Here is a 268391-nt window from a genome sequence, read left to right as displayed (position 1 = left end):
CTTTGGAGCTTTTGGTGAATGACAGTCTGAAAATATCTGAAAGTCAATAATGAGTATAAGATTTCAACCCATACATTTACTGTAGCACTGTACCATAAGCTGGGACTATGGAGTTTAAAAGTGAGAGAAATCATTACTCACAGTTGGAACAGCATCCCACACCTCTGTTAAACAGGTTTTTGTATTGGGTTTTTAAAAACCTGCTAAACCTGTTTGACCAGCAACAATAGCAAGACAAAGATATATGTATCTATATATGAGTGAAACCTTCCAGACCACATTCAGCTTTAAGATCTATTTTTTAATCCAGCCAACATGTTTAGTAACTCACAGAGGATTTCAAAAAAGTCAGATGGAAGACACATCATCTATATAGACAACTTCTCTGGCCTGAATAATACTAGACTCAAATATGCACAATAAAATTTAGGGCAATAGATGTGTAATATGTTGGATTCCAATGTACCTTGCAAGAGAAAGACCCATATTATTTACAAAGTTCCTTGCTCTGAGGGAGATTATGGCTCTATGCTAGAGCATCCACTTTGCATGCAAAATGTCTCAGGTTCCATCACTAGCATCAAGCAGAAGGTGATGGGAAAGATCTCTGCCTAAGGCTCTGGAGAGCCACTGCCAATCAGAGCAGATTGTACAGACTTCAATAGAGCTGTGGCTGAAACAGTTTAAGGCAGCTTCTTGTGTTCAAATGAAAAGTCCAGAGATGCAGGCCTGTGACTTGTTCAGGAGACTATTGACCATATGAGCCAGTGTAGTGTTGTGGTTGGAGTCCCAGATTAGGATAGGAAGACCTAGGTTCAGATCTCCACTCCTACATGGAAGCTTGGTGAATGTCTTTCAGCCAGTTATTATCTCTCAGCTTAACTGATTTCACAAGGATTGTTGTAATAATAAAATGGAAGAGGGGAGAACAATAGTGTAAGTCACAGAGTAACTGCTGAGCAGAAAAGCGGAATATAAAGTCCTCTGAAGATGCCAGCCACAGATGCAGGCCAAACATCAGGAGAAAATGCTCCTGGAACACGGCCATAAACCCCACAACACCCCAGTGATTCTGGCCATGAAAACCTTCAACAATACAATAAATATGCTGTTTCTTTGGGGAGACAGTACCACAACCTTCCATGTTCAAAAGATGATGGGATACTTGATCCACAGTTGATGGACTGGTAAAGGTAGAAATAGAATAGGTATACCAATTATTGTCTCTTTAAAAGGTAGGGGAGGGAAATAGAGGACACATACAATCTAGCACAGAAAGTGGGTGTGTTTGCCATTTGGCATTTGTGGGGTGGAAGGCAAGGGTAACTTTACTAATATTTGACATTTAAAAACAAGCTAAATGAGTTGGGTGCTGTGTGGTTTCCGGGTTGTATGGCCGTGTTCTAGCAGCATTCTCAGGAGAGAATGCTGCTAGAACACGGCCATACAGCCCGGAAACCACACAGCACCCAAGTGATTCCGGCCGTAAAAGCCTTCGACAATACATTAAGCTAAATGAGTTCTCCTGCATGAGAATGATGAAGCATTACAGCAACAACCAATAAAAGGCTTGCTTTAAAGTCACAAAATGGCAATGATTCTGTGAGATGATCTTAGCTGTAGTAATGCCTAAAAACAACAGGGCCTGGTGGGAGATGTAGTATGGCAAGACAGAAAACAGGAAGTAGAAGGGAGTAAATTTGGCCTGGACCTAATCTGGTTTATAGAGTAATGCATCAGTTATTATTCATGTTCAAGTCCCACAATAAACCTTGTTTTGAATTAAATTGTATTCAATTGCGTGATACAACATTCTGTTTTACCCCCTGTATGAGGCAGCATACAGAGTTGCCAACTCCTGCGTGGGAAATTCCTTGAAATTTGTGGATGGAACCTGGGGAAGCCTCAGTTTGGGGGAGGGAGGGAGGGAGGGGGAGGGCTCCCTAGTAGGGTTGTCAGCTCTAGGTTGGGAAATACCTGGTAGTTTTGGGAGCAGAGCTTGGGGAGAGCAGGCTGTGAGGTGGGGAGGGACCTCAGTGGGGTATAATACCATAGAGTCAACTCTCCAAAGCAGCCATTTTCTCCAGGGGAACTCATCTTGGTGGTCTGGAGATCCGCTGCAATAGTGGGAAATCTCCAGGTGTAATCCTACTCACCAGAGAAATGATGCCGTAGAAAAACTGAAATTTCCATTTTCTTCAGGGAAACTGATCTCTCCAGTCTAGAGATGAGTTCCAGTTCAAATCAAGGAGAACTCCAAGCCTCCCATGAATGTGTTGAGTCTAGTTGCAAAGAATCATAAGAAGCAGTTTAGACAGTCCAGCGGCCTGTCTCCCACAGCAGTCACCCACTTGCCTGGAGAGCTAACAGTCCAGGCATAGAGGCTGAAGCTTTCCCCTGTTGTTGAGTCTTGGAGGATTCCTTTGCTCACCACGGCTAGTATCTACTGATTAACCTACTGTCCATGACTCTATCTAACCCCCCCCCCCTAAAAATCTATGCTGGTAACAATCACTTTATTCATTAGCAGCATATTACACATTCAGCTACTCAATAGAATCATTGAGTTAGAAGGGGTCATACAGGCCATCTAGTCCAACCTCCTTCTCAATGCAGGATCAGCCTAAAGCATTCCTGATAAGTGTTCATCCAACAACTGCTTGAAGACTGCCAGTGAGGGAAAGCTCACCATCTCTCTAGTCTAGGCAGCCGATTCCACCACAGAACAATTCTTACTCTAAAAATATTTTTCCTAATATCCAGTCAGTACCTTTCTGCCCATAATTTTAACTCATTATTGCAAGTCTCATCCTTTGCTGTCAACAGGAATCGTTCCCTTCCCTCCTGTAAGCGGCAGTCATAAGAACATAAGAACAAGCCAGCTGGATCAGACCAAAGTCCATCTAGTCCAGCTCTCTGCTACTCGCAGTGGCCCACCAGGTGCCTTTGGGAGTTCACATGTAGGATGTGAAAGCAATGGCCTTCTGCGGCTATTGCTCCCGAGCACCTGGACTGTTAAGGCATTTGCAATCTCAGATCAAAGAGGATCAAGATTGGTAGCCATAAATCGACTTCTCCTCCATAAATCTGTCCAAGCCCCTTTTAAAGCTATCCAGGTTAGTGGCCATCACCACCTCCTGTGGCAGCAGATTCCAAACACCAATCACACGTTGCGTGAAGAAGTGTTTCCTTTTATTAGTCCTAATTCTTCCCCCCAGCATTTTCAATGAATGCCCCCTGGTTCTAGTATTGTGAGAAAGAGAAAAATTTCTGTCTGTCAACATTTTCTACCCCATGCATAAGTTTATAGACTTCAATCATATCCCCCCTCAGCCGCCTCCTCTCCAAACTAAAGAGTCCCAAACGCTGCAGCCTCTCCTCATAGGGAAGGTGCTCCAGTCCCTCAATCATCCTTGTTGCCATTCTCTGCACTTTTTCTATCTCCTCAATATCCTTTTTGAGATGCGGCGACCAGAACTGGACACAGTACTCCAAGTGTGCGGTCGCACCACTGCTTTATATAAGGGCATGACAATCTTTGCAGTTTTATTATCAATTCCTTTTCTAATGATCCCCAGCATAGAGTTTGCCTTTTTTTACAGCTGCCATGCATTGAGTTGACATTCCCATGGAACTATCAACTAAGGCGCCTAAATCCCTTTCCTGGTCTGTGACTGATAGCACTGACCCCTGTAGCGTGTATGTGAAGTTTGGATTTTTTGCCCCTATGTGCATCACTTTGCATTTTGCTACATTGAACTGCATTTGCCATTTCTAAATTCCCTCACCTAATTTATCAAGGTCCGCTTTGGAGCTCTTTCAATCCTTTGTGGTTCTCACCACCCTACATAATTTGGTATCATCTGCAAAATTTTGGGCCACCACGCTACCCACCCTACTTCCAGGTCATTTTATGAATAGGTTAAAGAGCACTGGCCCCAAAGCGGATCCTTGGGGACACCACTCCCGACATCTCTCCATTGTGAGAACTTCCCATTTACACCCACTCTTTGTTTCCTGTTTCTCAACCAGTTTTTAATCCATAGGAGGACTTCCCCTCTTATTCCTTCATTGCTGAGTTTTCTCAACAGTCTCTGGTGAGGAACTTTGTCAAAAGCCTTTTGGAAATCCAAGTAGACAATGTCCACTGGTTCCCTCCTCTTTATCCACATGTCTGTTTACACCCTCAGAACTCTAGTAAGTTTGTAAGACAGGATTTGCCTCTGCAAAGCCATGCTGACTCTTTCTCAGCAGGTCTTGCTTTTCTACATGTTTTATAATTTTATCTTTAATGATAGATTCTACTAATTTACCAGGAACAGATGTCAAACTGACTGGCCTGTAATTTCCCCCCTAGATCCTTTCTTAAAGATTGGTGTGACATTGGCCATCTTCCAGTCTTCAGGGATGGAGCCTGATTTCAGGGATAAGTTGCATATTAAAGTGAGAAGATCCAGCAATTTCATGCTTGGAGCTCTTTAAGAACTCTTGGGTGAATGCAATCTCTGGGCCAGGGATTTGGTAACATTTAGTTTATCAATGGCTGTCAGAACATCTTCCTTGTCTACCACTATCTTAGCTTGTTCCTCAGATTCGCCTCCTAAGAAGCTTGGTTCAGGTGCAGAATCTTCCTCACCTCCTCTTGGGTGAAGACAGATTCAATGAATTCATTCCAGCTTCTCTGCAATCTCCTGCCATCTTTTAGCACACCCCTTTGTTCCTTTGTCATCTAAGCGGACTCTAGCGCTTCCCTTGCTGGCTTCCTGCTTTTGATGTACTTGAAGAACTGTTTGTTGCTGGTCTTGATGTTAGCAGCCATGCGTTCCTCATAATCCTTTTTGCCTCCCTTACAGCTAACTTTGCTTCTCTTTTGCCACCATTTGTGTTCCCTCTCATATTCTTCATCAGCCAAACTGGACTTCCCATTTTCTAAAAGACATTTTCTTTTTTTCTTGATAATTTCCTCAACCTCTCTTGTTAACCATGGTGGCTTTCTTTTTGGACTGGGTGCTGCCTTTTCTAACCTGTGGAACACATTCCAGCTGAGCTTTTATTACTGTGTTTTTAAATAACCTCCAAGCATCCTGGACAGTTTTGACTCTCTCTTGATTTTCCCTTTCAGCTTCCTAAGACTATCCCCTCATCTTTGAGAAATTTCCCTTTCCGAAGGCTAATGTACCTACATTAGTAGTTGCCACTTGTTCCCAAATACTTCAAATGCTTAAAGAAAGTCCTTCAAATACTTAAAGAAAGTGATTGCCCCCCCCCGCCCACCCAGCCTCCTCTCCTGACTGAACATTTTCAAGTCCCTTAGCCTTTCCTTGAAGAGTTTGATTTCCCAGCCCTTGATCATCTTTGTTGGTCTCCTCTGCATCCATTCCATTTTGCCCACATCTTTCTTGAAGTGTGGCCTTCAGAAATGCACAGTATGACAACTGCAGTGGCTAATGTGGTGTATAGTGGGACTATATCATCTTGCAGTTTGGATGTTAGGCCTCTGTTGATCAATCCCAATTCACGTTAGCCTTTTTTAGCCACTATCACACTGGCTGCTTATGTTCAGATTACAATCCACCCATATCCCAAAATCTTGCCTACACACTGCTGCCCAGAAGTGTATCCCTATCTAGTATGTTTCTCTTTTTGTTTCCTGACATAGAACTTTGCATTTATGCTTTTGAATTGCATCTTGTTCACATCCACTTTTCAATATGTTTAAGATCTCATTGAATTCTCTCTGTCTTCTGGTGTATCTGTTGCTCATCCCAATTTGGTGTCATCTGCAAATTTAATGAGAAGTCCTTCCATCCTTTATCCAGATCATTTATAAAATATTGAAAGGTTCCAGGCCCCAGAACTTAGCCCTGTGGCACCCCCCAACCCCTGGATACCTCCTTCAGATGAAATTCATTGACTAGTATTGTTTTGAGTGTGGTTCTCCCAACTAGTTCCCTATCCACCTAACTGTCTTAGACTCTAGTCTACAGTCTTCCAGTTTACCTGTCAGAACAGCAAGGGGAATCCTGTCAAAAGCTTTACTGAAATCCAGGTGAACAATATCAACAACATTCCCTCGATCCAGTAAGCTCATCCCATGATCACAGAAGGAAACAAAGTTGGTCTGGCAGGACCACTGAGGGACAAATCTGTGATTTTCCCAGATCCCCAAGTTGTTCTTCAAATGCTCACAGATTGATCCTTTTAGGATTTGCTCCAGTATCTTTCCTGGGACAGAGATCAGACTGACTGGCTTGTCGTTTCCCAAATCATCCCTGGATCTTTTTTTTTTTAAATTGGGATAACATTCACCCTCCTTCAGTCTTGTGGCACATTTCCCACCCTTCAAGAGGTCTGGAAGATGATGGAAAAAACGCCTTAGTGCAAGGTCTCCCAGAAAGTTCTTTTGAACATTTTTTTTGAGTGCAGGAGATCTGTACTCATCAAATACAGCTAACTGCTTCTTAACAACCTCTCTGTCCATGTCACCCAGCAGCCAAGACACTCTATCTTGCCTACTACCATCGCTAGATGAGCTTGTTCTGTACTTCAGGGGTAAAACTGAGGTAAGAGAAGCTTTTTTGAATTTTCTCTGTTTCTCCATTTTCACCCAACAGTGGGCTTGGGCTTATCACCTCATTTACTTTTGCATTTGCTTTTCATGATATCTGAAGAAGGCTGGACTCCCTAACCAGCCTCAGCTCACTGTGAGCTTTGTCCTACAGTGCCTACAGTGCCTAGCAACCTACAGATACTCCTCTTTAGAGGTATGTCCTTCCCTCAAATTCTTGATAATTTCCATTTTCTTCCATAGTGTTCTTTGTTCATCCACATTGGCTTTTTGGATGCTCTATCGCAGGGGTAGGGAACCTGCGGCTCTCCAGATGTTCAGGAACTACAATTCCCATCAGCCTCTGTCAGCATGGCCAATTGGCCTTGCTGGTAGGGGCTGATGGGAATTGTAGTTCCTGAACATCTGGAGAGCCGCAGGTTCCCTACCCCTGCTCTGTCGTATTTCCTTCTTGTTGGAGTAGTGATAGTTTGACCTTCCAAGAGCTCTTGTTTTAGGAGAGCCCACTTTTACAGCAGTCTTGCCCATGAAACGACTCTCTACTCATTAAGTAAAGATATAATTCCTTTTGTCCATCCTGAATCTATTGCCCAGTTTCTGAAGCAATCATTTATGATTCAAAATAAACCGTCCCTGACACAATTATGCTGCTATTTTTATGCCAGAAGCACAAGACAGTTTTGTCTTTGGGGAGAATTCCAAGTTCCCAGATAACATAACATAAAACAGTCAAGACTAGTTCAATGCAATTTTCCCATATTGGGACCACATGCAACAAATTGATAACATCAATGCATTTATTGCACTAAAATCAATTGCTGGGAAACATCCTTGGAAATGTCCTTTCTTCTCTGCACTTACCAGTAGAGGGCAACATTGTCACTACAAAATATATGCACCGGGCAGGCCTCGCAAACCTGGAAAAGTGTACTGTTTGCACTTCAACGTAGTAAAGCAACCAAAAAGTTAGAGTAGGTAAAGTAATTCAGAGTTGCTAGTTTAGCGTGCAGATTGGAACCCCTGATTATTGAAAGCAGGAGGGCTACACAGTGGGTGTCAATAGTGTTTCCAGAAGTAGGCCTGCATTTACAGCCATTTTAGCTCTCATTTTTATAATAGCTTTTAATGGCATTGGCCACATGAATAGAATTTCTGCTTCATAAGCATTTTGTTGGTTTGGGTCGCTGCCCAAAAACATAGTTCCATCTCCAAAGTAACAGATGATCCTTCAGTCCTCGTGCTGTTATTTTGCAGGCAATCTTGCTGTGCACTCAAAACACATCCATTTACCAGAGAATCCCAAAGCACTTTCAGTGGCCAGGCATAGTTGATATCCTTAAAATGTTTTAGCAAAAAGAAATGAGAAACTCATCCTTAATTGAGACTCTGTGAATTTCAATCAGGGCTTCCGACTTTTACCTGATAAAGGCTTTGGGGCATTCAACAACTCTATGATATTACATTTGATTAACTCCTTACACTGTCCTTCCAGGATTAAAAAGCAGCACCTGTCAAAGGCCCGGGAGCTTTGATAGAATGGGGGGAAACCCTAACAAGAGCACTAGGAGGTAGAATTCCATATTTGATTTACCAACTTAATTTACCTTTAAAATACCGTTTCAGAAAGATTTTAGGATGCAATAGCATGTAAAGTAAATGTGTGAATGATTAATGGGGTGAGCAGTTGTCTGGATTTTAAAAAATGTCCTGTCACTTTCTGAGGTTTAATGGGATGCTGTTTACTTCCATACCATCAAAAGCTTCAGCTGCCCATTTCCACACATTAAGCCTTTTAGTAAAGGACTTTTTTCTCCAGGTTACTGGCAACTCTAATTGAAGGGATAGAGGAATTCAATAAGGATTAAACGTAAGGTTCTGGGGGGCAGCATTTTCATTGTGCAGTCGTTTGGACAAATGCATGCTTTCAGCTGGGCAAAAACAATTACCTGGGTAGCAGAAAAGCTGTCCAGGATGAATATAAGACAACCAACTGGCAAATATCAAGATAGCCTGCAGGAGAGAATAGAGAGTCACCTTAGCTAATTAAGTGCTAAAATACATCCTCAGTTACACAAGCAGGTAAATTAATACTAGCTGCTGTCAAAGGAGCAACCTGGTCAAAGGTTGACAGGTGTTAATATTAGATTAAGTACTCTGGAGCATCTGCTGAAGTAAGCTTTGATTCACATTTAAGCTTAGTAAATTTGTAAATATGCTTAGTTTTTGAATTGCCACTGCTGCTTTATTCATTTCACAGAGTCTAGAATAATGAAGCATATTTTTCACAATAAAACACAGCTGGAGAGACATGTTGCTGTTGTGTAAAGAGGGCAACAGAAAAGGCAAGCTAGCAGCCATCAGCTTTGTATTGGACCTTGGGGTTCCAACAGTAATTCACAGTCAACTCCTATATAGAGGAATTCCCGTAACTCTCCATAGAATTACACTGCCTGTCACTGAATATTGCTGGTGAGAGAGGAAAATATTTGGAATTGTTGCATAAGTGCCTGTGAAACTCTGCAGTTATTGTGAACTCATGAACGGATGAAGATGCCTTAGACTGAAGCAGACCGTTGGTCAGGCTTGTAGCCATAATTTTTTTTTATCGGGGAGGGGCAGCAAATGAGTATATGGGAGGGCATTCATCACTATTTACTATAGTTATAGACCCATTTTATACTTGAGAAGGTGGATTATGTGGTATGAAGCAATGTAATCAAATACCATGAGAGATCTCTAAAACAATGCAACAGGACTAGGGTTACAAAAATTAAAAAGTGCAAATAATTATCAGACATGCTTTGTCAAGCAATGCAGAAAATGGAATCACAAAATGAAAACAACGCTGTAAGATCATCATGGAATGGCATAGACTGTGGCATAGACTGCAGTCCATGTTCTCTATTAGCTTCATGAAAATGCTCTTCCAAACAACTATTTTACAGAGGCCGTTTCCGCACGGCCGTAAGGGCGCCTCCACGGCGGCAGGAATTCCGCCGGCGTGGAGGCGGAGGCCGTTCGCATGCAGGCATGCGGACGGCCTCTGGAGAGGCCGGCAGACGGCAGGCGGCTCCACATGGAGCCGCCTCTTCCCCCCTTCCCTTTCCCATGTACCTCTCGTGTCGCCGTCCTGCTGGCCTCCTCAGCCCCACCCACGCTGCCCTCCGACCTCCAGGGGTCGGAGGACAGCGAGGGAGGGACTTAGGAGGCCAGCAGGATGGCGACACGAGAGGTACATGGGAAAGGGAAGGGGAAACAGCGTGTTTAATAACCGGTTCCAATGGTGGTGGGATTCAAACAGTGGCGCCACCGCGCACACACACACCTCCAGTCCTTGTTGGGGAGGGAGGTTGCTGACGCCGCCCTGGGGGAGGGGGAGCGCAGTCAGGTCGGCGCTGCTGCGCGAACGGCGGCCTGGGGGCGGCGTTTTTACCGCCCCCAGGCCGTCGTTTTTGGCCCGTGCGGAAAGGGCTATAGTTTGCAGAATTAGAGAACTATGGGAGCATACAAATACAACCTACTTTTCTCCCTAAAGTTTATGCAGAGGAAATAGAAAGCCCTGTCACTCAAAACAGAGTTTTCAAATGAAGAATGCCTATCATACCATCTGTAGCTAATTGTTCAGCATTCTTATTTTGTTTTGGGGTAAGCAAGCTGAGGTTGTGATTTTCTGCACCTATGTCTGGAGAATAAATTAATTTAAAATTCTTAGTCTTTGCTGCAGTTTTGTGCTTGTAAATTTAGCTATTGTTGGGTTACAGTTAGGAACCTGTTCAGTTTCTTACAGGATTAAATTATGAAACTGATGCCAAATGAGATTCCAAATATTTAAGTCACAGTTATAAAAACATCTAAAAATGATTTACAATTTGAAACAAAACTAAACAAAACTTAGAAGCTCAGTGCTTCTAATGGTGACATCCAACAAATGCGCAAGTTCAACAACTGCACATCGGCATTCATTTTCTGTGGAACTGCCTCTCTGAGGATGCCAGGAAAACTGCTACACTTTTGTGATTTGGCAAACTATATAAAGCAGAATGGTTCAAGAGGGTCACATAAATTAGCAAGAGATTTGTACTCCCCTCTGGGCCTAAATCAGTGGTGGGATCCAAAAATTTTAATAACCGGTTCCAATTGTGGTGGGATTCAAACAGTGGCGCCACCGCGCACACACACCTCCAGTCCTTGTTGGGCAGGGAGGTTGCTCTAGTAACCCCTTCTCGGCACTCAGAAAAAAATAGTAACCACTTCTAGAGAAGTGGTGAGAACTGGTTGGATCCCACCTCTGGCCTAAATGCCTTATTATTTGTCCCCTGTCCTGTCAAAAATAAGTTGCCCAGCAATAAGAGTTTTTCAGGACTATTGTGGAACACTGATCTCTCCTGTGTCGTCTTCTTTGCTTTGTCCAGAGTCTGGTATAACATAATTTTTTCCCAGTGGTGGGATTCATCAGGTTCGCACCACTTCGGCAGAACCGGTTGTTAAAATGGTGCTTGCAAACAACCAGTTGGCTTGAGGTGCTTAGAGCTGTGCCGGAGGGAGGCGGTCGGCAGCTGAACAGGCTCCGGTGTTAACATGGAAAACTGCATTAACTCAAAACTCAGATAAGACTTGAAATTTTATTTTTTATCCCTCATTTATCCCTCATTGTGCGAAGTTTTGAACTTTTGCTGGGTATTGTGGATTGAGGACTGCTGCAGAAGGCGTCCTTGTTCGGCTTGATAAAATATGGGTTGTAGTAAACGACGAAGGGAGTCTGGAGAAAACACCCCACCTAATTCTAAACAACCCAAACAACCCAAAATAATGGATTTTTTTCAAGTGAAAACATCTAACCGATTTGAAAGGCTTGCTGTTAATGACTCGGTCACAGAAACAGAAACAGTGATAAAGCCTACAACTCTTGGTGGAACGCCAGCTAGCAGGAAAACAATGGAGGATGTAAGTTACTCTCATGTTACTCCAAAGAAAGATGATAAGGCGGAGAACCTTGAAAGTAGCACGGGCAAAGAGATTAATGTAAATAACAACTTGGATAACCTCTCAACTCTTATGATAGTGACTGTTCAATATATCTATAATGAGTTAAGGTGCTTGAATGAAAAGATAGATAAAATTATTGCACCGCTGGTTATGAGGAGAGAGGACAAAGAAAAAGAAGAACTTTTAGCAAGACAAGAAAGCTACCAAGCAAAACCTATTAAAAGGAACAATGATCCCTTCTTTAAGAACTTTAAGAACGGTAACACAGAGAAATTTAGTAACCTGATGCTTCTCCCCAATAAGATCTGTTTGACTGTTTGCAAACATAGAGGAGTCACGCCCAACTGGAATAATTTGCATCTAGCCAGAAGTCACCTGAAAGCTTTGCTAAAGGATGAGGTGAACTATATAAACTTACAACATGTGGAAGCCCTGGAGTCAAATAAGCAACTACCAAGAACTCTGCTAACATTTAAAAACAACAGGATCCCCAAACTACTACAAAAGAAAAAGAATTTTCTGGCTACAAAAGGAGTGTTTATTTCTAGAGTATTTAAAAACAATCTTATTTATCCATTACTAATGAAATATCCCATGGATAAAGGGAGATCACATTGTGTTAATAAGACAGTTCCATTGACTATTATGGACATAAATAATCAAACACAACCGATGGAAACGCAGCACTCTTCCAACTGTGAGGAAATATCAGTCAACCAGATAATAGAAGATGGCCTTAAAGCATCATTTAGTGCTCTACCAGATCAAGAACAAGAGGAAATTATCCATAGATTAGAATCATTACAACAGGAACTAAACAACAGTAGAAGACTTCCACTAACACCAACACAGAAACAAGTAACAAAGAACTGGGACTATAACGTGCTGGATACGGCCCCCCCAACAGATCTTAAAGAGGTCCCATTAGTTCCAAGCCCTACAATCCATACCTCTCGTACGGTGCAATTTATCGACTGGGAAATTAACAAATGGTCTAACAAAGTTCTGCCACTTAACCTTACAGAAGTAAAAGCTGGAAAAACTTGGGCACAAGAACTAAACGAACTAGCCCAATCAGACATAATGGGTCAAGTGAAAACACAGTTGATTGAAGGAGAGGATAAAGGCGGACCATTAGCTGCAACAAAAGATCAGCCAATAACAGTGGATAGGCCGGCTGTACCTAGGAAGAAGTTGCTGGATAAGAATTGTGATCCAGCTCATACGGGGGAGCCCCAAGATCTAACAGCAATCCTCCATTTTCATGACAGAAAAGAGACCACAGGCGCTGCAGTGCAGGACTTAGACCTGGACAAAAACGGTCACCCTAAGGCTGCACGCAAGGGCCTAGGAAATGGTTGTATCTATAGTGATGCTGACGGGACATTAGATATTATCTCAGTCGATTGACTAGAAGGGAAAAAAAGAAGAGAATTATTACCTCATAGCCAAGGATTTTCTCTTCTCTCTTGGAATGTAATGGGGTGGGCCAACAGGCAGTCTAATATTGAAACACATAGATATTTGCTAGAGTTTGATATTATTTTAGCTCAAGAAACATGGAGGACTGATCTACCACCATTAGATGGTTACAGGTTATTCTTTCTCCCGGCTCAACCCTCCACCCACGGTAGAGCGAAAGGGGGTCTCTGCATATTAATTTCTACCAAACTGAAAGGTGATTCGTCATTGATATCCTTATATGAAAACTTGGCTATGGCAGTTCTTCTTCAAATTAACAGGTTTAAGATCTTGATTATTAATGTGTATATCCCTCCAGCCAAAAACTCGACTCAATCAGACACGGACTGGCTGGGCCTGGAAAACTATGTTGTAGAGCTGATGATCGCTCACCCAAAGGCATTAGTGATTATGGGAGGGGACTTTAATGCAAGATTGGGTTTGAATGACCAATTGCTTTACACAAAATATGAAACATGTGCACCTGATGCTGTTGATCCCCTCTTTCCTTACAGGAGACAATTTAAAGACAAGAATTGTAATTACTCCGGCTTTAAGCTTGCACAAATGATAAATAACTTGGATTTAAGAATAATCAATGGGACAGTGGAATCAGATTATCCAGCAGATTACACCTATTGGTCAGGGGGGAGAATGAGTACGATTGACTATCTAATTGTTAACAAAGAAATGGTTCAGATGGTTGAAAGATTTGAAATTTCTTCATTGTACGATAGTGACCATTTCCCTCTAATACTGACCTGCAAATTCCCCTTTGAATTACATCACGCATGAAAAATTATTATGAAGGGTTTGCTGCCATGGAGGGTAATTTACCACAAATCCATTGGTCCTCTAGCTTGGAAAAGAAATTCAATGAGTTTTTTGACTTAAATATATCTGCCATTAAATTACAGACTTTTCTCTATAGCACAGATAGTGACACTTCATTACAGGCCTACGAGGAGCTAATAGAGGATATTAAGCAGGTGTTGATCACTCATAGCAATAATCAAAAGAAGAACAGTTTTAGATCTAGTAACTCCTGGTTTGATATAGATTGTAGGAACTTAAATAACGAGCTAAGGTTTATGGTGAGAGCCTATAAGATTAACCCCTCTGATAAGCTCTTGATAGAAATGAGACAGGCTAAGAATAAATATAAAACCATGATAAAAAATAAAAAGAAACAAGCTATATTAGAAGCCTGGGAACAGCTTAACTTAGCAGTGAGCTCTAAGAATACCGCACTGTTCTGGAAATTGATATCAAACTGCTCATCAAAATCAACCTCGTTTGCAACAATCCCCCCAGATATTTGGGAAACACATTATAAATCTCTATATTCAGCATTAGAACTGGTCGGTGCAGATAGCGCAGAAATAACGACTAACCTTCCAAACTGGCCTGAGGTGACTACCTCTGAAGTCCGTAAACTAATTGACACCTTACACCATGGGAAAGCCCCTGGTTTCGATCTTGTTCCACCTGACCTTATTAAAAGAAATATCGAATGGTGGGTCCCAGTTTTGACTAAACTGTTCACCCTAATAGATAGATCAGGGAAAACCCCCAAGGGATGGGAAATAGCTGTTATTGTTCCCATCTACAAAAAGGGTGACAGGAACATCCCAGTGAGCTATAGACCCATTAGCCTACTTAGCACTATTAGCAAGCTTTATGCCAAACACCTTTGCCGGAAATTAAGAGACTGGCTGGAACAAGGGAACAATTTAGCAGAAGAACAAGGGGGCTTCAGGGAGGGCCGATCAACACAAGATCAATGTGTAGTTATGGACCATCTTATAGCCAAATATTCTTCAAAATCTCGGGCCGCTCTTTACATTGCCTTTGTAGATTTTAAAACTGCTTTTGATTCAATTTCAAGAGAAATTCTGTGGAAAAAGTTGCATAGTACCAACATAGACAAACGGTTACTAATGTTAATTAAAGCTCTTTACGAGAACACCAGAATTAAAGTTAAATATAATCCACAAGGATACTTAACAAATGAAATAAAAAGTAGTAGAGGTGTCAAGCAGGGCTGTATCTTGGCCCCCTCTTTATTCAATTTCTACATTAATGATATGGTACCCTTATTTAATAACCCGGACTTCCATCCGCCTAAAATTGCTGACAAAAGTATTTCCTTACTCCTTTATGCGGATGATTTGGCTCTTATTTCTATAACACCTGTTGGCCTGAGAAGAGCCTTAAGGACTCTTGCTGATTTCTCCCAGAAAAATCATCTAGAAATTAACCATGATAAAACCAAAGTATTGGTATGCGCAATAAGACCTAAAAGCCATATCTGGAAATTAAATGGAAAAAAACTGGAGCAGGTTTCACTTTTACAAATATCTGGGTGTAGTTTTTCAGTCATCAGGATCCAGAACAGCCCACACAAAATATGTTATTGCTAATGCTCTGAAAAGTTCTGGAGCCATCAGAAACTATTATTGGAATAGAGGTGGCCATCACATCGCGGCTGCCATTAAATTATTTAAGGCCAAATCATTGGCACAACTATCCTACGGCACACCACTAATTTCACCATAACCGCTCATCTGCAACCTTGAACGCCCCTCAATCAAAATTTCTGAGATCTATTCTCCAGCTCCCAAATAACATCTCGAATGCGGCCCTCACGTGATAGAGACTGGACTAATCTCAGTACAGGCAAAAGTTTGGACACTCTCTATACTATATTGGCTTAAATTATATGCTATTGCCAGAGAGGCCTTGTAAGACTACTCTTGTTTGATACATTTATTCCCCCATGGCTTAGAACAGTTCTTCAGAAATTATCATACTATGGACTTTCTCCACAACTACTCACAAGTATGAACTATGACAGAGCCAGGGATTTAGTCAAACTCAGAATCACAGACGTGGAGAGGCAACATGATCTCAATAAGCTTAAAACCCAATTTTTAATAAAACAAGGTTAAATAGGACTTTCAATAATGCCTTATTTTAATTTGCTGCCCCAATGTTAACCTTAAGTCAGAGCTTTTAGCCCTAGCCGTTATAATGCCCTTTACGCCTTGTTATACCAGTGGGATTTACAACAAAGTTCCAATTGAGGGCAGAATTTGCAGCTGTCAAATGGGGGGGCATTGAAAATACAGAACATATTTTATTTGATTGCCCTTATTATGATAAAATACGTTGGATGCTCATTCCCTACGACCAGGCTAATTCTTCTTTGACTAAGAAAGAAAAGTGTCAAATATTGCTATCAGGCACAAATAAACATCTAACACACACTGTTGCAAAGTTTGCCTGGATTTCTAGTAAAATTAGGAAGGACCGACAGAGTTCCACTGGAGCAATCAGCTAATTTTCGTTTGTTAATAGCTAGGATACTCAATATAGGATCTGTATGCACGTTATGAATATTTCTGCTCCCTATTAACTGTATGCTGCTATTTTTTTTAATCTGTATTAATAACTGTGCTTTTTATATAATTTTTAATTTTTGTACTTTGCTGGTCAATGACCGTAAATAAACTGACAACAACCAGTTGTTAAATTATTTGAATCCCACCACTGTTTTTACCCCTTCATTATTTAATCTCTTTCTCTTTACTCCAACATAGTTTTTCTTCTCTGCTTGAAGGCTTTTAAAATCAGGACCCTTCAGCCTTGCTAACTATCCATACTGTTTTATCCAATTGCATAGAGAATTCACACTTGGAAAGATCTATGACAGAGTTCACATCTTGTTGCCTCAGTTCTTTCCTTTTCCCTTGCACTTGAAAGACTTGTGACAGATTTAATACCAACACTAGTGCTGATTGGAGGGGCATGACAAATGATTGGTGAGGCACTGCCCCCTCCAAAACTTGCCAAAGATACTAAAAAGCATGTCTCATAGGAGTGTTCATTTTTTACACTTTAACCTACTGTCTATAATATTCCAGATGACTTTGGGGGATTTCAGTGGTGCCACATTCTGGAGGTGGGGAGGTGCAGACTCAGAAACCTGCCACAGGAATAAAAATGGCAATTTCAGTCCACAGCAAAACAAAAACAAAAAACTGCCAGGTAAGAGCCCAGTAGCACCTTAGAGACCAGCAAGCTTTTCAGTTGTATAAACTTTTGAGACTCAAAGCTTCCTTCATCAGATACAAGTCAGAATGGAGATCCTTGTATCTTTCCCAGCCTGAAGGTGGAAACAGTGTTGCAAAGAAAGGAATCAGGATGCAGATGCAAAATGTAATTAGATTTATAACAGCAGGAAGAAATGCTTAGGGACCTTCACTTCCCGACCTTTAGACAAGGATATAAGGGCATCTCCGTTCCAACTTGTATCTGATGAAGGGAGCTTTGACTCGAAAGCTCAATCCCAAATATCTTGTTGGTCTCTAAGGTGCCACTGGACTCAAATCTAGCTCTTCTACTGCAGACCAACACAGCTACCCTCTGAAACTATCAACAGAAAAATAGACAACTCAACATGAGAAGCAGAAGACCTTTAAAACTGCTTACCTGCTCTGCTTAACGAGTGTTTTTCTTGGAGATCAGCATAACTCTTCCTAGAAACAAGAATAGCGGAGAAAAATTAGTGTATAACAATATCATAACCACACCCGTTGTGATGCACAAAATCCTTCTGAGTTGGAGGCATGTCTGGACATGCCAGCCTCTCATGATCTTCACTCCACTGGAAGCCTTGCAATATCATTTCAAATAGTGCAGCCTTATGGAGAGTCACTCCCATCTGGTAGATTCACCCCTCTGCCAGGGCAAGTGTCCCAGGAAGGGCAAATCTGCAGCACTCCCACCAGAGGATTCACCCACACACATACACCCCTTTGGATGGGACTGTCAGTCAGTGTAAAGTTTATTCCCTGTAGCCTTCATTGGAATTTTTACAGCTCAGATGCATTATATTTGTGGAAATAGGCTCTGGTCCATGACAGATGGCACTGGAATAAAAGCTTGCTAGTTGTTAAGATAACACAAGACTGTTCTTGCTCCATATCTTGGAGCTTCAAACCCTGGTTAATGTGCATTTGAACGCACTTGAGAAATGGGTTACAAACTGTCCAGAAAGTCCATCAGAATCCAAATTGCACTGGACTGTTGAATTCATCTGCTGCAGCAAGAAACAAAAGAGGTCTTGTGGCACTGAAAGGCTGATTCATTGAAAAAGATGCTTTCAAGGGCTGGAAGATACTGCCTCAGAAGCATAAAGTGAAAGCTCAGTCATCAAACTAGATGCATAGTAAAATGCAAGAGCTATATAGTCTGTTGACACTTCTCTGCAAAGCTCCAACTTTTACAAGATAAACAGTGATCTGTACAGGGTGATAAGACATGCTATTTAGTTATGTTAAGCGGAGGGGGTCCAGCTCGACCTGTTCTTGTATTTTTAAGAGTTGCTGGGGGAGGGAAGAAATCAGCAGGTGAAGCTTTTCACAGCTAGGAGCTACATATTATCACCTGCTAACATCAGTACTTTAAGCTGCTGTTTGAAAACTCAGTTGTAATGGGCAGTTGAAAAGTTAGCAACTTTGCGACTCTGCAGGGAGCAGTAACAAATACTTGTCCTTACAAATGTTTGTCTCATTCACACATTTTAAATTAATAGACTTATGCCTAAAATCAGCAGCTATGTATGAACAAAATTAGACCATAAATCTGTCCAGTCTTATTTGGGAGTAAGCCCACTGAATTCAGTGGGACTTATTACTTCATAAACATATATAGATCCATTTTTACATGAAACAGACACTCAAAGCACATTCATTCTCATCTACTACAGACCGTGCTTCTTGTAAGTGCTGTTAGTGAAGCATAGGATATGGAAAGAATTACACACACACTTATATAAAGAATCCGAAGAAGTGAGTTAATGCTGGAATAAATACTAGTCTTTAAAGTGCCATAGGGCTTCAGTTGTATTTTGCTACAACATACTAAGTCCCAGGTAGAACACCCTGTTTGTATATAACAGCCTTAAAGAACTTTCACATTCCACTTTCCATGTAGGCTGGGCTATTTTAGAGATCTGAATTGCTTCTCAGTCACCCTGCAAAACAAAAACGCTTTGCATGACAAGGCTCGTCCTCCCCCTTGACCTGAGGTCAAGCAGCTGAAAACAAAAAGGAGAAGGACCACGTGGGGGTGAGGGAACCCAGGGAGCATGAATGCTTGACAAAAACAGATCACCCTTTCTTAATCCCAGCTGATGCACATTGTTAGAGGAAAACCTGAGACTCCTGCACTACATGGAGGGTACAACATTCCGATATACTAACATGATAGATTACAATGGCACTCCTTCTCAGCCCCAACTAAAAAGTGGTTGAATTACTGTCATTTTCACACATGTATACATCATCCGAATTCGCATAATGACTTTTCTTCAGAATTCTTGTTACATTCAGTAGTAATGTTATGCACATGTAAAGGATTAATTAATACCATGATCCACTGTGACTAAAACATATGCAGTTGATTAAGGTTTTGTTAATTGAGTAGTAACCTTAATTATATGGGCCAACCGCTCTGAGCCCTTTGGGGAAGAGCAGTTTATTACGTCAAATAAATAAATAAATATTATTAGTAGTATTATTATTATTGATGTGATTAAAACAACAACAATATAAAGTGCCCTATTTATTGAATATGTGGAAATAGAATTCAATTATAGCTCAGAAGACAGAATGAAAAAAGATATTCATGTGGAACCCAGAGCAAACCAGACTGCAAAACAAAATTAGAACCAAATTGTTGAATCTGCAAACTGATACCTCTGGCAAGAATATTAATAATAATAACAATAACAACAACAACAACAACAATCATCATCATCATCATCATCATCATCATCATCATCATCATCATCATCATCATCTAGACTTCCCTGTCCAGCAAATTACCCTTCAAATCAAAATTAAAAACTGAAATCTGAAAAAAAATTAAAATACCAGAACTTGATTTTGAATTGGAAAATGTTATTGAATGTAAATATTTGCAAAATTTTGTTTAAGCTTTAACTTGTAAAATATAGCCAGCCAGAAGGCTTTATTGGCATTATAAATTACAATATTACAATATTAAAAGCAAACTTAAAACAAACAAGGTACATTTATCTATTTACTGAACCCATTCAAATACATTAAATTATGCATTAAATGTCTACATATGGACCCTGTATACAGAACACAAAGAGAGCTAAATTAACCATGACTGTTTTGTGGAGAATAATTACGCTTAGCCAGGTAATGCTTCAGAAAGCTCGCAATATTTTCACAGATAAGATCACAAGAATCATTTAGTAGAAAGTTCATAACAGATGATATGTCAATATTTAACCTCTCTATCATGGGATGAATATATATGGAGTGTGGAAGATCATATATAGAAAACTCTAAAAGTACATGTTGGACAGTCTCAACAGCCATTGTAAAATATAAATATTCTCGCTTCTTTGGAAGGAGTCCAGGAGATGTAGTCCAAGGGTGCCAGTTCTCCCACACAGAGGGGTTGGCAAGACTACAGCTCCCAGACTCCTTCACAAGAGTGTCGTAGTGAGGGCTCTGGAGGTAGGGATGCATGGCAGGGGCAGCCTTGCTGCCCCAGCCAAGTGGGAAAGTGCAGGGGGGAGGGGAGCTCAGATGAGGTGTTAATGAGCACGGATTGGTTGGCCACAGTCCCTGTGAAGAGGCAACAGCAGCTGGGTGGCCATAGGCTTGCTGAGCAGCCAAGTGTTGAGGGGGAGGTAGGAGCTGCCAGATCCCCTGTGGAAAGTTTATAAGCAGCCCATGAAGGGAAGCAGCCATACTGGCAACGACTCACTTTTTACAAAATTCACATGTGCAGATTGACTGCATCAAGTCTTACAGAAGGGGGCATGATGCAAGAAGGAAGCGGGGCGTTCGGTGGGTGCAGAATGGTGACAGCGGCAGCTCTGAAGGCAGGTGGCAGTGGATAGAAAACAGGTTTTCTAGGAGCTCAGCAGATGCAGGATGGTGACAGTGTTGGAGGCCCGCAGACAGCAGGAGCTGGTACACCATGGTGGTTTTCAAGGAGCTGAGGATGAGGAGCTGGCCACAGTTTCTCTCCTTCTGTAGCTTTCCCCTAGTACAGATGGAATGGAGGGGATGCTCTTCCTTTCTCCCACCCTCCAGGGACTGCCTCCCACCCTCCCCTTGGACCAGCTGTGGAAGATGGCCTATGGGGCTGGGTAGAAACTGTCACATTTCGAGGACTGAGGAGGAGGGTGAGACTGCAGTTTCTCTACCTCCAGGGCTCTTACCCCCTCACCACTGTCCATCTTTCCAGCAGGAAAATGGGAGTGGTGTGCAACTCTTTCTTTCTCCTATCTCTCCATGCCCCCCTCCAGGGACCGCTTCCTGGCCTCCCATCAGAGAACCTACAGAAGATGTCTTCTGGGGCCCCACCAAGCAACATTCTTCTCACCAGACCCTCCTGCCCTCCACACACTTCTATACACACAAAGGACTGGCCAGATTGCAGGACAAAGGGCACCTCTTTCTCTTTTGGTCTGCCTCCCCCCTCTCCATTTTCCCATCTGCTGACATCCTCCACCACCCCCCATATTCACCCTTTGCTTTTATAACATGCCACCAACACTTATCTAGAGCTTGCATTTTTTTTGCCACAATGGGCTTTATTGATAATAATATAAGGCCAGAAACAGCCATGACATACTAGTACCAACATACTTTACAGCAGAAGTCCATTGCTTTCATATCCTGCATGTGAGCTCCCAAAGGCACCTGGTGGGCCACTGCGAGAAGCAGAATGCTGGACTAGATGGACTCTGGTCTGATCCAGCTGGCTTGTTCTTATGTTCTTAACCTCTACTTTCATATCAACCTACCCAACCAGCGCATTATAAATCATCCTCCAAGGTCTTTTTTGGGTACCCTTGCTGTCTAAGACTAGATGAATGGCAATCTGGAAAAGGACTTTTTTGGTCATGGCACCAAAAGTATCGAATTCCCTCCCCAGAGAGATTCACCTGTCTTCCTCAATCATTGTCTTCTGCCAGTAGGTGAAGATTTATATGTTCCATTTAGCATTCCATCACAGATCATCGGTCTTCTTTTTTAAAAAATGTATATGGCTCATTATACATGGAACACTTACCTCAGGCTCTTAGCTGTCCAATGGGGCTGTAGTGTGGCCTCCTTGTGTTTTTCTGTTTACACACAAGGAGGCAGCCCAGTGCCCATCCTGCAGCTGCTAGCTAAAGTCTGCCAGACTTCTTTCCCTGGTTCTCTTAACTCAGCCCAGCAAATCAGCTGGCACAGATCTAAAAAATGCTGTCTTGGTTAAAGCCCTTTAAATTGCTATTCTATCGATACATTTGTTATTGCAGTTATTACAGCCCTTCCCAAAAATAATCCCCCCCAAAATGAAAGAGGTCAAGCAATTCCCTGGATCACAAGCTGCTGAAGAGGGGACCATCATGTACTACAGCTGATATTCTCTCTCTCTCCCCTCCTATTCTCTCCCCAATTGGGAAGAGCAGAAATAGAACAAAACAGGTGGGTTGGAGCAAAAACAGACACTGCTTGTACTGTGCCTTGAAAAAGACTTCTCTGTTATATCAAAATATCATATTTTGATATGAGCACATAGAGAAGCAAGAAGAAGCCAGCAACATGGAAGGGGGAGGTGAGGGGGAAGGGTGGATAGCAGGGTAAAGCTAGGTGGGCTGACAGTGGGCAGAGGGAAGATGTCCAGGACAAAGCTGTGCTCACTGGCTAATCTACCTGCTCTGGCAGCCAAGCAAATTAATGCTGCACTCGGTCTCATTTTCCACAGAGAGAATGGAAAATGAAAGCGGGACTCAAGGAATATGTCCATACAAGAAATCTTGCTGCAACAGACAATTGCCTCTATTGCGCAGCAGATTCCTTGTCCATAATTGGCTTATCCCTTTTGTTCAATGGCTGTTTTACATTGTTTTTATACTGTGCATTTCAGAAACTTGTTTTAGTGTTTTTGATTGTTTACCATCTTTGGAACCCTAAACTCAGTGGAAAGGTGTCATTAAAATGTCTTCAGTCAATCAATAGTGCAGTGATATCCATCCTCTTGGTATCATTTGCAGTTAGCCAGCCAAGCAAACCCAATCAGCTGCAAATGGGCAGCAGTGGTTTGTCAGTCTGTATTGTGTTCCCAGAAATGCCTATTTGGGCAGGTGAGAGAAGAGCTAGCATCTTCTCTGGCAATTGTCTAGAGACCTTTGGAGAAATTTTTGTTCCTATTTTTTAATATTTACCAGGCCTTTTTCCTGTCAGGTAGCTAACTTATGGCAACCCCTGATGGTTTTCAAGATACATTCATAGGTGATTTGCTGTTACCTGCCTATGACTAGAGACTCTGGTATTTCTTGGTGGTTTATTTCCCATCCAAATATTAATGAGGGCCTGCCCTGCTTAGCTTCCAAGATCTGACAAGGTTGGGCTAACCTGCTCTATCCAAGTCCTGGCAAATACTAGCCTTACTAGAATTTTATTTAGAATATCCGTTTCCAACTGTAATTTGGGTAATTCCAATTAACCTCCCCCCCCCCAAACCCTGAATCAGAGGGATAGAATGTAAATTACTATATGAAATCTATTTACTAAAGAATTTGCCCTTGTGATTCCAGCATCACTGGATTTAGGACCCTGAGATTCTTCATCACATTTGTGGCCTCAGACCCAACTCTGAAAGCAGATGCTTGGAAAGCTCTTGGCTGGGTCTGCAAACGATTTCAGACTTCTGCTGCAGCAGCCAGTCATTTTCAAACCAAACTATTGTTTGTTTGGCTTAAATGACTCTGGAGACTCCCAGAGGCATTTGAAGTCTGAGTGTTTCACTACCAGGGTAAAGAAACAATGAAAAGCATTACAACGTGTTTATGTGTTTTTATGCCTATGTGCCTAATATGAAAAAATAATGATCTACAGGAACAAAAAGGGTTAGTAAAGGGGCAAATTTTTCTCAGGAGGCTCCTACATGAAAAACCTGATGGAGCAACACAAGAGTGATTTTCATCTTCAAGGGAGCAAAGAGATGAACACAAAAGTGTTCTTAGGCCAGGGTTCTTTTCCTGTGGGGTTTCCCCCTTTCTCCTGATATGAACATTTAAAGAAAACTTTTAATTTCCATCAGCATGCAGGATCAAGCATTGTACATGGAACAACTTCATGTCATACTGCCTCTTTAACCTCTAGTTAATCAAAGTCCTCAGCCTGGAGATTTTAAAAACTCAGCTGGCAGCAGAATAAATGACAAAATGTTGTCAAGACTGCAACCCAGTGATTAGGGTTTGTACTCAGAGCCTGGGTGCACTGAATTGAGAAAATAATTACCTGATGGGACTCAGGCTGAGGTATTCCCTTTTGCTGAAGCTGTCTGAGATGTGTTACTGTAGAAGCAAAGTAAGATAGGAAGTGGTCTTTACCCTTGGTGCCAAAAAAAGAGAGTGTATTTAAAATGGAAGCAATTTTTGTTTAAACCCCAGATGCAAGGTCTATTCCAGACCTGTGGAACCAGGGATCAGAAAGCTGAACATAACATACCAGGATCTACCAGGTGCTTAGTTAGGATGTCAAGTACCAGACAGGTTACATAGCTGTGCTTCACCTGATAGTAAGTCACAAGATGTGCAGAACTGGGACTCTGTCTTCTAGTTGGAAAGGATTTCCCTAGTTCTCTTAATGTATAGTCACTGTGGGCGTTTTCCCACTTACCAGTAGCTGCGCACTACTGTAGACAAGGGGCGGCGACACTAAAGGGGCGGCGACAACACAGCCGCCCCAACGCTGCCGCTGTTGCACCCCCTCAGCGCGTGTCATTCCTGGCGCTCTTCCAAATGGCGCCTTTTGATGACCCCGCGTAGAGCACGGGTCATGGGGAAGCCCAGGCACGCGCCAGAAATGACATGGCATAGGGGGGTCGTGGCAAGTGATAGTGTTGTTTAATTAAGACTTGATTCCACTGCAGATAACAAGAGACCCCTGATGGATCCAAATTGTCGTCACTTACTTCAGTAATACTACTCAGAGCCTAAGTACATGTTACATTTTCCCCAAGGTTACATTTTCTCCCTGGGTCTGTGCAATTAAATATGTTACAAATTGAATGCTTGGAACTTAATTCCAGGTTACTTGTGTGGGGGGCACAATGACACATGGGCCATTGTGTCATTTCCAGGAGAAATCTCAAAGTGTTGGAGAGTAGCTCTAGGAATTGCCAGAAATCTCTATTGGTTTTACCACTAAATTCCCAGCAATTCCTAGAGTTACTTTCTGTGACTTCCAGATTTCCTGGAAGTACTCTTAACAGCCTATGTGACTGACTGTTTTTTTTTAAAGGAATACTATTTAATTAAGGGATTAAGTATGGAACTCAAAATACATGCTTGATCATGTGGACCATGGAGAACCCATGGAAACAATATTGTATAGCTAGGCTGTGTCAGGGTCAGAGAGAAAGTGTGCGTGAAACTGGCTAACCCAATAACAGAGCTCTGGAAAGATATTTACCTTGCAATGATTTTGAGAAAGATATGGCAGAATTTAATGAAAGACTGGACTCAGAGGGATTCCTTGAGGAAATTAGTCATTGTTAAGCAATGGCTCTGAGTAAACAGACCACGACCAAAACAGAGACAGTGTGTCTGAAAGAGAAAATTGTGAACTGAAGCAAACCATATAGTGGTAGTTTTGCTTCATTCTGCTGATGGAGCTGCCACAACAGCAGAGATGAGACAAAAGGAACAGTCTATTGCAAAAGTTTTATTGGGGGGTGGAAACACAAACCCATGGCTGTAGTGTTGTACCATTCCCATTCATTTCAATAGGGTTTGCACATGAGAAAATCTGGCGCATTGTGGCTGCATTCCTTATCTAGGCTCTTTGTAGGCAGCCTGGCCTTAAAATTAAACTGGCCTTAAAATTAAAAGCTAGGTAGACATATGTACAGACAAGGACTGTTTGGAATTCTGTGTAGTGTTTATAGGCTCAGAGGCAGAGGAACAGGTGACTCAGTTCAACAGATAATTTCATTCAGAAAAATATGTCAAAATCATGCAGCCATATTGTCCCCAACTGTTCAGAACATGAACAGAGCTCTTCTTGAGACAGGATATTAAGATAACTGAGAAAACAGAATTTTTAGACAATTAAAGATCTTTCTTGAGGAGAGTTATTGGGATCCCCCAAAATTTAACAACAGCACAAGCATTTATTTTGCTAGAGAGGGTCATTTGGAAAGTTTAATTCAGGTGCTGTTCTTTCAAACTTTTAAAGCTAAAGCCACATTTTAAAAAACAAACAAAACAAACACACCTTTTTTCATGCTATTGAAATTCCATTGCAAAATCATGTTTCCAGGAAGCTTTCTAAAGATTTTCTTAGCAGTAATCTAAATGGTTCCTCTGCTTTCTGGTACATAAGTCACAAAACGAATTAGTACCTTCATTCAGCATTGATTTTTTTATGTCTTTTCTCCCAGTGACAATGAAAATACTTATCAGGGAAACTGACAATTCCTGCACAGCAGCAGTTGAGTGTTAGAGGAAAACTCAGTGGAACGGGAGTTACAATATTCAGTTCATGGTTTCCAACCTACTTGCTCTATGTGGTGAAAGTGAATCAGATGCATATTCTCTTCTTTCTGCATCATTCAGGTCAGAAAATCCTGCATCTTTTTGAATGCAGAATCTTCTGTGATTTTGCTTAAAATTTAGAACTGGCCTAGGGTGGATCTTTACATTTAAATACATACAAGATTTCTTGATTCGGATCCAGGGAGGAGTATCTGGCTGCATTCAGACATTACAATGAAAAGTAATTAAACAGTATTCAGGTATAAACACATCTTTGTTGCTAAGCCCCCCCCCCCTTCTTCTATCTTCCTTTGCACATGGAGATTGATTGAAAGCTTCCTGGGTGGTCAAGCTCCAATCTGCTGTGATGTCCCAGTGCAGATGCTAGGCAAACTGGACCTTGTTTCTGCTCCCAAACATAGGATGCTAAACTGGGATTTTAACCGACTGCTGTTTAATCGCAGATTGTCCTGATGCCTAAATGCAGCGGGTTAGCCTGAGACACCCTCCCAATGGCCCACTTCAGTTTCATTGCAAGCAGAGGCAAAATCAGAAAAGGACTATCCAACTCACCCCTTTGTATCTATCATTGCTTTTTGGTGATTAATCTGCAATGATTAATGTTACAGACTGCCAACCGGATAGGGTTGCCAACATCCAGGCAGAACCTGGAGTTTTCATTGAATTACAACGAACTCCAATGTACTAAGATCAGTTATCCTGGAAGAAATGGCAGCTTTGGACTGTATGACATCATATACCCACTGACTTGACCTTCCTTCCTCACACTCCACCCTCCCGCAAATCACCAGGAATTTCGCAAGGCAGAATTGGCAGCCCTGCTATCAAAATACAACAATCAGAAATCAGAAAGATGTACTATAAATGCTGTGTGAAAAGCTTCACCTCCGTAGTTTCAACCATTCATTTTTCCCTTGTTTTCCAGCTGTGTATTCTAGCTGCATTTTTCTTTCTTTTTTCTTTCTCTTTTTTCATATGAACCCTGTGCTCACTGGAAATCAGATTTTGCAAGCTGAACCAAAATCAGGCCATTTTCATAAAGCCATGTTTTGCATTTCTTCAGGCCATTTTAAAATGTCATTCTTCTTCCCAGCATTAACCATGAGTCAGGCATGCATACAGCTAATATGGAAAAAGATTCAAAAATATCATTCATAAAACCACCCTTGCCACACAGGGGCTTACATAAACAGCTATTCCTCGCTCACATTGCTTCTTTGCTCACAGACACCACCTCTCCTGCAGGCCCGAGGGGGCAGGGAAGCAGCCGGCTGCCACTGCTGCAGCCTAGCGACTCTCAGCATTTTAATGGTAACGTACCAAAAAGGGGGGGGGGGGTTGGCAGGGGTAGGAGGGGGGAGTTTGGCTGTGAGGTAGCTGGAGTGGGTACAGCACCTGGGGCAGCTAGGAGGAGGCACAATTTGAGAGCTTGCCCCAGGTGCCATTTCCCATAGATATGCCCCTGTGCTCAACAGTGGAATCAGCTACCAAAGCAGGTGGTGAGCTTTCCCCCACTGGCAGTCTTGAAACAGCGGTTGGATGAACACTTTTCAGGGATGCTCTAGTCTAGGGTCTAGGCTTATCCTGTATTGAGCAGGTTGTTGGTCTAGACCAGGGGTAGGGAACCTGCGGCTCTCCAGATGTTCAGGAACTACAATTCCCATCAGCCTCTGTCAGCATGGCCAATTGGCCATGCTGGTAGGGGCTGATGGGAATTGTAGTTCCTGAACATCTGGAGAGCCGCAGGTTCCCTACCCCTGCGATAGAGCATCCAAAAAGCCAATGTGGATGAACAAAGAACACTATGGAAGAAAATGGAAATTATCAAGAATTTGAGGGAAGGACATACCTCTAAAGAGGAGTATCTGTAGGTTGCTAGGCACTGTAGGCACTGTAGGACAAAGCTCACAGTGAGCTGAGGCTGGTTAGGGAGTCCAGCCTTCTTCAGATATGTGAAAAGCAAATGCAAAGTAAATGAGGTGATAAGCCCAAGCCCACTGTTGGGTGAAAATGGAGAAACAGAGAAAATTCAAAAAAGCTTCTCTTACCTCAGTTTTACCCCTGAAGTACAGAACAAGCTCATCTAGCGATGGTAGTAGGCAAGATAGAGTGTCTTGGCTGCTGGGTGACATGGACAGAGAGGTTGTTAAGAAGCAGTTAGCTGTATTTGATGAGTACAGATCTCCTGCACTCAAAAATGTTCAAAGAACTTTCTGGAGACCTTGCAGAGCGTTTTTCCATCATCTTCCAGACCTCTTGAAGGGTGGGAAATGTGCCACAAGACTGAAGGAGGGTGAATGTTATCCCAATTTAAAAAAAAATGATCCAGGGATGATTTGGGAAACGACAAGCCAGTCAGTCTGATCTCTGTCCCAGGAAAGATACTGGAGCAAATCCTAAAAGGATCAATCTGTGAGCATTTGAAGAACAACTTGGGGATCTGGGAAAATCACAGATTTGTCCTCAGGTCCTGCCAGACCAACTTTGTTTCCTTCTGTGATCATGGGATGAGCTTACTGGATCGAGGGAATGTTGTTGATATTGTTCACCTGGATTTCAGTAAAGCTTTTGACAGGATTCCCCTTGCTGTTCTGACAGGTAAACTGAAAGACTGTAGACTAGAGTCTAAGACAGTTAGGTGGATAGGGAACTAGTTGGGAGAACCACACTCAAACAATACTAGTCAATGGAATTTCATCTGAAGGGAGGTATCCAGGGGTTGGGGGGTGCCACAGGGCTAAGTTCTGGGCCTGGAACCTTTCAATATTTTTATAAATGATCTGGATAAGGGGATGGAAGGACTTCTCATTAAATTTGCAGATGACACCAAATTGGGATGAGCAACAGATACACCAGAAGACAGAGAGAATTCAATGAGATCTTAAACATATTGGAAAAGTGGATGTGAACAAGATGCAATTCAAAAGCATAAATGCAAAGTTCTATGTCAGGGAAACAAAAAAGAGAAACATACTAGATAGGGGATACACTTCTGGGCAGCAGTGTGTGTGAGCAAGATTTTGGGATATGGGTGGATTGTAATCTGAACATAAGCAGCCAGTGTGATAGTGGCGAAAAAGGCTAACGTGAATTGGGATTGATCAACAGAGGCCTAACATCCAAACTGCAAGATGATATAGTCCCACTATACACCACATTAGCCACTGCAGTTGTAATACTGTGTGCATTTCTGAAGGCCACACTTCAAGAAAGATGTGGGCAAAATGGAATGGATGCAGAGGAGACCAACAAAGATGATCAAGGGCTGGGAAATCAAACTCTTCAAGGAAAGGCTAAGGGACTTGAAAATGTTCAGTCAGGAGAGGAGGCTGGGTGGGCGGGCAGGGGGGCAATCACTTTCTTTAAGTATTTGAAGGACTTTCTTTAAGTATTTGAAGTATTTGCGAACAAGTGGCAACTACTAATGTAGTTACATTCGCCTTCAGAAAGGGAAATTTCTCAAAGATGAGGGGGATAGTGCGCAGGAAGCTGAAAGGGAAAATCAAGAGAGTCAAAACTGTCCAGGATGCTTGGAGGTTATTTAAAAACACAGTAATAAAAGCTCAGCTGGAATGTGTTCCACAGGTTAGAAAAGGCAGCACCCAGTCCAAAAGAAAGCCACCATGGTTAACAAGAGAGGTTGAGGAAATTATCAGAAAAAAGAAAATGTCTTTTAGAAAATGGAAGTCCAGTTTGGCTGATGAAGAATATGAGAGGGAACACAAATGGTGGCAAAAGAGAAGCAAGTTAGCTGTAAGGGAGGCAAAAAAGGATTATGAGGAACGCATGGCTGCGAACATCAAGACCAGCAACAAACAGTTCTTCAAGTACATCAAAAGCAGGAAGCCAGCAAGGGAAGCGTTAGGCCCGTTAGATGACAAAGGAACAAAGGGTGTGCTAAAAGATGGCAGGGAGATTGCAGAGAAGCTGAATGAATTCTTTGCATCTGTCTTCACCCAAGAGGAGGTGAGGAACATTCCTGCACCTGAACCAAGCTTCTTAGGAGGCGAATCCGAGGAACAAGCGAAGATAGTGGTAGACAAGGAAGAAGTTCTGACAGCCATTGATAAACTAAATGTTACCAAATCCCCTGGCCCAGATTGCATTCACCCAAGAGTTCTTAAAGAGCTCAAGCATGAAATTGCTGATCTTCTCACTTTAATATGCAACTTATCCCTGAAATCAGGCTCCATCCCTGAAGACTGGAAGATGGCCAATGTCACACCAATCTTTAAGAAAGGATCTAGGGGGGACCCGGGAAATTACAGGCCAGTCAGTTTGACATCTGTTCCTGGTAAATTAGTAGAATCTATCATTAAAGATAAAATTATAAAACATGTAGAAAAGCAAGACCTGCTGAGAAAGAGTCAGCATGGCTTTTGCAGAGGCAAATCCTGTCTTACAAACTTACTAGAGTTCTTTGAGGGTGTAAACAGACATGTGGATAAGGGGGAACCAGTGGACATTGTCTACTTGGATTTCCAAAAGGCTTTTGACAAAGTTCCTCACCAGAGACTGTTGAGAAAACTCAGCAATGAAGGAATAAGAGGGGAAGTCCTCCTATGGATTAAAAACTGGTTGAGAAACAGGAAACAAAGAGTGGGTGTAAATGGGAAGTTCTCACAATGGAGAGATGTCGGGAGTGGTGTCCCCCAAGGATCCGTTTTGGGGCCAGTGCTCTTTAACCTATTCATAAATGACCTGGAAGTAGGGGTGGGTAGCGTGGTGGCCAAGTTTGCAGATGATACCAAATTATGTAGGGTGGTGAGAACCACAAAGGATTGCGAAGAGCTCCAAGCGGACCTTGATAAATTAGGTGAGTGGGCCCAGAAATGGCAAATGCAGTTCAATGTAGCAAAATGCAAAGTGATGCACATAGGGGCAAAAAATCCAAACTTCACATACACGCTACAGGGGTCAGTGCTATCAGTCACAGACCAGGAAAGGGATTTAGGCGTCTTAGTTGATAGTTCCATGGGAATGTCAACTCAATGCATGGCAGCTGTAAAAAAAGGCAAACTCTATGCTGGGGATCATTAGAAAAGGAATTGATAATAAAACTGCAAAGATTGTCATGCCCTTATATAAAGCAGTGGTGCGACCGCACTTGGAGTACTGTGTCCAGTTCTGGTCGCCGCATCTCAAAAAGGATATTGAGGAGATAGAAAAAGTGCAGAGAAGGGCAACAAGGATGATTGAGGGACTGGAGCACCTTCCCTATGAGGAGAGGCTGCAGCGTTTGGGACTCTTTAGTTTGGAGAGGAGGCGGCTGAGGGGGGATATGATTGAAGTCTATAAAATTATGCATGGGGTAGATGGAGGTGGGGGGGCAGCCCAGGAGTGCCCAGCAGGCTCCCAACCCGACTGCTGCCATCCCACTCCCCACCTCTATCAGAGGCTGTGAGCAGGCGCACGCTTCCAATAGAGGTGGGGGCATGGCAGCAGCCCGCGTCGGGCCTGGAGCTTGCCACAGGCAAGGCCTTGTTTTTGTGCCCCCCACATCTATTGGGGGCAGGGGGCGCAAAAACAAGGCCTTGTCACCAGGAGTGATTTTATTGTGGTACGCCATAATGCTTTTTTAATTGATTGTGTAGTCCTCTGGGGCTACACAATCAATGCATTATCTTGTAAATTGCTCTATCATTTGCCACCTCAGTTTTTTTTTAAAAAGGTCATTGCTAAATTTCTCCAATGCAAAATTATTATCATGATCTGTTGCCGTGATTTGTTGGTTCCTCTGGATTTATAACTACTATGAATTCCCAGCTTTCATTTAAAACGTGTTATGGAAATAGAAGGAGCATATCTTTCCCCTTATATATCTGCAACAAAAAGGGCTAGCTTTCTTTTAAAAATTAGAGTTGGGAATTCAGAGGAAATAGTAGATTATAATAATTGTTCATCAAAACAGCATTACATTATAGCAATCCAGTGATTACTAGTTTTTTTAAAGCCTGAAAAAGTCCTCTGGTGATTATGGTGAAATGGCCTCCACAGGGTTTGGCGCAAGGAAAATGGTGATTATAGGCCAGGGTAGGGAATCTGCAGAGTTTTCCAGATAGCCTAGGGACCATACCCTATCAGCTCTTTCTGTCAGCATGGCCAATTGGCCATGCTGGTAGGGGCTGATGGGAATTGTATTCCTGAACATCTGGAGAGCCGCAGGTTCCCTACCCCTGGTGTAGGCAGACACTACAAAAAATGTGGATCTTCCCAACGGTATGGTGTGCAAAGTTACTTTCTCCATTATCTTTTGAAAAATGCATCAAACCAGTTTAGAAAAGATCAAAACATAGAAAGCGAGCAATTAGGCAATGATTCTGCGAGGAAGTTTTGTGCAGAAGCAGCACCACTCTGACCGGCAATAGCTGAATTGGAATAAATCTTTTATCACTGGGCTGGCAACAATAACTTTTTCCTGGAGATGGGCCAGCCTGTTTGCATTCCTTGGCCTGAATGCAAACTAAGCATGCACCAAAAATAGTTTCAGCAAGAAAGAGAACACAACTTGAAAAGTATTTATTTGCCACACATCCCTGTAACAAATGTTGACATGCAAACAAAACTGCTGATATTTGTGTCAGCAATATAAAATTGTTAATGGCAAGAGGAATCTAACTGTATCCTGTCTCTTTAGAAGTTCTAAATCCTTTCCAACATTCCTTTCTTTGGTGGGAAGACTTGGCTTGCTGCTTATCACTTTTGATGCCTCAATAGAAGAATCTCAAAGTAGGACTTCAGCTGGATAATAACGGAGCTTTCTGTTTTCTCAGTGCTTTCCTTTTCCCTTGTTTCTCCTTTTGTTTAGTGCTTGTTCCCTCCCCCTCTATTTTCGTGACTCAGCCTTTGTTTGCAGTATTTTTCAACCCTACACTTTCTGTACTAAATATTTCCTCCACATGTTTCCATTTTTCACATCCACAAGCTTTCTTTTTATTTCTGGATTTGCTTTTGTTGCTGTTTGTTGAGCAGAGTTTAATGATTTGAAACTAGGTCTGTCCTGAAGAGGTGTTTGAGATGTTTAGCTATTTTGTAAAAATTCTGTTTTATAGATTTATTAACTGTGGATGCTAAATGCTGAAGAAAATGGATTCTTCTCCCACCTCCATGCAAGTAGCTTTTACTACTATCTTGAAAGCAAAAAGCTGTGTTCTTTAGGAGCATTAGCTCTAAACACAAAGTTGTTTGGGAAAATGGCACCTAAGGTACCAACTAGCAAGTGGATTTGGTGATACATTAGCTATCTGTTCTGTTCCCCAAGTAAAATATTCTAGGTGCCCTGTACTCAGCCAGAACAGAGTGGGAGACTCAAGCAAAGGTGCAACAGTTTTAAAAAAGAGGTTTATTGCATAGAAGAATGAAGACCCTGACTCCTCCCAGAGTCTGACTAAAATAAAGTTCTGGCTTGACTGGAACAGCTTGAAGCTTCAGAGTTTGATTCTTTCTTGACTTCTTCCAAGAAAGTCCTCTTTGTCATTGCTTCCTCTTGGTTCCTTCAGTGTCCTCTATCTGGACCTCACTTTTTGTAACACCTTATAATTAATGCTCTGTACCTTATACACCTTTACGTAACAGATATTACAGCCCTCCAGCTCCACTGGCACCTTAGACTATAACTGTCAGGACGCCAGTTCCATTTCCTACAGTTTCTCTGTAAGTTTCATTTCTCCAAACTCCAAAGTTCCCGCCACCAGAGGGAACCACCCACCAACACACCTCATATATATGTGGGATCTGGAGGAGGCAAGAATTCCCTCCAGTTCCAGCATCCTAACTAATTTAGGGTGACATAGGATCCAATAAAGGATTCGTTCCTTTTTTTTATGAAGAAGTGAGGACTTCCCCATTTTGAAAAGGTAGTGTTCAGCCCCTTACATTGATAGCACCAAGGAACTCACTTTCAAACACCTTATCGAGAACCCAGATCTTGAGTGAGAATGGCTGGGTCCGGAGGGCAATTTCGCTACCCTGGCTTCTCTCCAAATGGGAGAGGAATCGCGGCATGGCACCTCACACCAAAGCGGGTGGAGGAACTCCAGCCACGATGTGCATCCTGGATGGGAGTCGGGACCCTTTGAGATGACATGACCTCGCCGCACACCCGACTGACTCCACAGGTGGGGGACTCCCCTGCAGTGGGGGGGGTGCTCACAGAGCCAGACGATCGAGACCGTGAATACGAGGCACTACGGCAACGGATTGAGGAGGTAACCCGGGAAGGAGAGCAACTGAAGGTGGACTTTGCGATGCTGCGGGCCCAAGTAGAGTTCCTGATAACGGCGCACCGAGACACGAAGGCCCCATCCACAGTGGCAGGAGGTACGTCCGGCAGGGTGGACGGCGGCTGGAGGCCTGATGTTCGCTCCCCGCAGTGGCGGCTGCCTGGGCCAACACTGGGCCACAACCTGCCTCACTTCCCAAGGCCAAGCCTGCAAAAGGGCCTACGTAAAGGGTTCAAAGTGGACTTTGACGGGAACCCGGACAATTTAGCATTCTTTCTGATCCAAGCGGGATCCTACATAGAAGTACATGGGGCCAACTTCCGATCCGACCACGAGCGTGTTTTTGAGGTAGGCACCCGGCTCCGCAAAGAAGTGGTGAACTGGCTGGTTGGACTAGTGGAAGAGGACACCCCAGACATCCACGACTTGGAGCGGTTCGTGCTGGCCTTACAACGGAGATTCGAGGACCCACTAGCCAAGGAGAAGGCCCAGGCTGCACTCCAGTGGCTATGGCAGGGGACTGGCTCAGTCAGTGATTTTGCCGCGGAGTTCTGCAGGCTGGCTAGCTGCTTGCGGGGGTGGCCCGAGATGGTCTTAGTACAACTTTTTAAGGACGCTCTCCACCCCAAGGTGCTACAGTGGAGCCTGATCAATGGAGACCCCGAGACTCTGATGGAGTGGATCCGGAGAGCAGGGGACATGGAATTGCAGATCCGGCAAGTGGAGCAGTTGGAGCACTGCTGGAACTGGGTACAGCGCCAACCAGCCCACCTGCCCGTGCAACTCATGGACAGGGGGACTCCCAGGCCAGGACCCTCAGAGGGCACCCTGCCCACCGCCGTCATTTGGGTCTCTGCCTCCACTGCGGGGGCGATGGATACCTTGTCGCAACGTGCCCAGAGCACCGTGCCCAAGCCTCCAGGAACAATGCCCGCCAGCATCCAGAGACCCCGGTGAAAGCCTCAAAGAACTCCTTCTGCCCCTGAACGGGCACCACTTCGGTGGCCTCTGCCCAGGCTGGCCCAGAGGACTATTCTAGCGATTCCGAAGCTTCGGACGGCCCAGACTGTGAACACCCGGCGGGAAACGATGTCAACCTGGTGTGAAGAGCGCCGTAAGCCAGGTCGCCCCAGCAGGCGCAGCGTCGTGGTTGAGTGCCCTCTCTACCAGACCGGTGGTTATCTCAGTCACCCTCTCAGTCACCCCCTCCTGCCACCACCTGTTCTGAGGTCCTCATAGACTTGGGGTGCTCAAGATGCATGATTCATCCTGACTTCATGGAGGCGCTCGGCCTCAAACTCATGGAACTCAAGCACCCAATCCGATTCGAGCAAATGGACGGCTCTTTGCTGGGGGGACCCTCGCTACACACAAGTCAGAGCCAATGTCCATTTTTTGTGGGGTTCACAGAACGTCACCAGTTCGTAGAGGCCAAATTGGGCAGCTTCCCTTTGGTCCTTGGCATGCCTTGGCTGGCCCACCACGACCCCGACATCAAATGGTCAGAACATACGGTTTGACTTTCCGCCCGGCCAAGCCCCAACAACCACTCAGCCGCCCACACCCTAGCAGGGTCACTGACGGTGGCTCAGGACTCCCCTACAACACTCCCCAGCTACTACCAGGACCTGGTGAGGGCTTTCGACGAGTGCGAGTGTGACCGCCTCCCACCCCACCGGAGCACTGACTGCTCTATTGAGCTGGTCCCGGGGGCGCAACTCCTGAAGGGGAAGATTTACCAGATGAGTCCCAGGGAACTCGATGCCCTACGTGACTTTATTGACAAGAATTTGGCTAGGGGTTTCATCAGACCAACCACTTTCCACATGGGAGCGCCGGTTTTATTCTGGAAAAAGAAGGACAGGTCCCTATGATTCTGTACAGACTACCGGAGTCTGAATGCCATTTCATGACCAACAAATACCCGCTCCCGCTGATCAAGGACCTACTAGGCCACCTCTCGAGGGGACGAGTGTTCATCAAATTGGACTTGCGGGAGGCTTACTTCCGGGTGCGCATCGCAGAGGGACATGAACACCTCACTGCTTTCAACACCCCCCTAGGACAGTTTGAATACCTCATGATGCCCTTCGGGCTCAGTGGGGCTCCCGGGGTGTTCATGAACGTGATAACCGATGCCCTCCATGACTTACTATTCAAGGGGGTCATTGTTTACTTGGACGATGTCCTAATCTACTCAGTCGATGTGCCCTTGCATATTGCTCTGGTGCGCGAGGTCCTCCGCTGCCTCATCGACCATGAACTCTACGCCAAACTTTCCAAGTGCTATTTCCACAAGGAACAAGTTGACTTCCTGGGCTATCAGATCTCAGGACGGGGGGTAGAAATGGACCCAAGTAAGGTGCAAGCTGTAATTGACTGTCCGCCCCCCCACCCCACCACACTCGGAAACAGTTGCAATCTTTCCTGGGCTTCACCAACTTCTACAACTTCTGGCCGATGCTCTTTCTCGCCTCCCTGACTCATCTCCCTCAGAGGAGCTGCCCGTGGGCACGATTTTCTCTCCCTCTCAACTTGGGCTCCAAGCAGTCACCAGGGCCTGTGCAAAGAATCAGGGGGTGGGGACGGGTGTCTCTCCAGCTGGCTCTTGAATCGGAACTCCGCTCCCATTCGTCCTCCATCCCGGACGCCGACCGCAGCACAGGCGGTCTCACTGAGCAGGGGGGACTTTGGTGGAGGGGGAATAAAGTCTATGTTCCGGCAGGCCTTCACAGTCAAGTTCTGGTGGGCTACCACGATGCCAAGTCGACGGGGCATGGAGGGTTCATGAAAACTCTCCACCTGGCTAGGCGGCAGTTCTGGTGGCCCTCTCTCTGCAGAGATGTGGCTGCCTAAGTAGCGGGGTGCCCGGTTTGCGCAGCAGCAAAACACGTCACGGGGAAGCAGCTGGGCTTTCTGCAGCCGCTTCCCAGCCCTGATGCCCCGTGGCGCTGCATCTCAATGGACTTTATCTCCGACCTCCCTATCAGCAGGGGGAAGTCAGTTGTCTGGGTGGTAGTGGATCTTTTCTCAAAGCAGGCCCACTTCGTCCCCTGTAGGGGGCTCCCATTGGCCCAGAAACTCGGCCGTCTCTTCTTGAACCACATCTACCGACTTCACAGAGCCCCCGCAAAATTATTTCTGACCGGGGCCCCCAATTCGTCTTCTGTTTTTGGCAGGCATTCATGGTCCTCTTGGGGTAGAATTGGGGTTCTCCTCAGCTTACCACGTGGCAATGGACGGCCAGATGGAACGGGTTAATGGCATTCTCGAGCAGTACCTCCGCTGCTACGTTAACCAGCACAATGACGATTGGGCGGCCCTCCTCTCGTTCACCGAATATGCTTACAACAATGCTGCGCACTTGAGCATGGGCCAGAGCCCATTCAAAGTGGTCTATGGACATGACAATGCACCTTTCCCCCTGGAGGGGGAGCCGCCGGACAGCCCAACGGACCTGGAGGACTGGATCATCTTCCTGCGTGCTTCTTGGAGCTCCGCCCAGGAATCCCTGGATAAGGCGAAGGCGGACTATAAACACTTTGCGGACTGCAAGCGCAGGCCGGTGGAGTACAAGGTGGGCGAACGGGCATTCCTCTCTACTAAAAACCTGCGAGGCCTCCCAGGGACACGCAAGCTGGGTGCACGATTCATCAGTCCTTTCCGCGTCTCTCGCGTGATTAACCCAAAGTGGTTGAGCTCGAACTCCCAAAATCACTGGCCCGCATCCACCCTGTGTTTCACGTCTGCCTCCTGAAAAAAGTGGCCGCCGGTGACACCTGGCACCCAGATGCCCCCCCCCGCCGGAGGTGTTTGTTGTCAACAGAAAGATACACCAAGAGGTCACTGCCATTGTGGATTCTCGCATGCATAGGGGGACATTGCAGTATCTGGTGAAGTGGAAGGATCTCCCTCCCGGATACAACAAATGGGTGGCGGTCCAACATGTTGCCGCTCCGCACCTCCTCCGTGCCTTTCACCGGAGGTACCCGGACAAGCCAGGGGGAAGGAGGTCCTAGGGGGGCCTTGAGGGGAGCGGGATGTCAGGACGCCAGTTCTATTTCCTACAGTTTCTCTGTAAGTTTCATTTCTCCAAACTCCAAAGTTCCCACCACTAGAAAGAACCGCCCACCGACACACCTCATATATACTGGGACTGAGGGCAAGAACCCTCAGTTCCAGCACCCTGTATCTAGGGCAACATAGATCAATAAAGTTCATTCCTTTTTTATGAAAGCTGATTTCATTTGAGTGTGTTCAGCCTTACAATAACTAACTGAACAGGAGCACTACTGGGTAATAAAAAGGAGACTGACCAGTGACTATGCCTTTGCTGTTGCCTCTAGAGGGCTACTTAAAGGGACAGGGTCTAACTAAAGTTCCCTCCCATAGAACACTATACAAAGGAACTAAACTCATACCAACTAAAGGGACAACTGAGACTTAATAAAGAAAATAGTAAAAACTTCTCTGGGGGCATGACATGTGTCTGGTCAGCTGCAGTACTCTAGCAGGAATATAGGAATAAGATAGGAATCAACTGTCCCTATGGCCATTGCAGATATTTCATACTGATAAAGCAGAGCTATTACTCACAAAAGTCTTTCTCTGGACTAGGCCCATAGCCACAGTGGTGCAAAAACGGGCTGGGCCCCATAAATAATTTGTCATGACCCTCCAATCATAAGAACATAAGAAAAAGCCTGGCTGGATCAGACCAGAGTCCATCTAGTCCAGCACACTGCTACTCACAGTGGGTACCAGGTTCCTTTGGGAGCTCACATGCAGGATGTGAAAGCAATTGCTCCTGAGCGCCTGGTTTGCTAAGGCATTTGAAATCTCAGATCAAAGAGGATCAAGATTGGTAGCCAAAGATTGACTTCTCCATAAATCTATCCAAGCCCCTTTTAAAGCTATCCAGGTTAGCGGCCATCACCACCTCCTGTGGCAACATATTCCAAACACCAATCACATGTTGCGTGAAGAAAGGTTTTCTTTTATTAGTCCTAATTCTTCCCCCCAGCATTTTCAATGTATGCCCCCTGGTTTTAGTATTGTGAGAAAGAGAGAAAAATTTCTCTCTGTCAACTTTTTCTACCCCATGCATAACTTTTTAGACTTCAATCATATCCCCCCTCAGACATCTCCTCTCCAAACTAAAGAGTCCCAAACGCTGCAACCTCTCTTCATAAGGAAAATGCTCCAATCCCTCAATCATCCTCATTGCCCTTCTCTGGATTTTTTCTATCTTTTCAATATCCTTTTTGAGATGTGGCAACCAGAACTGAACACAGTACTCCAAGTGCGGTCGCACCACTGCTTTATATAAGGGCATGATAATCCTTGCAGTTTTATTATCAACTCCTTTCCTAATTATCCCCAGGATAGAGTTTGCCTTTTTCACAGCTGCCATGCACTGAGTTGATATTCCCATGGAACTATCAACTAAGATGCCCAAATCCCTTTCCTGGTCTGTGACTGATAGCACTGACCCCTGTAGCGTGTATGTGAAGTTTGGATTCTTTGTCCCTATGTGCATCACTTTACTTTTTACTACATTGAACTGCATTTGCCATTTCTTACCCCACTCACCTAATTTATCAAGGTCCGCTTGAAGTTCTTTGCGATCCTTTGTGGTTTTCACCACCCTTCATAATTTGGTATCATCTGCAAACTTGGCCACCACGCTACCCACCCCTACTTCCAGGTCATTTATGAATAGGTTAAAGAGCACTGGTCCCAAAACGGATCTTTGGGGGACACCACTCCTTATATCTCTCCATTGTGAGAACTTCCCATTTACATCCACCCTTTGCTTCCTGTTTCTCAACCAGTTTTTAATCCATAGGAGGACTTCCTCTCTTATTCCTTGATTGCTGAGTTTTCTCAATAGTCTCTTGTGAGGAACTTTGTCAGCACTAGGGTTGGTGTGACATATCTTTCAAGTGTAAATTCTCTATGTCAAGTCAAGTAGAATTTATTGTTTGAGCCATTGGCTATAACATCCAAAAATACATACAGTTAAACATTCAGATTAAAATAATAAACTTATATTTAGGTTAAAATATAAATGATTTATATTCACTATGTCCAAATTCAAATGCCCCATCACTCTATGCAAAAAAGTGTAAATTCTCTTTCAAGTGTAAATTCTCTATGTAAAAAAAGATGGAGCTGAGGAAATTTGTAAAAAAAAAAAAGGAAGGAGATGAGGAAAAAAGGTGTGACTCCTGCCCCCACCACACTGTTTATGTGCATTGTAAGTAAAAGTATCCATGTAGGTAATAGGGACCAAGAGATCTTAATTCTCATCCATTATGCTTGGCCTTCTTAAAACACTATTAACATTTCATGATGCTTTCCTCTGCAGTCTCCTTGCTCTTTTGTTTGATTCAAGCCAATGCTGACCAGAATGACTCCAGGACTAGACAAAGAAAGAGCCTGCGGATGAAGTGGGCTGTCGTTAGGTTTCTTCAGACTTGCAATATCTAATGAACTGTCAATCAAAGATCAGCGTCAGAGTGTAATCTGCTACTACTCCTAAAAGGGGCCAGCAACTGAGGTGAATTCTAACCTGAGGCAAGAGTCCTTGATCAAGTATGCAGCAAAATGTCATTTACAGTGGCATATTAAGCAGAATTACACCCTTCTAGGCCTACTGAAATGGATGAAGAAGGGCACAACTCTGCTTAAGATGGCACTGTGAGAGATACTAAAAAACCAGGTGTTGGGCTGGAAAGTGTATTCTTGGAACACTCACTATTTTCCTGCTCCCCCCCCCCCCTTTTGCGTTTGTACTAATGGATATTGAATTTATAGTTTGAAATATTAAACTGTTTACCTTTGATTAGAGATTAACAAGATTTATTGATTCTTTAAATCTACCATTTTTGTGTGTATTTGATAGAGAATAAGTCCCACTGAATTTAGCAGAATTTATTTCTATACAAACGCACATGGGATCAAGGCTTTACACTTCTGCAGCTTTGAAACTGTGGACACAGCCAAGATATCCAAAGTGATTGATAGGTGGCATCTAGTCTCCCCTACCCTGCTATTAGAAAATTACCATTTTTAAATCCATGAGTTTAGAAGGGTGTCAGTCTGTTTAAGGTTGTACTGTAAATATGTCAGTGATAACAATACTGTTAAGTTTGCAATACCTTGACATGGAATACAAACCACAGCAAGACATAATATCTAATTTCAATAAAAGGCAAGTATTACATTCCTGAGTTCTTGGCTGCTCATAAGACCAGATTGGGTGGGTACATGCCAACCCCGATGCAGTGTGACAGAAGTGGCGTCCCTGCATGGGGGAGCTGCTGGGCACTGGCTGGGTCACTCTGCCATGGGTCACTGTGCCACATGACTGGTTACCCCACTGTGCCACATGACTGGTTACCCCATGTCCCTATAGGTCAGGGGTAGGGAACCTGCGGCTCTCCAGATGTTCAGGAACTACAGTTCCCATCAGCCTCTGTCAGCATGGCCAATTGGCCATGCTGGTAGGGGCTGATGGGAATTGTAGTTCCTGAACATCTGGAGAGCTGCAGGTTCCCTACCCCTGCTATAGGTGGTACGCCACTGGTCTGCAACCTTTGATGCAGTAGATCATCTCTGCAGGTATTTGGAGGCAGATGTGTGGAATGTGATTGAAATGGTTTGAATCATTCCTGATGAATCAGGCTCAAAGAATTGCCAGCTATTTTCAGTTTGGGAATTATCTTGTGGAGTTCCTCAGAGTACAATCCCCAATGTAATTCAACCTCTATGTAAAGTCTTTAGGAGAAATTTAATGTATACAGATAATATGTTGCTTTGGAATTGGATGTCATCAGTATGCGGATGATACCCAAATTTACATATCTCTATCAAAATCCTCGAGGTTGCTGTTTGTTTTCAGTTTTCTGTAGTCAAAATCGATGGTATTGTTCAGTGGATGTCTTACTTTTCTGATGTGTCCGCCTTGAATCTCAGCAAAAAAGATGGACTATAAATAATTAACAGTAATAACAACAGCTGTGCAAAACTCAAAGTAACACGGGCCTTGATGGATCTTAATTGGAGCTAAGGGGACACATAGTAATGTCATCAAATTCCATTATACCCACATTAACTATTTAAGCTGAGAAGTTTCTGTGAGAGAGAATGTTGGACACTGCCCATCCACTGTTTTATGAAGTGAAGCTTTCCTGGAAAATTTCATTCTATTGTATTCCAGTAAGAAACCCTACTCCTAGCTGTCTGATCAGCCAGTAAAGTGCGCTGGACAGACTGACAATCAGGGGTGGCAATCTAAGAGTTTGTGCAGAATCCTGGAATGCCCCCTGAGGTGAGGATGTGACTTCTAGTTTGGGGCCAGATTTGACGCTGATCACTGGCAAAATGCCAGCATTCCTGTCCCCATTCCCAGTAGCTTCTGGAGGTTTGCCATCTATAAAGAGAAACCCTATCCAGGAGTTTCATCCTTCACATGCATGTGAGGCCCAGTTCCAAATGAGACTGTGGTATGTGGGGAGAGATACCTTAAACCTCCATTGCCATGTTGTTTTCCTGACCTAAAGTGGTCCCAAGAGCCACCATTTGCTCCTTAATGGAAATTAATATGTACTGATAGGATAGACAGTAGGTTTCCCCAACAGTTAAAATAGTGGCCCCCAGAGCCATTTTTGATCAGGAAAATGGTGCACACCATGACATCAATCAACATCAGGCCCACACATGAATGGGGACTCCCAGACCACATCTGTTCACCGAACCAGAGGACAAAGCTGGGAAAAATATATTATGCAGTTAGGTTGCAAATCATAAAGTTAAGTAGGTGCCTTTTTGGTCACCAGACAGAGTAGTTGTAAGGATACAGTGTGCACTGAGAACGATGAATGTACATGGGATGGGAGGAAGGAAGTGATATTTTTTAAAGAAATAAGTTATAACTCCTCACACATTTCATTTTCAAGTTGCACCATAAAACATTTTAGGCTCTAAGGTAACCTTAGAAACATAATGTAAACAATTTAGATTTTCTTAGCAGGTTGTACTGGACATCATCTTGAAGAGCTTGTGCTTTCCTAGAGATAGTACCAATTTCATAGAACTGGACTAGTGTGGAAGGCTCTTCATCTTCCAGTGTTTCACTAGCCCTGCAAATGCAGTTGCAAACTCTGGGTTAAGAAATTCCTGGAGATTTAGCGGTGGACCTTGGGGAGGATGGGATTTGGGGAGAGACTTCAGGGTATAAATGTCTTAGAGAGTCCACCTTCTAAACCAGCCATTTTCTCCAGGGCAACTGACCTCTGTTGACTGGATATCAGTTGTAATTCTGGAAGATCTCCAGGCTCCACCTGAGGTCTGGCAGCTCTTTGCTGTAAAACAGTCTCTTTCTCCACAGCATTCTCTGATCTGGCGTGATTTATTTGATACTAGTTTTAATCTGAGCATTCAGACTCCCTTGATTGTGTTTTGCCTGCACTGACATTGTCTTTTTAACTTTCTTATTTTATTTTTATTTTTTTTAACTGATGATTTGTAAGTCATTCTGAACTTTGGGTTAAGGCAAGTGGCATACACACACACACACACACAATATAACAATATATATATAAGAAATGAATCTGCTTCTGTGTCATGTCTGGAGCGAAACCAGGCCCATTTATTGTGGCTGCTCAAAGTGAATCTCCTTAGACTGATAACTCAAATCCATTCTGCCAACTGCCCTATTTTCTATTGCAGTCGTCTTTTGTGTTCGCGACAGAAGAGAGGAGAGGTGGGAAGGAGACACATAATTTGGGGGGGATGAAAGTATTTATTGATTCCTTTAACTGGTACTGATTTTCAGATAGTTTTGAAAAATGAGTTGAACAGATTTATTAAAAGGGGTAGAAACCAAAAACAGTTTAAAATATGGAGATTCCATCTTTGTTTTTAACTGGACAGCATGTCTTATTTAAAGGAAGAAAGAGAGATAGAGATGATCTGAGTGAAAGATACTGAAGTCCAATCCTGGTGTTAATAATTGAAGTGGAATCTGGAATGCACACCACATTATCGGGGACTTACGGAGACTGCATCTGATCGGAAGAACTGACTGTTATCTGAGAGGTAATGGAGAAGACGTTGGCCCAAAGCTTTGTAGTCTCAGCCCACTGTAGAATAGTGACAGCAGGGATGGGCAGAGCAGGGAGCAGGGAGGGAATCCTCAAGGGAGGCGGCACCTTCATTCTGTGCACAGAGTATACTGGATTTGAAAACCAGGCACGAGTCCAAAGTCTAAACACAGCCTCACAAAGCAATTGTTCTCTGATGCCAAGGGCAGCCAAGAGCTGGCCTTTGAGGAGAGGATGCCAGGATTTCAGAGGCCGAGATGCCAGAGAAGATGTGAGACTCATGTAATCTCTTCTCGTTCACTGGTGCTGTTGAAAATTCTTTCCAGCTGAACTTACTGAATGGCTATTTGTATACTGCCAGCCTGTCAGACTACAATTGAAAAGTGATTAAGCTTAAAAGTGATTAAGCTTAATAAAGCTTAATAAAGATATATTAAACATTCTAGATCACAGAATTGCCAATTATTGCTTAGGTCAAGTGACATGCAGGTTTTATGGTGGCATGCAGGGGACAATGATGGGAGTGGGCACTTTTTTATGTAAAATGTCAACAAACACACATGCCTACACACTTAAGGTATAGTTTCTATTGTAATATGTGTTGCTCATGCAATCTATCCAATCTGCTTCTGCAGTGGACAGAACACAGGAGTAGGTTCTAGGTCTGTAGGTCCAGTATATTGTATGTCCAGCAATATGAAACATTTGGTGATCCACACACTGTGCAGATAAAAGGTTGACAGCAATCATCTAAGAAAAGACTGTGAAAAAGCATGGGTAGTAAAGAATAATTTTGGAAAAGGGACCTCAACCCTAAACTAGGCCTGTTTGGGTCTTTCCAGGTTGAATGTGAACAGATCTGTTTTTAAAAGTCTGAGGAGTAGCACCATATTGCAGGCCACATATGTAGCGCACTTCAAGCTAGAACTGCAGACTGATTAATAACAAAAGAGTCAGTTGGAGTCTGAACTTAGACGGGTATAACCCTCTACTTCAGATTGCACTGCCAAGCAAACCTGTTTTTGCAGAGTTCATAACAGAAAGGGCTTACTGTTATAAAACAGCACCTGGGGCAAAGCCTGAGCATCATCCCCCCCAAAAAAAACAAGTGGTGGGTGGGCAAGTGGAGGGGAGGTAAGTGGGGCAGACAGGCAATCCTGGCAGATGAGTGAGCCAGGCAGGCAAGCAAGTGAGGTGGGCAACAAGCAGGGTGGGCAAATGGGCCAGGTGAGTGGGATGAGCCAGGCAGATTGGTGAGCCAGGCAGGCAAGCAAGCAGGACAGGCAGTGAGCAGGGTGGATGAGCAGGTGGACAAGTGGTAGTGGCAGGCAAGCAAGAGGGGCTGGCAGGTGAGCAGTAGCAGCAACAGGCAAACAAGCAGGGTGGGTAGGCAAGCAGCAGCAGATGGGCAGGGTAGGCAAGTGGCTGCAAGCAGGTGGCCCAATGTGCACCCCACATGTTCCAGGCACCACTCGCTCCCCCCTATTGCCCCCTAGATATGCCATTGCATAACAGGTGCTTCTAGAGAAAAGGCCCTTTCTCTGGTGCTCACCATCTTCGCTTTGGAGGCTGAAGGCACTCGGAGAAGGGCCTATGAAGATGATCTTAGATTCTGGACATATTCAGCTGGGAGCAGGTGATCCTTTCGGAACCCTGATCCAAGCTGGTGAAATGTCTGTGATCTGGAAAACCAACATAGACCTGTCCTGTCGATTCAGACTAAGTGGCCTGGCTAAGGCCATGTCTGTTCTGGTTGCCTTTTAGCTCTCCTTTTATAGACCTTACGTGTGCAAAGACTTCTGCCTGCTCTGAAGTACCAAGCCTGATGGGTGCCATTCATCTGGCCCAATTCAGAATGTAAGTGACCTTCACGTTTCCCCCAAGGCATTTTGGCACATTTAAACCATTCTGCCACACCTCAGCTACACATTTAAACATAGTCACATGTTGAAAGCTGTATTAGACATAACTCTTCTCTAGTGTGCTGATTTCCCAAACATATGTATATTTCAGTATGGAGATGCAGTTCCTCCACATGCACTCATATCAATCTTTTAAGCATGCTTGTGCTCTTGGAATAATTCCCATTTGATATCACCAGCGCTGCAGAATTCAAGAAAAAAACCCTTACTTTCTCTCCGATATACAAAGAAGATGACAGTGGGTAGCAGGGAAGTTACCAGATCTAAAGAGACAAGGATCTCTGTAGCTAAAGATGTCAGTCAAAAGATGATAGCTGATATTTCAGCATGTGTAGTATACAGTTGTGTAGGGAGGAGATGGTTTATTCAGTGGCTTCTCAGTGACAAATGTCAGTTGTAAGCCTTTCAAGGGTGCATATCACAGTCGTATCTGAGCTCTATCTCAGCTGTCTGGAAGCCAGTAACAGAAAACGGCCATTTGATCTTGGCTTTACTTTATCTAATCTCATCTATCTATCGCATGCTCTGCTGAGTGGTACCTGACCACCTGAACAGAAATTACACAAAGTCAACAACCTTCCTTGGAAAAAAGGCTTGGTGTGTTAAAGTATTATTTACCCCAACAAATAATGTCATCCCTCATTATAATTAGAATAGTTGTCTGCTTTGTTTAAAGGAAAGGCAATCAAACTGGGTGTCTTTTGGCTTCATCCATATGCATCTTTTTTTAAGTCACAGAACTGAATGCATAGCTGTGCGTACAGCCTATGGTGTGTTCATGCTGCCAGGAGCATTGGCTGTGTAAATATACTGGGACAGTTATTACTGACTGGATTCAATTGCTGAGGCAGCAGGTGTTATTTACATTGCAGGCATATCACCAGTGTAATTAACTCCCTGTTGATCTGATATACATCTCATCTCTGTGTTGAATGAAGAACAAAGGGGGAGGGCTCCCTCCTCTCTTGGGAATTCTGAACATTAGCCCAGAGATCCAACGTGCTCACTCGGTATATGGGACATTGCTGAAAAGCTCCCCCTAAAAAAAGTGGAGCTGTATTGTTGGATCTTCATGGTCCAGCCTACATAATAAACCATAATATTTCTGAATCAGCAATATTTCTGAACCCTTCAAGATTTATGAACTAACTATAATTGTGTGATATTGAGCCAAGCCCTCCAACTGCCAGTTTTCCAGCACAATTAAGGGAATGTCACCACCTGAAAAAGCCTCAGGCATGGTCATTTCCTTCCCTCCCTTTTCATTTGCTTCCTGTGAGTGGTGGAAAATGCAATCAATTCTGCAGCAAACCACTGATTGTTCAGTTTGGATGTAATAGCAAAACACTATACAAACCACAGTTTTCCTGCACATCATAACTGGAGATGATGAACAAATTATTACTTCCATTGGCAATTTGCAGGGAAACTGCAGTATCTGCATAAATCTTAGGCCTATTATACATGGAACACTTACCTCAGGCCTCTTAGCTGTGCAGTGGGGCTGCAGTAGGGTCTTCTTGCATTTCTCTGTTTACACAGGAGGGACCAGCCCACAGCCTGAAGTGCAGCTTTTCTGCTGAACTCTGTTAGGCCTCTGCTTTTCCTGGTTACTTCCATCCTTCAGCAGCCTTAAAGGCATAGATCGCATCATACCTGGGAGTCTCAACACTAGAGCTGATATTCTCTCCCTCTCCCTTCCCCTCCACACATACTCTCTCTCTCTCTCTCTCTCTTGCTATCACTGCTGCAAGAGAAGCAAAGAGGGATGCTTGTTTTAAAGTAAGAGTCTTGTCTGAAATAAAGGTTTAAAAGCCCTCCTGATCATCGGGGAGGTCAAAAGAAGAGCGTGGAAGGTGGGGTGAAGCCAAAAATAAGTCCTGCTTGTACTGTTCCTTGCAAAAGCCCTCTCTGTTATTATTGTATTGAGACATCAGTCTCTCAATAGAGAAGCAGGAAGAAGCTGACAACATGGAGGGAGGGCAGGGGGGAGATGTGCAGAGTCATGCAAGGGAGTGGGAAGGCTTGCTGTGGGCAGTGAGAAGATCTCCGGGCAAAGCTGTGCTCACTGGCAAATCTACCCAATCTGGCAGCAAAGTACATTAAAAGTCATTCTAAAAATGGTGCTTGCCATGGAGAGAATGGAAAGTGAAAATGGAGCTCCAGGAAACAGGTCTATACAAGAAATCTTGATGCAACAGACATTCACCCCCATCGCACAGCAAGCACATTGTGCGTAATAGGCCATAGTTTTCCTGCCTCTTACAAAATAGCAAATACAGTTCCTAACTTCCAGGTGAGGAGTGGATATCTCCTGGAATCACAACTGATCTCCAGACTACAAAGATGACTTCCATTGGGGAAAATGGCAGTTTTGGAGGAGAGACTCTCTGGTATTACACCTTTCTGAGGTACCATTCCTCTTCAAATACTGCCCTCCCCAGACTCTACCCCTGGATCTCCAAGAATTTCATATCCCAGAACCCTAACAGCAAATGATGGAAATGTGCAAAAGAAGGGAGTATACAAGTCCAAGGCTATGATACCATAACATTGTTTTGCATTATGTTTAAACTAAAAGAAAAGGTATCACCCTGCATTTCCAGAATAACTCTCTTTTGTCAAGTCTGAATGATGTGTGTAAAATCTATTGATTTGGGACAGAAACATTTAATTGCTAATACTCAGAAGCTAAACCGGCCTTCTCAGTAACACAAATGTTTTAGTTTTCAGTCTACTGGAAGGTGGAGGATGGCTATTGATACATTAATGGGGAGTAACCACTAGCCATTAAACAGGTTTATTGTTTTATTTATTTAAAACATGTTTATGCTGCTTTTCTACCCAACATTTCAGGGCAGAAGCGTATTGGGGGGAAATGGTGTCCGTGACCAGGATCTGTGGGAATTCTGCCCTGTCCTGGATGGTCCAGGGCAGCCTGATTTCGACAGATCTCAGAAACTAAGCAGGGTCAGCCCTGATTAGTACTTGGTTGGAAGACCACAAAGGATGTCCAGGGTCACTATGTAGAGGCAGGCAATGACAAACCAGCTCTGTTCTTTACTTGCCTTGAAAGCCAAAAGTTGGCTGTGACTTGATGACACTTTCACCAACACTATGGGAATCCTACTGTGTCTTTAGCTAGTTGTGTGCAAAATCACTTTTCAGTGTCCAGAGTCTGCCTGAGAACATAGACCATAGTCCCCGGCCCTGCAACTAGGAAGCAATTATAAGATCACAGAGGTTCTAGGTCAGTGATGGCGAACCTTTTCGAGACCGAGTGCCCAAACTGCAACCCAAAACCCACTTATTTATCGCAAAGTGCCAACATGGCAATTTAACCTGAATACTGAGGTTTTAGTTTAGAAAAAACAGTTGGCTCAAAGGCGCATGCCACTCGGGAGTAAGCTTAGTGGTAGTCGGTGGCTTTGCTTTGAAGCAACTGTGCAACACTTCAAACGGGTGAATCACAACCCTAGGTGGGTTTACTCAGAAGCAAATCCCATTGCCAGCAACCGAGCTTACTCCCAGGTAAAGGATCACACTTTCGTTCTTCCCATGAAAATCAGTAGGGTTTAATAGCTCTTAACAGGATTACCTACACTGCTTCCCCAAAACTAGGTCTTAGGTTTAATACTAATAATCTCCCTGAAATAATTACACTATTATCACATGACGAACTCTGTGCACACGTGCCCACAGAGAGGGCTCTGAGTGCCACCTCTGGCACCCGTGCCATAGGTTCGCCACCACTATTCTAGGTAAAAAAAACATAGTAACCCTGTCAGATTTGAGAGGCCTACTATCTTTCTTTTTCAGAAATTAACAACTATTCATGTAAGCATTTTAAATATAGTTTTCCCTAACTTGAGCCTCTTGAATAGAGCAACTAAAATTTGTATGAACAAACAAGACTGTAAACCTGTGCTTTCTCAATTGAGGTTAAGGCCCCTTCTGTACAAGCAGAATAATGCACTTTCAATCCACTTTGCAGCTGGATTTTATTGTGCGGAATAGCAAAATCCACTTGCAAACAATTGTGAAAGTGGATTGAAAGTGCATTATTCAGCAAGCATTCTTTCTAGTAAGTAATTCTATTCTTTGTTGTTTTATTATGTACTTGAAATGCACCTTACAATTTTGTGTTCACTGTATGACTTTTAAAATTTTGTTGAATGGCTATTATTTTAAATAAAAAATACAAAAACGTTATTTTGAGTTTATTTTGAGTACTGGTTCAGGGCCCAGGGTCCAGCATTGCTACCGCCCAAAGACCGAGTCAGGTCTTTGACAGCCCTTTAATGTTTAAGTAACAACTACCGTGTTTCCCCCAAAATAAGACAGGGTCTTATGTTAATTTTTGCTCCAAAAGATGTGTTAGGGCTTATTTTCAGGGGATGTCTTATATTTTTCAGCTGCTCCGGGAAACCTGTAACTAGGGATTATTTTTGGAATGGGCTTATATTTCAAGCATCCTCCAAAAATCCTGAAAAATCATGCTAGGGCTTATTTTTGGGATAGGTTTTATTTTCAGGAAAACAGGGTACGCTGTGCAGAAAAAAGATACCCTAAACTGCACAGATTATTAGGATAGCCTGTAATTGAATACTTTTTATATCTAATGTTCTATATATTAGACATAACACACTTGAGTTGGACTATGGTTTGTGGCCCTGGGTGAGGTGCATCATGTATCTATGCTTGCACAATGCAGTCATCAATTACTGGTGCCTGGTTGTGAGAGCACTGGGTATGTTCTGCCCAGCCCATTTTCATCACCCTTTTGGGCACTTTGTCAGAACCAAAGTGGATTAGCTGTAACTTCAAAAACCAAAACAAAACCTGTCTGCCTTCAGATGAGATTCATCTTTTTAAAGAGGTCGTTTCATTTCAGAACTTTTGGAACATTTTCTTTCTGGATCTTTGGACACACATTTGAATTAATATTCTGGTGTAGGGCCAGTTATAGAGGCCTGCAGCCAAATACCACATTATGTCGAGTCACACTAAACTAACAGCACCTGCAATTAATAGGGGATCATGTGCCTAAGACATATAAATAAATGAAAGGGACAGAGTCATCCTTCAAAGGCTTGTCACCTTTTAGGCGCTCATGCATACCTTAGACACACTGGGCCAACACAACAGCCTGGGAACAAACTGAGCAATTAATTAAACAAATGTACCAGAACAGAGGAAACAGAGTAACTCTCTGCAGAGTGGGAAAGCTTCCCAGCACTGTATCGCTTAACTGGGGCCAATGATGAAAACAGAAAATGGGAAGTGAGAAGAGTCACTGTCCCCAGTAAGCGTAAGAAAAACTTACAATGTATGTGAGTCCCTTCTAAATGGGTCCAATTGTGATCCCACAAATGTCACGTTTGTATGGGAGGGGTTGAAAGATGTGGAGGGGTCTCTGCAGAACATTATCAAGTCTAGTTTTGTGTCAGTTACCAACTTCTTTTTCTAATCCCTGCGGTAGTACATTTTTATCCTGCCTTTAATGCAAGGAGCCCAGATCAGCATTCATGGTTCTCTCTTTTCATTTCATCCTCACAACAACCCTCTGAGGGAGGTCAGGCTGAGAGAGTGTGTCTGGCCCAAAGTCATTGAGTGAGCTTCACAGGCAGAATCTGGATTGAACCCATGGTTCCCAGGTCTCAGCCCAATGCTATAACCACTACAATGCACTGACTTGTAGACAATCAGATTAGATAAGATTTTCTTACAGCAAATGGTAGCAGTAGCAACAACGGTTGCTTTCATCTCTGGGTTTTATGCGGGAGTTGAGTTGCATGAACTTGAAATCCAAACTGGGTTCTGTGATTTCAGATAAGGCTAAAGTATCCAAATAGTAAAATTGTGTCAACATTGTGTACTGAGACACTTGGTATTCTACCAAGCACTTTGGACACACATTGCCATCTCCAGTTACTGTAATCTTGTTATTATGAAAGAATCTAATCTTTTCCCTTTAAGTAAAAGCTACTGTCTGGGGCTGACTAGATGATGATCCTGTGGAAATCATCCTCAAACTGCCAAGGTTAATAAACACCTCTTCAATTTGCTTGTATTGCCAGTATGTGCTAGCAGCTTAGATAAAAGTTTTATGAAATGGAAACAGAAGGTGCTGGGATTTTTTGACCTTGAGAGAGACAACTTTTTAAAGTCAAACAATTCGAACCTGTATAGCCTTCATCTTAGTTGTTCTGATAAGAGAATAAGAGAGTGCTGAACATAAGATTCCTGGCAAGATAGCAGCCATCCATGATCCTAGTTGCCAGAACTTCTGCCTATTAAAATTATAATCTAAATTAATAACATAGATGGTCTATGTTTTTTTTAAAAATGGTAAGGAAATTACAGACCAGGTGATCGGGAGCAACAGCTGCAGAAGGCCATTGCTTTCACCTCCTGCATGTGAGCTCCCAAAGGCACCTGGTGGGCCACTGCGAGTAGCAGAGAGCTGGACTAGATGGACTCTGGTCTGTTAAGGCATTTGAAATCTGAGATCAAGGAGGATCAAGATTCGTAGCCATAGATTGACTTCTCCTCCATAAATCTGTCCAAGCCCCTTTTAAACCTATCCAGGTTAGTGGCCATCACCACCTCCTGTGGCAGCATATTCCAAACACCAATAACACGTTGCGTGAAGAAGTGTTTCCTTTTATTAGTCCTAATTCTTCCCCCCAGCATTTTCAATGTATGCCCCCTGGTTCTAGTATTGTGAGAAAGGGAGAGAAAATTCTCTCTGTCAACATTTTCTACCCCATGCATAATTTTATAGACTTCAATCATATCCCCCCTCAGATGTCTCCTCTCCAAACTAAAGAGTCCTAAACGCTGCAGCCTCTCTTCATAAGGAAGGTGCTCCAATCCCTCAATCATCCTTGTTGCCCTTCTCTGCACTTTTTCTATCTTTTCGATATCCTTTTTGAGATGTGGCGACCAGAACTGAACACAGTACTCCAAGTGCAGTCGCACCACTGCTTTATATAAGGGCATGACAATCTTTGCCATGTTATTATCAATTCCTTTCCTAATGATCCACAGGATAGTTTGCCTTTTTCACAGCTGCCATGCACTGAGTTGACATTCCCATGGAACTATCAACTAAGATGCCCAAATCCCTTTCCTGGTCTGTGACTGATAGCACTGACCCCTGTAGCGTGTATGTGAAGTTTGGATTTTTTGCCCCTATGTGCATCACTTTACATTTTGCTACATTGAACTGCATTTGCCATTTCTTAGCCCACTCACCTAATTTATCAAGGTCCGCTTGGAGCCCTTCGCAATCCTTTGTGGTTCTCACCACCCTACATAATTTGGTATCATCTGCAAACTTGGCCACCACGCTACCCACCCCTACTTCCAGGTCATTTATGAATAGATTAAAGAGCACTGGTCCCAAAACGGATCCTTGGGGGACACCACTCCCTACATCTCTCCATTGGAGAACTTCATTTACACCCACCCTTTGCTTCCTGTTCCTCAACCAGTTTTTAATCCATAGAAGGACTTCCCCTCTCATACCTCCATTGCTGAATTTTCTCAATAGTCTTTGGTGGGTAACTTTGTCAAAAGCCTTTTGGAAATCCAAGTAGACAATGTCCACTGGTTCGTTATCCACATGCCTGTTTACACCCTCAAAGAACTCTAGTAAGTTTGTAAGTCAGGACTTGCCTCTGCAAAAGCCATGCTGACTCTTCCTCAGCAGGTCTTGCTTTTCTACATGTTTTATAATTTTATCTTTAATGATAGATTCTACTAATGTACCAGGAACAGATGTCAAACTGACTGGCCTGTAATTTCCTAGGTTCCCCCTAGACCCTTTCTTAAAGATTGGTGTGACATTGGCCATCTTCCAGTCTTCGGGGATGGAGCCTGATTTCAGGGATAAGTTGCATATTAAAGTGAGAAGATCAGCAATTTCATGCTTGAGCTCTTTAAGAACTCTTGGGTGAATGCATCTGGGCCAGGGGATTTGGTAGCATTTAGTTTATCAATGGCTGCCAGAACTTCTTCCTTGTCTACCACTATCTTCGCTAGTTCCTCGGATTCACCTCCTAAGAAGCTTGGTTCAGGTGCAGAATTTTCCTCACCTCCTCTTGGGTGAAGACAGATGCAAGGAATTCATTTAGCTTCTCTGCAATCTCCCTGTCATCTTTTAGGACACCTTTTGTTCCTTTGTCATCTAATGGGCCTACCGCTTCCCTAGCTGGCTTTCTACTTTTGATGTACTTGAAGAACTGTTTGTTGCTGGTCTTGATGTTCGCAGCCATGCTTTCCTCATAATCCTTTTTTGCCTCCCATACAGCTAACTTGCTTCTCTTTTGCCACCATTTGTGTTTCCTCTGGTATTCCTCCCCAGTCAAGTTGTGCCACCAGTCCATATAGTTAACATGCCTAGGCTAGCACAGTGATTGCAGCGTGGATAGGAATATATTAGTTGAAGGAATGCTTCTCTTTGAAACACATTCCACAGTCCTGGAAGCAGGATACGCTGCCTAATTGGGATTATTAGAAGGAGCCAAATAATGTGTCCTACATTCAGGACTGACACCACCTATGTTCGTAACAATTAGTACAAAGAGCAAAAATGGCAGTTTTAATAGGAAATCTTTGGTCAATTCCCCACTAGGAAAATAAACCATGTTTCCTCCAGTTCCATTAGAAACAACAACTTTTCATCCCGGGCTCTGCCTCCCCACTGCAGCGTGCGTCCGATGAGGGGGTCAAAGTTAATCCCGGAATCAAACAAATCAACTCTTCCCACTGGCCCATGATCTGCCATGTGGCTCTTTAGTTCAGTGTTCTGATCGGCTGTTATGTTGGGCTGCAGCCCCTCCCCTCTGCCTCAGGAAGTCTTTTCTATTTTTAAAAAAACTTTCGACCTGCACAGCATTGTCGAAACATAGGAAAGCTATTTTTAAACTTTTAAACTGCGCAGCTTTGTTGGTGCACACACGCAGCACCAGCTCTTCTCTTTGTAGAGTCATACCTATGAAGCCACGACCAGCACGCACAAAAAAACCTTGAGCGCTCTGAGCTCAGCCCACTGCGCTCTGATTGGTGCGTTCCTCCTAGGGCGGGAAAAATGACACGATTCATTTCCTGCAGTCTCCCCACCGATGCGATTTCATCCCGGGATTTTCAAAAAACTGCACTTCCCTGCCAATTTTTGAAAAACCTGGGATAAGCGGGGGAGTACACGCCAGGGCTGGGGCAGAGCCGAGTTAGGCGCTGAGGTTGTGGGGAGTCCTTGACGAAACTGGGGTTTCTTGGGGTGAATATTCCAGGTTATTTTGATCGTGGGGATTCATTCGCCCATTGCCTGTAGAAAATTGTAGCTCAGAAAAATATCCCAACAGCAGCATCTAGTGGTCAAAAAGTGAGGAAATACACCGAGTTTTCTAATCACCCCATTCTCCATATGTACATGTATACATGCCAGGGTTGCCAACTTTTTGCTGGGAAATTCGTGGAGATTTGAGGGTGGAGCCTGGGAAGAAGAAGAGCCTCAGTAAGATATAATACCATAGAGTTTACCCTCCAAAATAGACATTTTCTCCAGGGGTACTCATCTGTGTCATCTGAGGATGAGCAATTCCAAATCTCCATGTCCCACCAGGATCGTGACAAATCTGCACACACTGGAAAAAGGAAGATCGCATGGACTACCTCCCCTCACCCCAAAATCCCCAGTATCCACTGTTGCTTCCTTAGTTTTCACACAACCCATTCCCCACTCGCTTATTTTTTTGTGCACCTCTCTCCAACAGAAGTACTGAAAGGTCACATTACGTATGAAGCAAGAAGTAGTTTTTAAAAAGGAAAGAAAACACTTGTTTCTGAAATTATTCAGGCCTGCTAGCAACTATTTGTCAGACATTCATAAAAATGAATCTGAGCATGGACATCTTTGAATTTAATATTTTTGCTATTTTTCTTTGAGAAAATTCTTAGAACTGTTATGATGAGGTGTATCTGTGGAAATATAGGGCAGATAAGGTTGTTGCCTAATTATGTTGTTGTGTTCTACTAAATTTGTTTACTATTCATCTTCACCATTCCCTTTGAGGAAAGAAGCAACATTTAAAACATTTCTAAACTGCCTTTCTACCCAAATGCGGTTACCAAAGCAGATAGCATGAAGTTGAAAGCATGCGACTTGACATGTTCAAACAGCATATGGCTCTGCAGAGGTATGAACTAATACTACCTCAGGCCCACTCTGCACAGGCCATTAAACATGGGTTTAGACTGGGGAAAATTAGTTTTGGGGGGAGCTTTGCACAGATCCCACCCCTAAAGCTAGTCTGCCTTGTGTTTCCCCCCCAAACTGGGTTTTTTGAGAATCGTGCTATTCACAAGCTTTTGGACAAATTCCGGGTTGCAGCCACATGCAAGCCAATGGCAGGGCAAGAGGCGCTTTATTCGGCTGTGTTTTCCTTTTTTTATTTCGCTGCTTACATCTGCAGGTGCAAACAGTCGCATCGTAGTATCATGAGATGTCAGCATGGCTATGGGGGTTCATTTGTGCATGTCTGCGTAGCTACGCATCATTGGGAGGTAAATTAAAAAAACAGACGTGCCTTTGCACGGACTGCAACCCACATTGTGTCCAGTGACTCCAATAGCTGCCTTCATGGCACGTGAATGCAAAAACAGGAAAGCAGGTTACTTTAGGCCAGCTGCAATCCTCTGTACATTTGCTGTGCAGAAAGGGCCACAGGCTTTCCCAGCTTTTTTTACACAGGTTATCATGGCAAGAGGCATAAGGCGGGGAATGACGCCCAGGGCAAAATTGTGGTCGCCCCGCCCCTTTACCTTTGTTCAGCAGGCTGCTGAGCACTCTGCAAAGAGAAGCCTGCTGAAAAAGCAGCCTGACTGGGAGAGACCCCCCCCCCCCTTTACTTTAGTTCAGCTGGCTGGGAGAGGCTGGCCCTGGCCTGGGCAAAGGGTGTGGGGGGGCCCCCCACGTGACCCCAATGACTCGCATCTGGGGCGTGTCCCCCCCGCACCTCTGCAACTGGTCAGGTCTGTTTCGGAAAGATTTGGTAAAAGTACAAGGTGTGAGTTATACTACTGCCTGTTGATGAAAGTACGATCCTGCAACGTAATTTCTACATTGTTAAAGGTATGTTAATGCCCATGCAGTGACACAGGCAGACTATAAATAACGTAAGCAAATAAATTACAGTACGATATATATGTAAAAAGTCCCGGATCAAACGGGACGGGGGAAGAACATCAACTAGGTAATAACAACTTTCCCTGTAACTGTAAGGAAAAAGAAATCACACCTTACATTTAAAATAAATTTAATTTATCTCCTCGCACTTCCACGGTTCCATCGGCCAGCTCATCTTCCGACGACACCCAATAAACTACAATTCCCATAATGCACCAGAGTGCCTGAGGTATTTTTCATTTCCTACCGTCCAATAGGAGGTGTGAAGTGTTAGAGCTGACCAATAAGGACGTGCGAACGATGTGGAAGGTGGCGGTTAAAATTTGAACCCGGGCGAAGGAGAGGCGCATTGAGAAAGCCACTCCGACTTGAATCGGTGTTAAATTAGACGGTTTTTCTACATGCGTGCTCTGTAAGTGACTGGATACGAGGGAGGGAGGGGAGCGCGGAGGTCTGTGTCCGTTAAAAATGGGATTGGCTTTCAGTCCTGAGTCTGGCTGCGGAAGTTTTGGGTGAAGGGGGGTTGCCTTTTTTGACTCTGGGATTCCTTGTCGGTATAGGGAGCCAAAAGGCTGTTGGCTTTTTTGGCGATTTTTCCAGCAGGAATTCTGGTCCCCCAGTTACTGTAGTGATGAGTTCAGGAAGTACTGAGTTCACGAGGGTTGCAAGGAAATATAAAGTCCCTGTTGTAAAATAATAACAAACAGTTAGTGCCCCCCCCCCCCGTTCCCTTTACAACGTCCCGACTTAATTCAGAAAATTATGACACAAAATGGAGTCCCCTGGCTTCATGGGCACCATTAATTTTAATAATTATACATAGGATACTTGGGATTATAGGCACACACACCCTTCATTCTCTGAAACTGGCATTAGGTGTCATCTGTAATTCCTTTCTCCTCCACATTTTAACTCTTGTCATTAGAACTCAAAAATTAGTGTTGATGCCCCTTACATGATTGAAATAATTATCACTGGCCGTTTCCCCACGTTTAAAATGACGTCCGTTTCATCTGGTCCAGGACCTTTTTAGCGCGAGAGTCCTGTTCCCTGGGCCTCCCCACTGCCCCGATCAAAATGCGCCGTTTTGAGCAGCGCCAGAATGACCCTCGCTGAGCGGGTGCAAGAGCAGCAGAGTCGGGGCGGCTGCGTTGTAGCCGCCCCTGTAGTGGGGAGTGCGATTGGACCCCGCGCTACTCGGCGAGAGTAGCGCACAGCAAACAGTGAGTGGGGAAAGGGCCACTGTAAATGTGCTGGGTCTCTGGTTGATAATGATTCAACCAATAGGTTGTCCTGAGTGCTTACTGTCATTTCCTTGGGCTGAATCTTAATTTTCTTCATCTCCTCTAGTTGTTGACATGTCTAGTCCCATAATAACACTGCTCCATGTTGCTGTTGATGCTGTAGAGTAACCTGAAAATAGGGATTACCATGGCTTCGGATGGAAATGAATGGGAATTAAGTAAGGAGAATGTCCAACCTCTTAGGCAGGGGCGAGTTATGGCTACATTGCAGGAAGCTCTGGCTCAGCAGGATGTTTCCAGCCATGCAGTTATCCAGCAGCAAAAACGGTAAAAAATCTTGCTTCTTAATCTTCTTCCTTAAGTGAAGGCGTTTGAATGGTTCAGCACCATAAAAATGTAATTGATGTTTTTGTAGTGAATGTCTGAGGAGTGACTGTTGACTTGCTTTTTAAAGTATTTGTATATACACCAGGTTCAACGGGCCCTCCCTGATACTAGCCCATGAATGTTTGAGAAGGCATATCATTCTTGTTTCGTACCTATGTGTAGTCTTTACATGTGTTCATATGAACATTGCTCTGGGACTTTTCCTCAAAACATGTCCTATTACACATTGTAATGGAGTTGAGATGAGTGATGTGTATCAAACAATAATATTCTGGTATGCGGAGTCAGTAATTTTGAAACAAGAAGCGTAATGCTGTGTTAGTTTTCACTGGAAGTCCAAAAGTTTCTTCTGTTTTTCTGTCAAAGTGGTAATTTGACCTAGTTGGTCAAAGTAGTGTGTTTATATTGTTATGCTGAATTTTAAGTGAAATCCAGATTGGGCTTTTGTGCAATCAGGAGGTACCTGCTACTTGGGAAAATGCAGTTGTGCATCATTCAACCAAAATGATGTACTTGTCTGTTTTGCATTCAGAGTTATTCTATAACATATATTGGCTGATGCTATAAACATCAAATCCTAGAACCCTTGGAAGAAAAAAAATCCAAGATGTGGTGTGTTATCCATTAAATGCTATTGTAATCCAAGAAGCATTACTAAGGTTGAATTTCTAATCTTGCCTGGCCATAATCAAGAAAGGTATTCACAAGATAGACATTCACAAAACTAATGGTGGTTTTCTAGCTACCTTTGTGTTTAATTTTAACTTCAGGGAATTTGAATCTGAAATTCGTTTTTACTCCGGAGATGATCCTCTGGATGTCTGGGATAGGTAAGATGTACTTTTGTGAACAAATATATTTAATTAATTGCCAGTCACCAACATGGGTGTCTTTTTTGTGCTCATAGTTCCTTTGATATCTCTAGGTATATCAAATGGACAGAGCAGACCTTTCCTCAAGGTGGTAAAGAGAGCAACCTCTCCGCTGTGTTGGAGAGAGCTGTTAAATCACTGAGTGAGCAGCAGAAGTATTACCAAGACCCTCGGTACCTCAGTCTCTGGCTTAAATTTGTGAGTTATAGTGCTTGTATTTCTGTTCGTTGTCCTTGTATTTCTGTTCATTGGAGCTCTAGGTGTTTTTAGGCAGATTAAAATGGTCTTCCTTAAGCTATGCATTTACTGACCTCACTCTAACGTAAAGGTCCTTCTACTTTATCATAACTGTTTTACTTGGAGCCAGTCCCCACCTGTGTCTTCATAATATTACAAAGCTACTTTGCACTCCGAAATATTACAAAGCTACTTTGCACTTTGGGTATATAATATGCCCCTTGGTAGAACCTTTAAGAACTGAGACACTGCTTTGTTGGGTGACCCTATGATGCTAAAATGCACTTCATGTATTCATGCATGTATTTTATCTTGTTCTGTCTCCTGTCAGGAAGCAAATTAGAAAGTGAATTATAATGTTACCACTAAGGTGCTTAAAATATAAGCACTAATTAGAACTAAATGGTAAAATAGTTATAAAAACTTCTTTAAGGAAAAGCTTAGTTATGTCTATCTGCTCCTTTCACTTATGTTTTGAAAAATGCTGTAAGTTAGTTTGCTGTTGACTGCAGAGCAGGGATGCACAACTAACTTGACAGTTCTGAAGCTGACTTTTTTGATGCAACAGCGGCTTGCCCTCCCCATATTTTACAGGGAACCTGCTGTAGTGAACCTCTGGACCTGTATAGCTACCTGCACAGCCAAGGAATAGGCACATCTCTTGCACAACTTTACATAACTTGGGCAGAGGAACTGGAAGCAAGAGAGAACTACAAGAAAGCTGATTTGATATTCCAAGATGGCCTTCTGTGTAAGGCTGAACCATTGGACAAGCTACAGTCCCACCATAGGTAATTTTAACAAAATGGGCATATGTGAAGAGCATAGAGGGGTGGGGACAGCCTGGAGAGCCTTCTCAGTAGTAGCCTTCACTGTGGAATGCCCTCCCACCAGAGGCCTGCCAGGTGCCTACTCTCCTGGAGTTTTGGCACCTGGTGAAGACCAACCTTTTCACGTGACCTTTTTCCCCCTACTGGAATGGAGCAGGGGGGAGGTTCAAGGTGTCCTGTACACTCCTCTCACTCTTGGGAATGGTTGGGGTGGGAGTTTTAGAGTTTGTAATTTTGGGAGGGGCGGGGTATAATCGTTTTGCTGTTTTAACTGTATGGGATTTTATTGCTTAAGCCTTTGCCCTGAGACCCAGGCGAGAGGAATAAATCCGTAGCATGTATCAGTGACGCAATTGTGCCTTCATTGATAGCGGCTACTTTGCAAAGGTGTTGTACTTTTGTGTTTAGGCAGTTTCAGGCTCGTGTATCTCGGCAGGCCTTGCAAGATCTTGAACACTACGAAGAAGAGTCAAGTCTTTCTGCTTCTGAACCCCAAAGGACAACACTGGCAGAACTAAAAGGGAGAGGGAAAAAAACAGTGAGAGCCCCAATCAGTCGAGTAGAAAATGCTGTGAAGCGTAAGTTGAGGTTGTACTGCAAAAGTGCTTCAGCTATATTTCAGTACAGCGTGTGAATGGCAGATACCTCACTTAGTTTATTCTCTTAGTCCCAAGCCAGGGTCAGAGGCTCCGGAATTCAGCTTGTCAGCAGACATCAAGTTGTCCAGCCTTCGCAGTGTATGATGAGAATGAAGCAGAGGTTTCTAGAGCTGAGCTTCCAATGCTTGTACCACAGCCATGGGCAGCCCCTCCAGCAATAAAGGCTAAGGAGAATGACTTGCAGGCAGGACCGTGGAACAGGGGGAGGGTGAGTAGAAATGGCCTAATTGAATTTCTCACAACAGATGGAACATGTGAATTTCTGAAAGAAGCTCAACAGTTTGTTGGGGTGCAGGGATTCATATCCTTCTTAGTTCTGGTTTTGGCTAGACTTTGTTAAACTAAATTTAACTCCTTTTGACTATTTTAGACTTTGCAGAGCTGGCTGAGGACTTTACTTTCAATTTCTTGTAGGGTGTTTACAAACAATGAGTGGCTAACGTACTTAAGGGTAGGAGGTGACATCATTAAACTGGAATTTCATTGTGAGCTTTGATGAATCTATTGCTTCACACTCAGAGCTGCCCTTCAAGCAAAACTCTGGTGGGAGTAGAAGTAATAGAGAGGTAGCTGTACAGTAGAGTCAACAGAATGCCCTCCTTGATCTGCTACCTAGGCCACAGAGGTGGAAGCAGAGTGGAGGGCTGCTGACTGTATCTCATGCTCTTTGGCTGAGAAATCTGTCTATAATTTCTGAGTACTTGGTCCTTCACTGGTCCTGAAAAGGTCTTTCTCCTGTTGTAGCTTTGACTTGTCCTGCTATAACTGATCAGTGAAGGAAAAAAAAACTTTAGTTCCCTCTGGTGCTGAGGTTGCAAAAGAGTGAGGGATACTGGTATGGTGCGTGTCTATATGGCAGTGATGGCAAATCTTTTCGAGACTGAGTGCCCAAATTGCAACCCAAAACCCACTTATTTATCGCAAAGTGCCAACACGGCAATTTAACCTGAATACTGAGGTTTTAGTTTAGAAAAAACAGTTGGCTCCAAGGCGTGCGTTACTCGGGAGTAAGCTTGGTGGTAGTTGGTGGCTTTGCTTTGAAGCAACTGTGCAACTCTTCCAACAGGTGAATCACAACCCTAGGAGGGTTTACTCAGAAGCAAGCCCCACTGCCAGCAACCGAGCTTACTCCCAGGAAAAGGATTGCGCTTTAGTTCTTCCCATGAAAATCAGTGGGATTTAACAGCGCTTTTCTTCCCATGAAAATCAGTGGGATTTAACAGCGCTTAACAGGGTTACCTACACTGCTTCCCCAAAACTAGGTCTTAAGTTTAATGCTAATAATCGAGCCCAAGTCAGCCTAGATGTGTATGGGGGGACTCTGTTTGCGCGTGCCCACAGAGAGGGCTCTGAGTGCCACCTCTGGCACCTGTGCCATAGGTTCGCCACCACTGCTATATGGAGTAGTGGACTGAAGCAACAGGTAAAGGCTGGCAATGTGAGGAGGTTTCATAAAATGCCATCTATTTTTATATATTATTTATTAATTTATTGTTTTAACAATAGGTATTTTATAGGCATTTTGTATTGTTAATGGTAGTGTTGTCTTTAAAATTCTATGTTGTCTAATTGTTGTAACCTGTCCTAAGCCTTTCCTGATAGGGTGGGATAAAAATGTGAAATAATAAATAAATTAAATAAGATGCTGAGTGTATTCTCTTTCAGCGTCCTCGAAACAACATAGACTCCAGTACTGCGGCTCCTGCTGTCCTCCCTAATTTTACTCCATATGTTGAAGAGTCAGCACAGGGCCAAACAGTGTAAGTTTTTTTGTTCCTCAGCCTGTTGATTAACTAAGAAGGGAAAATGAATGTTCAAAATTACTTCAAAAACAGCAATGTGGCATCCAAGCTATTTTAGTTTTTTTCCCCTCCTGGTATAATGTTTGTGGCTTTGTGTCTTACTACTTTTGTCTAGCCCAGGGGTCTGCAACCTGTGGCTTTCCAGATGTTCAAGGACTACAATTCCCATCAGCCCCTGCCAGCATGGCCAATTGGCTGAATCATGGAAAAGTGTGGTCAAGCAAAGGCTTTTGTCATAACATCTGTGAAGGACTAGGCTGCCCTAGCAGTCTCTACAGCACCTTTATATTAAAGTTTGTTGATATAAAAGACTACCCCAAATAATTAATACACACAATTGCCAAGAAACACAAGAACACAAGAACTAGCCTGCTGGATCAGACCAGAGTCCATCCAGTCCAGCATTCTGCTACTCGCAGTGGCCCACCAGGTGCCTTTGGGAGCTCATCTGTGCAGGATGTGAAAGCAATGGCCTTCTGCTGCTGCTGCTGCTCCTGACTTGCACCTTGGTCTGCTAAAGGCATTTGCAATCTGAGATCAAGGAGGATCAAGATTGGTAGCCATAGATTGACTTCTCTCCTCCATACAAAATCTGTCCAAGCCCTTTAAACTCTGCTATCCAGGTTATTGAAACATCGCCACCTCCTGTGGCAGCATATTCCGAAACACCAATCACACGTTGCGTGAAGAAGTGTTTTCCTTTCTATTAGTCCTAATTCTTCCCCCCCAGCATTTTCAATGAATGCCCCCCCTGGTTCCTGGTATTGTGAGGAAGAGAGAAAAATGTCTCTCTTGTCAACATTTTCTACCCCATGCATAATTTTATAGACTTTCAATCATATCCCCCCTCAGACGCCTCTCCTCTCCAAACGTAAAGAGTCCCAAAGCGGCTGCAGCCTCTCCTCATAAGGAAGGCGCTCCGAGTCCCCTCAATCATCCTCGCTTGCCCTTCTCTGCACTTTTTCTCTATCTCTTCGATATCCTTTTTGAGATGTGCGGCGACCAGAACTGAACACAGTACCTGGAAGTGCTGTCAGCACCTGACGGCTTTGTTATAAGGGCATGACAATCCTTGTAGTTTTATTATCAACTCCTTTCCCTAATTATCCCAGCAGCGCATAGAGTTTGCCTTTTTTCACAGCTGCGGCATGCATTCCGAGTTGACATTCCCATGGAACTATCAACTAAGACGCTTCAAATCCCTTTCCTCCTGAGTCTGTGACTGATAGCACTGGACCCCTGTAGCTGCAGTAATATGTGAAGTTTGGATTTTTTGCCCCTATGTGCATCACTCTTTACATTTAGCCATTTGAACTGCATTTTGCCATTTCAGCTGTAGCCCACTCCACCCAATTCTCCTATCAAGGTCCACTTGGAGCTCTTTCGCAATCCTTTGTGGTTCTCACCACCCTACATAATTTGGTATCATCTGCAAACTTGGCCACTACGCTACCCACCCTACTTCCAGGTCATTTATGAATAAGTTAGAAGAGCGCTGGTCCAAAACGGATCCTTGGGGACACCACTCCCTACATCTCTCCATTGTGAGAACTTCCCATTTATACCCAACCCTTTGTTTCCTGTTTGCATCAACCAAGTTTTTAATCCATAGGAGTGACCCCTCTTATTCAGCCTTCATTGCTGAGTTTTTATCAACAGTCTCACTGGTGAGGAACTTTGTCAAAGAAGCCTTTTGGAAATCCAAGTAGACAATGTCCACTGGTTCCCCCTTATCGCATCATGTCTGTTTACACCCTCAAAGAACTCTACAGTAAGTTTGCCGAGACTTAGGGACTTGCGTTTCCTCTACAAAAGCCATTGCTGACTCGCTTCCTCAGCATGGTCTTGCGCTTTCTACATGTTTAATAATTTTATCTTTAATCGATAGATTCTACTAATTTACCAGGAACAGATGTCAAACTGACTGGCCTGTAATTTCCCAGGTTCCCGGGGACCTAATGACCCTTTTCTTTAAAGATTGGTGTGACATTGGCCATCATTCTCCAGTCTTCAGGGATGGAGCCCTGATTTCAGGGATAAGTTACGCATATTAATCATGAGAACATCCAGCAATTTCATGCTTGAGCTCTTTAAGAACTCTTGGATCGCCGATGCAAAATCTGGGCCAGGGGATTTAAGTAGCATTTTGAGTTTATCAATGGCTGCCAGGAACTTCTTCCTTGTCTACCACGCTAAGCCTTCTCTATTCCTCAGATTCACTTCCTAAGAAGCCTCGGAGTTCAGGTGCAGAATTTTCCTCACCTCCTCTTAGGGTGGAAGACCAGATGCAAAGAATTCACATTCAGCTTCTCTACCGCAATCTCCCCTGTCATCTTTTAGCACACCGCGCTTTGAACAGCCTTGTCATCTAATGGGCCTACCGCTTCCCTAGCTGGCTTCCTGCTTCTGATGTACTTGAAGAACTGTTTGTTGCTAGTCTTGATGTTCGCAGCCATGCGTTCCTCATAATCCTTTTTTGCCACCCTTACAGCTAACTTGCTTCTCTTTTGCCACCATTTGTGTTCTCTCTGGTATTCTTTATCAGTTAAGTTGGACTTCCATTTTCTAAAAGACATCTTTTTTTTCCTAATAATTTCCTCAACCTCCCTTGTTAACCATGGTGGCTTTCTTTTGGACTGGGCGCTGCCTTTCCTAACCTGCGGAACACATTCCAGCTGAGCTTTTAAGACTGTGTTTTTAAATAACCTCCAAGCACCTTGGACATTTTTGACTCTCTTGATTTTCCCTTTCAGCTTCCTGCGCACTATCCCCCTCATCTTTGAGAAATTTCCCTTTTAGAAAGAATTAGAACTAGAATGTGCAACAATAGACAAATCATCTTGTTGTGTAAAAAAAAAAACTTTTCCTCTAGTGGAGGGAAATCATCCTCTGGGCGACTCCTTCTACTCCCTCCAAGGTAGGGTTTATGCAAATTAAGCTGATCTCCAAAAGGACCAGTAGAAGGTGCACCTTCCCCCGTCAGAAAGCCCTGCCACTTCAGGCAAGATTCACGTAGCCAGCTCCATCTCAAAAGGAATGAGAAAGAGACCACCTAGTTAACTGGGGGCTTTAAGGTTAGTTTCTTCCAGCAATTTACTAAGGCAGTTAAGAAGACATCTGCAGCATCAGAGTTTCTTGAAGAGGCAACACAGAGAAAAATAGCTAAAGCTCCTTTCAGGGCTGGTTCTTTGCTGCTCACCTGTCCAGAATCACACTGGGACAAGCCATCATCACTTTAGACATGGGAGTTGTGGTAGTCTGCTGGGATTGCCTGAGGATGATCCTCCGGTGCTTCAGCATCAGCTGAGGTATCAGTTTTGCCCCACTTGTGCCTTCAGCATTTGGGCAGACCTCTTAATCTCTTCCTCAGCTCTTCAGCCTGGAAATGTGCACAACAAAAGACCCATCACCTTCTGCATCGTCATGGGGTTTTTGTGTGTGAATGTCTCCAAGATTTTACACAGGATGTAATCTGAGAGCAAGGATTGTCACCTCTCAGGGAAAGGTCTCTCTTATTAAGGGGAATCTGGGAAAACTGAAGTACATATCAAACAAAAGTGCCTGAAAATGCATATTGGTACATATTGAATTATATGTTGCATTATTTCAGTGCCTTTCAAGAGTTCTGTTTTGATTCTTGTAGAGGAAGGCATAGGCCTTCTTATTTAAGAAGTAGTTTAGTTATAGGTCTAGTAAAATCTCCCGTGACTTTCCTTTAGTTTTTGTAAAGATGAAAAGTATGTTGTTTCACTGTCTTTTCCCAAACAAAATATATCCCCCCCCCACACACACACACACACTGCTGTATCTCATTCATTTCTGCTTTCTACTGCTGTTACATTCTTGTCTCCTGTCCATAGCATGCTTAATGAAACAAATATTGCCTGGAAACTGTTTCTTGCTTCACTTAATAGGGTTTGTGTTTAAAGTATTCCAATAAATTCTCTATATTCTGTAGCGTTTTCTTTGCTAGAAAGTAGCAAAATCTAGATAGACTTAAACAGGTTTATGGCTGTTGCTCATAATGCAAATCTTTAATATTAAAAGTGAAAACTAATGTAGTTGGTGGTGTTACATGAATAAATAAATTCACTTGGGAATCATGGCGACTCTGTGAAGTGTCCTACAAAGCATCTTATTGTTAACAGCCTTGCTCAGGTCTTGCAAACTGAGGACTGTGGTTTCTCTTATAGAGTCAATCCAGTGGTGGGATTCAGCAGGTTCACACCACTTCAGCAGAACCGGTTGTTAAAATGGTGCTTGTAAACAACCAGTTGTTAAATTATTTGAATCCTACCACTGAGTCAGTCCATCTTGTGTTGGGTCTTCCTTGTGTTGGGGTCTCTTCCAACTATGATTCTATGATTCTTCTTTTTCTTCTGCCTTCAGCTTTTCCTAATATTATTGACTTTTCCAGTGAGTCTTGTCTACTCATAATGTAACCAAACTACAATAGCCTCATTCTAGTCATTTTAGTTTCTAGGGACATTCAGGCTTGATTTGATTTAATTAGTTGTTTGCATATGCAATTTTATTTCTAATTTTCTCCTGATCTGTTTTAGACAGCTGCAGTACCATTGCATTTAATTAGAGATTAGACTTTGCTGGTTCCATTCCATGTTTTAAAAAAACACATGTAAAAACTAAATCATTTTCTGATGACTAGTAGCTTGTAGTGCAGTGATGGCGAACCTTTTTGAGACTGAGTGCCCAAATTGCAACCCAAACCCCACTTATTTATCGCAAAGTGCCAACCCGGCAATTTAACCTGAATGTTGAGGTTTTAGTTTAGAAAAAACTGGTTGGCTCCCTCTTCCTCCATCCCACCCGCTCGAGCAGGGGACAGGCTGCTCTAGCCTTCAGCAAGTCCCATGCACACTGCTCTGTGCCTCTCTAGCATCTCTGCCTCCTCTGCGCCCCACCCCCTCGGGCAGCAGCCACCCAGAGCACAGGCACCAGGCCCGCCAGCTGAGTCCTCCCTGCTCACTGCGGTGTGTGCACATCGTGCTCAGTGGCCCAGGCCAGCCTAGATGTGTGGGGGGGGGGTGTTGATTTTCCGCAAACTCTGTGTGTGTGTGCCCACAGAGAGGACTCCGAGTGCCACCTCTGGCACCCGTGCCATAGGTTCGCAATCACTGTTGTAGTGCCAGGTTAACTATCTATGTTCTGTTCTCTTCTTATTCACATTTATTGCTTGTTTTTTCAGGACTCCCTGTAAAATAGAATCTAGCATAAATAGTGTGTTAAGCGCTCGAAAGCCAGGGAAGGAGGAAGATCCACTACATCGTGTGCAAAGTCATCAGCAAGATGGTCAGGAAAAGAAGGAACAGCCAATGTACTGCAAAGAGAGAGTATATGCTGGTGTTGAGGAGTTCTCTTTGGAGGAAATCAGAGCCGAAATTTACAGAAAAAAAGCAAGAAGGAAAACAGAAGGTATGTTTAGGCAAAAATTGAAAAATCTGAGTATTATTTAGAGTGTCTCAGTTTATAATGGTTAAAACAGTAAGAGTCACTTACATTTGAAAATATATCTAATATAATACTTTGGAATTATAACTCAAGCAGATTCCATGTTTTCATCACAGAATGACAGAACTCCTCAAAGAAGTCTCCTCTAACCTTGCATGAGCTAGCTTTAATTTTTAGTTTATTTGTTAGTCCAACTGCATAGGTGGCAGTATTTGCCTGCTATCAATTCAGGTCACCTTGTAGGGTTAACAAACATTAGTGGTGGAAGATGGTAACGGCTGATCAGTCAGGGAAAGTGGCTTTTCAAATGGTTCACAGTAATTATTTGTTCAGTTTACCAATACTATGAGTGTTGATGTGTTGTAACATTATGATTTGGTTTTGCTTTAGGGCAGAAGTATGCATTATGAAGCACCCAAGATTGCCCCTGAAAGTGGCCATGCAGTGTGGTTAGAACATAATATTGAGGATGTCTAGTTGCATAGTGGGGAGGTGACAACTGGGGGCTACTGTTTGCAGCGACATCCTTGTATTTCTGATAGCTTGTAGTTCTGTTCTCAAAATAGCCCACTCTAGGAGAAGTTGTCACAGTTTTATTATGAATAATTTATGGTGTCTTGCCTTCCCTTTGGTACAGAAGAACTACAGACAATAGCGCAGAAGAAAGCTGAATTACAAAGGCAAATTGAAGAGATGGAGAAGATGGTAAGACAGCAACAAGCTAATCATGATCAGAAGCCACATGCACAGATAATATCCCACCATCTTACCTGCCTGCAAAGTAATACTAATTTTAACACCTGTGTAGGACACACAGTAACCTTACTCAGATACTGTTCAGTAGGTATTAGAAACATACTTCTGTCCAGTACATTTGGAGCATGGTTTATTGACTGCTTTCTATTTCCTTATTTATCGCAGCAGATAGAGGCACGGATGCCTGTAGGTGTGATTTCTGATGAGCCGGAAGTTCTGAAGCTTCCTCTGGCACAGAGACAGGCCTTGCTGACAGATACTGTGTCACTTTTTGCGAGACCTCTTCCCAATTGTTTCTCTTTAAACAGGTAATGTATAAGGTTGGCTTGGGAGAAAATGATTTTGCAAATAACATAAAACTTTTTTTTTCTGAAAATGGGCAATTATAATGTTTACATTGGAAGATTTACATCAGAAGACTTACGTCAGATTTATTGTTTTACGTCAGAAGACTTTGCAAAGTGGGGAGGGGTTGAGTGTACGGTATCTGTTTTTCCATTTATCTGAGCAAAAAACTGCTTATACTTTGACAGCAATTTTGAATTGGATGAAAACGATCAACACAGAAAATCGAGTTTCAGTGGTAAGTTCCATTTGCATTGATTCCTACTTGAGGATAGTCCTTAAATGCTCACTTGAATGAATCTAACTTTTTGAAGTCTAGCCAAAGCCCCACTGAAGCTGTTTTAAGGTAGGGATATCACTGGCTGTGGACATTACTACTTTCCCCATCTGATTGGCAGGTTGAGCTTTTATTTAATTCTTGGCCTTTATCGAAGATCCCCTGCTGTAAGAATCCTGATGACTTCTTAATAATGCTCATCATCTTGATTGTGTGTTCCATTCAGGATGATTGGTTTGTATGATCTCTGTCAGCAAGCTGTAAAATACTTGCCCTGTCACTCAGTAAATAAGGTGCAGATCCAGAGTCTTGTAAAGAATACTTCTCTTTTGTGTGAACTATGCAAGGGGATTCCCAGTGAGTCAAATGTGGAGATGGGTGTAGGAAATTATTGTAGCACCTAATTGAGGGAGTTGACAGTTGCATGTGATTGGCTGGTGCCATGTGACAAACTTTTAAGTAGCACTGTATGGTTCCTGTTCCCTGCTCTGTCCACAACACTAGAACATGTATATGAATCCCCTGTGCCTTTACAAATAGAATGTGGATAGATTCATACCAAATCTTGCGCTGATCTGTGACTGTACATGAGGCACTAGAACTCGACGGATTTTAATTCAACAGAACCTTTGTAAAATGCCTCTTTAAGTTGTAGCATTTCAAATAACTACCATATATATTCGTGTATAAGTCGACCCGCATATAAGTCGAGGCACCTAATTTTACCACAAAAAACTGGGAAAACTTATTGACTCATGTATAAGTCGAGGGTGGGAAATGCAGCAACTACTGGTAAATTTAAAAAATAAAAATGGATACCAATAAAATTACATTAATTGAGGCATCAGTAGGTTAAATGTTTTTGAATATTTATTTCAAAGAAAAATAGTAAACTAGCTCTGTAAGTGGAAAAGGGAGTCATCAAAAACAATATGGTCTCAACAGTAACTTTAAAAGTACAAAAACCTTAGTTCAACCAGCAACCAAGCTAAAACACAAGAGTTAAAATCCTTCAAAACTGGATTTTTGGTCCAGGAGTGAATGTTCATGTTACTTGTAGTACCAACATTTCAAGAGTATCTTTTAGGAGAGCATCCCTCTGATGATGATACCACCCAGGTTTGGTGAAGTTTGGTTCAGGGGGCCCAAAGTTATGGACCCTCAAAAGGGTAGCCCAATCTACTATTAGCTCCCATTGGAAACAATGGGGGATGGGACACCCCCTTTGGGGGTCCATAACTTTGGACCCCCTAAACCAAACATTGCCAAACCTGGCTGGTATAAGCAAGAGATTATCCTGATGATGCCACCCAGGTTTGGTGAAGTTTGGTTCAAGGGGTCCAAAGTTATGGGCCCTCAAAATGTAGCCCCATCTACTATTAGCTCCCATTGGAAACAAGGGGGGATGGGACACCCTCTTTGGGGGTCCATAACTTTGGACCCCTTGAACCAAACTTTACCAAACCTGGCTGGTATCATCAGGAGTGTCACCTGATGATATCCTGAAATTTTGATTCCGCTAGCCTAAAAACTGTGCCCCCTGGTGGCCGACAAAGTAAAAACCCTAAAATATTTTTTAAAATACAGCTGACTCGATTTATGCACGAGTATATACGGTATGTACGAACTATTGGCTTTGTGTTCCAGATTCTGATATTCTTCCTTCAGTGATTCCCTCGGTGCCTTTCTCCATATTTGATGAGTCATCTGCTTCAGAAAACCAGAATGTCAGGTAAATATAAATAATGTAAGTCCACATGATTACAGTGAATGCCCTCAATTCTTTTTTGGGAGGAGGGGAGAATATCCGTTATTCTGTTACATATCATAGTCAGGGACTGCCTTTTTGGTTCAGTTTCTTGTAGCATTATTTGTCATAATGTAATCCTCAGAAACTTTTAAAGATATTTATTGTCTGCGTTTTCTCCCTAACAAAAAGTTGTTTACAGCCTTGCTCCCTCCTCTTCTAATTTATCATCTTAGTAACATCCTGTGAAGGTAGATTAGACTGAGAGAGTGTGACTTGCCCAAGATCACTATTCAGCTTTCTTGGCAGTGAGGATTGGAATCTGAATCTCCCAGGTCCTAGTCCCGTGGTGGCGAACCTATGGCACTCCAGATGTCCATGGACTACAATTCCCATCAGCCCCTGCCAGCATGGTCAACTGGCCAGGCTGGCAGGGGCTGATGGGAATTGTAGTCCATGAACATCTGGAGTGCCATAGGTTCACCACCACTGTCTGACCATCTTAACCACTATGCTGTGTTCATTCTGTACAATTCTTGTACTGAATCAGCTGTACCAAATCTCACTGAAAAACAATAATTGTCTTTCATCTTAGTCTTTCTACTCGTCCGCCACTGGTATGTGCCAAACGTCCTCTTGCTGTTTGCAAATCTTCGGAAAGTATCACTGCTAAAGAAAACATACCTCCTGAACATTCTGTAAGTTTTTCAAAACTGTGTATTGGGGGACTAAGATTCTGCTGTCTTTTTGGTGTATCTTTGAGAATGAAGTTTAGTTGTGATCGTGCACTTTATGCATTACTGTGGAGACAAATGCCAGACATGTGCACATATCTTCTGTCCAAATATATATCTCTAAAAATCATACACTTTTGTCTGCAGTAGTATATGAGAGGGTTCCTGCGTACCTTTAAGACCTCTACATCAGCCTATGGCTGGATTTGGTCACTTGGAGCATTTTTTCCTGGTTTGTAGTAGCCATACCAAATAATATTATATTTGGGGAAGGTTTCATAGATTTATTTGTAAGTGAAAAGTTGAGAAGGATTATCCCTTTCATGTTAATTCTATTTGAATTTGTGATGATCTGAGACTTCTTTAATCTTAGAAAACTTTCAGATGTATGCTTTAGATATATCTTCATGCAGTTCAGTTGACTGAATTTTACACAAGCAAATCTGAAACACAAATGGCTATCGCTGGGGTTGAGCTGGTTTGGTCTGATTTTTCTAGGATGAGCTTCATGGAATTGAGCCTCTGAGTGAAGATCTGATTGTTACAGCCTCACATAGAAACAAAACCTTCTGCCCCACCCCTGAAGATACTTGTGACTTCGTTATGGCTGCTCACATTGCTTCAACACCTTTCCATGGGGTAACAGAACAGAGAAGTTGTCCTGATGATGAGCCAAAGGAAGCATGTCCAGAACCTCAGGCAGCATCTCTGAGCCAGCACACAATTGTTAATGAGAATCAGTATGCCGAAGCCCTGTATGTAAAAAAACTGAGGTAACTGAAGAAAGTAGTATTTTAAATATCCAGTGTGATGCATGTATTTCTTGTCTCTATATGCTTGCATAATGGCTTCAGTATTTTGCCAGTCTACCAACTGCGCTGAAAACCGTGCAGCGAAATATAACTATTTTGGGCTCGTCAAATCAAATTGTCTTCTCATAACTCTAGATGTGGAACAATATTTGAATGATCAGCATGTTAATTAAAATAAATCTTTAAAATCTCCTAATTCTAAATTGGCACATTGGGGAGAAGGGACTACAGTAATTTAGAGATAAGATTAGAATAGGTGCATGCAAGGCTAAGTCTATTCAGAATCTCATCCTAAAGAGCAGCATCAGAGGAAGTTCTGGTTCTGTGTTGTAACACAGCTTTAAGGAATACTTCAGGAAAACCAGAAATGGTCTAAATAATTCCTTGCTATGACATATAGATGTTTAAATAGCCCTCTAAAAGAATAACTTAAAACTGTTGCGGAAAAAGTGCTCCTGAATGATGTGTTCAACAAACTTAATTTTCTTTCCCTTCCATGCTGTTAGTCCAATTATGGAAGCAAGCCAAGAAGATATTGGATCTTCTGCATCTTCAGCATCCCCTACAGAAATCTCCACAAATAAATTTGATGAGACTCCAGAGAACCTGAAATTGGCTCATAGTTGCACCAATGAATTCACCAGCAACACAGAAAATTTCTCTAGTGAGTTTACAGTTGCTTTCTATATGTTCTTTACCTAAACTCTAGAGGAACCATTGTCTTCCTGAAATGGAACAAGTTTCTTAATATTGTCACTGAAAGATTCAACAGATGTGAGAAGACTGGAAAAGGTTGCAAATCTCTGACCTAGATATTTATCAGTAGTCAGAGCCTCTGTAGCAACTTTTTGATACTTTATTTCCAGACAGCTCTACAGAGGGATCGCAGTATACGGAACAACGGAAACAGCTCATGCAGAATCTTCTAGACTTTCTGATAAAATCTCTTGACTTTAAATTAGAGCCTCAGCCTATGCCTTGGATGGAATTAGAAAAAGAAGTTGATATAGGTAAGGATGGTTTGTTTTCCAGGGATCCCCTTCACAATACACTGGTACCTGCCAAAATAATGCGAAGTATCAAAATTGGAAGTTCCTCTTGCTGGAGTTGATGAATGGTGTCTGAGATGAAGGTAGAGTGATTGCCATTTTTAAGTATTCACCTGAGCTTGAGTCCTAGGGTCCTGAATTTGAATCACTGCTTTTTATTTTGAGCTATTATGCAACGTAGCAAATGGAATTGCTACTATATTATCTAATAAGGCTAATGGAATGTCAAACTTGAAATAGTTCTTGGGCTGCAGTCGAATTTGAAACACCCTTGCAACTGCATAGCACGTCTGGGAAATACTGGAAGTTTTCATGCAGCCAAATTAATGTGGCATTTGTAGAGTATGAACCTTAGTATATGTAGTAACCTGTGTGGGAATGTGTAGTTGATCTTATGTAGGGTCACACTATAGGCTGTTACCCAAACTGGACCAAAAGAGGGGGAAATTAGCTTGTTACAGAGTTGGCATCCAGATAAGTGAAAGATCTTTTGTCCATGTATACAGAGGTTTTCTTCCTGTGCAGTATTCCCAAGAGAAAGAGCAACAGAGACTAGTCAAACTAAATGGTTTACTAGCACTCAGATACACAATGAAAGGTAGACCAAAATTGCCTCTAACCTTTGAGACTGTGAATACAACTACACAAGTACAACCCACAATAAAGCCACTCTTTCCTTAACCAGTTAACACACAAGCACCCAAACCTAAGAATGGGGGAGAGGATGGGAAGAGACAAGGACAGGGAGGGAAGGACAGGTTCTGAGGGGTAATAGTACCTGACCCAAGTAGTGTCAGAGGCTTGAGAATCACAGGAAGTCTATACAGCAGAAGTCAAAGGGGCAGAGTACGGAGGAGAGAGAGGAGCCTGCGAAGTGGTTTCAAGGGCATCCAGATAGTTTGGAAACCTGGCACACTTACCACTAACCTGGGCTGATTTTTTTTAATGGGGAAAAAATTCCATAGCTCAACATGGAAATCTTGGGCCATTTCCGCACAGCCACAATGGGGGTCCTGGTTACGATGGGGAGGACGGCGCAGCATCCGCACAGGCTGCGCTGTCCCCCAAACGCCTCACCGTGTCCTCCGGCCTCCGGCGCGTCGCACAGGCCAGGGGACACGCCCCCCTGCCCTGCGCGACAGCTCGGAAGTCACAGGGCAGGGGAGGCATGTCCCCTGGCCTGTGCGACGCGCCGGAGGCAGGAGGACATGGTGAGGCGTTTGGGAAAGGGGAGGAGGAATGGCACCTTCCAGTCGCTGTTTCCCAAAAACTTCGCTGGGGAAGCGAGGTCGGGAAACAGCAGCTTCATGCCATGTGGTGAGTAGCGAGGGCGGTATGGCTCGCGATGCAACCCGTGCCCCCCGTACAAACAGCTCCCTGGGAGCGCCATTTTTTTGCCCGTCCCCAGGAAGTGGCTGTTACTCTTCGTCTTGAGGAAAGGGCCTTGGTTCCCAAGATCTGGATTGGATAAAGTGAGTAAAGTTTAAATTTGATTGGATAATCCTAAGGTAACTGCTATCAAAATTCAGCAGGAAAGTTAGGAAATTACACCTGACATTCCAAGATGAGATAATCGGTTAGCTTTTTAAAAATCATATTGACAAAGACCCCAGGGGAGGGGGGTTGAAATGAAGACAAAATTGTTTTCTTGATGTTTTCTTTAAAATTGTTTTCCAAGTGGACTGGATATTAGAGGTGAGACTTTTCCTGTCAACTGGAAATGGCCCATGTTGGTTTGATGAAGCTGCGAATATGATTGTATTATGCATGCCTTGAAACAGGGTGTAACTCTTTTATGCATACCAGTGACATCCTGCCTCCATGATGAAATGTGCTCTGGGCATGGCAGGCAGGATGGGCTCTCTGAAATGTGTCTTGGGGATCTCCATTGCACCTTATTTTGAATGGCACCCCTTGAAATCTCAGAGGAGTTTGGGGATCAAGTTGGACTCTCAACTGAGGAAAGAACAGGGCCATCCAAGGCTTGAAACATGAAAGTTAGCAAAACAGAATTTGTAAGCCAAACAACTGCCTTAATGCATTATATCCTTTTGAATAAGCATCCTTGCCAGCAATCACAGCAGATTTAATCTTGCCTCAACAGGCAATGAAACTTACAGTATCACTCGTGAGTATGTTATCAGTGAAGATGACAAGATGTTCTTTGCTGTGTCAGCCAACTTGCTTCATGAGACCTCAAATGCATTTTTAATAAAGGTATTGTATCTTTCTTATGGCCCACTATTTAACTTTTTCCTCATGCACACTAGGCATACACCAAACCTACTTGTTGTATTTCTGGAAAGAGGCTGCACCACCTTCTGTTCTGGATAGTCCCTAACATTCTCTTGATGCCTGGTTCAGCCTGTCTCAGCAGACCCTCCTTCACAAAACTCTTTATTCAGTTGGATAAGGCTATCTTCTGTTGAGTGGAAAGGTCAGAGGTAATGATTTAACAAATTCAGACCCTCTTGTAGCTGCTTGTACATTTTACCTAAAGTTTTGGAAGATCAATCACAGATCTCCTGCCTAATGTTCAATTTGGTCCCTAGATTTGGTTTCCTAGTGGTGGAGATCAGCCTTGACACTTCAAAATTATATTCTGCTGTATAACAGAGTTAGAGTTTTTAAAGCTGTTTGTGAATAATGTGTGAGGGTTGGGCCATGGGAAACTTGACAGTTTTTTAAAAAATTTGTTTAGGTGCACTCTGAACCGGTGCCTTGGGACTTTTACATCACACTGCAACTGCAAGAACGACTAGATGCTGAGTTTGATCAGAGCTTCAGCGACGGTTGCACTTGTTTCTTATACCAGAATGGCTGTGTGACCCTACATAAGGAGATAAATCGCTATACTCTTCAGGTCAGCATGGACAGTTAGAATATAATTCAGGGAGAATTGAGGTGCATACTAACAAAAATATTGGCTTCTGCTGTGTATATTCGGCAGTGTTGAGACTGTTAAAACACACATACAAAAGGAATGCTTATTTTAAGCTTGATACTACAAAAAGTTAATTTTGTAGAGCTGGTTCAAAATGACGTCATACTCCTTCCCAGAACATCTACAGTGCACAAACCAGGGACTTCACTCACCTAAAGGAAGAGTGGCTCAAAAGGCAAAGAGAAATCATTGTGTAGAATGTTGACATTTCTGTACGTGTTGGCCCTTTCTGTACATGCAGAATAATGCACTTTCAATCCACTTTCACAATTTTTGAAAGTGGATTTTGCTATTCCGCACAGTAAAATCCAGCTGCAAAGTGCATTGAAAGTGCATTGTTCTGCATGTGCAGAAGGGGCTATATTAAGACTTTTGTGTCACTGCATAACTTGGGGAAGAGTTTAAAATACAAAGTCAAGTTTCTGCTGTTTGTTTAATCACTTGAGGATTTTTAATCACAAATACTGAAAAAGACTACTTAAATGAGGAAAGGGTCAAGTTTAAATTTCAGAGCAATCTCTCTGGCCCCAATTAGTACTTATCATATGGTCATGGAGCCAATGCGAATATTGCAATGCTAGTTTATACTAATCATTTCTTTTCAGGACATGATCCAGCTCTGTACAGTTATTCCACAAGAAGTGATCTTGCTGATTGTTGACCATCTCCTAGATGTGGTGGCAAAATTACACACAGCAGAAATAGTTCATGGAAACGTGCATCCAGCAACGTTATTCTTGGGAGACAGGTTGGTTTTTCAGAAACCTGAACCTTTTGCAATTGGATTAGTGATTTCGGTAACAAGATGGCGTTGATCGGGAGGCAACAAAATGTATGAGCTCTTTTCTTTCTCCGGCTTTATTGCCTTCAAAAGAAGTCTGTTACTGCGAAGCCTGGAATTTTGTTACTGCCAGGTTTGGATGACCTGCTGGCTGATTTGGGGGTGGGGGTGGCTCATTTGGAGAGTTGGAGGTGGTCTTGTTGACTTGTTTCCCAGCTTGGAGCAAAGATATTGCAGCCCCATTTCTCAGCTAAGAGGCCGGTGACTTTTCTTAAAGCTTTTAAATTTAAAATGTCGTTTTTAGGCTTTTTATCCTATTTTGAGGTTTTAATGAACTTTTGAAGTGTAATGAATCTTTTGCAACTTTTGCATTTAGCTGTTTAAGTCTTTTTAAAAGCTATTTTATCTTTTTTGTATTATCAGACTTCGGCATTTTAGCTTGGTTTCAGCAATCATGTTTGACTGTGTTACCACTTTATTTGATTGTTTTACGGCTCTTTTTTTACAATGAAGAGCTTGAGGAAGCGGCACCTTTCTTCTCCCTGTTCTCCATGCCAGAAGTCTTGTAAGCAGACCAAGATTGATCAGTTTTTATTGGTAGCTCTCCTGTGTAGGCTTCTTGAGGGCCTATCAAATAGATTTACTCCATTGGAATCTAATCTGGAGATGGTAGATATGTTTTCTAGCCCTGCAGAGGGAGTTTTACCTACAAGTTTATTTGCAACTGGTCCAGGAAAACAGGAGGTTTTAATTCCAAGTTTGCAAAAGCTTCCGTATAAGAATAAAGACTTAACAACATATGACAACTTATACATTTGACAGGAATTTTTTTCTAATGAGTTGATTTTAATTTCAAAAACTCTTGACTTGCTTTTAAAAAGTATTTCTAATTGGGGGGGCCAAATTAGATTTGATCTCGCAACAAGTTTTAAAGGCACAAGTTTCACGAAAGGGATCTGATGGGGTTGCCTCCCTTTCTTCTGGCTCTGCTTATGGGACTTTGAGGCCCAAGTTCTCCTGGCAGCCAAATATAGATAACATGACTTCATTAATTTTACAAAAAGATCAAGTGGTGATTCACATTGGTCAAATCGTGGGGCAATTAGGTTCTCTTTGAGTCAGTTGTTAAAGTGCCTGTTGAGTGAAATCGAAATTGACTGCACATGAATACCTGTGGATTAGTGATTTCTAAATTGGTGCAAGTTATATGTTGATGCAAGTTATATGTTGGAGAATGGAAAGCATGGATGTTAGAAAGGGAATCATAATGCATATTCTTACATTGCTATAGCTAATTCAGAACAAATTAGGGGAAAGTCTGTGATATCCTTCATGTTTTTAGTTCTAGCCTATTTCTAAGACCCACAGGAAGGTTTGATCAGAAACATGTCACTGAGAACTCATTTGTGCTACAAGTATGAATTATTCAATGTTTCCCTTTCGCAGTTACTGAAGAAATGTTGGTTTTGGAATAGCAAAGGAAGTGGTGTGCTTCTTATTTATGTCAACAGAGGGCAATATCCCACTATCTAGAAGGGGAAAGTGCACAATAGGTGTTGGAATAATCTAATGAAGAAATGCATGAGGTGCAAGAACTGCACTTTGTCATAGTCATAGCCCTTCATCTGAATTTTTTTTTAGGTACTAGCATTGAAAATACAATTGTAATTCCAATAAATTATTTCCACTTAAAGCTCATTTAGTGCCTTTTTACAAATGCAAACACTTGAATAAGAAAAGTTGCATGGCTCAGTATGAATACAATAAAACTATACAGATTGTTTAATCCATCTTTAATTTGTTTAATCCATTTTTTCCCACAGAATCTACAATTCCTTTGCCAGTGCGAAGGCTCCCCATGCTCTGAAGGTGGTGGATTTCACTCACAGCCTGGACCTGAAACTACAGCCAAGAATGAGTTTTCTGAAAGGCTTTCCAGTAGTTCAGACCCAGGCTGGGCAAGAGATCCTGAATGAAAAATCTCTTCCTTACCAGGTGAGAGAAGGGGAAATTCCACAGGTGGCCCCTGAGTGTCTCTGTACTCCTCAGCATGCAGATGTACACCAGAAATTCTCATACAGAAGCAATACAGAAATTGGTGCCACATTTTTGGAATGAACTGTGGTTCTGAAAACAGAATTCTAACAAATCTCGTACAATAAAGGTTGGTGTGTTATGTTTTCAGGTGGACCTAATAGGCATTGCAAATACAGTCCACTTTATGCTGTTCAGGGAATGCCTGCAAGTTCATCAGGAAGAAGGCTACTGGAAAATTGACAGAGATGTGTCCCAGTAAGTACTGGACAACAGTTCAGCTATTTTAGCTCTTTGCCTTACTGATTGTTGTCTCTTAGATGCTTGGTTGTGGAGATGATACCATCATGTGGTAGAAATGATAGGTATTCTTCAGTTAGTTACATACATTTTCACCTGGTTAAAATTTGTGCTCTTTGACACATGAAGATTGGTGATTTAAGAAGATACTTTAAAAGTAGTCTGTGTTGGTTCTAGTGACAGTGTGCTAGCAAAGACGTCTGTCCTTTTAACAATGTAATTAAAATTGTAGGTACCGTATATACTCATGTATAAGCCGACCCGCATATAAGCCGAGGCACCCAGTTTTACCTCAAAAAACTGGGACATTTTATTGACTCGCGTATAAGCCGAGGGTGGGAAAGGTCCATCAGGAGGTAGGGTGCTGAGCCGGCAAAGGAGCCACAGCTGGAGGAAAGGAGCGCCCCAGAAGCCTTTGGGAGGCTTTTTAAGGAGGGGCGAGGCAGGCGCGCATGGGTCTGTGGAGAGGGAAAGTGGTTGAAGGCAGGAGAAGGCGAAGCAGAGAATGCCTCGTCCCCCTCTCTAACTCAGCTTTCTTTTTTGGAGGCTCTAAGTTTAAGCCGTGGTTTCAGGGAAGCTGCTGGCTTTCTTTCTTGCAGGCTCTTCAGTCTATAGGGAAGCTGCCGCTCAGGGCAGCCTATTCTATAGAACTTAAACTTAGAGCCTCCAAAAAAGAAAGCTGAGTTAGAGAGGGGGACGAGGCTTCGTGACGCATGAGTAAGCGCTGTGACTCCACGCGGGGTGTGTGTGACCCGCGTATAAGTCAAGTTGGGGGGGAGGGGATTTTTCAGCCTGAAAAAAGGCTGAAAAATTCGGCTTATATGCGAGTTTATACGGTATACTTTTTTCTATCATGTGTATATAGGTTTTCTGGAGGATACTGACTAGATCCAAACCTGTTTTTCTGTTGCAAGGAGGAGGAGTTATGTACTTTCAAACCATACTTTAGATCTTAGCACAATCTTTGAAAAATATCTGAAGTCTCTATGTAGAAATCTCTATATATTAAAACATTTTCTCTAAAAAGGAAGACAAAACAATGGCCCATTATGCATGGAACACTTACCTCAAGCCTATTCTCTGAGCAGTGGGCTCTCCTCATGTTTCTCTGTTAGCGTGCGAAGATGCAGCCCAGTGTTTTGCAGCTGCTGGCAGATCTCAAATGGGCCTCTGGTTTTCTCCCAGTTCTCTTAACTGCCTATCGACAGCTTTACAGGCATAGAACTGATATTCTCTCCCCCTTCCCTTCCCTTCCACACACACTTACATGCACACACACTCTCTATGTATCTTTACCCTTGTCGTGACAGAAGAGAGAGACTTGTTTTAAAATAGTCTTGCCTAAATAAAGTTTTGAAAGCCTTTCCAGCTATCAGGGAGGGAGGAAGTAGAGCGGGGGGAGGTGAGGTGAGACCAAAAGGACACCTGCTTGTACTGTTCCTTGAAAAAAGCCCTCTCTGTTGTTACTTTATATTGAAAGATTGATCTCACATTCTCTCAATGCGTGCATTTTAGAGAAGCAGGAAGGAACTGGCAGCATGGAGGGGTAGGGCAAGGGAGAAGGCTCCGAGGCACCTGGCAACTGAAACTGTGCTGGTGGAGGAGAAAATGAACACAGGTGTTAAACGGGTGGGGGGGGGTTCCTTTTAACAAATCCCCACCACTAACAGGGTATTTCCTATTATTTCCCCCCTCCCCTTTCCATATTTTGCTTTTGTGCTTGATTTAGGGATCTTTTTATGTTGTCTTAAAAAGTACTCTGTTGAATTGTTTTCTTTCTCTTGCCCAAATCACATATCTTGGCATTTGTGTATTCTATTTTTGGGGGGAGGGGTGTGTGAATCAGATGACCACAAAAAAAGTATCCTGTAGCCTTTCTGTTGTGTCTGTGTCCTCCCTGGCCCCCATGAGCCATAAAGCTATTGTGGACTGTTGTATCCCCGCCTTTGAATAACTGTTGTAGCTCCCCATCCAATTCCCTGCGACCCCTGTGCGTACAACAGATTGATCTCTCAATCAGTGCACTTAGGAATCAGGAAAGAACCAACAGCATGGGGGGAGGGACACTCGAGGGGGAAGACGTGCAAAGGAGTGGGAAGGCTGGCCATGGACGAGAGAAGATGTCTGGGACAAAGATGTGTCCACTGGCAAGTCTTCCTGCTCTGGTGGTGAAGCAAAAACTGAAATCATGCTAGAAGTGGTCTTACTTGCTGTGAACAAAATGAAAAGTGGAACTGGGGCTTGAAAAACTATGTCCATGCAAGAAATCCTGCTGCGATGGACATTGCCCCCTTCGGCACTAAACACGTTGGACATAATTGGCCACTAACTCAATAGCCTCATTGACTAAAGGACTTTAATAAATAGGCTGGGCAGATAGCAGTGGAACTTTAGCTACATTGGGCTAGGATGGCTGAGGCCAGTCTTTGCAAAACAAGTGAAATCTTGAGGTTCATTGGACAGTTGGTATGTAGTACTGGGTAAGAGTGCTGGACTTGAATACAGATGAAGGAGAAGAGTTTATAGCCTGCCTTTCCTGTAAGGAGTCTCAAAGTGGATTACAAACTCCTTCCCTTTCTCTCCACACAACAGACCCCTTGTGAAGTTAGCTAAAAATTAGAGTTCTGAGGAACTGGCAAGTTCAAGGGCACTGCAGGCTTCATGTGGAGGAGTGGGGGATCAAACCCAGTTCTCCAAATTAGAGTTTGCTGCTCTTAACCACTACACCATGCTGGCTCTCATTTAAATGGCTCTCCCTCATTGAAATCTTGTTTATTTATGAAGCAGCTTGGGGATTTGAGCAATTCAGTGATAGTCGTGACCTACCTACTTCACAGGGTAAACATTGTGGATGTCACCTTTTGCTGTTCAGACAAAAGGTGAGATACAAATGTTTTAAAATTGTCTGATTCCAGAATTTGTTTTTGTAAGATTACCCCATGTCACATGGAACGATTGCTTCAGATGTCATAAAGAAAATTAATCAGACTGAAAAAGCTCAATGGAACTTCTTTGTATCTGCAGCACACCAATTTTTTTACTTCAGGAGAGCTCAGGTTGACATGAAGCATAGTCCACTGAGTAACGTTTGCCTATTTGTCTGTAGTTTTATGTTGTTTCATCTTTTTTTTATAGATGTAGCTTTTATAGATTTGCACTTATCCTTTTATAGTATTTCTAGAAGTAGACGGAGGGAAACTAAAGGGAACTATGATTAGTAGATGCTTGTTATGGTTTCTGATTAAACTGTATCAAGGTACTGAAGTTAAAAGTAGATGCAGTTTGGAAGGCCAGACCACAGACTATTCTGACTTTAATGATCAACAAGGTCCCCTCTTATCCTGCTATTTATTTAGTTTATATATTAAGGTTATTGTCAAAGCTGTTTGAGGACCCATTTATCACACATCCATTTGAACCAACAAGGTCAGTCATTTCTACTTTATGAAAATCATACGGCATTATTCCACATGTCTGTTGGTCTGAAATATATACTAGCCAGTTTTGGTTCCTACTGAGTAAATGTCGGATTAATGATAAATGCAGAAAAATCGAAAATAGCTTTTTTCAAGAGGCTCTTGACATGTTCCATGTTTTGTAGAGTCAAGAGAATGTTTCATACACATTGAAGAAGACTGGCCTGTACACTTCTGCTGTGAAAACATTGTATTTGAGCAAGTTGGAAAATTCCCAGAAAATGATCTATTACACTTATTCATTTTAAAGCTTAAAATAGATAGATCTGCGTCAGCAACAGTATTTCATGGAGTTGGCTCATCATGTGGGTGTGAAGGATTTGTAGGCAGCCTAAAGCCAGAATACCGAAGAATGACGTCTTACAGTATATTCTGTGCTTGCTTACACCAATGAGAATGTTCAGTATATTGCAAAAATATCTCTGCCAGATATATTTTATGCGTAGGAACTTGTTCTTAAAGTGATCCTTAAATAACACAGATGGAAGATTTCCTTCTAGCCAGACAAATTTGACTAAGGCAGTTTCAGGTAACTCTCCTTTCTGCCTTGGACAGCACAAATTCAGTAAGGCCGTGGTGGTGAACCTTTGGCACTCCAGATGTTGTGGACTACAATTCCCATCAGCCCCTGCCTGGGGCTGATGGGAATTGTAGTCCATAACATCTGGAGTGCCAAAAGTTCGCCACCACTGTAGTAAGATACAACTATATTTGGGCTACATGGGACTTTGTGACTGAATTATAATCCCTGGTCTTGGGTGATATTTCCTGAAGAGTCAATGAGTAATACTTTAGTACGCAGAAGAGCAGACCCACAGTCTTGTTCAAATGAGAAATAACTTTCACTTGTGAATGTTTCTGTTCAATGTTACCATTTTTTCCTGAGGTCAAGGTGGTGATCCTTCTATAGCATTAGGGAAATTTTGTGTGAGGAAGGAAACTTTCTGTTGAATAAGCAGAGCGTAATGGATACCAGTTCAAGGCTCAGAATCCAATATCTGTACACATGCACATATTAAGCGATACCTTTTTTGTAAACTAATGTTTGCATAAGATTCTCAACAGCTTAGTACTAAGTTTAGTGACCAGTGTGGATGTCCTAGAAGCTAAATTGGACATTTGAGACACTTTACTACATGTGTATATTACTTGGGATTTAAGCAAGAACACTCATGCACAATATTCTCAGTGAGAATGGCTTTTCTCTTGGTTTTAGGTCTATTGACAGTGATCTGTGGAGTAAGTTCTTTGTGGAACTTCTGAATGCAAATGGTAAGTCTACTGTGCCTCTCCTAAGAGAACTAAGAGAAGAATTGAGAGGTACATTTGACAGCTCTTTCCTAGAACGCCTGTCTGATTCTTTGGCAAAGCTGGAAGACCTTTTCAACACTGAGAGCACCTTTTGAAATAGACCAAACACATTTTCAATGTTTTTTTACTCTTCTTCCCTGCCTGATTCCCAAGAGCTGGGACTTGGTGCTTTTATTCTTTCACTTCTGTGTATATAAAGAATTGGTATGACATTTACAATCCCTTCTTCATGACTTTTGAAAATGCTTGCTGGTACCTTAATTCTACGTACTGTCAATATTTGCTTTCACTGAACTTCTGTTCCATTAAATCTTCATATTATAGCTGTTGAACGTTTAGTATTGATCACTCTGTGATATGGAGTTCACTGTTCAATAAAAATGTTGTAATCATGTGTCACCTAGTTTCTGAAATTGATTTTAAATGATGAATGAAGCTTTGGTAGCCACATGTGGCTCTCACTTTAATTTTGAATTGTCATTTTCATTTGAAAAGGCATGCCAGTTAAAATTGTGTATGGTTTATATGAAAAACAACAAGGATGAGAACACCCGGGTTGTGATGGCAAGTATGGTAAGGGAGAAAGTGGACACATGTCAGCATTGTTACCCAATGCGGGCCCCTCACATGGAGTGGTTTTTTTCTTTACTTTCCCAGACCTAATTCTATATGTCTTTCAACCTACTTTCATCTCTTAGGTCTCTTGCTCTTGATTAATCTGCCTTATCCTTACCCAGTCATAGAATCATAGAGTTGGAAGAGACCACAAGAGTCATCAAGTCCAATGCGCTGCCATGCAGGAACATAAAATCAAAGCACTCCTGACATATGCTCATCCGGCCTCTGTTTAAAAACCTTCGAGGCAGTGAATTCCAGTGTTGAGCAGCCCTGACAGTCAGAAAGTTCTTCCTAATGTTTAGGTGAAATCTCTTTTCCTGCACCTTGAATCCATTATTCCATGTCCTAGTCTCTGAGGAAGCAGAAGACAAACTTGATCCCTCTTTGACATGACATCCCTTCAAATATTTAAACATAGCTATCGTGTTCCCCCCAGCTCCCTAAGCCTTTCTTTGAAGGGCATGGATTCCAGATCTTTTACCATTTTGGTTGCCCTCTGGACACTGTACTCAAAGTGAGGTCTGACCAATGCAGAGCAGAGTGGTGCAATTACTTCCCTCGATCTAGACACTATACTTTTATTGATGCATCCCAGAATTGCCTTGGTTTTCTTGGCTGCCGTATCACACTGCAGACTCATGTTCAGTTTGTCGTCTACAAAGACTCCCAGATCCCTTTCACATGTGGTATTGTCAAGCCAGGTGTCACCCATCCTATAGCTGTGCATTTCATTTTTTCTGCCTAAGTATAGAATCTTACATTTATCTCTGTTGAAATTCATTTTGTTAGTGTTGGCCCAGCTCTCTAACTTGTCCAGATCATTTTGAATCCTGCCCTTGTCCTCCAGGGTATTAACTACCTACTACCCCTCCTAATTTGGTATCACCTGCTCATTTGATTAACATGCCCTCTATTTCATTATCCAAGTCATTGATGAAAATATTGACTAGCACTGGGCCTAGGACAGAACCCTGTGGCACTCCACTACTCCCTTCTCTCCAGGATGAAAATGTGCCATTGATAAGTACTCTTTGTATTCAGCCAGTCAACCAATTACAAATCCATCTAGCAGTTGCATTGCCTTATGCACTGTCTGTCTGATTAGCTGCTCTTCTGGTCAGGTACTCATTCCCTCCTAAACGAATCTCCTTCCTCATTTATTCTACCACACATTGGATCTGTGGGACAGCCCTTCACCTCTCCTGGATTGGTTTGCTCTAAGGTAGCCATGTGGAACAAACACAGTTTAGCTCTCTAATGGGACATCTAGCTTGAAGCTAACAACATGCTGAGATTGTGCAAATGTGAATGGTCTTCAAATGCTTACTGTCTGGTGCTTTTACTTAGACTTCACTACTTACTTTTCTATATCTTGGATAAGGCAATAAAATTACATATGAAACAGTTATTTTAGTGCTGATTTTTTTTTACTGAAGACTTAAGCAGTTCTGTGGTGATCTAATGGGTATTTTAAACATCTTGGTTTGATTCACCCTCTGGATGAAATTGACTTGTTAGATGGACTTGTTTGTGCTGCTAATAAAGTAACCAGATGCTAACATAGGCATTATTGATGCTAAATGCAGTATTTCAGGATTCTGCTTCTGAATAACACATTTGTAAAAGGATCTGGTGCAAAACTAATTATCTGGTGATAACTCCCTTATCCTGCAAGTAGCCTTGAATCAGCAGTTAACGATTATAAATAGGAAAAAGGTCACATAAGATCAGTAAAACAATAAATGGACCAGAATAAATTATTAGAACACAGCAGAAAATTCATTAGGCAGAAAAGAGAACACAAAGCTGAATAAAAAGCTCAGAAAGCAGACATGTTTGCCTGGCTCTTAAACAGGCTTGGTACTGTATCACTGAAGCATCATAGCACAACAGGCCCTTTGTCGATTGCTAACCCGCTTCACTTCTGAAGGTGTGCATACATCTAATAGGGCCTCTATGCTAATTTTTTTATGCTGTTGAGCAGATTCACATAGGATTGGGCAACCTTTCATGTAGCCAGAGCCTTAGGGCTTTATAGATAACTAGAAGTAATACCCATTGTGGGGGGAAATGCAATGGGCTCTAGAAAACTGGAGGAGGAAGACGAGTAAGAGTTTTGCCCCTGCAATAGGCTTTACTGCTGCTTTACTTGCCCCCTTCCCCCTGCTGGCCCACTTGCTCACCTTCCTGTCCCTGTCCCCCCCCCCCAATCAATAAACCTTTCCTCTATTGGAGGAAGCCCTCCTCACACTGCTGCTAGCCTGCCTCTAGCTTCTCCACCTGGCGGAGGTGTAGTGGCTTGCTACACCTCCTGCTGACCAGCTGTTCTGCCATTGCTCTGTCATTGCTGGGGCAGGCTCAGGAGGTAAGCTGCTCCCACACATTCCACAGTAATCGGGGAAGGTGAGTGAGGTTGCCCAGTCTAGCAGCATTCTCCTGTAGCCACTGGTGGCTGTGTTTGGCTGGGCAGCTGCTTAGTGCTGCTGCCCTGCCGGGCCCTGGTTGATCCTGGGGGAAACGTGGGCGGACACTTGCTTGAGTTTTGTGGGGTGCAGAGGTTTGATGGCTGACTGGGAGGGATGATGCTGGGCCAGGTGGAAGGACAGCTTACCACTGCTGCCCCACTGGGCCTAGCTTGGTTTTCAGAACAAGGTAGGGGGACTGGTAAGATGAGAGTGGGTGGATGATAGGACGCTTTGATGCTGCTGTCCCTCCAGGCCCTGCTTATTCTTGTCGGGGGTGGGAGGGCATGTGGGGAACTAGAACGCCAGGATGGAATGCGTGACGATTGCCTGGAAGTGAGTCATCACCACCAGTTCCATTCTGACCAAATTGTGTATAAGGATAATTAGCATGTAGAATCAGTTGCTCTCTTAAGGCTGTCCAGATGTGTTTTCCATAACCTCACCCCAAACAATCTTGCCACTATATTTTTCAACCAACTACTATTTTTGAATTGTCTTTAAAGGTAGCTTTGTATTGAGTGTCTTGCATTGATACGGTTAATGCACGGGATAACATTGGCCACTTTACGTTGGAGTACAATTTAGGGGCATACTAAGACAAATTAAATTTGCACAGATATTGCTTTCGATATTAAAAAAAAATTACAAAGCACTTCCACAACAGTCATATACAAGCAGGGAACTCGCAAGGATTTGTAGGGGACACTTCATTTTCCTTGCTTCTCTGTCCCCACATGCCCACACTATTTCCCCTTTCTCTTTTTTGGTCAGCCCCTATATCTTCTCCCCTTTCTCTGCTTCCATGTCTCCTTACCACTCACCAATCAACCTCCTAGTTTTCGTACCCCTTCTTCCTCCTCAGTGGAGACCCAGAGCAGGTGATATTCTGTCCTCTATTTTATCTTCACAATGACACTGTGAGGCAGATTTGGCTGAGAGAGTTTTGCTGGCACAAGGCCAGCATGCAAGCCTCTGTGTCATAGTGGCAATTTGAACCTTGGTTGCCCAGATCTCTACCTAACACTTGCCACTACACCACACTGGCTCTCAGCTTTTCGTCCTTTTGGAAGGTTCTCTGGCCAGGTTGAAAATCATACAGTAACAGGTCACAAAGGGTAAGTTGTGTGGTGGCCTCTACAACACTGGGCAAGTTGTGTGAAAGATGCTGCTGAACCCAGGGGAGTTGTGTGATATGCAACTGCTGCTGCACCTTGGTGAGTTGCACAAATTGCATTGTGGCAAGTTGTCCAGTAGTTACTCCTTGAGCCGGAGGAATGGGTGCAGGAATGGACTGTGAGACCAAAATAGCCCTCGGAAAGGCCCTGCCCCATGCCTTTTACTGACAGAAACAAGGTTTGAAGGATGGTAGTAGTGTTGTTGCATAGTAACCCTCACAATGACCACTTGATCTCAGGATATCCATTTCCATTCATGGCTCAAGTTGCTGGATTTCAGTATCCATAGATTGGAACATGCTAAAAATTAAACATTGATTCTTTGTGTCCTTGTATCGGGGGGAGGGGAGCAGAATTTTGGTTACTAAACAGCGAGGATTAAGACCCAGTTCCTGTATATCCCTGAAACAGGGTTGCTGCTTCTAGCAAGTTGGGATCCCATACCACAGACATAAAATGGCTACTTACTATTTACTGACTTTATTTTTACCCTGCCTTTCTCTCCAATGCACCCAATGTGGTTTACACCATTCTTTCTTCCATTTTATCCTCACAGCAACCTGTGAGGTAGTGTAAGGAATTCCATAGAAGCAGAAATAAAAGGCTTTTTTGGTGTAAAAGACCGTTTATTCAGACATCCTAGAAAGCTCACGTACACGACGTGGCAGGAATAAAGTCTCCCGCCAGAAGCACAGGTTATAACTCTGTCCATCCCATCCCCCCTCCCGGATTCCCATGGGAACGGAGTTCTCATCTCTCTCGCAGAGATAAGGTCTCCGCCAGAGTCTCCGCCGCAGATGCTGGCCCATCGCCCGGGTTATGGAATGCAGTCAAGGCCAGGCGGCTGTCCCGCTCATCAACACCATTGAATCCTTTACCCTCTACCTCCCTCAAAAAAGACTTCTCCCCCCCTGGTTTGTGCGGAAAGGCGCGTATGGAAAGCAGCCGAGGGCAGGGGCGTCCACATTTTCGGAATAAACCCATTGATTATACCCAGAGGAATATCCCACCCAAGAGACCAAATATTGCAAGCGTGCTGCCACATTAAAATCTAGAGTCCAGGATGGCGCCAATTTCGTGAATGCTTCAGGCCATCAATTATAGTCGGTGGGGGGTCTCTCCGGCTGGTCGCGTACAGGCATCGGAAACGGGAGCCTCCTTTGAGCAAACTGGAATGGAAGACAGGATGGATATTACTTAGAGTAACGAAGTGTAAGTCCAATCGGGCAGTGCGACATCATTAATCACTTTAGTAATCTGGAAAAAGGTCCCACGAATCTTTTGCCCAGTTTTGGTAAATTTATGCACGCCTCTGAGATTTTTGCACAAATACACCCAGGCTCTACACGTAAAGCGTGGAAAACTGGAAGGTGCTTATCCGGCTGAAGTTTTTGGGAGTCTTTAGCCTGTTGTAAGGTTGTCTGGACCATTTTCCACCCTTCGGCCAGAGATGAAATCTACTGTTGAAACTCCTCGAGGACTCAACGCCTCCGCAGGTAAAGCTGCGGCAACGCAGGGAAGGATCGACTCAGACACAATTCTCTGGCAATTTTTTTTGTAACTGCTATGCAACCGCATTATTATAGGCGTATTCTGCAAACGGAATTAACTCGCTCCAATTGTCTTGGTGGTCGTTGGTGTAACATTGTAAATACTGCTCCAGGGTTCTTTTCGTTCTCTCTGACTCACCGCTACTTTGAACGTGGTAGGGGGCGGCAATTGCCGGGGCGGCCCCCAACAAACCTAGTAAAGCTTTCCCAGAACTTTGAAATGAATTGGGGCTCAAGGGTCGGAGGCCACCTTAACGGGGGCGGAGTGTAGACGATAAACATGCTGAATGAACAGACGCGCTTAACTTAGGAGCGGAGGGGATGGAAGCACATGGGATGAAATGGGCTTGTTTAGAAAATAAGTCCACCACCAACACAAGACCGTAAGGTCTTTGACTTTCTGGCAAATCTGTAATAAAATCCATGGAGATGACTTCCCAGGGGCGGGAGGCCACCGGGGAGAGGCTTCAACAGACCATGGGGTTTTCCCGGAACGGCTTTGGCTTCTGCACAAACAGAGCAACCTTTAATATATGTCTCAATGTCCTTACATCGCGCGCCACCAAAATTGACGGGCGGCCAAATGCAGAGTTTTTAGGAAGCCAAAATGTCCAGCCGATGGGCATCATGACAGGCCTCGAGAACCTGCCACGGAGGGGGGGGGAGGCATCGCACTTAACAATCCTCTCACGCCAAACACCATCTTCCAGGCGCACCAGAGTCACCTTCCTCCGCTGGAGGCTCACAAGAGTCTCACCTCGAAGTTCTCAGAGGGAAAGGAGAGACCAGGCTGGGAAATGGGTGGAGAAGGAGGAGTGGGACGTCTGAGATCGAGTGACAGCCAGCCTCCCAATTGGGAGGGGGAGAGAACAGTGCGCGGAAGGATCCCGCAAGGCAAGCTCCACCCTCCTCGGGTGGCAGGCTGAGAGCCAAGATCAGCTAGCTTATTGCTCTTCCCGGGGAAAAAATGGACAGTGAAAGAGAAACTAGAAAAGAAATCAGCCCAACGGAGTTGTTTTGCATGGACATCTTGAGGGGGGGGTGGAGAGGTCGGCCAAGTTCTTGGTGGATCTGACCAAACTTGGAAGGGGTGTTTAGCCCCCTCCAGCCAGTGGCTTCAAGTGGAAAGTGCTACTTTGATGGCCGTGAGTCTCTTTATCCCCTACAGTCCAGTTGAGCTCAGCACCGGAGAATTTCTTTGATAAATAAGCACACGGAACCAGCCTATCATCTTTATTTCTCTGCAACAGGGTTGCTCCAAGCGCTTTGTCCGGGAGGTATCCACGTAAACTGTACAAACGGAAGATCTGGGCCAGGGTGTTTGTGATAGGTCTGGGTAGTAAAAGCTGATTTCTTAAACCTGAAAGGCATTGTCTGACATCTCTTTAGACCAGGTGGGGGGCCCCGGGCTTGGCAGCCTGTGGATTCTTTACCCTTAGTGCTGGTAAGAGGTCTGTGAGTGGGAGAGTCAGTTCAGCTTAATTGGGGTATAAAGTCACGATAGAAATTAGCAAACCCTAGGAGGCATTTGAGTTCCTTTCGACATAGGGGCAGGCCATTGGAGGAATGCGTCAATCTTAGCAGGATCCATTTTTAGCCCCTCGGAAGAGATCCGGTAACCCAAATAGTCGATAGAGGCTCGGTGGAAACAACATTTTAGAAAGTTTGGCAAAGAGGGAGCTGTTGAGCAAGCGTTGCCGAATACTTCCCTAACCAATGCTTCATGCTCTTCCATGGTTTGTGAACAAATTAAAACGGCCATCTAAGTACACCACTACTCCCTTGTATAATAAATCATGGAGAACTTCGCTGATAAGGGCCATAAAAGCTCCGGGGGCCCCACTTAACCTCAATGGTACTATTAAGTATTCATACTGTCCAAATTTCGTGGTTAAATGGAAATAAATGTTCATAGCCTTCCGCAAGTAGACCCTCTGTAGTAAGCTTCTCTTAAGTCCAATCTCGAGAAAATGCGTCCCCTGCCCAATGCATCTAAAAGAACCTTTGATTAATGGCAAAGGGTATTTATTGGATTGAGGGAAACTCGCATTGAGTCCTCGGTAATCCGTGCAGAGCCTTAAAGACCCATCCTTTTTTTTTTTTTTAAATGTGCAATACAGGAGCAGCATGTGTGTGTTTGGTAGTTCATCGCATGAACCTCACGGGAAATAGGTTCTTGTCTAAGAAGGCACGAAGTCTTCTTCTCCTCATTGGGACTCATGCGGTAGGATTCTACCTTAAGTTGCCACCTTGGCTGTAATAATGATTTTGCAGTCAGTGTCTCTATAGTGGCAATTGATCGCATTCTTGCTCCTGAAATACTCTACTAAATCTTGGTAAGCCGGTGGAATGCCCGTAGAATCGTGAGCAATTAGGGCGTGCATCGCTGATGAAGGCCGGGGGGGGGGGGGTATGTCAGGAGAAGGTGAGTTTTCCCCCCAATTCATGGTGTGTTCTCCGCAGGGAGTGGTCAGTGAATTCTAAGATCCCTTTCTTTTCCAAATGAAATTCTTGGTTCATGCAACAACAACCAATGCATGCCCAGAATCCATGGAGTGCCTGGACACCGGCGCCAGAATAAACCTAACCTTCTCCCAATGGTCAGCGCAGCTGAGGAGGACCGGTTGCGTTATGAACTTGACCACGGGTCCTTCGACCCCGAGAGGACTGCCACCATTTGGGGTGAACGGTATGAGCTTAGCCAGGGGGACTCGGTCTAGTCCAAGTTCCTCCGCCACCTGGGGCCAAATGATTAAACAAATGGAGCACCCAGAATCTACAAGGGCTGAGGCTATAATACGAGTATGCTTAGCGGGGTTGGCCAGAAACGCTTGAATCGTAATGGGAGCGCCTGCCTTCACTCACCGTGATCTGGAGCTCCAACCCATATCCATGGGGGCTGAAGAGAGGCAAATAGCCAAGCTTCCCCCTCCTCTGGGCCGCCTTCGGTAACTGCCTTTAGACGAGCCCGCTGGGGGCGGCCCGGATTTTTGCGTGGTGGCTTGGCAGATGGGGTGCGCGCGGCCGGAGCGGTTGGCTTCTGCTTTTTCGGGCAGTTGGCGGCCAGATGACCCGGCCCTCTGCCAGTAAAGCATACGTCCTGCACGGCTACGGCGCTCGGAGGTGGTCTCGGCAGAGGCTGCTGGGCTTGGCTTGGGAGTCGCAGCGGTGGTCGAAGCGGCGGGTTTTGGGCGTGGGCGGCCCCCGGCACGAGCGTAATCCAAACGGTAGGACGCCACTTGAGATCCCGGGCGCTTCCATCCAATCAGTACAATAGTGCGGGGGATCCGAACAAGAAACACCGCTTTCACGCAGTGAGCCACGGCCACAGCATCCGAGAAGGCCCATTTCATGCGCTCAGGCTACTCAGGGAGGGGAGTTTCTCTCCCAGTAGCCGCACGAAATTCACGGGCAAGCCCTGCAAACGAGCGGTTGCCTTTGCTGGAATAGATTTGATGGTGCGGATGGCTTCATTTTCGGCACCCAGGGATCTTCGTGCCAGCCCTTAAGGCTTGGAGGACCGCCGGCACCGTGAAAGCATCCTCATCTCCTGCGGTGATCAAAAAAGAGTCACAAACCAGTCGGCTGCCGCCTCCATCTAAGACGTGGAACCGATGTCCCATATTTTTTCGCCTGCAGACCGTGCCACAAATCAAGCCATAGTCCCTCCATGTGGGCATCGAAGCCAGGATGAAGTGCAGGGAAGTTTGGAAGCGGTCCCATCGAAACGGGCAGGCTGGAGGTCTGTAATATCCTCTCTCCACGCTCCTTGGCGCCTGCCTGGGCGGCTGCTGCGCAGGCTGAGGCAGCGGCGCAGGGAGGGCCGGAATCGGTGGAGGTGGGGGCACCAACGCCGGCGCCGCTGGTGTTCTGGTGGGAGCCGGTCCTTGGAAGGTGGCAGCCGCGAGTAGCAGGACCCAGCAGCGCCGCCCCTCTGGCGCTGGGCTGTACCCAGTGACAGCGTAGACTCCACCTTTGGGGCATCTTGTCCTGCTGCTTCTTCAGTTCCCTCTCCAAGGCGGCTAAATCTCTCTCCTTTAAGCGAGTCAAGGCATCCTGGATGCGCATGCAAAGCTGCTTTCTCCTCGTTCCAATTTGGCCAGGATTCGGGTTCTTGTTGAACGGCTGCAGCGTTAGTTCACTTTATGCGGACGCAAAGTGGCCTTAATATGCTTCGGCTGTTTGACGCTGTAAGTCCAGTTTGGAGTGTCTCCAGGACTTTATCATGGACTGATAGGTTCTGCACATATTGCCATTGCAATGCGCGTCTTTTATGCACGGTCTCAATTCGAAAGCTTGGATTTCCTTTGGCGCCTGCTGTTCCCGGTCGCTTTGCAGGTTTTCACGCTCTTGCTGCAGCTAGCTCTCGTTCCTCTTCCCATAGCTGGCGGCTGAGTCGACGGGCTCATGCTTCCTGGGCATCTCGTAGTCGGCCCGAATTTCCTCATCCCAGCTCTCTTTGATTAGGAGGGGAATAGAATCCCTGGATGGGAAGGCAAGGCTTTCTTAGGATTCCTCTTCATCAGGAGATGTAGGACCTCGTGCCCACCCAGCGGAAGCGGCTCCACGGGGGGCACCTCAGGTGCAGCTGCTGATCCGGGATCTGGGGGGTCCGATCGGAAGCTTCAGGTACGGATACCCCTCCCAATCCCCGATATAGTCCCGGTTTCAGCGGTGAGGGTCTTCGGACGGGCCCCAGTGCTATGCCACGGTGGGATTCTTGGGAGCATCACCGCACACGAGTCTGCAGGAATGGATTCAATGGACTCCCTGTGTTGCCGCGTGAGGTAGGAATTGAGTCAGACCCGTCTTCTTTCGTGACAGGTTGCATCTGAGGTTTCCAGCAATCCACACGGAAACGGTGAGATATCCGATCCACAGGCGCACGATCCATAGACAGCTCCCCAAGCGACTCATGCAAAAGAGTCACATTATGATCGCTCTTCTCGTCCCTCGTACCCCAACGGAGTAAGGGAAGACTTCGTGTTGATGCTGAGGACGGGAAAGAAGTTACCAGCGAAGACCGATTCTCCAGTCGGGTTCTCTCCAAATCCATAAGGGAAAGCCGGAGCCCTCTTTTGGGGCTACCGCTTTATCTTCCATACAGATTCAGGAATATTCAACTTATCTCCATGCCAAGACATCAGAGGTCCGCTGCACTGGGAAGATAGATGAACTAGGATTCCTGCCACAATGTAAGCGAATTCCATAGAAGCAGAAATAAAAGGCTTTTTTTGGGTGTAAGCACCGCTTTTATTCAGATGATCCTAGAAAGTTCACGTACAATTTAATGTGGCAGGAATAAAGTCTCCCCGCCATGAAGCACAGGTAGTTATAACTCTGTCCATCCCATCCCCCCTCCCGGATTCCCATGGGAACGGAGTTCTCATCTCTCTCGCAGAGATAAGGTCTCCGCCAGAGTCTCCGCCGCAGATGCTGGCCCATCGCCCGGGTTATGGAATGCAGTCAAGGCCAGGCGGCTGTCCCGCTCATCAACACCATTGAATCCTTTACAGGTAGCTTAGTCCGCAAGTGTGTGACTGCCTAAGATCTCCCAGCAAGCTTCCAAGGCAGAGAGGGGATTCAAACCTAATCCTACCCCAACATTAACCACTACACTACATATTTATGGGGCTGCAGGCTCTGCCACTACATAATGTTAGGGTGACCCTAGCGTGTCTCCATTTATGTGTGCGTAGGTTAGTGAAAAGGATAATCCTATACTTGTGGGTGTGTGCCTGCTACCACATCTTGTACAAGTCTTCCTTTTATTTCTATTCTTGGGAGTGGCTAGACCTGAGTAATTGAACACACATTGGTAAAAATGTAAGCACCAGAAACAAACATGCTTTTTTTCTATGCCTTGGTAAATGTGTGTACACAAAAATATATAATGAGCCAGAGACAGTATCTAATTTACAGAAGCAAAAAGAACCTGTCTGGCTCTAGTGTGAACTTTAACACTCTATTTTTAATTAAAATAATTAAAACATTTATATAACAGGACCACAACTCTTAATTTTTTAATTTTTTTAATTTTTTTCATTGTTTTCATTAAAAATAGAGTTTTAAAGTTCACACTAGAGCCAGACAGGTTCTTTTCCCTTCTGTAAATGTGCGTACACCCCTGGCCTACCTTATTAAAGGGACCTGTAACTGGTTAGCAGGATTAAGGATGCCTCTCAAGGTTTCGTTACACCAGGGATGTCCAACTCTGGCCTTCTAGATGTTCAAGGACTACAATTCCCATCAGCACCTGCCAGTAGTCCATGAACATATGGAGGGCTAGAGTTGGACACTCCTGTTTTACACATTGAAGCGATGAAAACAGCTTCCGTGCAACATATATACTTGACAGAGTAATTGAGCAATTCCTGGTTCATTGAAAACATGGAAATAATTCACATTTATTTGCCACATTTACACATTATTGGGGAAGAAATCTGAGTGCCACAATATAATTGTTTCTGCTAGCTGTTACAAAAAGAAATGCAGACTCAAAAGATTTAGAGTAGATCACAATCAAGCATTTACTCATGTACAATTTATTTCAGTTAACTGCAACTATTAGCTGCAATGTGCATAATTATGTACAACCAATTTCAACCAACTGCACAAGATTGCAACAGAAGACCGTCAAAAATATCTATCTTTAGAAATTGTCCACTGCTAAATAACCCATTTATGTATTTTATACTTGAATCTCACACAATTGAATCTGCAAAATATGACTAGCCCACTTGAGACTAGTTCTCAAATATCCATACCATCTGTTGTTTTAATCTATTTTGTACATTGTCTTAGGTGTTATGTGAGTGGATGATTCATACATTTTAGGAAACAGGTTTTATTTTGTCGAAGGCCTTCATGGCCGGATTCAACTGGTTCTGGTGGGTTTTCTGGGCTGTGTGGCCGTGGTCTGGTGGATTTTGTTCCTAATGTTTCGCCACAGATGCAGATCCGCCAGACCATGGCCACACAGCCCAGAAAACCCACCAGAACCAGAGGTTTTATAGTTACTGCTCTTTACAGTTAAACGGTGTGTTTAAAAGCTATCTGAACTAAAGCAACTATTTTCTCATAAGTGAATTAAGATTTTTCTAAAATTTTACATGAAGCGCCTGACTGTATTTCTACAAACACTTTCCTGGGAGTAAGCCCCACTGAATAAAATGGGAATAAGTTTTAAGTAGTCTTATGTCTTAATGTGTGAATTATGTGTCTTTCTAGAAAAAGTGTATGCCACCTCCCTATAACACTTCTATGTCCCTACCTTTGTGAAAGTCTATTATTTCATAGCCTGATTTCAGTCTTGTGTCTGATTTCCCTAATAATAAATTTTCTAGAAGTTTGAGCTAAATTCTAGATTTTGCTGTGAGGAAGCTTCCCACAGATTTTTATTTGATTTAGCACAATTGTTTTCAGGTAGTTACCTAACCAAGGTTGTTTATTACTGAAGGCAGGAACATCTCTTAACCTTCGGCTGTAGGTAGTGGAGAGTTGCACATTATTGACCGCATACTGTCTTGTAGAAAGGCTGGCTTTGGAGTTACTTGGAGGCACAGTTTGTATCCAGAGATCTTTAACAAATCAAACTGAATTTGTAAAGTGCCCTAAAGCTGGAATTCTTGTACTTATGCATTCCTTCCTTCTCATCTATGCTGAGATTGAAGATTTAGGAACCACAATTTTCTTTGATGTCTGAATTAATGCTCAGTGTAGCACACGAGTAAAAACAATGTCATAAGACCGTACAAGCCGCTTTAATTATCAATAATAAAAACAAGAATTGGCCACAAAACAGCATAAAATAATTGAGCAGCTAAAAGTATCCATACAACAAATATAAAACATGTTATAAGTAGACTTTAAAACAGCTTAAAATATATTTTTTAAAATCCTAAGTGGAAAGCCTAGGTTAATAGAAATGTTTGGCTGGTTTGGTGGGTTTTCCGGGCTGTGTGGCCGTGGTCGGGTAGATCTTGTTCCTAACGTTTCACCTGCATCTGTGACTGGCATCTTCAGATGTGTATCACCACCTGAAGATGCCAGCCACAGATGCAGGTGAAACCTACCAGACCATGGCCATACAGCCCGGAAAACCCACTACAACCAGTTGAATCTGGCTGTGAAAGCCTTCGACAGAAATGTTTGGATCTGGCATTTATAAAGGCAGTAATGTAGCCACCAGGCAAGCCTCAAGGGAGAGGATGTACCAGAGGGGATATTCTGCCACTAAAAAATCCCCATCGGGTTGTCAACCGCCTAATCTCTGGAGGTAGAGGAACAGGCAGTATGGTTTAGGAGGCTTATTTTAACTGGTGGCTTGACACTACCAGAGGAAATGGCCCTTCAGGAATTCTGACCTCAAGCAGTGTAGGATCTTAAAGATAAGAGCCAGCATGTCATTATTCTGTTTGTTTGACATTTTCTTGTCTTCTGTGAAATATCAGTTGTCTTTTTAATAAGTCTTTCATGGCTGGTCCATCAGTGATTGTGTGACATACTACAATCAGCTACTAAAAGGAGTATCAGGTGTCTGCTATTATGGTGTGTGAAGTGGCAAGCTAGTAAGGATTGTTAGAATAGTAACTATAACCAAAACAGTTCAGAAGTGCTGTTACTGACTGGTGTGAGGGGAGGTATGTAAAATTCATAGAAATATTCATAATCTATAAAAATGTAAATAAGAGCATGGGGGTATTTTGATACCTCATAACAAAGAGATATACATGCTCTTGAAGAATAATCTCCTATTGTCTGCAAGCATGGAAATGGGGCCACAAGGAACTGCTCTTCCCCCAGTGGTGTCCCTGATACTCTTGTAAAATAGAATGCTTTATGGTGATTTAATTAATGAATGATTAATGTCTGAAAAGCAGACTGTTCCTATAAATCTTTCCAGCCTTTTCTGAAGTTAGAAATGGCCTCTCTGGAGATAACTTCTCCCTTGGTATAATGTCATTTGTGGATTCTTGCCTGAAAGGGTGTTCATTTTGTTCATCTCGAACTGCCCTAAGGAACAGGTTGCCAAGTACAGGCTGTGCCATCTTTCTCACTGTTTGGAAGAAAGTGCAATGCAGAGCTTTTTAGAAGAGTGTTGGGCAGCTTCAGTATGTTCTTGGCTCTCATTGATGAATACTACTTCTGTGAATCCATAAAATCTATGAATTTGGTTTATGGATTGGCTTCTGTTGTTTTATGGACTGTTCTTTGGAAACTGCTTAAAGCAATATGGAAAAAGAACTGCATGTCAAGATAGGAATGGTACCACCTAAATATGATGCCACCATCTCATCTAGCCAGTCCAGAAGTGTACCATGGACAATGTTAAGAGAGGCCGCTGTGACATCCAGGAGATCTTTCTCTTGGTGAAGGTTGTCTGTTTCAATCATCTTGACCATCTTGTTAATTAGTAACTAAATGTGTGTGAACCACTTACAAAGAAAAGCACTGTGTGTAAGGTAACCTAAAAATTAGATTTATAGTTCCCTCATGAAAGTCATCACCACAATAATCAAGTAAGGAGCATTTATGTGTGAACCAGCTCTAAAACAACTGAAAAAATGAAATAAATGTAAAAACAAAACCCCATCTCCTCATTTTATTTTTGAAATTTGCCAGTAGCTACTGCATTTCCCACCCTTGACTTATACACGAGACAATAAATTTTCCCAGTTTTTTGTGGCAAAATTAGGTGCCTCGACTTATATGCAGGTATTACTTATTACTCTGCTCCCATGATCTTTGAAACCCCAAGCAGATTAGGTCCATTGTCTATGTGCTGCTTAGTTCCTAGTATTTTTTAGAATCTGAGAGAATAGCAGAAGTCCTTGCTATTTTTCTATGGGGGTGTCAATTCTACTTTATCCTCCTTCATCTAGGTGTCAAGAACATCCACACATAGACATCCCACTTTACAAAAAGAGGGTGCCATAGTTCTACTGAACTTTGTTTAATTCTGTCTCATATCTGTATATCTATATCTTATGAAAAGATGCCTTAAGACATTTCTAGTATGTTTATGAAAAGCAATTTATAAAATCAAGTATTTTTCTTATGAAGCAGACTAACAAGGTTACAACAATATTTATATTAATTGATAACAAGTGATATCAAAATACATAAGACAAGTAACTTTAAAAATAGTGTGTTTCTGGTTTTGCTTCTAATATGTTTAGAAATAACCAGGACTATGGTTTTCTGAGGACATTTTACAGCATAACGGGTTCATTCTTTCAGAGCTAAAAATATTTTAATTGAGGCAGAGAATTTAAGGTATTGTTCTTATGCTTAATTAAATCAATTGCTCCCGAAGGCTAGGACTATAATACCCTGTATGAAACAGCCTCTCAAAGGTGCTAAGCAGATCTATCCCAGTCCTGCTAATGGGTCCCAGTCCTGCTAATGGGTCCTTAAAAGCCACCAGCTTCATGAAAAAAAACCTTCTGTCACCCCCAAAATGTCTTCTATCTCTTACCTTTCCAGGGCCATGATAGTCCTTTTGTATATGATGTTGGAATAGGCAATGGCTGGTGTACAAAGAAGAGAAGATCATGCAGAGGGCAGCAAGAAGACAATCTGATAGGACAATGAACTCAGCACCTTTTCTCTTGTTAAGTGTCATTCCTGGTGTCTCCAGACTGCTACTCTTAGGGCAATATCCTGCTTTTTTTGGAAGTTCCATTCTGAGAATTGCCCCTTGACTGCTGGTGGGGAATGGGAGTTATGGTTGCCAAATTCAGGTTGGGAAACTCCTGGAAATTTGGGGGCGGAGCCAGTTGCATAGCTAATGGGGACATAATGGGACATCCTGGGACAAACTCCCCCGGTGCCCCCTGGTGTGTCACGCCCCCACACTTCTGACTCATTTTCTCTCAGGGAGCTGATCTCTGTAGTCTGGAAATGAGATGTAAGTCCAGGAGAACTGATCAACCTGTGTTGTTTTATGGTGGGATGAAACAGAGGGACACTGCCTTGCATACCTTTAGTAGGATTTCTGGATTGCATTTTGAGAACTGCGCCTCTAGGGAAGAATTGATTTAATGGGCCAAATAAATAATTCAGAACAAATTGCTGATACGCTATGCAAAATACTCTGACCTCTATTTAAGGGCTAGAAATGAGAAGTTAAAGCCTGCTGTGAGACTGGAGCACCTTCCCTATGAGGAGAGGCTGCAGCGTTTGGGACTCTTATTTTGGAGAGGAGACGGCTGAGGGGGGATATGATTGAAGTCTATAAAATTATGCACGGAGTAGAAAATGTTGACAGAGAGAAATTTTTCTCTCTTTCTCACAATACTAGAACCAGGGGGCATTCATTGAAAATGCTGGGGGGAAGAATTAGGACTAATAAAAGGAAACACTTCTTCACACAACGTGTGATTGGTGTTTGGAATATGCTGCCACAGGAGGTGGTGATGGCCACTAACCTGGATAGCTTTAAAAGGGGCTTAGACAGATTTATGGAGGAGAAGTCAATTTATGGCTACCAATCTTGATCCTCTTTGATCTGAGATTGCAAATGCCTTGACAGACCAGGTGATCGGGAGCAACAGCCACAGAAGGCCATTGCGTTCACATCCTGCATGTGAGCTCCCAAAGGCACCTGGTGGGCCACTGCGAGTAGCAGAGAGCTGGACTAGATGGACTCTGGTCTGATCCAGCTGGCTTGTTCTTATGTTCTTATGCTGTTTATACCAGCTGATGCCTGAAACCTGACAGCATTTCAGGAACTCGGATTTTTACTTGACAAGTAACAAAGTGCATCAGGTCAGCCTTACCAGCCTTTCCCCAATGCTTGTTCAGAAAGGATGAGGAGAGAAACATGTTGTTTCCAAAATAGCTCTGCTCCTGTTGTATGTGTAAGTTCTGTGCTTATCATGCGAATGACTTCATCCTCCTCCTCACAGCAACTTCCTATCAGGCCAAAATTGCCAAGCAACATTTAGGAAATCGAGTGCTCTAAATCAACAAGCTGATTCATGAATTAATTGAGAAATAAAATTGGGGAGGGGGTGTTACAGTGGGAGGAGTACTGACAGAGGACTACTGTGAGCTCAGTTCCTCCGGAAGGGTTGGTGGTATGATTGTAGCTTTTAAAAACTCTGTTTTAGATCTTTCTTCTTTTTTTAAAAAAAAGCCCTGTCCTTGACTATCCGATGAAGTGGGTGGGCATCTCAATCAGCTCAGTGTGCCTGTAGAAAAGATGTACAGGTGACTAAGCAGGGAGCTTAAGTGTGACTCACTTATGACTTATCTTTCTATCTCACCCCCCTCTTCCATCTATTTTTGTTTCCTCATCTTTAATCATTGGTCAGCATTTCATTTTTCACCCTTCATGGTGTGGTAAGCAGCAGTATATATATATATTTTCTGTCAATGCCTGAAAACACACACCTGTGGATATGCTGCTGAAGAAATAAAAATATTAAAATAACCTTTTCCCTTTCTTGGAGACAATATGGTCTTTCAACATTGTTTTTGCTTCTCAGTTTCATTCCGGAGACTTTATATTAGTGTCTGATAGACTTCTAAATTGGAAACAATTGGCTTTAATGTAGAGAGACCTGTGGGAAGAACAGGTTGCTTCTTTGGCAGTCTTCCTTGAACAGCAATCCTCTGAAGTGGAAGTTTTATTATTACTGCATATCTTACCTATGCCCTTTTGAGAACTTGTGGGGATTCCCTACCATAATTGCAGTATTAGTTGAAATGTGCAACAGTTCATCAGTGATTATAGAATGTGGCATAACCAGGAGTTGCTTCAGAGACTTCAGACAAGTGTCTCTGAATCTTCTCTTGCCACATGTCATGTCCCTTGTTCAATAATGAGACTCTGTATTCTGATGATTTCTTTATTATGAAACAGCATCAGACATAAACATTTAGACTTTTGTTGCCAGAACTAAAGCAGAAGCAGGAAAACTCCCTGCATTATACCCCACATCATGCCCCATGTCACACAACACCACCTCTGACTACTTGTTTCCAAGGGAGGGGGGATGGCCTCTCACTAGTTCCACGGTCGAGAGACAAGGCAGTCTTCTCCAGGGTCAAAACAACCTACATTCCACAGAACTACAACAGCAAGTATCTAATGGGCTGATAAGGCATTGTTCGGGAAGTTGAAGTGCAAAGAGTGAGAAAGTACAACCAACCACAGTAATCAAGAGGGAGGGAGGAATGAGGAGAGAAAGGATCCAACATCCCAGGCAGAAGACACAGTAGGATCAAATCAGACATGGACTGATCACGACACTACATCAGATAAAGGATCTTTAGGCATTCTGAAGATGCTGATGCATTCTGGAAGTCATCTGTCATTTTAAAAATCCCAGGGCAGGGCCAGCCTTACCATGAAATAAGCAAAGTATTTGCTTCAGGCAGCAGATTTCAACATTATGGGATGGGAGAGAAAAAACACCTATCCTCTGATTTCAGTACTTGTTCATCATTTTAAAAGAAGCAGGAGAACATGTGATTTTGTTTCAGGTGAGAAACTGTCAAAGACTCCCATATTGTAGGGACCCATGTAGAAGAGTTACTTGACACCTGGCCACTATAACTACTGCCATTATACTTTCATTTAGTGACAATACAGGTGAGATGCCCCATGCCACAAATATTTCTCCTCACTTTGCTAGATCTAGTGCTACAAGAGCATTTTGACTGAGCAAAGGAAACTCCTTTCCTTGGGTCCAAGCCACCAGAGCTGGTGAATGAAAACGTGCTCTTTTATGCTCTGCCAAGCAATTGACCCTTTCATTTTGGACTTTAGCGGCAGCCCTTCAGTCTTTCTTCACTCAGGGTGGTCCTTAAGAAAGCAACCTTGTAATTTCAGGATTTAGCTATAAAAGTTAGAATGCATGTAGAATGTGCAGGTAACGTCCTTGATTATAGTCTTCTAGCTTCTGTGTCTCTCAATATCTAATCCCATCCTCCGGTCTAGGTTTACAAAATGAATGCACCTTAACTGAGAGTTTTGTGAGGGGGTGAAGTGGGGTGTCTTCTTCACTGTGGCACAGATCAAAATGCCTTTGTATGCTGAAACTGAATCAGGAGGAGCAGTATGAATCGGAGAGTTACAACTGGCCCAATTCTTTCCTGAGCAGAAGGACACTTGAATTTTTCTGCATTTTTGTTTTTCAACACCTGCCTGGGCGAGGGGGTGTCTGGCATTTTCATAGGCTCCTCCACAGCAGCTGGCAAGCTGGCACAAGGAGAACACTGGTAAGGAAGCAGCTGCAAACAGGATATATCTTTGTGTCTCTGCGTGTGTGCATGTGTAATGCTGAACCAGAAGCTCAAGAGATGAAATTGTGGGGAATTTTTGCCTGAAGCAAGGGATGTTTCCTCCTCCTAAGACAAGCAGCAGCCTGCAGTCAGAGAGGAGCAGGGTCTGAATGGAGTCTCTACCATGAGCAGCAGATCACAGCAACACCGTCAAGGTAAGACCTTGTTTTCGTTCTGATTACAAAAGGAAGCTCAAAAGTGAACTTTCTTTCATTTTAATTTTGGAATTTTAAAGATATATTCCTGGATTCCAGAAAGGTAGAGAACATAATGTTTGAGATCTGTTGCTGCTGTTTTCTGACACACCCTTCTCAGACAGAGAATTTAAATCAACCAATAGGGGCCACATTTCCAAGCCTAAAACCACCAAATGGAGAAAAAGTTTTTAACCCTAAAAAGCAGACCTTTAATTTGGCCAGATCGCTGTAGGAGTGATTCTGATTTACACCCCAATTAATTTAATGCAGAGATAGTTACTCCCTTAATTATATTGATTAATTAGAAGAATTGTGATCCAGAGGGTTCATTAAAGATCGTAACATATTTTTGTAGTATTTATTTCTGTTCAAGCAGTTCATGGACGAGCACTAATGTCCAGCTAAAATTTAAAATGAAAATGGTCTCTGAAAAGTCATTGCGATATCTGACAGCTTGCTGGTGTGATTTAATACCATAGTAACAAGAGCTTAAAGATGTATTGATAAGTAATTGAAACTAACAATATCCAACAAAGCAAAAAAGGTACCTCGTCAAGACTGTTGGCCCCAGGGTTGTAAGGGATGAAGAAAAGATTCTATGGATCTGATCCACTAATTGTGATGCTCTTCTCCAGCGTATAGAGATTCCTGCTAGCATGAGCTCCTATACTGCTTGAGAAAGAGCTTCTCGTAGAAGTTTCCTGGAGTCATTTGATTTCAGCTTGAAGATGAGCTTATAAACAATGCTTAAAAAAAATCAAAATAACTGAAATTAATGAGAAGTATCCTAAACTTAACAAAAGGGACTGGAAACAGTAACTAGTGAATAGATGTTTACTTTTAATTCTGTATCAAATATGTACAATAGAGCTCAAGTTTTGCAAATATATGCCCTAGTTCTTGGAATATCTGCATTCTCATCGCACCAAAATAGACCATAGACATGTTCCATTCTGTACTACTGATGTTCTCTGCAGATATCTGACTCCTAAACTGCCAGCACTTAAATACTTTCCATTTTATTTTCTGATGAAGCCACAGATTGCCCCATTGACTCGTGAGCATTGTTCTGCTTTGAGTATTCTGAGGGGCCAAGGCACTCAGTGGTCATCCTGGTTTTCTTCTCCAGATGCTGCACCACTCTCCCAAGCCTGTCCAACTCCCAGAGGGGTTTCTCACTTCTCCTGTGGGAATCAATGCTGTCACTAGCTGGTCAGTTAGAGTGTTTCCTAAGATGGCCAGCATTCCCAGCACTCTGTCTGAGTTGCCATTTACAGACTCTGCATCTTCTGCTTTTCTGCTCCACATAACCTTCACAGGGATGACTGAATTCACTTGTCCACACTTGGGAAACTAGCCATCTATTGACCAGCTGCCTCCCAGTATGGTAAAAATAGGGTAAGGGACAGCAGCTAGTCAAAAATACAAATACTTAGAGTAAATGTTGAACAGTTAGGGCACTAACCTTTGGATGGTAGTACATATTGAAATAGCTAAGACAAATTGTGTAGATGATTTTATTGCAAAATTGACTGCAGTGAGCCACTCTGAGACTGTCTTGATAGAAGAGGGTGGGTTATAAATCTAATTCGTGTACACACACACACATGCACACACACTTTGGCCCAATCCTTAAATACATTTGTTGTGAAAACAAATACTTTGCTTTCAATAACATTTTGTTTTGTGTAATTGTGCTTAGTACTGGGATACCCATGATATTAAGGTTGCCGTGAGATTTGGGGAAGGTGCCCAGAGAAGGAAGAGTTTGAGAAGAGGAAGGTACTCAGCAGGGGTTTGAAGCTATAGAATCCATCCTTGGGTTGTCTTAAAGCAACTATACCCAAGGGTATTGCTCTCTTCAACTCCAACTGATCTTTATTAGGCATATCAATAAAACAAAATACAGGACACAGTGGGTGTTAAAACAGGACATAAAACTGGACAAAGCACATAAGGATGGTACAGAAGAGGTGGTCAAGCTTCCATTATGTCTTTGACTTGAGCAAATATATATATTAGCTCTTTTAGTGCCCAGAACTGAAACTAAGATAAGATCCATTCTCTGTTCCTTTTGTTAGTATTATTCTTTTCGTTTTCCTCTTTCTTTTCCTGCTATTATTGACAAATAAAAAATCTCAACAAATCCCCCCCCCCCGATCTTTCACATAATATCTGATGAAGGGAATTTTGACTCTCAAAAGCTCATGCTCCCAAAATCTTGATGGTTTCTAAGATGCTGCTGGACTTGAATCTAGCTGTAATACCAGTTTAGCAGAGAACATTTGTGTAGGTATAGCTTTTTATGCAAAAGCGAAAAACCGAAATCCCCTTTTGTATGCAGCTATTAAAGGAACAGGAGTCCTTCCTGTCTTCCTTTGCATCAGGTTGTGTAACCTCAGCTTGTGGGTTCTGTGGGGCAGTACTTGGAATGAGTTGCAACAACAATTTTTAAACAACAAAATGGTTTACTTTTCTTTACAATTTACACTTTTAAAACATCAACATTTAACGTTACAATTCAAGGTCCTGTTCAGGTTGCACTTCAAGTCCTTCTATTTACAGTCTACTGATATTGCCAAGTCCAAATTCTTCTTTGCAAGTTGGCTGGCTCCTGAAGACTCCAAGGGCTTGATGAACAGGTTGCAACATGATGAAGGTCTCCAGGAGAACTCTCACCCATTACAACCACAAAAGAAAACCCTGAAACAATAAACTCCAACATTTACAACATAGCAAAAACAACTACCTTCCCAGTAGTTCCCAACAATATTGCAATTACCTTAACAAGGTGTTAAGGGCTTATAGAAATCAAGGTCCGAGTCTGGTACCCTTGTCTTCTGCAAAGAGCTCTTGCAGCCTTTCTGCTGCTCTGAGTCTCCACCCCCTTACTGGGATAACCCATTCTGGGCCAACCCATTCTGGGCATGGGGGTTACAGTTGCACTGTGGCAATAAAGGGACAGCAGTATTAAAAGAACAACATAAGATACAATACAGCTAGTAGGTATAAGTCTTCAAAAATATTTTTGTAGTGGTTTTATTAGGGTTTCTGTATGTCAGCATTGAGAAGGGACATTTTTTCCCTTTAACCAACTGCACAGGAAAAATGGCCAGGCTTAATTAATGACACTGGGCAGTTAAAACACTTTGTGAAGTTCATGGTAATAAGTTAAATAACATCACTTGGTAATTGTGATAGAGCAAAGTAATACTAAGGGAACAGTTAAAAAGACCCGTTTAAGAACTGGCAACCCAGGCTCTGGGGCTCTGTGAAGAATGCTGGGTAATTAAGAGGAACAGTGTTAATTGTCCTAAAGAGGGGAAATGCTTACCAGCTGAAAAACAGGTATTCTTAGTTAATATTGATTGTCACTTTCAGTTAAAGACTGAGTAGTGAAATTTCAGGGAATTGAAAGATAGGTTGTAAAATCCATTTTTTACCACTGAATAGTTGTTAGCAACATCTCTTGCACCAGCCATGAATAATACCTCTGAGGGCAATCTTCGAACAAAACAGTCTAGTTCAGACAGCTGCACAGATTCAACTTTAATTGGAAACCCTAATAAGTGCAGGAGAGTACTTGCTATGATTTTGAATCAAGCAATGAGTTAACATAAAGTTGGTTTCCTTGGGAGGCTTTTTGTGGTTGCTGAAACCCCAAGGTTTATTATCTTAACCTGGACCAATAGGCTTGGTACTGGCTGCTCTCTAGCTCTGTCATGAGAATCTACCCACCTGGTTTTGGGGGTTTCCCAGAGCAATCGGGATGTTAATACTTTTGTACCCCTAGTTTCTTCCTCTTGCTGGCCTTGGATACTAGTAATTTGTTCAGTCCTCATTTATTCAATATAGACATGGCAGATTTGACTGTCACTGGAACCCCACTGTCTACTGGGTACATTTTGAAGCTTAGATAGTTTCATGGACAGCTACCTCATTGTAAGTGAATGCATCTTTTGCCCTAAACTGTCCATTGCACATTTTTAAAAATAAAATGCAGTGATTAGTTTCACTTCTGTGATTTAACTACCAAGGCAATCTCTTGCAAGTAATTTTGAACCCTTTCCTTTAAGCTTTCCCAGAACAATACTGAGGCATACATATCTAAAGTCCTGCATGACCTATAGCCCAATCCAATCCAGAGCAAGTGGGCGGGAGGAGACTGCACCACTCCAGCACCCCCCTGCCCTCTCCAGAGGGCTTTCCCATGGCATGGGAAGCCCAAAAAGTTAATAATACCCTGCCCTTGATAATCCCCCATAGGGGAGAGCAAAAATATATCCAAAATATGCTCTGCTGGTGCATGGAGGCTAGACTGGTAATAGAAGCTGACTAAGGTTGGCTCCACCCTCTTGCCTGCCCCCAGAACATCCTCAGCCAAGCCAGTGTAGATTTCTGAGGATGGCGGCTCCTGGGCCAGGTGCCCCAGAGCCACGTGATGCCAACCCTCCTGCTGGCGCATGTGCTCCTTGCTCTGGTGGGTGGACGTTCACGAGATGGTGCAGGGCTTTGTTGGCTTCAGAGGTGGGTCTGGCCCTCTCCCTCTGAATTAAGCTATTGGACCTTGAATACTTTATAGACAGCTTTTCTTCCTTTATCCCATGATATTCTCTAATCCTCTTGGCATGCCGGCATTTTTTTTTGTTGTAGTATGAATGTAATAAACAGATCCTTGAAAACATATACTTAGCTACAGTTATTTTAGGAAAGATTGGTTACAGCTGCATCCTGAGTATAAACCCAAATTGGGTTTTGTTCCCATGTAATGATTGAAAGGCCTCTGAGATCAGCAAGGCACTCTCCTAATATCACCTGATGTGTGGTGCTTGGAAAGGAAAAAGCATTTAGAAAGGAGTTTTCTGTGATTATCAAATAATAAAAATGGAATTAATATTTTCCCTTGGAAAACCAGCAAAGCTGGGGTGACTGATTCATGTGTTCATTTGGCTTCATATTACTTGGTTATTTAATGTTCAGTTATTCTCCTACAAATGTATGAAATAGTTTGATTTTTTCCTGTTTGCTGCATTTATTTTTTTCCCTGTTTCCTGTTTGCACTGGGTGATGATGCAGTTTCATATTTAGTGATTAATCTATGAATGACTCCTCTTACATCCAACCACCACTTGATGCTACAGTCAGCCTGTAATATGCACATGTATGTAAACTAAGCCCTACAATGCAACATCATTAAGGCCTTTTCTGCAAGGACCACAGATTTTCCCTGGGGTCAAGTGTTGTGTCTTGGAAACATTTCCTGTGAAACCATTCTTCAAACCTCCATTTCCACCATCATTTCCCCCTTTGTCTCTTTAGTTGTATTTATTCCGCACGCTACTGCCGAAAATGAATTATTTCTAATGGTGGTGGGACATCATCTGTAATGCTGAAGAAAAACCCTCCTTTCCCCCCTTTTGCTCAGATTCTATAACATTACTGCTAGGTTATGTTTTGAAGCAGCAATTAAAAAAAAAGAATCTCAGCATCCATTTCTGCTATTGACTACCCACACCCAATCGAAGCCAAAAAAACACTACTAGAGCAGGCACCCTTACCTGCAGGAATAGAAATACATAGCTGAATAGAAACACATACCCCACCCCACCCCAACAATTTTGGGGGACCAAATCAGAACTGTAGTAATGCACAATCATTACTTTGGCAATCCCTTGTTAATTTCACATGCTCCTAAAAGCTGACATAGTGTATCTTCACCTTAACATTACATCGCTAGTTTGATATGAAATCAACAAAGTTCACTTGCCTCTGCTTCTTTGTATTTGTGCCTGAGCATAAATATTGCAAGTTTTATGCGAAACTGACAAAGCTGATCTTACCTGTGCTTTTTATCTCTGCCACAATGATACATCGCTGATACGACAAAGAAGAAAAATCCTTTCAAAAATAGAGGATGAGCGGGAGGAGAAGATTGGTAAAGGGTAGCTTTGGTGACTACAAGGGTGTGTGGATTAAAGCCAGGTGTTTGGTGGGAAAGAAAAATAAAGACCATTTCAGCATGATCACATGCTCAAGGGAAGCTGGAAATGGATTTAAAAAATCACAGTGCTCGTGAAGACAATGGAAGAAAAATTAAGGGAAAATGTTTCTGGAACCAAACTGGAAATAATGTGGAATTCTAAGAATAAAATCTAAGAAATTCTAAGAAAAAGATCCGTTGTATATTTTTGTTACATATAAATGTTTATTCATTTGTCAACAATACAACAATACAATCGAATTATTACAATACAAAAACACCAATCATATCCATCAAAAACATCTTACACTCAAATCATTACAATACATTTCAAATCATTATAATACTAAAAACCCAATCATATCCACCAAAAACATCTATTTACACTACTTATTTCCAACGTCATAACAATACCATTCATCTTTCATCTATTCCTGCTAAAAACAAAAAGACTTCTCACTAGAAATATTACTGTATTACCAATAATTTTATCTAAAAATATCTATTTTATCTAAGAATAAAAATAATTTTATTTAAGAGGAAGTTTACAAATCCCTTAATAAATTCAAACTCCATTACAACTTACAACAAACAAACAAAAATACTGTTTTTATCATTAACTAATACTGAATACCCAACTACAGAAATCTATAATTTGTTCCATTCAAAATTTTCACTAATGGTTCCCAATCTTTGAATTTCTCCAAACTATGATATTTAATAGACATTATCAGTTTATCTATAGATGTGTATTCTACCAATTTCTGTATCCATTTGTTGAGCCAGGACTCCTTCCTGGCCCAGATCAGTCACGTTTAAAAGACAGAAAGAAAATTTCCAAAGACTTAGGTTTCAAAGAGAGTATTTTTACTGCTCAGATTTAGTCTCTGGAACAGGGTTCCCTATGCTAGAGACACAAATTACCAGACACAGATCTTGGTTCTTATACTTTCAAAATTCATGTGTCAGGATTTTCTTATGTACATACCCTCCACCATAAAATCAAATTTTGCTAGTCTAACAGTTTAACACAAACACAAACTTTGATATGCTAGCTTGTTTACCCCTTCCATAGGTCAGGCAATAAAACTATTTTCAACCTTTCAATCAAGTTAACCAGTTTCCAACATTTCTGAAGAGGCCTATGGTCCAAAGTAATCTTTTCCAGGATTAAATGATTTCACATACATCTTATTCACTAAAAACAGTTAAAATGATTATAGCCATTCTTATAATCTGTGATTCCAATAGAATACATGTTATATATGTAAATATTTAATATATTTCACTATCATTTCAGAGTTCATTAAAATATAGAAAAACACATTTTAATTATCTCATTATATTTTACCTATCTTCTAACCTTTAAACATTTGTATTTGACATCTGTATTTATTAACTAAGTTTTTCTATTTAGCTGAAGATGTATTTTGAACTCTTAGACATGCTGTTTTTAGTCAGTCCTGTTCCAGGATGTTATAAATTCCTTAGTGATTTGATAAGATCTTCCTACTTTGTACCTTTGCTGACAAGTTACATTTTACTTCTGAGACTCCTTTATTTTCAGTTCATCCCTTATTCTTTTATATCAAATATAATATTTAGGTTATTTTCTGTTCCCATACATTCCTCTATAATTGGATTCTGTACAATTTCTTCACTAACAAAATTCTCACTGCTCTGACTGTATATGACACTAATTACTCATTTTTCTTATCCAATGTTGGGTCTAAAATGTTCAACAAAAACATTTCTATTCTGAACATAATATTTAGTCCTAATATCTTTTTCATCCATTTATAAATTTCATACCAAAATTTTAAAATTATTTTGCAGTCCCACCACATATGTTTAAACATTCCCATTACATTTCCAACACATATTTGACACTTTAGTATACATTCTAGCTAATGTCATCAGATGTAAGTATCATTGGTAAACCATTTTATACAGGTTTTCTTACAAATTTATAGAACGTGTGAAATTCAGCCTCTTCATCCAAATCCTATCTCATTTTTCAATACTGATTACTCTGTCCAGGTCTTGTGCCCATTTAATCATATTTTATTTTACTCTTTCTATCTCCGTTTCCAATTTCAGGAATAATTTATAAATGTTTTTAAACAAGTCTCTTCCTTACATAAAATCACCCATAATTCAGAATTTCCTAATTCAAAACCAATCTTTACATCTTGATTATACCTCTCTTTCAACTGGTAATATAAATTCCAAGGACATTGCTCTTTATTCATTATTATTTCAACTCTTTCTTTTAAGGTCTGACCCTTTCCTGTTGTTATTAATATATCTTCATATCTCAAATATTGTCCTCTCCAGTTTGATTTGATTAATACTGCTTCATGTGGTGAAATCCATTTTTGGTGTTTTTATAATAATTTTTCTCCTAAACTCATCCCTTACGTTAAATATTGCCTTTCTTATATAGTAGTCCATGAACTCTGACCATGAGTCAAGATTAATTGTAAATAACTCTTGTGGAAAAGGCCTTTTAAAATTAAAGGATTTGCTCATTGAGACTGGCTGTTGGAAGAAGTACTTATATGTTCTAATTTTAATTGCCATGTTAATGATACAGATATTCTCTTGTATAAAAAAGATGCTGCTTTAGACCAAGGCTTCGAAGTGGTGAACAAAGAATTATAACCTGATACAATGTTTGTGTACAGTGGAAATGTTAATATGTTCAGAATCACAGAACACATGTAAGACAAAAAGAAGGCTCATAAGGCAGTAAACCAAGAGGATATTCAGGGACAGTGATGTTAAAAAATGGGTTTATCAGATGAAATATGTAGAGTTCCTTCATATTTGAATTTTATTGCTACCCACACAGATATTTTGGAAAGGGAAAACTATAAAATGAAATGTGACAAATATTTAAAAATGTTTTATTCCTCCAGACTTCCATAATGATTTTATAAGAGTTGAATTAGAAGCAATAACATCAGTGTTTGCTGTTTTTATAAGTTAATAATGGCAGCTTGATTACTATAGGCTCAGTAAATTTTCCCATGAGATTTGGGCTCATTAAGTAGCATCTGTGTTTTATTGACAATCTTGTGGTTTTCATTGCTTCTGTTAAAAGCTCTGTAATAGGTAGATCTTGTTTTGAATGACCCACATTTCCTTTTAATTTGGACAACATAAATCCTACATAATTTATCTACACTTTACAACATATTTGAGAACCCAATGGCAGATTAACAGATTAGAGATGACATAGAATAATTTTCACATAGAATAATTTTAATTTGCTAGATCTTTTCACATCTGTAGAGGCACAGAAAGAAGTCTGGAACTGAGAACAATTCGTTCTGGCAAGTTCAAAATCCTTAAGGGTGGTGATAGTAGATTTTTTTTCACCTATTGTGAAGTCTAGCTTCACAGTTTGGGTGTCAGACATACAATCACTCAAAATGCTATCTCAATGAATTTCTATGCCAAGGAGGTATGCCAAGGAGCAGTGATCAACATACATAAAGCATACTGTTCTATTCTGAAACATAGTATATATGTATTTATGTGGGTGTATGTTCATGTCTCATGCTTCTCTCTACAGCACTTCACAAATATTTTAGAACAATTGCAAAACTTTTCTGGGACTACCTGATGGGGTATCTAGCCGGGGACAAAACCTGAGTTTGGTGACCCCCCCTCCCCCATGGGCAGCCACCCTCCCCCACCATGACCAGACAATTTTTTGCACCAGCTCACAAAACACCTCCCACCCCCAGCAAAACATACATGGCTCTCTACCCACCAACTTTCTTTCCTAATTTTGTCCTCACACCAACTGTATGAAGTAGGTTGTTAGCCTGAGAAACAGCTCCAAACCAGTGCAAGTTGGTATTAAGCATGTAAATCTCTCACAAATCACCCCCAGCAAAACATTTACCAAACAAATGTCAGCATCATCTCTCGCAAAACACCTCCAGTGGAATCCACCCCCAAACAGCATTACTTTCAATGGTGTTTAAACTAGGGAGCACATATTCTTCTTTTAAATCCACCTTAAAAGGAGAATCAGGGATTCCCAGTTAATTATCCCCCACTCTGAAACAGCATCACTTTCAATGTTTAAACTGGGGACCTCAGATTCTCCCTTTAAATCCATGCCATAGGGGATGGATTTAAAAGGAGAATCTGGGGAAATTTTGAGGTTGCCTGCTGTCAGGGGTGCAATTTTTAAGCTAGCAGCACCAAAATTTTAGGGTATCTTTAGGAGACTCTCCTAATGATACTAGCCAGGTTTGGTGAAGTTTGGTTCAGGGGGTCCAAAGTTATGGACCCTCAAAGGTGTAGCTCCCATCTCCTATTTGCTCCTATTGGAAACAATGGGGGATGGGGCACCCCCTTTGGGAGTCCATAACTTTGGACTCTCTGAACCAAACCTGGGGGTATCATCAGGAGAGTCTCCCAAAAAATCCCTGAAATGTTGGTGCTGCTAGCCTAAATACGTCCCTTGCAGGCTAAGAACTGAAAAAACACAAAAAATGCAAAAAAAAAATACAATCGAACCTGAATTTTTGCACTTCCCCATGTGACCAAATGGGGCACCCAGGGACATTTGACTCCACATGTCCCCATGGCAGATATGCCCCTGGTATTGGGTAATGTAATGAGTGATACCCAACAGGTGCTTGACTTTCCCCCTGCTGAAACTGAACCCTGCTGAAAATGTACAGATCTTTTTTATCCTTTCAGAAATTGCCTCAGGATAGAAAAACAATTGTTTAATTAAACATCAGCAATACTATCAAACTGTCTAACCTCTTTTAAAATGTTACATCTATCTTGGGTCATAACGAGAGTAGAACTGACCTGCCACGGCAAGGCTATCCTCCCATAAGTACAGAACATTGCTGCTGTATTTGTACTGGGGTGCTGTGTGGTTTCCGGGCTGTATGGCCGTGTTCTAGCAGTATTCTCTCCTGACGTTTCGCCTGCATCTGTGGCTGGCATCTTCAGAGGATCTGATAGTAGGAATGGAAAGCAAGTGGAGTATGTATACTGTGAGGTCAAAAGGTGAGGCCATCTGAATAGAGTAGCCTGGCATGTGAGTCACAAAAAAGTCTGTAGCATGTGAGTAACGATGAAGATATCAAGGTCAATAGGTGAATGCATCTGAATAGAAATATCCTGGTCTTTGTTCCCTTTCATTGCTATTGTCTATAGTTGTCCTGTGTTTGTGTGAAGCTGATTAGTCACAGTCCTTGATTCTAGAGTTTTTCAACACTGGCAGCCAAATTCTGTTCATTTTCATGGTTTCTTCCTTCCTGTTGAAATTGTCCATGTGCTTATGAATTTCAATGGCTTCTCTGTGTAGTCTGACATAGTGGTTGTCAGAGTGGTCCAGAATTTCTGTGTTTTCAAATAATATTTTGTGTCCACGTTGGTTTATCAAGTGTTCTGCTATTGCTGATTTTTCTGGCTGAAATTGTGTTCTTTGAAGAACACAAAAGGCAAAGAACACGAAAGGTCTGGTGGATCTTGTTCCTAACGTTTCGCCTGCATCTGTGGCTGGCATCTTCAGAGGTGTATCACAGAGGAAATCTGTTACACACTGTGTACACACTGTGTTACACACTGTTACACACAGACTTCCCTCTGCAGAGATGCTAAATGAGAAGAATTTCCAGTAAAAAACATAACAGGCACACTTGTTCAGAGGGAGGGCAGTATAACATGCCGTTATCTTATGTGTGGTGGCATAGATAATTAGCTAGAATATGGAGAAGTGTTCTATGAAGGCTGTATAACCAGATAAATCTCAGGTGAACAGCCGTCCAAAGAAGACCACTCCCATGTCTTCTCTTTTTGATGTCAGTGCACACTTAAGCAAAGCAATGTTACCACTCGTCCTTTACATTGATTCAAGGTTTATTGAGAAGAGCAAACCACAATCATATAATTTCATATTGTATTATCGAAGGCTTTCACAGCCGGATTCACCTGGTTCTGTCGGGTTTTCCGGGCTGTGTGGCCATGGTCTGGTGGATTTTGTTCAGAGGTGGGATCCAACCAGTTCTCACCACTTCTCTAGAAGTGGTTACTAATTTTTTCTGAGTGCCGAGAAGGGGTTACTAAAGCAACCTCCCTGCCCAATAGGGACTGGAGGTGCATGTGTGCAGCGCCGCCACTGTTTGAATCCCACCACCATCAGAACCTGTTATTAAAATTTTTGAATCCCACCACTGATTTTGTTCCTAACGTTTCGCCTGCATCTGTGGCTGGCATCTTCAGAGGTGTATCACAGAGAAACAGACTTTTCTCTGTGAAACAAACTTCTCTCTGTGATATACCTCTGAAGATGCCAGCCACAGATGCAGGCGAAAAGTTAGGAACAAAATCCACCAGACCACAGCCACACAGCCCGGAAAACCCACCAGAACCAATTTCATATTGACTTGCTGCTCTCAAACCCTTCCTATTTTATTTGAGATGAATGCATAGGCCTATTTACTGCTCTACTTCGATTCTATTTTATTCTGTGAAAAAAAAAGAGTGAACCCATGTCCATACTGTCCATCAAAACAGGCTGTTTTAGCCTCAACAGTCATAAACTTGAAAAAAGGAGGGTTCTATAACTAACCAATCCTGTGCTAAAGGCTACCCACGTGCCCCTAAACTACACTTCCCACAAAGCTACATCTTAAAGGCAAAGCCTCTTCTTCTTCACTTATCATTACATAGACACTGGCTCTTTCATTACTAACTAGCTTCCATGGGGCAGCACAACAGGAGAGGATCCATTAAGGGTGAATCAACATGATGATTTTTCTTACTTGCAGGTTCACATTTTTCACCAGTTTCTTGCCTTTGTGGGCTTCTGGAATGAACATCACGTATCATGGTGGAGTACTGGGGCTAGTATTAACTTATGTTGACCATCAAAACTGGGACATTGTTGTAGGATCTTTTTAGAGTTCCAGTTTTTCATGTGGATCTCTACCCAAGCACAGCGATGAAGATACTGGTCACAAAAAAAAAGGGGTTATTTAGCAAATTATGGTTTTGATCCTATGGAGCATGCACAACGATGTTTGGAGATGACTGTTTCTCACCCCCAGTAGTCTCCTGAAGGCTCCAGAATGCTGATGCTAGGTGCTGCAGGACTTGTATGAACAAAAAAGCCACCCTGTCTGGTATACTGCAACAAGGAGGAGGAGCTAGGCTGGCATGGATCCTGTGCCGATGGAATTACTTACATCAGTGAAAACTCTTTTGATGGCAGAGGCGGGTGATTTGGCCATAAACTTCTTGAAAGTCATTGAGACATACTTTATCACAAAGGAACCAGAGCTCATGGTAGAACTCTGCCATTCCAGCAACTGACTTGTTTGGAAGGCAAGACTATAGTGTTTGGAAATGGCAGACACTCTCATTCTGTTATGTCTGAGTTTGCCATTTCTTGCTCTTAACCCAGTAGGGTTTTTGCTTCATTTGATTGTGGCAAGAAAAATTAGTCTTCAAGGGCCTGAATGTTTTGCATGGAGACATTTGTACAGAGGCCAACAGACTGATTGCCTTTCAGAAGGTCACTTGGTAAGAAGAACAGGGCTTGGAAAGGAGTGAGTCCAGGTTTCCCAATAACAAGGTGTAAACCAGCTGCTTTTCAAACACTTGGATGGGTTAATTGAGAACAGCGAATGGGTTGTTGCTGTGATAGCACAGATAGACAGACGTACAATAGTGAGGTTTTTATCTAGCTCTTTGGACCTAAGAACTTTATTTCTCAGAGTCACTGTTTGAATTAGATCTTTGCAAAGAAACAAGATGTCCCTATTGTTTGCTGATGACTTAGGAAGCTGTGAACTCTGACCTTACTGTTTCCTCAGACAAAGTCCTAATGCCAGTGTGTTCTGTGCATAGCCATCCTTATCCAGTTGGCTAATGGGCGGAGGCAGGGGGGAAACCGTGTATTTCTTAGAACTTTAGCACAGTTGACACAATAGGGTAAGGATATCTGCACCAGAAAGCAATTTAGAAATACATTTTGGAAAAAGAAGAACAGCCCTAATCTATGTCCTTGTATCTTCAAGGCAATAATGTTTATCGATGATCATGTGTATATGGAACAAACTGCTTCTGCTAGGTGTAACCAGGGAATCAGGGCTGGTCCTGAAATTTGCAGTCTGGGTGATACAGGGAAAGAAATGTCAAGATCCATCAGGAATTGCAATGGTCCTGAAGCTCTAGAAGTTGGAAGAGAAGAGTCAATGAGTTCAGGAAAGTTTAGTAGGTCAGTAATTGGGGAGGAGCTCTGTGATCGCATGGCTGTACAGAGCTGTACCTGTAGTCAAATTCTGAGCCCTCCCGCTTCCAACAACCACAGATGGGGAAATGGGAGTGACTGATGTGGATCTTATAAGTCTTGGCGTCAGCATTACTCTATTCATTGAAATTCAAAACTGCACCTTCTCAGTGCAAGGACTTCAGTGTATGTCTGCAAGTACCACACCCTGAAGTCAAACTCACAGTAAGGTGATCAGAGCACTGTATAAACATGTCAGGTCTGCCTCCGCCTCTTTCTGCTGTCCCGCGCTCTCCTCCTGCCGTTTTCTCTCCTGAGTTTCTTTGAGAGCCAGCAGGCTTCACCTGAGCTGAATCCTCAGCTTATTCTGAAGCGGTGAAAGAATTGGGGTAAGCAAGCTTAAGACCGCTGTGCAGGGAGCATGGCTAGGTTTACTTATTTATAAGACTGACTTGTGATTGCTGCTCCCGCATGCTGTTTGTCTCTGCTTACGGAGGACTGGATTTGTCAGATTCAGCTAACGTCTTAGCTTTCCAGTGGCTTTGCTGATAAGGATTAACTCTTTCTCTGCAGAGCAGCACTGAAAGGAGAAATTGGTGGAGTTGCCAAGGAGTGATTTATGCTGAGTGTTGATGTGCTGGCACAGTGAGGGTGAGCTGTTTGCAAGGACTGTGCAGCGCTCCGCCCCCCGCCCCCCTTCAGGGGATTGTTCTGGGGGGAAAAAGAAAAGAAAACTGAAAGCTGAACTCCTTGGGGAAGGCCTTTACTTCCATCTTCACTCTTGTAACCCAGCAACAACCATCCACCAATCAGCTTTGCTCAATGGCAGAAGTAGAGTTCGCTTGCAGACCTTTTTTTTTTGCTGTCTCCCTTGGAACTGTCCTCACCAGCATCATTACGGCAAGCCTGATCTCCTTGCTGACCCTGTCATTTTCAAGACCTTTAGGAAGGGGACTTGCAAGTAAATCTGTTATGGGGTGACATGATGCCTGTTGGGGGGCGGGGTGGGTGGGTTGTGACTGTCCATAAATTGTCAGATGAAGTGGATTATTGAATGAAAATGAATGGTTGATACTTGCTAGGCAGAGAGGAAAGAGTTAAAGGTGGCCCAGTTGATGCTTCAGAAAGCCTGTCAGGTATTGTCTGCCTGGTACCTGCATGCATACCACAGCAATTTGTTTACTGAGGGCCTTCTGCTTGTGGGGGAATTCCTAGCCACACCTGTTTATATGTACTAACAAAGCCCTTGCCTATATTCCTGAAATACACGGGTCATATCTCATAGAATGTGGTGTAACACATTTTCTTTTATTTTTAAATTGTCACAGAATTCGTGTTGTCAGATTTTAGAGAAATTCAAACCTACGTCTCCTGTGGTATTACTGCATCCTGAATGGGAATTGCCCACTAACATTTGCTGACTGCTACACTGCCGTATGCTCTTCATTGCCAACTTACTGAGGATCAAGTGTGTTTTGAGACCAAAGAGTGAAAAGGCTGCAGCTTGTGGACCAAGTGGGTGAGTGAGCAGTTCAAAATTTACTGGGGCTGGGAAACTTGCATAGAAACTTGTGGTGGAATAGGGAGACATTTCCTTGGCACAGACACTTTGCTGGGCTATGGATCCTGTTCACTGAACATATTGTTGTTACTGATGCTTTAAAAGGTACATCAGAATAAAAGCAGTCATTATAAATCACCTTAGGGTCAGAAGTAGTGGAAAGGTGGGACAGAAATGTTTTGAACCAATAAATATGTGGTAGAGGATCAGGCATGCACCTTTCACCATAGCCATACTCATATGGGTCTGATGTGAAGGCTGGATAAGGACGCTTTCATGGGCCAACTCAACTGGTTGTTGTGGGCTTTCTGGGCTGTGTGGCCGTGGTCTGGTAGATCTTGTTCCTAACATTTTGCCTGCATCTGTGGTTGGCATCTCCAGAGAGAAGGGACACAGTGTGTAACACACTTCTCTCTGTGATACACCTCTGAATGTGCCAGCCACAGATGCAGGTGAAATGTTAGAAGCAAGATCTACCAGACCACAGCCACACAGCCCACAATAACCAATAGGATAAGGACCTAAGGGAAAAAAAATAGGAGAAACCTGGTTTGTATGGAACACTTCTGTTAAAACCTAAACCCAATTGCTAAGCATCCTAAGGAGAGAACATGAGATGGATTCCCAGGACTGCAGCACTCCCTTAAGGAAAAGGGGGGAAAGGTTGCATGAACTGGGCTATAGATGGCCTTATACATAGATATTTATTTGTCAAACCCTTCCGTACATGCAGAATAATCCACTTTCAATCCACTTTCAATGCACTTTGCAGCTGGATTTTACTGTGCAGAATAGCAAAATCCACTTGCAAACAATTGTGAAAGTGGATTGAAAGTGCATTATTCTGCATGTGCAGAAGGGCCCCCAGTGTGTCTTTGTGATAGGGAAGGAAGCATGTACTATCATGAAAAGTTAATCCAAAGCCCCATGTGAGGATATGAACCAGACCATAAACATTGAACATTTTTTGCCTTCATTAATCTATAGATAATCCTTCATTACTATGTGTAAGTATATATTTGCTTACGTTAGATCCACACAAATCATATTGTGGCAAGCATGTTATACTCTGCCATCCCCCTTTGCTCCAGTGCAGTTTCTGAGTACTGCTGATAACAGCCTCCTGGAACAATTCTGGCAATGGGCAAGCTGCCACAGGAAAGAAATTCCTTAGTTCTTCAGAAGTCTGGTTGTTTTCCATTTAGTGAGAGGTTTGCATAGACCCATCAGGCTGATTTGCGCATACTTGAATATTATATTACTTATATGGCTACATGTAGTTTTTGCAGTGAGGGAAGGCAACATGGCATAGCCTGATCTTGTCAGATCTTGGAAGCTAAGCAGGGTCAGCACTTTGAATGGGGACCAATCAAGAAAGACTCTGCAGAGGAGGGCAATGTCAAACCACCCCTGCTTCTCACTTTCCTTGAAAGCCTGTTGTTGGGGTCGTCCTAAGCCAGCTGTGACTTGATGGCACTTTACACATACAGTTTTTGCAGCAGCTGCCAGTGGAAACTCAAGGGCAATAAGGGCATAAAAATGACATCGGGGGGAATGCTGGAGCAGCTTCTCTCCACATGCTGTGGCAGTGAGTAGAAAAGGACTGTCATGTGTCTGGGACAGGCATTACATTCCCCTTGCCCTTCTGATACAAAGGATGCAGGTGCAAACATGCATTTGGCATACTATTTTGATGTTCACTAATATCTGATCAGCAATCAAATAACACATCATTGCAGTGTACCATCAGGACCTGTTAACAGCTTGCTGAGGGTACAGGGGGTGTTTTAGTGCAAGACCTCTCTGTGTTTCTCCTCTTGTTGTTGTAAACAGACTTGTATGTAAAGACTAAAGCCCATGTTCCACAGAAAATTGGTGACTGGACCTCCTTGGCTGCTTTTGTTGCTCTATATTTGATCAGAGCTGTGGTGCCTGGTAGGAAGTGTGGATACCTTTCCAAAACTACAGAATGAAACCAGAAGCTCATTTAATTGTATTTGCTTGGAGATGGAAATGGAGGGAACAGGCAGCAGATATACAGTTTTTCCAGTTTTCATTAATTACTGGAGGCCTCCACTTACTCTCCTCCACACTGACTGAATGCTTTGGGATGAATTTGCTGCTACTGTTATCAGTGTCACAACCAGGCAGGGTGAATTGGCCAATCAGTCAATGGAACCCCTCCAGTAAAGCATAGGGAGGGGGATCAGTAGTGCTGCATGTTGATATTCCCAGGAGACTGCAGTCCTCAGTGTGCCTACTGAATATCAAAGGTGTCGGTTGGGGTGGGGAGAGGATAAGGAGGGTCCTTTCTACACAGGCAACACAAATGGGTTAACTGAATCCGTGTTACCTGTATTGCCATTCACATGGTGGGTGCAATGGCCACCCACTGGCAGCCCTGCGACAGGATGCAGGATGTTTTGCACAGGAAATGCTTTGTTTCCATGAAAAAGTGCATCTGAGAATCCTCTCAGCCAAGGATCACACCCCCCCCCCCACAAACATACCCAACACAAAATGGCGGCCGCCTAAAGAATCCACCCTAATGGTGGATGCCTACAGAATCCACATAATGGTAGATGGAAGTAGGGAAGAACAGAATGCTTCCTGCTTGCTGTAGTTCGCACAGGCAAGCAGGAAGCATGTGAAGCCCGGATTAAAGGGGGGGAAATTGCTAATTTAACAACTTTCATTTAACCCAGGTTCAGCAAAATAAAATGGGTTACAAGCATTTGGGGGTGAATTTCATGAGAACCTCTACCCCAAAATACTTTTTAAAAACCCTTTAACCCATTATATTTTGCCTGTGTGGAATCACCCAAGATGTTCCAGTGTGATGAGCCCGTGTAGTGTAGTAGTTAAGAATGGTGGACTATAACCTGGAGAATGGCGTTTAATTCTCCACTCCTCCATATGAGTAGGGGATTCTGATCTGGTGAACCAAATTTGTTTCCTCACTCCAACATGTGAAGCCTGCTGCGTGACTTGGCCTGTCACAATTTTCTCAGAACTCTCTCATCACCACCTAACTCACAAGGTGTCTGTTGTAGGGAGGGGAAGGCAAGGCAATTATAAGCTGCTTTGAGACTCCTTGCATTTGAGAAAAGCAGGGTATAACTCCAAACTCTTCTTCCCAATGGAAACAAGGGATAACAAATTATATGCGCAAATGAAGTAAAAATGGGGTGTTGTGTGGTTTCTGGGCTGTATGGCCGTGTTCTAGTAGCATTTTCTCGTGACGTTTCGCCTACATCTGTGGCTGGCATCTTCAGAGAAAGTAGAAATGAGTGATTTTTTTAAAAAAGCGATAATGTTTATTGCACACACCAGCAGGGTTGATTCCAGAGTTTAGGGAGGCCTTTGGCAAGATCCTCCTGATCCAATGATCTCATGTGCAGTGCTTCTCACCCAGTAGGAAGTGTGAGATGCCAATACCCAGAGCAAGTAGTCAAGTGGATGAGTGAGTGAACAGTGGCACAGCTTCTCCAGTAGAATTGCCACTCTGTGGTCCATTGCTTGGGTGAAGGGGTGTCACTGGGGCACCACAGCACAAGTCCCTGGTTGGCTCCAACCACAGCAAACAGCAGCTACCTACTTCCACCCCTCTAATCCCCTGAGCAGGAAGAAGAGGAGCTTAAGTGCCACTGCCACCAGCAGTGATCCTCTCAACCATAGAACCCCTCCCTTAATACACCATTGTGGTGTGTAAATGTACATGAAGTCTTACTGAATGTCATCTGCTATACGTGCTCTTTGCAAGCTCAGAGGTTTATTATGGTTCAGATATTCTTCAGTAGAAAAGAGAAAAGCGCAACGAACAGAACAAAAATCCCTGCAGTCTGAGCCTTTATTTATAGCCTTTCTACACTTTTATTCTGTGCAGAAATCCTGACTGTTCAGGACTTGCAGTTTCTTGTTCATCTGTCCCCAAATATACCCACAATGTAATGAATAGATGACCCTTCTCTTAAGCTTGTTTCTAATGGAATGGTAATCTGTGTTCACAAAGGATTTAGAGCATCACATCAGTTTGCAGTTCTGCTAACACTGTGGAAACACCCTTCTTGCCAGGAGCACAGCTTCATTATCAGAGAGAAAAGAAGAATCTTAGATGCTTACACTCACTCTACAATTGGGAGGGATTTTTCCTGTCAGGAAGCAAAGCAGCATTTATAAAGCTATGGCTCTATAAAAGAGCAAAGGATGGAGACAGCTCAGCAGCCACCATATGCATTCCCATTCTCCTTGTACCAAGCCTTGCCTTTGGCCTGCCTTTCTTGGTTCCTAACCAGTGATGGGATCCAAAAATTTTAATAACAGGTTCCAATGGTGGTGGGATTCAAACAGTGACACCGCCGCACACACGTACCTCCAGTCCCTCTTGGGCAGGGAGGTTGCTTTAGTAACCTCTTCTCGGCACTCAGAAAAAATTAGTAACCACCTCTAGAGAAGTGGTGAGAACTGGTTGGATCCCACCTCTGTTCCTAACCCCTGCTGTGGAAAATCCAAAGTGTTGCACAGCCTTATTCATCTTTACTTGGACACAAGTCTCACTGAATTCAGTGGGTTATGCATGCTACATTTATATTAGTAAAAAGTTGTTCAGCTCCTCTGGGAAAAGTTCTTTTCATTTTTTGTTTGTTTGCAAAGTGAAGTGAACCTCTATGATTAGGTATAAATAATGACACTGCCCAAGAAAATCCTAAGAGTAAACACTGGGTTTGCTTGACATAGCATACAATATTGTATGCCAGATATACAAATATAGGTGTAGAGAGGAATTGTTTGTTTCCCATACAGCAGGTTTGAAAAAAGCCTTGCAAAAATTTATTTATTAATGCAGAAATGAGAGATTAATTTTGAGGGAGTGTTTAACAGTTAGAAACTTACGAACCTATAATGCCATGAGGATCAGGGAACCTGAGATCTGAGGACTTATCAAAATGTTTTGAAAAATAAGAAAACATTTGTGTACTTTTTAATTTTTGCTAAACTATTGGAAATCAGACAGTAATCAAGAAATGAGACTTCTGTATTGGACACCTCCAAAGGTTTCTCCATTGTCCCAATATATGTTTGGCTTCTATGGGATGCCTCTGGAATGTTCCGTCACTCCTCACTCTGGTGGTTCAATCTGTGACTAAGAAATGTTACCAAAAGAAGAAAAAAACATTGACCGCTAGAGGATTTCTGTAAAAGAATCTTGATTTTTGCTGATTCTCCGCTCCCACTGCAGATTTTTGACTCTCTCCTGATAATGTTCCAGGGGGTATTCTGGGTTGCAGCGGGGAGGAGGGGGGGGAGGAAGTGTCTCTTTGCTAACAGAAATCACATTGATTTGTGGACATTGTCTGGTGGATCCAGGCCAACTCAGAAGACACAAGCAATAACAGACAGGGCCAACAAATCAAGGAAAGAGAGAGAGAGAGAGAGAGAGAGAGAAAGGATTAATGGAACACAGTTGTATGGATTTAAGATTTCTTCCCATTTAGAGTCAGCATGGTGTTGGGGTTAAGAGCAGGTGGAGAACCAGATTTGATTCCCCACTTCTACATTCCTGCTGGGTGATGTTGGGCTAGTCACAGTTCATTCAGAACTCTTTCAGTCTCATCTACCTCACAAATTGTCTGTTGTGAGGTGAGGAAGAGAAGGGAGTTTAAAACCTGCTTTGAGTCTCTTTACAGATAAAGCCAAACTGTTCCTCCTCCTCCTCCTTCTCCTCCTCCTCTTCAGATGACAAAGGGATAGTAACAAGTATATTCTTGAAAGCTTTCACATCCAGAGATCAATATTTGTTATGAGGTTTTTGGGATATGTAGCCATGGTCAGAATATCTTTATTCCTCATGTTTCGCCAGCACCTGTGGCTGGCATTTTCAGAGGTTTTCTCTATAAGTCTTGTCTCACAGTGGTGAATGCGGAATACTCGTGATGTCAACTGTCAACTGTTCAAGAAGAGGAGGAGGGGACTGTTTTGAAGAGTCCTTTGAAGTTTTTGAAGATTGGATTTGATGTCCCCCAGTACAGGTAGCCAGACTCTGTTCACACTCAAACTCTCCCCTCTTTCATCAAGTATCAGCACAGTTTTGATAGAAGGGGGGAGGGTTTGGGAGTTTGGGGAATGGCCAAAGGTTTTGGGACTTATAGAGAAAATCCTGAAGATGCCAGCCACACAGGTGCTGGCAAAATGTCAGGAATAAAGATTTATGGCTACATAACTTGAAAACCTTACAACAAATATGGGAAGCAACAAGGTTCATCAAAAGAATTTGCAGGGGATAACTGGATTACACCTGCAAAGGAAGCAGTTTATATTTCAAATTTTCTTACTTCCTCCTATGTGTGGCTGCAAAATTTAAGATTTTTTTTTAAAAAAACAGTAAACTGAAAATCACTTCAATTCTGCTTGCTCAAAGATAATAGATGCTTACATCTGAGGGGTGAGAAAAATAATATAATTAATCCTTTTTTGCCTTGTACTTAATTATTAACTAGAATAAGAGCATCAGCTTAGCCAGTTTCATATGAGGAAAGAATCACTGTTCTAGCCATCAGTATTAGAAAACTGAGTTCTGGCCACATCTTATTCGTGGCTATTTGGTGCAATTTCACCCAGCAATGTACATCTGATGCTGCGAACTGACTGCCTTTGAAAAATAGCACCAGAGTCTATGAAAGCTCCCTCTGTGAAAGTTGATCTCTGAGGCAAATCCTCACTAGGTGTGGAAGTGATTGGCTGTTATTTGCTGAACTGAGGCAATACAATTCTTGCTGCACGTGATTTCACATCACATCACCTGATACCTTTACCTGCCTCCTCCGGTAACTCCCACTTGTTGTCAAATTGCAGATTGTAAGTGATTTGGGATGAGGACTCCCCACCGCCACCATGCTTACATTGGTTTTGTTATATATCGGACATGCAGACCATAGGAGGAAGAGGAACAAGAATTGCCTCAGAGAAAATGCTTTTACCAACAGCAGGCAAGGGAAGGGGAATCATGTTCCTGCTGCTGGGGGAGGGGGGAGGCTGACCCAGTTGCCCGACCTCTTGTGCTGTTTCTGCCAGTCCATTTGGGTTGGCAGTGATCAGCACACAAATGCCTGACTGCTGGACCTCACTATTCAGAGCGGTTGTGACATTTAGGCAGCCCAGGAGGTGGATTTTGGCTGTCACTTGAAAATAGTTCTCTTTTCCGAGCCTTTTCTTTTGCCAGACAGGTGGTTATCCATGTACTTCTGCTGAACTGGGAGTCACTGAGCGCTCCCCCGCCCAATTTTTCTCCTCTTCCAGCTCAGCTCTCCTCTGCTCCTTCTGAACCATCAAATCGTCTTTTCCCCTTCTGCATCTGTGCCTGGCTCTTTTCTCCCCTCGCTCCTCCTCCCCAGCTGATCCCTCCCTCTGCTCTGAATCTGCCGGCTGTGGTTTTTCTCATATGCACTGGGAGATGCGATAGCCTTTGCAATAGTATTATCTATGAAAAAGCTATATCTGGAGTTGAGAAATGTGACGTGGCTCCCCGGGCAGCAGGGCTGAATCTTGGAGAGCATTTCAATCCTCGGCGGCTTTTCCTTTATGCAGCAACTGATTACTTATGCTTGTGGCATTTCTTTTAGTGCAGATGTGAGCAGCAAGCAGCAAAGGCTAAAGACGAGTAGGTGACTGGAGCACATGTGATGTGTCAAAAGGGACCTTCTTTAATTGCTTAACCCTCAGGTAGGCATTTTATATTTACTTACAAGTCCCAGTCTAATATGAATTAAGATCATCCTCATGTATTCCTTTTCTGTTACATCAAAAAAAGTGTTTGGCTTAGGGCCCTTTTTTTAAAAAAAATGCAAATATGCTCCAGCAGTATTAAAACCTGATTGTTAATGCAAGAGAATTGCAAGGTGTAATTGGCTGATTTAATGGTGCTGCCCCAATGTGCATGAAATGTAAAACCTAAGCCAATTATTACTACTGAAAAAGGATTTTAAAACAATCCTGTATTCCATCTGTGATTATTTGATCTGGCCATTGTTTCCTTACTCAATGCCCACCTGTCTGGCATCACCTGTCTGGCATCTGAGATTGCTTGTGGGAATGCAAGGTGGAACCGAGGCATTATTTGTGTACAGTTGCATGTACTTCAAACCATCACCACTTGTGAGCCAATATCAGGGTGTTCGGTATGAGTTGGAATATGGCACCAATGGTTTCATGTGGGTTTATATGTGAAAGGTATGCTTGCAAAGTAACTGGTATATATGCCCAGTGCAATTGTCATCTTTGAGGATCTGCAAAATGAGTGGTTGGGTGATGACCATCTTTGAGGCTATAGGCTTGCAAGGTGGCTGATGAGAAAATATTTAGCTCACAACTTAGTCAGACTGAGTCACAGAGGAATGCTACTGCTATTATAACTAACCATGATTGTTGTTCATTTATTTTCAAAGCTCTCACAATTGCACAAATGTTTCTGGGATCAAAAGAGAAATAAATGGGCCCTGATCCAAAGCATTGTGGAACTAGTTCTGTGAGACCAGTGGCTTACACCTGGAAAAAAATAATAACTGCCCCACGGTCACAAGACAAACTTTTTTTGTTACTTTTTTGTTACAACTCCTTTGTTACTGAAAGGAGTTGTAAATGACCTTATGATATGGAATGGTGGCATTTGTACGCAGCAAAACATGTAACATTTTGCTGGTCTAGCATAAACTGCTTGCAAATACTTAAGTATCTCTTTGGATTCTGGTCACGATTCCTACCTTGAGCATCTACTACTACTACTACTACTACTACTACTACTACTACTACTACTACTACTACTACTACTACTACTACTACTACTACTACTACATCATTGTATTATTATTATTTTATTATCCACCTTTTTCGCTGAGACTAAAGGCAGATTACATAGTATAAATCCAATACAACCAACAGGATGAGACATCCAATGAGTAGTACAATTGGGTTTGGAAAAGAAAAATTTGAAAACAAACAAATCTCAGAGTCAAAATAAAGCATGAGCTTTTAACCATTATTTGTTGTGGCACAGAACTACCTAGTCTGGAACATACTTACAACGATAACCATTAATATAAAAGTCTCTATCCCTTTAACAATGCAACTTTCTGAACTATTTCATTAAGTCCTGCTTACCTGTGCAAAAGCCCTTTTGAATAAGTTCTAAATAATGAAGTTAGAATTATCTGGATGTTTGAATGCAAGTTATTATGCCAGTCCAAATGCTTTCAATTTGTTCTGAGCGTTGTCCATTCAATAAAAAAGCAAGTTTCATGATCGTACAAGTGTTCTTGATTTCGCCAACCCATTCGTGAATCTTGGAGAATGAATCTGATTTCCAGTATCTCACATAAGTAAATCTAGTCACTGTAATTTCATTTAAAATAATATGTTGAAGCTCTGTCAGAAAAGTTGTGGCTTCATTAAATCTGGAATCAGGAATTTCTCTACCATGGTCAACACTGATCAATTCAGTAATCCTTGTCCCATAAGAGCAGAAGTTCTTTTCAAATAACAGATACAGGGCACATTTGACCAGCCTCCTGCTCTACTTTGGCACCCAAGTACTACTTTGGCACCCAAGTACTCATTTCATGTTCTGAGCACATATACGGTACTGGAAGAGGCACTACAAACAGTCCCCCCAAAGCATGCAATCACTATTTTGCCCAAAAGAGGCAAAATGTGCATTTTCTACTTCCGTATGTGTGTACCAGAACCATATGTGTATTTTGAATCTAGGATATATGCATATTAGCTCTTTCAAAATGGCGCAATTGTGCATGTCAGGAGGATTATGTGTAGTACTTTCTCCTTGTACACATGGTCCAATGTAACGCCTGAAGAGGACTAATTCCACCTGCATTCAAAAGAGCTTTGTGGTGTATGTTCTTTGGGGAGAAATGAGGCATGAAACTGCTACACCGTTTGTCAAGAATGAATAACAGGGATTATTCATAAACTCTGCAGCTCACACACTTGCTTAATGTCCAAGACAAGTCCTGATCTCTTCTGGAAAATTCTCATACAGCAGGTTCAGACATAGCAATGAACTCAGCATGCTCCTATCTACTGATCCCCCCAAATCTGTTCGCCTGAGAATCGATTGTTGTGACTCACATGGTATCAATTGCAAGGGTTGAGTCAACTCCTATGTTTGCATCTGAAATGTCTCAGTAAAAACTGTACAAAGGAGGATGCAAAGTTGCAGAGGAATGTTGTGATGTGGAAGTAACCTTCTGCTCCTCTAGAGGCAATGTTAGGCCTTGATACAAGTTGCATTATGAATGACATCGTATTGCTTTGAATATGAGGGAGGTGTCCTGGGCATGGCCTGTCTGAGCCTCCAGTCTGCTAGCCAAATGCTGGCTTTCTCTCATTGTACACTGTTTGCTAGAAAGTAAGAAGCTGGGAATCAGAGGTAGTTCGTTCTTTTTCCTCCAGTCACCACTGGCCTCCACAGTTTTTACCCCTGGGATACTCATGCCTTAGGTTTTCTCCACTTGTCCCAAGAGCAGGAATGGTTCCAACATATCATTCCTGGGCAACATTTGCATCTTGTCCATTCTTTTAGAAATTGCTTATATGGTGTAAGTTCTATTGTGGGCTTTGTGATATAGTACACTGGCATGAAGAATTTGATTTTATTCTGTTGTGACAGTACTGTAGAAAATGTCATTTTTGGCGTTATGGACTGTCCTGATCCCTGAAGTGAGGGCAGTGTGGTAAAAAATGCTATAAGCTCATCCACTGTATTTTATGGGAAGCTGCAGCGTGCTATAAGAATACATAGACTCTGTAGGGCATTATTGTACTCAATGCTGAAGTGAACATGGAATGCAAATGTTGCCAGAAACGTCTGCGTCTGCTGAAGTACAAATTATTCTCACTAGATTTACACTCTGCCTCTGACCCAGATTTGAGAGAATAATAACTAAACCATGGTATGGAGGAGGCTCAAGAAAGCTCCGTGTGAAGCTGAAGAACTGCGCAGGCAACTAAAAATCTGCTGAACAGGAAAAGCTCCACAAAAAGCTGCAGGCTGCCCAGGATTGAGACAAAAAAAACACCTGGCAAGGGCCATAAAAGGATGGCATGTAAAAATGGCAGCATTCTAAACAACATCTTGTTTGTAGAGGACTAGTCTGGGTACCTTTTCATCAGAAAAAAACAAAGACTAGATAATATCAGCAATAATAAAATGGTAACAAGAGGAAGAAACTTGGGTGACAAGCAGTGACAGAATAAAAAGCTTTTTTAGCTTGTTCATAAAAAAAGGGGGAGAAATCAGAAAAGGCCTAAGTGTTTGCCTTCCTTCCCCCAAGGCTGAACTATGTTGCAGAGAGACTTTCCCCCAGTGACTGGGATAATGCACCATTGGTATTAGTTAGCATAGGCCAATTACCCACCAGCGCTTGCCCACTGGAATCAGGTCGGGAGCAAGATTTATTGTCCCAACGCTCTTCCTTGGAGCAGCAGTGGCGTACGAGGTTAACAGCTCGTGTATCTAATCTGGAGGAACCGGGTTTGATTCCCAGCTCTGCCGCCTGAGCTGTGGAGGCTTATCTGGGGAATTCAGATTAGCCTGTACACTCCCACACACACCAGCTGGGTGACCTTGGGCTAGTCACAGCTTCTCGGAGCTCTCTCAGCCCCACCTACCTCACAGGGTGTTTGTTGTGAGGGGGGAAGGGCAAGGAGATTGTAAGCCCCTTTGAGTCTCCTGCAGGAGAGAAAGGGGGGATAAAAATCCAAACTCTTCTTCTTCTTCCTCTTGCCCCATGTGTGCTTCACGCTTTCCGCAGGGAAAGCAAGAGCAAATCTGGTGCAACTTTTCATGCCAGAGTAGGGCAAGAGTGGGGAACAGCTGGCAGTGGGTAATCAACCATAGTATACTGCCAAACATCAACAGTGAGGGGTGGTATTTTGCATGATTTGGAAGAGCCTTTAACATATATGATGTTGGAATTTTAAAAAATCTTTTAGAAAGTTACTATACAGCTGATTGATTTCACAAGGCTTGATTGAATTTTTAGTCCCTTGTACACTGTTTGATGATTGAACTATCAACAGTTTATATATGAATGTTTGGTCCCTATGTTGAGTCACCCTGTCCTCAGATACTGTGCCCAAAGAAGGATAACAATTACTGTTTATGCAAACATTTTATCTTGTGCCAAAACTGTTTGACAAATTATGAATCTTTATTTTTCAAATACTAATTGAACATTTGGAAGAATTCAGGTTAAAAGGAATGTGCCCAAATGTTTGGAAAACAGGAGCCAAATAAGAAAACCCCCCAGTGTAGACTGATGTATTGTCAAAGGTTTTTACAGCTGGAATCAACTGGCTGTTGTGGGTTTTCCAGATGGTGTGGCTGTGGTCTCCTATGGGCAAAATGTTAGGAGCCAAAACTACCAAACCATGGCCACACAGCCTGGAAAACCCACAGCAACCAGTGTAGACTGACTTTTAGTTGGTGCTGTTTACACCTCAAAACCCCCAAAGCTGTTGACCCTGACCTGCAAGGGAGATCCACATGCAGAAGGTGCCTTCTCATATATTACCTATGTGGAAGCAGCTTAATGTGTATCTTAAGAACATAAGAACATCTTACATTTGCATTGTGATATTCAGACCAACCTCCAATGAACTAGCTCAGTGGACCTTCTGATAGGGAGGCAGATACCCACCCGTGGCCAAAACACATTATTAACTCCCCATAACTAGTGCTGGGTCAGAGTTCATGAATTCATTATGCTTGTTCTTTCTCATCCAGACACAATGTTCCGCAAGAAGAAGAAGAAACGCCCTGAGATTTCTGCTCCACAGAACTTTGAGCACCGTGTGCACACATCATTTGATCCTAAGGAGGGGAAATTTATTGGCCTGCCCCCTCAATGGCAGAATATCCTAGATACCCTGAAACGGCCCAAACCAGTTGTGGACCCATCAAGGATCACCCGAGTGCAGCTTCAGCCTATGAAGGTGAGTGTGAAAGAGTAACATTCCCCAATAATTTTCCTTACATTTGAATGAAGAAGACCCTTTTATACAATTCAGTTGACAGTTCAGTGGTATAAACCAGCAAAACAAAGCAGTATGAAGAGCTGGAAAACTCCGATAAAATGCTGTAAAATGAATCATTTGCTTTTTTCACTAAAAATCAATCATTTGCATTTTTCTTATAGTCTAGCAAAAGATATTAATTCTCTTTAATGGTTGTTTCTGTTGAGGGCTGCCAGCTCCAGGTGGAACTGTACCTGGAGATTTTGGGGACGTAACCTGAGGAAGGTGGGGTTTAGGGAGGGGAAGGAATTCAGTGTGGTATAATGCCATACAGTCCACCTTACAAAGCAGACATTTTCTAAGGTGAGCTCTGGAGACCAGGTGTGATAGCGGAAGATCTCCAGCTGCCGCCTAGAGGTTGGCAACCCTATTTCTGTTGCACAGGGACTCTTGATGATGAAAGGAGGGAGGAAGTCTGGACACAGGCCTCAGGAATGTTTGGTCTTTTGTATACAGAGATCATCTGTTTTGGTGTTTTAAAAGGAGAAGCAGTACTAGTGTGGCATGGCTGTAATTCTGTTTGGTGATAACTAGGGTGCTTCTAGGTGGATGCTTCGTCCAGGAACACAGACATTATGCGGGAAACAGGGGAGTGAAGGAAAAAGCAGTATCTCATGGATGACCTAGCCAGGAGTTCATCAGAACTGTTATGAATTCCATACCTCAGTTACTAACCACCCATCTTTACATGGGTATTATATTAGGATTAACAGTTCCCAGTATGGGGACCAGTACCAACTCAACATCGATTGCAGGTATTGGATGATCTTGAACTGCTCTTCAGAAAGGATTGGAGGGTGAACCTAGCCTAACTCATATATTTCCCAACTTTCCAAGAATGACTTTTGAACCTGTTTGCTCACAAATGATGAACTGTTTCCTCTCAAGAAGCAATGATATTTTACCAGTGGCGTATCTGCCTAGGAAGAAGGGGGATCAAATGTTCCCGGGCGCCCCCTTGGGGGGGGGGGGGGGCGCAAAAATTGCAGGTTTGTTTGTGTGTGTTTTGAAATTTTTAGTGTTTTTTCAGTGTTTTGCCTGCAGGGGGCGCTGTTTTTTGGCTAGCAGCACCAAAACTTTTGGAATTTTTCAGCAGACTCTCTTGATGATACCACCCAAGTTTGGTGAGGTTTGGTTCAGGGGGTCCAAAGTTATGGGCACCCAAAGGGGGTGCCCCATACCCCATTGTTTCCAATGGGAGCTAATAGGAGATGGGCTACACCTTTGAGGGTCCATAACTTTGGATCCCCTGAACCAAACTTCACCAAACCAGGGTGGTATCATCAGGAGAGTCTCCTAAAAATACCCTGAAATTTTGGTGCTGCTAGCTTAACAATTGCACCTCTGACAGCAGGCACCCCACAAATTCTCCAGATTCTCCTTTTAAATCCACCCCCTTTGGCATGGACCTTATATAAAGCAGTGGTGCGACCGCACTTGGAGTACTGTGTTCAGTTCTGGTCGCCACATCTCAAAAAGGATATCGAAGAGATAGAAAAAGTGCAGAGAAGGGCAACGAGGATGATTGAAGGATTGGAGCACCTTCCTTATGAGGAGAGGCTGGAGCGTTTGGGACTCTTTAGTTTGGAGAGGAGACGTCTGAGGGGGGATATGATTGAAGTCTATAAAATTATGCATGGGGTAGAAAATGTTGACAGAGAGAAATTTTCTCTCTTTCTCACAATACTAGAACCAGGGGCATTCATTGAAAATGCTGGGGGGAAGAATTAGGACTAATAAAAGGAAACACTTCTTCACGCAACGTGTGATTGGTGTTTGGAATATGCTGCCACAGGAGGTGGTGATGGCCACTAACCTGGATAGCTTTAAAAAGGGCTTGGACAGATTTATGGAGGAGAAGTCAATCTATGGCTACCAATCTTGATCCTCCTTGATCTCAGATTGCAAATGCCTTAGCAGACCAGGTGCTCAGGAGCAGCAGCAGCAGCAGAAGGCCATTGCTTTCACATTCTGCATGTGAGCTCCCAAAGGCACCTGGTGGGCCACTGCGAGCAGCAGAATGCTGGACTAGATGGACTCTGGTCTGATCTAGCAGGCTAGTTCTTATGTTCTTATGTTCTTATGTTCTTACTTAAAGGGAGAATTTGAGGTCCCCACTTTCAATGTTGTTTTAACTGGGAACCCCAGATTCTCCCTTTAAGGTGGATTTAAAAGAAGAACCTGGGCTCCCTAGTTTAAACACCATTGAAAGTGATTGGGGTGGATTCCACTGGAGGTGTTTTGTGAGAGATGATGCTGACATTTGTTTGGTAAATGTTTTGCTGGGGGTGATTTGTGAGAGATTTACATGCTTAATACCCACTTGCACGGGCTTGGAGCTGTTTCTCAGGCTAACAACGTACCTTATAGGGTTGGTGTGAGGTCAAAATTAAGAAAGATAGTTGGTGGGGAGAGAGCCATGTATGTTTTGCTGGGGGTGGGGGGTGATTTGTGAGATATGATGCTGACAAATCACCCCCCACCCCCAGCAAAACATACATGGCTCTCTCCCCACCAACTCTCTTACCTAATTACCAAACTATGTAGGGTGGTGAGAACCGCAAAGGATTGTGAAGAGCTCCAAGTGGACCTTTATAAATTAGGTGAGTGGACTAAGAAATGGCAAATGCAGTTCAATGTAGCAAAATGTAAAGTGATGCACATAGGGGCAAAAAATCCAAACTTCACATACACACTACAGGGGTCAGTGCTATCAGTCACAGACCAGGAAAGAGATTTGGGCGTCTTAGTTGATAGTTCCATGGGAATGTTGACTCAATGCATGGCAGCTGTGAAAAAGGCAAATTGTATGCTGGGGATAATTAGGAAAGGAATTGATAATAAAACTGCAAAGATTGTCATGCCCTTATATAAAGCAGTGGTGCGACCGCACTTGGAGTACTGTGTTCAGTTCTGGTTGCCACATCTCAAAAAGGATATTGAACAGATAGAAAAAGTCCAGAGAAGGGCAACGAAAATTTTTTACTTATCTGGATGTTGTCTCAGTCCATGCAGGGGAAGAAATGCTACATGATATTCTAACCTCCACTGTGTGGCAGTAACCCAGGAATTGTCAGCATGGCGTAGTATGACATGGTGTAAAGCTAAACAGTCAGTGGAGCTCTATCAAAAAGCCTCCTTAAAAAAAATTGACTGTTTTCTCCTGCCTTTTTCCTGCTTCACTGCATACACAGAAATAAGCCCAGCCCATCTGCTTCCAGTTTCTGAAGCCAGTTGGGTGGTAGACAAAGCATTTCAGATTGTTGACAATAAAGCAAAAGAACACAGTTGCATGTCTACACAAGCAGGTAGATATTTTATCCTGACAGAACAGGGAAGAGAAGAACTTTCTTCTTGTGGCTGTTTTACATGAGACAATTTGAGAATTTATGTTCTTCTCCGGCTGTTTGAGAATCCCCCCCCCCAAAAAAACACCCCACCTGGATTACCTCTGGCCAAAATAGGTAGAGTATGTTAATTCACTTTAATGGGTTCAGCTTAACTCTCCTGTGGGTTCAGCTTAACTCACCTGTGTTCCAAGAAGCTGGTGTTGCCATATACCTTGGAGTGGCAGCACTGTGGTTCTTCTAGGTAGCCGCTGCCCAAGTTAGTCACGGCTCATTTGAAAGAGCAACATGCTGCTGCTTGGCCTGTGGAAGTTCCTTCTCCTCCCTTCTGGGAATGCAGGAAAAGGTCAGGGATAAGGCAGTCTTGGTTGCCTTTCTCCCTGTTGTTGTCACTGATGGTTGTGGGTCTCCTTGCAGGTATGAAAACAAAGGGAGACTTCAGGTGGGCCTTGCTACTTAGGGCAAATAATCATACTGGTTTGACTGGCACCACTTCCTGATAGCAACACAGTGCAAGTCTGGATAGCTTGTGACCCATCAACTCAAATGAATGAGTTTCTTGCGCTGCCTTTAGATCACCACTTCCACAAATCACATTTTGCAGCCTGTCAAGTATTTGAAAGCCCACTTATTTGTTTGCAGTCAGCAGCTAAGACTAGACAGGATTACTGAGCTTGCTGCTTGATCATCCATGGCTGGTGGGCTACTTTTTTTCTGACCATGTGAGATAATCACATATGTCTCTTGATGACTGCCCCATCAAGTGATGCCGACATTATGTGAAAGCACCTTCACAGACCAACTACCACACAAGGAGCTCTCATGTCACCTGATATCTTCCCAAACCTGCTGCTTTTCAGTTGAAGCTGGCCAGATGTTCAAGCCATGTGCAGTTGAGTGATAAGATAGCAAGGACTCATCCAGATGTACAATCAGCAACATAACTACTTGTTGAAATAGAGGATTTGGTTCTCTGCTGTATATAGCAACGCATTTGTGTAAACTGTTTGTTTGAATGATTAGGGTAATTTTTGCTGGGGCAGCACTAGCAGAGGAGAAACAATTGGCAGTAAGAGGAAATGGGTTTCACACAAACCCTAACTCTTAACCATGCTTGCCTAGAGTTGAATTTATAAACAGTAACCTGGCTGATAACATGTATGAATTGGCCAATATTATCAAGTAGCATGCACCTGTGACTGAATCCACCCATTTGCACCATTTATCAAGGAGTCATATACGCACGTGGCACTGTCTGTTTTCACTGCTATAGTTAATTCAGTTTGCATTTTTATTGAAGGTTCTGACTTGTTAGCAAATAGGAGATTTCCTTTCACTCCAAGGGGAGATTATTCCATCCTGCACAGGCATACTGCCAAGGGAAGGCACTGATATTGTGCTGTGCCTTCCTGTGGGGAAGCAGATGATGTCCATGAATTGACAAGGCTCATAAGCTTCTTCCTTCCCAAGCAAATGAGATGGCTAGACCACAAGGCAGATTAGGTGTGTAATAGAGTTTGGAGTTCAGGGAACTGTGGATATTGCATTCTAGAATTAAATGCAATTAGATTTGCCTCATGGCCATTTCTGCACTGTGGGAAAGTTCTGAATGAGCTAACAGTTTTAAAATAATCATTAGCACAGATTTAGCATTGCCGATTATTCTTTTTCAGTGTTTCAATGTGTCCTTCACTAGGGGGAAACAGGCAGAATGAAAAAGATTGGAGGTTGTATGAACGTAGTTGGCTCGTCAAGGGCATGTTTAATGTAGGCCAAACTCTCACCTTTTTCATTTTGCAAACTGCCTGAACACATTAAAATAAAACCTCATTTAGGTCTGTGTGAATTGGATCTCACACACGGTTTCACCAGGAACAGGGAATTAAAAACAGCAGCAGGGAAGCTGCATGCCTGGTGCCTCGAAGGTTTAGCACGAAGTGGATTTTGCAACACTTGCCTAAGGTAGGGCTGTTTGCATAAGCAAAATGTCATCTTCTAAATCTTATATCCCTGTAAGACATATGATCAGTTAATACATTTAATAGTGTGGAAATGGTTAGCAGGTGTCCTTTAGAGCTGTGTGGAACTGGATGTACAGAACTCTGATTTTGCTTGTGTATTTCTGTGGCAGACTGTTGTCAGAGCCAGCACATTTGAAGTGGAAGGGTACATCTCTGGGATCCTGAATGACATCCAGAAGCTTTCCCTCATCAGTTCTAATACCCTGAGGGGGAAGAGCCCCACAAGCAGGAGAAGAGCCCAGTCACTGGGACTTCTGGGAGAAGATGAGCCCACTGAAGTGGACTGGGCCGACAAATATGGAAACTACCTCAACTGCAATGGTGGCAGCAAATCAACTCGAAGGCAGACCTTGTGGCCAGATTATAAACCCATGTTGGATGATGAAGTTTACTCCAATGGCCTAGTAATGAAAGCACAGTCCCTGGGGCCTTCGGAATTCCAAGGTGCAAACAGCCGCTTTGTCCCATTTGCATCAGGTTTTCATCACCAGCAATACATCCCGGTTCTTGAGGTAAACAGAGAAAATGCTGGAAAGAGAAGGAGCTCTGAAGAGCGCTATCCTCAAACTTGCCAAGGTGGGCAAAGTAGTACAAGGCCTCCTGGGGAAGGTAGTCCTAGCTCCAAATCAAGGGACAACAGCTTGAAACGACGGTTGTTACGAAGTGTATTCCCCTCATCCAGCACTTCAAACAAAGCAGGAAGCAGCCAACAGACAAAGGTATGTTTCCTAACTCACTAAGAACTTTACTGTTTGCTCCCAAGTTCACTTCAGTTCAGTTCTAAAGGCCAAATATGTCTGCATCTTCTAAAAGATTAAACTTAATGACAGAGGATTATGCTTGCATTATGAATCTGCAGTAGCTATTGGCTTACATGTTCACTGGTGTTATAAAAGTTTTGGAATGTGTACAGTAGATGTGGCAAATCTTCTTCCACACGCCTCTGTTTCTCTTTTGTTAAAAACAAGGTAAATGTAAAGGGAGCCAAAACAAACAACCAAATAACTTCCATATCTCTAATCTCTAGTTTGCCAGTCTCTTTGTCTTGACACTCTTAGCTTTCCCCTTACCCCTCCCTCCAAAAAAAAAAAGATAGGTTCTTGTTTGCTGTGTATAAGGGCAGAAGTCTGCAGAAGTAGAAGGGCAGATGTGATGAGGGAGGGGAAAAGTTTGTGTGTGGAAGACAAGCTTTTCAACCTTTGGGTAGGCCTTGGAGATTTCCTAGAATTACAGCTGTTCTCCTGACCACAGAGATCTAGTCGTTCCCCCTAGAGCAGTGGTGGTGAACCTATGGCACGGGTGCCAGCGGTGGCACTCAGAGCTCTCTTTGTGGGCACGGAGCTGTCGCCCCAGTTTGGGCACTTGGCTGTGGCATAGCGCCAAGGGGGCGAGGGGTGCGCAATGCACTGGGCAGCGCGAGGGTATTTTGGGACATTCTGGGGGCATTCCAGAGCAGGTCAGGGGTGTGGCAGGAGCACAAGGTGCATGTGTGACCCAGGTGCAGTTTCCCCTCGCTCCGCCCCTGGCACTCAGTCTCTAAAAGGTTTGCCATCACTGCCCTAGAGAAATTGACTGCTTAGGAGGGTGTACTTTATTTCCCAATCCAGTGTTGGCAGCCCTTACAGGAGTTGAGTGTGGGTCATGGGAAACGAGTGGACAATTCAAGAAGGATATTGACAAGCTAAAACAGGTCCAGAGAAGGGTGACCAAAATGATAACAGGTCTGGATTCCATGCCATATGAGGAGTGGCTTAGGTAGCTAGGTATGTTTAGTTTGGAGAAGAGAAGGTTAAGGGGTGACATGATAGCCATGTTTAAATATTTGAAGGGATGTCATGTTGAAGATGGAGCAAACTTGTTTTCTGCTGCTCCAGAGACTAGGACGTATTGGGTTCAAGGTATGGGAAACTTGATGATAAGGGTTATTCAACAGTAGAACATACTGTCTCGGAGGATGGTGGAATCTCCTTTTTTGGAGGTTTTGAAACAGGTTGGATGGCCATTTGTCAAGGGTGCATTGATTGTGTATTCCTCCATGGCAGGGGGTTTGGCTTGATGGCCCTTGTGGTCTCTTCCAACTTTATGATTCCAAGAGGGCTACATAGTCTCTTCTGATTCCTTCTTTATTCATTTTTGCCACTTTTTGAGGCTGCGTTTGATTTTTAAAAGCCGAGGAGGAAAGGTAGACATGAATGAGCGTCTGGCCTCATTTGGCCCTTTTGGAACTCCTTGCCTTTCTTGATGTCCTCCAGAAGCTGAAGCCTATTAAACTGTGGAATGTCACACAGTCTTAATTTTTTCAATCTGCTTGTAAAAAATCAATTACTTAAATTGCCTTCCTAGTTTGATCTCTCCTCCCAATTAAGTGAGTCCAGCTCAAGAGCACTCAATTTACAGGAATTTCCAGTAACCACTAATGCTATTACAAATGCCAAGATAGCATCTCTCATTGGCTAAGAAGCATCCTAGTAGAAAAATATATAACATGATAATAATTTAATTTTTTAATTATATTTTTATAATGCCCTTTCCTGAACTATAGTCAGGCGCCGGGTGGCTAACATTAAGTTTATACACTCAAATTTAAAATATATACTGTAATTAAAACCTTGTTAACATTGATATAACAGTTCTAAAATTCCAGTTGGCGCCCTTAACAATTTAATACAGTGATGGGAATACCAGTCAGGAAGGGGATGGAGAAAAGGGGAAGGGAAGGCAAAATAAAAAAATAGCAAAGCAACTGACAAAATAAAGACAAGGGTAGGAATAGGGAGGCCAGATTTGATGTAACTATCACTGCCTGGCAGAACATCCAGGCCCTGCAGAATTGGGCTTGGTCTCACAGAGCCCTGGTTTCACTTGAAAGAGAGGCCAGGGACAGAGCTGACGAGACTCATTAGATGTTCTGGTAAATGGCTGGCATAACCATCTTTTTGAAGCCATCGAAGAGATCGCTTCCCAACATCCTCTTTGTCCCCATGTCAACTTAGCCCCTTGGTATACCATGAAGCTATGGATGAAGAAGTGGGAGCTTAAATGACTAGAGCGAGTTTGGTGGTGAACTTGTGACAAAGCTGCAAAAGCATTTTGTAGGACATTTATGAAATCCTAAGAGGTGGCAATGAAGGCCACTAAGAAGAAAGCCTTTATTGCATCCCCTAGCTCACGGCCAATTCATTCATTCATTCATTCATTCATTCATTCATTCATTCATTCATTCATTCATTCATTCATTCATCCATCCATCCATCCATCCATCCATCCATCCATCCATCCATCCATCCATCCATCCATCCATCCATCCATCCATCCATCCATCCATCCATCCATCCATCCATCCATCCATCCATCCATTCATTCATTCATTGCATTTTTATCTCACCCAATTCCCCACAGGGCTTAGAATGGTGTACAACCAAAAAATTAATGCAGCCCACAATAAAACATGAAACAGTTAATTACCGTAAATACACCAGCTAAGTAATTAGGTCACTCACTTTCCTCTGAGGGATCCCAAAATGCTAGTGATTTGGCAATTACCTATGAAGCTTTTGCAAGCTATTTTATGGATAAAGTCTTGTTGCTCTGCCAAGACCTCCCTGCCAGTGTTGATACAGTGAATGAACTGGAGGCCGATTGGTCCACTTCAGGTCCTCTGGTGAACCTCTTTTGCTCACTCTCCTGGGCCGATGCTGACAGAATTCTGACTGCATTGAAACCAGTCTCTTGCCTCTTAGATCTGTGCCTGGCATGGGTCCATTCTGCACAGCACAAATAAGATGTCTTCAGGACCTTAAAAAAGGCATCTTGGTAAGGAATTTCACACAGCTTTTTTCCCCAAGGCATCCTCATTTGAACTTTGATTGTGCTGGCCCCAATATTCTTCACCAGATTTTGCTCTCTTAGTTAGCCCCACCTATTCATGTGCATGAATTTCCCAATTTATAGCTATGAAATATTGAAGGATATGCATACAATAGCAGGGAACATGTAAAGATGCCACCAAGTATAAACCAATAACCTTAATTCCCATGTTGGTGAAGACTCAAATGCAAAAGCATAGAATGTATTTCTGAATGTGTCCCACCCTCTTTCCCTGGCCTCTTTTAAAGTAGCTCAGGATAGAACAGGGTATGTTATCTCAGCAAGTTTGTATTTGGGGAAAATACTTACTGGTTATCAGTAATGTGGGGTAGAGAGACTTGCAGGGTCAAACTGGCTGATGGGACAGGATTGGTCTAACTAACTATTGTCCAACATTTCACCCATGAAAACAGGAACATGAGGGTACTAAAAGCCATATCTTTACACCAAGGAACACTGCCCAAGTCCTCCTCAGCAAATGTTACAGATTACTGAAAGTATCCTGTATTTATTTACCCATCCCAGCTGAAATCAACATTTGATTTCAAAAGAGAGAACTTAAAAAAGAGAGAATAGTTAAAAGAAAGCTGAAAGGGAAATTCTGTAGAAGATGCTTGGAAGCTATTTGAAACCATGCTTATTGATGGCCAGAATGGAGGCATCCCACAGCTTAGGAAAGGGATTGCCAAACCTAAAAGAATGCTTGTGTCGTTACCAATGCAAGTCAAAGAGGTTATAAAAAATAAAGGGGTTCATATAAAAAGTGGAAGGTCTGTCCCAAGGAAGTGAACAGAAGGGACCACAGGATCTGGCAAAAGAAATACAACTCAATCATTAGTCATGCAAAAAGAGAATCTGAGGAACTGGTTGCTAAAAGCATCAAGGCAAACAATAAACTGTTCTTTAAATATATCCAGAGCAAGGAAACAGCCAGAGAAGCTGTTGGACCTCTGGATAACAAAGGATTAAAGGGATTGCTAAAGCAAGATGAGATGGCACAAAAGCTGGATTTTTTTTTCTTCTGTGTTCACTGTGAAAAGTATAGGGGGGCATGCCACTATTTTCAGGAAGGAAATCTAAAGAATTGAGTCAAATTGAGGTGACAAGAGATGACGTTCTAGACATACTGAGGAAATTAAAAACTGATATGTCTTCATGTCCTGACAGCATACACCTGAAAGTTCTAAGATCACTCCAATGGGAGATAGTTGATCTGTTGACCTGTACACTTAAGCTAGCACTAAATTCAGTCGCTGTACCAGAAGACTGGAAATATTTCACCACTTTTAGAAGGGGTCCAGAGGAGAACCAGGAAATTATAGGCCAGGAAATTCAGTCAAATGTCTGTCCCAGGCAAGTCAGCAGAAACTGTAATCAAAGACAGAATTATTGGGCACACAGAGGAACAAAACCCACTGAAGGAAAATCAGCAGGGATTCTGCAAAGGGAAGTTCTGCCTCACCAAACTTTGGGAATTCTTTGCCTTAAGTTAAAACTTCTCTGCCGCTGCTACATGGCAGACTTCCACAAGAATGGGGACAGTATGGCATCCTTCTCAGATCAGTATCCTTCTGCAGTAAGTGCTGCTGCTTTGGCTGCTCCCATAGGGGCAACCACCCCAAAGCTGCTGCCTGCCCTATGCTTTGCGGAAGGGTGCAACAAGTAAGCAAGTAATAAACACCATTTTCTGAATTCTCAAAGCTGTTTACCCTGCTCTAGTGAAAAATGGTCCTGTTAACAAACGTTTGCATGATTTTAGAACAGTCTCCTCCCTGTCCCTTCCTCAACTTGATTTTAGGTTGTGCTTTTAGGCATCCATTATTAAAACACAAACCAACCTTTAGCACAGCAGATTGCTTGGGAACTAGCTGTGCTGGACTCCTGCAGTGTCAGCTGGCTGCTGCTAATGTGACTAACCAGGCTTGGTCCGGGCCAGGAAAGAGGAGTAAGCTCCCTTGGAAATGTGTGAAGTCCCAGCTGAGTCAGACCTTGTTCCTTAATGCAATAGGATGACAGCCTGTGAGAATGCAGGAAGAGCAGATGGCGAGCAGGTTAGGCTGCAGCCTATGTCAAGTTGACCCAGATTGCAGCAAAATCCTCTCTCTCTCTCTCTCTCTCTCTCTCTCTCTCTCTCTCTCACACACACACACACACACACACACACACACACACAACCCCGGCATGGGCATCCACAAAGCACCCTGAGGCTCTGCTGGTAGCTTGTTCTGCTTCTGTAAGAAAAAAGCAGAACAGTATGCATTATAAATAAACACAGCTCTTTTTTTGTGATGGTACTCACCAATACTGGGAAGGGGGGGGTCTCTTAAGGGCTGATCCTTGTGCCCCACCCAGCCAGAAAAAGAGACAGTGGATCCTCAGGAACAGCCTAGTGGGGAACTTATATACAAGTACTGGCACCTTTTAAAATCCAAAAAGCACTGTACATTAGACAACCTGATACAAAAAAAAACCATTGTGATTCTTCCCAGCTATGGTTGCCAGCCTCCAAATAGGGCCCTGGAGATTTCTTGGAATGCTAATGATCTCTACATAGCCAGATCAGTTCCTCATGGAGAAAGCATCTGTTTTGGAGGCTGGACTCTATGGCATCACATCCCCACTGAGCTCTCTCCCCTCCCCAATTATGCCCTCCCTGGCTCGGCCTCCAAATCCCTCAAAATTTCCCAGTTTGGAGTTGGCAACCCTAATCCCAGGTGATGCTTTGATCCTCCTCCCCACCCCCACCCCCGCCTCCAGCAAAGTGCAGTTCTGAGGAGGGGGAAAGGAAGGAAATGGTCACTTGCATATTTGGGAACAGGGGAATGTACAGCAGCCAGGGTCCCAGTGGGCAGTGAGTCCTTCCTACAGATACTTCTGCCTGGAGGTTTTGTTCCACTCATTCCACCCCACCCCCCAGCATTGGAGTTGTGCAGTTGTCCCCTTTCTCAGTTTTCTCCTGCTATGTTCTACATGTCACAAAAACCATTTAGGTAGATGCTGAAGTGGTTTAATATCAATGTGGATGGAAAGGTGTAGATTTTTGGACCTCTGTGGCCACATGCAGTGTTGGCCACCAGTAGGCTTTTTGCTGTTTGTTTTTTAATCATAGTGGGTGCATATCACTGTAGGGAGGGAGGCCAGCATGGTGTAGCCTGATCTCGGAAGCTAATTCGGGTTAGCCAGTGGAAGGGAGGCCATCAAAAAGAACTCTGCAGAGGAAGGCAGTGGCGAACCACCTCTGCTTCTTACGTGCCTTGAAAGCCCCTTCATGGGGTCTCCATAAATCAGCTATGACTTGACTGCATTTTTATACACACACACCCACACACACACACTATGCCATAACACTACAGTTATTAGTACCAATTTCTCTTTTTAAAAAAAGCCAAAATAGTGCTGGCGGTGGGGAGGAAATGGCAGGTATAAGAATACAGGGAGGAAAGAAGAATCCACTCCCTGCAGAGGATGTCTCTGTAATGGGAGCGCAATGTAGAATCACTCCCATGCAGCAGAAGAAGCAGAAGAAGCAGCAGAAGCAGAAGCAGAAGCAGAAGAAGAAGAAGAAGGAGTAGGAGTAGGAGGAGTTTGGATTTATATCCCCCCTTTCTCTCCTGTAGGAGACTCAAAGGGGCTTACAAATTCCTTTCCCTTCCCCCCTCAAAACAAACACCCTGTGAGGTAGGTGGGGCTGAGAGAGCTCAGAAGTACTGTGACTAGCTCAAGGTCACCCAGCTGGCGTGTGTAGGAGTGTACAGGCTAATCTGAATTGCCCAGATAAGCCTCCACATCTCAGGCAGCAGAGCAGGGAATCTGGTTCCTCCAGATTAGAGTACACCTGCTCTTAACCACTACGCTATTGCTGCTCCATGAAACATGTGAGTGTATCTGGGCATGTGCTTTCATTCATGCTTGTAGAAAGCCCAGTATTGGGAATGTGCTGGATATTTGATAGAACAGTTTCCAAGTCAGGCCTTGGCAAGCACAGTGGGGGCCTTTTTCCTATGCTCTGGGTTACATAAAATGAGTTAGTAAAACAAGGAGATGGTTCTGAAACCTGCCAGAAGCGTGTCTGAACTGGAATGGAAGGGAGGTGCAGGTAGAAGACAGGGAAATAATTTCTGACAGGCAATTACTTGCAATTGTGTATGCCTCCTACCAGTGATATGCTATGCAGACTGAATGTATAATTCTTGCAAGGACAAAACTTTTTTTTAAGCTTATTGAAGATAGTTTGATGTGTATAGACAAAGGGGACCACACTGGGACCCTCAAATTCTACATCAGGAAATGGAGAAAAAACTTTCTTAGCAACTTTCTAAACTAGAACTTGCTATAAGTTATGAGCTTCCCACTTTCAGTGTTTTAACAGGAGATGCAATAAAGCCATCCAGAATTTAAAAATGCAATGGTCTCAATACACCCTAGAAGCTTATAGTAGCTGAATTTTCTAACCCGTCGGTCGCTAGTTTAAGCTCTCTGTCCTTGACTACCCAAGAGCAGCTTTGTGCTGTACATATGTTTAGTGCCATTACTGTTTTCTCTGGGTTACCATGTTTCCCGAGGCCACTTCTGGGAATAGTGAGGTAGGGTTTCTAGGTCCAGGTTGGGGAACTCCTGGAGACTTGGGGATGGAGCCTGGGAAGAGCAGGTACCTCAGTGGGGTACAAGTCCACCCTCCAAAGCATGCATTTTTTGCCTGGGGAATGGATCTCTGTAGTCTGGAGAAGCTGTAATTCCAGAGGATCTCCAGGTCCCACCTGGAGGCTGGCATCCCTAACTTATAATTTATACATCATTCATCTTACACCAGTATGTAAACATTAACTATGTTAAATACAGTTGTAGCAAACCAGCAATCTTTTAGGGTTCCCTAAACTCTCTTTGAAAGGCAGACTGTAAACTACAAATATATCCTCCAGTCATGCCAGCTTTCAGGCAGGGCCAGTTCAGTAGTTATGCGGGTGACACCCTAAGCTCTAGAGGAGAGAATTTGGATTCCTTTGGTAATGGATCCAGATCAATATTATGCCAGTATAATTCCATAATTCTACGAGTCACTGTGCCAATAACATTAGAATCACTTATACTTATTGAAATTCTCTGGACATTTTCCCAAGCCTGCTTGGTCACTATAGCCAGTGCTCCCATTTGCGTAATTGTATTTTTTCTTACTTAAATCTTTCACTGTAGCTTCAACTGGATTCTTAAGGTAGCAATCTGCTTTCAGCTGTGCTTACACAAATGGACAAAAATATTGTCCATTTTACAGCATAAAAACAATGAGAAAAACAAAAATTCAAGTTGCATCTTCAAACAAGCAATGATTTTGCAGGCCTTGTTTGAGAAGAAGCCACTGGAGTTCATGGAATGCTGAATACCCAACAAATCCAGTCTGACTCTGATGGCAGCTTACTTTGTACAAAAACAGTGTTCATAAGTGCAGTTTACTTATGGGAAGTGTAACATGGGAGTGGCAAATGCACACAAAACTTACTTTGTGCTGCCATGACCTGGAAAATTTTAGTTGAAACAGAAGACAAGCTCTGATCTTGGGGTGCCATTATTTTATTTATTTACTTACTTATTTTTAAATGTATATCCCGCCCTTCCCTTTCAGGGCAGCAGCAACACCATAATAACACAATAAAATAATAATGAATAGTTAAAACAGTTTAAAAAATACTTAAAACCTAAGTCCAGGTGACGATTTACACATTTTAATAGATCCCACCCCAAAAGGCCAGGAAAAGATATTAACCCAGCTGGCCATCCGGGAAAGCCCGGCATAATAGCTTTGTTTTACAGGCCCTGCAGAAACTGTTCAAGTCCCACAGGGCCCTTGATCTCAGATGGCAGCATATTCCACCAGGTGCCAGGACCAAAAAGGTCCTGGCCCTTGTTTGCAGCTTGCACAATTAGGGTATGAACTTAACTTGCTTTGATCATCAGGAAAAATGCTGAGAAATTACAGATGTTTGCTTATAGAAAATGAGGGCATCACATGAATGGGCTGAAGTGACTCAGTTGCCCAAAAACAAAACTAGAAATCTAGGCTTACCAACTGTTGAGGTCTACCCCAGTTCTTCAGTAAGGCTGATTTTGCACGTTAAAAGTGCCCCGTTGTTGGCACGGGGAATGCCCTGGCGCAATGGGGAGTCCCCCACAGCACCTGACACTGCAGCATGTGTGGCACACTGTAGTGGCTTTGCTATGGGACTTTCCAGAACCAAAGAGGTTGGGGACTTTTTGGAATGCCCCTCAGTTGCTCCAGTGGCTTCCGCTGCTGAGAAACCTTCTTGGCAGCAGAACGAGGCCATTTTCCCTGCCTCACCACTCTGGCCCACTCCTCCAACGAATGGGCGCCTCCCCGCCCTTGCAGTGGAATTAAAAACACAGAGGGAGAAATCTTGCAAAAATGTGAGAAACCTTGCAGAGAAATGATGTGTGAAGGTGCTGGGAACAGGAGGGCAGTGATTCCCTTGCACACACAAGGAGTTTAGAAGCGGGGAGGGGGTTGGAGTACTGGAATTCCTTTGCACATGCAGGGATTTTAGGGGGGGGGGGCGAGGGCACCAATTCCCAGCACCTGTTTTGTGCAGACTAAATTAGTGAAAGTGAGTGGGGGGGGGGGATTCGTAGAAGACATTGCCGAAGACCTCATGGTGCAAGTGGAAGAGAGCCGGGGAGCAGTGCGAAGTCAACAGCAGGGTACAGAGCGCCGCAGCGCTCCTGGATATAGCGCGGGGGACTTCAAAAGTGGGAAAACAGCCTAAGGCAATTTATATGCCATTCTTCTGTCTTTAAAAGACACAAACAGCAATGTTCTTGTTTTGATGTCATTGAAACCTGCTAGGGGTCCATAAGGGATTTATTCTTAAGAGTTAGATGAGTTGGCAATTCTACTCCTCCCTCCCCCCCCCCCCCTAACTTTCTACTGTTAAACACTGGGTTGGATATAGTGGAAAATTTATGCAAAGGGGGGAGGTAGGATTTTCACAATTTTGAGTCCTCCCACAAAGTAGATCTATTATTGCCTCTAACTGTTGTGGGAGGGGGGGAGGGCTCCATCCTTTCAGGAGACATTTTGGGCTGCGTCAGAAGGAAGTTCCACTCTGATGACAGCAGACTCCCATCAGCAGAGATTTTCAATGGAGTAGAAGCCTATGCTTCTCTCCTGAAACATACAAAGAGCCCAACTAGACTGTTGGGCAGGCACTTGGAAGGAACCTCAGTAGAGTAGAGAATTTCTATGATAGAAACTATCTTCTGAAGCAACCATTTTCCCAGGAGCACTGGCCTCTGTTTTCTGGAGATTAACTGTAATTCACCACCCAGGCACCACCCAGGCACCACCCAGAGGTTGGCAACCCTATCACAGTCACACAGCAGCTGTGTAGTGTGCCTTTAAAAAACAAGGGAGACCCAACTGGACACATAATGTTCCTGCAGGGGGAAGAAAGGGCTCTTCACCCCACCCAGCCAATACCTGCACTGAAAGAGCCTTGAGAGTGAGCCATTTCCCCATTTTTGCTGCTCCACATGCACAAAATGCTCCACATCAGTAGGAGGGCTATAGTGACATTCCGCACCTAAATGGACTCTGCGTTATTTTTTAGCAGCCATTTCATGCAGCAGCTGTGTGGCTGCAGAAAACCCGAGTTGGGTCAAGGGTGTCTGACCCAACTGTTTAAAAATTAGAACGTGTAGTTTGACCCTGAGATCTCAACAGACAGAGCATTTTCCCCTTTTATTAATGCACAAAATTAGATTTTCTGCATACCTGAGGTGTCTCCCAAGTTTGTGCAAACAACAGTCTTGTCTATGCATGCCCTGACTTTGTTGCTTTCATATTTGGCACTAGTGCTTCACTACTAGATAGAGGAAGTATTTAAAAATTTATACCTCCACTTTTAATCTGCAAAGGTTTCCCAAGTGAATCACAGTGCCATCCTAATCAAAATGTTACCCTTGTAGAACAATTGAAGTCAATGGATGGCACCATTACACTGATATAGAACAATTTGGATAACAAAGAAACCATAACATCATGAAAGAACCATAAGGAAAACAAAAAGAATTAAAAATACCAAGATGTAAAAATTTGAGAGAGGGGGAGCATTAAAAAGAACACTAGCTAAGCCCGAAAGTTAGCTGGACTGAAACACTTCAGTGTGGCACCTCAAATTCAACTGGCTAGGCACCAGGCAGGTGACAGTGGAACCGTATTCTACGGTTGAGGTGCCATCACAGAGAAGGCACTGTCTCTGATCATCATCCACTTTACTTCAGAAAGCATAGGTACACAGTCTCCAGAGAATGAAAGGCTTTAGCATATTTCACAGAAAAATTAAAGCACCCTTTTGTATAAAACAAGCAAGCAGCTATTTTCATCTAATCCCAGAAGAGACTAGATAAAAGGCTGGGGCATCATTTAATGGTAAATAGCTGGAGCCCTCTTCTCAGCTTGGGCTGAGGCACTGTGGACTTAACTCTTGCTCCCCATACATGCCATTTAGTCCAGCTTATTTAGTCCTCAAGAGCTCTTCTTTGGGCGTTTCCCCACTTCCAATTCCCTCGGGACTTCCTATAAGAGCACTGCTCTCAGCGCCACGTATCTCCTGGCGTGCTATGTCTTCAGCATCCCTACCTAATCCCACGGTCTGCACGGGGGCATCAAAAGGCGCCGTTTTCTCCAGCGCCAGGGATGCCACGCGCTGAGGGGGCACGACAGCAGCAGCGTTGGGGTGGCTGCGCTGTCGCCACCCCTGTCGTGGGGAGTGCAGGGGGACCCCACGCTACTTGAGGAGAGTAGCGTGGGGCTTAAGGTAAGTGGGGAAAGGCCCTTTGATCTACAGGGAAAAACAAACCAGCAGCTGATGGGTGGGGGTGATGCTTAAGGTCAAGAAAATTGTGAAAATGTCTCTTAGTCTCTGGACCTAACTGTAATTATGATTGGATTTCGGTTTCTTTTTTCTGTTTTGTTAATGTCTATTTATTAAAAAAAGAAACAGTTTAAAATGTGTTTAGCTCTTTTCCCCCTCCCTCCCCACACAGTAGCCTTGATTTATATATTATCTTGACTTGTTAGCTCTTTTGCAGTGTCTTTCTCCAAGATCTGATGGCATTTTGTTAAATAGCATATGATAGGTTGTTGCCATGGAGATAATAGATGTGTGAAACTAACTGGAACAAATAAAATGGAGCTACTACTCATAATGAACTCAGGGTATTTTCAAACATAGCATTCGTGCCTCATAGATGGTACATCTGCAGAGAGGAGGCAATGTCCATCCTCCCTTTTTGTTTCCATTGCTGCCAAACCCACTTTTTTTTTCTCGTGGGGTTTTAGAGCTACCATGGCAATTCTTAAAATTCTCAAGCCTTCCATGATTGTGCTACAAACTGTGCTGGAAGAGATATCTATCTACACTATAAGGATTTGATACCTACTGTCTCACCCCATGCCTCTCTTAAAATAATTGAAATATAAATTAAAATAATTGAAATATAGATTGGTCAAAGGTGCAAACATGTGATATCTCACGAATGCTCTTACTGATCTTTAAAAAGGAAGTTCAGGACTGGCTTGCTCTTGCCCCATAGCAATACCCTGTCATTTTTTTTAAAAAAAACACTTCATTTATACCCCACTTTTCTCCCCAGAGGGGACTCAAAGCAGCTAGTATCTTCTCAACATTTTATCCTCACATCAACTCTGTGATATTGGGTAGGCTAAGAGTGTGTAATAGTCCAAGGTCACCAAACAAACTGCCATGTCACACTGTGAACTTGGGTCTCCCATATCTTAGTCTGATACTCTTAAGGAAGAGTGTTGAACATATTTGTTATGAGGGCCAGACACAAATATGACCTGGTCAGGCCAGATCCTGGGAGTGCATGGGGGGGGGGGGATGGTACCTCAGCTGGCAAACCAACAGCAGGCTTGGCAGCCTAGATTGGCACTGAGGGGGGATGGCTCACCAGGCCAGATTGGGAGCGTGGGGATGTGGGGTTGGTGGTGGTGGCTGCCTGACCTAGTGAGCCTGCAGTGGACTCACCAACTTAGACTGGCATGGGGGAGGGGGGTGGCTCACCAGGCCTGATTGGGAGTGACTGGGGGTTGTTTGAGCTGAGTTGTGGGCCTGATAAGCACACTCAAGGGGCTGGATTGAGCCTCTAGACCCCATGTTTGACACCCCTAATGTAAGGTTTATTTTTCTTATTTAAAGAAAGGGAACATTTTCCTTACCCCCATACCCAGCCATGTGTCAATCTATTATTTATACAGTGACGGTGCAGGATCCATGTTACTCCTGATGCTTTCCTAAACAATTTTCAGAATTAGCTTTGAAAGCTCCCTTGAGCCTTTTTAGCGCATATGAATGTCATTAATGCGTGAGGGGAAATGGAAGAGAGCCATCCTTAAATCAAGAGTGCTTTCTAGCCAGTGTTGGTTTTATGTTCTCATAAAAGATTCAGGCAAGACTATGCAGTGTACTTCATCCTGGCAGCAGGCTTGTGGGATTGGTCATAGTTCTAGTTTTGGAGACAGACAACAGTAGTTCAGGGCCAAACTAGATGTCAAATGGCATTAACTCCCCAAGAAATACAGAGGCCTCATTTAGATCAGGATCACAGTTTGTGGGGAGGGGGTTTCAGCCTTTCCCTGCATTGTTTTCCTGACTCAAAACAGCCCCGAGGGCATTATTTGCCCTGTGGAGCAGGTCTGCATGTGGCATCCAACAATAAGACTATGGGAACATGTCACATCTAGTTTGGGCCTTTGAGATGCCAGCTCCACCAAGGTCCCCACATCATTCCACAGCAAATACCTGAAACCAGATTTGACCGACCCAAGCTGAATACAACAACTACAGTGCATTAGCTCTGTGAGTCTTGAGGCCAAATTTTGATACTGGTTGCCTGCCCTCCATTCCTCTGTAATTTGATAACACTCTTCCCCCCCCCCCCTGATTCTTCTTCAGGCTAATCCCTTCTTCAGGCCACCACAGCACTGGGGTTCACCCCACAGCCCAGCAGCCAAAGCCCAGTCCCTTCCCTCTGACCAGCCAGTGCCTGATTATGCCAGGATTTCAGAAGCTGGCACCCCTCAGAAATCTCCAGCAGCTGAGAAGACAACAGCTTTGCCCCCAGGCAGACCTTCGCCAGCAGGTTCCCCCCGGAACAGACACGCGCAAACCAGCTCCAGCAACCTTCACCTTCCTTTGGATTCTAAAGCACAGCCAGACAATGAGGACCCAGCTGTCGTGACTCACGAGCAGTTCAAAGCTGCCCTGAGGATGGTGGTGGACCAAGGTGATCCCAGGACGATGCTGGAAAACTATGTGAAGATTGGGGAGGGGTCGACTGGCATTGTCTGCATTGCTCGTGAAAAGCATTCTGGGCGGCAGGTGGCCGTGAAGATGATGGACCTGCGCAAGCAGCAGCGACGAGAGCTCCTTTTTAATGAGGTGATGGAAAGAGATTAATTTCACACACTTATGACAAAAGAGGTTTTTCTAAAGGGGAAAGTGGAAGGAAAAGAAAACATGGGTGAGCACACAAAATGCGATGTGGGCTGGTGGCCATAATATGGGAGATCAATGACAGAAATCTAAATTTCTGGGCAAGACACTAATTTGCAGCTTTCTCGAGGTCAGTCCCTGTGACCAGTTTGGGGCTTGTTGACGTTATTGGGATTATGTCCACCAGTCCCTGCATTGCTGTAGCTTGAGCAGAGCTGTCTATAGCAAATGCTGATCACAAGTGCGTCCATTGGCTGTGAGCATCAGAAGCTATTTGTCTTTCTCTGTCCTTCCCAGGTGGTGATAATGAGAGATTACCAGCATGTCAATGTGGTAGAGATGTACAAAAGCTATCTGGTGGGCGATGAGCTCTGGGTGCTGATGGAATTCCTCCAGGGAGGAGCCCTCACAGACATTCTGTCACAGATCAGGTAGGGAGAAGAAAAAAACACCACCGCCACATCTGGTTAAGTTAACCTCTTCCATCTGGGACAAAGCAGCAAACTGTTTTTGACTTCTGTGTAATGTGAGCCAATCTTTGACGTGGTCACTATGTAGTGGTTTGATTGCCAGGCTGGGACCTGGGAGGTCCAGGTTCAAATCTGTCCTGGGCTGTAAAGATCACTGGGTGATTTTGGACCAGTCATTTTTTCTCAGCCTAAAGTAGTTACAGGGCTGTTGTGAGCAGAAGAGAGGAGAACGGTGCATGTCACCTGATTTCTTTGTTGGTAGGATGGGATAAAAATGCTACAGTTCAGATCTAAATGTTGTGTATGTTATAGCAGCCAAGAACCACGCTTTCAGCTCAACCAGGTGTTGTTTCATTGCCAGGGCTAATAGCGGTTGGGTGTGGAGGGGTTCCCATGGGGAAAATGGTGCAGGTAGGACCTCTTTGTCCAGCACTGCAACTCTGATCCTGCTTCCATCTTTCCCACAGCTGTTTTCTAGGATAAAAAAGCACACTGTGATATCTAAACATGGATTTCTACTTTAACATGTAATTTGGGCCCTTAAGTTAACCGCTATCAGCGGTTAGCAAATTCAGTGATGGGAAACAGAATAGGAACTTGCCTTTGATTTTCTGCTGAAACATAAGTACTTTCAAAGTTTGTTTGTGTTCTATGAAAGAAAATGCTGCTGCTCACAGTTTTGGGCTTGCTTGCTGTTCTCTTTCAGACTGAATGAAGAGCAAATTGCTACAGTGTGTGAGTCAGTGCTGCAGGCGCTTGCCTACCTGCATTCCCAAGGTGTGATTCACAGAGACATCAAGAGTGATTCTATCCTCCTGACCCTTGATGGAAGGGTAATTTCTGCAGCTTTTCTATCTCCCTATTCTTCTTTCCCAGAGCCCTTGAGTTAGAGAAGGGACCATCGCTCAGTCCATCTTTCACATGAAATCTCTAGCACCAAAAATCTGAAAAAGCAGGACTAGGAAAGACGTCTGTCTGGGAGTTGCTGCCAGTCAAAGTCAACTGTACTGAGCTAACTGGGCTAATAGAGAGATTAGCTTCATTTTTCATTTCGGGTTCTTGCATTCTGGTTCATCTCCATATGGTTCTCTATCATATTCTTTTTCCTTGACTCCATTTTCTTATCCTTTTCAAAGGGTGTTAAGTGATCACTGTTTTCTTCTTTCTCATAGGTGAAACTCTCTGATTTTGGCTTCTGTGCTCAAATCAGTAAGGATGTACCAAAAAGGAAGTCCTTAGTAGGAACACCTTATTGGATGGCTCCTGAGGTTATTTCAAGGTCTCCATATACCACAGAGGTATGTATGGATCATGAACTACAGAACAGGCAGCAAATCAACAGAGGGCACCTCTGCTGCAACCAAACTGAAACTGCTTTGCTTACCGTATTCGTTTGCCTAGATAGGTATGTTTGGCATGGCATGGGTCAATATCTCATGCCATTCTTTTGTAATTTAAGAGATATGTGGCCCAAACAGAGGAAGCCATGTTTGTCTACGGAAGCAAAATTGAATTATGTGACCTTCAGAACTATTTCAGCTTCCTTACAATTCTACCTCACTCAAGAAGTGACGTGGGTATAACCTATTTTTATAATATCTAAAATAGTTTGGTTGTCATCAGAAGTGAGGTGTCAAGAATGAGAGATGTAATTGTATAGGAGTATAATATCAAGATCTGAGAGATGTAATTGTACCTCTCTGTTCCACATTGGTTAGACCTCACCTGGAATATTGTGTACAGTTCTGGGCACCACAACTCAAGAAGGATATTAACAAGCTGGAACAGGTCCAGAGGAGAACAACAAAAATTATAAAAGGTCTGGAGTCCTTAGCCTATAAAGAGAGGCTTAGGGAGCTGGGGATGTTTAGTCTGGAGAAGCAAAGGTTAAGGGGGAACATGATAGCTATGTTTAAATATTTGAAGGGATGCCATGTCGAAGAGGGAGCAAGCTTTGTTTCTGCTGCCTCAGAGACTAGGACATGGAGTAATGGATTCAAGGTGCAGGAAAAGAGATTCCACCTAAACTTTAGTAAGAACTTTCTGACCATCAGGGCTGTTTGACAGTGGAATTCACTGCCTCAGAGAGTTGTGGAGTCTCCTTCTTTGGAGGTTTTTTAACAGAGGCTGGATGAACATATGTTGGGAGTGCTTTGATTGTGTTCCTGCATTGCAGGGGGTTGGACTTGATGGCCCATGAGGTCTCTTCCAACTTATGAATCTATGATCATATCATCTAAAAATGAAAGCATCTTTAACTAAGGCCAAACCCATAAACTGAGAACTAAGAATAACTTTGCAGAATGACACATGGAAAGAAGAAATTTGCCTGTCTTTTTCTGGTATGTTGCTAACAATAATTAACACTTTCCTAATTTTCTATGAGCACCAGCATTTCTAGGTATATCCTGTAAAGGAGAGGGGGCAACACCATTCTTAAATGAAACAGGATGAGAGTTGCTAAGAGTCCTCCTTGGTTTTTTTAGTTTTTGGTAAACACTCTAAGCACCACTTTGCTGTGATCGTAGGGACTAGATGATCATTGGCTCTTTCCACCCAAATCACCTAAAACATTTGTAAAAATATTTTCAGTCCCCTCCTTTACCATGATATTTGTCCACACTCACCCCCTCGAAACAATTCATGGCGGTCATTAAAGTTTCCCCTTTTTTGAGTTATTATTTGATGCTTCTATGCTTCTTGCTGCAATTCTTTATAGCTCATATAATCGATGTTTCAAATATTTTGCCCACTAAAAAATTAAAAGCAAACAGAAATGATCAAAGGGAGGGGGAATGGAGTGAGTTCAGTGACATGAAAAAATGGCACCGAGGAGGAAATTCAGGAGCAGAAGCATGGAATGTGTAATAAATAGGTCACACAGCAAATGAAGATGTTTTGAAAATGTTTCAAACCAAAGAATTGTTTTAAAAGGGGATTCTTTTCAGGCTGGAAATAAAATATTTTTGGGACGTAAGGGAGAAAAACAATGCAGAACGCCATGGAAGAAATGTTTTATTTCCTGCCTCAAGAAGTTTTTAAAGGTTTGTGTGGAAAGGGGCCATTTTCTTGTTTAAATAAATTACATCAGAGATTTCTAGGAATTTTCCAGAGAACTGAACTGTTCCCTGAACTCTGCAATTGCAGTTTTGGATTGTGTTGTGAACAAGGATTAATCTTCCTAAACTTGGGTACAGCAATGGTACATGAATAGTATATGTCTCTGTGTGTGTTCACTTGGGCCTTCACAAAAGTGATAATTCTGGTCAGAGAAAAGAAAGTTGTAACCCAAATAAAATGGAAAATAAATGATGTTCCCTTCATGCTGGGTACCATCCACTGTCTTTAAGAAATGTTGTTAGCATTCATTTGTGAAGGCCCATCCCCCACCTTCCCATGGGTTCCTGCAGGCAAATATGACCATTAGGGCAATCCCAAGCATAGACCTCAGTGGATTTCCGGTGTAATTCTGTTCAGGATTGCGCCATAAAACACCATTGGAATATGTTAGACTTATTAGCCACTGGGTACTCTGCAATGATTTTTTTTTAAAACCCTGCAAGTTAATGAACTAAACAGTGTGAAAAAGACTGATTGCATTCAAGTGCTTGATGATTAAGTGCTGACATTTCCTCTCACTGCCCTGTTGCTGTCATTCTGAAAGTTAAGGTGAGGTTGCTGAAATCTGGAGGGCGGGACAATTATGGTAAAACTTTGCTTATTTTGTATTCCTGAGACATAATCTGAAACACCATTCCCGCATCATCCAAGCCAAAGAAGAGCTCACTTCCCTCCTGCAGAGCAATGCATGCTAGAACATCAGCATCCCATACACCACAAATCCTAGGAAATGTTGGCTCATCACAGTCTCCCCAGACAAAACTACATTGCTCGGGATCCCTGGCGCCTGATGATGTTCCAGGCGCTAAGGAGGGAGGTTGGCCTGAAGAGAGTCTTCTATCCCCAGATCAGGCCAGAGAATGGGAAGAAAGCAGGGAGTTGGGCAGGATTCAGAGGCAGGTGGGACTGGAAACCCCATTATGCTCCTGCCCAAGGAACACAACAGGATTTCCCAGTTCCACAATCTGGGACTGGGGCGGGGGGAGAGCTCTACTTTTTTTCCCAATATTTCAGTTGCCAAGTCCAATTCCAACTGAGTCAAAGGATGATTGCTCATCAGTATAGGAAGAGACCTTCTTTGCTAAATATGCATAAATGAAGATGTTCACTAACTTCTGCTACTAGTTTGCATTAAATGGCATAACGACACCAAGCTACTGCTTCTTTTACTGTTGTGTTTCTTGCTGGGAAATTCCGTTAACACACGAGAACCAGGGGACCACCTACAGTTATGCAATGTTGTGCTCCTACAGGTAGATATCTGGTCTTTGGGGATCATGGTGATAGAGATGGTGGATGGAGAACCCCCCTATTTCAGTGACTCTCCAGTCCAAGCAATGAAGAGGCTTCGAGACAGCCCTCCTCCCAAAATAAAGAATTCTCATAAGGTCAGTATCTTTGCAAGGAATTCCTTCATCTAATAAATGGCTAAGTGGTCTTAAGATGTAATTACAGATTATTACTTTGAATTACAAATTATTTACTTTGAAGATGCATGAAATCACATCTTAAGTTTTCAATAATAGTTTTACATTTTATTTTGCAGCAATTTACTGTGCTGGCAACTTAAGCCATAGTGGCCATAGATCCCCACTTTATGTACACTGCAGGCACACATTCAGTGGAACATTTTCTCCGGTTTTTAGGTGCTTTCTGTGTAGGAGCCTTGTTTTGATTGCAGCAATGGTGAAGTCCAGCTAAATACAGCTCTTAGATCTATTATCCAGCTCAGCTACAGCATGGTGATCTCAGCCTAATAATTCTAGATGACTTTGATGAAGTATCTTGTCTGGTCAGGTTCATGACTTCATTGCAACCATGGCGACGTCCCATTTTTTTGGGCCCCAACATATGAGAATATACATAAGCTAGATCTACTGGTTTTTTATTCCAGGCAGGGTTCTGGTGAAGTAGCTAGTAATACAAATCTTACCTGTTGAAGGTTCCAGGTGGTCTTGTTCTCTGCTTTCCACAAAAGTGAAGACCCAAGCCAAAGCTCTTTTAGATATTCAGGAATCCTATGGGTTTCTGGCATTTTCAGGGAGATCTTTAGACTCTGGTCAGTTATTCAAGTGAGACCTTATTTGGGTCTGGACTTCTTTCTTCAACTACATTTGGATGAGGAGTGTTGCACATTATCTTGGAGATAACCAACCTGGACACACTGATCTATGCTACTGTACGTCAAGGCTAGATTACTGTAATGGGCTCTATACAGACCTGCACTTAAAAACACATCTGAAACCTTCGTTCCTGTACAATGTATTAGTCCAGCTGCTGAACATCTATACTGGTTTCCAGTATGTTTCCAGATTCCACTCCAGAGGCTGGTTCAAACCTTTGAAGCTGAGGACTTGCACATTTACTAGACTTCCTCTCCTAATGTAAGCCTGTTAGGGTATTGTTCTTCACAGAGGAATTTCTCACTATCCCAACAATTGGAAAGAAAATGTGTAGTACAACTTTTAAAGAAGGCTTTAGGTTGAATTTGACAGGGTTTGTGTGTACATTTGTGAATCTTTTCTGAAGTTATTGAAAAGTCTGGTTGGATACTTTGTGGAGTTCGATGAAAACCACTTTAAGCAATGTAGACATAGTATACAACACTTTCTAAATGAATGTATAGAATGGGTCAAGAAACCCCAGTACTTCTGGGTTGTTCCTTTATGGTAACTAATTCCTTTATGACTCTACACCCAACTAGTTAAGGAATGAATTTTGCCTGAGATCTATTCAAAGCTATAGACTGATAAGAACTGATTTGGGGTATCAGTCCTGCAGAGTGGTGCTGACATCTAGTGGTCAGTGCAGAAAATATAACATACAAAAAAGTGCATGCACAAGTATTATGTGAACTTCAGTGGGCTTGGAAGGGTTAATTGCAAGGACGTAGGTAAGGGGGACTTCTTGGGTTCCAACCCCCCCCTTACATGTCCAAAGTTCAGTCCACCGTTTGTAGGGTTTTTGTATTTTTTAGTGTTTTTTGTTTTTGGCCTGCAGGGGGCGCAATTTTTAGGCTAGCCGCACCATAATTTCAGGGATTTGTTAGGAGACTCTCCTGGTTATACCACCCAGGTTTGGTGAGGTTTGGTTCAGGGGGTCCAAAGTTATGGACATCCCAAAGGGGGTGCCCCATGCCCCATTGTTTACATAACTTTGGACCCCCTGAACCAAACTTCACGAAACCTGGGTGGTATAATCAGAAGAATCTCCTAAAGATACCCTGAAAGTTTGGTGCTGCTAGCTTAACAATTGCACCCCTGACAGCAGGCAACCCCCATATTTCCCCAGATTCTCCTTTTAAATGCACCCCCTTCGGCATGGATTTAAAGGGAGAATCTGAGGTCCCCAGTTTAAACATTGAAAGTGATGCTGTTTCAGGGTGGGGGATAATCCACCCCAAAACAGCATTACTTTAAATTTTGTTTTAACTGAGGACCCCAGATTCTCCCTTTAAGGTGGATTTAAAAGAAGAATCTGGGCTCCCTAATTTGAACACCATTGAAAGTGATGATGTTTGGGGTTGGATTCCAGCATCACAGCGGTTACGCATGGGGGGGAGGGGCGTGCAAAACTCAGATTTTGCACCGGTCTCCATTTACCCTAGCTACGCCCCTGCCCAGAGGGGAGTGCAGAAGGGACTGCTGGCTGCCGGCTGGGAGCCCAGCCGGTGGGGCAGGGCGGCGTGGTGGGGCAGGAGAGTCTGCCGTCCCTGGCCTCGGAGAGCTGCTTTTATAAGCACTGTGGCTGGGGTGGGGCTTGGGGAGGCGTGGCCACACCCCCAGGGATGTGGCCCCCTTAAAATCTATACTTATGTCCCTGGTTAATCTTGTTAGGATTGTACTATTAGTGTTTTCAGAAGACTGATCCCAAAATTTGGTTTTGAAGTCAATGGGATTAGAAAGATCTCAAAGCAGGTAGACAAAGATGGGATGGATCGCATCTGTAATATGTTGTCTCGAGAGTTCAGCAGAGATCTCCTGGGGTTCAAGTCCAGTACTCTATGCATTGGCCCAGCCTGACCTCAGCTGGCTACTGGGAACATGAACTAAAAACATAAGAAACTATAAATATAATCATCATAAATACAATGCCATCACTTGATGTGAGGTTCAGGTCTGTGGCACTGAGAAATGTGGTAGCATATAAAGGCAACAGTTGTGTTCCTGTGCAAGAGATTGGCCTAATTTCATCCAGTGGCAACCATTCAGATAATTTTTAAAATGTTCAACTCTTACTTTTGAACACACACACCCTTCTTAATTCTTGGAAAATCTTAATGTAACTCATTCTGTTTCCACAGACCTCCCCAGTTTTAAGGGACTTCTTGGAACGGATGCTAACACGAGATCCTTTAGAGCGGGCAACAGCACAAGAACTTCTGGATCACCCCTTTTTGCTCCAGACTGGCCTTCCAGAGTGCCTGGTGCCCCTCATTCAGCGGTATAGGAAGCAGACCTCCCCCTGCTGACCCTGAGCTTAAAGAATACCGAGTATTTTAGGAACTTCTTTCTGGAAATACTAAGTGGATTTGGACAGGAACAGGGTAATTTAGCCCTGTGAATGCTACATGCCCAGTGTTCTTTTCAAGATGTGAATGTGAGAGGGAATTTTCACCACCTTTGGCTGCTTTTTAATGTTTACTTTTTTGCTAAAGACAATCAAAATCTGAATTCACACAAATCCTAATGGTAAATATAGATATTATGAAGTTTCAGGAGTGTTCACATTTCATTAGAACATATATCTTTTGTAAAATAATCTGTACAACATGAATTGTATATATCTGCAAACATCCCGGAATGATGGCTTCGAACTACGAACCAGATTCCTCACATAAAAATATGGATTTTTGCTGTTTTATACTGATGACAAAGGCCAGTGTCCCCGATTTACGTGAATCCCAATCAGGGGTATTTAGTCCCGTTAGATATGAATCTTCTACCACTTTTCCTTGCAAACGATGTTTTCCAGTGCTTTTAAAGTTCAATCTGCAAGGATAAATAATGTTGGATCTATGGCTTTTCAAAAGGTAAGAGTAATTTGTTATTATATATCTGGAATGTGGCACTCCACGGCAGATTCTTATCCAGAGACTCTGGAAACTTATGCTTGAAACTTCAGAACAAGTAAACATAGTGCCTTCCTTAGCAATGATAGATCTGGAAGGCAATGCAAGGATTCTCCAAATAAGAACTTCAGTTTGTTAGTATCAGGGCTTTTCTAAGTACACTGGATATGTCAAGGGACACAGCTCTAAGGCAGCTACTAGATGGTGTTTTTGAGTTCTGTAGCAAGGTTTATTCCATTGAAAGATGTTTGTTTTGCTGGTGAGAATGTTTAGTCTCTACCTCCCATGTTTCTAAGAGCAGGGGAATGCATGGAACAGAGAGTAATGTATGCTCATGGTTCTATACACTCCTTGATGTAGTTGGACCACTTTTAATATTCTTTTCTAAAACCAATGCAGAAATTTTGTATGGCAAGTCTTATCAGCATAAAGTCAAGGTCTCTTGACACTTAGTTTAGATTGTACGATGTGCATTACTGTGGGGAGAGTAATTACAACATTTTTGCAATCTAGTCTTGTGAAATCAATGTTTTGCAATTGGACTACAAGAGTTAAAGAAAGAACAGAGGGTGGGATGGGGTCAAGCTTCATTTTTACTGCCACAAAAATTGCCTTCACATATAGTAAGCTAACACAATTGTAGAAATGACAACGGGGCAGAAGGAGTCTTGAGAACTGAGGGAAATGTTAAATATTTCCATACGTTCTAAAATTCTGTACAAAAAAGGCAGTTTTTTAAATCTAATAATCCCAAAATGGTTACTCAATTTGTGAGTTGTTGGCATTTGTTGTTTTAAATTAAAATGGATTTTTGATTATTCATAATTCTGTTGCAATGCTGAGGTATTTTAAAAATCTGTTTGTAGTTATACAGGGCTACATGGATAAATAAATCATTAATGAGTTAGACAGTTTGAAGCCCACAGAGAAATCATAGAAACACAGAGCTGGAAGGAATCTCTAGTCATCGAGTCCAACCCCCAGCACAATGTAGGAAATTTATAGCTACCTTTCCAAACACTCCCAGTGACACAAGATAGCAAAGAAAAACAACCGCCAAACCCTCCAGGATCCCTGGCCAATCTGGCGTGGAGAAAAATTGTTTCCTGTCCCCAAAGTGGCAATCTGCATTACCCTGGGCATGTAAGAAAGGGCCATTAAAGCTGATCACTGACTTGTCCTTTCCTGTCCTTCCTCTCATGATCTGCCTAAGTTCACAGAATCAACATTGTTGTCAGATGGCCACCTAGCCTCTGCTTAAAAACCTCCAAAGTTTTGCCACACACACACCCTCCCCAGAGTGTTGCCTCCTCCTGGGTCCTGGGTCCTGCCTACTGTGGCTGTCGGGCCTTCCACTTGGCCTCAGATGCAGGTTTGCCTACCCAAATGAATCGTCAGCCCTGGTTAAGGGCATCCAGCCTCCTACGAGCTCCTCCATGGCCATCCAAGCCTGACAGCTTCTTCTCCCTTCCCATCATCAACCCCACCTCCCTGCCAATTCTCCATAAACTCCATCCCTGCCTCAGGGCTCTCCCTTCCCTTGGAGGAATTTCTGCAAGAGCCTGCACACCTGGTGCCTGCCTGCTAGACTGGACCACCTTCTCCTTCCCAGCCTCTGAGCCTGCTTTCCAGGCTGCCCTCAGCCCTGCTGCTGTCCCACCCCTATGCCCAGGCACCACTCACCACTCTGGTCTCCTCCAGTCTCTGCTGGTCTCCTCCTGTTCTTGGCAAGCCTCAAGAGTCAGTTTCTCCCATGGCACCAGGTTCCTCCCACCTCTGCTGGCTTTCTCCCCACCTGATCAAATCCTGGGCCTTGGCATCAGCCAGGGCCTTACTCTGGCCCTTGCCAGCCTCTTCTTAGCCTGGGCCAACCCCGAGCAGCTGCACATGTTTGGCACACTCCCACAGGCTTCCCTCTGTCACTCCCGGGCTTCAGCCTAAAATTACTGTGTTCCCTGTGACAGTGCAACCCATGCTTCCATTGCCCTGACTCCTGCCACTGGTCTCCTTCCTCCCCGGGGGTTTTGCCTGGCGGAGGTGCGGGGAATGGGAGTCTGGAGTGGCATCCCTGGAAACAAAGAGAGCCCACCATCTCCTGAAAAGCTGTTCCACTGAGAAACTGCTCTAACTCAGGGCATACCATTATAAACAGCTCCTGGAGCACCCTTCCCAGCGGCATAATGGCCTGAACTCTATTGTCTGCCTGCCACACCTACTCTCAATTTGCTGGGTAAGGCAGCAGGTGCAGTGGGTGAGGCAGCCAAAGTGGCAAGCAAGGCAGCAAAAGCAGCAGGGGTGGCAGAAGCGGTGGCAAGGTAGCAGCTGTGCGCAAGGTGGCAGAAGCAGTGGGTCAGCAGCAGAAGCAGCAGGAGTGCGACAGCTGGTAGTGTAGGCGCCTCCTGGGGGGAGTTTGGGGGACCGGCTGAATGCACCACCCCACATGACTCTTCAAAGTAGCGCCTGGGTTGTCTGCCCCTTCTGTCCCACACCCCCAGATATACCACTGGATGCAACTACCAGGAAGTTCTTTCTAATGTTTAACTGAAAATTCTAAGGAGAACCTCAGCAGAAGGGCCAGAAATCCACTTGGGCAGAATACACTGTTTAACAGTGATATTAAGGTAGTGGTAGAAATAAAATCTTATGGCCCAGTGCCCCATACTAATTTTTATGGAGGTGGGAACTCCTTCCAGTGTACAGATGCATCTACCTACTCAATTCACTGGAAGGAGACTGCATATCAAAAAGCCCCATGGTGAAAAAAATCCTCAAGGGACTTGGTTATGGTGCAATCCTATGGCAGCAGCAAAAGGAAATAGTCATCTGTCTCCACAGACACACCAGCTGTTATTACTTCCATGGAAGTGTTCAAGAAAATCCAACAGCTTAATTGTGGTTTCGTTACAGGTTGGCTTCCATTTGCATTTTGTTCTAAAGGATGTCATTCAGAAAGAGAAAGTTAATATATAACTTAACTTTATTGCATTGTGTAGAAAGCTAAGTTTGTAAACAATATAGTCAACTAACAAAACAAATTGTCCAAAGAATAACATTCACAGTTTCCCGATAGAACAATGTGCATTCCCAGAAAGAACAGAACAAGTCACTTCTTTCATAATTTTGGAGCTCTTTACTTTACAGATCATGCACATCAAAATATGAAACAGAAAAAAATATCAACATAAGGAGAAGTGAGACTACAATGATAGACAACTGGAAAGAGATTTGAAGTGGCATTATTGCTTACAAAGTATCTGGGGGCATCTAACTCTTTTTGGTCTTGACCAGAACACCAGAGAGTTATCTCAAGATCCCAGTAACAATTTCCTCACCAAAACTAAGAGGACAGATCTAGGAGATGTAGTCCGGATCAGGTACAGACTCATTCAGCTGCCAATGAGAATACTAATCTAATTTACAAGTGAATAATAGAAGATTATCATGCTTGGCCCATTGAGAGTGTGCAGTCTTGAAGGAAGGATTGCACACTTTCAAACGCCTCAGTGGCACCTTTCCTGGATCTTCTGGGGGTTAAGCACAAGCTATTTGGCAGCAGTTGACAAGTTACTGATGCAGACACCTGGAGCAGTAATACTGACCTTGACCAGCTGATGGTCTGATTCAGTCTACTGAAGTGATTGGGCTTACAAAGGTTGAAATCCTCGACTTAGTACTGGACTGTGAGAGTGCTCTATAAATGACTGGATATTGGTTTTACTGTGGTTTTCAAATACCCAGTTTTTTGATATTTAACTTTGATGCTGTGAGGACCAGATTTTTTTTTTGATAGGAGCCAGGGAACTTAGGCTCATTCTGCACAGCATATTTATAGCAAGTTGCAATTGTTATAAATGAACTTATTTTCCCTTTTGATAAAGGGTAACAAATTCATTTATAACAATTGCAACTCATTATAAATAGGCTGTGCAGAATGAGTGTTAGAGACGCAAGCACCTGAGATGACGATTACAAATTTCTGTTCCACTATTAATGGTGAGCTGTGGACGAACAGCCGTCATTTGAATAGGGGTTGTATGAGGAGGGGAAAAATGATTTAAATCTTCCCATGCATATAATCGAAATCAGAGTCGTGCACACAATTTGCCTTTGACAAATGAAGATATGAGATCCTTGTTATGTTTGTGTCCACTCATACATGAAACCTACCACCACAGTCCATTTTAGCTTGCTAGAATTTTTCAAAGTTTCTAGATTCATACATATATATAATGAAAAATATTAACTGCCTTAAAAACAATATATGAGAACCCACAAATGTTCCAAGAAACCACCATTTATACCCATCAGAATGGGTTGCAGCAGGTACATGGTTGCCTCTGGCAGTAAGTGACGTAGGGATCCCAATTTTGCTGATCTTGTATGCATTACTGGAATTTTGAGAACACATCACAAAATAGCTTCCTTGGAGGGTACAGTGAATCACAAAATGGCTGCCTCAGGAGAAAGCAGGATATGATGGTAGCCATGAGTCTGACTTGTGGATGCCACAGCATGATTTTAAAATGCAGCGAGGGCCTGCTTGTTATGGTGACCACAGCACAGCAGGTTGAGGTGCTTTGGTCCTTTCCCCAACATCTTTTCAAGTACTAAAACAGCTCAAGGGGGGTGGGGTGGCTGTTTTGGCACTGAAAAGTACTTTATTCTGTAGTGGAGACAGCTGCTTTTGAAGCGGTATTCCCTGCAGACAGAAATGTGATGCCTCCTGGGCACTTCTGAAGCACCTCCTCCAACAAAGTGGTGGAAAGCCAGGATTGGCTCTTTGCTTTGTAAGAGAGATGTTTTGACAAAGAAGGGAGTAGCTGCCAGGAAACACATCAGCTAGTAACATGGTGCCTCTGAGGGCCATCTTTGGCCTCACCAGGTGAAAACATAGATCTCTGTTCCAAAACTAATCTTGAGTGGCAACATATGCTTAGGTGTAATTGTTTCACCCCTGCAAGAATCTATCAAAATGCCTCCCTTCTCATACTTCCATGAACCTTATAGGGGAAAAAAGGAATTAGTCTTGACCATTTGAAATTGCCTTTTATACCGTGGTCAGAATACCGGCAGTAGTTTTCTAAATTCTCCAGTGGAGGTCTTTCATATCACCTATTAGCTGATCCTTTTAAATGGAGATGCTGTCAAGCAGGGTTCTACAACCTGCGGCCATGCTGGCAGCGGCTGATGGGAATTGTAGTTCATGAACATTTGGAGAGCCGCAGGTTGCAGACCCTGACGGAATCTGGGACTTTCTGCATGCAAAACAGACGCTCTCCCATGGCCCCCCCTCTCTCTCTCTCTCTCTCTCTCTCTCTTTCTTTATTTCTTTCTTTCCTTTCTTCCTTCCCAAGGAGAAGGAGTGCAAGGATTAGAACTGCCCCAACCCTACTGCAAAAATCTGATTCTGTGCACACCTTTACTTTATTTGAGATTTCTATCCCGCCCCTCCCCGTGTATCATTTTTAAATGCTGGGATGATCCAATCAGAGATCTATCCATCCTCCTTTCTGTTTTGATCCTTCTTAAACTTGATCTTTGTGTGTAATTCGAAGACTACTGGGGAAATTTCATTTAGGTCAGCTGAACAGTTGTTGGAACTTCTGATGAGCTGCTTGAGAATCAAACAAACACAGCCCCAGCACATCAGAAGAATGTAAACTCTTTACCAGCTTTATGTGAAAATGTATCAACTAATATCAGAAAGGCATTTTGTAGCACTTTAAAGGGTTCATTGTGGCATCACGTTTTTGTGGATTAGAGCCATTTCACCAGTTGCATGAAGGGGACACAAAGGCTCATGTCACAATAAACTGGCTAGTCTACCAAGTGCTAGAAAACACCTGTTTGGTTTTGGTGCAAAACGCAATCAGAACTACTCCTCTGCAATTCAAATATTCTTGCTCCAATGAGAATGACTGTGGATCATGGAACAGCTAAAAATAGTTCACCCACAGAACAGAAAAATCCTACTCCCTAAAAAATATCCCAATCAAAAGCATCCAGTGCTGTTGCTGTCATTTTGTCTAATTTCTCTCCCCCCCCCCTTATACTCCAACATGATGGTTTTGCAAATAGTCCAGCACAAGCCTATGCCCAAGACTAGGTCCCACAATGCTCAGTGGGGCTTGTTTCTGAATACAGATGTGACTGCAGCTTGCAATAAACAGAATAAAAAGATGTGAATATAGCAAGAAACCTCTCCAACAGGCCATGTATTTACCATGTCCTACTAAGACCATAAGTCAACTGTGACTTGATAGCGCGCGCTACACACACACTAATAAGGTGTCCCAAATAGATTTCCTGCTTCTGTATTTTGCAAGAAATGTCTAGCATAATACATGGTTACTGATTGAGTTATCTATTGAAATGTTTATTAGCTTGCCTTTCTACAGGTTGCAGTCATAAAACCCAAATTAAAACTCAGCATTAAACTTCCAAATCATATTGGCATATATATATATATATAGGGAGAGCATCAATATTTCAAATAAATAAATACATATTATGAAATGTTCCACAGCAGAAAAATCAGCAAAACAATAAGTAGCCAGTAAATCTGGCCAGGAGACTCAAAAGCTGCCCCCACCCCGCAAAAGGTCATGGCTTTGAGTCCCAGAATCTCAATGCCATTACTACAGCGAAGGCAGCTCAGCAATGATGGTGTAGGAACAAAACTGGGGCCAACCAAGACCTAATTCAAGTGACCGTCATGAGCATCAGCCAATCCGAGGTCCCACCAACCGGCGAGAAATAATTTTGTCTTCGACTGAAATCAAGGGGAGCTGCGGGTGCGAACACATTTGACTGGATCACACCCGCAGAAGATGTGAAATCCTTGCTACAGAGATGCACATAAAGAAATCTAACTATGATATGAAAATACACATGAAAAAATGAAGACACCTAAACCTTCGTTTTATGAAAAAATGAAGACACCCCTCAAGACAGGGAAGCACGCCTATAGTCCTCGCCTGGGCGACGGAAACGGGGCGACTGTCCTCCAGCGCCGTGGCCAGGAGCGCATCTCGGCGGGGGCTGCTGGGCGGGTGGAAGCAGCCGAGGAGCGCTAGTAGCCCAGGAGGCTCTGGCAGTCCGGCGCCGTGGCCCTGCGGACGAGCGGGCGGGCCCTGAGGAACGGGGTGCTCGGGCCCACTTGCGAGGGCGGCTTGGAGTCCTGCGCCGGCTGCGGGTGCGCCGCCACCGCCTCCTGCTCCGAGGGGGAGGGGGCGGCGGTCGGCTGCTCCGGGAGGGCGAGGATGAAGGCGCCGGCGGCTCTCAGGGCCCGCACGCACTGGCTGTGCCCTCCGCTGGCGGCCAGCTGCAAGGCGGTGCGTCCCGCGCGGTCTCCGCGCTCCAGGCACAGCTGCCCGAGGCGGCGGAAGGCGCGCAGCAGCCACTCGACGACGGCGGTGCGGCCGGCCGAGGCGGCGTACATGAGCGGGCTCCAGCCTCGCGCGTCCACGGCGTCCGGGTCGGCGCCGAACTGCACCAGCAGCTGGGTGGCGTCGAGGTGGCCGCGCTCGCAGGCCAGGCTGAGGGCGCTGCGCCCGGCGTCGTCGCGCAGGTTGACGGCGGCGCCGCGCTCCAGCAGCATCCGCGCGAAGGCCGAGCGCCACGCCGGGTCCTGCAGCAGCACGGCGAACATGAGCGGCGTGCGGCCCCGGTCGGCCCGGCAATCCACGATGCTGCCGTCCAGGGCGTCCAGCACGAAGCGGCCCAGGTGCAGACGGCCGGCCTGCATGGCCTCCAGGAAGGTCCGCGTGGCCGCCCCCGGACCCAGGTCCCGCGGCTTCAGCATGGCCGGACCCCGACGGCGACTCCGGGCGGCGCCGGCGCCCCAGAACCGCTTTATAGCCTCGCCTCAAGTCGCCATGGCGATGATTGCCTTGCAGCAGGTTCGCCGCCTCCTTGCCAGGCTAGGTCGTCGGGGAGGGCTCCTTCTCTCCAGCCGGCGCGCGGAGCTCCACGCCCACATCCCGGGCTGGAGACTTCCCGCCTTAGAGTCTTAGGTAGCGACATTAGAGGTCAGGGGTATATTTCTGACAGACAGTGCGGATACAGATCCTTTCTTCAAGAAGCAGATTGGCTGTGGCTGCTCTGAAGGTGCAATCTTCAACAGAGTCAATCTTATAACCATAACCATGATTTTATGGTTAGTGTACCCTCCACAATGACGATTAAAAAAAACAGGGATGCATAAATAGGGTATTTATTGTGCTCTTCAAAGTGTAGTGAAGAGCTGTTGGGAAGAGATGCGACCATACATGAATAGCTGAAGATTTCTTCCTGAGCTGTTTCTATATTGTCCTCCAACAAATAGGATTCAAAGGAATATCTTCCTTCCTGCCTCTAGACCAGGGGTCCCGAACCTTTTTGAGCTTGCAGGCACATTTGGAATCCTGACACAACATGGTGAGCGCAGCAACAAAATGGCTGCCACAAAATGATCACTATACCTTATCCTCAGTAACCCAGTACAGGTGCTGTGGTGGCAGCTGCTGCCAAAGCAATGTTTAAAACAGTCTGCACTGCCCATCAAATCACCAACAGTCAATCAGAAGCCTTGCTGGGTAAAAGCCCTACCTGGCCCCACCCACTTCCTAAAAATACTTTTCAGGGACTTGAGAAGCTGTTGGAGACCCCTGCTCAATTTGCTTTTCTTATGGAAAGGCAGTGTGGTCCAGTAAACAGAATAAAATGCCGTGGGCATCATTTTATATCAGTAACTTGCAGATGAAATCCAAAACCTTCCCATTGAACTATACTGAGTTTTGACTTAATGTGGGGGCACAGCCCAAGCCCTGTTGGCAATACACAGGCACTTGCTTTATCTTAACAATCTCTGACCAATGAACACACAGGTAGGAATTTACCCACAGTGTTTGCATGGAGGTGGTTGAAGACCAGCTCTGTATACAGCAGTCCCACAAATGGGGCTGTTTTCTTCCCCGCATTTTCACGGGGAGATGGTACCATAACAGGACCGTTGCAAGCTGTGCTGTTTTCACAATCCCAATGCATGTGTCACTATGAAGGTTGCCTGGGCCATGTTGTCCTTTTATTTCTAGCAGGGATAAGCTTCCTGGCATTCAAGCAGACCAAGGTGTGGATGCATCCTCACACATTAGCAAGGAGTGGATTACAAGCAGATTTGTTTCATCAGGTTGTGACTTGCACTTGTGAAATAGCCCTTACTGCTAGTGCTTTTACTATCCCTTTAGGTGATTTCAAATATAATGTGTTTCTTTGGCATCAGCACACATTCCATGTGAAGCATGAGGATTCGTCAACTGACATGCATGTTTATGAGAACCAGCCTGGAGTCCTGCTCATTTTAGAAGACCTTATCTTTCCTCTACATCCTATGTGTGAGTTCCTCCTGTATCCAAGTTCTTCTGCGCCGGCTGCGGGTGCGCCTCAAGTCGCACCCGCAGCCCCCCAAACCTTTCCTCCCCAAAGCTCCACTCCTAAATCACCAGGAACTTTCTGATCTGAGCTCGCAACCCCTAGGGGGAAATGATATCTGTAGTTGGGAGGTCTGTTTTTTTTTCCCCTGGAGATCTCCAGGTCACACCTGGGAGTTGGCAACCCTAGTAGGAGAGAAGGAAGCAGGAGAAAGGGGAGGGTTAGAAGGGCTTTCAGGAAAGGGAAATAGGAAATAAAAAGCTTAAATAAACAACAAACTATGCCTTTAGATGTCTCTACACTAATGTACAGAGCATGAGAAATACACAAGATGAATTAGAATTCTTAACACGGCTTAGCAAATAGGATATAATAGGCATCACTGGAACCTGGTGGGATGAGTCTCAGGGTTGGATTGTAACCATTGAGGGATGCAACCTATTTCAGAGACCAATATAAGCTGCTTTGGTTCCCATTGTGAAGTAAATAAATAATAAATATGGCTGAGGATAGGAGACAGAGAAAGGTAAGTTGGTGAATGGCTGAGAAAGTGAGAATACGGCAGGGAAAGGAAAGAGGATATGAGTGTTGTCAGGAAGATGGAAAGAGGAAATTGTGTGGGGAGGTATATATACAGAAAAGTGAGGTGTCCCTTACTAGTCTGAGGATTTTCTGCCATGTCCAGTAGCCAGCATCGCACACTTTGGTCATCGATTCTCTAGGTAGAGGCTGTTCAGGGGGCGGGGGGAGAAAAATGTAAAGATAAAGAGGCAGATAAATGTAGGTTGGCTGAAAAAGGAACATGGAAGGAGGAAAAGTGGACAAATTATGGGGAAAGAGGAAATAGTGGGGGAGTGGAAATGGCATGCCTTCATTAAGTCCCTATGTGTTCCCACTTGTCATTGCATCTAATGCTCAACATCTCCCCATCTGGGGATACTTAAGTGTGAAGATTTGGGCCATGAAGAGATGAGAGAGATCTTTACCTGAAACATGCTCCAAGTTTGGAGAAAAATCGGAATTAAAAAAAAATTGGACATGCCGATAGCTTTTAAGAAATGAATGCTTCTTAGTAGTCATGGCCATTGAACCACAACAGCTTTCAAGCCTTGGTTTCTGCAAAAACACCAGTTGTGTCTCTAAAGTTCATGTCAATTTAATAATTCATCTGCACTGTTGTGAATTTATATAACACAATGCAGTGTGTTCTCTTTATTTGCTGTAGAGGAGAATATGTAAACTAGCAGAGTTTGCACACTACCCAGTGCTTGATATGATATGAAATGCTGATGCCCTTTTGAGAATGAACTGCTAACTGATTTAGCCCAACAACTGAGCAAATCACAAAGCCTTCTTTCTTTCCCTTGTTGTGATTATTGTACCTCTGTCCATAGATGTTACTGTTAGGTCCCTTTGGGTGATGATGGTCTCCCTCTGGTGACTTTCCATGTGGCCCAGCAGCTTTGTAACGGTCCCCAGATACTGAATGCAAAGGATTAATTAACCTGTATTTAATTTCAAAGCATGTAAATACCCTGTGGAAGTACAGATTATTTGTGCTCTTTTTTGCTGGTAGCTTTTATTGGCCTTCACACATTAGGAAGTTACGTAGGAGTGATGCCAGCAAAATACAGGCTGGGAAGTTAAGAGAATGCTTCTCTTTTGTCATAAGCTGACAGAAGATTCCACCCAGATACTCAAAGGAAGGTGAAAAGACAACAAAGAGATGCACTGGTACAAATTGTGCTAGTTAAATGTTAAATAACAGCAGCAATCTTCAAATACTAATCTGTTCCATGCCATGAGCATGCATTTTTCCCCTTGGAATTTTTTCCCTTGTATATTACTGATACTAGAAGCTATATGATCTGAGTGGAATAAAGATGTCCAAGTGTAATACATCTACTGAAGCCATGGTTGCTGTCACCAGATTTTATTTAACGTGCTCCACTAGCCTCTGGTATTCACACAAAAATATACATTTTATAGAAATGAGATCAGCTTTGATTTCTGTTGGAATACAGTCCAGTTCAGATAGGCTTGCTTACATCTGAATTAAATAATAACCTGTCTTGTTGTGAAACCAGCAAAATTAAGACAGCCATGTTGTTACATTCAGAAACTGAAGTGGGCACTTGAGTGATGTGAGCATATTGGTATCAGTTCAGATCACCTTTCAAAAATTCCCAGAATTGGTTATACAGTTAAGGGCAGCACAAGAAGAAATGAGGCCACACTGGGTGATGAACACCATATTGTAAGTAGACATGCAAACCTAACTCTCCTATAAAGGAACTGCTTTCTGCAACAAATCATCATCATTTTGAAAAAAAAAGGCCTCTTTAACATAAGGGTCAATTGTGGTCTAATTACAGTTTGGCAAACCCTTACAATCTGCTGCATTGAGTATCATTGGATTCTTCAAGTTCCAGGTCATTCTCAGCCTTCTGAGTGTCAACCTGTACAGACTCAAGCATCAGGTTGTTTTCTTGCAGCTGTGTCTTTGGTTTCTTGTCTCCATCATCAATAGCAGTTGGGGTCTCTTCTTTTGCCGTTTTTGCTTCTAGAGGGAAACAGACTTTCACAAAGTCCTTCGCTAAATCCTGCACCTCTGCAGTGAGAGCTTTTACCTTTTCCTTGTACTCTGCAAGTGCTTCTTGCTGGAGCTGCAAAAAAGTGACAACTGTCAACATATGGGGAACACAGCCTGCTGCTACACTCCAAAGAAACGTGGCAAAATTAAGTGAGTGCTGTATATTTATGGAATTCTGTGGCTCATTAATGATTGTGTCACTGACAGGACATCCTTAATGGAAGACTATATTTTAAGTGGAGGATGTCTCTCTCTGGGTAGGTGAGTCACACACTGTGGGACAAAATCCCCATTATAAGAACATAAGAACAAGCCTGCTGGATCAGACCAGAGTCCATCTAGTCCAGCACTCTGCTACTCGCAGTGGCCACCAGGTGCCTTTGGGAGCTCCCATGCAGGATGTGAAAGCAATGGCCTTCTGCTGCTGCTGGTCTGCGAAGGCATTTGCAATCTCTCATTGTGGCTCAGTTCATCCCTTTATCCTTTTTTTTTCTTCCCAAGCATAGACCTGTTTTTTTCCCAATGGGCAGGGGAGGGCAGGGTCTAAATTTAATACATTAACAAGCAAATGAATAAGGAAGGTGGCATGTAATGTGAGTGTTGTTTTCTGGGGGCAGGAGAGGGGGTGGGATGTTGGGATTAATTCTAGATGTCCTGCAGTGGGGGGAGTCCTCAGATAAACCTGGAAACCTCTTCAGGGTCTCCACAAAACTACTCCCCTTTCAGGAGCTGCTGCTGTCACCTCAAACAGCTGACCAGCAGTATCCTGGTGTGGAACAGAGGTATGCAGAGGCAGGACTGGCTGAAGTCATTCCCAACCTCATGGGGGGGGGGGAGGCCCTTGCAAGGTTTGGGGCAGGCAAGGTCATGTGAGACTTGTTCCATCACCTTCGGAGGCTGCCAGGCAGCAGGTTGAGGAGGAATTGTGCAGTTTCTCTCCCTTGACAGCACAGGAGAGAACCAGGAAGAGGAGGAAAGAGATGCATGAGAACTCCCTTCCCTCTTCATCCTAAGATCCTACATGCAACAGAGCCAGGGTGACAAGGGGTAAGGCTCACACTGTATATGTGATTCTCTTGTATTAATGACCCATTAAATAACCATGGAAGACACTGGTTGTGAATTGTCCACAGTGAGATACCTGGACTTCTTTTGCCTTGATCTTCTCCAAGCAGTCTGTCTGCTTTGCTTCCAGATCTTGTTGATACTTGGCCTGCTTTTCATTCAACTTAAGGGGAAAAAAACCTTTTAAAATCATGTTTCTCAATTCAGTTGCATAATAATAATAATATAACCAGTCAACCAACCCCATCTCAGAAACATCTCAAAACATTTCTCCCATCTCAAAAGCAATACTGGGCACTCATTACTCTTACACTTGATTTATGATAATATATAGTTGCTCTGGCATGTATCAAAATTGGGCAAGTCTCATGAGATGCAGACTGCTGTATTGAGGTTGATTAAAGGCTGGCAACGAGCACATTATCAGCTGCATTCTAGCACCAGAGTGGGCTGGGCACTGGTCTTGTGCTGCCTACGTTGGGAAAGCTTGATTTTGTGCATTTTCAATGTACAGAACAAGATTTGTTACAGATAATGAACTTTTTAAAAAGGATAGTCACATCCTTGTGGGATCAAACCAATACAGACATATCATCAAAGAAGAACAGGCATAAAGGGTTTTTTTCCGAGCTAGGTGGAAGCTTTACCCCTACCAGCATCACTCCTCAACTGACACACTGCAAATTGTGGATCAAAAATTGATACCCTTCAGGCTTAGTTAGGGCTTGTGCGCCAAATTCCCAGCATGTTTTTGTTTTATCTTAATTTTGAAATTATTATTCTCATTATTTATTAGCTTTAATACCCCACCCTCCCCGGCCAAAGCATGGCTCAGGGTAGCTAACACGCATGTCTAAAATACAATAATAAAAGCAGCATCCATAAATTAACAGTCCAGAGGATAGAAAGGTCGTTTCCTGACTGTCCCAAGGATCAAGCAATCAGCCCTCTGTGCAGTTTGGCCCAAGAAAGGGAAAGTAGTTGCTTTGTGACTGACACACTCACTGCTTGAAAATGCTCCTTTTTCTCAAAGCAAGACCAGGCTGTCCCTTTTCCTTGCATAGTAATTTGTCTTGGAACTTGAAACTGCTTCTGCTAGTGCTTCTGTCTGCTAAACAACTGTAGGGCTGCCATGATCTGCCCAGTTCTGGTTTGATCCTGTCATGTCTCCCAGACAGGACATGGGGTCCTTTGCCCTTTTTGCCCTCCCTCATATATAACTGTTGTTGCTGTATTTTCACTTTAGTCTGGCAATATCAACTCAGACACCTGCTAGCCATTGTTCAGTGCATGAGAATGTGGGTTGTTTTGACCTAAGTGAAGGCCAAATTGACTCTGGACCATGGGACTGGAGGGGTGCCAAACTCTGCTGAGAACCAGGGTTCAGAGGTGGTGCTGTGTACAGGGAGGAGAATGACAAGGGATATAATGGAAGGATCTTTGGCATGTAAACTTCAGTTCTGGGAATAGAAGTCTAACTGCTTTTACCTGATGCTGTTTCATAATAAAGACATCATCTGAATGCAGAGTCTTGTTATTGAACAGTCTGGGGGCATGACAATTTGCCAGAACTACTCAATGCCCATCCTGTGGGAGTACGTGGTCCAGGTGATAGCCATGGCCAGCAATCCCAACACAGACAGGGGCACCACTCCAGTACCAATTGATGAGAGAGATAAGGAACCCTAGGATGAAGAGGGAGTGCCTAGATGGCACTGAAGACTAGGACGTAAAGAAAGGCGCCAAACCACAGGTGAGTGGACCCTTATTGTTCAAATTAAACTTACAGAGTATACAAAAAGAGACTTTAAAGGCCATAGTTGACTCTGTGGGTAGGCATTGTTTGATTAATCTGGCAATAGCTACTAGTTTGTGATTACTGCACCCAATCTTATTTGAACAGATGGATTGTCACCCCCCATGTCATAAGTGACTGCACCTATACTGGTGGGGATAAGCTCCTGCTGGGAATGGATTCAGTTTATTGTGGCACTGGTGATGAAGTATCCCTTGGTTTTGGGACTGACTTGGTTGGCAAGACATGATCCAGACATCAAATGGAGTCAGGGGACGGTTGCCTATCTTGGCCTGATAGACATTCTGCCAGGTACCAGGGATTCCCTTTGAGCCATGTGACTAAGCATTAGGGAGGTCCCTGTGGCATCTGGGATTTGGTGTAAAGGAGCAAGATGTCTTCCTTGCAACTCATGGAACCCAATCTTTGTTCAAATCAGTAGGGCAAATGATCCAGAGGTGGGGGAAAGTGGCCACCTTAGAGATTCTTACCTGCTTGATCATCTGTACCACTTCTTGAATGTGGGTGCTATTGATTTCTCTCTTTAACCTTTAGAAAAGAAACATACCATTAGGAATTAAACTGTTTTATCCATTATCTTGGAAGAAGGCTTTAAGTAGAGGAGACAGGTTTGTTATCACATGGGCCCAATTAAAATGACAAATTTTTACACAGAAAGATAAAAACACAGTTTTATATTCAGAGAAGTCCACTACAATTCTTATTAAAAAGGCAGCTAAACTGCAGTGTCCTCTTGAATACTTTGATTATTACAGCACATATAGAAAACGTATCCAAAATGTATCACCTAAGCAAAGGCCTTCACCAATATCTTGCCAAGATAATGAGTATCTATTAAGGAAATCTATGCTGAGGAAATACTTCCAGTAACTCAGGGAAAACTTTAATCACACTTAAAGACCAGCTAGTGACAACTCTGGCACTTGAGAGCCATAAGAATGACAGAGTTGAAAGTCAGGAAGGCCGTTAAACAGCTTTTTCAAAGACAGATCAGCTAAAGATTTGGATTGCTTTGTCCTAGTTACAAAGATGTTAGGAATGACATCCTTTCCCTGGATCTAACTAGACCATCTTTTAGACATTTCAGAAACTTGAGATGTTTTTCAATGAAAAATAACTTGCTGCCTTAACAAGGCTGCTTTATTTGCTACCATCACAGCAAAGCTGAGAGCTATTGATCCGTTCCACACAGCCAAATAAGATGTCCTCAGGATCTTAAAAAAGGCATCTTGGGAAGGAATTCTGCACAGTTTTTTCCCCAAGATTCAGCTCAAGACATCTTTTTTTGAAAACACTTTGAAGTGCACCCTTTTTTTCTTTAAGGTGCTTGCAGGACACCCCCTGTCTGGCTACACGGAATGCAGAGCACAGGAGGAATCTTAGTTTTTCTGTCCAACCATTAAGCTAGAGGGTCAGTTTCATCCTCAACTTGTGCCTGACATTTTGTGTGTTGCTGAAGGGATTTTCCCTGCCTCCATTTGCTGAAGGTTGCCCCAGCATGTTTGCTCTGCAGGCTCTGATCCTGGGTGCCTGTTGAGCCCAGAAGGTACATAGCTGTTCTCAGCTTTTCCTGCGACTCTGGCGATATATAGTTTACCTTTTAAAAAAATTTGGAGGAACTATCTTCAAAGATAAACAGACAGGCGTAAGAGAACCTTAGCTGCTTGGAGGACTTCCATTGAAAAGCATTGGGAACGTGGAGGACAGGTCTACCACCCACTGAGAAATCCCACACATTTTTTTTGTGCTGTGCAGAAAGGGCCATTGTTGTTCAAACTAATGCTATTTTTCAGCATATGACTGGGGCAATTTTTGACTTTAGTTCTGCATAGTTTGCTGTATTATAATGCATTTTGCATTACTTGCTGTGTTCTTACAGTACATTTCATAGACTTATTTAAATATTCAGAAGTGGGGCTTGCAAGGAGTGTGAAAGCTGGGGGCATTTCCTTCTTCCCTTTGCCATCTCTTCTCTGTCATCCATGCCCCATCTCCTTCTATCTTCCTTCAGCTCCTTCTCTGTTGTTCTTCATCTCTTCTCTCCCCCATCACATTCCCTCTCTTTCTCTCCCCACTCCTTGCAAGGTTCGTGCTGTGTTGGCTCGCTTGCTTGCTTGCTCCATCCCTGCTGCTTTGTCTGCCTGGCCACCCACCACCCTCTGCTCTGGCCGACCAGCCATATGTCCTCATTGCCACTCAGGGCTGGAGTGAGGGCAAACTGTGCCTGGGGCACGTGAGTGCCATGTGCCCCTGTCCCGCCCCGCCCCTGCACTGGCACACTCCCAAGGCATCGGCCCCCCATTGGCGCTACACCACTGCTGCCACTCTACAGAGATGCCCAGTGGCCCAGTTGCCCACCTCACATTGCTGTGGTGACAAAAGGGGGACATGGGAAGGGCCAGAAGCTCCTGTTTCTCTTCAACCACTCTCTGAGGCAGCAGCAAAAGGGGATTTGGCTTGTCTGTCCAGCCAGTCCAATGTTGTGGCTGTCCAATTTAGGGGAGGGGCCAGAAGGTGCTTCCTTCCTCCTCATCTGCTCACCCACCAGTAGCACTGGTAGTGGCTTAGTGGCAGCTTCAGTGATGGTGGGAGGATGGGGGCAACATAGGCTCCCTCTCCTGATTGCCTACCCACCTATCTCCAGTGCTACTGTACCAGCAATTGCTGCAGTGGTGTCGGGGACATTGGGCCTTCACCCAGCTGGCCCTCGTGTTTCCAGTGAGATACCTCAGTGGCAGGTAGGGAGAGGAAAGATCCCAGGATACAGTAGTCTGCACAAACACAGACAACTGTTCTGTTTTTAGGTTTTTTGGACCTTTTTAAAGGTTTCAGATCAAGTTCGGAGAAAATTCTCCCTTATGGCAATATGGCCCTGATCCACAGTTTTGTGTCTGTGCAGCTTTGGGCAGGTTGAGTATTAAACATTGATACTTCATTTTGCTTCCCAATGGAGCCCCAAAGTGTCTTACAAAATCATCCTCCCATCCTCCATTTTATCCTCACAAAAACAACCTTGTTAATTAGGTTAGGCAGCGAGGGTGCGAATGGCTCAAGGTCACTCAGCAAGTTTCTACGGCAGCGGGCATCTGATCCTAGTCCAGCACTCTAATCACTGGGCAATGCTATCCCTTGACAGGAAATGAAGATCAAACACAGAATCAGTGGGAGAAATGTTGGCCAGCTGGCCAACTGATGTACCTTTCCTGAGCACTCTTGTCACTGGTGTTCTTGGCTACAGCTTGGATTCGGTCAAGTCTCTTGGCCTCTAGTTTCTTTTTCAACTCTTTATTGTCACTGCAGAGAAACAGATCAGCAGGTAGATTTCATGCATTACAAAAACAATAAGTTCTATTAATATAAAGGGCTATTTCTCCCACCTGATGTTTTGAAGCAGAGATGTATTGGCAAAAGAAACATGACACAAAGCCCTTTGTTTACTGAACTGAAACTGTTCCTTGCCTGAGGCGTGTGATCCCAGTGGGAGGAGAGAAAATTTGTGCCTATTATATGCAGGTTACATCATGCAGATCCCTTCTGATAGTTCTGTAACTCATCATATTTGGGGCTTTCTCTCTGCAGTGACTGACCAGAGTATGGTGGCTACGGTGGCCCACCAAAAAAGGACAGGTTCCCTTTCCCCTATTCAGGCTAACAGTGTCCTGCAGTGTCATCCATGGAGCACCTGAGACTGCTTATATGAATATGTTTCAAAACTGCTTCTAATTAATTTCAATGACCCCTACTCCTCCCAAACAACTGATTTTTAGTTTTTTAAAAATCCAAACCTGCAGGACTAGCAGTTGAATCTGAAAAGGCTGCACATGTAGGAGCCATTTGCAGATGGCTCCCCATTCAGAAGGACACATAAACACTCAGAAGCAACCTGCCCTGTCTTGCACATGCATTTTCAGCATGCAGTGCATTAATGGATCCGGCTGAACATATGAAAGGCAGTTCTGTTTATTTCCTCCTCCCCATCATGCAGCAACACATCCTCTTCTTCCCAGCATAGATCTGTGCACGTAAAGCAACTGTGGCTTTAGAATGGATCAATCACAAAATGAGGAATTGGGGAGGAATAAAAGCAGAACAATATAAGTATATGCAATTATACCATTTAAAAAGGAATCTAAAAAGAAGTGAGATTCTTGAACAGGAATTTTCAATAGAAATGTTGGGAGGGAATATAGATCTTTGAACAATGCAAAGCTAGTAGATGGAATGCCAAACGAATGGTTATTTTTGTTAGTTACCTTTCTGAGGAATCTCTCAGTGCCTTCAGCTCACATGCTTGCTTTTCTCTTGCAAGTTCTATCATTTTAGCAATTTGCTATTAGAAAAAGATAAAAGTAAGAATAAAGGATTAGGTTTCTCTTTTGCTCCCCTTTCAAAAGCTTTAATATCTCTAATGTGTCCCTTACCCCCAGGATGGGCCTCCAAGATTTTTACCTGCCCACTTTGTTGAGGGACAGACGTACAGGTTGGGCACTACACTGGAAGCACAAAGCATTCACGCACCAGCTTTTTCCTGCTTATTCTAATGTGTGAAATGTCTTTTTTTAAAAAAAAAAATAGTTTATTTAAGTTTTATTGATACATAGTATGATAGAATCACGTGTGAAGTGTCTTTCAGTCTCTTCGGCCGTTTCCACACGGCCACGCTGGGGGTTGGGTCGGTGTACATGACGCCGACCCAACCCCCCCCAGGACCATTTGCACGAACGGTCCCAGTAACGAAAGGGAAGACAGCGCTGCGGAGCGCCGTCGCCCGATCGACCTACCTTCTCTGCGACCGTCCGGTGCATCGCCGAGGCCAGGGGACGCACCCCCCCTGCCCTGCATGACCACTCCAGAGTCACAGGGCAGGGTGTGTGTGTCCCCAGGCCTCGGCGACGCGCCGGACGGTCACAGAGAAGATAGGTCGATCGGGCAAGGGGGGGAGGGATGGTGCACAGCAGCGGCTGGAAGCCGCTGTTTTCCAAAAACCTAGCTTGGGGAGTGAGGTGGGAAAATGGCAGCTTTGCGCCGCTGGGGAGGAGTGAGGGCGGCGCAGCTGCAAAGCAGCTGTGCCCCCCATGTGAACAGCTCCCTGGGGACGGCGTTTTTGCTGTCCCCAGGGCGCTGTATTTGGCCCATGCGGAAAGGGCCTTTGTCTAACCCACTAACCAGCAACAATGCAAAGGTTGTCAGCTGGGTTCAGACAAAGCCACTAAGTCAGGACTGCCAACTCCATGTTATAAAGTTCCTGGAAAGGGGGGATTTTGTATGCGATGCCATAAAGTCCACCCTCCCAAGCCTGCCATTTTCTAAAGGGGAATTGATCTCTCTAGCCTGCAGATCAGTAGTAGGTCGATTCCCATGGGGAAATTCTATCTACCGTATATACTAGTGTATAAGTCGAGTTTTTCAGCACATTTTTTTGTGCTGAAAAAGCCCCCCTCGACTTATATACGAGTCGGGTGTATTTTAAAAAATGTTTTAGGGTTTTTACTTCGTCGGCCGCCAGGGGGTGCAGTTTTTAGGCTAGCGGCACCAACATTTCAGAGTATCATCAGGTGACACTCCTGATGATACCACCCAAGTTTGGTAAAGTTTGGTTCAAGGAGTCCAAAGTTATGGACCCCCAAAGGGGGTGCCCCCATTCCCCATTGTTTTCAATGGGAGCTAATAGTAGATGGGGCTACATTTTGAGGGTCCATAACTTTGGACCCCTTGAACCAAACTTCACCAAACCTAAGTGGTATCATCAGGATAATCTCTTGCTGATACCAACCAGGTTTGGTGATGTTTGGTTTAGGGGGTCCAAAGATATGGATCGCCAAAGTGGGTGCTCTCATCCCCCATTGTTTCCAATGGAAGCTAATAGTAGATGGGGCTATCCTTTTGAGGGTCCATAACTTCGGACCCCCTGAACCAAACTTCACCAAATCTGGGTGGTATCATCAGGAGGGTCTCCTAAAGATACTCAGAAATGTTGGTACTGCTAACATAAACATTCCTCCCTTGACAGGTTATGTGAATGTCCCTTCTAAAATGACACCTGCCATGTACAATTTCAAAAATATGTACACTAAAAATAATGAACTATTCTTTTAAAAAGCAGGGGTTTTTTTGAGTCACTGTGAACAGGCATGTTCATTCCAGTTTTTATTGTAAGATCCATTGTTTAAAACCCTTCCTTACAAAAAAGCTAAGGTTTTTGTACTTTTAAAGTTATTGTTGATACCATATTGTTCCTGTTGACCCTCTTTTCCACCTACAGAGCCAGTTTACTGTTTTTCTTTGAAATAAATATTCAAAAACATTTTACCTACTGATGCCTCAATTAATGTAATTTTATTGGTATCTATTTTTATTTTTGCTGCATTTCCCACCCTCGACTTAAACACGAGTCAATAAGTTTTCCCAGTTTTTTGTGGTAAAATTAGGTGCCTCCATTTATATGCAGGTCGACTTATACATGAGTATCTACGGTAGATCAAACCAAGTTTTTAAAGAAATCGCATCTTTTCATCGGGGTTTCAACCTCCCCACCACAGCATGTATTCAGCGAAGACATGTAGGCCTATCTCAAATTCCAGAAATGTAACAGTCCCCACTACCATGCGATCTCCTTTGTGGGTCTCTCCTGATTGGCTGGCATGCTGTGTTGGGGTGGGACCTTTTTAGGGTGGGAAATTTTTCCCTGCAACCTGAGGTTTGCTCGTTTGCAAGGATGAACATTTAAGCGTTTAGGCGCTTAAGCAGGTGAACGGATAATCGGTTAAGCGGTTTTTCATTCTCCTATGTTAACGTCTCTCGCCAAGACCAATAGCGAAATCAAAACCCAGAAGAGGCTGCGCGCGCATCACTCAGCACCCACGGAGAGCTGATTGGACTTGCATCACGCTCCACAGCGGGAATTTTAAACACAGATTGGACCCCCGTTCCTCCCCTAGAAACTGGATCAAAAGCGTGCTAAGAGGAAAAGTTGTACTTGCAAGCAGGTTCTGCCGGGATGCAGGATAAGGGGAGAACGAGCGCTAGAAATGGGATGAATTCCTGTTCGTCGCCCAAGTAGTGGGGAGTTCTTGCTGAAACCTGGATATTTCGCGTGAGTATCAAGCGATTAATTGACCATGGGGAATTGACTGTAATTCCAGGAAAACTGCAGGACTCACCTGGAGATTGGCAACCCTATCTTTGGTTCATGCAATGGCTGTCAGGAATGGTAATACATAACTATTAAAATATCTTTAAACATTTTAAACTCCTTTCCTCTTAAGAGTCCCTGGTGGCTAAAACACCTAAAAAGTAGCTTATATAATAACAAGGTGGAAGGATGTCACAACTCTCTCTGACGCAGCCATTTTAAAGGCCAGTGCACAGGGGATGCTCTGAATCGCCGAAGGGAGCTCATTCCAGAGCACTGAATTTGTGATGGAGAGAGGCATGAGCAGGCTGAGGTCTGGCATGTCACCCTTGGAGAGCAGATTTTGATCCCTACCTCTGTGGAATGTTGCTCTTTCTTCTTCCGAATCCCATCGCAGTATTCTTCCCCCAGTTGCAGCAGTTCTTCCTCCAGCTTTTCCTTCAGCTCCAAGACTCTGGGGCCAGGGCTCTCGGCCCTCTCTGCATCATTCCTTCCTGCACTGGTATCCTCCAAGATTAAGCTCCTGCAAATTCAGTAACAAGGAAGCAAATTCTCACCATATAACAGAGGTGACCAATGTGCTGAGTGCATGCCATGAAGGAGGCATTTTCCAAGGCATACTTGTCACTCTGTTATTCCTTGTATATATATTTGTGCAATCAAGTCTCATTTGACTTATGGCAACCCCATATAGTTTTAAAGGAACGTTCAGAGATGGTTTGCCATTGGCTGCCTCCATGTCTCAACCCTGGTATTCCTTGGAGGCCTCCCATCCAAATACTAACCAGGGCTGGCCCTACTTAGCAGCTGAGTTCTGACAAGATCAGTCTACCCTGGGCTGCCCAGGTCAGGGCCTGTTATTCCTTACATGTATCAAAAGAAGTACAATGAATGATGGAGTCCTTTTTAACTTCTGCCTTTGCTTGACTTCCTTAGTATCCTGCATGTATGGAAAGGTGCTACAGAGTAGGATGAGAACTCTATAGCATTTGGTGTCAGCTGAGCCTTTGCAGACAAAACTTCTGTTTAATTTCTTCCCTTGCACTGCCTCAAAAACATTGAGGTTTCTGAACATCATCATCATTACATATTTTTCAATGCATTGGATGCATTGCACCTTTACTTTTGCTGGGGTTTTCCCTTTGACAGTGCAGTATTGCCCTTCTGTTTCATGGCATCCTCGTGAGGTAAATATGTATCCTACTGGGAATCAATCAACCAGTTCCAGCTCTTTCTACCTGTAGGGCTGCTCGACACACTCATTTAGCAGTGATGCTGATCTATTATAATGCATTCAGTATATTTTTCTCCTGCCCTTCCTCCAAGGAGCTCAGGGCAGCATATATTGTTCTCCCCTCCTCCATTTTACTTTCACAATAGCCCTGTGTTATAGGTTAGGATGAAAGATAGAAGAGAACTCTGTCCCCAAAAGAAAGGGAAACTTGAACCTGGGTTACCCAGATCCCAGTCCAAGCCTCTGCTAAACAACACTGGCTCCTTAACAGAGTGACAAAAATAAGTAACAGAGTCTCAAGACCTGAAACATCTCTCCCCTAACCTCATTGCTTGGCAGCCCTGGGTTGGGAAAACTTGGAGATTTTTGGGGTAGAATTTGGAGAGGGCAGGGTTTGGGGTGAGGAAGGACCTCTACAGGGTGCAATTCCATAGATTCCATCCTCCAAAGCAGCCATTTTCTCCAGGAGAACTGATCTCTGTCGTCAGTTCAGCTGTAAAAGCAGATCTCCAGACCTCTCCTGGAGGCTGCCATCCCTGCCTAATTATATAAAAGTGCATGCCACACTATGTCTGTTCCTTTTGTACTGTGAAATATGCCTCAGGAATCAGCATTTGTTGGGCTTTCCAAAGCATATTCCCAGGTGGGCAACCATTACGACCTTTGGAAGCACCTTTGGAAGCACCAGAAATTGTTGCAATTTTAAAATGCTATTTAAAACGGCAGTGAGAGCTTAAAGAGATGATAGTATCAGGTTTCAATTAGCAGAATGTGTAATCATGTGTGTGCACTTGTGTGCTTGTATGAGATAAAGTGCAGATTCTTGGTGGGTGGAGCAACTCAACTCTGCTTCCACCTTCCTGCTTTTAGCTTATGTAGGTTGTAGATGTAATGCAGGCAGGAGCATATCTACAGAAAATGGCTCCCAGGGCAAGGACTTCCACCCAACCTCTTGCAACCTGAATATGATGCCTCTATTGATGCACCCCAAGATTGCATTAGCCCTTTTTGTCACTGTATCACACCAGTGGTGTAGTGCCCACAGGGTGGGGTGGGGGGCACGACACCCTGAACGGAACAGCGGCAGAGGCATGGCCGGGCTGTCGAGGGGGCATAGGTAGGGATGCAGGGCACACATACGCCCCAGGCACAATTTCCCCTCACTTCGCATCCTGGCTTATTCAAATGTGCATTTTCAGTGATACCGAGACCAGACAACTGTGCACACCAATATGCCTCCCATACACTTTCCCTGCCGCAGTAATTCTGTTCCCTCACCGTTTCTTCACCAGGCTCAGGTAGATGGACAAAGAGGGAAGGTAAGTTCAAAGCATACAAACTTGCCATGGCCCCTGACTGAATCCCATTTTGACAAGCATTACAATAGTTCATCAATGACTATGAGAAGGCAAGATTTGATTGCCTGTGGTGATCTTAATAGCCTTTCCTCTTTCCCTTGTGACTTTTTACCTTTTCTTTTTTTGAGATTTTGTTGGGCACAGCATTTTCTTCTTGCCAACCTGGGCAGCCAGTTCAGTGAAAAGGAAGGTGTATCTTTGCAACAGATCTTCTCTCCGCTTGCTTGCCTTACGCTCCAGCTCCTTCAGTTCCTTCTCTTGCTTCTTCAATAGTTTTCCAAACAACTTCATCTGCTGAAGCTCCTCCATGCTGGCTGTCTGGGGCACTAGAATACAGCAGGCAAAAGAGACCCCCCCCCCCAATTCAGTTAAAAGCCACTGAAGTACCTCTTTTGTCACCTACTTGGAAGGACACTTCTGTACATCTTCCCTCAGGATTGCCCACTTGCTGCACAGATCTCAAGGTTCAAGCCGTACTATTTTATGCTTGGGAAAACACAGTTCCCAATACTAAAAGGATGCATTCATTGCTGCTGTGAATTATGGTTCTGCAAATATCATGGAGGCCTATGGGATGTTATTTGTGAATGGCTGGGATGCAAAAGGCCATGTGGAATTTTGTTGTGAATGCACCAGGGCATTTTCTTCCTCCTTTCACATCCTTCACATTTTTTTAAGTCGCTCTCAAGAGCTCGGCTATCCTCCAGAAAAGCATATAATCTGGAATAGATGGAGAAGGCACTAATGCTCCCCCTGTGAACAAAGGAATGTTTTCTATTCACACAAAGTTGTTTTGGAGGTGGGGCAGGAAGACCCACACATTATTTCTTTGTTTATTTAGAAAATTTCTGTGCTGGGAACCTCCAGGGAACCTGCCCAAGCTGACTTATAAAATAAAACATGGTAAAAATATTAAACATAATTAAAAATCAGTATTAAAAATCCAGCCAGAACATAAAAAAATAAGTGATGGAGCTGCTTAGCATGAATCTTACAGTTTTAAACTAAAAAACAGACTGTAAAAGATTTCCAGATTCCAACACCATGAATGGCTGCTGCTCCTGAGATGATCCTGTTGTCTCTTTTTCATTCAGGAGCTGCCTCTGAGCGATTGTAGACCCATGGCTTAAATGGAGCTATAAGAGAGAAAGGCCCTGTGCTCTAGAGGGATGGGAATGGAGGGGTGAGGGGCACTGAATGAAAGCCAGAACCCTTTCACCTGTCTACCACCAACTTGGCAACAGGAAAAGAAGCAGTTTAAATTACTTTGATCTGTAAGTGAGATTTATTTTTTGAAGAAGAAAAGGAGTGAAAAAAGGAATCTCGCCTGATACCATATACTTCACCCAGCAAGAATGTGCTTCTTACAAACAGGTAAGTACAACTGAGGTACGTGAGTGATTTATGAACTGTATCATAAAATTTGCTGTGTTGGAATGAGTGACGTTTGTCTAGAGGATTGCTAGTGCTGCAATGCTGTTATGCTGTTCCACAATTTAAACAAATCAAAAGTCATCCTAGAAAAAGGATTTATAACTCACCCAGAATAAAAGGACTTGCTCCTGATATAGCTGGAAACCAGGAGAAAGGGAGAAGAAATAAATCAAACTAGTCCTTTAAAAAACTGATTGAACTTTAAAAAAAGACAGAGTGGTGAGGATATCTAGTGGGAAAAGCCCAATAATGGCTGATTCAAAACTCAATAGTTGGATTTCAGATGCAACTACCCCAATTTCACCAGATCAGATACAGCGAATTGAACCAATGCTTGTATATGAGCAAAATTATATATCAGAAATGCAAAATAAGATTGAAAAAGTGGATAGATGCAAGCAAGATTTAGCAAAACCGAACAAAGAAAGTAAAGGATTTGCAAAAAGTTTCAGATAAGTCTAAAATTATAGAAATGGAACTGGAAGTCAACCAGAAGGAATTACAATGCCCGGCTGTAAAATTAATTGGAGTTAAGACAGAAGGAATTTGCGCTGAGAATTCATGCTCTGCCAGAACTAGGAGAAAATCTCCATAAGGACTTTGTGCCAGAGCTAGCAAAGTACATTTCTAGTCCTGTTCCAGAAATGCATGCAAAAGTGGATAAAATATATCGCATGAAATAATTTGCAGTACAAAAGAAAAAGGTACATCAATACTGAGTGATGTATTTGACATTAAGATCAACTAAAGAAGATATACTTTGCATGCATTTTAAAAAGAAAATGCAGTATCTGAGGCAGGACTTGATAATCATGAAGAAGATGCCATGGGAGCTATTGGTGAAGAGGAAAGAATACAGGTTCTTCACAGAGATACTGAATAAGAAAAGTATTCCCTTAAGTTTAGATGGTTGCTACCAGAAAGACTGGTTTTTACTTTCAATGGAACCCAGCAGAAGATCAGTGACATACAAGAGGCAAGAAAATTCATCAGCAAGAATAAAAAAGACTTAAAATATAGTATATTAAGATAGAAAGCTAGAGGTTTAGATTTTATGGAAGGAGGAATTACTGAAATTATTTACACACTCTCTTTTATGGGGTTATTTGGAAGATTAGGAGGAGCAATAAAACATCTCTGGATATATAGTAGTAGAGTTCTGGATAAAGAGATAATGGAATAAAGTAGATTGTGTATGCAATTATCTGTAATCAGGTCATAAAACTAAGGATATAGGCAAAGTATTCTTCGATGGATTCCTCACAGCATATTTATAACAAGTTGCAATTGTTATAAATGAATTCGTTTTCCACTTATAAAAAGAGTTCATTTATAACTATTGCAACTCTTTATAAATATGCTGTGAAAAATGAGCCTTACAAGGAAGTAGAAAGCTGGTATAAGAGATTTCTATTACTTGAGATAGAATATATTGTATCCAATGAAGACGAGGTGGGAGTTATGTAGTTTTATTTGTTTTTTTTAATCTGTAATCAATGCTTTTCTTATTATTTTATTGTTTGTCACAGTTGGTAATGGGATAAATGTTTGGGATACTGAGGGTGATGTTTTACTTTTTCTTATTTTTATTTTTCTATTTTTAAATTCTTTGTAAGATGGCTGGTTCACCTTCTTGCAGTCTTGTAGTTTTGTAGATAGTTAAAAAATTAAAAAGCAGACTATAAAATGGAATTAAAGGATCCACCACCCACACCATCACTGATAAGCAACACAAATTTCTCCCTGCACTGTTGTAGAACTTAATGTTTTTGCAAAAGGTAGTATCTCCAATTCAAGGTCACTCGTCTAACCATACCTTCAAAAAAGGTAATAGTAAGAAAAGTCCTTTTCAGTTATTACATTTTACTGGATTCTGTACAGAGGCTGCAAATATACTTGTTGCCCCTTTCAGACAAAAAGATAATCATATCTATTGGGAGGACTGCATGTAGCACATTCTCTCAACACACATGGTAAAATATAACAATAGAAAATCACTACACATCTCTCCCCCTGCCCTTTTATAAATCTTTTGTTTTTCAGTCTTTAGAGGGAGAGCTTCATCATTCCTGTGTAGAGCACACATCTGGTTAAGTTTCCCCACCCCTGCCTTCTTACAAAACAACAACATAAAAGGGATATGCCTTCGCCTTTTGAAACAAACAGGTATGCAATAAAATGGTGAACACCAGTATGGCTACTCAGGATTTTTTTTATAAAAAAAACCAGCCTTGCCATTTTATGAACTTGTTTTCTCTTTGGAAAACAAAGTTTAGAAGGTTGTGTGTTTACCATAGTATCCTTCCTAAATGTGAAAAAAACACCTGAGCAATTCTACTACCCTGGCTTTCAAATGAGAGAAATTAAAATCTCTGTTTAAACCAGACATTTCCCATTCTATGTTGTTATTCAGCGAGATCTGAGTATAGTGCTATGAGGGACTTGCAGAAAATTTTACAAGGGAAAGCTTTGCAGTTGGGGGTATGTTGTGTCGCATAAGCCCACAAGTCTGTGCAGGGCATTTTGCATTCCTTTCATGACAGAGAAAGAATCTGGACACAGGTAGATCAGCCACAGTTGCTGACTTGCATCACATTCTGTGACAGAATCATATGGAAGTTATGCATTCACAATACTGATGCTGTGTCTGATACTGAGCTTGAATATTTTTAGAGTTACCTGTTGTTTGTTTCACGGGTTCTTTTGTGGCTTCTTCTTTCCCACCTGGAGTTCCTAAGGAGGGAAATCCATCTGGTTAGTTGCAATGGAATGGGAAGGAAACACATGAAGCTGCCTTCTACTGAATCAGACCATCACACACACCCCACCCCCCACACCCCGCCCAATTGTCAGTACTGTCTGCTCAGACTGACAGTAGCTCTCCAGGGTCTCAGTGTGAGGTTATTCCCATCATCTGCTACCTGATCCTTCTACTTGGAGATGCTGCAGATTAAATCTGGGACCTTCAGCATGCAAAGCAGATACGCTGCCACAGAGCCATGCCCCTTCCCAAATTAACTTCCTAATTCAAAACAATACCCATTGTGAGGAAGATTTATATTCCCATATGCCCATAAATCCACTAGTTTAACTGCACTCGCAGAATTACCTGCAGGTCCATTTGAAGGAGGGATACTAGTTGTGCCAGTGGTATTTGGTAGCCCGTTGGTATTGATCTGAGTAGTGGAAAGACCTTTTTGCAAGCTGGGCCTCTAAAACAAAGACCAAGTGTATGTCAGCACAATCAGAACTTGGGTAGCCACTGACTCCTTTTCTGGTTTGGCTGTTTGATTGTACCTTCAGCCACCTTCAGTGGCTGCATCACTGAAATCACTGGAAACAGAAGCAAGTGCCAAAAGTGCACTAAGGCCATGAGGTGCATCTACAATTTACTCATCCCTGTATCTCTTGGGCATTTCACTTTTTGTTTTGGCTGGGATGGTCTGATAATGATTAATCCACGTAACCCCTTCTATTGAATGAGCAGATAGCCTGGTATATGTAATTGGACAGGTAAACAGAACAAGCGAGAATCCTTTTTCAGTTATAATTTTGGCACACTAACTATGCATAAGAGGAAAGGGCACTACCCACGTTTCTTCTGATACACAGGGTTGCCATTTGAGTGAATAATTAAAAGCCTGCTTTACATATTATGAAGTACACATACTAGGTTCAAAGTCCCTGTTTTGAGTAATAGTCAGAAATAAATTATGGATTCTCCTCAGTTCTGGCATGCATGTCGCCTGAGTCAGTTTGTGAGTTTGGCTCATACAGAGAGATGGCTTTAGCTTCCCATCTAGCACCCCCCTCCCTGCATAATTTCCTAATCTAAAATAGTCCCAGGAGGCCCTATGTGGCCCACCTGGGGAAATTCATGTGTACATTTAAAGGGAGTCTGTGGATGTGGCTGATGTATGCTGTAAGGAGCTGTTTTTATGTTATGCTGTAAAGAGCTGTTTTTAAAAAATGTGAATGGTATTCCCTGAGAAGGTGCCATATAGGTGGATTTAGGTGTTGCTATTCTATGATAATATAAATGTGCATTTTAACTGTAGAGAAAACTGGTGTAATGTCATTGTAAAGTCACTGAACCGATACAAAGAATAAAATAAACGATTTAAGAAAAACAGTTGTGTTCATTAGTGCCCTAGGGGAACTTTGGATGTTAATGCAGGATGGATCTTACATATCTGGAGCAATAGGAAAATTTTGCTTCTCAGCTCTTTCTAGAAAAAGAAAGAGGGAGACTGGATCCTTTCCCTAATCCTTGGAAGGGTATACAAACTGTCTCCTGAAGTAATACCAACTCCTTACAGATTTTTCCCTCCAAACATCTAGACAATTTCAGATTGGATGGGAAGAATATTTGTTTCAGCAAACTGCAGGACTCACCTCCATATCAGCCTCTTGGCCTGTGCTTGACTTTTTGTCATGTGCACTAAAAAACTTGATTGGGTTGCAAAGTGCCATGGTCATATCTAGAAGAAAAATCCGAGACTTTCAATGCAATTGTCCATTTTCTGCTTCATAGTTCACATTGCTTACTTATACAGCAGAACTCATAAAACCTGCATTTTTACTATCTTGAGCTGCCCAAATTCATAGGTTATTTTCCAGACGTGTTGAGTTTTGTCCTAGTATTTTGCCATTATAATATGTATCTGTTGTTTTTTTTCTTAACTTTCCTCCATTTATCCTCACAATAAACCTGAGTTAGGTTAAACTGAGAAAAGCTGACTTTAACAAGATCAGCACTCACATGTGGTCTTCATGGCTCAGTGGGCATTTGGACTGGCTGGGTCTTACAAGTCCTACCTAGTCCATTTCTAACCACTACCCTACACTGGCTGTCCTTAAAAACTAATAAATGTTTATTGTAGTATAAACTTTCATGGAGTCTTATGCACCAATAAAAATCTGCTAATCTTTAAAATGCCAGAATACTCCCATCTGTGTTTCTTCCCCCACCCTCCACCTGTCTTTGTTAAGCTCATGCTGCTACAGGTCTTAGAAACATGGACATGAATGCAAATCTCAAAGCAGGCACATTAGAACAATACAGGTTACTCCAGTCTAAATTTATTGATATCAATGGAGACAGACTGAAGTAATTTTGCATAGGGCTACACTGTTAATTACTTGTTTTTTGGTTTGTAATATTTTAGGAAATTATTTTTACCATAGAACACGAATAATACTTCTGAGCTAGTGCACACACACACACAAATCCATCTAGAGGGTATTCCGCATGCATATATTTTAACTGTTGGGGCAGATTACCCTTTCAGAAAAATAAGAGATCAGCAATCTATTGTTAAGGGATTGGATTCAGCACCTCTTTCTCTGTGTCTTCTCTACCAAATAACTGCTTGATTCCATTTCTGAAAAAGAAAAGTGTGCACAACCGGGGCTGCTGCATGTACATCAATCTGGATCTGAGTCACATTATTAATGTAATTTATCAGATTGGCAGGATGTGGGAGTTTTATAATTGAATTTAGAGATTTATCACTGTATGATGTTTTAATTAAAACTTTGAGCCATAAGGATACGAAAGGAGTAAAGGTTTTAATAAACAAATAATGCATATAGAATAGAATGTGCCACCAAGTCACAACCAATTCATTGTGACCCCAAGCACAGGGTGTCCAAGGCAAGAAATGAACAGAAGTTGTTTGCCATTGTCTTCCTCTGCATATTATTTACTATCTTTTATTACAATTTACATGTACCCAGAAAGTTTTGGTCATTAAGTATTTTCAAAAATATGAATAATAGAATTAACATTATTAGAGATAACCAAGCAAGAGACAGAAAGAGCTATGATCAGATTTCCTTTCGGAAGGTTTCTTAAGGTTAAAAGCAGCAGTGTGGGTTATCTGCATATTATCAACTCCGTAGTGAAAATAGCAGCTCCTACTCAGCAGGGGGTGGAGAAATAACTTAGAAAAAGGGATTATACTTCCTCCTTCAGCACCTGATTGGGGACTTCTATGGCTGCTTTTAACTACATCCCTCACAGAGTTTGAGGTGATTGTAGACCTTCCTAACTGTCTGTTGGTATAGTTAGTACTTTACTTTCCTCTTTCTAGTCTGCTGTTCCACAATGCCATATTTGCCTAAAGCCAATTCAGGTCAGGAAAAGTGTGTGTATGAGGGTTTAAGCCCCCTTTACCTGCTCACTACAGTCCCAATCTGAATCAGGTGCCCACATGGATGCTGCTCTTAGACCACATGTGAGTGCTGACCAGATACACCCCGAGAAAAAAACATAATGTGTAGTTAGGCCCTTTGAGTCAGGGTCCAAGTCTGTAGCCACCAAAACATACTGACTGGCCTTGTGAATGAAATACTGCCATATATGTCAACTGCATCTAACAGACAAAATCTCCAACAGTGGGCCTTTCCCCACTTACCTTAATCCCCCCTATGCCACGCGCTGCTCTCAGCGCGGGGCATCCCTGGCGCGCGCCCGGGCATCCCCACGACCCGCGCTCTGTGCGGGGTCATCACAAGGTGCCGTTTAAAAGAGCGCCAGGGATGCCGCGCGCTGAGGGGGTGCGACAGTGGCAGCGTCGAGGCGGCTGCGCTGTCGCCGCCCCTGTTGTGGGGAGTGCCGGGGGACCCCGCGCTACTTTCAGAGAGTAGCACGGGGCTTAAGGTGAGTGGGGAAAGGCCCAGTGACAGAGTGATGCCCATTTTTCAGAGCTGCAACAGAGGACTATAACGGTCATTTCAAGGAATTTCAAAAGCAATACCTGCCCATGAGTCAGGAACATAATCTTTCATCTCCACATAGACGAAGAGAGAAGGCAGATTAAGTGGCATGTTGGACTCACTACGAAGGCAAATGTGGTGATAGCCTAAAACAGAAAACACACATCCCAGCAGGGAGATATATTACAAACAAGTGAAAAACAAAATACTATAAAACTTGTGGTCTTTTATAGTGAACTGTAATATTCATAGAGAAAAATATGAATTACAGGGTGTCCTCCTTGAAGTCAATGCTATTACCCAAAGTGGTCATGACTATCAAATGTGCTTTTTCACACTTGAGGAAAATCAATCCAAGTCCAACTCTTACCTGAACATACAGCAGTGATGGGAATGATGCGCTGACCAATGAACTTCCCTCCTTCCTCCAAAACCACAATTCTTAGAGAAGCTAACTCTGGCATCATAATCTGGCAAAAAAAAATGAAACGTTCAGGAGGTTTTTCCTAAATTCTCACAAGATACTGCCATGATGAACAGCTGTTTTCTGAGCCACACTAAACATGATGTGAGCGACCGAGGTGCGTATTTACTGTTCTTCTGCATGGGAGGAGGTGGGTCTTCTTTTTACAAAAGCATCAAACAGGGCACATGGGTAGGTGACTCTCCTTCCCCACCTTACATCCAATACCAGCTGTAAACAAGTTCAAGGAATGAAGTGTCTGAAATAATTGTGGGGCTGGGGGGTGAGGCGAGGGAAAGAATTATTAGCTCCCCAGAACTGCACACTTTTTTTTTAGTTTTTAAAGCAGAATTCTTACCCACCCCACTTGATGTGTAAGTGGGGCATGTGATGTATGAATCAACAAATGTACCTGCCAGCATCACATCTATTCTGGGCCTGAGGCGGTATATTTTAGAAAACAAGAATCACCAAGCATCTAACAAGCTCATTTTGTGGGGGGAAATTATTTTTCACAGTTCTGCTTCAGATTCATCAGCCAGCTGCCTATTACCTGCTGCAAAGTAGTAAAAGATTTTCTCATCTGACCTAGAATCTTGAGATTACATCTGGCCTACCTAAAGAAGCTTACAAACCCAATTCCATGGTGTTGATCTGCCTGCAAATGCAATAGCTTCTGAAAACCAAATCAAAGGAAGGGACCTGACTGGTACATGTCAGAGAATACCAAGCAGCAATGCTTCTGAGCACTCCTCTTATACCTTCCTGGCTTCATTACAATGCATATCAATGCAGAATATAAATGACTGTAGAGAAAAGATAATTGAACAGTGTTGCTGGGCATGTAAAACCCTTGCCTGTGCATATGGAGCCACAAAATATCCATATGGAGCCACAAATCAAGTCACTGGACCTACATTTGCACCACAGACATTCTAACACAGAAGGCAAGCAGGCCGTGGTATGTTGCTGCATGCAAAGGAGCTTGCAAAAGGATGCCACTATGATTTGTATATCAACCTCTAGTCGTGGAAATCTTTGTCAGGGTCTCAAATAATTCTTGCTAAACAACCAGGTAATTTTTGAGTGTTCATAACGTATTCAGTATGGTTTGGTGTTATGCTACTGCTGGCCTGTGGAAGAAATTAGTCTTGATTCCTGGATTTCAGAACTGAAACCAAGTTTATAACTGGAAGAGACATCACTGATCGGAAGTGTTACCTTTTCAAATACAAAAGCTTCCTCCTTCCATACTGGATTGATTGAGTTGGCAGTTGGTGTCAGCTTGGTTCTATATCGGCGTTTGGGATCACCAGGCAGGCCAAACAACTCGACTTCTACATAGGATTTCACACTGCGGTCTGAGAGGAACTGGCCAGAAATTATCTACCAGTGAATAGAAAACAATATCAACACACTGTCTCATTTTAAATCCTGATGAAGTCACTTGTACAGTGGTCCCTGGAACCAGGTCCCTTCAGAAAGTGGCTGGATGACAGCATGATTAAGTTTATCAGAGACTCCCAACTCATCCAAAGCAGTTGTGTCAGGTTACCTAGCCTTCTACTTGTACCACATTTCTAAATGCAGGAAGAGTTTTGCAAATACTGAGCAGAAAGGAGTACTTTTCAGGAATAATTTCACAATAGATCCATTTTCCTGTGAGGAACCTTGTACATTCACAGGAGGGCTTAGTCTTATACCCATGGAGAATGGGCCCCAAGCCTGGGAACAATCCAGTGGTTTGTACTTGCCGTTATTGACAGTGTGCTTGCCACCACTACATCAATACGATCCACAGAGAAAGGGTCAAATTGCTTATCTGGGCGGCGCATAAACACATGTTTGAGGAGGTATCCACTCTGCCCATTGAATTCAAAGAGAGCCATGTTTTGTTGCATCGCGACATCTGTGAGAGGAACAAGAAAGCAGATATACAAATGCAGGTGTGCCTGTTAGAATGTGTAGGGAGAACAGATGATGTTACACTTCAGCAGTATCTTCCTATGCTTCCAATAAAGTATTAACCTTCTTTACACAGTAAAGTTGTTTTGTGCCTGGGAGCAAGTTTCAGAATGGTATTGTCCCAAAGATGTTTTCTGAAGTATCTTTTATAAATGAATTACAGCACAATCCTAAACAGAGTTACTCTAGCCTGGAGTAACTTTTCATAGGACACTGTTAATTTATTGGGTTGGATCCCGGGGATTCTCACTGACAGAAGGGGCTGCTGTTATTACAACAGAACTGTTTCACCTCTATCCTCCTGCTGTAGCCCCCTGAATTGGTGCTCCTAGGGAATAGAGGATCCCAGAAACAGCATGAGGAGAGCTGGAGGTCTCCAGTGGGAGGTAGTTAAGACAAAAGTCTTCCCCCTTCCATTTTCAGGCAACAGCTAGCCTACTATATCAGATATATGGGGCTGGCTCCCACAGCACAAATTAGACATCTGGGGGACATCTTAAAAAGAGGCAACTTCTTAATTTCACTCTGCACACCCCAAATAAGATGTCCTGGGGATGTCTTTAAAAAAGCTGCCTTTTCTGGACAGCACACGCATCAGAGGAGGGAAGAGGCTTTTTTCTGCATGGCTGTTTCTCTCTCTGGTCAGTTTCACCCTCCACTTGCACCTGACATTGTGTGTGCTGATGAAGAGATTCTTCCTGCCTCCATTTGCTGAAGGTTGCCTCGGGATGCTTGCTCTGGGCTCCTTTTCAACCGAAAAAGTACATGGTTGTACTGAGCTCTTCCTACCGATCCTACCGATCCTGGTAATATATAATTTCCCTCTTTTTTATTTTGGAGGAGCTGTATTCAAAGATATGGAGTCACACACGAGAATCTGAGCAGCTCGGCAAACTCCCCTCTGCAGTCCCAATGCTTTTCAGTGGGAGTCTTTTGAGCAACTAAGGCCCATTCTGCATGGACCAATAAACGCGGGTGTAGGATAGTAAAAAACCCATCTTGAAGGGGAAATTTGCACAGATCCCACCCCTAAAATGAGTCTATCCCATGTTATTTCCCCCAAACCAGGTTTTTTGAGAATTGTGCTATTAGCAAGTCTTTTCAAAAATCCTGGGTTGCAGCCACTTGCGAGCAAACAACCAGACAAGAGGCGCTTTATTCGCATTCATTTTCCTTTAAAAAACTTTTTGCAGCTTACATCTGAGTAGCTATGCAGGTGCAGGTGGTTGTTTCCTGAGACATCAGCAAGGCTGTGGGGGGTTGATTTGTGCATGCCTGTGTAGCTATGCGTAGGTTGGAAGTACATTTTTAAAAAGGAGACGTGTCTCCGTGCAAAGACGCAACAGCAACCTGCATTGTTTCCATGGACTCCAATCACTGCCTGCAGAGATGCAGATGAATGCGAAAACAGGAAAACGGGTTACTTTCTTCCGACAGCAACCCATTGTACATTTGCTGTGTCATAGGGGCCTAAGATTCTCATACATGTGTCTGTGTATCTTTGAACAAAACTCCTACCAAAAAAAAAAGGAAAAGGAAAACTATATACTGCCAGAATCAGCAGGAAGAGCTGAGTATAACTATGTGCTTTTATTCATTTATTTATTGGATTTCTTATACCGCCCACCCCCAAAGGGCTCTGGGCAGTGTACAATATATAAAAATTCAACAGTATTAAACCCAATTACAAGCATAAAAACAGTTAAAAATTAATAAATACAAAACAAAAATAGGTGGAGAAGGCTCCCAGGACCAGAGCCTATGGAGCAAACATCCTGGGGTAAATGGAGGCATCCTTTAGCAAATGGAGGCAGGGAGAATCCCTTCAATGGCACACAAAATGTCAGGCGCAAGTTGGGGAGGAAACTGACCAGAGAGTGAAATGGTCGGGCAGGAAAAATTGGATTGAGAAAGTTGGTACATAGGGGTCTCTACCCTATTATTCCAATATGTTTTCCTTTGTCTTTGTATCAGGTTTGGGGGCTGCTCATCCTCACGTATGTCCTCTTTCTCCAACCTGAAGGTCTCAGCGTGTTATCTACTTTCCCAGTTCCTCATCTTCCATTCCTACTTTCTTTTCCTAGATCATGAAGCCTAAGAAATTCCTAGTTACAGAGGGAGGAGTTACCACATGATTTATTTTTGTCATTCTTTTATGTTACCAGATTTATATTTAACCATGTTTTGAATAAGGATAAAAACTACTCTTCTTTATGGTTATTTAATAAACTTCACCACAAGAGTGCACACTCTTTACACTATTTCAGTCTGACTAAATAACAAAATTACCAGCAGGTGATGTTTCCTCCAAAAATCAGCTCATAGATTGACCTGTCTCCCTGTAATTCCACCCCTGATTAAAAAACAGGCCCCTTCCGCACATGCAGAATAATCCACTTTCAATCCACTTTCAATGCACTTTGCAGCTGGATTTGACTGTGTGGAATAGCAAAATCCACTTGCAAACCATTGTGGAAGTGGATTGAAAGTGCATTATTCTGCATGTCCGGAAGGGGGCAAAGTACCAGTCTTAACCCTGGATACCTTTCTGCTTAGATTGCTTAGGCCACGGCCCTGGAGTCGGTCTCTGATGTAAATGAAAGAGAATTTGTGAATTACTCTCCAAAGCCCACTTGCTTACTTTGAAAAGCACATCTGTTTTCCAAAGGTACATCTACTAAAAAAAGTCCCAATAAGAAATAAACAAGAGAAGGAATACAACTGAAAATAAAAGATGCAATGGAGAAGAAAAACAGAGGGAAAGCAACTTTGGAAATGCTTGCAAAAGTGGGGAAAAGATTGAAAGTGCAAGGGTAACCTCTGAGGAAACAACCTGCAAGAGGGGCCTACCACTCACCTGTAGTCTGGAAGTTCAAGGCCGCCATTTGGCAGCCAACATTCCAGAACATCTGAGGCATGTAATTTGAAGAATCCATACGGGTGCCCTTGGGATAAATTCGGCTCATCTGCCTCTTGTTATAACTGAATATATTTGATAAGAAACCCATCTCTGCACATTATTACAGTATACCTATCCTGGGAGTAGTGGATAATTTTTTAAGAAAATAAGTGAAATAGTTATTGGTATTTGATGAGTGTAACAGATAAGTATTTGACTTTACAATTTTCTATAAAAGGAAGCCTTTTTTTCTACCTGAACTTTAGCAAACAGAATTTGTTTTAAACACTTAAAATTAACTGGAAACAAAAAAAGCAAATACCCTTATTTATGACTACCATCTGCATGTGAGTGGGGAAGCAGGGCCATTAAAACAAGGATACTCAACAAACTGGATGGGAGATTTGGTCAACAGCTCATAAGCCTTCATCTCAGTGAAAGAGGAAACCACATAACTCCGATTCTTCTCTGGAAAAACAAACAACATAAGTACAAAATGTGCCTCATTCCTGGTATGATGGCTCCAAACTTTTCTCTTCTGCTTTATTTGGTCTCCATCATCAAACCCCCTCCCACCTGCACTATCCCTCACAAATCATTATGTGACTAAGTATATACTTCTCTGGCACAGAGCCTAAACAGGACATATGAAAGTAGACTTTGAAGGGGCCTTCCAGGTAGGATCAATTTATCCAGGACAGTTACACTGCTATCCCTGAAGTACCTAGACATCATCTTAGCAAGTGCTTTAGTTCAGAAAGGAATCCACTATCAGGAATCAACTGCTTACTAACACAGTAAATTGAATTTCTTGCTCTTTCAAGCATGATGGCTGTATATGTGGTTGTTGCGCTACTGCCATGGGAACACTATGATGTTCCTACACCATGATGTTCACAGCATCCATTCCTCACCTGTTGAGGTCTTTCCTTCTATCCCTGACTTCTTCAAAGACCCAGAGTCCAATAGCATCTTAAAGACTAAGAAAATTTCTGGCAATGTGTGAGCTTTCATGAATCACAGCTCACTTCTTCAGATACTCACTTATTCAAAGACCATGCACCAGCCCTACTTTCCCAACTGCCTTGGCTCTAGAGGCACCTGAAATTCAGCAGACGGTCTCACACATAAATTTATAGCCTCCTGATCTGATGTGACTACAGGCCTTTGCTAAAAGTGACTCTTTTAGCATTCCTGCAGGAGTCTAAATTTGAAGGTGGCTTTTGGGGATCCAAAAAATGGACAGGAAATTGGATGACATATCTGGACTGGCTGAGTTATTTCTTTTTCAGGGAAAAGCAGCCACCAGAGTGGGCAACTGGAGCAGAAAAGTGAGCAGAGAGCACTAAATCCTTTCCCCATCTGTTAATGTTGTCTCTCTACACTGATTTTCCTCCTATATAGTTTGTAATGTATAGAAGTCCTAAGAGGAAAACAAGCAGAGGACAAATGCCTGCAAATGCAGACACAGCCAGTATAACTTACTCCAACTATTTGAAAATGTTTAATCAAGTAAAAAAATCTTCCTTACGTGCGGAGATTTCAAATGTATCAAATTTGATGGGCTGAATGTAATTAACCAGGCTGGACATTTCTTCATAAGCGGTCACTTCCAGACCTGCAGTACCCTGAGCAAAACAAGGAGGGAAGAAAGAAACACAGATGGGAGTCTTCTGGCACTTTAAAGACTCACACATTTTTATTGGAGTATAAGGCTCCATGAAAGTCTACACTGCAATAAACATTTATTAATCATTCAGGTGCCACAAAAATCCCATGTGTTTTTGATGCAACAGATTAGCTCACCTACCCTCCTAGACCTAGCAAAACCGACACTCGGCACTGGCCAAGGACTTTGGTGATGGACAACAAACAAACAAACAAACAAACAAACAAACAAACAAACAAACAAACAAACAAACAAATAAATAAATAAATAAATAAATGTACATGAAACCCAGTTTTATTTAGTGATGGCCCAAGTTCTGATGAACAATCTCTGAGTAGAATTCAGAGTTGTGGCCCATAAAGACCACAAAGCTTTCCTCCTCAATAGTAGTTGCCATTTGCTTTTATAACAATTAGCAAAAAAGGATCTCAAAGAACATTAATGAGATTGATGGCTCATGGGCCACTAGGTTCATTTGCCTGATGTGCCTTTTTAATCCAAATAAAACAAACCAGGAGTGGAAAACCGAAAAGGTTTTATTTTTCTGCAGCAAGATAAAAGAAATAGTCACAGAGGGACTTATGCTCCATGCTCTGTACAAAGATTCAAACAGTTACATAAGTTTAAATAGCTTTAGCAGCTGCCATCATCTGTCCATTCACATTGATCCAATCTTCCACACGACCCTCCTGTTCTCTCCCCAAATCTCCAGGACCTCCCACAAAGATATCAGGCCTCCCCTGGAGATATGTATTCTGTTCCTTAATTTCATAGGTAGTTAAATTAAGGGTGTGATTCTTACCAAGCTAATGAGATCTTTTACCTTCTGGCAATTGACCCTTGAGTTTACAAATACTAGTACACTATTTTTGGAATTTGTAGACAGAAAAGCAGCTTATTTTATCAGTGAAAGTCTAATTGTTCAAGCTAATGTTGACCATTCTTCCACAGTCTTCAGTGAAAGTTCATACATATATTAGACATGTACATGGATTTGAGCAAAAAAAAAGTATTTTAATACCTGTTCCTCTCTTGGATTCCTGTGAATTATGGTATCATGATGATCTAGGTCAGGGGTCTGCAACCTGAGGCTCTCCAGATGTTCATGGACTACAACTCCCATCAGCCCCTGTCAGAATGGCCAATTGACCGTGGTGGCAGGGGCTGATGGGAATTGTAGTCCATGAACATCTATTGAGAGCCACAGGTTGCAGACACCTGATCTAGGTGAAAAGGTGATGCACACATGTGCAGAAAAATACATTATCATGCGTATGTCCTGAGCTGGATAAAGTTCCATGTACATAGTTAGGACCATGCGTGGCTCCTCCCCTATAAAGCTGCCATGGTAGTATGAGGGCCAAACTGGATGAGATGCTAGAGATCCATGGTAAGATCTTTCCCCAAAACATTCACATTAAAATTAGGGGAACAGGTGGGTTAACCCTTTCTGCCACACGCATAAATAAAGTAGCTATTTGCCCCATTTGGTAAAACTTACAGGTAACTTTGAAAACTTTGGATTTAGGAGAGTGGCTATATTACCCATCTTTGACACCATCCAACTAAAGAGTAAATTGGCATAATATCACAGAATAGGAATGAGGGTAATAACTGTAATTTATCTCTGTCTCACAGGCCCTGTGGAACTGAGTCAGATCTCACAGGGCCCAGGTCTCACTCAAGAGAGAGTCCCACCAGGCTGGTGCCAGTGTCAAAAAAGCCCTGACTCTGGTTGAGGATAGCCAGATAATTACAGCTATGATGGGAACTTCCAGCTATTCCATTAGGAACATCCCATTCATTTCAGGGGACAGCATGGTTAGGATAGGATCTTAAATTTCGCAGCAGTCCCATCAAGAAGATGGAAATGATTAACAATCACTAAGTAAGGAAATAAAAGGGGCAGCCACTTAAAATAAGTGTACTCCAATGGCTATCAGAGTTTCAGAGTCAGTAATAGCAATGTTTGAATCATGCCTTCCAGTAGGTACCTAAAATGGTGCCCAGGGCAAACACTGAAATAGCACCCGCAACCTAGACTCGGTAGCTCTCAATATGGCTCCAGTCTCTTCCCTGCTACTCACCTCACACTAAGTTAAATGACATTAAAGCAGCCTTAAAGCAGGCAGTGGCTGGGGTGAGTGGACGACATGGCCCACATTCCCCCCTGCTACCTTCACTACTGAAGCCCAAGGCAGCTATGATTTTGTTTTTTGCAAGGCGATGGAAGCACTCAGTGAGGTAAGCAGCCTGGAGGAGATTGGGGCAGGAACAAGACACCCCCCTCCCTCCTCTTGTCCCCATCTCCAGTCTCTTCCTGGCTACTTGCCTCACACTAAATTAAAGGAAATTAAAGCAGCTTTCGGGCACCAGTGTGTGTGTGTGTGTGTGTGTGTGTGCGTGTGTGTGTGTGTGTGTGCGCGTGTGTGTGTGCGTGTGTGGGTCCCTGCAATCAATTAATAGCACACACTCCACTTAACAGAAAAAATGTGTTAACTAACTGTTTCGTAATGGAACTGTACTTTCGTAATGCATATTAGCATGACTCAGTCCATGGCTTTGGATTCAAGCTGAAACCTCTGTCCCTGATAAACGATGGAAAGATACAGGTAATTTCTACCACAACTATTTTCATCCTTTATTACTTTAAGAGGAGAGAAATCCACAGGCATTCACATGACCTCACAAAAAAATGCTCAAACCACCAGGCTCTTTCAAGGGAACAGATGCATAAGAGCAATATCATACCTCATCAGATTGCATCTTTTTGATTTCTTCTTCATTCAGGTTCTCGAGGTCCTCCTGTGATTCAGGCACATCTTCAGTTACCTCATTTGCCCTAGCTAATGGTTCAAAAACACACATGCAAACCTATCAGCAGTTTGTCGTTATGACCTGACATTCTTCCATGGGGGACATTTTGTTCCATCACCAGTCTTCTCCCCAAACTGGACCTCAAAGGGCTAATTCATTCATGCATGTCAATCATTCAGGGCACATTCAGACGTAAAGAAGATCACAGATTGGATCTTGCTATTGGATGGGAAAATGTTCCTTACCATAGCCATCTCTACTTTCTTCAGTGCAACCCTGGCCTTTCAATGCTGCCCACCTAGATGTACCCAAATTCTCATGTACTTGGCAAAACTACACAATACCCTTGCTTTGTCTTACCTTCCAGTAAAAGGCAGCATTCAGATATCACAACAAGCCATGTTCATATCCTTATGACTGAATGACTGATTATGCCACTTGGCATATTGGAGGGAGTTAACAGAGGAATTGTACTCCAAATATACAGGACTTGTCAATGTGAACACACAATAACCCTATAAGAATGTTTGTGCCATTAACTCTTTAGCAGCAGTGGTGTAGCCCCCAGGGGCAGGGGCGTCTTTCATTGGGCAAGCACTGGTGTGGGGGCATGGCAGGTGTGTTCCAGGGCATGGGGGGCATGGCAGGGGCTCAGGGAACACACGTCAGATTACACAGAGAAGCCATTGAAATCCACAAGCACATAGACAATTTCAACAGAAAGGAAGAAATCATGAAGATGAACAAAATTTGGTTACCAGTACTGAAAAGCACTAGAATCAAGACAGTGACTAATGAACACCACCCAGACAAAGTATGTCTCCAGGCAGTAAGCAATCAAAGGGCTAGTGAACAACACCCACCACTCTAGGCAGTAAGCAATCAAAAGGATCAAAAGCCCAGGCTACTGCAATGCAGATACCCTCACTAATGGATTATGCTAACTTCATGGTTACTCACATGCTAAATGGGTGGATCCCACCCAACACATGCAAATCAAGCTTGCTAACTGCACCCTTTACACTTGTTAACAGGCAAATGGTTCTTTCTCCTACCCTGGACTTTCCACAGGTATATATGCTCCACTTGCTTTAGTACCATCAGATCCTCTGAAGATGCCAACCATAGATGCAGGCGAAACATCAGCAGAAAATGCTACTAGAACTCGGCCATACAGCCCGTAAACCACACAATAACCCAAAGAGGCACTCATTTGGAAAGACAACGAATAAAACTATTAATTGCTATTAAGTACAGTAGTGTTCTAAAATGATGATTGTCCTTTGGTTTCCATGCTATGAGTATTTTGTAAACTGGCACTGGAGGAGCCCCACTAAACCAACTCCTGGTGATCATAATCCGCCTCCCAGGGTAAGGTCTATCCCTTTTAGTTTAGTACCTGTGCTATCTTTGTCTGTCGGTGTGGGCTGCTCAGCAGCTTCATTCTCCAGACTCCTCCCTTTCTTTAAAGTGTCTTGGTTCTCACCAGGTGTGAATTGGTTTTTCTTGTTCTTAATCAAGATTTTCCCCAAGAGATCCTGCGGACTTGGTAGTGGAACTCCTGGTTTAAGCTGCAAAATTAAAAACAAAACAACAACATAATTTATGTTGATGCAAAGTTCATGCTTTCATAACATTATTCTCATCAAAATACAGTTTAGGCTGCCAAGCAGAGTTAAAGCGAGGGGGAACTGCACCCGGGGCACATGTGTGCCCTGTGACCCTGCCACACACCCCACGCCGGAACCCCCCCGGAACCCCCCCACACTGGCGCTCACCCAGTGCAAGACACCCCTTTCCCCCTGGGCGCTACACCACTGCTGCCAAGGAGTTAGTGGCACAAAAGCCTGATCTGAAGATCTGAAGCCTTCCTCTCATACAACAAGTCAGCATCCTTTGTTTACTTACTGGGAATTTTTCCAGTGGCTCCGTCAGCAGCATATCCCCAAATATGGTTCTGCAGTATTCAGCCATCTTAGCCTGCTGCTTGGGCCTATGAAATAAGAAATTCAAATCCAAGGCACAAACAAAGTAAGTCTGGAAATAGCACTACTGAACACTTGCATCATCCCTGGCTCCAGCTTGCTGAAAGTGTGTCTGTTTGCACTGCGCAGTTCAAAGTTCTGGTGCTTACTTTTAAGGCCCTAAATGGCTTAGGCCAAGGAACATGAATAACTGCCTGTTTTCATACTGTTCAGTCCACCAGTTAAGATCCTCTTCACAAGCCCTGCTCTCTGTGCCTACACAAGCGATGCAGGGGAGTGACTAGAGGCCAGACTCTTTCAATGATGGAACCTTGCCAATAGAATATCTTTCTCCTTGAGGCTTGCCAGGTTACTACCTTGCTCTCTTTTAGGTGCCAGTTTAAAAACAGTTCTTTTTATCCAGGTTTTTAATTCAGGGAGTGATCTTTTAAAATGGCTTTTACAGTCTAACTGTTTCACAAGCCTGGCTTTAAGCAGCAAAATGTTTGTGGTGTGGTTATGGTTTTGGTGGGTTTTTAATGCTGGTGTGATGGACGGTTGCATTCTGAGGGGTTGTCCTAGTGACCAGTGGTGGCGAACCTTTGGCACTCCAGATGTTATGGACTACAATTCCCATCAGCCCCTGCCAGCATGGCCAATTGGTCCCACCACTGTCCTAGTCAAAGAGCCCCTTGACTGACAAGGAATTTGAATGGAATTCAAAGGATGGCAATTAGAAAACTGACAGCTCTTAATGGCAGATTAAGAGACAGCTGAGTGAGATGCAAGCTGTTTGCAGAGGATTCTCCTCTGGTGTGAGAGGAGCACGCTTCGGTTTAGCATCAAGCAGGATTCATGATCAGTTATGATTTTTTTAATCATATTTTACTTTGTAAGCAGCCTTGAGCAGGTCCTCTGGAGAGTCAGCATAGAAATGTTCCAAATAAATAAATAAACGGCCCACTCCCTTCTCAGGTGCTGCTGAATAGCTTCACAATAGCAGTCAAAACCATGACACACTGGTCTTGCCGTGTCTCCAGAGGAGGACAGGAGACTGTCGCATCCTGAGTGACTGTTAGCACTTTGCCATGTAGCAATGTGCAGGCCTAATTGAAACACTTTCCCCAGGGCCGGGGTTTACCTGGGTATTAACTCGAAAAGCGCAGCTGTAGGAAGTGCAAGCTTCTACTGAAAGGTGAAAGGGAGGGGATGCCTGACAACGGGGCAAAAAGAGGGGGTTCTGTGTAGGAGCTAATGGGATGGCTGGGTGCAAAAGCTTTATTTTTGGCAAAGCTCTTTGAAGTGTAACCAGTTTGAACTCCAATCAATAAATCAATTTCATATTCACTGAGTTTGTTTATTGTGGAGATCCATAAAACACAACAATGCAGTAATGCATAAACAGCGTTACACCTTAGGTCCATTGAAGTTAAGTCCAATGAAGAGTTATCCTGGGATTTTTTTTCATAGTAAATTTCTTTAATTTATCCATTATGCTATTGGGCTCCATTCTAGTTAATTTGGACTAACATTATTTATGTATTTATGTGTCAAAAAAGGTGAATCTGTAAGGTCTCTTCTGTACTTGCTGAATAATGCACTTTCAATCCACTTTCACCATTGTTTGCAAGTGGATTTTGTTATTATGCACAGTCAAATCCATCTGCAAAGAGCATTGAAAGTGGATTGAAAGTGCATTATTCTGCATGTGCGGAATGCATGTGCCTCAGACTTGAATTTAACCTTTGTGAAAGCATTCTCCCCTTCTCCCCCCCCCCCCAATTTCCCATCCCTGAAAAAGAAAGCCTTCATGCTCTTCATACTCACGAGTCCACGTGATTTTCAAAGGACAAGATCACAGGGTAGGGGGAAGTTTTGAAGGCACTTTCAGCAATAGCCTCAATTGCATCCTGTATGAGGCAAGAGACACAAAGAGCCTATGAAGAAATGAACCAAGATGCACCTCTTTCTAGATTTCAGATCTACACAGCAGCTAATTCTATATGATTTCCTTGATCACGAAACCTTCTAAAAGTCCCGCTTATCATAAAAAGAGAGTTTTAATTTCTGCTCCTTTTATTATCTGTCTAGATGTCTACCAGTATGTACAGAAACACTCAGAAGAAAAAAGCAGTTTCTTGGTTCTTATACATATCTGGTCATTGACCGTAAATAAAGCATTCTATTCTAGTTCTGATACAATAGTGAACTTGTGCATTGATTTTTCATCTATTATTATTAGGATGGCTAATATTAATTAGATTTTAAGGCACCCTTCCCCGACAATCAGGCTTAATATTTTTGAAGCAATATTTTTTATAAAAAGGAGGAGAAAATTTGAAATTGGGTTTTCCATAAGTCCCTGTCAAGATTGAAAAGTAGTTAAGTTTTAACTTCATTCCATGAAGTAGACCACAGGTACCAAGGCTCAAATACAGCACATTCTTGTTTTAAAAGGTTGTGATAATACATTGAATCCTACATCTTCCACTTATTGTCACTGACCTTCCTGGGCTTTCCTTCAGCTACCAAGCCTTTCTGACCCCAGGGAAGTTTATTCCTGGGGTGACAGGATGCAGGATGACAGCCATGCAAGACAAGAGGCTGCAGTGGGAAGGAGGAAAAGGATAAATCATTCCCTTCTTCTTCTTTTATCAGCGGAGCACTGCTGTTGGAAGAGTCAGGACAAAGTGATTTTGTCCCCTTTTCCCTTCCTCCTGCAGCCTTCAGATTTTATGATTATTACTGTCTGAGTGCTTTCACACAATAGGTGGATTCCACACAGGCCAAATATAGTAGGTGTGACGAATGCATTTATCCTGCATTCAAGTTACAGGGTGGAGCCGCCCCTGAAAGAGTTAAGCCCTGGCCAGCCCTGATTGGCCAGAGAAAAATAGGCAGAGACTATATATACTGTCAGCGAGAGTGCTGAAGGTTCTTTCTTTTGAGTCTTCGGACTTTTTGGCTCTGATTGAGCTTGTGTGCCCTCGGGTACTTTTTTGGTAGCAGCGTGAGGAGAATCCGCAAGATCTCTCACGGCTGTTGTTAGATCATAGCTGAGGAAGCTATTGAGTGATCTAATACCCTGAGTTTGGAGGCGTGTGTCCGCCCACAGGTGTTTTGTTTTGTGCTTGTGAGGGAAACCTCTGTAAAGTTTAACAGTCTTTAGGTCTGTCCTCTAATACAGTGAACATCAGTCTTGGGAGGCCCAGTCCCTGTGGCAGAGAAGCCAGATTTTGGGAGTGTGGGAGAGGGAGGCTGTTATGCCTGAATCCCACTGGGCGTAGACTGGGTGTTTTATTTTGTGGTGAGGTGCAGCGGACTGAGTTTTATTTTAAGAGGGAGTGTGAAACCTCCACAGAAACATCTCTTAGGAAACATCTTTGTATGAATTAAAAAGTTGAAGTAACATCTTAAGTGAAGTGCCTGAAACCGTTACGTTTAAAAACAATATTTCTCTGTAACCGCTAAGCTTTAAGAAACAGTCTTTATTCCGCAACCGTTAAGCTTAAGCAAACTTTCTCTGCAACCAATACGCTTATTTCCTCTCCAGTTTACCTGAGAAGCCTCTGTTAAGCCAGCAATAAAAGTTTTCAGTTTTTGTTCATCTTTAAAACCCGTTCCAGTTATTATTATTTTTGTCTGTGTGTCTGTGTTCCCCATTCAGGGTGGTGACCGTGAAAAATCAGTTTTTGTGGGGCTATATAGAAAAAAAAATTATTTTTGGTGGCAGCGCAGAATATAAGCCCCTTCTTTACAATAGGTGTAGGACATTATATAAACTGTTTGGTGGGGGAGGGTGGGGTGGGGACTTCGCACAGGTCCCATTCCCAAAACAAGTTTGGCCCATTTTATTTCCCTCAAACCAGGATTTTTGAAAATCACTAAACCGGCTATCCTTTAGCACAATCCTGGGTTGGACGCACACCTGCACGATAATAACAGGCAGGAAACACTTTATTTCCCTCCCTTCCACCTGTTCACTTTAGGTTCCTCGCCATCCACTATTAGGGAGAATTCGCCTGTCTTTCTGTGCAAGCAACCAGCACGTTGAGGACAGATTCTCTGAGCACTCAACAGCAGTTGTGTAGCTACAGTAGTACGGGTGAGGGGGCGCTGCGCCCTGGGCACATGCTGTTGGGGTCACTTGGGGCAGAAAATCGCCCCCACACCCCTCCCCTCCCCCCTCGCTCTGCCTTGCCAGGCCCTATTTCCCGGCCATTGCAGGAAGGTCCTTTTTTCATTTTTTTCTGTTGTGTGTTGCACATGCACAGCTATGCAGGTGCAGCCAATCAGATCGCAGGGATTCATTTCTGCATGCCTGCACAGCTACATATGCTTTGCAGGAAATTTTTAAAAAAGAGAATGATCTCCATGTGAAGGCACAAAAGCAATCCAGATTGTTTCCATGGCTCTAATCGTGGCCTGAATGGGTGAAGGGCACACATGTGAACAGGAAAAAGGAAAACGGATTCCTTTATAACAACTGCAACCAGTTATACAAATGCTGTGAAGAATCCACCATATATATAATGCACTTTCAATCTCATTTCCATGCACTTTTGCAACCATTTGCAAGTGAATTTTGCTGTTTCACACAATTGTGAAGTGGATTGAAAGTGCATTATTGAGCTTGTGTGAAAGCAACCAACATGGGTTCTACACAGAGGTGTAGAAGGGGAAAATGGCACCTGGGCAAAACTTCCTGGTGTAGAAAAAGCAAAATGGTGGGAACTACACTTCCCAGGAGGCTTTGCGAGCCCCAACTCCTGGGAGTGGGGTTTGCAAGGTCTCCTACGAAGTGTAGTTCCCACCAGGTTGCTTTTTCTACACCAGGAAGTGTAGTTCCCACCAGGTTGCTTTAAACTAAGGTTAGTGGGGGGGGGCATGGGGGCGCTGGGGGAAGAGGGCATTCATTCAGTGTTGTCATGCAACCGTATACCTTGTTATTTTATAGCAGGGTGCCCCCCTTCCCCTTATAGCTCCGCCACTGGTTCTACAACCCCAGGAATAAAGTTTCCTATGGTTGGAGAGAAGTGCTATGAGGAGAAGGAAGCTGGAAAGATCTGTGGTCCTTGTTTCAGCCTTGCATTGTACCCAGCCCAATGACAGGGAAGAGAGCAAGACAATGGTAACATAAGGGGACACTAAGGAGTCATACATCCATACTAATGGTGTTGGATTAGAATCAGAAAGTGAGAAGTTGATTCTGTCTGTATCACATTATCACTTGTATATTCTGCAACAAAACAAGCAAAGCTAAACAGTTGGACTGGGCCTTCCTTAATTGCCATTGTAAATGGCATTTCACATATTACACAGAAATAAAACCAAGTTTGCTTTGGTACTAAGTGCACAATTTAGTGTTATCTCAACTCCTCTACCTGCATTTGTCAACACAAGGAAGCACTTAAAGCACGATCAGCAGGCAAGAGGGGTACTTCATATCTTCTATATCTGCTACTCCTCCCTAGAGCAACCAAGAAGGGTTGACTAAACACACAAAATTCCAGGAGGCCCAGATGACCCAGGAGACCAAGAAGCTGGACAAGAAGATATGACATCCAAGTGGCTCTTGACAGTCCTGATTCTGTCAGGCAGCCCTGCCAAAAGGCACCCAACGCTGTTTGCCCCCACCAAGCTCAATTCATATCTCAGGGAGGACCTTTAAAATATCCTGGGGAGGGTATATGCAGGGTGAGTCAGCACACATGAGAAAACATTACCTTTCTTTCATATAAATATACATATATCACTATTAGAAGAGGATTACCACCTAGATCTACACAGTACTAAAGAATTTACTTGTATGCCACCACCCCATAATGAAAAGGGTCTCCAGAACTCTTTTAATAATTAAGAAACCATAAGGCTGTAACATTTGCAAAGCAAATCCAGTAAAATTAAATATTACTTTTTAATTAATGTATTTTAGAAATAATATTGTTCTTAAAGTTTTAAGCGGCTGTTCACTTTTCTTTATTTTCTGTCCTCCCTTCACTGCTAATTGGTAACTTGTAACATTGCTTTCTCTGTAATTATCTGCCTTTTCCTGCACTAGCTGCATTCATTCAGTGTTGTCATGCAACCATATACCTTGTTATTTTACAGCAGCATGCAACTGTTTTACAGAAAACCAAATTTCAGTGAGTAGTTTCATAAAGGTCAATTTACCAGTGATTATGGCCCAGGACTTTGTATCACCACTTGCAGAGAAATCCTACTTGACTGAACAAGCAACTAATAGTCAGGAGAAGGCTGCTGCTGCTGCTGCTGAATTGCTTCAAGGAACTATTTGAACTGCATTTCAAAGAAAACTGCTCCAAGTTCAAAGCAGAAGCAGATCACCTCCCCATTCCCATCCAATTTGGGTTGAAAACCAGCCAAAAGTAAAAAAAAATTGGAGAGTGGAGGGGGTATATATGAAAGGAGCTTGCTGTGTTAATGACTTGCAATTCCTTTCCAAGAGTCACTGTTGTGATGTGGCTGAATACCTCTGTACAATTACAGCTCTGGTAACACAGAACAGCCTCTATTTGCCCTATCAGCTCTGTGGTGCTGGGTAAGGGTTACCTTGATTTCTGGGTTGTGAAATTTTTGCCACCAAAGACTGCAAGCATATCAGAGGACTTAATCATTAAAAGGAAACATGGACCTTTCTTCTTCAGGCCTTGGAACTATTGCTGAAGGCCCTAACCCACTCATCAAATTAATTAAAATAGATGGATCCATCAGATCAATGTCTATTTCTAATGTCAGAAATTATTTTCACCAATTCTCCCTCCCACTACAGATTCCCACTTGCCCCCCCCCCCCCCGGTACTGTTCTTGAGGGTCTGCTGATCTCAAAAATAACTGAGGGGGATTCCTGGGTAGCAGCAGGAGGGAAGGTGGGAGAGTCCCACTCTGCAGGCTACTCTACAGGACATTTTAGGATCCAAATGTGATCTCCTTCCTGAAAGTGCTTTGATCATCTGCCTTCTCTGAGAGCTGATGGCACAGTTGTAAGCCATCTTAGTACAAGCAGTTGTTCTCATCCAGAAAGTGTTTTGCACCTGCCTGAAATAGGTCTCTGTGTGCGAACTGGCACTAAAAGTATAAAAGAGAGCTCTGTCCAGCAATGCCAGTAGCCCATGAAGAACAGACTCGCACATGCAAGTCACCACTCAGAAGCAGATGTGTAGCTCCAAGGGGGCGGGGGGGGGCGCGACACACCGGGCGCGTGCCCCTGTGGGGGTGTGGCGAGGCTGTTCTGGGGATGTGGCAGGGACGTTCTGGGGCATGGCAGGGGCGTTCTGGGGCGTTCTGGGGCGGGGCGTTCCAGCGCGGGGTGGGGGCAGAGGACGCACCAGTGCATCGGGCACTTCCCCCCTTGGTACGCCTCTTAGCAGACCACAAACTGAACATGAGTCAGCAGTGTGATGCCGCAGCCAATAGGAGTACAGTGTCTAGATCAAGGAACGTAATACTACCTCTCTATTCGGCATTGGTCAGACCTCACCTGGACTACTGTGTTCAGTTCTGGGCACCACAGTTCAGGAAGGATACTGATAAACTGGAATGGGTCCAGAGGAGGGTGACCAAAATGGTAAAAGTGATGGAATCCATACTGTATGAGGAGAGACTTAGGGAGCTGGGTATGTTTAATTGGGCAAAGAGAATAATAATAATAATATCAATAGGCTTACAAGGGTGTAAGTTTTGTTAAGATGTTGCTGATGATTACCCACATTTATTATAGTCGATCCATCCATCTATCCACCTGGGCCTCTACAAATTGCCTATACTGGCTTGACTTTTCCATAGTGCTTTGGACATAGGAAACCAAGGTTCAAATATATACATTATTATGGTATAGACATCCCAGGAGCTGCGCCATTCATTCATTGGTTGACCTTGGGCAAGATACTATCACCCAACCAAACCAATCTCACGAGATTTCCAGGGAGCTAAAAAGCTGCTCTGAGATCCTTGGAGAAAGGGTATGACACAGTAATGTATCTAACAAATAAATACCTGAAAATAATTGAACCTCCAATACTATCTATACCTTGAACAGTATTTCAGTGGTCATTGTGAATCCATGGGTAATAATGGGCTCCTCATCTGGAGGCTTCCCCTTCCAGCAATCGAGTTCCACGCAGCGGCAACCAGCTAAAAGGGTCTGGCGATACATCTCCGGAGATGAGATTCCAGAAAATTGCCCAGCTACAGAACAAGTTGCAGTCAGAGGATCAGGAAGTTTGCCATCTGGCTTACAATATAATGTAACATTCAATTTTCAATGCTAGAAGTGAAAGGGCAAATTGATTCCTGAGCAGCAGAAAAAGCTTAGGAAATAGGTTATATACTATCTGCTCATTTGTGGTGGTGGGGGGGGGGGAGGATCAGATACACTACCCTTAACTCCATGGAAGAAGGGCATGGTAAAAATGTGACTTATAATGACAGTAGTTTTGTCCCTACAACCAGGGTGATTGCTTTCAGTAAATAGAACATTGTGGGTGTCTACATAGTTTCTTCTCATATATGCAAAAGACACATTATTTTATCTGGAGTATTTACTAACTCTTGGTCAGAGCTACCATGACCAGCATGGAACTGAGCACCTTGATGCCAGTTCTCAGCCATTAGACGTGATCTGTCCTCAGCAATCATTTCCCTGGTTCTTCTTGACAGTATCCTGGGAATCACAAGCCTTCTTTACACAACATCCAGAACCCTCCAGTGCTAATTTAGGAAGCCCTTCCATTCTTCACAGCAAAATTGTTGGGGAGCTTGGGGAGCATACAATGAAAAACAGCTGTCCTCTTACAATAGAATGCCTGGTTCTGGTTCTGTATCAGTGTGTACCTGTTAGATATGTGTTATGGGATGAGTTGATAAAATAGTGAGAGATGGGCTGTCTCATATCCTGGTACAGCAATAGTTTGTCCTGTGATATCACACTGTTTTCAGGACCACACAGAAACCAAACCATCCCTTCTGGAGATAGCTGCCCTAAAAGACAAAGGACAATAATTACTGGTGATGGTCTACAGTGGCTTGAAAGAACCAAACTTGGATGTTTCTGATCCTGTATTTTATTGGATCCAAGTTATAGAAAGTTGTCATTTACATCTGTCACATCTTCAGAGACCATTCATAGCGTTTCTCAACCTGTTCATGAATATTTTGTTACATCCTCAAATGTTTCAGGAGTCAAGCATCAAAACATTTTTAGAGTCTACTCACAGCTCTTGTGAACAAAGTCAGGGGTTGTGGCACTGTTCATAGGCTACTCATTACCATTACTACCAATGTACCTCTTTTATATAACCCAGATTCTTGTATCTGACTCCGACACTTCCTTGTAAATAGGAGTGAAGGAAAATGTATTTATTGATCAAATCCTATTAAAATTCCCAATGGTAGGCAAAATGTAAAACAAACAAATGGAAAAGAACAATTCAGGACAGTATAAAGATTGGAGGAGCTATCACCCACGTAAAACAGATGTACTTACTTCATTTACTAGTGTGCGAGAATTTTAAAAGTGCTTATTTGTGTCCTTCAACTATATAGGATTTTTATTTGCTGCATTCCACCCACACACTTGAGGAAGCTATCCCATAACTGTACTACTAAATCCATAATTGTGTACCCACATTGAGAAAGCTCTCTCCTGGAAGAACAGGCTCACTTGATCCGTGAGAACAAGAGGACACATATAGTATCAGATAAACTGGGCTCATATAAAACATTATGTATGGACAGGTATCTTGAATTAGATATAGAAATCGACCGGCACATGCGTGAATGGGCAAGAATAGGCACAACTGCTTCTGAACCAGGCATTTTTGAGATATGCACTTGGCCTCCTCAAATAGTTCCAAGAAGAACTGTAGCAGTCTATAGTCCACTTCTGCCATGTCCACAAAACACTGAAGCTTCTCCTGCTCTTGCTATAAACAAATTTGTTGCCCTCACCCACCTGGTTAGAAAGTTAGAAAATGAATAGCCCAAACTATTCTTCAAAGCCCATGTTGTTGCCCTAGATTGGGAATGATGATGAAGACTTAGTGTGATGGAAAAGGAAAACTCACCTCTCTGAATATTCATCCCACTGGGCTCATATTTCTCTATAAGACCCTGTACCTGCTCTGGCTTGGCAGGGGGGAAAAGCACATCATTGAGGTGGGAATCACGCTGTTTCTTGTTGATAAATTTGGTCAGGTGCTCTTTGGTCATATAGGGCTTAGCTTTCGAATGGCTAGGAACAGACAAAGGGAGATAAAGAGATAATTTCATTCTCCTGTTCAGTAACACAGCATTTCTGACACACTCATCTGGGTTGGTTCTTTTTTGTATTTCCCTTGCCCATCACACCTTGTGTTTGCCCACAACTTTTCTGATCTCTGAATAAGATAATAACATTGCATGAATCTGAGAAATATTCTGAATAAGGATTAAATACAACCAACAATTGACAATTTGGGAGGAACTAAATTAATATTATAAAATTATGCTTCATCAACCAGCTCTTTAAATTTTGAAAACCTTGGTTTTGTGTTCTTTGTACAACTACTTGATAGACAACCATGCCCCCTGTCACAATTCTAACAAATGATTTGGGTCATAAAGTTGCTCTATTCCATGTTCCATTTTCTGTCTAATCCACAATGGATTTTAAAAAGTCACAAAAAGCCCACCAGCAGTGAGAAGATGGTGCACATGAAGGACAATGCAGAGGAAAAAGCACTGGATATTTCCACATTGAGATCAAACTTAAGAGCCGTTTCCTTGGCCCGGCCGGAAATGGCTGAATTACGGCGCATTCAGCATAGCCGACCCGAAAAAACGCTGGGACCGTCCACACGCAGACCCGGTCCCTGGGAGAAGCGGAGGATGCCCCGGCGCCGCGTGAGCCCCGCCGCCATGCCGTGTCCCTGGAGCCTCCGACGCTGTCGCCGAGATCTGGGAACCGCCCCCCCCCCTGGCCCTCTTGCAGCGCCTGCTTTCGAGTGGCACAGGCGGAGAGTGTACCAGGCTTCCGGCGTGGCGCGGCCAGGGACAAGGCTGGAAAGATGCCGGGTGGGGAAGCGTGAAGCCGCTGCTGTTACCGCTTCGGCAAGCTGGCTTCACAGCGGCAGTATTCCCGAAAGCGCTTCCCAGCGTTCTGCGGAATACGCTGGCGCTACTTCCGGTTAGCCGAGCGAGGGCTGCTATTGCGGCTGCGTACCTGTCAAGCCCGATCACGAATGGCTGACCTGGAGGCGGCGTTTTTACCGATCTCCAGGCGATCGGTACCATTACCGATCTTTGAAGCTTGGCCTTAGTTTAAATATAATCTTTCAGAAAATATGTATTAAAGCAGGTCTGAGAAACTGCAAAGGGAAAACCCAGAAGGTGAACAATGATGTCATGCAGAAGGAGAACATGCAGCTTAGGTCAATCATGATGGAACAAAAATTCTGCGCAGAAGCAACCCAGATGTGACAGTAATTTAATGCTACAAATGCTCATCTACCATATTAAGTGTACCCAATTCTGATCTGGATTGTGGCCAAGGCCCATAAAATGGTGGGCACATCCATGCTGGAACTGCAGATCAAGTGAGCATACAACCTTCAAAAGTGCTAATGTGAAGCCAGACTGCAGGTACTGCAAATTAGGCTGAGGTGGAAAAAAAAGAGGTCAGAACTCTGCAAGATTCTGGCTGTATTACATAGTTTCCCCATGTAGTACATCTTTGTGTCTCATGCTTCCTAGAGACTTACTGTGAAGTAAATATCTCATCAATCTCTGGCCTAGGACACAGGTTCATCAGAAATGATTTGTACACAGTCTCAGGAAAGTCTTCTGGATTGATACCATCATTCTGAAAGCATAAGAACAACTGATATCATTAGTGATTTTTGATTGGGTTAAAAAATTATATATTTGCCGTTAGCATCATTCTCTGTGTCAGAAGGTTGGCACTTGACCCATCATACCCAGTGATTCTGGGGTCCCATCTTTCACATTCTTCCAGGGCCTCAAAATCACTGAGACAACCCATACAACTTTATTTCTAAACAGCACCCCATTCTGCTGACTGTGTATATCTATCTCTACCAACATGAATATGAAGAAGCATATTTGTGGTGCGTTCTCACTGCTGAAGTTTATTCTTCATACATAAGGAAATGCACATTTTGAGTTGGAGTCTTCCAGAAACCTGGAATGGCATGTTTGTGTCCCTGGCCGCACAACCTATGGCAACTGCTCCAGTATAGTATAGTGGTTACATTATCAGAGTACAATCTAGGATAGGGGTGGCCAATTGGCCATGCTGGCAGGGGCTGATGGGAATTGTAGTCCATGAACATCTGTAATCCATAACATCTGGAGTGCCAAAGGTTCGCCACCACGGGTCTAGGGTGTTGGCCCCTTCTGTTGTCCCCCCTCGGTACACCACTGAGTTCATATGAAGTCAAAAAAAGCAATTCTTTGGGACGTATGGAAAATTAAGAATATACTGACCTTCCCCTTTGGAAGATGACAGGCACTTAATGCCGCTTCTACCCTTTTTCTGTCTGCAGGAAATATTTGAAAAATACTGAGAGAGAAAGAAACAGCCAGGTCAGAGGCAAACCAGAATTTCATGAAATGATTTGGGAAATACAATTGGGTAGAATTTTCAGTGTGAAAGGTTGTCAGAGAGGAAAAAAACAGACAATTGGAAACAGAATTATATGTTCTGAGCCATGCTGTGATATTTTTGCTGCTTCTTATTTTTTCTCCCATGACAAAACACAATTGCTGAATCTGCTGATGAAAGGGAAAGAAAGACAGGTATAGGGGAGAGGAGCTTTTCTCTAATGGGTTAAAAGTAGCAGGGGAGGATGGTTTTCAGTGGAGAAATAACCTAAGGGAAAAGGGCGAAAAAATTCTGCTTACCACTCCCATGCCTACCCCCTCCATTATATCACAGCAGCAGCAGCATCCTCAGAAAGAGGATCTAATGCTGACTGGGTGAGAATCACATACAAAATAGTGAAATACTGTTCCATTTGCCAGATCAAAACTTGAAAGACACAGAATGCTTTAGGACTGTGATTTCTGAAATAAAAACTGTGTTCTGGAGAAGGCCAAACCATAAAAAAGAAGGGTGTTGATTAGCCTTTATGGGAGTGTGACATAATTTATACTTTTATTTGTAATACTTGAGTAAACAAGAGCTGCACAACATGAATGCAACATTTCCTCTCAGCATTCAAGAACTTCGTCAGCACCTTTATTAGATTCTTAGTACAACTTGAATAATTGGATTTTGTCATACATTAGAAAATTGTTTCAACGTGTCAAATTTCAGAACCATTATAGGTCAAATAAAAATGTTGCTGCATGCCTGTTATCATGTACAATTTTTAAAAGCCTATAGAAGTGTTGTACAAAAATAATTTTAGAGAATAGTGGTTGAGTGTTTATCAAGAATATTATTAACAGTGCAGTCCTAATCAGAAGTACATCCCTCTAAATCCATTTAAGTCATTGGGCTTAGAATGGCACAGTCCTGTTTAGGATTGCACTGTTAGGCTCTCCAGAGAATTGATTCAGTATAAGGCCAGACCAGAATTATTAATCATCTGATTTTCATTTCCATTATCTTGAAAGTCAAATAAAAAGAACAAGTAGCTAATACTGCCTCTATCTTGCTGAAAACACTTGTAAATGAGAAGTACTAATATCTTGCTCCAACCACTTCACATATTTCAGCAGTTTTATGCTGTTAGCAGATATTTAGGACATGGATGACAAAATTCTGTGGTGCTATTTGCATGTCTTCACTCTTGTTTTCCTCATCAGTTTTGCTTTGCCATCACTAGCAAACCAAAGGCTGAATGGAAACCAAGATTATGTCTCTCAGTAGGAATTAAAGAGCTACCTGCCTTCTATGATGGACTTTCCTTTCTTCCAGTTTCCAATACCTGGTAATCCAGTAGTATTTAAAGTATTCTCCCTTAATTCTGTTTTTGTGTGTGTGAGCGTGTGTGTCACCAGAGTTATATTATGGGTTTTCCTTGTCCTGCCAAACCATTAGAGAATATCCATTTATCTTTAGCAGGATTAAGGAAACCAAATTCATATTATATTTTCCCTAGGTATGTATCCATGTCTGGTGATAGAGGTTTCATTCTTCTCGGGTGCAAGGGGGCCTGATTCAGTTTGAGATGACAGTGAATGGGAGAAGGGACTTAGACCTTCTCTTTTGTGCCATTTCCTGACCTGAAAAGGCCCAGGGATCCTCTATTTGCCCTGTGAGACATAGTGACATTTAACCACATCAGGGCATTTGCAGCCTCTAATAGATTATTTCCCTAAAGACCACTTAGGAAAATGGAGTAGGGTGAAGAAAGTTACAAGCTTCCTCACCCACAGTTCCAATCCACATCTAGTCCCTGCACATCAGGGAAGCCCAGAGTTACCTAGACGCTACCCAAGGACATACTTGGGAAAAGCATATTAGAACCTCTCTTGAGAAAACCTGTTGAACATTATATATCAAATTCCTCTTAAGTTTTGAAATCCAATAAATCTTTATACATAATTTGCTGAGGGCTTGGAACTTCTGACGACAAACCCCCAGCCAATGGGGGTGAAGTGCGTCCCTCACATTCTAACCCCCACCCTATCCCATCACAAGACCTGGGTGGAAGCAAGATGGATGGAGAAGCAATCCCCTTTCCTGTTTCCAAAGTTGTACAGAGTTAGGGAAACAGTCCTATCCTGCAAGTCCTCTCCCGCCATCTAGAGCCCATTTCATTTCATTTTAAAATGGGCTTTAGCCAGTTTTATATAATCTCTGTACAGAGAACCACATATCTATCAGTTCCCTCTAAAATAACATCTAAGGCTACAAACTGGTTAGGCAGCTCTTTGTCAAAGGACCATTTACTATGACGTTTCTTTAAGTTTGGCTTATGCTGTTTCTGTTGGTCAAAATGTGTCAGAGTTAAGGTGAATGGCAAACTCACTTTCTGACAGGGATTTTCCCATCTGCATTCAACTGCAACTTCAGCCTCACATGTCTGTAAAAAAGATCAGAACAGAGAATCTCTCATTGGCCTTGCTACACACATAGCTGAGGAATGGGAGGAATAAAGGGAGTATGATTTTCATCACAATAGAGAAAATGGGAGATAACCACTGAAAGATGTGCGTGCTCTTTCATAGTCCAGTGAAAGGTACTTTTGAAAAGTCTGTAATGAACTGTTATTGTTAGATGAAGTGCTGAAATAAATTTCACACTGACTGGAAAAATCATAAAATTCCCTGGTCTCACAGCATACACTAGGGCGTTTTCCCCACAGACAAAATATCCCAAGGGAAAAACCGGTATCAAACATACTGGGTTGTTTGTATCTAGGTTTCTCCCTTTGTACGGCTGCCCCATCAGTGTGTTCAGGCCGGGAGGAATAACTCCAATGAATTATGCATGAGCCTCCGGTTTATTTTCATTTTCCACATGAACGTTTACATATACATAGTTTATGTAAATTCCTGTGCATGGCCCAACATTCCTGTTTTTCTGATGCTCTGATTGGCTGTAGCTGTGGGGCGGGGAGACCAGGCGGCGAGGTGGGAAAAATAAACCGGTCCGTCTCCTGTGGTGTTTGCATGAGAGTGGGATCAATCTGGGCTTTTGAAAAGGAACCTCCGATTTTATCATTTTTTGAAAGCAAAAGCACACAGGGAGCCAATGGGATGCTATGCTGGTCAGCTGAATGCTTTGGTGGCACTCTGTCCCAACTAGGTGCTAGCATGGCAACATCACTGAACAACACTAGTGCAAACCACTGCACCAGAATGGAAAGGGTGGAAGAGGTGTGGCAGGAATTAGTCACCTTCCGAGGCTGTCCCAGCCCAAGAATGCCCCCCAAACCAGCAGAAATTTATGCCAGCAAAAACTATACTGTAGCCCATAAGTCCCCATGAAACAGCCATAGGAGCTGTTTCTGCACCTGAGAAGGTGGGTGGGGAGGAGAGCACGGGAACATGGACCTGCCACACCCATAATCTGGGCCAAGGCCTCACAACATTTTTACAGAATTACGACTGCTTCAAAAATGGTGTTGACAGCCACAGGATGGCACTGCCATTATCACTTTGATTCTTAAAGCACTCTGCATTGCATTTTGGTGGCAGGAGAGGCACAGAGAAGGCCCTTGGCACTACTGAGGGAGCACTTAGCACTAATACCCAAGGAAGAGAGCAAAATCCATGCTGTGTGGCTAACAGTCTCATAGCAGAACCCTAAGAGCTTACGCTATCTCTGGGGACACAATTTGAAGGGGTAACCATGCACCAACAGGGGTGGCAATATAGCTGCCCCGGGCCACCGAGTCTGTACCTGCCATCCCCATTCCCCTTGCATAAGGCTGGGTGTTGACTTAATCATGTTAACTCTCACACTCAAGGATTGGGGCGTGTGCATGTGAGGGAAACTCAAGCCAGTCTCCTCAGTCCCATTCCCCAGATAATGCAATGGGTCATATTCCTGAAAAAGTACTGCCTTTTTTCTGGGCCAGTGGCTTGATTGACAGGAAGTGATTGGCTATGCCTGTGTGTGCTATTTAGATGACTGACATTGGGTACCACTGCCTGGTTGGTGGATGCTCTGGGGTTGCTGTGGACTCTGGTGCACTTGATATGCTGTCTGTGCCTCAAGAGAGATGCATATGGTTATTTCCTCTGTAGTCTGTCTATAGGGAATAGACCAGAGGTGCCTCAGATATGCCAGTGACCAGGCTGCCTCCATCACAGCAGTTTTCAGTATATCACTGTTGGTTATGTCGCTGGTGTGTTGTCACTGAAAAAGTAGTCAGAGTTTGGGAGAATTCCTCACTGTGGTAACTAATACAAACAATACGGAAAGCTCCTGCCAATGAGTTAGCACTATAATGCTATACTGAATGTACTACCTGAGGATTCTGGGTGGAATAGCTTATTTGTATACTGGCACCTCAACACTCATTTGGTTCAGCCATTGACACTAGGTGACTAATACAAGAAATACTCAAATAAAACTGGGCAGATGGAAGAAGCGCACCTGTTGTTGACAGTAGACATCAAATGCATCCAAGGAATTGGTCTATTATCATCTTACACAACAGGATAAAAAGGGGGGAAACTTGGAATGCCTTGGAGGTGCAAAATACAAAATTAATTGAAAACTACTTACATTTTTTCCAGGAAGCTGTAACGGCAAGCATTATATGTAAATGGGTTCTTAGCAATGGCTAAGATATCATCTGCCCAACTCTGTAAGAGACACATGTACAAGCTGAACATCTAAGAAACTGTACTATGCAACATCTATACATTAAAGCCATTGTGCTATTGTGTCATGACCTGGTTTCTTGTGGGAGTGACAGGGGCCATCATATATACCGGTGCTATTTTATCCCGGTTTCTGCCTACACACGGCTTCCTGCTTTTGCCCAAGAGCAGAGTTAGGACCAAAAAGAATGCTCTAGTTTGCTGTGCATGAGCCAGACTTCTGTATTTACATTGAAAGCATGTGTGAGCATGCCCAGTGTCCTGTGTTCTGATTGGCTGTTGTTTTTGAGTGGCAGCTTGAATGGACATTAGGCGGGGAGATCAGGCGGCTGGGCAGGAAAAATAAACTTGGTCTGCTCCCAATCAGTGTTTTTGAGTATGTACTGTGGGAATGGAAGAAATTGATCTGTGTTTTAATGGTTTAAAATAAGATTTTGCTGTCAGAGGGAGAAAACTACTGAATAGATCTGCTAATTGATTTAAAATAAAGCTTGTACTGAGGAAAATAGACCAAGTGATTGTTCTGATTGGCTGTTGTTTTTGAGTGGCAGCTTGAATGAAAGTCAGGCAGGGAGATCAGGTAGCTGGGCGGTAAAAATAATCCGGTCCTGCTCCCAATTGGTTTTTGCATGGTACAGGCACAAGCAGGGTCACACTGGGACTTTTTAAAAGAACCTCCAAACTGACAATTTTTTAAAATCCCAGGCTAAGGTAAATATCGTGGGGCAACACTGGAGCAGGCCCGTGTTAGGACCAGGAACCATGCGGAATTCTTGGCTGCACAGGGATATTTTTCTTGCTCACCCCGGGATATTTTGGCCATGCAAAAACAGCCAGGGACTCTGTATGGGTGCTCCATTATGCTTTTGCTTGCACTAACTGTTGGGGTATTTGAGGAACATAGCCAAATATTCTCTACAGTTCATGTCAACAACTTGTGATCACAGTTTGAATGGGAGCAACACTCAGTCCCCTTGATCCATTTTATACTGATTCATGGATGCCCACTCAGTACAGTTTCCCAGTACCTTTCCAACATTTTCTTTATAGGAAACAAAATTATGAAAGGTAAGGTCCACCATATCAGGACCCGTAACCACGGTCAAAGTCTTAAGCAAGAAGTTGTTGTCTGGAAAATCAAGGTTGAAAACCTCCTGGAGCTTTTGGCTCTGTAAAACAAAGCAAACATTAGCAAATTAAAAGGGACAGGCTTCACTTTTAGTTCAAAAGGGATTCACGCTGCTGGCACTTAATATCAAAATGTTGTACAGCAACTTTTAAACTAATCCCAGGAGCTGGGAAGCCTCTCAGTCAGGACAACTCTTCAAACTGATCTCAAGATGGAGAATGAGACAAGGGAGGTGACTAAAACAGATAACGTTGTCCTCCTGGATGACCTCAACTACCGTCACAGTCCGTCACAGTGACAGGATAAACATCAGTTCAAGTCATGCTGCAGAAATAAGATTCCTAGACATCATAGCTTTGTGACATGTCCCAGTTGTGGAAGGACTTTATTTATGGTGGTACAGGAAAGAGAAGGGGAAAGGACTGTGCCAGGTCAAGGTAACCCTTGAGGCTGACATAACAATTTGTCTTACAAAACCTCTTTTTGGAAGTGTTGGGAGTGGATATTTGGACTATTTATTGGTGGTGACTTCAAAGGAGACTGAGCATTTGAATGCAAGACCAACAAACAAAAAATGTTATACAATGTGCCACAGACTAACCTTAGGAATTTTGGCAAATTTCCCTGCTCTAGTATCTTGAATACTTGCTATATCCAAAAAATCAATTTCCTGTAAACAAGCAAAAAGTAACTATCAATTATTTTATTTAAAACATTTCTATGCTGCTTTTCCACCCAAATAGAGTACCCAAAATGACAACTGTATAAACATTAAAACATTTCAGCATTACAACAGTATTGAAAATATAAATGTATATAAAATAAGTAACAATTCAATATAATGTATTGTCGAAGGCGTTCATGGCCAGAATCACTATGATTGTATGGCTGTGTTCCAGTAGCATTTTCTCCTGATGTTTTGCCTGCATCTGTGGCTGGAATCTTCGGAGGATCTGATTGAAGTAAAGCAAGTGGAGTATATATACCTGTGGAATGTCCATGATGGGAGAAAGAACCATTTGCCTTGGTTCCACCCATTTTAGCATATGTATGTAACACTGAAGTTACATAATCAATTTGTGAGGACATCTGCATAGCAGTTGCTTGGCATTTTAATCCATTTAATTGCTTCCTGCAGAGAGACAGCCTGTGTCTGAGTGGTGTTCACTAACCATTGTCTTGATTCTACTGTTTTTAAAAACACTTGTAGATGTACCACAGAATCCTAGTCATGTTTACTCAGAATATGGTTCTGGGTTAGACAGCTGCATTCTATGAAGTTGTCCCAGTCACAGAACCCCATGATTGACAGGGAGTTCAAATGGAACTCTGAGAATGGCAGGTGGGAAGTTCTGATGGTTGAGAACTGGAAGTTGACTGAGAGAGAAGTTAACAGACAGAGTGTGCAGACAGTGGTGTAAGTTACAGGCTTTCTGGTGGAAGATTCTCTTCTGGAGTGAAAAGGAAGCATTTAGGTTTTGTATTACAAAGGACCCATAACCAGTTATCCAGGGGTAAAGCTCTAAGACAGAGTGATTCCTAATAGTTTAATAGGAAATAGTTTTGGTGAAAGGAATGATCCCAGGCCAGTTTAAAGGAGAAACTGGGGAAGTGTGTTAATGTGCCTAACTCCTCCAACCAAAGAACAGCTTAAGTTTAGAAAAGGTTCAGTTTAAGAAACAAATTGGTGACTGCCAAGAGAAATCACTCTCAGTAGAAAATAAATATATAAACACTTGTAAGTGAATCCCTTTGATACATTTGAAATTACAGTATATATTACTTGGAGAGCCAGTGTGGGGTAGTAGTTAAGAGTAGGTGCACTCTAATCTGGAGAACCGGGTTTGATTCCCCGCTCTACCACTTGAGCTGTGGAGGCTGATCTAGTGAACCAGATAACCTTGTGCAGTCCAACACATGTCAGCTAGGTGACCTTGGGCTAGTCACAGTTCACAGCTCTCTCAGTCCCACCCACCTCACAGGGTGTTTGTTGTGGGGAGGGGGGAGGGAAAGGAGATTGTAAGCTCCTTTGACGCTCCTTACAGGAGAGAAAGGAGGTTATAAATCCAAACTCTTCTTCTTGTACATAATCATCTCAATTTTTCTCAGTTCTGTTAAGAAGTTTTGCTAACCTGACTTTTGAAGTTCCTCTAAAGAGACAAATAAAACCATTTTACTGTACTTCAAAAAGCTTCTTGTGTACAATATATTTCTGACCTTTTTATAGAAAATAAGAGATCATAACTAGTGGCAACAGTGTCATAACAAGTTGTAAAACACAACAGAAATAGTCAGAGTTGGTGTGCATGAGAACAAAAATTAAAAAAATTATTAAAAGAAGAGAAAATCCATCATATCACCATCAGTGAACTTAGTGGTGCTTACTTGCAGGTAGGCATGTATAAGCCCTGACCCGGATAGCCCAGGCTAGCCCAATCTCACCAGATCTCAAAAGCAAATTATAATTCACAGATATGAGAAACTGACTTGGGTCCCATGAATTTTGTCCCCACAGTCTCTGTCTCTCCCTTCACCCCAACTTGGAAGCTCTGGACAGTTTTTGCCTCACCACAGGAAAGTTTTGAAAGGCGAAGAACCATAATTATGAGTGGGTCCAGATATGGAATGGCAGCCACTGTAGTTTCTCAGGGGTCCCTTCCACATAGGCCTATAAGCCTGGGCTGGAGACAGGGAAAAATCTGTTGGAGGGGGGGGCATGTGAACAGGACAGCAGGAGAGCAGGTTACTTTATCCCGACTGCAACCCCCTCTCCCTGTGCTGTGTGGAAGGGACCTTAGACAGGGGCTACTTATACTGGTCAGTATCTCCACTAACAGGAGGCAGTCTGGAGCACAGTCAAGTACAGCAGTGAGTACACACACTTAACCCCTTCCTCACTGACCATTTCTTCCCTCCAAATCACTAACCTCATGGCTTACCCTTATAAACATGCACCTGGAACCCGCTGATAAAATCAACAGCTGGCATGGAAAAAATAATAACTGTTCCTTCACACCCCTCCCCTAGGATTGCCAACTCTCTAGGGAAAAACGACTGCCCTGCTAGGATGTAAGGGTGATCTGGCTGCTGCGACTGCCTTGCTACTATACATTTAACAGTAATTGGATATGCCCCATTCAAAAGGCAAAATTTCCACAACAATGATCAAAACACTATCATTGGCTGCTTCCTGCATATAAAACTGCTGTTAACAAGACATCTACAGGAATGCATTAAAAACTGGCAAGCCTCCCCTCCCCCTCTTCTCCATTCAGAATATCCCAGTCCCAAAGCTGCTTTTCAGAGAGGTATATCAGTGGACTAATTTTTGACATGGGTCAAAATGATGGCTCAAATTATGACTTCAAACAAGGTCATAGGACACATACATGAACACATTTTCACTTTAAGTGCACAATTCATTGTAACTTTCCTGTTTATTTTCAGAAGGATCAAATAAGGATCCTGTTCAGAGAATCCAACTAGGATCCTGCTTAAGAGATAATCTTTAGAACAGCTACCTAGTTACCTCCTTCTTGTGTGATTTTTTAATCCAGGATATTCGTGGCACAATCTCGAAAAGTCATCCCATGATCAATAAATTTACATGAGAACTGGCATTTTTGTTAGCTTGCATATAAACACTCAATTTGCTCACATACTCTCTCTAAATAGAAAAATTTCCTCTGGCTAGGAATTTAAGTGCATGATGGTAAACAAGCCATTCTTCTGCCTTCACATTTGCTTATTTTGCTTAATATTCTAATTTAACTTTGCAGTATTTTCCAGGCAAATGAGGCACCTGACTTTTGTCATCTAACAAATACCTATAATTACCCTTGACAATATGTAGTGCATCATCTCCAGCCTTCTGAATGTTAGGTCTATCATATTTTTTTTCTTATCTTATGGTAACCCATGTGCTTTGTTACAACTTTGAAAAGGGTTCTAGTAAACTGTGGGCTTTTACATTTTCAAGAGGGACTCCATTTTTGCTTCTTCACTCTTATGGGGCCTCTTGAAATCTGCCTTGCATCCAGCACCACCTCTGTGTGGTAAAACAGGCACCTCTGCTTTAGAATATGAGGAATTTATCGGGCTGGCTGGAGTATTTCTTAACTGCTAGGTTCTAAGGCAGATAATGTAGTCCTATTCTACCGTACTAAATCCAAATAACATTTCTTTTACTACTTCCACAACAGAATATTTTAGAGATAAACTTGTCTATTCTCTCTTAAAATATTCTCCTTTCAAATGAATTCTGTAGGCTTCTTAGTTTCAACACAAAGGCAAGTCTTGGGAACATGACTTGATAGAATAAATCAGATTGAGATTGGAAGTTTCCCAACTTCTCTTTGAACTTTGATAAGAATGGATCAAGCTAAGTTTTTTATGAGGGTATGGGCAGACAATTCAGAACACCGTATTGTCGAAGGCTTTCACGGCCGGAATCACTTGGGTGCTGTGTGGTTTCCGGGCTGTATGGCCGTGTTCTAGCAACATTCTCTCCTGACGTTTCGCCTGCATCTGTGGCTGGCATCTTCAGAGGATCTGATGTTGGGAAAGCGAGTGGAGTATATATCTGTTGGAGTGTCCAGGGTGGGTGGGGAAACCTTGTCTGTGAGTAACAAAGGCGGCAACCAGGTCAATAGTTGAGGGCATCTGAATGGGGCAGGGATCAGATCCTTCCGATAAATTCAGGACATTCCTGACACCAGCATGGCCAATTGGCCATGCTGACAGGGGCTGATGGGAATTGTAGTTCCTGAACATCTGGAGAGCCGCAGGTTCCCTACCCCTGGAATAGAAGTATGAGTAACAATGAAGACTATAGCCTGGGAGTAACCCTGTAGATAGCAAGGTCACTGGTGGGAGCATCTGAATAGAAGTATCCTGGCCTTTGTTTCTTTTGTCTATGGTCATCCTGTGTTTGTGTGGAGCTGGTTTGACACAGTCTTGACCCTAGTATTTTTCAACACTGGCAGCCAAGTTCTGTTCATTTTCAGAGTTTCTTCCTTCCTGTTAAAATTGTCCATGTGCTTATGGATTTCAATTGCTTCTCTGTGTAGTCTGACGTAGTGGCTTTCAGAGTGGTCCAGAATTTCTGTTTTTTCAAATAATATTCTATGTCCAGGTTGGTTTATCATGTGTTCTGCTATTGCTGATTTTTCTGGCTGAAATAGTCTGCAGTGCCTTTCGTGTTCTTTGATACGTGTCTGTGCGCTGCGTTTGGTGGTTCCTATGTAGACTTGTCCACAGCTGCATGGTATGCGATAGACTCCTGCAGTGGCTAAAGGATCCCTCTTATCCTTTGCTGAACATAGCATCTGTTGAATTTTCTTAGTGGGTCTGTAGATGGTTTGTAGGTTGTGCTTCTTCATCAGTTTTCCTATGCGATCAGTGGTTCCCTTGATGTATGGTAAGAACACCTTCCCTCTAGATGGCTCTTTATCTTTGTTCATGTGGCTTGTTCTTGGTCTTGCAGCCCTTCTGATTTCTGTATTAGAGTAACCATTAGCCTGTAGAGCCCTGTTTAGGTGGTTCAATTCATCTTGTAGGAAGTGAGGTTCACAGATTCTGTTTGCGCGATGTACCAATGCAGACTATTTCAGCCAGAAAAATCAGCAATAGCAGAACACATGATAAACCAACCTGGACATAGAATATTATTTGAAAAAAAACAGAAATTCTGGACCACTCTGAAAGCCACTATGTCAGACTACACAGAGAAGCAATTGAAATCCATAAGCACATGGACAATTTTAACAGGAAGGAAGAAACTATGAAAAATGAACAGAACTTGGCTGCCAGTGTTGAAAAATACTAGGGTCAAGACTGTGTCAAACCAGCTCCACACAAACACAGGATGACCATAGACAAAAGAAACAAAGGCCAGGATACTTCTATTCAGATGCTCCCACCAGTGACCTTGCTATCTACAGGGTTACTCCCAGGCTATAGTCTTCATTGTTACTCATACTTCTATTCAGATGCCCTCAACTATTGACCTGGTTGCCGCCTTTGTTACTCACAGACAAGGTTTCCCCACCCACCCTGGACACTCCAACAGATATATACTCCACTCGCTTTCCCAACATCAGATCCTCTGAAGATGCCAGCCACAGATGCAGGCGAAACGTCAGGAGAGAATGTTGCTAGAACACGGCCATACAGCCGGGAAACCACACAGCACCCAAATTCAGAACACCAATTTTTAAAAATGGGCTTGGTCTAATAGCTGGGGAAACCAAGATTCCATGAAATGATGTTGAGGCCTCTAATGAAGATCTCATTTGTTGGGCAGGAGAAGGCAATTCTTCAAGTATTGGAGACTGTGCAAAGTTTTCTAGGCCAATACCAGAACTTTGAATTGTGCCTTGGACCAAACAGATAGGCAGTGTAAAGTTTTTAAGACTAGCAAAATGTGATCTCCAATAAGTTATACCTGCCAGCACTAAAGTACTCTGCAGTTTGAACCAGCTGATTATTTCCAAACTAATGTCTAACTAGGGACTATTTATTTTCAGAAAGTTTTTGAAAGACTTGCTTCTTCAACTCAGGCCTAGCAGCTGCTGCTGCTGCTGCTGCTGCTGCTGCTGCTGCTGCTGGGTATGTTTCAGGGGACTGCAACCTGCAGCTCTCCAGATGTTCATGAACTACAATTGGCCATGCTGCCAGGGGCTGATGGGAATCGTAGTTCATGAACATCTGGAGAGCTGCAGGTTGCAGACCCCTGGTAGATGAAAACAAAAACTGGCAGCTCGCTCCATTGCTGCCCAAACAGCTGTAAAATGCTATAATCCCAACTACTGGAAAATAAACATCTCTCAGACAGGTATGCCTACTGAAACCATTACACTGGCATAGTGAAAAAACACAAGCCCTCTGCTCTAGAGGCAACTAGTTTATTGCTGCTCAGTACAAGGTTATTTTGTTTAGGAAGCACATGCAGTTCTTGTCCTGGCTGAGTCTCATATGTCATTGATGCAAAACAGTTATCTGTGTTTTTTGTTCCAGCTGGAACCCAACATGATTCTAATCTAGTATGGAATCAAATAAAATCTGAAAAAAAAATTCCAGACCCCAAATGGGTATAGTTACTAATATAAACTTCTCAATTTGTCTTCAGTTAGCATTGGGATGTAGAGGAGGAAGAAAGCCTCAACCACAATCTTTGAGTGAACTAGAAAGCAGAACTAAACAAGCAGAGCCACCCACTTTAATCCTGACAGCTTTTTCTCACTGTGACTCCTTTTCTTTTTCAGCTCTGCAGGCAGGAAGGGAAGACTTTTCTTTTTGCCTGTACACCACTGCTACTTTGATTCATCTAGATTCCAACCTCACTACACTCTTCTCTTTGTCTGATTTGCCAAACAAAGATCTCCCTGTTGGAGACCTCCAGAAAGTGTCTTGGCAGATGACACCTTGTTTCTATAAATCTCAATGATAGCCAGAGTTGCCAAATTCCTGCTGTGAAAAATGAAATGGAAATGGGGGTGTGATAGTGAACATCCCAGTGCACTGATGTCACTTCCAGCACAACTGGAATTGACATCTTAGTGTCACTGGAGACATTCCAGTATTCAGTCAAAATTCTATGGTTAAACCAGTGAGTTTTGGCCAAATGTTAGCGCAATGGAGGTGAGGCGCCCCACAGTGGTAAGTCTCCCTTCAGTTGCCATCCTTGTGCTAGCAATCCTAATTATTATAGCCACTGGCGTAATGCCCATTGGGCAAGGTGGGCAGCTGCCCAGGGCATCACCTTGTGGGGGGGCATCAAAATGCTGAGTTCATTTTTGGGTATTTTTAGTGGTTTTCCATTTTTGGCCTGCAGGGGGCGCAGTTTTTAGGCTAGTGACACCAAATTTTCAGCGTATCATCAGGAGACTGTCCTTATGCTACCCCCCAAGTTTGGTGAGGTTTGGTTCAGGGGGGCCAAAGTTATGGACCCTCAAAACTGTAGCCCCCATCTCCTATTAGCTCCCGTTGGAAACAATGGGGGATAGGGGCACCCCCTTTGGGAGTCCATAACTTTGGACTCCCTGAACCAAACCTCACCAAACTTGGGGGGTAGCATAAGGACAGTCTCCTGATGATACGCTAAAAATTTGGTGCCACTAGCCTAAAAACTGTGCCCCCTGCAGGCACCAATGTCCTGGTGCAAAATAAATTTGGTTGTAGTGGAATGGCCGCCCATGGGGGTGGGGGGGGGGCATCCAACTCAGGTTTTGCCCAGGGCTACAGTTTGCCCAGGGCTGCCTCGTTACGCCCCTGATTATAGCACAGATAATGAAGAGTCCTTCAAGAAGGGACATAGAAGCTTTGTCCATGTTAGAATGTGTAAGGGCTCTTTAATTTTTTCCCCTGTGGGATGAAGCAGAGAAAAGTGAAGAGAGAAATTAAAGAACAGATAACAGTTTCAGACATGACAGAGATGTAGAGAGGTGTCAGAACTACAAGGGATTCATGTTTTCTCTTACCACCTCTTCTTCTCTGGAGAAACAGGGAAAGAATGACTTCAAAAGTGAACAACCAAGTTCATGAGGGTCTTTTTTGGGAAACAATCAGCTGTGATTTGCAAGGTCCGTCTGTCCGTCCGTCCGTCCGTCTGTCTGTCATTTGCAATCCACTTTTCACCCTGACTTGGGTGGCCCAGGTAAGCAGGGTCAACCTGCCCTGGTTAGTACTTGGGTGAGAGACCACCAAATAAGACAGGAGTTGCTATGCAGAGGAAAGCAATGGCAAACCACCTCTGTTTGTCACTTGCCATGAAAACCCTGTCAGGTATCTTAAATAAGCTGTGACTTGATGGCAGTTTCCACCACCTTTTGCACAGGGGCTCAAGACAGATTATAAATACAAAAGAACTATTTAGTCAACCAGTAATCCGATCACAAATTCTGACATTTCCATGATAACCTTTGAATATTACAATAAAGAACCTTAGTAAATAAAATCTTTTCAGTCTATCAACAAGCTGATTACAAAATATGATAATATTTGAATCTAATAGCAATGATTACTAACAAAACAGTGTGATGAAGTGCGGCTAGGACTGAAGAACTAAAAGGGGAAAAAAAACATCTCTCATAGATGCAGGCGAAACATTAGGAACAAGGTCTACCAGGCCACAGCCACACAGCCTGGAAAACCCACCACAACCAGTTGAATCTGGCCGTGAAAGCCTTTGACAATACATCCCTCGTAATCTCCTGAACTGGAACCAGAATCACTCCTACTCTCTTAATCAAGAGAAAGACAATTGGAGCCCCTCAAAAAAGGGAGACTCCATGTTCTTTAAGATTTTGGTGTAACCTGTCAACATTGCTTCCATCTTGTTAGGATTCAGTTTCACTCCTAAGGATGACAGCTTCTAGGTGGGGCCAGGAATCCCCTGGAATTACAGCTCATCTCCAGACTACAGAGATCAATTCCACTGGAGAAAATGGATGCTTTAGAAGGTGGTCTCCATGGCATTTAGAAGGTGGTCTCCATGGCATTTAGAAGGTGGTCTCCATGCGCCCCACAGAGATCCCTGTCCTAGCCAGGCTCCAATCCCCAAAATATTTCAGAATGTCACTTTGTGAGAGAGGAAAGTGCTCACACAAACACAGATACACAGTTCCCTATCTCTTTTGACTCACTGCTTCCCTCCAGAATTCCCCAAATGCACATGTCTGTCTGTCAGATAACTAATAACATTCCAGCCCAGTAGAGGATGTTGTGCATCATGTACTCTAGTCCCCAGATTCAATCCCTGCTACTGCAACAAGAAGGAAGGTCAGAAGCAGCAGCAGGGCCAGGTCTGGAACAGGCTACTAGAAGACATATGGATTTTTATAAATGTTACTGCTGATGCATTAAACACACTAGGGAGTCATCGCCTGATTAAAAGGCACTTAGCTAGATTATAAAAGTACTGCTATAACAGTTTGTACTGTATTCATCTCTTCCTGTTGGAATATGCCCTGCATTGAAGATCCCAGATTATCTTCAGACTTTACTATACCAAGATACAGAAGGGCTTTTTAGCTGGCCCATCTCAACGCCTTTCCTTCAGCAGCTATGATAGGAAAGTACTTTGGTATACCAAACTCTGATAGATTATGTGCCTGTGGATTAGAGAAAACTGATAATATTAATAATATTTTCTTTGAATGCCCTTGGTTTTTAGATATTAGAAATGAGCTGAAATTTCCTTTGATTGGAAAGAATTTTGTTTTTGTGGAGGCCAATATGTTGAAGTTGCTAAGTGACAAAGAACAACAAATGATTTTGCAGGTTGCGAAATATCTGATAGTTATAGCTCATTGACCTCCAAACCTCACTAGTATTTCAGATGTGTTTCCTGTTCAGTTTATTGGTTGAGTGAACACTAATGTAAATAAGTTAGCAGAGATAAGGAAGATTCATGAAGAGGACAATTGTGAACAGAGGTAAAAGTAGAGGCGAATACTGTTCCATTTTTCTACACATACCCAGCTACTTACTGCCCAGTGGGGTTCAAAATATAATCAAAAACCAGGTAAGAACCATGCAGTAGGGAGAACAGTCTTAGGAGGCAATTTGGAGCACAACAGTATTTTTATTTATTTTATTTTATTAAACTTTTATGCAAACTTGTGGGCTCAGGGCAGATTCCCCTTGTGGGCTCAGGGCAGATCACAATGTATCAACTACAATATAAAAACATGGGACCAAAAAGGTCACATATAGAACTCATGTAAAACCATAGGGCTTTAAAGGTAAGCACCAAAACCTTGATTCGATTCAGTACTGAAACTGAAGCCAATGCAGATTTTTCAAAGTAGACCAAAAGGTCCTGCATTGAGCAAGTTGGAATTGTCTAGTCTGGAAGTAACCATTGCATGGATAACTGTAGCTAGACCAGACTGGGACAGGTAAGGAGCCAATGACCTCGCCTGGCAGAGATGGTAAAAAGCCTAGTGGATCACGTGTGCAACCTGAGCCTTCATGTCGAGGGAGCCATCAAGTATCACACCAAGGTTCTTGATAGTTGGCATGGGTATCAATTGCATGCTATCAAGATTAGTCAATTGGGAAGCACCACCCAACCCCTTCCGACCCAGTCTCAAGACCTCTCTTAGATAGATTCAGCTACAATTGGCTCCATTTTAACCATTTCCCCAGCCAGAACATCTGGGCTGGTTTCTGGATGACTGTCCATCAACAGAAATAGCATACTGATGGCACCCAAACCTGAAACTCTGGATTATCCTGGCAAGAGGGCACAAATAGATGTTAAATAACATCAGAGAGAGAATCTTTCCTTGCTGGACTGCACACAAGAGAATCATCCCTTGCTGGAGTGGCATGCAGAGGATCTCTTTCTGCAACCCTCTAGTCCTGGCCCTGGAGAAATGAGCACAGCCACTCCAAGGCTGTCTCACTAATCCCAGCATCAGCGAGGTGTTGGGCCAAAATATTGTGACTGACCAGGTCAAATGCTGCCAACAAATCTAGCAACAACAGCAGCGCCAATCTGCCTTGGTCCAGGTCTCTCCAGAGATCATCCATGAGGGTGATCAGAGCCATTTCTGTCCCATGGACAGCACAGAAACCAAATAGGTGCCTTGTCCAGGAGGGTCTGGAGTTGTTCAGCCATCGCTCTCTCAACTGCCTTACCCAGGAACAGCAGATGTGACACTGGGCAGTAGTTGGCAGAATCTGAAGGATCTAAAGAGTAGTCTCACTACTGCCTCTTTCAATCCCAGTGGAGAAAAGATTGAAAACTTGTTTTCCCCCTTCCACTACTCTCCAATGACCATGAGTCCCTTCTGAAGCTTCTTCTTTTCAGGAAAAAGGAGCTGTCAGGGTCTCTTTATGTGTGTTGGTCCCTAACACCTGCTGGCAGTTACTAAAGACAGTACTGGGCTAGATTGGCTAATACAATATGTGATAATTTTATGATTGCAATCCTATGAATACTTTCCAGGGAATAAGGCCCAGTGAGTAACATTGAATTTACTTCTGAATAGACATGCTTACATTTGTTCCCATATATGTTCAACTATCTAGTGAAGCAGGCATCTCTGATGTTAGCATCTTCAGTTAGGCACTAAAGATCAGAACTTACCTTATTCTGGAAGGTCCAGTATAGATAAAAACCCTTTGGATCTACACGCAGAATCACAGGAGAAGCATTTGTGGTGTCCTTGAGGGAAAATAGATCAGAAACCTTCATTTATCAATGCAAGTCTGGAGAAGAAGAACTTCAGTCTTTAATACACAAGCTGTACTCTCATGATCCTAATGGGCAGTTATAAGAATGTTAGCATGGTTCAACATGGCTCCAACAGGGACATGTAGTGATCTTAAAGAAGAAATGAAACATATAAAAGATATTGAGGTAAAGGTAGAAAAAATAGAACAGCAACATAAAGAGATGGAAGAAGAGTGGAAACATGTTAAGGAGAAATGGCAAGGAAATGAAGAAACATTTAGTAAATTGAAAGACCAAATTCTTATGGCAGAAGTGCAAAGAAAGGAAAATTTTTTGAGATTTAGAGGTGTTGTAGAGGAAGATAAAGAAAGTAATGTACTCTCATGATCCTAATGGGCAGTTATAAGAATGTTAGCATGGTTCAACATGGCTCCAACAGGGACAAAATGGAGTCCAGGCAGAAGACAGCTAGCATTTAAGGAGGGCTGAATAAAATACTAAATTTATCATTCCTCCTCACACTTTTAATGGAATGCAGGCTGTAATGTAATGGAATGCACGCTGTAATGGAATTTAATGGAATGCAGGCTGTAGAACAGTGGGTCTCCTGCCAGAAATTACTAATCTAACCAGGACTGATGTCATCTTTCCCCTCTGAAAATATCCCTTGAATAGAGTTATTACTAATGTGGTTCTTGCAGCACCCATCCCTCAATAGAGAAGACCATCAATATTTTACTTCACCTCAAAACCATTTCTTAAGGAATTAGATTCACACCTAGCTGCTTAATTAAGACTGGAGAACTCTATTCAGAAGTCTCTGGGAACACTCAGCACACTCTGATAATCTCATCAAAGACATTGCTCTCATGAAGCACACTCATTATCATTGCCTCAAGATACATTTCACCCTACAAGTTAGGAAATAAGCTGCATCTGTGTGTGTGTATTGGTTCGATCCATAAAGTCAACATTGACCTTCTCTCTGAGTCAATACACATTGGTTGTGTATTACTTTCTGCTCCATGGTCTCCTGGACAGGTAACATATCCCCCTGAACCAATTCCTTCACTGTAATCCTCACTCAACTCTTTATTTTCTTAGGCTTTGTATGTTTGTATCACTCTTGTTTGTTTATAATATCTTTTAATTAAAAAAACTTTAGCTTTAGTCCAGTGGTGGGATCAAAAAATTTTAGTAACAGGTTCCCATGATGGTGGGATTCAAACAGTGGTGTAGTGCCAATGGGGCTGGGTGGGGTACGAGGGGGCGTGGTTGGGCATTCCGGGGGCGGGGCATTAATAATTTCTCTGTTACTGTAAAAAACTCTTACTGTAAAAAAAAGTGCCTAATTTCCAGCTGGTATCTTTCTGTCCATAATTTAAACTCATTATAGCAAGTCCTATAGTCTACTGCCAACAGAAACAACTATTTCTCCTCTAATTGACTGCCTGACAAATACTTAATACTTTCAAATACTTAATTTTGTTTCTACAAATCAAAAGAAGGATACTTTCCTTAAACAGGGAACTTTACCATATTTCTAAAACAGGTTTTTAAAACAGCCCAACAGGGAGAATTATCCCGTTTTCTACCTTCGCTAACCGTTTTCTACCTTCGCTAACTTTATGATTTTTGGACCTAATGGAATTTCTAACGCAAAAGCAGACCCAATTAATAACCCCCTCTCGGCACACACAAATAATTAGTAACCCACTCTCGGGAACTGGTGAGAACCTGCTGGATCCCACCTCTGCTTTAGTCATAGTTTTCCTCATCATTTCTAGGTCTAATCTCTTAAAGAAGGATCCCAGTGTACACTGGTGGAGAGTCCTGCTGTTGTCCACCTCTCACTAAGCAGACTTCTAGCTTCTAATTCCCCAAATTAACTATTAGAAGGGAGGCCGCAGATTCAGGCAACAGATGGACTGGATGGCCTTTAAGATTTCTTCCCGTTCTATAATTCTATTACCCTTCTTCTGTCCATAGACATATATGATGAACAATTTGTCCCTCATTTTAAAAAGTACAAACTTTCCTGAAAGGAGTTGGGGTTGGGGTTGGGGGGTTGGGTCTGGTCCTGTCCATTTTAATGTTCCATCTATTTCATTAGCGGGATGTTCTTTAAAAACAAAATATATGTTCGATTTTTGCCATTATGCCATTAAGATCATGAATTTATTTGGCCTGACACCTTCCCACATATCACGCACTAATTTCTGGGCTACTTCACAATCCCAAAACTGACAACAGCTTGGTCCCAAGAGGCTTGTAGTGCATCTGAGAAGTCAATAATCAAAACCCTTCAACCTGAGAATTCAGGGGAAATGATAATTTCAGAAAGCACCCAAGGAGTGGAAAAAGAAAGACTATAATTAACATCTCCTCAATATTTCCCTTTGTTTTTCTTATGAAAAGCTCCATTTGCTAGAGCCAAAACTGGTTCTACTTGGTCAAACACTGCCTGGAACGGCTATTTCCTCTGGGGACATGGTGGCCTTCAGTCTATATGGACAGCAGCAACACCAGAGAACAGGCAAGGGGCTTTAATATCATCATGCTTTCAATATTTCCCTTAATGCTTTCAATATTTCCCTCATAAATATAAGGAGTTGACTTATGCTAAATCAGGCCATTGGTCTCTCTACCTCCGTATACACTAGTCAGACTAGCAGCTACAACTCTCCAGAATCTCGGGCAGAGAAAGGTCATTCCTAACACTGCCCACCTGAGATCCATTACGTAGCAATGTCAGAGATTGAAACTGGGACCTTCAACGTGCAAAGTTTGTACTTTTCCACTGAGTCATGACCATCTCCAACATCAGGCATTGAGACAGGAGCCATGTTCCACCTGATCATGCGAGCCTTGTACATTAATATGCATTGGTTTAATCGAGTCAGGAGTGCTTTCAGACAGACATTAAACAAAACACACTTGAGCGGCTTCAGCAGTTCTGGCTACTTCTCCAAAACAGCTTGGAAAATCAGAATGAGTGCTGTCTTCAACTGCAACTGAGACAAGCATTCTCTTCTTCCAGACAGAATTATAGCAAAGATCCAGAGGGATTTGAAAGACTGTGTTCTATTCTGCAAAGTGATATCAAAATGATAGTAATGCTGTAAATAAAAGGCTTTCCCTTTTATTAGAATTCTACTTTCCTATTTTCAGGGACTAAGTTCAAGGAGATGGAAATAGAGAATACAAGTAATGCATTGACGCTGCTATAGAAAGTCAATAATTCCCACCAGCAATAAATCCCCACCAGCATGGCAGCAGCATGGCGAGATGATGGAACTGATGAGCAACTATGGATTGTCGAAGGCTTTCACGGCTGGATTCAACTGGTTCTGGTGGATTTTCCGGGCTGTGTGGCCGTGGTCTGGTGGGTTTTGTTCCTAACGTTTCGCCTGCATCTGTATCTCACCTGCACTCAATCACACCTTTGCATAGCAAGTTCCACCCAAACACTTAATGATTGGTTCCCCACCCTGGGACATGGATAATATACCACACTAAACTTTCCCTTCTCACTTAGACACAATGTGAAACAGACTTTTCTCTGAAGATGCCAGCCACAGATGCAGGCGAAACATTAGGAACAGACCACGGCCACACAGCCCAGAAAACCCACCAGTAACACTCTCAAACCTTTAAAAGTTTAATCAGAAATTGATTTTCACATTTGGATACCGCTAAAGCATCAAGATTTGATCAGGAAATCTCACTTTATGAAATGCTTGCTGGGACTTGGCCATAATTGATGAGCTAACGGTGTCAGTGACCCACATTCTCACATGATTATTTGAAAGTCTCTGCACATGTCACAAGACCTGAGATACATTTTATTCCAGTAACAAATAGTGAGGATATGAGGTCTTTGCCACTATTCTGTGCTACCATCAATTTAAGTAGCAAGGTGTATTGCTTTCATTCAAAATGTAAAGTTAAAGAGATTTACTTCAGTTTACATCTTTCAAGATTGCGATTATGTATTTTTAAAGACTCCTGCGTAAATGACTTGTAAAATCTAAGCACTTTTGTAACTCTAGAGACCTGTTTGGGTTTAAGTGTACTCTGTAACTGGTTCAGTATTAAATGATCAGGCGGAAAGATGGAGGAACTGAATGAGTTTACAGGCTGCTCTTATCTTACTTGTATCAGAAACTAAGTACAAGAAACTGCACACGAATAGTCTTGCCACCAGATATGCCCCCCTCTCCAACATCCAGCAAGGAGATAAGGAAAGGAAGCAATTTATAACCCTAACTTCCCACACAATAAGTTCTGATATTTAATTTGCTCCTTGTGAACATGCAAATTGGTGAAAGTTGCATATAATTCTTGTAGTTCCAAGCTTTCCCTGTGTACAGAACAGAACATCCTAAGGGCTGATTTATAGAATTTTTGAACAGTTCTTACCATCTTTGGACCTATACTTAAGAAAACAAATGTAATGTGAGAAGTAGACAGTCAAAGATATAATTATCAATTCCACCTCAGACATGAACTCGCCAGATTAGCTCAGGAACCCCATTATCTCAAGCTAACCTTGCTGCTCTGCCACATGTAGATCGTAAACCTGGGCCAGGTTCTACATGTTTGCAAAAAAGATCATTCAGGTAATTAGTAAAAAATATTGTTATTGTTTGACCACAGGAGTACTATATAAACAGGGTTGTGTTGTTCACAAACACTGAGGTAAATGTATATTCATGCATATACTTCAGAAGAAAGTCTGCCCTCTTTTTCTTTCTCCTGGAAACCCTCCCCCCCCTCCCCATTAGGTTGTTGCTGCTCCCAGGCCAACAGCACACTCAGTTAACAGTGAAAGCCATGATACTCACATCATCCCATTTGATAAAACGTTCCCCCTTGGTTAGATACTCCTTCACCTCAGGGGGTGTCAGGATAGGGCTGAGCACTGACATTTGGGCACACCAGTCTTGCCCCTGGATCACGAGACTCTCTCTCTTGTCCTTGGCTGCCTCCTTTCTGCCCACAAATCCTCTGGGTTTCCTCACATGGCGCTCTCTGCTTCTTCAGGAACCCAACATGCTTTATAAGCTATGGAAAACACTGGGATGGCTCCAAAAGACCAACAAGCAGATACTGATCTGCATGGCAAATTATCAGCTTCCTGAACAAACTGAAGTGCTCTACTAAAGCCCAGATATTTTGGATGGGCTGTCAGTCGATCAACAGGCTGCTCCGTTAAGCTGTGCAAAAACCCACAAGCCAGGGCTTCCTGTTGTTAACTTCCCCATAAGTGCTTCCGCTTCTCTTAAGAACATAAGAACATAAGAAAGAGTCTGCTGGATCAGACTAGAGTCCATCTAGTCCAGCACTCTGCTACTCGCAGTGGCCCACCAGGTGCCTTTGGGAGTTCACATGCAGGATGTGAAAGCAATGGCCTTCTGCTGCTGCTGCTGCTGCTCTCTTCTCTTAGCTTCACCAGCTGATTCATAAAGTATTTCGAAGGGGTTAAAAGAATGTCAAAAATTCATCCCCAGAGTTGCCTTTTTGGTACTGATTCCTACCTTTGCAAGCTAAGCACAGGCACACAGCGTACATGTACACACACACACACACAAACAAACAAGCCAGCAAGCCACTGAGGCTGTGATGCGTGGCTAAAGGTGCCTTTTTGGCAACAAAATTTCTTATTTGCAGCAAAAAAATATTTGGATCAAGAACAGTAAATAAGAGGCTTTCTTTAACTAAAACACTTTCCTGGATCTGAAGAGATTTCCACCTGTAGTGCATGATTTTTTTTTGTTTCTCCGCTTCTGCTGCAGTTCCCCCCTCCCACCATGCGAAGGGCGCTACAGCACAAAGTGCTCCTTGAAACAAGGGGACAGGGAGAGAGGGAAGCAAGGAAGATGCTCTGCAGGTGGAAATCCTTCATTCCTTCACTCAGCAGGTTATGCAGCGTCCCTCTCCAAAGCAATCATTTTCTCCGGGGGAACAGTCATCTGGGGTTCACTGTGATCTTTCTCAAAACTTCACAGCAAAGTGAAGTCAGGGAAACCTTGGTCGATTCCCCACTCATCATCTGATGCAGGCTACTCACGTCAAATAACCCGGAGTCCTGCAGCACTCCCCACTACACCAGTGGAGACAGCGCAGCCACTCTGATTCTGCCGCTCTTCCACCCCCTCAGTGCGCGGTATTTCAGATCCTGGATGGAAGAGCAGCTTTTGGAAAACCCCGTGCCAAACGCTGGACAGTGGGGAAGTCCAGGGGGGTGACTTCAGGTTTGAGTTTCCTGCCGCTGCTGGTGACGTAGAGCCATCCGTCCAATTAGGCCACGGCGGAGTGTGTGCAATGCGTGTGCAGCCTGTTTTTTCTTTAATTTTTAACACCAGAAATCAATGTCTGCACGTCGTTTTGAGTGCACATGGGCATAGAAATGCATATTGTGTGTGCTCAAATAGACGTGGATTCCTCGGCAAAGCGTGGAGACATTGATTCATCCTTTTGAAAATAAAAAAAATTCCCTCCCCAGCACAACGCAGCAGCCAATCAGGACACCCAGCAAACGCAGCAGCCAATCAGGACAGCCCCTGAGCAGATTGTGGGGAGTCCTGCATGGCTGCTCCGTAGCTTCTGCGTTCATTGGACCAAAGGGGCAGAAGCTGCAGTGGGGACCATGAACCCGCACTCAAAAGGTCCTGAAGCAAACTAAAACGGTGTGTATCGACCTCCATTTTAGAAGTGGGGAATCGATCCTTGAGAGGTATGTAAATGTACCACATTGCTGTGGGGGAATAGGGGGAAACCCTAGTTCAGAACAAATGCAGGGAGAATAGCCTGCATGGTAAAAGGTCATGGTCATGATTCAGTATTGAGTGAAAGATTTCTTTGGGCATGTTCAGATCACCAGTTCTTGCACTGGACTCTATAATCTGTCATTTCACACTCCATTTCCTGATCTCCTGCACCACATCCATAGGGCTGCAAAGAAATCCCATGTTCTCTTTTAGGATAGCCATTGTCCTACTTCTGTGTTACTGGAGACTTTTGTTTAAGGATGAGTTTGTACCATTGCATTTATTGGGCTAAAAATATTGCTAATTTCATCTGCCAGTTTCTTTAAGCAAAATCCATCTCAAGGTTCCTACAACCTTTTTCCTCCCGGCAGTCCTCAGGAACTTTGCTGGGACATATATGGAAGCCTGGGTGGATGCATGCATTATGCAAATTCATATAAAATAAAAGTACCCTGAGCCAGCAATTTCATAAGGATAAAGCCCATCTCAGCAGGAAATGCTTGAAGATTAATACTGGGACAGAGAAAGACTGTTAATATAAATAAAATAAAGTACCCTTAGATGGGTGCATGATTTATCAGTCCCTAGGTTTTCTTTCAAGGGGATCCTGGGCTTCATCTCTAATTTCTCAGCAATTCACAAGACTACAATATTGAGGACACTTTGAATAAAGCCACAACAGTTAAAATGTCATAAAATAGATTTACATTTGCAGTTTTTATGCACTTATTGACTAACACTATTGTGGGAGGAGGGTGGCAAAACAACCAGTGAATTAGGTGGGAGATTTGGGGCAGAGGAGCAAACAAAATTGGGATGAAGCTTGCTAAAAACATTTAGCCCCTTTTGAATAAAGCAAAAAACAGGTTGCTCAAACGATCTATCTGCATCTGAGTGATTTTCATATGCAAGCTGGGGTAGCACAGGTTTCCTCCTATGAAAATCAGATGTTAGTTTACAGCCATAGAATCCTAGAGCTGGGAGAAATCAGAAGGGCCATCAAGTCCAATCCCTTGCCCTGCAGGAATACACAATCAAAGCACTCCTGAAAGAAGGTCATACACCTGTTTAAAAACCTCCAAAGGAGGAGACTCCACCATACTCCTAGGCAATGTCTTCCACTGATGAACAACCCCTTAGTGTCAGGAAGTTCTTCCTAATGTTTAGGTGGAATCTCTTTTCAGGTTGACTGGGCCGTACAAATTCATCCAACAGTATAATTATCTAGCCCACATTTTACTAGCTTGCTTGCAAGAATATCATGGGGGACCTTGTCAAAGACCTTACTAAAATCAAGGTATGCTACATCCACAGCATTCCCTTCATCTATTTATTGATCTGCTATAAAATCTTTGCTGATATTGATGGCAGGCTGACTGGGCAGTACTTGTCTGGGTCCTCTTTTTTTTCCTTTTTGAAGATGGGTACAGCATTAGCCCTCCTCCAGGCTGCTGGGATTTCTTCTGTTCTCCAGGAATTCTCAAAGACTACTGCAAGTAGTTCTGAGATTACTTCTGCCAGTTCTTTTAATATCCTGGAATGTAGTTTCCTTAGACACCTCCCATTTTTTTCTCCTCACTGGAATTGTTTGAAAGTATGCCTTCAAGATATCACTTTTAAGAAACTCCTATCATTCACCCCGTTCTCGTTTAGTATTCTTAACCACAGGATTACACCCAGTAGTTTCCTAAGTTTACAGAAATCAGCTTTCTTAACATCTAGAATGCGTATCTGACTATGCTTGGCATCCCCTTCCCACCGCATAACAAACTCCAGGAGAACATGGTCACTCCCATCTAAGGATTCTACCACTTTCACCCCATTAATCAGGTCATTATTGTTGGTTAGGGGCAGATCTAAAATAGCTGATTCCCTTGTTGAATCTTCTGCCTTCTGGAGCATAAAATGGTCTGCAAGGCAAGTAAGGAATTTGTTGGACCTTACAGTATCAGCAGAGTTTGACTCCCAGAAAACATCAGGATAATTGAAATTGTCCATTACAACATCAGTGTGCTTTCTGAAAGTTTGATCATCTGTTCAAGAAACAGTTGTTTCTTGAACTATTAGCTGAGTTCTCTCTACAACATTTGGACTATTGTCACTTGATGAACTCCTGCCATGATTGTATTTCATGTACCATACAAAAACATTTTATTACAGAGAACAAAGATATTCTCGGGGGTGGGGAGGGGGGGGCAGAGTGTCCCTCTGCCAAATAGTGCACTGAAACAACTTCCTATCAGGAAGATTTCATGCTAAATGCAATTGCTGAGTGATGATTCATTTGCCTGCATTGTAAAGTGCATTACCAAATTACCAACATGAGAAGTGATAGACTGACTTTTTAGGTGCCCTTAGGACATTTCTTTCAGTTTGGGATCATGGTTGTATCGACCCTTCTCAGTTCTCATATACTCAAAGTTGTGACACTTAGGATGAAACCTTAACTCAGATTCAAAATTTAACGGTAAGAGATGACATAATACTACAGATTGATTCACATCAGAAAAACGTGTGCACAAAGCATCCTAAGAATATAACTATCTCCTGACAAATTACTTGTTCCCAATCTCTGCTTTCTTGCAAAGTGTGGCATGCCAGAAGCATGTCCCCACGTGCATTCTAATCTTTGAGAGTCTCCATCCATTGAGTGGTTCTGAGTAACAAAGGTGCAGTACCATGAAGAGATGGGGAAAGTTTTAATCCAATCCATGTGACCTTTTTGTGTGTGTGATACAAGGGCCAAATGAATACATGTAGCAGTTAAACTTCATCTTATCATCTGGAGTCTACTGCAAGGAGAAATAAACCCTGGGAGTTACAGTCTAAAGAGTTGCTCCAAACTTTGCAAAAAAACACTGCCGTTCAAATATGCACTCACACTTGGATTATGTTTTGTTGTTTCTGCAATATTCAAAGTGAAACTCTCGAGCAGGAAGAAGCGTACAGACTATATGCACAGTCACATGTTACCTAAAATGAAAGCCACCTAATGAAGATCATGGCTGAGATTTTGTCAGACTGAAAAAGAGGAGAGACCTTTGGAAGAAACTACAAAAGGTACAGCTTACCCGAGGTCATCAAAAGAAAGGGGGGAAAGCAATTGTCCTTGATTGTGTAAACACTAATTGTTATCATATTCAGCGCACACAATCTTAGTAAAGCATACAGATTTACAACATTTATCACTCCCGTTGCAAGTCATAAAAATATCATCAATATATCTGTAAGAAACTTTTAAATGATTAAATAAAGTGAAAGAAGATTGTGTTTAAATCAATATAGATCTGGCCCAGCCTAAGCAAGAGAAAGAAGAAACTGTAACTATGTACAAACTTGGGGTAAATTGAAATCCCCAGTCTGCATGCCAGAACTAAATGTGGGATGAACAATACATCTAGTCTGCTTTTGTTTTTAATGCATTTGACAAAAGCCCTCTGGAGATTAGGGTGTGGAGCATGGGAAAGGCCAGGTTTGGAAAGGGGACTAGGGGAGGGGCTTCAACATGTATAATACCACATAGATACGCTCTCCAGAGCCATTTTCTCCAGCACTGATCTCTGTAGCCTGAAGCAGATCTCTAGGCTCCACCTGGAGGTGTCAATCCTGCTCTGGGTAGGGCTAACAGGTTGCAACTGTCAGAATGAGCATTTGCCTTTGATGTGCCAATACAACAGAAGATCAGCTAGCCTTGGCTGCTGCCACCACCTCTCCACCTCCGTTCTTTACCTGCAGTAAATCAAATTGAAGAAGGAAAAAAGGAGGGGGGGGCACAGATGGGAAAGAGCAATTGCCACAACCCTCTTGCCAGTGGAGTTGAAGAATTATTTTCCAAATTACAACCCGATAATTTGCCTCTCCCCAACCCCAGATTAGTTTGCTAATTTGTGCCAAGGATCAGAAAGACTTCTAAATTTCTCTGCCATACCGCCCGCCCGCCCCAAATGCTCCTTTGTTTATGCTTAGCTGAGGATTCCAGGCTGTATGTACCAACATCTTTGACATTTTGTTTTAAATAGTTGAATGGAATTTTGCCCTCTTGTGGCCCATCCGTTACATTACACACACCACCATTCTGGTCTGCAAAGTATTCCAAATCTCTTCCATTGCACTGTCCTATTTATACTAGGTCAGTATAACCTGCCCTTTCTCTTATTATCACCTGCAATTCTGGCTGTAATTTATCTGTGCTCAATTTTTGGAAAGTGTTTTTGTAGTGCACGCCCATGTGCCAGATGCCTCAGGATGTGCCAGTTAGATGCCGAGCCAAAATGATCTTACGCATCTCCACTTTTCTTTTTTCAAACATAGATGCCTAACTAATACTAGGCATTCATAGACATTGAAAATAGAGCCTTGATTGTACTGAGTTGTGTTCAGGGGCGTACCAGCCATGGGGACATGAGCAGTCAAGTGTTGCTGAGCGCCACCCATTTTGTCACTTGGAGGGAAATCTCCTCCCACGCCCCTACTCCCCCCCCCACTGCCCCGCATGAAGAGGGAAGCCCCACATGCTGGCACTGCCCAGCCTGTTCCCCTCCATCCCGGGCCAGGCTTGTTCCCCTCTACCCCAAAAGGCCAGCCGGGCCCACAAGGGGTCTGGCCGAGGCCTTTCCACCCCCACCCCCCCGCATTGACCCAAAATGCCAGCCGGGCCCATAGAGGACCTAGCAGAGGCCTTCCCACAACCTCTCCCACTGCCCCCAAAGGCCAGGCTAATGAGGGTAAATAAATCTCAGCCTTAGGGGGCTCATCAGAGCCTGCCTATCACCATTTCAGCAATGGGGAAAGAAGCAGTTTTTAAACTACTTTTAGCTACAAGAGATGCAGGTTTTTTCTGGATGAGATAAAAAATGAAAAAGGAGTCTCAGTCTCGTCTTTCATCAAGTATATGCCTGTTCTTTCTACCTATCAGGGCTAATATTAAATGCATGTGCGAAATGGTGAAGACAGTTAACATCCTTCCCCTTGCACCATGACCCCAATCCCATTTGGGGACTCTGCAGTGACCTTCTAACATTAAAAAATATGCCAGGAGTTTGGACTGCAAATTTCCCATGGAACGGGCAGCTCATCCCTTAGTGCTGCACTCAGTCATGTGCCTTTTCAGCACTTTACAAAATCAATGTGCTGAGTAACTTTGTGCATTGAGCAGGGCTTGAGAAGTATGTGGCAGCTAAAAGTCTTGCACGCCCAGGGGATCACTGAGAGCTTTTCCTTGCCACAGTGGGCAGTGCCTCTCCTTTTAGCACCAAAGGGCAAACTCGGGCCTTTCTTGAGGGGGAGGGGATCTTGTTAGTCCTCTTCCAAGCAACTTGACTGCATTTTAAGATTCATAGAATCATACCGTTGGAAAAGACTGCAAGGGCAATTGACTCCAACCCCCTGCCATGCAGGAACACACAATCAAAGCACCCTTGACAGATGGCCATCCAGTCTCTGTTCAAAAACCTCCAAGGAAAGAGACTCCACCACACTCCAAGACAGTGTATTCCACTATCACACAGCCCTTACCATCAGATGGAATCTCTTTTCTAGTAGTGTTGTATGGGTTAAAACTGTTTTTGAAATATTATACTGGATATCCCTATTCTTTGGTTGCATTTAGAGTTCCCAACTTTTGTGGAGGCCCATCAGGGAAGCTGGCATGCAACCTTGGGATCAGATGTGAATCAGAGACTTCCTGGATGAAGTTTTCAGCCTTGAAGTTACATGGACTGTAGCATGCATAAACCAAAGGAAAATAGGACAAAAGGACACAGTGTGTAACAGACTTCCCTCTGTGAAACACCTCTGAAGATGCCAGCCACAGATGCAGGTGAAACGTTCGGAACAAGATCCACCAGACCACGGCCACACAGCCCGGAAAACCCACCACAACCAGTTGAATCCAGCTGTGAAAGCCTTCGACAATACATCAGAGGAAAATAGTTTGGCCAGTGGTAATGCTGGGGAGGCACAAAGCAAATATCCTTCTCCCCACCCTGCCCCCCAAGATAAAAAGGAATTTTGACTGCATTTTCCCTCGTGAGACACTGGGGGATTTGAAGGTATGAGAAAGTATTTTGTTGCTTCTGGAAGCAATTATAAGCTGCTCAGGCTGGGTGGAAACATAATGACAGGACATGAGATGACGGGAAAATAAAACCACAGGGGAAAAATGTACACTTGACTAAAAGATCTGCAGCAAAATGGCAGCCTTCTCAAAATAAAGCATTCAAGAGCAGGTTCTGTTCTGCAGCTAAAAAGAGGCTGAAATTCAGGGAGCATGATGAGCTTAAAATTAGGAAGCACACAGTAAGAACACTGTAAGTTCTTCTGTGGTCCATAAATGAAACAATCTTTGAAAAGTAAAGCAGAACTTTTAGTGAATGACTCTCTGCTCAAGACTGTAATTACGCTTTGGAAGTCAGATCACTGCAAGAGGCCAGCAAGATGAATCCTGCTGCTGGATTTCTATAAGAACGAAATAATTTTGCAGCAACCTGTATCCTTTGCTACATTTTAAGCCAGGCTAATGAGGGTAAATAAATCTCAGCCTTAGGGGGCTCGAGCTGATTGCCTGCTTTGGTCCCCAAAAGTCCACCACTGTTCAGCATTCCATAACCCCCCATGCAAACTCTAATGACAAGAAAGGGTTTTGGAAAGAGCTCTGAACACCAGAGAGGGTCTGTGCTACGAATACTGAACCTGGAATTTGCTTATCAGGCATGAACCTTCTCTGGATGTCAAGTTCTTGACTGCTAAATTCTGTCTTAGACAGACCCTGTGCTCGTTTAAGGCATAGGTTGCCAAGATGTGGCACAGTTAGTGTGGTCTTCTGGTATAGTTGGACAGGGAGAATGGAACAACAGACCCATCTATTCAATAGAGTTTGGCATGCACTCTTCTATGTCTTTGTGGTGCTGCCAGAATGGTGTAGTTGTTAAGAGTGGTGGAGTCTAATCTGGAGAACCATGTTTGTTTCCTCGCTCCTCCACATGAGTGGCAGACTCTAATCTGGAGAACTGGATTTGTTTCCCTGCTCCTTCCCATGAAGCCTGCTGGGTGACCTTGGACTAGGCACAGTTCTTCAGAACTCTCTCAGCCCCACCATGGTGTCTGTTGTGGGAAGAGGAAAAGAAGGAGTTTGTAAGCCACTTGAGACTCTTTATAGTTGAGAAAAGTGGGGTATAAATCCAAACTCCTCCTCTTCTGTTCTATCCAGACCAACAGTCTACTGGACAAGGCACCCCAAGAGGCACTACTTCAAGAGGCACTACTTCACACTTCAGTCAAAATGTTTTTGGCTTCGGGGTACATGAAGCACCACTGTGTCCTGTATTGACTAGGGGTAGGGAACCTGCGGCTTGAGAGCCGCATGCGGCTCTTCTGCCCTTGCACTGCGGCTCCACAAGCCGAGCCGCTGGCCCCATCCTTGCCCGCCCTGCAGGCAGCAGGGTGGACACATCCATGCGCTTCTCAGAATGAGCGGCGTAAAAGGTAAAAAAACACCCCAATATATACAGTGTTATCTTTATTTTAAATGTCAAAAATTATTTGCGACTCCAAGTGTTTTCTTTTCCCATGGAAAACGGGTCCAAATGGCTCTTTGAGTGTTAAAGGTTCCCTACCCTTGGACTAGCCTATCAAATAAGATCCTGTTTCTAAGCCCTGCAGAAGTGAGGTGGGTTTCCAAGGGCTTTTCAATGCCCTCAGAATATTTTCTCCCTTGTAGCTCACTGGACAGCTGTTATAAATCTTCCACCTAATAACAGTCACCTGCTCCTCCCCACAACTGTCTTGGGGTCCCTGTGCTCCAAGTTTTAGCAGCTAAATATACACTAAAACAGAGATATTTGGGGATTATCTGTAGACAGGTGGAATAATACAGAATATTTGGAAATAAGTAAATACAGTTGCCAGCTAAGTCTGCTTACAGTTCATTCAGAACTCTCTCAGCCCATCAACCTCACAAGATGTATGCTGTGGGGAGAAAAAGGGACAGGAGCTTGTAAGCCACCTTGAGTCTCCTTACAGGAGAGAAAGGGGCTATTAATCCAAATTCTTGTTCTTCTTCATTAGGTGTCAAACCAAAACAATTCTTTTGAAACAGAGCTGTTAACTGATGGGGACTTCTCTCTTTGTCTTAATATTTGCAACTGCACAGACAGGTAGATTTGGGGGGTATTCCCCAAATTGGGTTTCCCCCCCAGAGATTTTAATGCAAATTTAGGGTGTTTACCTTGGACTTGCAATACAGTCATAGCTGGCCCTGCAGCTCAGATGTCACCATCCACATGGGGGCCAGCAGTGCAAGGTTCAATACAGTAACTACAATTGATGACTAGTTATTGTAAATATAATAAGTACTGTCTTTCTTTAGTCAATTCTGTATACATCAGTGGCTAAATGATTATTTATGGCAATGCAATTGCTCAGCCCATACTAATGACCCATTGGGCCCTTTGTATGATAGGTTAAGTGCCATTAGCTAAATTAGATATAGAATTTCCTGTCTCACATTGGTAAAATGACTTATGCCAACAAATACATTCCTGAAGAAATTATTTTATATCCTTTGCAAAGGAAATGTAATTTAACACAACTTGGTTGATTCTGGAAATCCCAAGAAAGCATTTAGCATTTCTTAGAAATTATATAGTCAATCTTCCACACACAGCATGGGAAGAACCCTTTTTAAAAATAGATGAATATATTTTTTTACTTTTGCTTCTAGATCAGGGTGAGAGAATCTCCAGTGTTTCTTTCCAGATAAATAGGAACTGTTACCTCCTTATCAGTTTTCACCAGCATGGCCAATTGGCCATGCTGACAGAGGCTGATGGGAATTGTAGTACCTGAACATCTGGAGAGCCGCAGGTTCCCTACCTCTGTTCTAGATGGATTGCGACTGATCCATGCAGTCTTGGCAGAGGAAGTGCTGAATGCTGATTGACTGGGGACCTGCACAGCAGCAGCTCAAGGTCTGTATCTTGGCTGTCAACATCCTGGAGCAATGCTTGGACAAACTCCAACAGGTTAGCTAGTGTGCATCTATAGTCCTCCTTAGTTACCTACATCTAAGTCTTTCTCAATAGCATCAGGAGCCATATCTTTTAATAAAGTGCATTTCACCTGAGTGGGGGTTAGACAAATGTGCCTTCTTTTTTGTTTTTGTGACTTTAGTTTCATTCAGCCCATTTTTATTGCTCAAATTGATTGTTTCTTTTATATAGTTGATACACAGTCTTATGTACAACTTAGACCATGTATGAGTGTATTTATTGACAAGATTTATTAACTGTCTTTTAAAAACAGATACACAATTTCAGATAGAAGAAAAGTTGGTTTTTATATTTGCTTTTCTCTGTTGTAAGGAGTCTCAAAGCAGCTCACAATCACCTCACTACTACTACTACTACCACCACCACCACCCTATAACAGACACCTTACGGGGTAGGGGGGGCTGGAGATAGTTCTGAGATAAGTATGACTTACCCAAAGTCACCCACCAGGCTTCATATGGAGGAATGGGAAAGCAACCACTACACCATGCTGACTTTCACTACAATGATTTAAAATGCATTGATGTTCAATATTGAAAATGTGCATCTTCTGCATGAGGAAAGCAGCATAAGGAAACAGAAAATGCCATGCAAGAAAAGAGCCTCAGAGGTTCAATTTGTACTGCATTAGAAAATTTCCATACTGAATTATACTATTAGCTTCCTTCATGGAATTCAAATATTGGTTTGAGAGAGGTCTATAAATCTCATGGCTCAGGAAACAAAACAAAACCAACCATGCAATTCTAAGCGAAGTTCCACCCTCCTGTTGAAGTCAGTAGGGTTGGGAGGGTTTAACTCTCTTCAGGAGTGCACTGCTAGACTCCTTGGGCCCTTGCCTACAACCTCTGTTGTTTTTCCACGCAGTGTTTCAATATAGGGAACTAGTGATGGTGAATGATCTCAGCATTTGTAATCAGTTTAGATTCAATTTACCTGTGCCTTTTTCCTTCTAAATAATCCATCTCCCCAGTGTTTGGGTTTGGGAGAACATCCCAAGGTCAACCCTGTTCATCTCATACATATTTCCTTAAAAAAGTAAGTGCTGGAGAAACAAGACCATTTTAAGAACACATCTTTTCAACTCATGACAGCAAGCTATCAAAAAAGTATCAGAAAAAAATGTGGATTTGCTGGCAGTCAAAAGAAAAGCTGACGCCCAACAGAAACAGGAGAACAGACAGTAGCAGTACAAAAGCAATACAAAAAATCTTCCTAGAGCAAAGCCTCCAATTTTTGAAGGTGCTTTTTTTGAAATTGATCACATAAGACAAATTCTCATGGCTATCTTCTGATATGATTCATTCTCGTTTTGAGAAGGCACAGACAACAATATGAAAATGATTGTGAGGGTGTTCATTTAATTCCTAAGCTGCTGTGAAATCTGGCACGGTGTAATTGATAGGGTGCCCGATGTGTTGACTGGATGCTGAACACACAGGTAGTACCACATTTTCAGTTTGCTACCATCTGCATTTCAAGATCTTATCGCTGTCATCCTTCCCACAATATCCAGAATGAATTTGTATTTTACTGTCTTGTCTGTGGCCAACTAGGCTAAGTACACAGCTTATGCTACATTTTAAAGAGAGATCTAAGCAAAGGAGCTATGGAATCAAATGTGACATAAAAACAGCAGTATTTAGAAACTAATGGGAAAACAGTTCAGTCTCCTGAACTATACATTGCCATTATCCAGTGGAAAAAACTTCAGATTGATATTTTAGCATGAAATTAGAATGCATAATTAAAATGCATCTAAAAATCCTAAAAACCGAGGACTCCTCAGCCATTTTAAGTGTTAACCAGCTAAGGAAATCTAAATTGCATTATCACCAATTACTGCAATTGTGAATGGTTTCTTGATCATATTTGGCATAAATAGAGCATAATGTTACGGCAGTATCAATTTGATCCATTTTCACATACTGAATTAACATTATGGGCAAATTCGAATATACCGGAAACCACAGAGACTTTTGAAGCAAAGGATTAAGTTAATTGTCTAATAATTGGCATTGTAGTTCATAGGACCATGTGTCCAGTCATTCCTTTTGTCTCGGAAGAAATTATTACTCAGATTAATTTTGTATTAGAATATTGATTTTTGAGGATGCGTATGTACTTTTAAACTATCTGATTGTCTGTTGTAGGCTAACTGATGGCCAGGAAAAATGTACCCTCCAAGCACTTACAACAATGAAAAGACTCATATTCCAACCCTAGCCCACCTCCAGTAAATCAACAGATTGAGTACCTTAGAACTGTCAATATTTGAATGCATGGCATGTAGATGACAACTGCATATGGACTTATCTTGAGATATTTGGACACCTTCTATAGAAACTTATGTGTAGACCTGCCACCACAATTACATTTTGTCTCTACATATTTTTTCCTTTTCCATATATATAAGGTTATGTCAAACATGAGTCAGTGTTAAAAGTACCACAAGTACCGCAAGATCCATGTTTATTTTTGCTTCCTCTGGGATACCTGAGGGGAGGATCATTGCCATGTTTTTCTTTTCCTCTTATAAAAGTGACTTTTTTCCTGTTCAGTAGTTGCCATTTATGTCCCAAAAGTCCAGTTTGGCGCAAAACTAATTATGGAGCATGCTGGAAAGGATGGTGAGACAATCTGAAGAAGGCATATTTATGTTTATACTTCATGCCCCTGAAAACTCTGATAGCCTACAATGTTTAGCCCCAGACAGCAATGACTAAGAAAAAGCAGTGGAAATGTGTACTCAATGAAGTTGATATAGATCTAGAACAGACACTTCTTTACTCAACAAATAATTAAATTGTGGAATTCATTGCCAGAGGACATAGTGATGGCCAGGAGCATTGGTGACTTTAAAGGGGAATTAAAAAGATTTATGGAGGAGAGGCCCATGAGAGAACCCCCATATTTGGAGTCAGCAAACACCTATAATAGAAAAATGGCTCTGACTGTCACATCTAGCCAAGAATAACAGTATTTAAAAACTTGCACCCAACCTTTTCGGCACACTTGAGTTACTCCTGATTTTCTTGGGAGGTGATTCACAAGCATGGGAATTGGTTTGAGCAGAGTTCTTCTGCACATATGCCCTCCATGAGCATTCTTATAGTTGCTGAATCATTTAATTTTCTTCTTCACATGGCTTAAATATGAGGATTTTCAAAGGAGGGTGCAATTGTCACCAGTGTCATTATTGGTGGCATCAGAATACCCCCTTTAATTTTTAAACAGCCCCAAAATATTGATAAAAAGCCGTAGTGTTGTGATGATAATTTAATCAGGTTCACTGAATTCCCAGCTTGCTTAAAAAAAAAAAAGTAAACCTCTAGTCTCTTTCCTTGTGAAGATATCCCTCTGCAAAGAAAGGAGACAGAGACTTACTTTATAAAAATGAAAGCTGATAATTCAAAGAAACTGCTTAAATATCACAACACTATAGCATTATAGTGATATTTTTAGAGCTATTTTTTAAAAACTGAAATTATTTGCTTTGGCGGTTTAATGATCCAAGCATTGAAAAGTGTGCTGCAGGTGAGTGAAACAAAGAAAACTAATAGAAACATTATGCACTAGGAAACAGATAACTTTAAATTGGCTTCAAGAAAAAAAAACATTGGGATCAAATGGTAAGAGCTGGGAAGCCTCAGAGGTGAGGCATGGACAAAAAACCTGAAGTGAAAACTAAAGGTGCAAAAATGCATGGAGGAATCATGGGATGAACTGATATAGTATGAGTCCATAGCCAACAAGAAGAAAATTGCAGAAAAGCCCACACACTTGGAATGCTGTTTTGCCCCTGAATTTGTTGTCTGCATCTCCTTCAGCACACTTGATTATGGCCTGCTATTAGGGCTCCTTCTGGGACCCTGGACAGCTCCCTGAGCCAATCACCTACTGAGTAGATAACAGGCCCGGTTGCGTGAATTTAACTATGTTGATATTTCAGAGGTTAGTGATGTGGACTATAGTAGAACAGCTAGATTACAGTCCAGGGCCATCTTAGAAATCAACCAGATTGTGTGGGATATGATCTTTTGAGAGCCAAACCGCAGTTTGCATCTGATTTAACTCCTATTTGAGTCTTAAAATCTTTTTAGTCTTTAAGGTGCTACTTGACTCAAATCTAGCTGCACAATCACGTAGTCTCCTAATTCATTACTGGGTTTTGCATAACTTTACTGTACAGTACTACTATCCTGAATTCAAATCTGCCCAGTGGGAGCAGCCAAGGACACTGTTGAGGGTTCTACAAGCCCTGGGAACCCTCTGGTTTACAAAACAACCCCCTCCCAAAACTTCAGTGTCCAGAATGTGTCCTAAATTGGATAAATATCCACATTCAAATTCTCTGCTGTTTCTGAAAGCAACACAATTTCTGCAATTAATCTTGTGAACAAATCACAGAAGATTTGCTCAACTGAATGAAAGCAATTCACATTTGCTGAAGTCAGTAGCAACAGATGGGTCTCAAGAACTGTACCCTCAGAGATTATTTACTTTGCTTTATTTGGATTTGCATTTCACCCTACCCTGGCCATGATGATGATGACCGGCAGCAACACGACGCATCTCCACTTACGACTTGGCGACTTAATTTTATCTAATTTGACAGCTAATTTTACTCTACTTATTTACTCTACTTATGTGTGGCAACCCGGCAGCTTATGCAATGAGAATTAAATTTCTGAGAATAACTGTCCCACCCCACTTGGGCTTGGGGTGATTTACAACAAAGCACATACATATATAACATCATAATACACACAGTAAAACTATAGATTTAAATCTAAAACTCTACATACTTCCTATCAAACATGATGGCTAAAAATCTACATACTTCTTATCAGACATGATGGCGAAAACATCCAGTTTCAGCTGAGCTCAATCAATTTTAAAGAAGAGGGGGAAGACAGAAAAAAGTTATTACCTGATTTGGGCAGGGGGGGGGGGGAGGCCAGAGTTGGTAACCATTGCTGCCTCAATCATATGAATGGTGAAACAGCTCTGTTTTGCAGGTCCTGCAGAACTGTGTTAAATGCCACAGGGCCCTGGTCTCATTCCACCAGGCTGAGACCAGGCTGACTTTCCTCAGACCAGGGACCACAAGTAGGTTATCACTCGATGAAAGGAGTTTCTGTTGGGGGATGTAACAGGAAAGTTAGTCCTGTAGGTATGTTAGTCCCAGACCATTTAGGGCATTGTCCATCAGTACTAAAGTCTTGAACTTGATCTGGAGCTGGCATAGCATGGGTTGAGCGTGCATTCTCCACAAGGCTTCAGTTAGTACCCTCACTGCTGCATTCTGGACCAGCTGGAGTTTTCAGAGCAAGCCCAAAAGTAGCCCTGCACTGACTGAGTTGCAATAATCCAGCCAAGAGGTGACCATTGCATTGATCACTGTGGCTAAGTCGGCTTGGGACAGTTAGGATGCCAGCTGTCTTGCTTGGTGAAAATGATAACATGCTGTGCAAGTAGTGTTATTCACCTTATCCACTGATAAGGAGGTTTCCAGGTGTATGCCTAAGACCATGACAAATGATGAAGCAACAAGCTGTACCCCATCAAGGGATGGCAGCTGACATCGTCACATCTGCTCTTTTTGACTCAGCCACAGGACTTCCATCTTTGCTGGATTTAATTTCAGTCAGCTCTCTTTCATCCATTCTATCATGGCCCCAAGAAAATTTGCCAAAGCAGCTGGTGCAGCATCCAGATGATAAAAGGCAAACTATTGTGCTTCTAACCTCACATAAACCTGTTTTTCACCATAAAGAAGGGCAGATAGTCATACTCTGTCTATGTGCAAGTCTATGTGCAAAGAGCAGGACTATCATGCAGAACTTGTCTGCTGGTGACTCTCATACCTGCTATAGCCCAACATCAAAGGCATCGTCTACTTGATTTTTCCAGATTTCGCTGTAATAGCCAAGTAACAGCTACGCTATTCAATAAGCAGGGCCAGTTAGAAGTCAATAATATTTCATGTGCCTGCTGCTAGGCATCCCAACAGCAGGTCTTATCTCGCTGTCTGACTGTGCCTCAGAAGTGTGCTGCTCTTCCCCCCCCCCCTCCCTTTTAGTAGCATTGCCCACTTAAGGCGGATTTGCTTGACTCCTGGGAACCGGAAGATTTTCCCCCGATTTAATAAAGGCTTCCTTCCCAGTAGCCAGTCAGGACACGCAGAGAAAAAAGTCAAGATTAATCAGAGAATGAAGGCAGGAATTGGAGGCTGCCTGGGTGGGGACTGGTATGCAAATTATTATAATTCTACAGAGGAAATCTTCTCACTGCTCAGTGATGGTCTGATCTGTTTACATTCTAGTGTTTTCTAACACACATTTAACATGATTTTTATTTTCCTTAAATGTTTATTTCTGTAGGTATTTTTAATAAGGAAGTTGAAACCTTTGAAATGCAAGTGATACCTGATTTAGACAGCCAGATTTTAAAATCATTAAGGAAATGTAATTCTAAATCTGAGATTACTGTGTCTGAAAATATAAAAATACATGAAACCCCAGTGCCAGAAGACTAATGAACAGGGGTAGACTGGGAAGTGAAAATGGCCCCGGAGCAAACCAAGCAGGATAGTTCTTGCTGCAAGCCAGCGTAGCAAGGCTCCTCCAAAGTCCCCGTGACAAATGCTCGCTCAACCATTTCATTTTACCCACAATCTGGTTGCGGTCCAGGAGGATGCAATTGATGGCTTGACACTAATAAGACTGAGCCAAGTGGCCCCTGAGGCACTGGCAGACTTTTGTATTTTACAAGAAAGGGAACAGTTTCTTGGGGGGGGGGGGGGAAATACTTCAGAGAGAAAAACTTAATGGTTTCAAAAGCCCAGGAAACTACTGAAAATGTCTGTGTCAGTAAGTGTGACTGTGCTTCCAGAAATCCATTTAGGACTTCTCAGTGGTTCAGATGTGTCGTATCATGATCATCACACTTCTACCAATATTTCTGTCCTTTGGCTCCCATCTCTAACTCACACAAAGATTTGACATATGGGTTACAGGCCACATTTTTGGCAACCCATTCTTCTGTAGATAATTAGTTAATGTGATGAAAACTCTTAATGATAACTATTTTAGTAGTTATCAGTAATCAGAAATCAAGGAAACATGTTCATTTCTCACACTTAATCCTCACAATATCCTCAAACAATTCTGTAGAATACTGACTACTGTAATACATTTGTCTCATGACTATTATAATACATTCATCTCATACCTATATGATAGAACAATTTATAAAATCCATGTCAACATTTGTCTTTCTCATTTTATATTCACTTTTTATTTAATGTATGTGTCTGGATACATTAGTCTGGACAACAAACATTGATAGCTGTAAAAGCCACAGTATATATTAAGGACATTTTCTTTCATACTGATACAGATGGCATTGGTTTTTTAAATGCCAAATGGGATTTTGCTCTTTTAGATCAAATGTACAAAATACTGAATTTTGAATATTAACCATGCCTATGTACATGTTTTTGTGTTTCCACTAAGCATACTATATTCATCATACATACACACTTTGAGTATTAATAGAAAATATTGATGGATGTGTTACCTATGGGTAAGACATCTCTCAGTATTTTCTATTAACCAAGTAATTAAATTATACTGAATATTAATTCTCGTTAAATGATCATGATATCCATTCAATAATTTTGCATTTTGGATATCACTTTTTCCCCTTTTGCAACTTAAAGCCATTTTAAGATTAAGGCTAGGAAAGAATTTTATAAATGACTTTACATATGTATCTTTAGTAATATCTGATCAAATATTGAAAAGCCCCTTGGGGGAGGGCGGGGTATAAATACAAAAAATAAAAATTAAAGCTACCTGCCAAAAACAAAGAACACAGAAGTGACTCTCATATGAAGTGGGATCCTCAAATGCAATTCCTCCAGAAGTCAGACAAAATGTCACTTCAATTCTAGAGAAGAATCAGGAAAAGAATTGCGTAGCTGGCACATCTACTTTTCCTGTTGGTTAACTTGTGAAGTGCCTGATCCAGTTCCAATACATACAACTTTGTGAGCTAGATGGGTTCTTCTGCCATGGTATGAATGATACCTATAGAAAAAAGCAATGCTGAAACCAGGCTCCACAGGAAAATTTAGGATTTGGGAACAACTGTAGTGTCAACATGTTTACTGGAAAATAAGCCCTCCTAAGGTTAATGGGGCCTTGACCTCGATGGGCCAGACTAGTCTGGTCTCATTATAAGCAGGGTCAGCCCTGGTTAGTATTTGGGTGGGAGCCCAGAAAAATAAAGGAACATCTGGATTGTTGTGCAGAGGAAGGCCATGCACGGCCTCTGTTAGTCTCTTGCCGGAAAACCCAACCGGGTCGCCGTAAATCGTCTTTGGCCGGATGGCACTTTGCACACACGCGCAATGCTGATGGGACCCACAACCAAATCCTGCACATAGGATTGGAGTCTTATGTGTCTCTTTCATTGTCTTCACCCCAACCTTGACCGAGAAGGGGAGGGGGCAGACAAAGAGAGGCACGTGAGAAAGACAGAGAGACGGCGATGCTGGGAATCCTTTGGTCGACCCGCCCGGCACCAGCGAAGATGCTTGGCGCTGCGCCAGGGCCGGGAAGCTCCGGCGGGGGTCCTCCTCTCCCGGCTCTCCATCGCCTCTTTAAGGCTTCTCCTCTCCCACCTCCTCCGCCGTCAGAGCGCTCCGCGTTGCCGCTGAAACGCCCGCCCTGCCCTGCCCGTCGCTTCTCTCCTCCTCACTGCCGGGCGCGGAGCCGCCGCTTCTGCCAGAGAGGTCCGCCGAAGAGGAGGCCAGGACGCGGAGAGGAGGAGGAGGAGGAGGAGGAGGCTCTTCCAGGCAGGCCATCCGCAGGCCATCCCGGGCTCCCCTCCCTCGGCTTCCTCCTCCGCTGCCGCTGCTCCTGCGGGGCCGGGCGGGCGCCTCTCGCGGCTCGTCGGGGGCAGGTGCTGGTGCTGCTGGTGGTGATGTGATCGGCGGCGCGTCCCTGGGGGCGCCCTCCCCGCCGGGAGCCGCAGCAAGACGGAGCGGGCGGCGGAGCACCGGGCCAAGGGCCGCGCCCCCATGAAGGAGAAGGAGAAGGAGAAGGAGGCGGCGGCAGCGGCGGGCGGGGAGCGGGGCAAGCCGGCCACCTACACCGGGGACAAGAAGGCGCGCATGGCGGCCAAGACCAACAAGAAGTGGGTGCGCCTGGCCACCGTGCTGGCCTACGTCCTCTCCGTCTCGCTGGCCGCCATCGTCCTGGCCGTCTACTACAGCCTCATCTGGCAGCCCGTGCGCGGCGGCGTCCAGCAGCACGCCCAGCCCCAGCCCCCCGGGACGGCCGACCCCGGCCCGGGCCTCGCGTCCCCCGCCGACCACGCCGCGGTCTCGACGGTGCCGGATGAGGGGGGCACCACCGCGGCCACGGAGAGGTCCCGCGCCGCCGCGCACTAGCCCCCCGCCCGCTCACCCGTCCCGTGGGGCCTCCCAGCCGGTCGGAGGTGAAGGACCAGAGCCAGATCGCCCGGCCAGTGGGCCAAGCAAGGACCCTGCCGCCCCTTCCCCCGCCTGGCTTCCTGGGACGCGGCGGATCTCCCGCTCTGGACTGAGGAACGCGAGGAGACTTGAACCGTTTTTCTTCTTGTGGTATCCACTGACTTTCCTGGCTATGGACTCGAGCAGAGGGAAGAAAAAACTGTAATGATTTTAGTTTCTACAAATGCGCTTTATTAATCAGTAAATTATTATTTTGGGAGGGGGGTGGGTGGGGAGCCACTTGGAATGGAGCTCAGGTATGTCAGCCTAGCTGAAATGTACCCAAATGCATTTCCTTTGTATTCTTGTGTATAGATTCTTTGTATACAGATACACTTAGTTAATGCTTAGAGAAGAGTTATATTATCTATATTCTGTACACACATGTACACACATGTACACACATGTACACACACACACACACACAAGATTGCTGAGTGATGCTTAAAGGGCTATTGGGGGAACCTTGCTTTGATAGTCACAGCTAACCTGGGGCAGAAAGGAATGCCTCTTGCAGAAGATGCAGGGGTGGGGGCTGATTTGCCCCTCAGCTTTATTATTCCTTGGTTGGCATATATTTTGTTAAACTCTGACTTCTGTATTTTAAGCAGAATTGGTTAGGTTTCATCTTCTGCTGTGAACAGAAATGGATTCCTGAGGTTTTACTGCTCCCATGTACACCTCTAGCTTTGTTGCTGTGCTTCGTTAGAGGGTAAAGCTTTGGAGAAACCATGCCTAGGCTGAAGGCACCTGATTCTGTACTCATTTTATTGCTTCCCTTCTGTTTCCACTGCATGTTATAATTGCTCATATAGGCCAATCCTGAATCTTGGGCACAAAGACTACTGTTTTCAGTGCTTGGGGATGCCCTCCTTAAGGTTGCAGTCCCCAGTCTGTTGATGTCATCATTCCGAGTGCAGTTGGTGTTCTCATACAAGAATGTGGAAGCAGCAAACCTTTGGGAACCCCAGAACTTGTCTTCTGCTCCTTTCATGCTTATTCTTTAGGTGTTCTTGGAACTATTGCTAGAGCTCCAGAAAAAAGGGAGCTGAACTCAGCTGAAGACCAACTTACCATTACTGCAAATGCAGGCCTTCCTCTGGTATATCTCTGGTTAGACCAGTGCTTAGACAGGTGGTGCATCAACCTTCTGATGCATTCATCTTCAGTTGCACAGTTTCTTAAGAAAGGCTTGGAGCCATAGTTTTCATAGCACTGATGCTGAGCTTCTCTTTTCCTGCTCTTTTCCTAATGAGAAAATGTTGGTGTGCAAATTGCCGGTGATCATGGTTTTGTTGAATCCCATGAGAGCAGGGGATGATTGGAGAGGCTAAAAGCTACTGCCTATGCATAGGTGGCATTCAGGCTAGCTTTAATTTCTCCCCCCCACACACACACACACAGATGCACGCATGCAGGTAGTGGCCTTGTAGTTGTCCAGATCAGTTTCAGAGAAGGCTGAGCCTTTTGATAATAGTGAGGTCTCGGATCTTTAGAAAGAGTTGCTTCATATAGTACATTTTTTCCCTGTAGGGAGCTCGGTCTTCATGTAGGAGAAAAGCATATACGCTAAGAGTCTTGGGGCATACTAACAGATATATCACTAGATATGTTTTCATGAGCCAAAGAAACTGTGTGAGTGAACGCTTCTACAACATGTTTGTTGTATTTAAGGAGTGACAACATTCTCTGTTGCTTTGCTTCCACAGACTAACATGGCTACCCCTCTGGAGTACATGCCCTGTAATTGTTGAATTGCTGTGCAGACTTCTGAGGATCAGGCAAAGATGGGTGCATATCAGCTAGCTGATCTGTGAACTTGCAGGAAAAAAAACCCCATCTTCTCAATGTGGGTCAGCACTATAGGGCTGTCTGCTTTTTCCTTCAAGGATATTAATTTCTCAATGGAGAATTCTAAAGTATAAAGTAGCCCTACATCCACTGTGCAGATGGGAATTTCGGATGTGATTTCCTGTGAGCATGGACAGCAGCTTACTACCCTCCTAACCACAGAAATAATCTGGTATTGTCTTCATAGATGTTCTGTGGCAACTTTTTTTCTTGCTCCTTTTTAAGTAAGTGAGCTTTTAGCTGCTTCTGTCTGACAGAATCTGGGAACTGAAGTGACAAACTAAAAAATACAGAAACAAAACCCAGATGCTTTGCAATTGCAGACTCCGGTGGGGAGATATGGGTCCAGAGGCTTTTGAGGGGAAAGTGCACACCCACAGTGTGGGGAATAAGTAGCCCTGATATGTTTTAAAAAAATACATAAAAACACAAATCCTCTGTTTTATTTGTTCAACTACATAGCAAAATAAATGTCCTGAGAGATTTTTAGTAATTGTTTTAAAATATGCTATACGGTTAAAGCGTCTAATCAGAAATTATATTCTGAAAGGACAAATGCAAAAGAGCAAAATTAAAATGTTGGCAAAATTGTTTCCGTGTTAGGCTGACATGAAAACAATTTTGCCCACATTTTCATTTGCTCTTTCTGAGCATTTGACCATTCAGAATATAATGCCTGATTAGAAGCTTTAACCATACATATTTTTAATTGGGCTGACAAGCCTCTAGCTTGCTGATTTGAGGGTAACTGAACATCAGACTTAAAATTTTTAAATTTAAAGTTGTAAACATGCTGTAATGTTGTCTATATCTAATTCAGCCATGTAAGCTATGTCTGTATTCAGAAGTTCTGTATATTTTTAAAAAAATATTTTTAAGGTAAAAAATACATTGAGAGATTTCTGCTTAAAACTTGTGCTCTAAGACTTGTTTTTTGGTTTTGTTTACTTTCATGGTTGGAGAGTGGGAATGGAATTTGTGAACTTGATCTGTGGTGAGCAAACTGCTCACTATTCTCCATTGCTCGCTATTCTGATCCTTTAGCCAATTATTGGGTCTATATGTCACTCAAACCATAATCATTGACAGTCCATTATTTATATTGCTATGGAAAGAGCTCTGTGAGGTCAAGTGCTGGGAGGTAGCACTTTGCCCACACAAGAAATAAGAGCTTCTTGGCAAAGGGGGTCAAATTACTTGTGACTGGGATTTAAGCATGACTGACTTTCTGTGGCCTGGGACCAAAATATGTAGAGTTG

At 43.1% G+C, this 268391-nt stretch overlaps 5 protein-coding genes across 14 annotated transcripts; 3 read left to right on the top strand and 2 right to left on the bottom strand.

Moving 5' to 3' along the window:
• Window positions 1-58328: 58328 nt before the first annotated feature.
• On the top strand, window positions 58329-86531 carry BUB1B (BUB1 mitotic checkpoint serine/threonine kinase B). 3 transcript variants are annotated; one of them, XM_048486670.1, is made up of 23 exons: window positions 58329-58483; window positions 59422-59642; window positions 60473-60532; window positions 60628-60772; window positions 61406-61602; window positions 62050-62219; window positions 62309-62508; window positions 63966-64060; window positions 69309-69535; window positions 70209-70276; window positions 70496-70635; window positions 70861-70910; window positions 72597-72681; window positions 73292-73394; window positions 73929-74203; window positions 74749-74906; window positions 75109-75252; window positions 77396-77508; window positions 77993-78154; window positions 78841-78983; window positions 80840-81011; window positions 81202-81308; window positions 86043-86531. In XM_048486670.1, the coding sequence occupies exons 2-23, from the start codon at window positions 59503-59505 to the stop codon at window positions 86230-86232; spliced, it is 3144 nt and encodes a 1047-aa protein (XP_048342627.1). In that variant the 5' UTR covers window positions 58329-58483; window positions 59422-59502; the 3' UTR covers window positions 86233-86531. The 3 variants fall into 3 exon arrangements, with proteins under 3 accessions (XP_048342627.1, XP_048342625.1, XP_048342626.1); XM_048486668.1 differs by having other exon boundaries at window positions 70493-70635; XM_048486669.1 differs by having other exon boundaries at window positions 58346-58483; window positions 59479-59642; window positions 70493-70635.
• Window positions 86532-106270: 19739 nt separating this feature from the next.
• PAK6 (p21 (RAC1) activated kinase 6) lies at window positions 106271-165585 on the top strand. Of its 6 annotated transcripts, XR_007243674.1 has the most exons (12): window positions 106271-106395; window positions 122021-122211; window positions 129873-129972; window positions 135050-135258; window positions 140818-141426; window positions 155560-156045; window positions 156397-156530; window positions 157276-157402; window positions 157742-157867; window positions 160943-161077; window positions 163993-164721; window positions 164783-165585. XR_007243674.1 is itself a non-coding variant. In XM_048486637.1 (11 exons), exons 4-11 carry the CDS (start codon window positions 135055-135057, stop codon window positions 164158-164160), a joined length of 1989 nt encoding a protein of 662 aa, XP_048342594.1. In that variant the 5' UTR covers window positions 106271-106395; window positions 122021-122211; window positions 129878-129972; window positions 135050-135054; the 3' UTR covers window positions 164161-165585. The 6 variants fall into 6 exon arrangements, 5 of the variants coding, with proteins under 5 accessions (XP_048342594.1, XP_048342593.1, XP_048342597.1 ...); XM_048486637.1 differs by having other exon boundaries at window positions 129878-129972; window positions 163993-165585; XM_048486636.1 differs by having other exon boundaries at window positions 163993-165585.
• A 2134-nt stretch (window positions 165586-167719) lies between these two features.
• Window positions 167720-172686, bottom strand: ANKRD63 (ankyrin repeat domain 63). The gene has a single exon (XM_048486020.1). The coding sequence runs from the start codon at window positions 172562-172564 to the stop codon at window positions 171833-171835; it is 732 nt and encodes a 243-aa protein (XP_048341977.1). The 5' UTR covers window positions 172565-172686; the 3' UTR covers window positions 167720-171832.
• A 3402-nt stretch (window positions 172687-176088) lies between these two features.
• Window positions 176089-244848, bottom strand: PLCB2 (phospholipase C beta 2). 3 transcript variants are annotated; one of them, XM_048486018.1, is made up of 32 exons: window positions 244765-244848; window positions 239831-239908; window positions 228335-228403; window positions 227633-227773; window positions 226507-226586; window positions 224300-224353; window positions 221805-221880; window positions 221060-221160; window positions 219386-219552; window positions 218154-218300; window positions 217351-217508; window positions 211128-211210; window positions 209245-209329; window positions 208736-208907; window positions 207271-207365; window positions 204382-204478; window positions 203234-203318; window positions 202809-202933; window positions 199741-199895; window positions 199208-199372; window positions 197894-197993; window positions 197565-197669; window positions 195199-195284; window positions 193913-194015; window positions 193483-193536; window positions 189482-189695; window positions 187132-187300; window positions 183899-183975; window positions 182844-182939; window positions 180116-180173; window positions 177906-177992; window positions 176089-176837 (listed from the first exon to the last, which is right to left on the bottom strand). In XM_048486018.1, exons 1-32 carry the CDS (start codon window positions 244846-244848, stop codon window positions 176559-176561), a joined length of 3645 nt encoding a protein of 1214 aa, XP_048341975.1. In that variant the 3' UTR covers window positions 176089-176558. The 3 variants fall into 3 exon arrangements, 2 of the variants coding, with proteins under 2 accessions (XP_048341975.1, XP_048341976.1); XM_048486019.1 differs by lacking the exons at window positions 202809-202933; window positions 203234-203318; XR_007243628.1 differs by lacking the exons at window positions 176089-176837; window positions 177906-177992; window positions 180116-180173; ... (1 more) ...; window positions 183899-183975; window positions 187132-187300 and having other exon boundaries at window positions 189609-189695; window positions 193913-194013.
• Window positions 244849-264355: 19507 nt separating this feature from the next.
• Window positions 264356-268044, top strand: INAFM2 (InaF motif containing 2). Its single transcript, XM_048486041.1, has one exon. The coding sequence runs from the start codon at window positions 264829-264831 to the stop codon at window positions 265198-265200; it is 372 nt and encodes a 123-aa protein (XP_048341998.1). The 5' UTR covers window positions 264356-264828; the 3' UTR covers window positions 265201-268044.
• Window positions 268045-268391: the final 347 nt, after the last annotated feature.

The sequence above is a fragment of the Sphaerodactylus townsendi genome, linkage group LG02, assembly GCF_021028975.2.
Source record: "Sphaerodactylus townsendi isolate TG3544 linkage group LG02, MPM_Stown_v2.3, whole genome shotgun sequence".
In the NCBI taxonomy this organism is placed as follows: Eukaryota; Metazoa; Chordata; class Lepidosauria; order Squamata; family Sphaerodactylidae; genus Sphaerodactylus; species Sphaerodactylus townsendi.
This window is presented reverse-complemented; position numbering and strand designations above follow the sequence as displayed.

Bases quoted from the DNA above. Each gene is read 5' to 3' on its own strand.
- ANKRD63 (XM_048486020.1), bottom strand. From the start codon at position 172,564: ATGCTGAAGCCGCGGGACCTGGGTCCGGGGGCGGCCACGCGGACCTTC.
- PAK6 (XM_048486640.1), top strand. From the start codon at position 135,055: ATGTTCCGCAAGAAGAAGAAGAAACGCCCTGAGATTTCTGCTCCACAG. The intron at 156,046-156,396 runs GTGATGGAAAGA...TGTCCTTCCCAG, and splicing joins GAGAGCTCCTTTTTAATGAG to GTGGTGATAATGAGAGATTA. The intron at 157,868-160,942 runs GTATGTATGGAT...GTGCTCCTACAG, and splicing joins GGTCTCCATATACCACAGAG to GTAGATATCTGGTCTTTGGG.
- INAFM2 (XM_048486041.1), top strand. From the start codon at position 264,829: ATGAAGGAGAAGGAGAAGGAGAAGGAGGCGGCGGCAGCGGCGGGCGGG.
- PLCB2 (XM_048486018.1), bottom strand. From the start codon at position 244,848: ATGTCAGTGCTCAGCCCTATCCTGACACCCCCTGAGGTGAAGGAGTAT. The intron at 226,587-227,632 runs GTACTGGGAAAC...TGTCTCTTACAG, and splicing joins ATAAAGAAAATGTTGGAAAG to AGTTGGGCAGATGATATCTT. The intron at 199,373-199,740 runs GCAAGTACAAAC...ATTCACTGGTAG, and splicing joins CAAGCACACTGTCAATAACG to ATAATTTCTGGCCAGTTCCT.
- BUB1B (XM_048486668.1), top strand. From the start codon at position 59,503: ATGGCTTCGGATGGAAATGAATGGGAATTAAGTAAGGAGAATGTCCAA. The intron at 60,773-61,405 runs GTGAGTTATAGT...CATATTTTACAG, and splicing joins TCAGTCTCTGGCTTAAATTT to GGAACCTGCTGTAGTGAACC. The intron at 62,509-63,965 runs GTGAGTAGAAAT...ATTCTCTTTCAG, and splicing joins GACCGTGGAACAGGGGGAGG to CGTCCTCGAAACAACATAGA.